We start from the raw sequence: 288,358 nt of genomic DNA on the forward strand, positions 1-288,358 counted from the left end.
CATTATTTATTTTCTTTTGTTTTTTGCTTTAATTTTTAATTCTGTTTGCTTTTAGGTTAGCAAAATTATAAACTTTCTGTTAGTGCCATTAGTTTTAGAAAAATTATAAACTTTCTGTTAGTGCCATTAGTTTTCAAATTTCAATAGTTAAAATTTGAATTCTTTGAAAATTGTTTGAATCACAAGTTTGTGATTAACTTACTAAAAAAATGAGAATAGATGCGCTTATAGAGAAAACTTGATGCACTTCGTGTACAAAATGGACAATCACTTTCGAAGTATCAAAGTTTCGGACAATAACTGCGCCACATCATTGGCTAGGACGAATGGTTCGTCTGTGTACCCAAGATTGTTTAGATCCACTATTGTCATACCGTATTGTGGGTCTACCTGTACCCCGCCTCCTGACATATTGATCCATTTGCCTCAGCACATAAAACCTTGAACCATAAGACATGAAAGCATTTCAAATGAACTATGAAAAAGTTGAAAGTTGGGATGGTATCATAATTTCACCCACATAGCATGTGCATGTACAAAACGGACAGTGGTAGCATGTTCGTGTGTTACAAAGTTGGCATGGTATCATCATAATAGTTGCGGGAGAAAGTCTTCACTTTTTCTTCGCTTGTGTCATTTGCTTATTGCATCGTAACCATGGATAATCTTTATTGTTTATCAGGATGCTTGGGTCAGCCTTGACATTGAAGGGAGGAATTTCATGAAACTTTTCATAATCTTCAAACATGTATGTCTTGCCGTCCACTCCCAGGATGTCCCTTTTTCCTGAAAGAACTATATGGCGTTTTGGCTCATCGTATGATGTATTCGCTTCCTTATCTTTTCTTTTTCTTGGTTTGGTAGACATGTCCTTCACATAGATAACCTGTGCCACATCATTGGCTAGGACGAACGGTTCGTCAGTGTACCCAAGATTTTTCAGATCCACTGTTCTCATTCCGTACTGTGGGTCTACCTGTACCCCGCCGCCTAACAGATTGACCCATTTGCACTTAAACAAAGGGACCTTAAAATCAGGTCCGTAGTCAAGTTCCCATATGTCCACTATGTAACCATAATATGTGTCCTTTCTGCTCTCGATTGCTGCATCAAAGCGGACACCGCTGTTTTGGTTGGTGCTCTTTTGATCTTGGGCGATCGTGTAAAATGTATTCCCATTTATCTCGTATCCTTTGTAAGTCAATACAGTCAAAGATGGTCCCCTGGACAACAAGTACAACTCATCACAAACAGTGTTGTCACCTCTGAGACGTGTTTCCAACCAACTGCTGAAAGTCCTGATGTGTTCACATGTAATCCAGTCGTCGCACTGATCCGGGTGTTTGGAGCGCAGACTGTTCTTGTGTTCATCGACATACGGGGTCACCAAGGTAGAGTTCTGTAGAATTGTGTAGTGTGCTTGAGACCAAGAATATCCGTCCCTACATATTATTGAGTCTCTTCCAAGAGTGCCTTTTCCAGTCAGTCTCCCCTTATACCGCGATTTAGGGAGACCTATCTTCTTATGGCCAGGAATGAAGTCAACACAAAACCCGATAACATCCTTTGTTTGATGGCCCATGGAGATGCTTCCTTCTGGCCTAGCGCAGTTACGGACATATTTCTTTAGGACTCCCATGAACCTCTCAAAGGGGAACATATTGTGTAGAAATACGGGCCCTAGGATGACAATCTCGTTGACTAGATGAACTAGGACGTGCGTCATGATATTGAAGAAGGATGGTGGGAACACCAGCTCAAAACTGACAAGACATTGTGCAACATCACTCCTTAGCCTTGGTATGATTTCTGGATCGATCACCTTCTGAGAGATTGCATTGAGGAATGCACATAGCTTCACAATGGCTAATCGGACGTTTTCCGGCAGAAGCCCCCTCAATGCAACCGGAAGCAGTTGCGTCATAATCACGTGGCAGTCAGGAGACTTTAGGTTCTGAAACTTTTTCTCTGGCATATTTATTATTCCCTTTATATTCGACGAGAAGCCAGTCGTGACCTTCATACTGAGCAGGCATTCAAAGAAGATTTCTTTCTCTTCTTTCGTAAGAGCGTAGCTGGCAGGACCTTTATACTGTTTCGGAGGCATGCCGTCTTTTTCGTGCAAATGTTGCAGGTCCTCCCGTGCCTCAGGTGTATCTTTTGTCTTCCCATACACGCCCAAGAAGCCTAGCAGGTTCACGCAAAGGTTCTTCGTCACGTGCATCACGTCGATTGAGGAGCGGACCTCTAGGTCTTTCCAGTAGGATAGGTCCCAAAATATAGATTTCTTCTTCCACATGGGTGCGTGTCCCTCAGCGTCATTCGGAACAGCTTGTCCACCGGGACCCTTTTCAAAGATTACGTAGTGTAAATCATTGACCATAGCAAGCACGTGATCACCGGTGCGCATGGCGGGCTTCTTCCGGTGATCTGCCTTGCCTTTGAAATGCTTGCCTTTCTTTCGACATTGATGGTTGGTCGGAAGAATTCGACGATGGCCCAGGTACACATTCTTCCTGTATTTGTCCAGGTATATACTTTCAGTGTCATCTAAAAAGTGCGTGCATGCGTGGTATCCTTTGTTTGTCTGTCCTAAAAGGTTACTGAGAGCGGGCCAATCGTTGATGGTCATGAACAGCAACGCCTTAAGGTTAAATTCCTCCTGTCTGTGCTCATCCCACGTACGTACACCGTTTTCATTCCACAGCTGTAAAAGTTCTTCAACTAATGGCCTTAGGTACACATCAATTTCGTTGCCGGGTTGCTTAGGGCCTTGGATGAGAACTGGCATCATAATGAACTTCTGCTTCATGCACATCCAAGGAGGAAGGTTATACATACATAGTCACGGGACAGGTGTTGTGATTGCTGCTCTGCTCCCCGAAAGGATTAATGTCATCCCCGCTTAAAGCAAACCATACATTCCTTGGGTCCTTTGCAAACTCATCCCAGCACTTTCTCTCGATTTTTCTCCAGTGCGACCCGTCAGCGGGTGCTCTCAACATCCCATCTTTCTTTCGGTTCTCACTGTGCCATCGCATCAACTTGGCATGCTCTTCGTTTCTGAACAGACGTTTCAACCGTGGTATTATAGGAGCATACCACATCACCTTCGCAGGAACCCTCTTCCTGGGGGGCTCGCCGTCAACATCACCAGGGTCATCTCGTCTAATCTTATACCACAATGCACCGCATACCGGGCATGCGTTCAGATCCTTGTATGCACCGCGGTAGAGGATGCAGTCATTAGGGCATGCATGTATCTTCTCCACCTCCAATCCTAGAGGGCATACGACCTTCTTTGATGCATATGTACTGTCGGGCAATTTGTTATCCTTTGGAAGCTTCTTCTTCAATATTTTCAGTAGCTTCTCAAATCCTTTGTCAGCCACAGCATTCTCTGCCTTCCACTGCAGCAATTCCAGTATGGTACCGAGCTTTGTGTTGCCATCTTCGCAATTGGGGTATAACCCTTTTTGTGATCCTCTAACATGCGATCGAACTTCAGCTTCTCCTTTTGACTTTTGCATTGCGTCCTTGCATCGACAATGACCCGGCGGAGATCATCATCATTGGGCACATCGTCTGGTTCCTCTTGATCTTCAGCAGCTTCATCCATTGTAGCATCATTGGGCACATCGTCTGGTTCCTCTTGATCTTCACCAGCTCCCCCCGTTGCAGCATCACCATATTCAGGGGGCACATAGTTGTCATCGTAGTCTTCTTCTTCGCCGTCTTCCATCATAACCCCTATTTCTCCGTGCCTCATCCCAACATTATAGTGTGGCATAAAACCCTTGTAAAGTAGGTGGGAGTGAAGGATTTTCCGGTTAGAGTAAGACCTCGTATTCCCACATTCAGTGCATGGACAACACATAAAACAATTCTGCTTGTTTGCCTCAGCCGCATCGAGAATCTCATGCACGCCCTTAATGTACTCGCGGGTGTGTCTGTCATCGTACATCCATTGCCGGTTCATCTGCGTGCATTATATATAATTAAGTGTCCAAATTAATAGAAGTTCATCATCACATTAAAACCAAAGTGCATACATAGTTCTCAGCTAAGAACATATAACTCTCCAGAGCATCTAATTAATTAAACCATACATTGAAACTATGTAAAACATTTCAATGCGAAAACAAATGCGATCATAATCGCAACCAAGGTAACAATTGATCCAACGGCATAATGATACCAAACCTCGGTATGAATGGCATATTTTCTAATCTTTCTAATCTTCAAGCGCATTGCATCCATCTTGATCTTGTGATCATCGACGACATCCGCAACATGCAACTCCAATATCATCTTCTCCTCCTCAATTTTTTTTATTTTTTCCTTCAACAAATTGTTTTCTTCTTCAACTAAATTTAACCTCTCGACAATAGGGTCGGTTGGCATTTCCGATTCACATACATCCTAGATAAATAAAATCTATGTCACGTTGGTCGGCATAATTTTCATAAACAATAAATGAACCAGTAGTTATAAAGATAATATACATACCACATCCGAATCATGGACAGGACGAGGGCCGATGGGGGCGGATACCAAAACCATCGCACTATATAAGATGCAATAATAGAAGTAAGAAAATGATACAAGTATCTATCTAAACATACAAGTAAGAATATTTTTCCTTTCAGAAAGAAGATAAGAACAAGAGGCTCACCACGGAGGTGTCGGTGATGAGATCGGTGCGGGTGATCGACGGCGGTGAAGACAGGGACGAGGCGTGACGGACCGCTAAATCTAGACAAATCTCGAGGACAATGGAGCTTGGAGGTCGAGCTTTGAGAGGAGAAAGCTTAAGTAGTGTGGCTCGGGCATTCCATCGAACACCTCATGTGCATAGGAGGTGAGCTAGAGCACCACAAAGCCCTCTCCCCCTCGGCCAAAGAAAAACAGAGGACTGGGGTGCTCTGCTCGCGAGCGAGGGGTATATATAGGCACCTGATTGGTCCCGGTTGGTGACATGCGCCGGGACTAAAGGGGAGCCTTTGGTCCTGGTTCAAGCCACCAACCGGGACCAATGGTGGTGGGCCAGGAGCGAGGCCTATTGGTCCTGGTTCATCCCACCAACCGGGACCAAAAGGTCCAGATGAACCGGGACCAATGGCCCACGTGGCCCGGCCGGGCCCCTGGGCTCACGAACTGGGACCAATGCCCACATTGGTCCTGGTTCTGGACTGAACTGGGACTAATGGGCTGACCCGGCCTGGACCAAAGCCCTATTTTCTACTAGTGTTAGGGACTCGAAAAACCTCTCGAACAGTGACCAGCTCTCGCTTCATCATGACAGTCAGTTTTAGCTTTCTCTACTGAGGTGCTCGACCCAGCTCAACTGGGGCACAATCGCAGTAGTTCTCCTAGTGCTACCTTAGCCGACATAGCGGAACGTAAGGCACCAAAACATAGGAGCCGGGCAAACCCAACTATTGACCCAAGACATGATCTGGAGCCGATGCATATAATTCTATAAGTTCGGGGTGCCGCACTTGTTAAAGTGTTCGGACTTCTCACACCATATTGATGGGTACTTAAAGCCCCTGGCGTATTTTGGCCGTACCAAAGTGTACGGGTGCAACATGTCGTTAAGGAACATATATTTGTAAAAAAAGGTAATGCAAAAATAGACAAAAGCTATGCATTGTTTATTAAAAAGGGCTGCAATCAAAGCAGAACGATACAAATAATGCGATAAGCAAAAGGTTGGACTATTTCACATGTCCGTTCCAGGGGCAGGCTGCGGAATGGTATGCGAAACAGGTATACTGCTCGTGATAGAGACCACCTGGGAGTTCCGTAATGCGGCATGGCTTGTCTGCTTCCCTGGTTCTTGCATCGTTTGTGCGGCAATTGAACTAGCGAACAGGCCTTCCGAAGAATGGAGTCATGAAAGTAAGAGAAAATTGAAAAATTGGCAGCCCCTGGTGCGGTTTAAGCCGTGTTTCGGGCGTGCCATGATGGTGCCCCTCCCCTTTACCCATGGTATTTCTAGAGCGTAGTTATGTACGCGAAGCACTGGTGTCGAATTTTTGCGAGGGTTGGGGCCGCATTGCTACGCCTGCTCGGAACGTGCCAGGCGGTCTTGTTGTAGGTTACTCTGGGCACGCTTGACGGTGTTCGGACGTTTAATGGCCAGACTGGAGAACTTCCTAGAGAGGTTGCTTTGTACTTCCGCTGCGAGGGCCGCCGTGTGCTCCTCCGTTCGGAGGGAGCGTTCGGTGTTTCCATTGACCGTAATTACTCCCCGAGGGCTTGGCATCTTGAGCTTAAGGTATGCGTAGTGCGGTACCGCATTGAACTTGGCGAATGCGGTTCACCCGAGCAGTGCGTGATAGCCACTTCGGAATGGGACTATGTCGAAGATTAACTCCTCTCTTCGGAAATTATCCAGGGATCTGAAGGCCACTTCAAGTGTGACTGAGCCTATACAGTTGGCCCCTACACCTGGTATTACGCCTTTATAGGTCGTTTTGGGGGGCTTAATCCTCGAGGGATCTATGCCCATTTTCCGCACTGTATCCTGGTAAAGCAGGTTCAGGCTGCTGCCGCCGTCCATAAGGACTCTAGTGAGATGAAATCCGTTAATAATTGGGTCTAGAACCAATGTGGCGAATCCGCCATGACAGGTGCTAGTGGGATGGTCCCTACGATCAAAGGTGATCGGGCAGGAGGACCATGGGTTGAACTTTGGGGCGACTGGCTCTACCGCGTATACGTCCCTTAACGCGCGCTTCCGCTCCCTCTTGGGGATGTGGGTTGCGTATATCATGTTCACCGTCCGCACTTGTGGGGGAAAACCCTTCTGTCCACTGTTGTTCAGTGGCCGGGGCTCTTCGTCGTCATCGCTATGCAGCCCCTTGTCTTTATTTTCGGCATCTAACTTGCCTGCCTGCTTGAGCACCCAACAATCCCTGTTGGTGTGATTGGCCGGCTTTTCGGGGGTGCCATGTATCTGGCACAAGCGGTCGAGTATTCGGTCCAAACTGGACGGGCCCCTAGGATTTCTTTTGAATGGCTTTTTTTGATGACCGGATTTATAGGCTCTGAATCCGGCATTAACTGCCCTATCCTCAGCATTGTCGCCGTTAATGCGGCGCCTCTGCTTGTTGCGACGCGATCTGCCACTACTATCCCTGGTATCCAAATTACCACAGTTCTTGGTCATATTATTGCAATGAGCAAGCCAGCTGTCTTCTCCCGCGCAAAAGTGGCTCATGAGTGTCATGAGTACTGCCATAGATTTCGGCTTTTCCTGTCCAAGGTGCCGGGCAAGCCACTTGTCACGGATATTGTGCTTGAAGGCTGCTAGGGCCTCTGCATCCGGACAGTCGACTATTTGATTTTTTTTTGTTAGGAACCATGTCCAGAATTGCCTGGCCGATTCCTCTGGCTGCTGAATTACGTGGCTTTGGTCATCGGCGTCTGGTGGTCGCATATAAGTGCCCTAGAAATTGTCGAGGAATGCGGCTTCCAGGTCCTCCCAAAAATTGATTGATCCTGCTGGCAAGCTGTTAAGCCAATGCCGAGCTGGTCCTTTAAGCTTGAGTGGGAGGTATTTGATGGCGTGGAGATCATCGCCGCGGGCCATGTGGATATGAAGGAGATAATCCTCGATCCATACCGCAGGATCTGTTGTGCCATCATATGATTCGATGTTTACGGGTTTGAAACCCTCGGGGAATTGATGGTCCATTACTTCGTCTATGAAGCATAGTGGGTGTGCGGCGCCTCTGTACTGGGCTATATCACGACGTAGATCCAATGAGCTTTGTCTGCTGTGTTCGACCCTACCGGATTTGTGTCTGGCGTGACGGTTATCGTCTCGAGTCATGGGGCGCCCATGCGATCCGTAGATCGATCTTGTTTGCCTTGCCTTGTCCTCCACCATATCTCGCAGGTCTGGCGCATTTTCCCGTGCCTTGGTACGGGGTGCGTCTTGAGTGGAGGGCCGAGAGGCCTCTCTGTCGCGGCCACGAGGTGGCCGGTCCACCGTATCAAGTGCTGGTGATGTAGGTTTAAGTGCTTCCTCCTCTAATCGGGGTAGCAACCTGCGCTTTGGGTAACTCTTGGAGGGGCGTTCAAGTTTATGCTCTTCGGCCGCAAGGACTTCAGTCCATCTGTCGACTAAAAAATCTTGATCAGCTCTAAGCTGCTGCTGTTTTTTCTTGAGGCTTCTTGTCGTGGCCATAAGCCTCCGTTGAAAACGCTCTGTCTCGACGGGATCCTCTGGTACGACGAATTCGTCGTCGTCGAGGCTTGCCTCGTCTCTGGAGGGAGGCGTATAATTATTGTCCATGACCTCTTTGTCTGCCGCTCTCTCATGAGGGTTTGTTTCTCCATCCTCCTGTGCTGAATCTTGCTGGAGGGGGTTTTCTTCGGCACTCTCCGGAGTATTATTATCTCCCGTGCTGGAATCACCGTATTTGCTTTGGCGGGATTTTGAGCGGCGCCGCTGATGCCGGCGCTTAGGCTGTTTCTTGGAGGGGTCATCCTCCGCTGTTCCATCGCCATCTCCTTCTTTTGGGGTGTCCACCATGTATATGTCATATGACAAGGTGGCTTTCCAGGGCCCAATAGGCGCTGGTTCTTCATTGTCTACTGCATCGGCGTCCATACCGTCGATGTCTTCGGAGTCGAAGTCGAGCATGTCGGTTAAATCATCGACAGTGGCTACAAAGTGGGTGGTGGGTGGGCTTTGAATTTCTTCATCGTCCGTATCCTAACCTTGCTGACCGTAGTCCGGCCAGGGCTCTCCTGATAAAGAGAGAGACTTCAGTGTCTTCAGAATATCGTCGAAAGGCGAGTGCAAAAAGATGTCCGCGGTAGTAAACTCCATGATCGGCGCCCAATTGGATTCGATCGGCAGGGGCGCGGAGGGTTCGGAGTCCAGAGAGGAGTCCGGCTCCTTGGAGTCACGAGTCTCGTGGAGTGCGGGGCTGGTGTTCGGCTCGATCGTCGTTGGGATCACAGCCCCCGAGGCGGCGTCCAACCACCCATCCTCGATCGGCGCGGTTGGCTCCGAATTAAGGGTCGAAGCCGATGCGGGTGCGGCCTCCAGGGCACTATTCGGCGGCAGAGCTAGATCATACTCGTCGTGACAGTGCGGCGTGCTCGACAGTGGCTCGAATCTGTTGAGGATCAAGTCCCCACGGATGTCAGCCGTGTAGTTTAAACATCCAAATCTGACCTGACGGCCATGGGCATAGCTTTCGATCTGCTCCAGATGGCCAAGTGAATTGGCCCGCATTGCGAAACCGCCGAAGACGAAGATCTGTCCGGGGAGGAAGGTCTCATCGGAGAGGTTAAACCCTAGAAGCTAGCCTATGGTATGATTGTTGTTCTGTATGTTGTCCTACGGACTAAAACCCTCTGGTTTATATAGACACCGGAGAGGGTTAGGGTTACACAAAGTCGGTTACAATGGTAGGAGATCCACATATCTGTATCGCCAAGATTGCCTTCCATGCCAAGGAAAGTCCCTTCCGGACACGGGATGAAGTCTTCAATCTTGTATCTTCATAGTCCAGGAGTCCGGCTGAAGGTATAGTCCGGCCATCCGGACACCCCCTAATCCAGGACTCCCTCAGAGGGAGAGAGGCCAGAGGGAGAGGGGACAAAGTGGGAGTGGACGGGGTTATTTTACTGGCGAGGGTTAGCAATGGCGCACCTTTTAGGGGTGCGCCATAAAAGTTGGTATACAAATGGCGCACCATTTAGGGGTGCACCATAAAAGTTGGTATACCAATGGTGCACCATTTAGGGGTGCGCCGTAAATACCGTGATAGCAATGGCGCACCTTCTCCTGGTGCGCCATTACTAACTTTTTTTTGGATTTTTAGTTGCATATAATATTTTTTTAGAAAATGACCATGAATTTTAAAATGTTACAATATAAGTAGTTATTACTAATTTTCAAATACTTGCGTTGCAAAACATTTGTGACTTGGTAAAACATTTATGAATATGAAAAAATATCATCAAATTTGAAAAAATATTCCTGAATTCAAAAAGTGCCCATGAAATTTAAAAATATTCATGAGTTCAAAAAATATTAACAAATGCAATACTTTTTGTGAGTTAGAAAAATGTTCGCATTTTCAAAAAATGTTTGCAAATGTAAGCAGGAAAAGGAACACTAATAAATAAAATGTCAGAATAAACATAAAAAAAATTAGTATATTAATGGCGCACCTTCTAGGGGTGCGCCATTACTAATGTTTTTTATTTTACCATAATAAAGATAAATAAAAACAATTAAAATACCAGAAGAAAACACAAAGAAGCCCAAGGTGCCTGTAAATGATGATTTGCAACAAAACAAGAGGGAGAAGAACAAAAATTCCAGATCCAAGAAGAAGGTGGTCGATACTTCAACTTGGTGATGGAGATGTTACAAAAGGTAGGTAAGTACAGACAACATTAGTCCCCGCTATTTTGAACAAAAGAGGTTACTGGATAGAGGATTAGAATAGAAGAAATGCCATTTCCATATGTCGAAATACAATTGAGAAATGAAGAATACAATTTAAACCATTGTGCAAAGATTTGAAATTAGATGACATGGTTGAAATCAAGTGATACATGTAATAATTTAGTTGCATGTAATAATTGAGCTTGCCACTGACACACACACATGCGCGCGGCTGACACGTCATGATTCGATCTTAGCTATCTTTTCACAATGTTCTTGCCCTTCTTTTTCGCAAATGGAGTTCTTCTTTTGAACGAACATCCTTTAGGTAGGGTGTCCTGCTTCTTCTTGTGGTGTATGGTACTTCATCATCGTCGTCATCTTCCATCTTCGGGTCGCCGTACTTGTCGAAGTCTTGCTCATTGGCGACTCCATCCATTCCGATGATGTTCCTTTTGCCTCTCCTCACGACAACACGACTGGGCTTTGACGGGTCGGTAATAAAGAAGCATTGGTCCACTTGGGAAGCCAGTACCCATGGCTCATTTTTTGTTGTGACGTTTGTGCCCACGGTCTTGGATTTGGCTTCGGGTATAACCTTGGTGGTGAAATATCGGTCTTCTTTTAGGAAGCTCTTGGCCCATCTGACACGGAACATCGGGACCTTCTCTCCAGCGTAGCTCAGCTCCTAGATGTCCTCGATCCTTCCGTAGTATCTGTCCTTGTCATTACCGGTGTAGGATTCCATCGTTACCCCGGAGTTCTGATAATCGCTCTTCATGTCCTTTTCCTCGGTGTAGAATGTGTAGCCATTGATATCGTACGCCTCATCACTATTAGGAAAAGGCCTACTAATGGCGCACCAGTTTTGCCTACTAATGGCGCGTCACTGGTGCGCCATTAGTATCACGCCACTAGTATTTATTACTAATGGCGCACCACTAGTGCGCCATTAGTATCTGGTATACTAATGGCGCACCACCCAGTGCGCCATTAGTATATAACACCATGCGCCATTAGTATGCCTCCCAGGGCCATATTTAACCATGTGCTTTGGCACACTAATGGCGCACTCTGTAGTGATGCACCATTAGTATGAATATTAGGGTTTTTTTTACTTTTTTGATTTTTGCACAGGTTACAAAATATATATTTGACAGAATATAGACAGTAGCACACAGCAACAGCAGATTCATTGAATACAATAGAAGATTAGTCTCCGAATACAATTCATCATATTAGTCTCCGAATTCAAAAGACCGAACAAAGATAAAACATTACAAGTCTCGAGACCGCGAGTATCGAGTTTGTCGGAAGTAATACTAATCCTAACAAGTCCTACTAATCATCATCATACAACTTCTACTCGTTATTCATAACAAGTCATAGGATCATCATCTTGATAGTCATCGAACCAACCCTACTTAACTGTTCTTAGCACATGATCATCAGTATTAGGCAGGACCTAAATACCCTTTTAAGCTAAAATAGCATAAAACAATATAGACCCTGACTCTCCATTATGGAGAACGGAGAACATCCTGTCTCCAATTCTTGCGCTTCGCTTCCTTTTGCTTCCAAGAAGCTCCTTACGACTGTCTATACATTTTTTCCATCCTTTGATTTTCATGCCTCCACTTCTTTTAGAAATCTCGTATGGACAGTTGAGATTTGTAGGACGACCTGGCTGTATGTTCAAAACATTAAGACTACCTTTCTGATACATCTTATGAGGCACACAATTCTCTGGGATTATCTATTGAAAAACATAGTAATAACTTCATAGTTAGCAATGATGTACTAGTTTTAGAAGTATGCAGAAGATTCACGGATGTCGTAATAGTAAAAATCTTACCAGGGTATCTCCATGGTAGTTACCGTAGTTGAACACATGCACTAGGGGCAAGTATTTACCATAATGTTGAGGAGTTTGATTGTGGATAATGTAATTCTCAATGTCAGAACAAAATCCGACCAGATGATTTTTCTCCTTGTAAGTTGTTAATTCAGAGCCATCGGTGTAGTGGGTTTTGTCTACCATCTCCCGCACATTCTTTGAACAATAAAAATCAGTTGTCAATGGAAATAAGCTGTCAACTATTTTTGAAATAAACAATATAAATTAGCTAATAACTATGTTTGATAAACTCACATAGCGATAGAACTGGAGGCGTATCAACAAGGAGCAAAATGTCCATATTGTCTTGGTTGATGTCATGATTACCAAGATCCATGGTGATAAGCATACCCTCATCAAAACCATACATCTTGCAAAATGCTTCCCAATTTTTGCAACCAAAATGGGTTACATTCTCAAAATTATATAGATTTACTTCAAAGTCCACATCGTGATGAGTCCTTAGGTGAATTTTCTTTGTTTCAGAAATTTCATGGTCTTCAAAATCCATCCTCTCCAAGACATAGCGTCTTGCATGGCATGGGATAAGCTATACTCGAATTGTAAAAGATGAAAATTACATGTTGAAATAGTTGAAGTCATGCTTAATTATGAAAATAACACTTGTCGTCGTTGTGTACCGTTTCAACTTCGAAGGTCTCCTCGAGCTTAATGCTGAAGCGCCGATCATCGTCCAGGTGAGGCATGTCGCAGAGACCTCGATCGTCGTGGCACCAGTCGCACTCCGCCGGGTGACTTTCGTCGTCCGATGATGATGACTACATATCCTACGTTCATAATTCAAAACTACATCATTTAGGGTTTGTCGACACCGAGGCATCCTAAAAGCTATGCTTTTATCATTTAGGGTTTGTCGACGCTGAGGCACCCTAAAAGCCTAAGCTTTCATCATTTAGGTTCTTATCGACACCGAGGCACCCTAAAAGCCAAGATTTTATCATTTAGGGTTTGTCGATGTCGAGGCACCCTAAAAGCCTAAGCTTTCATCATTTAGGTTTTGTCGACGCCGAGGCACCCTAAAAGCCTAAGCGTACATCATTTATGTTCTCATCGACACCGAGGCACCCTATAGAAGCCAAGTTAAGTTTTCATCATTTAGGGTTTATCGATGCTGAGGCACCCTAGGTTGGGCCTAATCACTTGGCACTAATCACTTGGCTCTATTGCCACCTATGTTGGGTTTATCATCTAGGGTTTATCGATGCTAAGGAGAATTCTAAGTTGGGCCTAATCACTTGGCTCTATTGCCACCTATGGTTTAATGCAGCAAGAATGGCGGGGCAGTTGTTCCTACTTAACTAAGTAATACGATACCCCGGCCCATGCATTAGTCGCAAGTACCCCATATGTCCTATTTTTAGCAAAGTCGTGCTAAAATTCACGGAAAATTTCAGCATGACCTTTGCTGAAAATAGGACATATAGAGTACCCGAATTTGCCGAAACAGAAGTTAATCGACATTCCGACAAACTCAAGGGCCTCTCGGGGTACCTGCAAATTCATCACGACACAATGGTCGGAGACAAAACCCAGCCACAGACCATATGGTCCTCTGCTTTCATATGGAAAAAATCAGCTCAACTTATGTGAGCTTCCATTCCAGATATAATAGGTCACCAAACAAAAAATCATCCAGATATAATGGTACAGCAAAGAAACAACTTAATCCATGCCTCAGCTTATGAACAGTCATTACTTCAAATACAGAAGAAGGACCAATTTATTTGTGACGTAGTTCCAAATGATGATAGAATAAAGCAACACCCTGCACTAGCCTAAAAACAAGTGAAGTTTCACCCATATAAGAACAACTTTATAAAATCAGAGAAGTTGCTAAAATTTTTGTATCCTTCATATACACTGGAGTACAATGCTTTATAATGTTCCATCACCATTACAGAAAATTGACAATTGTCCATAACAGTTAACTGAAAGTTTTGCCTCATAGCTTGGGTGGGTTAAGTACTAGGAGACTTTGTAATGTGCAGTACAGGTGCAGTAATAGGCTTCTGAGTTAAGAAAACATTTCTGTTTGATTTTCAAACAACACACTTACTTTCAACTATAAACAAAACTGACTTGCTGTTAATGAAACTCATGGTGGAAGTAACTACTAGCAGCATGTCATTATCATGGCAGTCCACTATATATTTTTTTGACAAAATACATCATTATCAGGGCACATTATGGCCATTTTCTTACATGATGCTAACTGTACCTAACTGATTTTTTTGACAGTAGCTCATGTTTTTGACAGTAGCTCCTAACTGTACCTAACTGAATTTTTTGACAGTAGCTCCTAACAGTAGCTCCTAACTGAATTTTCTGCTTAAAGGGAAGGCTGACTTAAGTGGCAAGATGATACAATTTGCGTAACATAACAATATATGCATGTTAATATAACACCATCTCCTAACAAAAATAGTATCCAGATCTACTAGGGGGCAAAGTAGAACTGATATTCTTTTGCTGACCTCTAGTACAAGGTATAGAAGAGGAGGTAAGAGAAGAAATAGTGACATTTCTCTTAGCAGGAGACTTTTTCTTTCTTCTAGAAACAACAGTAAATTTCTCCTCCTCTTCCACTACAGTATCATGCCAACTTAGACACAGGGAGGCGACATTTCCATTCGAGTCATGAATATCCAAACAGTGTTCAGTTTTCTTACTAATTTGTTCCCTGGATAATTCCAATTCCTTGAGAACATGAATAAAATCAAAATTATCCAAAGGTATATCAACACCCATCATTGATGCTCTAAACATAATCTCCTTAGCAACTTAATTCCCCAACCCTAGCTACTTAATTCTCCAACCCCTTTTCTTGTCCAAAATTCTCCAACCCCTAACCCTAGAACACATCAGAAGGAAATCAAGAGGGGGAAGAGGGGAAAGAGGCTCGGGTGCTCACTTGGGAGGTTGAGGGCGACTCGGGGTAGCCGGAGCTAGTCGAGGCAGCGCGAATTCGGCGTCGAGCGGTGGCGATGGTGGCCGAGGCGGAGGAAGTCGGTGGGCGTCCGAGGGCGTCCGAGCTCGTCCGGGTCCTCGTAGTCGAAGAGGAAGACAACGGCGATCCTCCTGGGCAGGCCACGCGGTGTTGGACGACGACCACGAGGTTGACGCAGGCGGGGCCACGGGGGAGGGGGCACTTGGGTGGGAGGACGTCGAGGGCGCGGCCATGGGCAGAGGGGGGACGACGAGGGAGGCGACGCTCGGCTCGAGGAGGCGCGGGGGTGGCGACGGAGACGGAGGCGCGGGGGCGGCGACGATGGAGATGGAGGCGTGGGGGCGGCGGCGCCGTGGGTCGGGGCAGCAGGGGGAATTAGCTAGGGGGCGAGGAAGACGGACGAACGGGATCAGGCGAGAGGGAGGGAATTAGCTAGGGGGAATCTTACTAATGGCGCACCTGCGGTCGGTGCGCCATTAGTAATCTTTTTTACATAGCAATGGCGCACTAGGAAGAGGTGCGCCATTAGTAATCTTTTTTTATATATAGCAATGGCGCACCAGCCAGACATGCGCCATAAGTAATTTTTTTGGTCGCATGTAATAATTTTTTAGAAAATGAATATGAATATGAAACAGTAACAATTTTTATAAAAACAGTAATAATTGTTGTTTAACAACAATTGTAGTCTACACTTTTTATTATTATTTTTTTAAAAATGAAGAGGGGAGAGGAGGCGGAGCTCATCGGGGAGCGGGGGAGGGTGCGGGGGGTGCTCGTCGGTGGTGGTGGATCGGGGGAGGGTGCGGGGGGTGCTCGTCGGCGGTGGTGGAGCGGGGAAGGGTGTGGGGGGTCCTCGGCAGCGGTGGTGGAGCGGGGGAGGGTGCAGTGGGTTGTCGGCGGCGGTGGAGCTAGCGGGGGAGGGTGCGGGTGGGATCGAGATCGAGATGGAGGGGCAATCGAGATCGAGATGGAGGGGGATCGAGATCGAGTGTCCTCATGAATATTCAATATTTTATCATATTGAATATGAAAAAATATCATCAAATTTGAAAAAATATTCATGAATTCAAAAAGTGCCATGAAATTTAAAAATGTTCATGGTATCAAAAAGTGCCCATGAAATACAACCGAGAAATGAAGACTACGATTTAAATACAGTCGATCTTAGCTAGCTATCTGTTCATAATCTTCTTGCCCTTCTTTTTCGCAAATGGAGTTCTTCTGTGGAACGGACGTCCTTTAGGTAGGGTGGTCCTGCTTCTTCTTGTGGTGTATGCTGCTACTTCATCGTCGTCGTCATGTTCGATCTTTGGGTCATCGTACTTTTCGAAGTCTTGCTCCTTGGCTACTCCATCCATTACGATGATCTTCCTTTTGCCTCTCCTCACGACAACACGACTGGGCTTTGACGGGTCGGTAATGAAGAAGCATTGGTCCACTTGGGAAGCCAGTACCCATGGCTCATTTTTCGCGGTGACGTTTGCGCCCGCGGTCTTGGATTTGGCTTTGGGTATAACCATGGTGGTGAAATACCGGTCTTCTTTTAGGACGCTCTTGGCCCATATGACACGGAACATCGGGACCTTCTCTGCAGCGTAGCTCAGCTCCCAGATCTCCTCGATCCTTCCGTAGTATCTGTCCTTATCGTTAGCGGTGTAGGATTCCATCGTTACCCCGGAGTTCTGATAACCATCACTCTTCATGTCCTTGTCCTCGGTGTAGAATGTGTAGCCGTTGATATCGTACGCCTCATAGGTCATCTGGTTGTGCTTGGCGCCATGTGACATGGCGAATATGAGTTGTTCTTCCGCGGAAGAATCCTCATGTAAAGGGTACGACAGAAGCTTGTCCTTGAACCAACGCGTGAAACATGAGTTGTGCTCTTTGATTATATCTCCGTCCGTCCTCTGTTGGCCTCGGTCATTGTACGTCTTCTCAATAAAGGTTTTGTGCTCTACCACCTAAGGATCGACCACGTCTATGTGTTGTAGCGCGACTAGGTTTTCTCTTTCAAAGTCGGCGAGTCGACCCTTGAAGTCGACATGCATTTCGTGGTGACCCTCGCGGTGACCCCATCCAGCGAGCCTGTTGAGTCCTATTGACGGGCAGACCAATGGGGTTCTTGATGCCTAGATAACTCGTGTAGAAGGAGATGCACTCTTCGGTCAGAAAGCCCTTGGCTCTATTTCCATCTGGACGTGCCCTGTTGCAAACGTATCCTTTGATGACAACATTCATCCTTTCGAACAACATCATGCTGTGCAGGAACATCGCTCCGAGTTGGATGATATCCTCCACGATATGGACCAACAGATGCACCATAACATCAAAGAATGCGGGCGGGAAGTACATCTCAAGCTCGCATAGTATCACCATGATCTCTTCGTGTAGCCTTCTGAGTTGCCTCACGCCAACTGACTTCCGAGAGATGACGTCAAAAAAGTTACATAGGCCAAATAGTGTTTCACGGACGTGCACGTCCATGATCCCACGAATTGCAACTGGAAGTATTTGTGTCATCAGCACGTGACAGTCGTGAGACTTCATCCCGCTGAACTTCTGCTTCGCCGAGTGTAGGTATCTGCTTATCTTCCCCGCGTGACCGTAAGGAAGTTTTACTCCTACGAGGCAGGTGAAAAACTTCTCGATCTCCTCCTGACTTAGAGTGAAGCATGCGGGAGGGCATTCATATTCGATCTTCTTGGCGTTTTTGCCTTTGCAATGACTTTCCGTGTCCTTTGCCTCATCATCATCATCATTAGGGCGGTTTGCGTGAAGCTCCTCCCTAATGCCCATTGATTGCAAGTCTGCCCTTGCTTCCGGCCCATATTTGGTCCTCTCTGGCATGTTGAGCAGGGTACTAAGCAGACTCTCGCACACGTTCTTCGTGATATGCACATCAAGGCTGTCAGGCACACGGAGGATCTTGCAGTACGCCAAGTCCCAGAAAACAGACCTCGGTTTCCATACCTTCAGCAGCGGCTCTAGCGCCTTTCTCTTCTTTCCCGATAGTGGGCACTCTTTCCAATTTTTCAACAACTCGTCTATTTCCTCGCCGCTCCTCGTACGCGGGCGTCTTCGGGGTTCGGTTTCACCATCAAATAGATCCTTCCGTTTTCTCCATGAGTCGTCGTCGCGAAGCCACCTTTGATGTCCCATGAACACGGTTTTCGAAGACCCGGGACATATCCTGCGCATGCACAAAATTTGTGGACCACCTGCCCCACGACATATCTGTAACTGAGATAGTCGTGCACCGTCGTGAGTCATGCACCTGCCACGGGGTGGATTCTCCATGTACATGAAGGAAATATGCCCTAGAGGCAATAATAAAGTTATTATTTATTTCCTTATAATCATGATAAATGTTTATTATTCATGCTAGAATTGTATTAACCGGAAACATAATACATGTGTGAATACATAGACAAACAAAATGTCACTAGTATGCCTCTACTTGACTAGCTCGTTAATCAAAGATGGTTATGTTTCCTAACCATGAACAATGAGTTGTTATTTGATTAACGAGGTCACATCATTAGTTGAATGATCTGATTGACATGACCCATTCCATTAGCTTAGCACCCGATCGTTTAGTATGTTGCTATTGCTTTCTTCATGACTTATACATGTTCCTATAACTATGAGATTATGCAACTCCCGTTTATCGGAGGAACACTTTGGGTACTACCAAACGTCACAACGTAACTGGGTGATTATAAAGGAGTACTACAGGTGTCTCCAATGGTACATGTTGGGTTGGCGTATTTCGAGATTATGTTTTGTCACTCCGATTGCCGGAGAGGTATCTCTGGGCCCTCTCGGTAATGCACATCACATAAGCCTTGCAAGCATTACAACTAATATGGTAGTTGTGAGATGATGTATTATGGAACGAGTAAAGAGACTTGCCAGTAATGAGATTGAACTAGGTATTGGATACCGACGATCGAATCTCGGGCAAGTAACATACCGACGACAAAGGGAACAATGTATGTTGTTATGCGGTCTGACCGATAAAGATCTTCGTAGAATATGTAGGAGCCAATATGGGCATCCAGGTCCCGCTATTGGTTATTGACCGGAGACGTGTCTCGGTCATGTCTACATTGTTCTCGAACCGTAGGGTCCGCACGCTTAATGTTACGATGATAGTTATTATGAGTATATGCATTTTGATGTACCGAAGGTTGTTCGGAGTCCCGGATGTGATCACGGACATGACGAGGAGTCTCGAAATGGTCGAGACATAAAGATTGATATATTGGAAGCCTATGTTTGGACATCGGAAGTGTTCCGGGTGAAATCGGGATTTTACCGGAGTACCGGGAGGTTACCGGAACCCCCCGGGAATCATATGGGCCTTAGTGGAAAGGTGAAAGGGCTGCGTGCCTCCCCCCTCCCCTAGTCCTATTAGGACTAGGAGAGGTGGCCGGCCACCCCTCTCCCTCTTTCCCCCTTGGGAATCCTAGTTGGAATAGGATTGGGGGGGGGAGTCCTACTCCCGGTAGGAGGCAGGGGGCACCTCTAGACACACAAGTTGATCATTGAGATCGTTCCTTAGCCGTGTGCGGTGCCCCCTGCCACCATATTCCACCTCGATCATATCGTTGTAGTGCTTAGGCGAAGCCCTGCGTCGGTAGAACATCAAGATCGTCACCACGCCGTCGTGCTGACGGAACTCTTCCCCGACGCTTTGCTGGATCGGAGCCCGGGGATCGTCATCAAGCTGTACGTGTGCTAAGAACTCGGAGGTGCCGGAGTAACGGTGCTTGGATCGGTCGGATCGGGAAGAAGACGTACGACTACTTCCTCTACATTGTGTCAACGCTTCCGTTGCGATCTACAAGGGTACGTAGATCCTACTCTCCCCTCGTTGCTATGCATCACATGATCTTGCGTGTGCGTAGGAATTTTTTTGAAATTACTACGTTCCCCAACAGTGGCATCCGAGCCTAGGTTATTTATGTTGATGTTATATGCACGAGTAGAACACAAGTGAGTTGTGGGCGATATAATTCATACTGCCTACCAGCATGTCATACTTTGGTTCAGCGGCATTGTTGGACGAGACGACCCGGACCAACCTTACGCGTACGCTTACGCGAGACCGGTTCCCTCGACGTGCTTTGCACACAGATGGCTTGTGGGCGACTGTCTCACCAACTTTAGTTGGACCAAGTATGGCTACGCCCGGTCCTTGCGAAGGTTAAAACGGAGTCTATTTGACAAACTATCATTGTGGTTTTGATGCGTAGGTGAGATTGGTTCTTGCTTAAGCCCGTAGCAACCACGTAAAACTTGCAACAACAAAGTAGAGGACGTCTAACTTGTTTTTCCAGGGCATGTTGTGATGTGATATGGTCAAAGCATGATGCTGAATTTTATTGTATGAGATGATCATGTTTTGTAACCGAGTTGTCGGCAACTGGCAGGAGCCATATGGTTGTCGCTTTATTGTATGCAATGCAATCGCGATGTAATGCTTTACTTTATTACTAAACGGTAGTGATAGTCGTGGAAGCATAAGATTGGCGAGACGACAACGATGCTACGATGGAGATCAAGGTGTCGCGCCGGTGACGATGGTGATCATGACGGTGCTTCGGAGATGGAGATCACAAGCACAAGATGATGATGGCCATATCATATCACTTATATTGATTGCATGTGATGTTTATCTTTTTATGCATCTTATCTTGCTTTGATTGACGGTAGCATTATAAGATGATCTCTCACTAAATTATCAAGAAGTGTTCTCCCTGAGTATGCACCATTGCCAAAGTTCGTCGTGCCCAGACACCACGTGATGATCGGGTGTGATAAGCTCTACGTCCATCTACAACGGGTGCAAGCCAGTTTTGCACACGCAGAATACTCAGGTTAAACTTGACGAGCCTAGCATATGCAGATATGGCCTCGGAACACGGAGACCGAAAGGTCGAGCGTGAATCATATAGTAGATATGATCAACATAACGATGTTCACCATTGAAAACTACTCCATCTCACGTGATGATCGGTTATGGTTTAGTTGATTTGGATCACGTAATCACTTAGAAGATTAGAGGGATGTCTATCTAAGTGGGAGTTCTTAAGTAATTTGATTAATTGAACTTAAACTTATCATGAACTTAGTACCTGATAGTATCTTGCTTGTTTATGTTGATTGTAGATAGATGGCTCGTGCTGTTGTTCCATTGAATTTTAATGCGTTCCTTGAGAAAGCAAAGTTGAAAGATGATGGTAGCAATTACACGGACTGGGTCCGTAACTTGAGGATTATCCTCATTGCTGCACAGAAGAATTACGTCCTGGAAGCACCGCTGGGTGCCAGGCCTGCTGCTGGAGCAACACCAGATGTTATGAACGTCTGGCAGAGCAAAGCTGATGACTACTCGATAGTTCAGTGTGCCATGCTTTACGGCTTAGAATCGGGACTTCAACGATGTTTTGAACGTCATGGAGCATATGAGATGTTTCAGGAGTTGAAGTTAATATTTCAAGCAAATGCCCGGATTGAGAGATATGAAGTCTCCAATAAGTTCTATAGCTGCAAGATGGAAGAGAACAGTTCTGTCAGTGAGCATATACTCAAAATGTCTGGGTATAATAATCACTTGATTCAATTGGGAGTTAATCTTCCAGATGATTGCGTCATTGACAGAATTCTCCAATCACTGCCACCAAGCTACAAGAGCTTCGTGATGAACTATAATATGCAAGGGATGAACAAGACTATTCCCGAGCTCTTCGCAATGCTAAAAGCTGCGGAGGTCGAAATCAAAAAGGAGCATCAAGTGTTGATGGTTAACAAAACCACTAGTTTCAAGAAAAAGGGCAAAGGGAAGAAGAAGGGGAACTTCAAGAAGAACGGCAAGCAAGTTGCTGCTCAGGAGAAGAAACCCAAGTCTGGACCTAAGCCTGAAACTGAGTGCTTCTACTGCAAGCAGACTGGTCACTGGAAGCGGAACTGCCCCAAGTATTTGGCGGATAAGAAGGATGGCAAGGTGAACAAAGGTATATGTGATATACATGTTATTGATGTGTACCTTACTAGAGCTCGCAGTAGCACCTGGGTATTTGATACTGCTTCTGTTGCTAATATTTGCAACTTGAAATAGGGACTATGGAATAAGCGGGCACTGGCAAAGGACGAGGTGACGATGCGTGTGGGAAACGGTTCCAAAGTCGATGTGATCGCGGTCGGCACGCTACCTCTACATCTACCTTCGGGATTAATATTAGACCTAAATAATTGTTATTTGGTGCCAGCGTTGAGCATGAACATTATATCTGGATCTTGTTTAATGCGAGACGGTTATTCATTCAAATCAGAGAATAATGGTTGTTCTATTTATATGAGTAATATCTTTTATGGTCATGCACCCTTGAAGAGTGGTCTATTCTTATTGAATCTCGATAGTAGTAATACACATATTCATAATGTTGAAGCCAAAAGATGCAGAGTTGATAATGAAAGTGCAACTTATTTGTGGCACTGTCGTTTAGGTCATATCGGTGTAAAGCGCATGAAGAAACTCCATACTGATGGACTTTTGGAACCACTTGATTATGAATCACTTGGTACTTGCGAACCGTGCCTCATGGGCAAGATGACTAAACACCGTTCTCCGGTACTATGGAGAGAGCAACAGATTTGTTGGAAATCATACATACCGATGTATGTGGTCCGATGAATATTGAGGCTCGTGGCGGATATCGTTATTTTCTCACCTTCACAGATGATTTAAGCAGATATGGGTATATCTACTTAATGAAACATAAGTCTGAAACATTTGAAAAGTTCAAAGAATTTTAGAGTGAAGTTGAAAATCATCGTAACAAGAAAATAAAGTTTCTACGATCTGATCGTGGAGGAGAATATTTGAGTTACGAGTTTGGTGTACATTTGAAAAACTGTGGAATAGTTTCGCAACTCACGCCACCCGGAACACCACAGCGTAATGGTGTGTCCGAACGTCGTAATCGTACTTTACTAGATATGGTGCGATCTATGATGTCTCTTACAGATTTACCGCTATCGTTTTGGGGTTATGCTTTAGAGACGGCCGCATTCACGTTAAATAGGGCACCGTCAAAATCCGTTGAGACGACACCTTATGAACTATGGTTTGGCAAGAAACCAAAGTTGTCGTTTCTTAAAGTTTGGGGCTGCGATGCTTATGTGAAAAAGCTTCAACCTGATAAGCTCGAACCCAAATCGGAGAAATGTGTCTTCATAGGATACCCAAAGGAGACTGTTGGGTACACCTTCTATCACAGATCCGAAGGCAAGACATTCGTTGCTAAGAATGGATCATTTCTAGAGAAGGAGTTTCTCTCGAAAGAAGTGAGTCGGAGGAAAGTAGAACTTGATGAGGTAACTGTACCTGCTCCCTTAATGGAAAGTAGCACATCATAGAAAACTGTTTCAGTGACACCTACACCAGTTAGTGGGGAAGCTAATGATAATGATAATGAAACTTCAGATCAAGATACTACTGAACCTCGTAGATCAACCAGAGTAAGATCCGCACCAGAGTGGTACGGTAATCCTGTTCTGGAAGTCATGCTACTAGATCATGATGAACCTATGAACTATGAAGAAGCGATGGTGAGCCCAGATTCCGCAAAGTGGCTTGAAGCCATGAAATCTGAGATGGGATCCATGTATGAGAACAAAGTATGGACTTTGGTTGACTTGCCCGATGATCGGCAAGAAATTGAGAATAAATGGATCTTCAAGAAGAAGACTGACGCTGATGGTAAGGTTACTGTCTACAAAGCTCGACTTGTCATGAAAGGTTTTCGGCAAGGTCAAGGGATTGACTACGATGAGACCTTCTCACCCGTAGCGATGCTTAAGTCCGGCTGAATCATGTTGGCGATTGCCGCATTCATGATTACGAAATTTGGCAGATGGATGTCAAAACTGCATTCCTGAATGGATTTCTGGAAGAAGAGTTGTATATGATGCAACCGGAAGGTTTTGTCGATCCAAAGGGAGCTAACAAAGTGTGCAAGCTCCAGCGATCCATTTATGGACTGGTGCAAGCCTCTCGGAGTTGGAATAAACGCTCTGATAGTGTGATCAAAGCATTTGGGTTTATACAGACTTTCGGAGAAGCCTGTATTTACAAGAAAGTGAGTGGGAGCTCTGTAGCATTTCTGATATTATATGTGGATGACATATTATTGATTGGAAATGATATAGAATTTCTGGATAGCATAAAGGGATACTTGAATAAGAGTTTTTCAATGAAAGACCTCGGTGAGGCTGCTTACATATTTGGCATAAAGATCTATAGAGATAGATCAAGACGCTTAATTGGACTTTCACAAAGCACATACCTTGACAAGATTTTGAAGAAGTTCAAAATGGATCAAGCAAAGAAAGGGTTCTTGCCTGTGTTACAAGGTGTGAAGTTGAGTAATACTCAATGCCTGACCACTGCAGAAGATAGAGAGAAAATGAAAGATGTTCCCTATGCTTCAGCCATAGGCTCTATCATGTATGCAATGCTGTGTACCAGACCTGATGTGTGCCTTGCTATAAGTTTAGCAGGGAGGTACCAAAGTAATCCAGGAGTGGATCACTGGACAGCGGTCAAGAACATCCTGAAATACCTGAAAAGGACAAAGGATATGTTTCTCGTATATGGAGGTGACAAAGAGCTCACCGTAAAATGTTACGTTGATGCAAGCTTTGCCACTGATCCGGACGATTCTAAATCGCAAACCGGATACGTGTTTACATTAAACGGTGGAGCTGTCAGTTGGTGCAGTTCTAAACAAAGCTTCGTAGCGGGATCTACATGTGAAGCGGAGTACATAGCTGCTTCGGAAGCAGCGAACGAAGGAGTCTGGATGAAGGAGTTCATATCCGATCTAGGTGTCATACCTAGTGCATCGGGTCCAATGAAAATCTTTTGTGACAATACTGGTGCAATTGCCTTGGCAAAGGAATCCAGATTTCACAAAAGGACCAAGCACATCAAGAGACGCTTCAACTCCATCCGGGATCTAGTCCAGGTGGGAGACATAGAGATTTGCAAGATACATACGGATCTGAATGTTGCAGACCCGTTGACTAAGCCTCTTCCACGAGCAAAACATGATCAGCACCAAGGCTCCATGGGTCTTAGAATCATTACAATGTAATCTGGATTATTGACTCTAGTGCAAGTGGGAGACTGAAGGAAATAAGCCCTAGAGGCAATAATAAAGTTATTATTTATTTCCTTATAATCATGATAAATGTTTATTATTCATGCTAGAATTGTATTAACCGGAAACATAATACATGTGTGAATACATAGACAAACAAAATGTCACTAGTATGCCTCTACTTGACTAGCTCGTTAATCAAAGATGGTTATGTTTCCTAACCATGAATAATGAGTTGTTATTTGATTAACGAGGTCACATCATTAGTTGAATGATCTGATTGACATGACCCATTCCATTAGCTTAGCACCCGATCGTTTAGTATGTTGCTATTGCTTTCTTCATGACTTATACATGTTCCTATAACTATGAGATTATGCAACTCCCGTTTACCGGAGGAACACTTTGGGTACTACCAAACGTCACAACGTAACTGGGTGATTATAAAGGAGTACTAGAGGTGTCTCCAATGGTACATGTTGGGTTGGCGTATTTCGAGATTAGGTTTTGTCACTCCGATTGTCGAAGAGGTATCTCTGGGCCCTCTCGGTAATGCACATCACATAAGCCTTGAAAGCATTACAACTAATATGGTAGTTGTGAGATGATGTATTACGGAACAAGTAAAGGGACTTGCTGGTAACGAGATTGAACTAGGTATTGGATACCGACGATCGAATCTCGGGCAAGTAACATACCGATGACAAAGGGAACAACGTATGTTGTTATGCGGTCTGACCGATAAAGATCTTCGTAGAATATGTAGGAGCCAATATGGGCATCCAGGTCCCGCTATTGGTTATTGACCGGAGACGTGTCTCGGTCATGTCTACATTGTTCTCCAACCGTAGGGTCCGCACGCTTAACGTTACGATGACAGTTATTATGAGTATATGCATTTTGATGTACCGAAGGTTGTTCGGAGTCCTGGATGTGATCACGGACATGACGAGGAGTCCCGAAATGGTCGAGACATAAAGATTGATATATTGGAAGCCTATGTTTGGACATCGGAAGTGTTCCGGGTGAAATCGGGATCTTACCGGAGTACCGGGAGGTTACCGGAACCCCCCGGGAATCATATGGGCCTTAGTGGGCCTTAGTGGAAAGGTGAAAGGGCTGCCCATAAGGGCTGCGCGCCTCCCCCCTCCCCTAGTCCTATTAGGACTAGGAGAGGTGGCCGGCCACCCCTCTCCCTCTTTCCCCCTTGGGAATCCTAGTTGGAATAGGATCGGGGGGGGGGGGGGAGGGGAGTCCTACTCCCGGTAGGAGTAGGACTCCTCCTGCGCCCTCCTCCTGGCCGGCGCACCTCTCCCCCTTGGCTCCTTTATATACAGAGGCAGGGGGCACCTCTAGACACACAAGTTGATCATTGAGATCGTTCCTTAGCCGTGTGCGGTGCCCCCTGCCACCATATTCCACCTCGATCATATCGTTGTAGTGCTTAGGCGAAGCCCTACGTCGGTAGAACATCAAGATCATCACCACGCTGTCGTGCTGACGGAACTCTTCCCGGATGCTTTGCTGGATCGGAGCCCGGGGATCGTCATCAAGCTGTACGTGTGCTAAGAACTTGGAGGTGCCGGAGTAACGGTGCTTGGATCGGTCGGATCGGGAAGAAGACGTACGACTACTTCCTCTACGTTGTGTCAACGCTTCCGTTGCGATCTACAAGGGTACGTAGATCATACTCTCCCCTCGTTGCTATGCATCACATGATCTTGCGTGTGCGTAGGAAATTTTTTGAAATTACTACGTTCCCCAACAGTACAATCCTCCAAGCTGGGTAAGTTATATCTCCTTGCTCCCATTTTTCCCGCACTCTTTGTCGTAAGTATTCACCTTGCCACTTTGCGGCAGGAACTGCGAAAAGCCATAAAGGAGGCCAACAGCCCTTCTCCACAACCAGAGGACCCTGACCGGGCCCTCGACTCCGGATTTGAAGAAGATTCAGTTATATTCGTGGAGCTGATAGACCGACAGTTCTATCATGGTCTATCCCGGACTATGATGCCATGGTGGCCATTACGGCCGACTATCCCGGACTGCTCCCTGGATCGCAAGTAAGAAAAAATCAAAACTCCCAACTCCAAAACTAGGATCCCCTTTCTAGGCACTTCACCCACCATATACACATGGCATCTTTTACAGGGAAGGCATTCTGGATGCCCGGCCGAACCCGCAGCAACTCGCCAACAAGAGGCACCGAGGCCGGGTAGGCCAAAAAGGAAGGCGGTCAGGACGGAGACGCCGGCGCAAAGGTATAAGAAAAACCTTGCTCCGTGGTTGTCGTCTTTCTCAAAATGTAATGACGTCCGCATTTCTTTAACCGGAAAAACGCTCGCTAGAATATGTCCGGCGATGTTACCAATCACGCTTCCACCAGTCGTGCACCAAGACCGGACATGGAAGCAGAAGTTGATATGGGGCAAGGCGCCGGATAATCCCACGACAAAGGATGCGGATAGATTATCTGCTACAAACTCAGAAGTGGAAAGCGCCATGAATCATAGGCGCCACCGGGCCGTACTCCGTCACGTTTGTTTATCACCAGAGGCGTTTGACGCCTTCAATTCTGGAGAGGCGTACCTCCGTGCTGCTCAAGATGGTCTGGCCAGAGCCACGGATCAGTATGTAAAGGATGTATAGGTGAGTAAATCTAACGAGTTATATGTATCAGTAGCCTTGAGACTTGAAACAGTTACCAGAACTGATTTAAGGATCATCTTTATTGTGCAGGTTCTTACAGAGAGGAATACTAGGCTGTCCCAGGAGCTGCAGGAATGCAAGACCCAACTGTGGGCCACTGTTGCCGCATTGCATGTACAAAAAAAGCCTCCCGCTGGTAACATTTACTTTAAAGAATGATGGTTACCATATAGTGTGCGGCATGGCTGCAGATCTAACAATAGATTTTGCAGTTGAATCCGGAGAAAATCCGGGGGACCAGCATGTTATGCGACAGCTAGAGGCTGGCAAACGCGTGCTGACTGAGGTTAGGCGGGAGAAAAACAATCTCCAAGACGCCAATATAAATCTGAATGTGGAACTTAAAGATGTTCGGGGCCAGCTTGCAGACTTCGAGAAGGAGAATAAGCGGCTTCGGTGCGGAATTTTCAGTAAGTGCTTGAACGAATCCTTTTAAAGGAGTTCGGCGAAGAAGCAAACTAATAGTGTTATGTCTGTAGGTATGCTGACGGGTCGTCCCGCGGAGGAAATGCCCGGGTCTGCGGGTGATCTACTGTCCGAGCTGTCACAACTGCACGAACAAGTTTGGCAGGTGATGCAGGGTGTTGCCCAGGCTTTGTGGCCGTCCGTCTCCCTGCCAGAGGGCGTTGCGGAGCTTGTGGAGACGCTCAAGGGAGCACGGCGGCGCTTCCGATTATGGAAGATATCAGCCTGCCGACAGGGTGCTAGAGAAGCCTGGGCCATGGTGAAGACACGGTATACCAGGGCAGACCCCAATCACATGGCCGAGGTCGGACCTGTGGGACCCGACGGAAGAGAGATCCCCGTTAGCTTAGTTTATGGGCAAGTAGAGTTAGCCGCAAAGTATTCCCAACAGGATTGTAAGCTAAACCGCCTATTGGATGGTATAGAAGAGGAATTTAGTCAGTCTGCATGACTATGTAATTAAAGTGACATGTATAATGCCTTCTAGCCGGATTGTAGATCATTTGTCGTTGCGGACCTTTTCGCTTTAACCTCCAGGACCAACAGTCTGGAGTGTTTCCGAATACCCGCTCGGTTATATAAGAACCGGGTATGCGTGGAGACCAGGCGTAGGGGTCATTAGTGCTTTATTAGACAAGTTCCCAACTTGTTATGTTATATTACATGGGTAGTAAGAAACATCTTCCAGGGAGAATAGTTCCTTTAAGGGTTCCTTTCCCTGGGTAAGCATGCCCTAAAGTGCATGTCCGGATTGCGATAGGAAACGCAGGAAAAACGTCTAGGGGCAGATATGGATAATAAATAGAAATCATCTTTTGTTCACCGACCGAATATTCCCTTAAGAACGCTAGCTTTCGGCTTCACCCAGTCTGAGGTACACATCCGGCTGACCCGGCAGTAACAATCGCAGAGGTGCTGTAACGCCCACAATGCGGCTATATCTCCCACGTGTCGAAGCACAACTTAGAGGCATAACCGCATTGTAAGCAATGTTGCAAGTGAGGTAATCTTCACACAACCCATGTAATACATAAGGGAAAGAGACACATAGTTGGCTTACAATCGCCACTTCACACAATTACATGAATAAAGCATTACATCATCCAAATACACTCAAGGTCCGACTACGGAACCAAAATAAAAGAAGACTACCACAAATGCAACACAGATCCCCGATCGACCCCAACTGGGCTCCACTACTGATCAACTAGAACGAAACAACACAAAGGACAAGATCTTCATCGAGCTCCTCCTTGAGCTTGCTTGCATCACCTGCACGATATCATCAGCACCTGCAAACTAGTTTTGGAAGTATCTGTGAGTCACGGGGACTCAGCAATCTCACACCCTCGCGATCAAGACTATTTAAGCTTATGGGTAAGGTAAAAGGTATGAGGTGGAGCTGCTGCAAGCGACTAGCATATATGGTGGCTAACATACGCAAATGAGAGCGAGAAGAGAAGGCAAAAGCATGGTCGAACAACTATGATCAAGAAGTGATCCTAGAACAACCTACGTCAAGCATTTCTCCAACACTGTGTTCACTTCCCGGACCCCGCCGAGAAGAGACCATCATGGTAACACACGCGGTTGATGTGTTTTAATTAAGGTCAAGTTCAGGTTTTCTACAACCGGACATTAAGAAATTCCCATCTGCCCATAACCGCGGGCACGGCTTTGGAAAGTTCAAATCCCTGCAGGGGTGTCCCAACTTAGCCCATCACAAGCTCTCACGGTCAATAAAGGATATTCCTTCTCCCAAGACAATCCGATCAGACTCGGCATCCCGGTTACAAGACATCCTCGACAATGGTAAAACAACTCCAGCAAGACCACCCGCTGTGCCGACAAATCCCGATAGGAGCTGCACATATCTCGTTCTCAGGGCACACCGGATAAGCTAAGCATACGGGAGCCAACGTAACCCAAGTTGCCAAGGGACAACCCCGCAGGGTGCTCTGGGTTGGACCAACACTTAGAGAAGCACTGGCCCGGGGGGGTTAAAATAAAGATGACCCTTGGGCTGGCCGACCCAAGGGAAAGAAAAGGCTAGGTGGCGAATGGTAAAACCAAGGTTGGGCCTTGCTAGAGGAGTTTTATTCAAGGAGAATTGTCAAGGGGTTCCCATTATAACCCAACTGCGTAAGGAACGCAAAATCCGGGAACATAACACCGATATGACGGAAACTAGGGCTGCAAGAGTGGAAGAAAACACCAGGCATAAGGCCGAGCCTTCCACCCTTTACCAAGTATATAGATGCATTAATTAGATAAGAGATATTGTAATATCCCAACAAGTAAACATGTTCCAACAAGGAACAACATCTCCATGTTCCAACAAGGAATAAACTTCAATCTTCACCTGCAACTAACAACGCTATAAGAGGGGGCTGAGCAAAGCGGTAACATAGCCAAACAACAGTTTGCTAGGATAAGGTGGGTTAGAGGCTTGGCTTAACAATATGGGAGGCATGATAAGCAAGTGGTAGGTATCGCAGCATAGGCATAGCAAAAGACCGAGCAACTAGGAAGCAAAGATAGAAGTGATTTCGAGGGTATGGTCATCTTGCCTGAAATCCCGCAAGGAAGAAGAACGAGTCCATGAAGAAGACAAACGGACGTAGCCAACGTATCCTCACAAACGCAACTTTACCGGATTACCGAGAAGAAGTACATTGGAAAGAAAGCAAACAACATAGTAAACAAACATCACATAAGCATGGCACGATGCGCAAACAAGTATGATGCATGTCCGGTTTAATGAGGCATGACATGGCAAAGTGCACAAACAACCCTACAAATTAAGTGGAGCTCAGTATGCAACTCTGTTGCATATTGACAAAACACCACATGACTTTTTTAGTTCGATCTTGTTTATGTACCCAACAGTATTAAATGTATTTAAACATGGCAAGAGGGTGAAGAAAAAGAAAACTACCTATCTAGCCAAGTTTAAATGAGGCCGCAACAACAAACAACAATTCCGGTAAATCCCCATATGCATATATTAGGTTTGGTAATGTTCTGTCCTAAACACAATTTTAGGGTTGTTAAACATGCAAAGTAAAGCCATCATGTTAAACTAGGCATTTTTCTACCCCAATTACATATAAAGATTATTTAAAACCGAGCTACGGTTAAATAGTTATGAATTAAAACATTTTAACAAGTTATTTAAGAAAATTTAAACAAACAGCATTTTAAACATTTCAATCATAGATGAAAGTTGAATATTATTAAACTAGACAAAATTATAAGCAACTTTCATATATAATTTATTTAGATCCGATGCATGAATTGTGAGTTATTATCTGCATGTTGTTGAGGGACTTTTCTGCAAAACAGGTCTTCTGTGGAAAATTAGGAAAATCCTCCTGAACTGAAAAAAAAACACAATGGGGGCCGAATCTGCAGGCTGCTGGGGTGCTCACCATGGGCTGAGGCCCGGTTCGGTGGAGAGGTAGACCGGAAGGGGCGGCGCGGATCTTGGGCTGGCGGGACAGATGCGGCCGCGCTGGGCCTTGGCGGCGCAGTCAACGCACGCGGCTGGGCCGGGCGCTGAGGTGGATGAGGCCGGCTGCTGGGCTGCTCCTGGCTTGAGGTCCTGGGCGCGGTCGCTGTGGCTGGCAGGCGAGCAGGTCAGCGAGGCAGGGTTGGTCAACGCGAGCGGGCGAGGCGCTGCATTCGGCTCGTTCTGAAGAAGAACGGCAGCGACAGGCTGAAAGCAAGGTAGAAGACGGGACGCACGAGGTTCAGCGATAAGATCGGCGGGAACCGGCCGGAACTTGGTGGCGGCAGGACTTGGCGCTGTCGTACTCATCCTCCGCGCTCGCACACAGACGCATGGGAAGCAGCAATGGACTTGGCGGCATGGAGGAAGGTTCAGACGAAGCAAGGCAGCAGCGACGACGGGCAGAGCTGCAGACCATGGCGATGCAGGGGAGTGGCGATGGCAAACTTGGCACGGGAAGGCCAGATCCGAGGCAGGGGAGGCAGATGAGATCGCGGCTGGACGCGAACTTGACGGCGGCTGGGTAAAACAGCGACGAGGCGTGCACTGGTGCGGTCGACAGGGCGCAGAGGAGGTCGCTGGCGATGGGGCTCCTCATGTTGACAAACCAAGACGGAGGGAGCGATGTGAGGGAGCGGGAGATGAATGGAAGGAGGGGGAAGAGAAGAGATGGGCGAGATGCTCATCTGATGGTCAACGACGATGGTGTAGGACAGCGTCGGGCACGGGGTTGGGATCCGGTAGTAGCGTAGGTCCGAGGAGCGGGGTGGTTCATGGAGGAGCTCCTCTCTGAATCGAACTGGAAGGATAAGGTAGTAGGGTGTTGGTCTGTGACAAGGTTGGTCGAAGACGGCAGCCTCAGTCAGGGGAGCTTGGGCTCCTGGATCGAGAGGGGCACGGGAAATCGGGCATCGTCGTGCTCTGCTCCCCGGCGAGGCCAATGGGATCCACAGGCACGTGGGGCTGCTGATGCGGTGCGAGGAGAAGCAGAGGCCTCAGTACTCGTGGGCATGGGAGAAGGAGCTCGGGCTCCTGGTTGGTGGGTGGAGGAAAACGAGGAGCGGGGGATCCCGAGGGGATTTGGTGGAACGGCGGCGGCGGAGTGATTGGATGGATGGAGGGGACAGGATCCCTAGTTTCTAGGGTTGTCCACTATTTATATTGCATTGAGATTAGGGTAGGGGCTATCACGTCCCTACGATCGTAATCGGGCGGCTGAGAAAATATAGGTTAGGAAGTACAGTTAACAAAACGGAGACGTTTTGTAGATGTTTGGGGATGATCCGGACCCAATGGTGACGACTACCCAGGTCGGGTCCGGGACAATTTCCGGACGCGTGCGAGGGGAGGTCCGTGGGCTGACGAGAGAGCTTAGGTTGGATCTGGCGGTAGGTAGTGGGCTGTGTAGACGGTCTCGAGCTGAGAGAAGAGAAGAGAGGGAGGCCCGACGACTGTTTCCGGAGACCGAAGACGTCCAACGTGTGCCCGGCTATAATGCCGCTATAGTTAACGGTTGGGCTATCAAACGAACTCCAAATGCGATGAAACTTGACAGGCGGTCTATCTACACTATAATAAGACCACATGCCAACTTTCAACCCAATCCGAGAACATTTTCTGGCCACTTATAAAATACTATTTCGGACATGCCGCGGGCGCGTGCAAGTGTGTCTGTGCTCAGAACGGACAACGGACGGAACTGGGGGAACCCGGACGGATGCAGGTTTTGAAAACATGATGATGCAATGCACATTATGACATGAAGAAATGCAACACGCAAGCAAATGACATGGCAACGTCGGCGAATAACTGGAAGACACCTGGCGCAACGGTCTCGGGGCGTCACAGGTGCTCCCCTTATTCCCTAGCCGAATTAACGGGAACGTAGGGCATAAATACAAGAGCTAGGCAACCCAGCTTGGCCAAAACATAAGTCATATCGATGCATATAATCGTGAAAAAAGGTACATGCGGAAGTATAACACATGTGTTGGGCATGAGGCCGAGATAAATAATTTAAGCTTCTGTGAAAGAAGCCCCCAGGTATGAAGAGTGCGGCTTAGCGCATCTGTAATGTGCAAGTGAGGCACAAGGTGACCCTTGAAGGCCTAGAGAAATAATAAAAGAAAGAAATAAAGAGAGAAAAAGAAGACAGATAATGTATATGCAAAAAATGGACAAAGGGAGGGGACTAACATAGAGTCCGGTGCTAGGCGTAGAATCTTCGGAGCCTGGCCATGTTCCATGGGTTCGTCTCAAGTCGACTAGTCAATGCATCACGCAGTCGGTACGCTCCACCGGTCAGAACTTGGTCAATAATGAAGGGACCTTCCCATTTGGGCTCGAGCTTGTTCTTCTTCTTAGCCGGCAGGCGTAGAACTAGTTTGCCAACGTTATAAATTTTGGCCCGTACTTCTCTGCTTTGGTATCTGCGAGCCTGTTGCTGATAAAATGCAGAACGGGCTTTGGCTACATTGCGCTCCTCCTTCAGGGTGTCCAGACTGTCCTGCCGATCAAGCTCGGCTTCTCTTTCTTCATACATGCGCACTCGAGGTGAGTCATGAATTATGTCACAGGGCAACACTGCCTCTGTGCCGTACACCATAAAGAAGGGTGTATATCTGGTACTATGATTTGGCGTGGTCCGCAGCCCCCAGAGTACGGAGTCGAGCTCCTCTACCCAGTGCGTGTTAGACTCCGCTAAGGAGCGCACTAATTGGGTTTAATGCCGCTCATTATAAGACCATTTGCTCGCTCGACTTGACCGTTGGTTTGTGGGTGATAGACTGAAGCATAATCGAGCTTGATGCCCATTTTGCTGCACCAGAGTTTTACCTCGTCAGCCGTGAAGTTCGTGCCATTATCAGTGATGATGCTGTGGGGGATGCCATAACGGTGTACAACCCCGGATATGAAGTCTATCACCGGTCCGGATTCGGCTGTTTCAACAGGTTTGGCCTCTATCCATTTGGTGAATTTGTCCACCATGACCAATGTGTAATTTTTCTTGTGGATTCCCCGTTTAAGGGGTCCAACCATGTCAAGCCTCCAGACCGCAAAGGGCCATGTAATGGGGATTGTTTGGAGGGCGGTGGGTGGCATGTGGCTTTTATTTGCAAAGAGATGGCAACCAGCGCAACGTTGGACCAAGTCATGTGCATCTGCCCGGGCCATTGGCCAATAGAATCTTTTACGGAAGGCCTTGCTTACAAGAGCCCGGGCTGCGGCGTGATGACCGCCGAGTCCGGCATGAATTTTTGCCAAAAGATTCCGCCCTTCCTCTTCGGAGATGCACCTTTGAAGGACTCCGGTAGTGCTTTTTTGTACAATTCTCCCTCATGGACCTTGTAGGCCTTGGATCACCGCACTATGCAGCGTGCCTCATTTTGGTCCTCCGGAAGTTCATGTCTAGTTAGGTAGGCTAGGAATGGTTCTGTCCACGGGGCAATAATGGCCATTATTTCATGGGCTGAAGGTGTTATTTCGGTGGTGGAGCCTCCAATTGTGTCAAAGAGTTCAGTATCGGGTATTTTGGACGGGTCCGGACTGTTGTTACCGGTGTCCCCTTCCCATACTACGGATGGCTTGAAGAGCCTTTCCAAAAATATGTTGGGGGGACCGCATCGCGTTTTGCGCCGATGTGGGCGAGGATATCCACCGCCTGATTGTTTTCCCGAGCCACATGGTGGAATTTAAGCCCCTCGAACCGAGCTAAGATTTTTAGGATGGCATTTCGATAGGCCGACATTTTCGGATCCTTTGCGTCAAAGTCTCCGTTTATTTGGGATATTGCGAGGTTTGAATCCCCACGCACCTCCAGGCGTTGAATGCCCATGGTGACTGCCATCCGAAGACATGCAACAGAGCTTCGTATTCGGCTGCATTGTTGAGTCTGTATACAATATTTGCAATACATACTGAACGGTATCTCCGATTGGGGACGTCAGGACGACACCAGCCCCTAGACCAGCCAGCATTTTAGAACCGTCGAAGTGCATGATCCAATTGGAGTATGCGCCATACTCTTTAGGGAGTTCGACCTCCGTCCATTCGGCGACGAAGTCGGCCAGTACTTGCGACTTAATGGCTCGTCGAGGTTTGTAGGTTATGTCGAATGGGAGGAGCTCAATAGCCCATTTGGCAATCCGGCCCATAGCGTCGCGGTTGTTTATAATATCATTAAGTGGCACTTCCGAGGCTACTGTAATCGAACACTCTTGAAAGTAGTGTCGCAGCTTCCGCAATGCCATGAATACCGCATATGCTATCTTTTGGTAATGTGGGTACCGTGATTTGCATGGAGTGAGGACAGTGGATACATAGTATACTGGCTTTTGAAGAGGGAATTTATGTCCGTCCGCTTCCCGTTCGACAACGAGCACCGCGCTTACAACTTGATGAGTTGCCGCCATGTACAACAGCATTGGTTCGCCGATGTTTGGCGCGGTGAGGATTGGGTTGGTTGCCAAGATGGCCTTTATTTCTTCCAATCCGGCCGTGGCCACGCCGGTCCACTCGAAGTGTTCGGTGCGCCGAAGGAGGCGATAAAGGGGTAAAGCCTTTTCTCCCAAGCGGGAGATAAAGCGGCTTAGAGCCACCACACATCCAGTTAACTTCTGGATTTGTTTGAGGTCTGTTGGCGTAGCCAACTGTGACAAAGCTCAGATTTTGGACGGATTAGCCTCAATACCTCTACTGGAGAAAATGAAACCCAGGAGCTCTTCGGCTGGTACACCGAAAACGCATTTTTCCGGATTGAGCTTCATGTCATATGTTCGGTATTTCTCGAATGTGAGCCTCAAGTCATCTATCAAAGAGTCGACGTGTTTGGTTTTGACGACCACATCATCTATGAATGCCTCTACTGTTTTGCCGATTTGTTTCTCCAGACATGTCTGAATCATGCACTGATATGTTGCACCGGCGTTTTTGAGCCCAGAAGGCATTGTGTTAAAACAGAAGGGACCGTATGGTGTGATGAATGCCGTTGCGGCTTGGTCGGACTCTGCCATCTTGATTTGGTGGTAACCAGAGTATGTGTCGAGGAAACACAATGTCTCGTGTCCTGCTGTAGCATCAATGATTTGATCGATGCGTGGGAGGGGGAAGGGATCCTTTGGGCAAGCTTTATTGAGGTCTTTGAAATCGACACAAAGGCTCCAGGATTTTTCCTTCTTTGGTACCATCACCAGGTTTGCTAGCCAGCCCGGGTGTTTTATTTCTCTCTTTAATCCGGCCTCCAATAGCTTGGCTAGTTCCTCTCCCAGGGCATGTCTCTTAGGTTCGGAGAAACGCCGAAGAGCTTGCTTGACCGGTTTGAATCCCTTTAGGATATTGAGGCTATGCTCGGCCAGCCTGCGTGGGATTACTGGCATGTCTAAGGGATGTCAGGAAAATATGTACCAGTTCTCGCGCAGGAACTCTCGTAGTGCGGCGTCCACAATGGGGTTTAACTGTGCCCCGATGGAGGCTGATTTTGTAGGGTCCGTTGGGTGGACTTGGAATTTGACTATTTCATCCGCTGGTTTAAAAGAGGTGGACTTGGATCTCTTATCGAGTATCACGTTGTCCCTGTCCACTGTAGAGCGTAGCATGGTTAATTCCTCGGCCTCGAGGGCTTCGGATAATGCCTCGAGGGCCAGTGCGGAGGTTTTGTTTTCGGCACGGAGTACTGTGTCCGGATCACTGGCGAGAGTGATGATTCCGTTGGGCCTAGGCATTTTGAGCTTCATGTACCCGTAATGGGGTATGTCTTGGAAGATTGTGAACGCCTCCCGTCCTAAAAGAGCGTGATAACCACTGCTGAACGGGTCCACTTGGAATGTAATTTCTTCGGACCTGTAATTATCCGGCGTGCCGAATACCACATCTAGTGTGATTTTCCCAGCATAGCGTGCTTCCCGACTGGGGATGATTCCTCTAAAGGTTGTGCTACTTTGCTCAATGCGGTTCCAGTCTATTTCCATCTTTTGAAGAGTTTCCTCATAGATGAGGTTTAATCCAGTGCCGCCGTCCATGAGTACTTTGGTGAGTCGAAAGCCGTCCACGATTAGACTGAGGACCAGTGCGGCTGGTGCTCGGGCTGTTCAGAATTCAGGTTCGTCACTGGCATTGAAGGTAATAGCTGTGTCTTCCATGGATTTATTGCTGCTACGTGGCAGATTTCGGCCATGCCGCGGAGTGTTCGCTTGCGCCTATTATTTGACACGAAGGTCTCAAATATTGTTAACACCGTATTGTTATCCACGGGATGGTGCTCTGTGGTATTTGGGATAAGAATATCCTCACCACTTTTGGCCACCTGCCGGAGTATCCAACATCCTCTAAGGCTGTGCGTTGGTATTGTATCCGTTGTACTGTGAATTTTGCAGGGTCCGTTGAGCCATCCCTCCAGTACGGTTCCATGCCCTGTAGAGGGTTTGTGCTTTTTGGTAGTTAACCCGGGTGTATGGTGATAATGCACCATTTTTATTTCGGACTGGGTTTGTATTCAGGGCCGGATTATCCCAAAAGTTTGTTTCGGTTTTCCATGCACTTTCCATCGCACAGTACTTTCGTACTATGGACGCCAAGTCAGCGAAGCGTGTTATCTCACAGCGATTTATGGCGTTAAGGATTCCCTTGTCCGTGCAATTATTGCAGAAAAATAGGATTGCGTCTTCCTCGCGATAGTCCTTAACCTTGTTCATCACAAGGAGGAATCTGGCCCAATAGTGATGTACTGTTTCCTGGGGCTCTTGCCTGATGTGGGAAAGATCGCTTATGTTTGGGTGGGTGGGTGGAATTGAATCCGAACCCTTACCTGATTTGGGATCCAGGGGCCGAGGAGTTTCCAATTTTGGAAGTTCCGGTTCCGGGGTGTTACCCGATAATCCTAGTCCGCTGCCTGACTCTAAGCTCAGGGATTGGATGTTGTCCTCCCGCGAACGGGCGTCCGGCTCGGAGAGCTCGGGAATCCGGACATAGTTTGTCCTCAAGATAGAGGAAAGGTCGCCACATTGTTCCTCCACCACTGCATTATGATGGGTGACCGGTGGAGAGTTAATCTCCCTTTAATCGGGTTTAAGCCCAATCCGATCATAGTCCGTAGCAACTCCCAAGGGGGCGATGCGATCCAAGAGCTCATTTAAGGAGGCAAGCTCCATTGGATTCATATGTTCGGCGAGTGCCGATTTGACGTGGAGGCTGTTTTCGATGACTCGAGAGGTCATCATCGGCGCGGCGGCCGAACAGGCGGTCATGATGAAACCGCCTAGCCGGAGAGTTTGGCCGACAACCAAAGCTCCCCCAACAGTAGTACCATTTTTAAAGACGAGACGAGACATCCTTCCTTCTGGCGACGGCACAGAGGAACTCTCAATGAAAGCACCAATGTCGGTGTCAAAACTGGCGGATCTCGGGTAGGGGGTCCCGAACTGTGCGTCTAAGGTGGATGGTAACAGGAGGCAGGGAACACGATGTTTTACCCAGGTTCGGGCCCTCTTGATGGAGGTAAAACCTACGTCCTGCTTGATTAATATTGATGATATGGGTAGTACAAGAGTAGATCTACCATGAGATCAGAGAGGCTAAACCCTAGAAGCTAGCCTATGGTATGATTGTATGTTGTCCTATGGACTAAAACCCTACGGTTTATATAGACACCGGAGGGGGCTAGGGTTACACAAGGTCGGTTACAAAGGAGGAGATATACATATCCATATTGCCTAAGCATGCCTTCCACGCCAAGTAGAGTCTCGTTCGGACACGAGATGAAGTCTTCAATCTTGTATCTTCATAGTCCAACAGTCCGGCCAAAGGATATAATTTGCCTGTCCGGAGACCCCCTAATCCAGGTCTCCCTCAACCAGTATTACCCCATTTCATTCTGTTTTTTTTCTATATCCAAGCATTGTCATAGCAAAATATATGAGATATCCAACACATAAGTTTCATCCATACATACATAGTTCCATCCATACATACATAGTTTCATCCATATTACAATATTTTCATCCATATACCAAGTTCCACATTGTTTCATCGATACAAAATCAAAACAGAAAGTAAAAACAAGAACTCCATTAATGCAAGCTTTCGTGAAGTGAATGAAATCTGCAAAATGGGAAATAAGAAAGTTAGAAGAAGAAGAAGAAGAAGAAAAACAAGAAAAAGAAGATGAAGAAGAAGAAGAATAAGAAGAAGAAAAAGAAAAAGAAAAATAAGAAGTATATGAAATTTATGAGGTTACCAAGGTGATGATGCCATTTTTTACCTAAGTAAGCTAAGTATATGACATTTATGAGCTTAGCAAGGTAATCATGCCATTTTTCACCTAAGTAAGGTAATTATGCCATTTTTGAGTTAACTAAGCATATTATGTCATTTTGGAGGAAACAAAGCTAAGTATACGTCATTTTAGAGCTAACTTGGGTAAAATAGGTCATTTTTGAGCTAAGTAAGCTTATTATGTCATTTTGCATTAAAATAAGCTGAGTATATGATATGTATGAGCTTACGGAGGTTATTATGCCATTTTTAAACTAAGTAAGCTAATTATGCCATTTTTGACATAAGTAAGCTAAGTATTGGTCATTATTGAGCTAACCTAGGTAACTAAGCATACGTGAGCTAACTTAGGTAAAATGGATCACCTTGGAGCTAAGTAAGCTTATTATGTCATTTTGGAGGAAAATAAGCTAAGCATATGACATTTATGAGGTTAGCAAGGTTATTATGCCATTTTTTACCTAAGTAAACTAATTATGCCATTTTTGACATAAGTAAGCTAAGTATATGTCATCATTGAGCTAACCTAGGTAACAAAGCATATTATGACTAACTTAGGTCATTTTGGAGGAAACAAAGCTAAGTATAGGTCATCTTAGAGCTTACTTAAGTAGAATGGATCATTTTTAGCTAAGTAATCTTATTATGTCATTTTGGAGGAAAATAAGCTAAATATATGATATTAATGAGGTTACAAAGGTTATTATGCCATTTTACCTAAGTAAGCTAATTATGCCATTTTTGACATAAGTAAGCTAAGTATATGTCATTACTGAGATAACCTAGGTAACTAAGCATATTAGTGCTAATTTAGCATATTAGAGCTAACTTAGGTCATTATGGTAAGCATATCAGAGGTAATAAAGCTAAGTATATGTCATTATTGGAGGAAATTCCGCCACAAAGACGATTTCTCTTACAGAGCTGAAGATCAGACCTCTAGGGTTCCCCCCAAGTAGGATGGAGAGCCTTTGAGATTGTGTCGATATGGAACGTATGTCGATGGAGAATTTTCCCTGCCAATGACCACTTCGTCGGTTCACCCTCGTTGACGTCATCTATCACTAGTGGTGTTGCTTCCTATTCCTTCAGACCTAACTTGCCCATCACCTCCTCCAGCGCATGGCAAGGGAGCGTCTTCCTTCGCTTTGCCAGCAGCAAATGGATCCATCCTGAAACCACCCCCGTATGCGCCCCACCGATCAAAATCAATCGTGCGTCCCCTCAAAACTCTAATCGCCTAACAGGAGGCTCCTATGTTTTCGGGGAAAATAGACCAATGGTTGCGATCACAGTGTTGCTCCCATCAACCAGAGTTCGACTCCTATGTGGAGAGAATATATTTGGAATTCTCACTAAGGAGGCATGGATAAGGCACCTATCCCGTTTGAATGTGTAGACAAAATGATTCCCCGCGATAGCCTGCGTAGACGTTGCTTCAGGATGAGTATCAGGATTATATGTGTAATTTTCTCCAAGATTTTATGGTACACAATATTCATCGAAGAAGCCTATAGGCCACCAACATTCACGCCTAGAACTTCACTGAGACTGATGACTCCAGGAAAGGGACCTTCAAGGGGTGAATAACCTGGCAAGTGTGTCGGTGCGATGGGGGGAGGAGCGGGCTATGGAACAATGCACCGTATGGGGGATAGCGATAAGTTACCAAAGAAAGATCTAATTTGTTTGTCGAGATGAAAACCGTTTTAAAGAGAAAATCTTGGAGATTAGTAAATAGAAAAATGTTATAAGTACAAGGGATAGCGAACATCCGAGGACAGATGAAAAGGTTCATAAAAAGCTATCACAAAAGTCTAAACATTTATCAATCCATCGATAAGTAGTCCATTTAGGACGGCGGCCACTCCTCGTATGCGTAATAATGAACAAAAATAGACGAAGGAAACCTTAAATTTTTTTAGATATTTTTTAGACCATACGCATTTTTTGGCAAAACTGTTTTTTGATAGTAAAGATTTGGTTAATAAGTGGAGGAGTTCTGCATAGTTTATAACAGCTCAACTAGCCTAGCACAAAAATCCATTTTGCAATGGCTGATCTTTTTTTTGCGAGAAAACTTCCGATCTACTCCTCCATTTTTTTACATAAGATGTATTAGCCTAGCACAATAAAGAAAGAGATGCACACAATCAAGAAAGATACTTTCCTTCCTTTCCTACAAGGACAGTGTCACGCCCAATATGCGACTCTATCCTAAAGGAACTCGAAGGTCCCACCAAGGATAGAACCACATATTGACACACTTTTGCAAGGTGGATATCATTACATCATACCATTACATAATAGTTGGGGATACATACAAGACATACAAATGCCACAAGAATACATCAACAGCATACATGAGAACAACATCCGACTATGGATGTAGCACAAACAAAAGCTCAAACGACATCCACCCTACTAGCCCAGGCTGCCGACCAGGAACCTAACCCAAGATCGACGAAGAAGAAGAACTCCAAAACAAGTAAACATCGCTGTCACGTCATGATCATCGCATTAACTGTACGTGCAAATGTTGTTGTAGTAAACTGTGAGCCACGAGGACTCAGCAATACCATTACCATGGGTATCAAGACTAGCAAATCTTAATGGGTAGGAAAAGGATAAGTTGTGAGGTTGCAGCAGCGACTAAGCAATGTATGGTGGCTAACTCACGAGTACAAGAGGAAGATGAGAAACTACGCAAACAGTCGCAAACTAGTGATGATCAAGAAGTGATCCTGAACTACTTATGTTCAAACATAACCCAACCGTGTTCTCCTCTCAAACTTCCCCAAAAATAGACAGTCACGGTTATGGACGCGGTTGGTGTATTTTAAATGAGTTTACTTCAAACTGGTGCGCGTCGGTCCTAAACAAGCGGTTTTTAACCCCTTTCCGCGACGGCATCTGGAACCGTCGCCAAGTGAGTGTGGGAGATAGGGGGGTCCTTCCCACATGACTCAAAAACCGTCGGGGATATGCCCTCCTGGCACACACGTTTGGCAAAATGAGGTCGTGTGCGACCGGCGAGCGTGCAAATAAGGAAATACGTAAAGTATAGCTAAAAATACAATTATACGGCGAAATTGTTTCTGGTCGCAAGTACATTCCACACAGTCAGTCCCTCCTAAACGTTTCCGTTCATATGTACATGCCACACAACCTCTCGAAGCAAAACGTTTGTGGAAGGTGGCGTAATGCAAATAGTTTTGAAGAGAATGTCGTGTGTGCTTGTTCATTTATCCAACACGGTTTATTCCCAGAAACTGTGTGCGTTGCTTGAGGTCATCGCCCATGGTGGTTTCTCATTAACCGTTCGCAATAGAAAAATCCAATTAGCAACCTAATTGGCCAATTAGCGGGCTAATTGCCCTATTATTAATAATCTATTTACTAATCTAAATGACATTCATATTAAGCACATACTATATTCCATTTCCATATTAAGGAAGTAGGATTTCATAATTGAAATACATCAGAGTACGACATGATATAGCTTCAGCACTCAGCTGCCCCATTACACAACTGCACCAGCAGCAAGTTTCACACGCAACATCTAGAACCTTTCAAAATTAGCATCTTAGACGGTACATAGAGAGATGCATCTCATCTAGAAAATTGCTAAAGCGGAAGGCAAATATTGAGCCTTCATTCATGTTGAAGGTCTTTGCAACTTTAGGCCAGTGCCTGTGGATGATTGACCATCCATCCTTCGACCTCTTCAGGAACACTTCAATATTGAACCATGGATGTTGTATGAAAACTTTCCTCGCCTCCTGACCACAGAGGTGGTTTGAGAGGTAATCATCAGTGAAGCCTGAAAATAAGGATGTGCAAAATATGGTATCTATATTGGAAATGGGGCAAAGGAATACAAAAGGCAAGGTATCATAGTTAGTACCAGCTTGTAAACCTCAGCGCTTCCCATTGTTTCCCTGCAACACATATATAAGGTAGTTAGTCATCAGGTCAAGTAAGGGTTCGCATGCTATAAGTAAAATATGTTGACGATAAATAAGCACATTGCAGATTCATTAGATTAATTCAAGCCACATGGAAAACCCATTTATCCAAACCAAGCATGATTAGGAACTAGGAAATATAGCACTTTTATATGTTTCTCATGTATTAAGTGCAACCTAATTCGATTTATTCCTCACATGGTATACAATAACAGAATGCAGCCACAACAATTGAACATCGCATTGCAGAACTGAACCAACCAGTTAACTAAAAACCACAACAAATGAACCAAACATTAACTAAGCACCATATTGCACAATATAACATAATCCTAATAGAAGATCAGACATTTAACCAAACAATGCAAGCTTAACAACTTGGAAATATAGCAATTGTATTTGTTTCTCATGTATTTAGTACAGCCAAATTCGATTTATTCCTCACATGGTATACACTAAGAGAATGCAGCCACAACAATTGAACATCGCATTGCAGAATTGAAACAAGTAGTTAACTAAACACCAAAACAAATGAACCAAACGTTAACTGAGCACCACATTGAACAATATAACATACTGCTAATAGAAGATCAAATAGTCAACCAAACCAAGCATGCTTAACAACTTGGAAATATAGCAATCGTATTTGTTTCTCATGTATTTAGTACAACCAAATTCGATTTATTCCTCACATGGTATACAATAACAAAATGCAGCCACAACAATTGAACATCGCATTGCAGAATTGAACCAAGCAGTTAACTAAACACCACAACAAGTGAACCGGGCCACAACAAATGAACCAAGCAGTTAAGTAAATACCAATTGAACAATATAACATACTCCTAATAGAAGATCAGGAAGTTAACCAACCCAAGCATGCTTAACAACTTGGAAATATTGCACCCTGAAGAATTGAACATCACAATTGCAGAATTGAACCAAGCAGTTAATTGAACACCACATTGCACGACATATAGAACATATACACTATAGCAGAAGATTGCATGGTAAAAGTAGATAGCACAATTCAATAGAATTTGTTAAAGAAAGGCAGTAGGTAGCAAACTGAACATGGGTCATTATAGTGAGCTAATAAGACAATATACTCCTCATTGTCGGAGACATCGATGACGATTGGCTCCTTGGACATGGAAGAGGGCGAGGCCTCTGCATTGTGGGTGCCCTTGTTGTAGTGGTGAGTTGCCTGAGCCGCTCCAGGCACCAACCTGCTGGCTCTTGAGATGAGGTAAAGCACGTGCACACTGAGAAAACACCTCGTAGTCTTCGTCGAAGGCACCGACGGTGGCCTCGAGAAAATGCCACGAACTATCGTTTAAGGCAGCCAACCGCGTCGCGGCGTCTGTGCGCGAGACATCAATGGTGGCCTCGACGGCGAGGTGCTCCTCCAAGATCTGCGGGTCGGCACGAATGGCAGCCATCACGACCTCATCCGCACGTGCGGCCGCGATTTACTTCTCCGCTGCCAAATGCTCCTTGAGGTCTTGCCTATACTGCGTGCACCATGGCTTAGGCCAATGCTTATTTGGTGGAGGGTCGGTGATTTGGGTGGAAGGTGTCGTGCTCACGCCGGCAGTCGGGGTCTGTGGGTTGTGGAAGGAGGAGGAGGATGGGGTCAGGTGTGGATTACCTGCCTGGATAGGCGAGGCTGAGCAGCGTGAAGGAGGGTCGTCGGTGAGGAGGAGGCGGCGCTGCAAGCAAGGAGTGAATGTTTCAACATGGAAAGGAAGGCGGAAAGGGGGGAATGTGGCTTTTGGTAAGAGGGAGGAGGGGAGGTTGATTTTTCTATGGAAGCCGAAAATTTGGAATCGCTTCAGCCAAAAAACTAGCGCGCAAAGTGTCATCAGACACAGTTGTTGGTGTCAAAACCAGCGGATCTCGGGTAGGGGGTCCCGGACTGTGCATATAAGGTCGATGGTAACAGGAGACATGGGACACGATGTTTTACCCAGGTTCGGGCCCTCTCTATGGAGGTAATACCCTACGTCCTACATGATAGATATTGATGAATACGAGTATTACAAGAGTTGATCTACCTCGAGATCGTAATGGCTAAACCTTAGAAGTCTAGCCTGTATGACTATGGTAATGAATATCTCTCCCTCTATGAACTAAGTCCTCCGGTTTATATAGACACTGGGGAGATCTAGGGTTACACAAGGTCGGTTACAAAGAAAGGAATCTACATATTCGGCCGCCAAGCTTGCCTTCCATGCCAAGGAGAGTCCCATTCGGATACGGGTGTAGTCTTCGGTCTTCATATCTTCACAGCCCATCAGTCGGGCCCATGGCTAACAGGCCGGACGCCCGAGGACCCCTTAGTCCAGGACTCCCTCAGTAGCCCCCGTATCAATCTTCAATGACGAGGTGTTCGGCACATAGATTATCTTCGGCATTGCAAGGCGAGTTCCTCCACCGATGACTTTCGAGTAGTGTGTTCGGCCTTCCATTTAATGGTGTACTCCTCGGCTTCTGTGCATCAACAACTTCAGTTTCCACGTGTGGAGCGAATGCGAGAGGTCAGGGTATTTTTGCATATACCACCCCCACCGTACCACAAAGGTGCCTATTTAAAGAGAATAGATCTCAGATCCATTCCACACCCCGCGAAAAATCCTTAGAGCTTGCTAAGAAAAACCACCCCAACATGGATAGCGCTCCCAACTCTTCATCTCGTCCCCGCGGCTCCAAGAAGGGTGATTGGGAGAGATGTTCCGTATCCCACAGTCAGCTTGCGAAGCTGCAAACACAGGGCTTTCTTCCCCCTCGGACTTGTTCCCCGTATGAGCAGGGATGATGTCCTCAAGGGCGGGGCTCAAACGGAGAGCTTCTCCAATTCGTCCAGCGGAGAGCGAGTATGCTTCGTCCCCTTCTTGTTAGGAGGTGTCGGATTTCCGATCCATCCCTTCCTCCGAGGTTTGCTGGAGTATTAAGGCCTTCAACTGCATAGTCTCACTCCACCTCTATCCTTCATATTGCGGGTTACGTCGCTTTATGCTAGTTCCTGGGCTGTGAGGCCCATTTCGATTTATGGAGAAGATTGTTCTGCCTCGTCCATCGTAATCAAGGTGGGTCAATTTTTTAAGTGGGAGGCGCCGAAGTGTGGCGCATCACCGGGACTGGATACCTGTCCGGCACGCCGAAGGAACCTTCAGAAGAGTGGCCTTCTGAATGGTTCTACATCGACGACGTCACTCTACCCGACCCTATGCGTATGGGCCTTCCCGAGTTTTAAAGTGCTTTGGTGAAGAAACGCCATAGCTGGCGTCCTCGGAGCCTTGAAGAAGAGGATAGTGTAGAGATCAGCCTTCTGCTGGGCAAGATTAAGACACATTCCCAGTTCGGATTGTCAATTGTCGAGGTAATAGAAACCTCTATCGCACGGGGGGTCTAGCTACTCCAATATAGAGGGCTGCCCATGTGGCATTATAACGGGGAGGATGACGCCTCATGCTATGGTCGGAAGGGCCCGAAGACCCCCGCCGCCCTGGCCAAAATACTGGCCGAGCTGTATAAACGGGAGAAAGAGGAGTTCACCCGTCTCCAACATCGAGACGGATTTTCCATGTGTAATCCTCCGAGCTGGATAAGCTTCAGCTCCACTATTTTACTCATGTCCCTGAATCATTCTTGATAGGCAGTATCTTATCTGCTTATAACAGGAATGGAGAAAGGCTGTCGAGGGGATCCATGACCCTGCCCCTTAGCCGGAGAATCGCAACCAGGATCTTGACCCCGGATATGAGGAAGGTCCGGACATATTTGTGGAGCTCGAGGATGGAATGTTCTATTAGATGAGCTATGACGGTACATATGTACCAATCATCGTTGATTACCCCGGCCTCCTTCCTGCTTCACATGTAAGTAATCCGGAGATACCTTGTCCAAGAGAGTTTTCTCATTCCTCCTTACCCACCGCACTGTCCTGTGCTCAAAAGGGGAGGCGTTCGGTGCACCACGCTGCTCCGGGGGCATCTCCGAAGAGAGCGTCCCCCATACCAGGTAGGCCTTCGAAGAGGAAGTCAAACAAAGATATGGCCGAGCCTTCATCAAAGAGGTATGAATTTGCAAATATGCACCTTGGCAGTCACATCCAACTGTGACCTTTCTGTTTACCCTCTATCAGGAAAAAGGTGTGTCGGACTATATCCGGGTGTCCGGCCGGCCATACTTCCCGCAGCCAGGATCCAGATCATGCCATGAAGATGGGGGCTGATGCGGGGGTGACGCCGGACTGTTCTCCAGCCGAGGATTCGGATGACGTATCTGTCACCAACTCGGAAGTGGAGAGCGCCATGAATCATCGGCGCCGCAAGGCCGTTTTATAAGACCCTGGCTTTTCAGAAGAGGCATTTAATGCCTTCAGCTCGGCGGATGCATATATCCGAGCTGCTCGAGATGGGCTTAACTGAGCCACAAAGTAGCATTTAAAAGATGTGCAGGTAAGTTTACTTTGTCTGACTATGATAACCATATGCCAGTAGCCCCCAAGACTTAAAGTAGTTGGGACAACTGATTTGAGGATCGCTGCATGACCAGGTTCTGTCGGAGAAGAACGAAGTGCTAGCCCAAGTGCTAGAAAAGTGCCGGACGCAGTTGAACGCGGTGACTGCCGAACTGGAAAAATCCAAAGCGGCGTCTTCCGGCGATATTTCCCTCCATCGAGAAATAGTTATTGCATAGCGACCGTGTTAACACTGCGGCATTATCTCATAACAGGATCATCGGATAAATTGGAAGAAAAAGAGTCGAAAAGACTGCATGCCACAGGCGAGCGGGTTTTGACCCGTGTTAGACAGGAGAAAAACAAACTCCAAGATGACAACACCCAGCTGGGAGAAGAGCTGAAGGATGTGCGGTCCCATCTAGCTGACTCCATGAAGGAGAACAAAAAACTATGAGGCGACATATTCAGTATGTGGCTGTATTTACCTTATAACAGTTCGTAAGTAAAAGTAGCTAATATAGCTGTGATTGCAGGTATATTGACGGGCTGTCCCGAAGAGGAGGTGTCCGGATCATCAAGTGATCTTCTGCAAGGGTTGTCGCAGTTGCACGGGCAAGCTCGGCTGGCAATGCGGAGTGTAGACAAGGCCTTATGGCCATCCGACTCCCCTCCAGCAAGTATGGAAAAGCTTGTAGAGCTGTTCAAGGGAGCGTGGCGGCGTATCCGACTATGGAAGATATCGGCCTGCCGAGAGGGTGCGCGAGAGGCCTGGGCCATGGTAAAAACACGATATACCAAGCTGGATCCGAATCACATGGCCCGGGTCGGACCAGTAGGGTCAAATGGGGAAGAAATTCCCGTTAATTTAGTATATGGCCAAGTAGAGGTGACTGTTAGATACTCCCAATAGGATTGTAAATTAGACCGCCTATTGGACGTTATAGAGGAGGAAGTTTTTGAGTCCTAACTGACTATGTACTTTCCTTCTAGCTGGATAATAAAAACAATTGTCATGGTCGACCTTTTCGCTTCATCCTCTGGACCCGAAGGTGTGGAGTGTTGCTGAATACCCTAACGGTAGAATATATCGGGGTATGCATGCGAACCAGGCGTAGGGGTCATAGTTGCTTGAACAGACAATGTGTATCCGGCTAGTTATGTTATATTACACTAGCACATATGCCCGTGTGTTGCAACGGGAACTTTTTTATGATACGTCCACTAATGCATGCATTACCGTGGCAAGATAATATCCTCAAAGGTAAGGAGGTGCATCCCGATGTCAATAGAAAAACATATCTCCATTAGATGTGATGCATGCATTCATGGCGATGGAATGAGTAAAAATACATGCATTGATTAGTTTTCTTTTAACCTTTGCATACAACAAATTAATGCACCTTAAAATCTAAATAGGTGAGAAAGAGAAATGAAATGGGACTAACAAGCAAAAAGATAAAAGGAGGGAATGCATGTATTATACTTCACAGTTATGTTATACTTCCTCGCGTGCGTTCTATCTCAAGCTACGGTGGCAAGGAGCACTTATGATACACAACCACATGCTCTATATTTTAGAAAAACAATGGTGTGCTCGTCATACATATTTTAGAAAAATGGTTGAGTGCATATTTCGTGAAATCCAAGTTAAATACTTTAATGAGTTTAGTTAAAGAGCCAAACACACTCTATCATGCGAGCCCACAATCTTTTTTAATTGTAGTCAATCAGCATGTGCCCTGCAAGAGAAGATAATATTGATGTGTCCATGGTATCCCAGCTTACCTTCTGGATTTATTACAGGACTTCCGATGATGCTTGCATTCAGTGGGAGGAGACGTTCCGGTCGACTACGAAGACGCCAGTGGTAACTTTGTTAATCTCAAGACGATGTGTCGTCTCAGTCTCTCAAAGGTTCTCATAGGGATAAGATGTATATGTGTGTTCATATGAATGAACGTATGTGCATATGTATGAGTGTCTGCATCTGTACTGTAAAAATATATGATGCATGCATCACTAACCTCACAATCTGAATCCATATTGTACAGTTTAAATTCTTATTTAATTAGAGACAACCACATGCACCTAAATGTATCAAGCATGACTTCTTATTTTTAAGTAAAAAAGGATTAAAAAATCTGCCATGAACAACCAACCGCCCGCGGGTCATGCAGCCACCACCATGTAACAGCCACTAATATCTACCAAGCCGCATCAATGTCCCCAATATCGCTTTCTTCACCTGATATGCAGCCGTTGATTCTTGGTGTGAGCCAGCCGGCGACTCGGTGAAGCAGGAAGAACCCCGGGGCGATGGAGGGGGCTGCTGCTGCGACCCGACGGTGTTTCTCTAGGAGCGCCGCGACACTTAAGCTCACGGTGGGGTGTCAATTCTGAGTTGTTCTTTGTTTGTTTGGAGGCTTCTTCGTTCCATTCATTCCCTTCCCGATTTGAACGGCCACTTGTTGATTCTCAAGGGTGTCTGCATATGCAGAGAAATTAATTCTTTTATTTCCTTTTTGATTTGTTTCTTTCTTGATTTTGGAGGCCGCTTGTTGATTTTCTAGAATATACGTATATGAACCGGTGAGATCAGATGTAAAGTAGCAAGGTGGGATTATTTGATGGAAGAAAGAGTCTGAACGCAGCTACATGTGATCGAGGAAAGCAAGCTAGGTGCCGGATGCGGGCCGGCGATGTACAAAAACTTAGCATACAACAACAAACAAAATGATAGGCTGTAAAGGTGCAGCGGCAAAGAACATACGGGCCACTTCGTTTGCAGGCTGGACAAAGCCGATTTAGGACGTACGGGGCGACATAGACGTAGGAGCAGACGAAACCAAGAATTAGCAAAAAATTAGTACCACCTTGAATATGTTTTAAATTCGAACTGAAAGTGTAAATTCACGGGAAGAAGAGTATTGTGACGGTGAACCCGACAAAGTTAATCCGTGCTTTATTATTAGGGAGAGATTATGTAGGAAACATCTACCAGAGAGAATAGTTCCGTTAAGGGTTCCTTTCCCTAGGTGGGAATGCGTGTAATGTGCATGTCCGAACCAGGATTGGAAAATTTGCAGAGTAAGTAACTTATGGGGTTCCACAATGGAGTGAATGCGGAAACATCTTTAATTCGTCGATCGAATATTCCCTTAAGAACGCTAGCTTTCGGCTTCACCCAGACTAAGGTAGACATCCAGATGACCCGACAGTAACAATCGCAGAGGTGATCCCTTTATGTCGTAGCCGAACTAACGGGAACGTAGGGCATAAGCACAGGAGCCAGGAAACCCAGCTTGGCCAAAACTTAAGTCATATCAATGCATATAATGTCGAAGAAAAGGTACATATGGAAAAACGCATATGTGGTGAGCTTGATGCTCAAAGAATAATAGCAAGATTCTGTACGAGAAGCCCCCAGGTATAATGAACATACATATGCATAGATGTACGCATCAGGGGAGGACGGTCTAGCTGTACTAAAGCCGTAGGGCTAAAGAGCAAAACAAAAAAAGATAAAAAACGAAAACAGAGAGAAAAATAATGTTAATAACAGGAGGAAAGAGATGAAACAGAGTTTGGCGCTAGGCATAAAATCGTCGGAGTCTGGCCACGTTCCAGGGGTTCGGCTCCAGGTGATTGTCTGACGCATCACGCAGGCGGTACGCTCCTCCGGTGAGAACTTCGTGAATGATGAAGGTACCCTCCCACTTGGGCTTGAGTTTGTCCCTTTTCTTCTCCAGCAGGCGTAGAACGAGTTCACCAACGTTATAAGTCTTGGCCCTCACTTCTCTGCTTTGATACCTGCGAGCCTGCTGTTGATAAAATGTGGAACGGGCTTTTGCGACATCGCGCTCCTCCTCCAGGGCAACTAAACTGTCCTGCCAATCAAGCTCAGCTTCTCTCTCTTTGTACATGTGCACTCGAGGCGAGTCATGAATAATATCGCAGGGTAACACTGCTTCTGCACCGTCACCATGAAGAAAGGTGTATATCCAGTAGTGCAGTTAGGCATGGTCCGTAGCTCCCAGAGTACGGAGTCAAGTTCCATTAGCCTGTTCACCCCACTAGTCTAAGTTTGATGCCGCTCAAAATAAGACCATTAGCCTGTTCAACCTGACCGTTTGTCTGCGGGTGATAGACAGAGGCGTAATCGAGCTTAATGCCCAGATTAGCACACCAGGTTTTCACTTCATCGGCTATGAAATTAGAGCAATTATCGGTGATTATGTTGTGTGGGACACCATAACGGTGTACCATGCCGGATATGAAATCTATTACCGACCCTGGTTCGGCCATTTCGACTGGTTTAGCCTCTATCCACATAGTGAATCTATCCACCATGACTTCTTCCTTTAAGGCGTACGACCATATCGAGTCCCCAGACCACAAAAGGCCAAGTGATGGTGATTGTTTGTAAGGTAGTGGGTGCATATGGCTTTGGTTGGCAAAGAGTTGGCATCCGACGCAACGTTGGACAAGGTCCTGTGCATCTGCTCGGGCCGTCAGGCAATAAAACCCTGTACGGAAGACCTTTCTAACAAGGGCCCGAGCTGGGGCGTGGTGACCGCCGAGTCCGGCGTGAATTTCAGCCAAGAGCTGCCGCCCCTCTTCCTTGGAGATACATCATTGAAGAACTCCGGTAGCGCTTTTCTTATAGATTTCTCCATCATCAACCTTATAGGCCTTCGAACACCGGACAATGCAGCGGACATCATTCTGATCCTCGAGAAGCTCCTTCCTGTTAAGGTAGTCCAAGAAGGGTTCGGTCCATAGGTCAATGACTGCCATCATGAGATGCGTCGACGGTGTTATTTCCGTGGCTGAGCCTCCGATGATGTCGGTGTTTTCGGAATCTGGGGTTATGTTCGGATGCGGGCTAGTGTTGCCGGTTTTCCTCCTGCCACACCACAGATGGCTTAAAAAGCCTTTCCAGAAAGATATTAGGTGGGATGGGGGCGCTCTTAGCGCCAATACGAGCAAGAACGTCTGCCGCTTGATTACTTTCTCGAGCCACATGATGGAACTCGAGCCCCTCGAACCGGGCCGACATTTTTATGATGACATTATGATAAGCTGCCATCTTTGGATCTTTGGCGTTGAAATCTCCATTTATTTGAGATATTGCAAGGTTTGAGTCCCCGCACACTTCTAGGCGTTGTATGCTCATGGAGATAGCCATCCGGAGACCATGCAATAGGGCCTCGTATTCGGCTGCGTTGTTGGAGTCTGTGTATAGTATTTGGAGTACATACTGAATGACGTCTCCAGTAGGTGACGTTAAAACGATGCCTACCCCTAGCCCTATCAGCTTTTTGGAGCCATCGAAATACATAACCCCATTGGAATATGTGTCATACCCTTTACGGAGTTCGGCCTCTGTCCATTCGGCGACGAAGTCAGCCAGTACTTGGGATTTAATAGCTCGACGTGGTTTGTATGTAATATCAGATGGAAGGAGCTCAATGGCCCATTTGGCAATCTGGCCCGTGGCGTCGCAGTTATTTATAATGTCATTGAGTGGTACTTCGGAAGCCACCATGATCGAACACTCCTGGAAGTAGTGACGGAGCTTTCAGGATGCCATGAAGACCACGTATGCTATCTTTGATAATGGGGGTACCAGGATTTGCATGGTGTAAGGATAGTGGATACGTAGTATACTGGATTCTGAAGCGGGAATTTGTGTCCGTCCTGTTCTCGTTCAACGACGAGCACGGCGCTCACCACCTGATGTGTTGCCGATATTTATAATAGCATTGGTTCACCGACATTTGGCGCGGCCAGGATTGGGTTGCTCGCAAGAAGAGTTTTTATTTCCTCCAGTCCGGCTGTTGCCGCGTCTGTCCACACGAAGTGATCGGTTCACCGTAGAAGGCGATAGAGTGGCAGTGCCTTTCCTCCCAATCTAGAGATAAAGCGGCTTATGGCTGCCACACAACCCGCAATCTTTTAGACTTGTTTGAGGTCTGTTGGTGTGGCCAATTGTGACAGAGCTCGGATTTTGGTCGGGTTTGCTTCAATTCCTCTGTTGGAAACGATGAAGCCTAGCGGTTCTCCAGCAGGGACGCTGAAAACACATTTTTCCGGATTGATCTTAATGTCATACGCGCGGAGGTTATCAAATGTGAGACGTAAAATTGTCTATTAGTGTTTCGATGCGCCTAGTTTTGATGACGACGTCGTCCATATAAGCTTTAACTGTCTTGCTGATATGTTTCTCCAGGCATGTTTGAATGATGCGTTGGTATGTGGCGCTGGCGTTCTTGAGCCCGAAGGGCATGGTGTTGAAGCGGAATGGCCCACATGGGGTAATGAATGTTGTTGCAGCTTGATCGGAATGGCCCACATGGGGCAACATGCCGTCGTACAAATTTTGTCCCATTTGGGGCAAGTTTGGGTATATGCTTCTCACAACAAGCATGATGGTTTTCGGTAGGGAACGTCCCACCTTTGGGGACGAAACAATATCCATTGCCTCTTATTGCCTTCATGTTTTTTTCTCATGTCAACATAGAAAAACAGGAGTGTTGTGTGAATATTTGTGATTTTTTAGGGTTCGTTTCGACATTTTTATGCGTTAACTAAGTTTTCAATGTATTTATGTGCATAATTCAAATTTGAACTACATGCGCATGCTCTAGCGCATATAAATTCATTGAAAAATCAAATATGTGTCCATGGGTGCATGCTTAGGTCCCATGCAAGAAATGGGAATGAATTTCGAACACCAGGGCACCGTTGATTGCCGGCAAAACAATGAGATGCCTGGTTTTTAAATTCTAGTAAATCCAAAACTCGTCTGAAATTCATGAAACTTGGTATGCTATCATGGAGCGGCATCAACATGTCATGGTATAATGTTTTTCCCATTTGGGGCAGGTTTGGGTATATGTTTCTCACAAACCAGAGCTTCTCACAACAACCATGATGGTTTTCAGTAGGGAACGTCCCACCTTTGGGGACGAAACGATATCCATTACCTCGTATTGCTTTCAATTTTTTTTTCTCGTGTCAACATAGAACAACATGAGTGTTGTGTGAATTTTTGTGATTTTTTCCGGGTTCGTTTGGACATTTTTATGCATTAACTGAGTTTTCGATGCATTTATGTGCATAATTTAAATTTGAACAACATGTGCATGCTCTAATGCATACAAATTCGTTGAAAAATCAAATTTGTGTCCTTGGGTGCATGCTTAGGTCCCATGCAAGAAATGGGAATGAATTTCAAACACCATGGCACCTTTGATTGCTGAAAAACAGTGAGATGCCTGGTTTTTAAATTCTAGTAAATCTAGAACTCATCTGAAATTCATGAAACTTGGCATGCTATCATGGAGCGGCATCAACATGACGTGGTACAAATTTTGTCCCATTTGGGGCAGGTTTGGGTATATGCTTCTTACAAACCGGAGCTTCTCACAACAAGCATGATGGTTTTCTGTAGTGAACGTCCAACGTTTGGGGACGAAACGATATCCATTGCCTCTTATTGCTTTCAAGGTTTTTCTCATGTCAACATAGAACAACAAAAGTGTTGTGTGAATGTTTGTGATTTTTTCGGGGTTCGTTTTGACATTTTTATGCATTTACTGCGTTTTCAATGCATTTATGTTCATAATTCAAATTTGAACTACATGCGCATGCTCCAGCGCATATAAATTCGTTGAAAAATCAAATATGTGTCCATGGGTGCATGCTTAGGTCCCATGCAAGAAATGGGAATGAATTTCAAACACCAGGGCACCGTTGATTGCCGGCAAAACAACGAGATGCCTGGTTTTTAAATACTAGTAAATCCAAAACTCGTCTGAAATTCATGAAACTTGGCACGCTATCATGGAGCGGCATCAACATGCCGTGGTACAATTTTTTCCCCATTTGGGGCAGGTTTGGGTATATGTTTCTCACAAACCGGAGCTTCTGACAACAAGCATGATGGTTTTCGGAAGGGAATGTCCCACCTTTGGGGATGAAACGATATCCATTACCTCATATTGCTTTCAATTTTTTTTTGTCGTGTCAACGTAGAACAACATGAGTGTTGTGTGAATTTTTTGATTTTTTTGGGGTTCATTTGGACATTTTTATGCATTAACTGAGTTTTCAATGCATTTATGTGCATAATTTAAATTTGAACTAGATGCGCATGCTCCAGCGCATATAAATTCGTTGAAAAATCGAATATGTGTCCATGGGTGCATGCTTAGGTCCCATGCAAGAAATGGAAATGAATTTCAAACAGCAGGGCACCGTTGATTGCCGGCAAAATAGTGAGATGCTTGGTTTTTAAATTCTAGTAAATCCAAAACTCGTCTGAAATTCATCAAACTTGGCATGCTATCATGGAGCGGCATCAACATGCCGTGGTACAAATTTTGTCCCATTTGAGGCAGGTTTGGGTATATGCTTCTCACAAACTGGAGCTTCTCACAACAAGCATGATGGTTTTCGGTAGGGAACGTCCCACCTTTGGGGACGAAACATTATCCATTGCCTCTTATTGCTTTCATGTTTTTTTCTCATGTCAACATAGAAAAACAAGAGTGTTGTGTGAATATTTGTGATTTTTCGGGGTTCGTTTCGACATTTTTATGCATTAACTAAGTTTTCAATGCATTTATGTGCATAATTCAAATTTGAACTACATGCGCATGCTCCAGCACATATAAATTCGTTGAAAAATCAAATATGTGTCCATGGGTGCATGCTTAGGTCCCATGCAAGAAATGGGAATGAATTTCAAACACCAGGGCACCGTTGATTGCCGGCAAAACAATGAGATGCCTGGTTTTTCAATTCTAGTAAATCCAAAACTCGTCTGAAATTCATGAAACTTGGTATGCTATCATGGAGCGGCATCAACATGCCATGGTACAATATTTTTCCCATTTGGGGCAGGTTTGGGTATATGGTTCTCACAAACCGGAGCTTCTCACAACAAGCATGATGGTTTTCGGTAGGGAACGTCCCACCTTTGGGGACGAAACGATATCCATTACCTCCTATTGCTTTCAATTTTTTTTCTCGTGTCAACATAGAACAACATGAGTGTTGTGTGAATTTTTGTGATTTTTTCCGGGTTCGTTTGGACATTTTTATGCATTAACTGAGTTTTCAATGCATTTATGTGCATAATTTAAATTTGAACTACATGTGCATGCTCTAATGCATACAAATTCATTGAAAAATCAAATTTGTTTCCTTGGGTGCATGCTTAGGTCCCATGCAAGAAATGGGAATGAATTTCAAACACCATGGCACCTTTGATTGCCGAAAAACAGTGAGATGCCTGGTTTTTAAATTCTAGTAAATCCAAAACTCATCTGAAATTCATGAAACTTGGCATGCTATCATGGAGGGGCATCAACATGACGTGGTACAAATTTTGTCCCAGTTGGGGCAGGTTTGGGTATATGCTTCTTACAAACCGGAGCTTCTCACAACAAGCATGATGGTTTTCTGTAGGGAACGTCCCACCTTTGGGGACGAAACGATATCCATTGCCTCTTATTGCTTTCAAGTTTTTTCTCATGTCAACATAGAACAACAGGAGTGTTGTGTGAATGTTGTGATTTTTTCGGGGTTCGTTTTGACATTTTTACGCATTTACTAAGTTTTCAATGCATTTATGTTCATAATTCAAATTTGAACTACATGCGCATGCTCCAGCACATATAAATTCGTTAAAAAATCGAATATGTGTCCATGGGTGCATGCTTAGGTCCCATGCAAGAAATGGGAATGAATTTCAAACACCAGGGCACCGTTGATTGCCGGCAAAATAGTGAGATGCTTGGTTTTTAAATTCTAGTAAATCGAAAACTCGTCTGAAATTCATGAAACTTGGCATGCTATCATGGAGCGGCATCAACATGCCGTGGTACAATTTTTTCCCCATTTGCGGCAGGTTTGGGTATATGTTTCTCACAAACCGGAGCTTCTCACAACAAGCATGATGGTTTTCGGTAGGGAACGTCCCACCTCTGGGGATGAAACAATATCCATTACCTCATATTGCTTTCAAATTTTTTTCTCGTGTCAACATAGAACAACATGAGTGTTGTGTGAATTTTTGTGATTTTTTCGGGGTTCATTTGGACATTTTTATGCATTTACTGAGTTTTCAATGCATTTATGTGCATAATTCAAATTTGAACTACATGCGCATGCTCCAGCGCATATAAATTCGTTGAAAAATCAAATATGTGTCCATGGGTGCATGCTTAGGTCCCATGCAAGAAATGGGAATGAATTTCAAACACCAGGGCACCGTTGATTGCCGGCAACACAATGAGATGCCTGGTTTTTAAATTCTAGTAAAACCAAAACTCGTCTGAAATTCATGAAACTTGGCATGCTATCATGGAGCGGCATCAACATGCAGTGGTACAATTTTTTCCCCATTTGGGGCAGGTTTGGGTATATGTTTCTCACAAACCGGAGCTTCTCACAACAAGCATGATGGTTTTCGGTAGGGAACGTCCCACCTTTGGGGACGAAACGATATCCATTACCTCGTATTGCTTTCAAATTTTTTCTCGTATCAACATAGAACAACATGAGTGTTGTGTGAATTTTTGTGTTTTTTTCCTGGTTCGTTTGGACATTTTTATGCATTAACTGAGTTTTCAATGCCGTTATGTGTATAATTTAAATTTGAACTACATGTGCATGCTCTAGTGCATATAAATTCGTTGAAAAATCAAATTTGTGTCCTTGGGTGCATGCTTAGGTCCCATGCAAGAAATGTGAATGAATTTCAAACAGCAGGGCACCGTTGATTGCCGGAAAATAGTGAGATGCTTGGTTTTTAAATTCTAGTAAATCCAAAACTCGTCTGAAATTCATTAAACTTCGCATGCTATCATGGAGCGGCATCAACATTCCGTGGTACAAATTTTGTCCCATTTGGGGCAGGTTTGGGTATATGCTTCTCACAAACTGGAGCTTCTCACAACAAGCATGATGGTTTTCGGTAGGGAACGTCCCACCTTTGGGGACGAAACATTATCCATTGCCTCTTATTGCTTTCATGTTTTTTTCTCATGTCAACATAGAAAAACAAGAGTGTTGTGTGAATATTTGTGATTTTTCGGGGTTCGTTTCGACATTTTTATGCATTAACTAAGTTTTCAATGCATTTATGTGCATAATTCAAATTTGAACTACATGCGCATGCTCCAGCACATATAAATTCGTTGAAAAATCAAATATGTGTCCATGGGTGCATGCTTAGGTCCCATGCAAGAAATGGGAATGAATTTCAAACACCAGGGCACCGTTGATTGCCGGCAAAACAATGAGATGCCTGGTTTTTCAATTCTAGTAAATCCAAAACTCGTCTGAAATTCATGAAACTTGGTATGCTATCATGGAGCGGCATCAACATGCCATGGTACAATATTTTTCCCATTTGGGGCAGGTTTGGGTATATGGTTCTCGCAAACCGGAGCTTCTCACAACAAGCATGATGGTTTTCGGTAGGGAACGTCCCACCTTTGGGGACGAAACGATATCCATTACCTCCTATTGCTTTCAATTTTTTTTCTCGTGTCAACATAGAACAACATGAGTGTTGTGTGAATTTTTGTGATTTTTTCCGGGTTCGTTTGGACATTTTTATGCATTAACTGAGTTTTCAATGCATTTATGTGCATAATTTAAATTTGAACTACATGTGCATGCTCTAATGCATACAAATTCATTGAAAAATCAAATTTGTTTCCTTGGGTGCATGCTTAGGTCCCATGCAAGAAATGGGAATGAATTTCAAACACCATGGCACCTTTGATTGCCGAAAAACAGTGAGATGCCTGGTTTTTAAATTCTAGTAAATCCAAAACTCATCTGAAATTCATGAAACTTGGCATGCTATCATGGAGGGGCATCAACATGACGTGGTACAAATTTTGTCCCAGTTGGGGCAGGTTTGGGTATATGCTTCTTACAAACCGGAGCTTCTCACAACAAGCATGATGGTTTTCTGTAGGGAACGTCCCACCTTTGGGGACGAAACGATATCCATTGCCTCTTATTGCTTTCAAGTTTTTTCTCATGTCAACATAGAACAACAGGAGTGTTGTGTGAATGTTGTGATTTTTTCGGGGTTCGTTTTGACATTTTTACGCATTTACTAAGTTTTCAATGCATTTATGTTCATAATTCAAATTTGAACTACATGCGCATGCTCCAGCACATATAAATTCGTTAAAAAATCGAATATGTGTCCATGGGTGCATGCTTAGGTCCCATGCAAGAAATGGGAATGAATTTCAAACACCAGGGCACCGTTGATTGCCGGCAAAATAGTGAGATGCTTGGTTTTTAAATTCTAGTAAATCGAAAACTCGTCTGAAATTCATGAAACTTGGCATGCTATCATGGAGCGGCATCAACATGCCGTGGTACAATTTTTTCCCCATTTGCGGCAGGTTTGGGTATATGTTTCTCACAAACCGGAGCTTCTCACAACAAGCATGATGGTTTTCGGTAGGGAACGTCCCACCTCTGGGGATGAAACAATATCCATTACCTCATATTGCTTTCAAATTTTTTTCTCGTGTCAACATAGAACAACATGAGTGTTGTGTGAATTTTTGTGATTTTTTCGGGGTTCATTTGGACATTTTTATGCATTTACTGAGTTTTCAATGCATTTATGTGCATAATTCAAATTCGAACTACATGCGCATGCTCCAGCGCATATAAATTCGTTGAAAAATCAAATATGTGTCCATGGGTGCATGCTTAGGTCCCATGCAAGAAATGGGAATGAATTTCAAACACCAGGGCACCGTTGATTGCCGGCAACACAATGAGATGCCTGGTTTTTAAATTCTAGTAAAACCAAAACTCGTCTGAAATTCATGAAACTTGGCATGCTATCATGGAGCGGCATCAACATGCAGTGGTACAATTTTTTCCCCATTTGGGGCAGGTTTGGGTATATGTTTCTCACAAACCGGAGCTTCTCACAACAAGCATGATGGTTTTCGGTAGGGAACGTCCCACCTTTGGGGACGAAACGATATCCATTACCTCGTATTGCTTTCAAATTTTTTCTCGTATCAACATAGAACAACATGAGTGTTGTGTGAATTTTTGTGTTTTTTTCCTGGTTCGTTTGGACATTTTTATGCATTAACTGAGTTTTCAATGCCGTTATGTGTATAATTTAAATTTGAACTACATGTGCATGCTCTAGTGCATATAAATTCGTTGAAAAATCAAATTTGTGTCCTTGGGTGCATGCTTAGGTCCCATGCAAGAAATGTGAATGAATTTCAAACAGCAGGGCACCGTTGATTGCCGGAAAATAGTGAGATGCTTGGTTTTTAAATTCTAGTAAATCCAAAACTCGTCTGAAATTCATTAAACTTCGCATGCTATCATGGAGCGGCATCAACATTCCGTGGTACAAATTTTGTCCCATTTGGGGCAGGTTTGGGTATATGCTTCTCACAAACTGGAGCTTCTCACAACAAGCATGATGGTTTTCGGTAGGGAACGTCCCACCTTTGGGGACGAAACAATATCCATTGCCTCTTATTGGTTTCAAGTTTTTTTCTCATGTCTACATAGAAAAAAAGGAGTGTTGTGTGAATATTTGTGATTTTTTGGGGTTCGTTTGGACATTTTTATTCATTAGCTGAGTTTTCATTGCATTTATGTGCATAATTCAAATTTGAACTACATGCACATGCTCCAGCGCATATAAATTCGTTGAAAAATCAAATATGTGTCCATGGGTGCATGCTTAGGCCCCATGCAAGAAATGGGAATGTATTTCGAACACCAGGGCACCGTTGATTGACGGCAAAACAATGAGATGCCTGGTTTTTAAATTCTAGTAAATCCAAAACTCGTCTGAAATTCATGAAACTTGGCATGCTATCATGGAGTGGCATCAACATGCCGTGGTACAATTTTTTCCCCATTTGGGGCAGGTTTGGGTATATGCTTCTCACAAACTAGAGCTTCTCACAACAAGCATGATGGTTTCCGGTAGGGAACGTCCCACCTTTGGGGACGAAACGATATCCATTGCCTCTTATTGCTTTCAAGTTTTTTCTCAGGTCAACATAGAACAACAGGAGTGTTGTGTGAATTTTTGTGATTTTTTCGGGGTTCGTTTTGACATTTTTACACATTAACTGAGTTTTCAATGCATTTATGTGCATAATTTAAATTTGAACTACATGCGCATGCAACAGCGCATATAAATTCGTTGAAAAATCGAATATGTGTCCATGGGTGCATGCTTAGGTCCCATGCAAGAAATGGGAATGAGTTTCAAACACCAGGGCACCGTTGATTGCCGGCAAAATAGTGAGATGCTTGGTTTTTAAATTCTAGTAAATCCAAAACTCGTCTGAAATTCATCAAACTTGGCATGTTATCGTGGAGCGGCATCAACATGCCGTGGTACAAATTTTGTCCCATTTGGGGCAGGTTTGGGTTTATGCTTCTCACAAACTGGAGCTTCTCACAACAAGCATGATGGTTTTCGGTAGGGAACGTCCCACCTTTGGGGACGAAACGATATCCATTGCCTCTTAATGCTTTCAAGTTTTTTTCTCATGTCAACATAGAACAACAGGAGTGTTGTGTGAATATTTTTCATTTTTCGGGGTTTGTTTGGACATTTTTATGTATTAACTGATTTTTCAATGCATTTATGTGCATAATTCAAATTTGAACTACATGCGCATGCTCCAGGGCATATAAATTTGTTGAAAAATTGAATATGTGTCCATGGGTGCATGCTTAGGTCCCATTCAAGAAATGGGAATGAATTTCAAACACCAGGGCACCGTTGATTGCCGGCAAAACAATGAGATGCCTGGTTTTTAAATTCTAGTAAATCCAAAACTTGTCTGAAATTCATGAAACTTGGCATGCTATCATGGAGCGGCATCAACATGCCGTGGTACAATTTTTTTCCCCATTTGGGGCAGGTCTGTTTCTCACAAACCGGAGCTTCTCATAACAAGCATGATGGTTTTCGGTAGGGAACATCCCACCTTTGGGGACGAAACGATATCCATTACCTCTTATTGCTTTCAATTTTTTTCTCGTGTCAACATAGAACAACATGAGTGTTGTGTGAATTTTTGGGGCAGGCCGTGGTACAATTTTTTCCCCATTTGGGGCAGGTCTGTTTCTCACAAACCAGAGCTTCTCACCACAAGCATGATGGTTTTCGGTAGGGAACATCCCACCTTTGGGGACGAAACGATATCCATTACCTCTTATTGCTTTCAATTTTTTTCTCGTGTCAACATAGAACAACATGAGTGTTGTGTGAATTTTTGTGATTTTTTCAGGGTTCATTTGGACATTTTTATGTATTAACTGAGTTTTCAATACATTCATGTGCATAATTCAAATTTGAACTACATGCGCATGCTCTAGCACATATAAATTCATTGAAAAATCAAATTTGTGTCCTTTGGTGCATGCTTAGGTCCCATGCAAGAAATGGGAATGAATTTCAAACACCAGGGCACCGTTGATTGCCGGCAAAATAGTGAGATGCTTGGTTTTTAAATTCTAGTAAATCCAAAACTCGTCTGAAATTCATGAAACTTGGCATGCTATCATGGAGCGGCATCAACATGCCATGGTACAAAATTTCTCCCATTTAGGGCAGGTTTGGGTATATGCTTCTCACAAACTGGAGCTTCTCACAATAAGCATGATGGTTTTTGGTAGGGAACGTCCCACCTTTGGGGATGAAACGATATCCATTGCCTCTTATTGCTTTCAAGTTTTTTTCTCATGTCAACATAGAACAACAGGAGTGTTGTGTGAATATTTTTCATTTTTCGGGGTTTGTTTGGACATTTTTATGTATTAACTGAGTTTTCAATGCATTTATGTGCATAATTAAAATTTGAACTACATGCGCATGCTCCAGGGCATATAAATTCGTTGAAAAATCGAATATGTGTCCATGGGTGCATGCTTAGGTCCCATGCAAGAAATGGGAATGAATTTCAAACACCAGGGCACCGTTGATTGCCAGCAAAACAATGAGATGCCTGGTTTTTAAATTCTAGTAAATCCAAAACTTGTCTGAAATTCATGAAACTTGGCATGCTATCATGGAGCGGCATCAACATGCCGTGGTACAATTTTTTTCCCCATTTGGGGCAGGTCTGTTTCTCACAAACCGGAGCTTCTCATAACAAGCATGATGGTTTTCGGTAGGGAACATCCCACCTTTGGGGACGAAACGATATCCATTACCTCTTATTGCTTTCAATTTTTTTCTCGTGTCAACATAGAACAACATGAGTGTTGTGTGAATTTTTGGGGCAGGCCGTGGTACCATTTTTTTCCCCATTTGGGGCAGGTCTGTTTCTCACAAACCGGAGCTTCTCACAACAAGCATGATGGTTTTCGGTAGGGAACATCCCACCTTTGGGGACGAAACGATATCCATTACCTCTTATTGCTTTCAATTTTTTTCTCGTGTCAACATAGAACAACATGAGTGTTGTGTGAATTTTTGTGATTTTTTCGGGGTTCATTTGGACATTTTTATGTATTAACTGAGTTTTCAATGCATTTATGTGCATAATTCAAATTTGAACTACATGCGCATGCTCTAGAACATATAAATTCATTGAAAAATCAAATTTGTGTCCTTTGGTGCATGCTTAGGTCCCATGCAAGAAATGGGAATGAATTTCAAACACCAGGGCACCGTTGATTGCCGGCAAAATAGTGAGATGCTTGGTTTTTAAATTCTAGTAAATCCAAAACTCGTCTGAAATTCATGAGACTTGGCATGCTATCATGGAGCGGCATCAACATGCCATGGTACAAATTTTCTCCCATTTAGGGCAGGTTTGGGTATATGCTTCTCACAAACTGGAGCTTCTCACAACAAGCATGATGGTTTTCGGTAGGGAACGTCCAACCTTTGGGGATGAAATGATATCCATTGCCTCTTATTGCTTTCAAGTTTTTTTCTCATGTCAACATAGAACAACAGGAGTGTTGTGTGAATATTTGTAATTTTTCGGGGTTCGTTTGGACATTTTTATGCATTAACTGAGTTTTCAATGCATTTATGTTCATAATTCAAATTTGAACTACATGCGCATGCTCCAGCGCATATAAATTCGTTGAAAAATCGAATATGTATCCATGGTTGCATGCTTAGGTCCCATGTAAGAAATGGGAATGAATTTCAAACACCAGGGCACCGTTGATTGCCGGCAAAACAATGAGATGCCTGGTTTTTAAATTCTAGTAAATCCAAAACTCGTCTGAAATTCATGAAAGTTGGCATGCTATTATGGAGCGGCATCAACATGTCGTGGTACAATTATTTTCCCATTTGGGGCAGGTTTGGGTATATGTTTCTCACAAACCGGAGCTTCTCACAACAAGCATGATGGTTTTCGGTAGGGAACGTCCCACCTTTGGGGACGAAACGATATCCATTACCTCTTATTGCTTTCAATTTTTTTCTCGTGTCAACATAGAACAACATGAGTGTTGTGTGAATTTTTGTGATTTTTTCGGGGTTCATTTGGACATTTTTATGTATTAACTGAGTTTTCAATGCATTTATGTGCATAATTCAAATTTGAACTACATGCGCATGCTCTAGCACATATAAATTCATTGAAAAATCAAATTTGTGTCCTTTGGTGCATGCTTAGGTCCCATGCAAGAAATGGGAATGAATTTCAAACACCAGGGCACCGTTGATTGCCGGCAAAATAGTGAGATGCTTGGTTTTTAAATTCTAGTAAATCCAAAACTCGTCTGAAATTCATGAGACTTGGCATGCTATCATGGAGCGGCATCAACATGCCATGGTACAAATTTTCTCCCATTTAGGGCAGGTTTGGGTATATGCTTCTCACAAACTGGAGCTTCTCACAACAAGCATGATGGTTTTCGGTAGGGAACGTCCAACCTTTGGGGATGAAATGATATCCATTGCCTCTTATTGCTTTCAAGTTTTTTTCTCATGTCAACATAGAACAACAGGAGTGTTGTGTGAATATTTGTAATTTTTCGGGGTTCGTTTGGACATTTTTATGCATTAACTGAGTTTTCAATGCATTTATGTTCATAATTCAAATTTGAACTACATGCGCATGCTCCAGCGCATATAAATTCGTTGAAAAATCGAATATGTATCCATGGTTGCATGCTTAGGTCCCATGTAAGAAATGGGAATGAATTTCAAACACCAGGGCACCGTTGATTGCCGGCAAAACAATGAGATGCCTGGTTTTTAAATTCTAGTAAATCCAAAACTCGTCTGAAATTCATGAAAGTTGGCATGCTATTATGGAGCGGCATCAACATGTCGTGGTACAATTATTTTCCCATTTGGGGCAGGTTTGGGTATATGTTTCTCACAAACCGGAGCTTCTCACAACAAGCATGATGGTTTTCGGTAGGGAACGTCCCACCTTTGGGGACGAACGATATCCATTACCTCGTATTGCTTTCAATTTTTTCTCGTGTTAACATAGAACAACATGAGTGTTGTGTGAAATTTTGTGATTTTTTCCAGGTTCGTTTGGACATTTTTATGCATTAACTGAGTTTTCAATGCATTTATGTGCATAATTCAAATTTGAACTACATGCGCATGCTCCAGCGCATATAAATTCGTTGAAAAATCAAATTTGTGTCCTTGGGTGCATGCTAAGTCCCATGCAAGAAATGGGAATGAATTTCAAACACTAGGGCACCGTTGATTACCGGCAAAATAGTGAGATGCTTGGTTGTTAAATTCTAGTAAATCCAAAACTCATCTGAAATTCATGAAACTTGGCATGCTATCATGGAGCGGCATCAACATGCCATGGTACAAATTTTCTCCCATTTAGGGCAGGTTTGGGTATATGCTTCTCACAAACTAGAGCTTCTCACAACAAGCATGATGGTTTTCGGTAGGGAATGTCCCACCTTTGGGGATGAAACGATATCCATTGCCTCTTATTGCTTTCAAGTTTTTTCCTCATGTCAACATAGAACAACAGGAGTGTTGTGTGAATATTTGTGATTTTCGGGGTTCGTTTGGACATTTTTATGCATTAACTGAGTTTTCAATGCATTTATGTGCATAATTCTAAGTTGAACTACATGCGCATGCTCCAGCGCATATAAATTCATAGAAAAATCCAATATGTGTCCATGGTTGCATGCTTAGGTCCCATGCAAGAAATGCGAATGAATTTCAAACACCAGGGCACCGTTGATTGCCGGCAAAACAATGAGATGCCTGGTTTTTAAATTCTAGTAAATCCAAAACTCATCTGAAATTCATGAAACATGGCATGCTATCATGCAGCGGCATCAACATGTCGTGGTACAATTTTTCCCATTTGGGGCAGGTTTGGGTATATGTTTCTCACAAACCAGAGCTTCTCACAACAAGCATGATGGTTTTCGGTAGGGAACGTCCCACCTTTGGGGACGAAATGATATCCATTACCTCGTATTTCTTTCAATTTTTTTCTCGTGTCAATATAGAACAACATGAGTGTTGTGTTAATTTTTGTGATTTTTTCCGGGTTCGTTTGGAAATTTTTAAGCATTGACTGAGTTTTCAATGCATTTATGTGCATAATTTAAATTTGAACTACATGTGCATGCTCTATTGCATATAAATTCGTTGAAAAATCAAATTTGTTTCCTTGGGTGCATGCTAAGGTCACATGCAAGAAGTGGGAATGAATTTCAAACATCAGGGCACCATTGATTGCCGGCATAATAGTGAGATGCTTTGTTTTTAAATTCTAGTAAATCCAAAACTCGTCTGAAATTCATGAAACTTGGCATGCTATCACGGAGCGGCATCAACATTCCGTGGTACAATTTTTTTCGCATTTGGGGCAGGTTTGGGTATATGCTTCTCACGAACTGGAGCTTCTCACAACAAGCATGATGGTTTTCGGTAGGGAACGTCCCACCTTTGGGGATGAAACGATATCCATTTCCTCTTATTGCTTTCAAGTTTTTTTCTCATGTCAACATAGAACAACAGGAGTGTTGTGTGAATATTTGTGATTTTTCGGGGTTCGTTTGGACATTTTTATGCATTAACTGAGTTTTCAATGCATTTATGTGCATAATTCAAATTTGAACTACATGCGCATGCTCCAACGCATATAAATTCGTTGAAAAATCAAATTTGTGTCCTTGGGTGCATGCTTAGGTCCCATGCAAGAAATGGGAATGAGTTTCAAACACCAGGGCACCGTTGATTGCCGGCAAAATAGTGAGATGCTTGGTTTTTAAATTCTAGTAAATCCAAAACTCGTCTGAAATTCATGAAACTTGGCATGCTATCATGGAGCGGCATCAACATGCCATGGTACAAATTTTCTCCCATTTAGGCAGGTTTGGGTATATGCTTCTCACAAACTGGAGCTTCTCACAACAAGCATGATGGTTTTCGGTAGGGAACGTCCCACCTTTGGGGATGAAACGATATCCATTGCCCCTTATTGCTTTCAAGTTTTTTTCTCATGTCAACATAGAACAACAGGAGTGTTGTGTGAATATTTGTGATTTTTCGGGGTTCATTTGGACATTTTTATGCATTAACTGAGTTTTCAATACATTTATGTGCATAATTCAAATTTGAACTACATGCGCATGCTCCAGCGCATATAAATTCGTTGAAAAATCAAATTTGTGTCCTTGGGTGCATGCTTAGGTCCCATGCAAGAAATGTGAATGAATTTCAAACACCAGGGCACCGTTGATTGCCGGAAAATAGTGAGATGCTTGGTTTTTAAATTCTAGTAAATCCAAAACTCGTCTGAAATTCATTAAACTTCGCATGCTATCATGGAGCGGCATCAACATTCCGTGGTACAAATTTTGTCCCATTTGGGGCAGGTTTGGGTATATGCTTCTCACAAACTGGAGCTTCTCACAACAAGCATGATGGTTTTCAGTAGGGAACGTCCCACCTTTGGGGACGAAACAATATCCATTGCCTCTTATTGGTTTCAAGTTTTTTTCTCATGTCTACATAGAAAAACAGGAGTGTTGTGTGAATATTTGTGATTTTTTGGGGTTCGTTTGGACATTTTTATTCATTAGCTGAGTTTTCAATGCATTTATGTGCATAATTCAAATTTGAACTACATGCACATGCTCCAGCGCATATAAATTCGTTGAAAAATCAAATATGTGTCCATGGGTGCATGCTTAGGTCCCATGCAAGAAATGGGAATGTATTTCGAACACCAGGGCACCGTTGATTGACGGCAAAACAATGAGATGCCTGGTTTTTAAATTCTAGTAAATCCAAAACTCGTCTGAAATTCATGAAACTTGGCATGCTATCATGGAGTGGCATCAACATGCCGTGGTACAATTTTTTCCCCATTTGGGGCAGGTTTGGGTATATGCTTCTCACAAACTAGAGCTTCTCACAACAAGCATGATGGTTTCCGGTAGGGAACGTCCCACCTTTGGGGACGAAACGATATCCATTGCCTCTTATTGCTTTCAAGTTTTTTCTCAGGTCAACATAGAACAACAGGAGTGTTGTGTGAATTTTTGTGATTTTTTCGGGGTTCGTTTTGACATTTTTACACATTAACTGAGTTTTCAATGCATTTATGTGCATAATTTAAATTTGAACTACATGCGCATGCAACAGCGCATATAAATTCGTTGAAAAATCGAATATGTGTCCATGGGTGCATGCTTAGGTCCCATGCAAGAAATGGGAATGAGTTTCAAAGACCAGGGCACCGTTGATTGCCGGCAAAATAGTGAGATGCTTGGTTTTTAAATTCTAGTAAATCCAAAACTCGTCTGAAATTCATCAAACTTGGCATGTTATCGTGGAGCGGCATCAACATGCCGGGGTACAAATTTTGTCCCATTTGGGGCAGGTTTGGGTTTATGCTTCTCACAAACTGGAGCTTCTCACAACAAGCATGATGGTTTTCGGTAGGGAACGTCCCACCTTTGGGGACGAAACGATATCCATTGCCTCTTAATGCTTTCAAGTTTTTTTCTCATGTCAACATAGAACAACAGGAGTGTTGTGTGAATATTTTTCATTTTTCGGGGTTTGTTTGGACATTTTTATGTATTAACTGATTTTTCAATGCATTTATGTGCATAATTCAAATTTGAACTACATGCGCATGCTCCAGGGCATATAAATTTGTTGAAAAATTGAATATGTGTCCATGGGTGCATGCTTAGGTCCCATTCAAGAAATGGGAATGAATTTCAAACACCAGGGCACCGTTGATTGCCGGCAAAACAATGAGATGCCTGGTTTTTAAATTCTAGTAAATCCAAAACTCGTCTGAAATTCATGAAACTTGGCATGCTATCATGGAGCGGCATCAACATGCCATGGTACAAAATTTCTCCCATTTAGGGCAGGTTTGGGTATATGCTTCTCACAAACTGGAGCTTCTCACAATAAGCATGATGGTTTTTGGTAGGGAACGTCCCACCTTTGGGGATGAAACGATATCCATTGCCTCTTATTGCTTTCAAGTTTTTTTCTCATGTCAACATAGAACAACAGGAGTGTTGTGTGAATATTTTTCATTTTTCGGGGTTTGTTTGGACATTTTTATGTATTAACTGAGTTTTCAATGCATTTATGTGCATAATTCAAATTTGAACTACATGCGCATGCTCCAGGGCATATAAATTCGTTGAAAAATCGAATATGTGTCCATGGGTGCATGCTTAGGTCCCATGCAAGAAATGGGAATGAATTTCAAACACCAGGGCACCGTTGATTGCCAGCAAAACAATGAGATGCCTGGTTTTTAAATTCTAGTAAATCCAAAACTTGTCTGAAATTCATGAAACTTGGCATGCTATCATGGAGCGGCATCAACATGCCGTGGTACAATTTTTTTCCCCATTTGGGGCAGGTCTGTTTCTCACAAACCGGAGCTTCTCATAACAAGCATGATGGTTTTCGGTAGGGAACATCCCACCTTTGGGGACGAAACGATATCCATTACCTCTTATTGCTTTCAATTTTTTTCTCGTGTCAACATAGAACAACATGAGTGTTGTGTGAATTTTTGGGGCAGGCCGTGGTACCATTTTTTTCCCCATTTGGGGCAGGTCTGTTTCTCACAAACCGGAGCTTCTCACAACAAGCATGATGGTTTTCGGTAGGGAACATCCCACCTTTGGGGACGAAACGATATCCATTACCTCTTATTGCTTTCAATTTTTTTCTCGTGTCAACATAGAACAACATGAGTGTTGTGTGAATTTTTGTGATTTTTTCGGGGTTCATTTGGACATTTTTATGTATTAACTGAGTTTTCAATGCATTTATGTGCATAATTCAAATTTGAACTACATGCGCATGCTCTAGAACATATAAATTCATTGAAAAATCAAATTTGTGTCCTTTGGTGCATGCTTAGGTCCCATGCAAGAAATGGGAATGAATTTCAAACACCAGGGCACCGTTGATTGCCGGCAAAATAGTGAGATGCTTGGTTTTTAAATTCTAGTAAATCCAAAACTCGTCTGAAATTCATGAGACTTGGCATGCTATCATGGAGCGGCATCAACATGCCATGGTACAAATTTTCTCCCATTTAGGGCAGGTTTGGGTATATGCTTCTCACAAACTGGAGCTTCTCACAACAAGCATGATGGTTTTCGGTAGGGAACGTCCAACCTTTGGGGATGAAATGATATCCATTGCCTCTTATTGCTTTCAAGTTTTTTTCTCATGTCAACATAGAACAACAGGAGTGTTGTGTGAATATTTGTAATTTTTCGGGGTTCGTTTGGACATTTTTATGCATTAACTGAGTTTTCAATGCATTTATGTTCATAATTCAAATTTGAACTACATGCGCATGCTCCAGCGCATATAAATTCGTTGAAAAATCGAATATGTATCCATGGTTGCATGCTTAGGTCCCATGTAAGAAATGGGAATGAATTTCAAACACCAGGGCACCGTTGATTGCCGGCAAAACAATGAGATGCCTGGTTTTTAAATTCTAGTAAATCCAAAACTCGTCTGAAATTCATGAAAGTTGGCATGCTATTATGGAGCGGCATCAACATGTCGTGGTACAATTATTTTCCCATTTGGGGCAGGTTTGGGTATATGTTTCTCACAAACCGGAGCTTCTCACAACAAGCATGATGGTTTTCGGTAGGGAACGTCCCACCTTTGGGGACGAAACGATATCCATTACCTCTTATTGCTTTCAATTTTTTTCTCGTGTCAACATAGAACAACATGAGTGTTGTGTGAATTTTTGTGATTTTTTCGGGGTTCATTTGGACATTTTTATGGATTAACTGAGTTTTCAATGCATTTATGTGCATAATTCAAATTTGAACTACATGCGCATGCTCTAGCACATATAAATTCATTGAAAAATCAAATTTGTGTCCTTTGGTGCATGCTTAGGTCCCATGCAAGAAATGGGAATGAATTTCAAACACCAGGGCACCGTTGATTGCCGGCAAAATAGTGAGATGCTTGGTTTTTAAATTCTAGTAAATCCAAAACTCGTCTGAAATTCATGAGACTTGGCATGCTATCATGGAGCGGCATCAACATGCCATGGTACAAATTTTCTCCCATTTAGGGCAGGTTTGGGTATATGCTTCTCACAAACTGGAGCTTCTCACAACAAGCATGATGGTTTTCGGTAGGGAACGTCCAACCTTTGGGGATGAAATGATATCCATTGCCTCTTATTGCTTTCAAGTTTTTTTCTCATGTCAACATAGAACAACAGGAGTGTTGTGTGAATATTTGTAATTTTTCGGGGTTCGTTTGGACATTTTTATGCATTAACTGAGTTTTCAATGCATTTATGTTCATAATTCAAATTTGAACTACATGCGCATGCTCCAGCGCATATAAATTCGTTGAAAAATCGAATATGTATCCATGGTTGCATGCTTAGGTCCCATGTAAGAAATGGGAATGAATTTCAAACACCAGGGCACCGTTGATTGCCGGCAAAACAATGAGATGCCTGGTTTTTAAATTCTAGTAAATCCAAAACTCGTCTGAAATTCATGAAAGTTGGCATGCTATTATGGAGCGGCATCAACATGTCGTGGTACAATTATTTTCCCATTTGGGGCAGGTTTGGGTATATGTTTCTCACAAACCGGAGCTTCTCACAACAAGCATGATGGTTTTCGGTAGGGAACGTCCCACCTTTGGGGACGAACGATATCCATTACCTCGTATTGCTTTCAATTTTTTCTCGTGTTAACATAGAACAACATGAGTGTTGTGTGAAATTTTGTGATTTTTTCCAGGTTCGTTTGGACATTTTTATGCATTAACTGAGTTTTCAATGCATTTATGTGCATAATTCAAATTTGAACTACATGCGCATGCTCCAGCGCATATAAATTCATAGAAAAATCCAATATGTGTCCATGGTTGCATGCTTAGGTCCCATGCAAGAAATGGGAATGAATTTCAAACACCAGGGCACCGTTGATTGCCGGCAAAACAATGAGATGCCTGGTTTTTAAATTCTAGTAAATCCAAAACTCATCTGAAATTCATGAAACATGGCATGCTATCATGCAGCGGCATCAACATGTCGTGGTACAATTTTTCCCATTTGGGGCAGGTTTGGGTATATGTTTCTCACAAACCGGAGCTTCTCACAACAAGCATGATGGTTTTCGGTAGGGAACGTCCCACCTTTGGGGACGAAATGATATCCATTACCTCGTATTTCTTTCAATTTTTTTCTCGTGTCAATATAGAACAACATGAGTGTTGTGTTAATTTTTGTGATTTTTTCCGGGTTCGTTTGGAAATTTTTAAGCATTGACTGAGTTTTCAATGCATTTATGTGCATAATTTAAATTTGAACTACATGTGCATGCTCTATTGCATATAAATTCGTTGAAAAATCAAATTTGTTTCCTTGGGTGCATGCTTAGGTCACATGCAAGAAGTGGGAATGAATTTCAAACATCAGGGCACCATTGATTGCCAGCATAATAGTGAGATGCTTTGTTTTTAAATTCTAGTAAATCCAAAACTCGTCTGAAATTCATGAAACTTGGCATGCTATCACGGAGCGGCATCAACATTCCGTGGTACAAATTTTTTCGCATTTGGGGCAGGTTTGGGTATATGCTTCTCACGAACTGGAGCTTCTCACAACAAGCATGATGGTTTTCGTTAGGGAACGTCCCACCTTTGGGGATGAAACGATATCCATTTCCTCTTATTGCTTTCAAGTTTTTTTCTCATGTCAACATAGAACAACAGGAGTGTTGTGTGAATATTTGTGATTTTTCGGGGTTCGTTTGGACATTTTTATGCATTAACTGAGTTTTCAATGCATTTATGTGCATAATTCAAATTTGAACTACATGCGCATGCTCCAACGCATATAAATTCGTTGAAAAATCAAATTTGTGTCCTTGGGTGCATGCTTAGGTCCCATGCAAGAAATGGGAATGAGTTTCAAACACCAGGGCACCGTTGATTGCTGGCAAAATAGTGAGATGCTTGGTTTTTAAATTCTAGTAAATCCAAAACTCGTCTGAAATTCATGAAACTTGGCATGCTATCATGGAGCGGCATCAACATGCCATGGTACAAATTTTCTCCCATTTAGGCAGGTTTGGGTATATGCTTCTCACAAACTGGAGCTTCTCACAACAAGCATGATGGTTTTCGGTAGGGAACGTCCCACCTTTGGGGATGAAACGATATCCATTGCCCCTTATTGCTTTCAAGTTTTTTTCTCATGTCAACATAGAACAACAGGAGTGTTGTGTGAATATTTGTGATTTTTCGGGGTTCATTTGGACATTTTTATGCATTAACTGAGTTTTCAATACATTTATGTGCATAATTCAAATTTGAACTACATGCGCATGCTCCAGCGCATATAAATTCGTTGAAAAATCAAATTTGTGTCCTTGGGTGCATGCTAAGTCCCATGCAAGAAATGGGAATGAATTTCAAACACTAGGGCACCGTTGATTACCGGCAAAATAGTGAGATGCTTGGTTTTTAAATTCTAGTAAATCCAAAACTCGTCTGAAATTCATGAAACTTGGCATGCTATCACGGAGCGGCATCAACATTCCGTGGTACAAATTTTTTCGCATTTGGTGCAGGTTTGGGTATATGCTTCTCACGAACTGGAGCTTCTCACAACAAGCATGATGGTTTTCGGTAGGGAACGTCCCACCTTTGGGGATGAAACGATATCCATTTCCTCTTATTGCTTTCAAGTTTTTTTCTCATGTCAACATAGAACAACAGGAGTGTTGTGTGAATATTTGTGATTTTTCGGGGTTCGTTTGGACATTTTTATGCATTAACTGAGTTTTCAATGCATTTATGTGCATAATTCAAATTTGAACTACATGCGCATGCTCCAACGCATATAAATTCGTTGAAAAATCAAATTTGTGTCCTTGGGTGCATGCTTAGGTCCCATGCAAGAAATGGGAATGAGTTTCAAACACCAGGGCACCGTTGATTGCCGGCAAAATAGTGAGATGCTTGGTTTTTAAATTCTAGTAAATCCAAAACTCGTCTGAAATTCATGAAACTTGGCATGCTATCATGGAGCGGCATCAACATGCCATGGTACAAATTTTCTCCCATTTAGGCAGGTTTGGGTATATGCTTCTCACAAACTGGAGCTTCTCACAACAAGCATGATGGTTTTCGGTAGGGAACGTCCCACCTTTGGGGATGAAACGATATCCATTGCCCCTTATTGCTTTCAAGTTTTTTTCTCATGTCAACATAGAACAACAGGAGTGTTGTGTGAATATTTGTGATTTTTCGGGGTTCATTTGGACATTTTTATGCATTAACTGAGTTTTCAATGCATTTATGTGCATAATTCAAATTTGAACTACATGTGCATGCTCCAGTGCATATATATTCTTTGAAAAATCAAATTTGTGTCCTTGGGTGCATGCTTAGGTCCCATGCAAGAAATGGGAATGAATTTCAAACACCAGGGCACCGTTGATTGCCGGCAAAATAGTGAGATGCTTGGTTTTTAAATTCTAGTAAAACCAAAACTCGTCTGAAATTCATGAAACTTGGCATGCTATCATGGAGCGGCATCAACATGCCATGGTACAAATTTTCTCCCATTTAGGGCAGGTTTGGGTATATGCTTCTCACAAACTGGAGCTTCTCACAACAAGCATGATGGTTTTTGGTAGGGAACGTCCAACCTTTGGGGATGAAATGATATCCATTGCCTCTTATTGCTTTCAAGTTTTTTTCTCATGTCAACATAGAACAACAGGAGTGTTGTGTGAATATTTGTAATTTTTCGGGGTTCGTTTGGACATTTTTATGCATTAACTGAGTTTTTAATGCATTTATGTTCATAATTCAAATTTGAACTACATGCGCATGCTCCAGCGCATATAAATTCGTTGAAAAATCGAATATGTATCCATGGTTGCATGCTTAGGTCCCATGTAAGAAATGGGAATGAATTTCAAACACCAGGGCACCGTTGATTGCCGGTAAAACAATGAGATGCCTGGTTTTTAAATTCTAGTAAATTCAAAACTCGTCTGAAATTCATGAAACTTGGCATGCTATTATGGAGCGGCATCAACATGTCGTGGTACAATTATTTTCCCATTTGGGGCAGGTTTGGGTATATGTTTCTCACAAACTGGAGCTTCTCACAACAAGCATGATGGTTTTCGGTAGGGAACGTCCCACCTTTGGGGACGAACGATATCCATTACCTCGTATTGCTTTCAATTTTTTCTCGTGTCAACATAGAACAACATGAGTGTTGTGTGAAATTTTGTGATTTTTTCCAGGTTCGTTTGGACATTTTTATGCATTAACTGAGTTTTCAATGCATTTATGTGTATAATTTAAATGTGAACTACATGTGCATGCTCTAGTGCATATAAATTCGTTGAAAAATCAAATTTGTGTCTATGGGTGCATGCTTAGGTCACATGCAAGAAATGGGAATGAATTTCAAACACAAGGGCACCTTGATTGCCGGCGAAATAGTGAGATGCTTGGTTTTTAAATTCTAGTAAATCCAAAACTCGTCTAAAATCCATGAAACTTTGCATGCTATCATGGAGCGACATCAACATGCCGTGGTACAAATTTTGTCCCATTTGGGGCAGGTTTGGGTATATGCTTCTCACAAAGTGGAGCTTCTCACAACAAGCATGATGGTTTTCGATAGGGAACGTCCCACCTTTGGGGATGAAATGATATCCATTGCCTCTAATTGCTTTCAAGTTTTTTCTCATGTCAACATAGAACAACAGGAGAGTTGTGTGAATATTTGTGATTTTTCGGGGTTCGTTTGGACATTTTTATGCATTAACTGAGTTTTCAATACATTTATGTGCATAATTCAAATTTGAACTACATGCGCATGCTCCAGCGCATATAAATTCGTTGAAAAATCAAATTTGTGTCCTTGGGTGCATGCTAAGTCCCATGCAAGAAATGGGAATGAATTTCAAACACTAGGGCACCGTTGATTACCGGCAAAATAGTGAGATGCTTGGTTTTTAAATTCTAGTAAATCCAAAACCCGTCTGAAATTCATGAAACTTGGCATGCTATCATGGAGCGGCATCAACATGCCATGGTACAAATTTTCTCCCATTTAGGGCAGGTTTGGGTATATGCTTCTCACAAACTAGAGCTTCTCACAACAAGCATGATGGTTTTCGGTAGGGAATGTCCCACCTTTGGGGATGAAACGATATCCATTGCCTCTTATTGCTTTCAAGTTTTTTCCTCATGTCAACATAGAACAACAGGAGTGTTGTGTGAATATTTGTGATTTTCGGGGTTCATTTGGACATTTTTATGCATTAACTGAGTTTTCAATGCATTTATGTGCATAATTCTAATTTGAACTACATGCGCATGCTCCAGTGCATATAAATTCATAGAAAAATCGAATATGTGTCCATGGTTGCATGCTTAGGTCCCATGCAAGAAATGGGAATGAATTTCAAACACCAGGGCACCGTTGATTGCCGGCAAAACAATGAGATGCCTGGTTTTTAAATTCTAGTAAATCCAAAACTCGTCTGAAATTCATGAAACATGGCATGCTATCATGCAGTGGCATCAACATGTCGTGGTACAATTTTTCCCATTTGGGGCAGGTTTGGGTGTATGTTTCTCACAAACCGGAGCTTCTCACAACAAGCATGATGGTTTTCGGTAGGGAACGTCCCACCTTTGGGGACGAAATGATATCCATTACCTCGTATTTCTTTCAATTTTTTTCTTGTGTCAATATAGAACAACATGAGTGTTGTGTTAATTTTTGTGATTTTTTCCGGGTTCGTTTGGAAATTTTTAAGCATTGACTGAGTTTTCAATGCATTTATGTGCATAATTTAAATTTGAACTACATGTGCATGCTCTATTGCATATAAATTCGTTGAAAAATCAAATTTGTTTCCTTGGGTGCATGCTTAGGTCACATGCAAGAAGTGGGAATGAATTTCAAACATCAGGGCACCATTGATTGCCGGCATAATAGTGAGATGCTTGGTTTTTAAATTCTAGTAAATCCAAAACTCGTCTGAAATTCATGAAACTTGGCATGCTATCACGGAGCGGCATCAACATTCCGTGGTACAAATTTTTTCGCATTTGGGGCAGGTTTGGGTATATGCTTCTCACGAACTTGAGCTTCTCACAACAAGCATGATGGTTTTCGGTAGGGAACGTCCCACCTTTGGGGATGAAACGATATCCATTGCCTCTTATTGCTTTCAAGTTTTTCTCTCATGTCAACATAGAACAACAGGAGTGTTGTGTGAATATTTGTGATTTTTCGGGGTTCGTTTGGACATTTTTATGCATTAACTGAGTTTTCAATGCATTTATGTGCATAATTCAAATTTGAACTACATGCGCATGCTCCAACGCATATAAATTCGTTGAAAAATCAAATTTGTGTCCTTGGGTGCATGCTTAGGTCCCATGCAAGAAATGGGAATGAGTTTCAAACACCAGGGCACCGTTGATTGCCGGCAAAATAGTGAGATGCTTGGTTTTTAAATTCTAGTAAATCCAAAACTCGTCTGAAATTCATGAAACCTGGCATGCTATCATGGAGCGGCATCAACATGCCATGGTACAAATAGTCTCCCATTTAGGCAGGTTTGGGTATATGCTTCTCACAAACTGGAGCTTCTCTCAACAAGCATGATGGTTTTCGGTAGGGAACGTCCCACCTTTGGGGATGAAACGATATCCATTGCCCCTTATTGCTTTCAAGTTTTTTTCTCATGTCAACATAGAACAACAGGAGTGTTGTGTGAATATTTGTGATTTTTCGGGGTTCATTTGGACATTTTTATGCATTAACTGAGTTTTCAATGCATTTATGTGCATAATTCAAATTTGAACTACATGTGCATGCTCCAGCGCATATATATTCTTTGAAAAATCAAATTTGTGTCCTTGGGTGCATGCTTAGGTCCCATGCAAGAAATGGGAATGAATTTCAAACACCAGGGCACCGTTGATTGCCGGCAAAATAGTGAGATGCTTGGTTTTTAAATTCTAGTAAAACCAAAACTCGTCTGAAATTCATGAAACTTGGCATGCTATCATGGAGCGGCATCAACATGCCATAGTACAAATTTTCTCCCATTTAGGGCAGGTTTGGGTATATGCTTCTCACAAACTGGAGCTTCTCACAACAAGCATGATGGTTTTTGGTAGGGAAAGGCCCACCTTTGGGGATGAAACGATATCCATTGCCTCTTATTGCTTTCAAGTTTTTCCTCATGTCAACATAGAACAACAGGAGTGTTGTGTGAATATTTGTGATTTTCGGGGTTCGTTTGGACATTTTTATGCATTAAATGAGTTTTCAATGCATTTATGTGCATAATTCTAATTTGAACTACATGCGCATGCTCCAGCGCATATAAATTCATAGAAAAATCCAATATGTGTCCATGGTTGCATGCTTAGGTCCCATGCAAGAAATGGGAATGAATTTCAAACACCAGGGCACCGTTGATTGCCGGCAAAACAATGAGATGCCTGGTTTTTAAATTCTAGTAAATCCAAAACTCGTCTGAAATTCATGAAATATGGCATGCTATCATGGAGCGGCATCAACATGTCGTGGTACAATTTTTTCCCATTTGGGGCAGGTTTGGGTATATGTTTCTCATCAACCGGAGCTTCTCACAACAAGCATGATGGTTTTCGGTAGGGAACGTCCCACCTTTGGGGACGAAATGATATCCATTAACTTGTATTTCTTTCAATTTTTTTCTCGTGTCAAGATAGAACAACATGAGTGTTGTGTTAATTTTTGTGATTTTTTCCGTGTTCGTTTGGACATTTTATGCATTAACTGAGTTTTCAATGCATTTATGTGCATAATTTAAATTTGAACTACATGTGCATGCTCTAGTGCATATAAATTCGTTGAAAAATCCAATTTGTGTCCTTGGGTGCATGCTTAGGTCACATGCAAGAAATGGGAATGAATTTCAAACACCAGGGCACCATTGATTGCCGGTAAAATAGTGAGATGCTTGGTTTTTAAATTCCAGTAAATCCAAAACTCATCTGAAATTCATGAAACTTGGCATGCTATCACGGAGCGGCATCAACATTCCGTGGTACAAATTTTTTCCCATTTGGGGCAGGTTTGGGTATATGCTTCTCACAAACTGGAGCTTCCCACAACAAGCATGATGGTTTTCGGTAGGGAACGTCCCATCTTTGGGGATGAAACGATATCCATTGCCTCTTATTGCTTTCAAGTTTTTTTCTCATGTCAACGTAGAACAACAGGAGTGTTGTGTGAATATTTGCGATTTTTCGGGGTTCGTTTGGATATTTTTATGCATTAACTGAGTTTTCAATGCATTTATGAGCATAATTCAAAATTTGAACTACATGTGCATGCTCCAGCGCATATAAATTCATAGAAAAATCAAATCTGTGTCCATGGTTGCATGCTTAGGTCCCATGCAAGAAATGGGAATGAATTTCAATCACCAAGGCACCGTTGATTGCCGGCAAAACAATGAGATGCCTAGTTTTTAAATTCTAGTAAATCCAAAACTCGTCTGAAATTCATGAAACTTGGCATGCTATCATGGAACGGCATCAACATGTCGTGGTACAATTTTTTTCCCATTTGGGGCAGGTTTGGGTATATGTTTCTCACAAACCGGAGCTTCTCACAAGAAACATAATGGTTTTCGGTAGGGAACGTCCCAGCTTTGGGGACGAACCATATCCATTACCTCGTATTGCTTTTAATTTTTTTCTCGTGTCAACATAGAACAACATGAGTGTTGTGTGAATTTTTGTGACCTTTTCCGGGTTCGTTTGGACATTTTTTTGCATTAACTTTGTTTTCAATGCATTTATGTGTATAATTTAAATGTGAACTACATGTGCATGCTCTAGTGCATATAAATTCGTTGAAAAATCAAATTTGTGTCCTTGGGTGCATGCTTAGGTCACATGCAAGAAATGGGAAAGAATTTCAAACACAAGGGCACCTTGATTGCCGGCGAAATAGTGAGATGCTTGGTTTTTAAATTCTAGTAAATCCAAAACTCGTCTAAAATTCATGAAACTTGGCATGCTATCATGGAGCGGCATCAACATGCCGTGGTACAAGTTTTGTCCCATTTGGGGCAGGTTTGGGTATATGCTTCTCACAAACTGGAGCTTCTCACAACAAGCATGATGGTTTTCGGTAGGGAACGTCCCACCTTTGGGGACGAAACGATATCCATTGCCTCTTATTGCTTTCAAGTTTTTTCTCATGTCAACATAGAACAACAGGAGTGTTGTGTGAATATTTGTGATTTTTCGGGGTTCGTTTGGACATTTTTATGCATTAACTGAGTTTTCAATGCATTTATGTGCATAATTCTAATTTGAACTACATGCGCATGCTCCAGCGCATATAAATTCGTTGAAAAATCGAATATGTGTCCATAGGTGGATTCTTAGGTCCCATGCAAGAAATGGGAATGAATTTCAAACACCAGGGCACCGTTGATTGCCGGCAGAACAGTGAGATGCATGGTTTTTAAATTCTAGTAAATCCAAAACTCATGTGAAATTCATGAAACTTGGCATGCTATCACGGAGCGGCATCAACATTCCGTGGTACAATTTTTTTCCCATTTGGGGCAGGTTTGGGTATATACTTCTCACAAACTGGAGCTTCCAACAACAAGCATGATGGTTTTCGGTAGGGAACGTCCCATCTTTGGGGATGAAACGATATCCATTGCCTCTTGTTGCTTTCAAGTTTTTTTCTCATGTCAACATAGAACAACAGGAGTGTTGTGTGAATATTTGTGATTTTTCGGGGTTCGTTTGGACATTTTCATGCATTAACTGAGTTTTCAATGCATTTATGTGCATAATTCTAATTTGAACTACATGCGCATGCTCCAGCGCATATAAATTCGTAGAAAAATCGAATATGTGTCCATGGGTGCATGCTTAGGTCCCATGCAAGAAATGGGAATGAATTTCAAACACCAGGGCACCGTTGATTGCCGGCAAAACAATGAGATGCCTGGTTTTTAAATTCTAGTAAATCCAAAACTCGTCTGAAATTCATGAAACTTGGCATGCTATCATGGAGCGGCATCAACATGCCATGGTACAAATTTTCTCCCATTTAGGGCAGGTTTGGGTATATGCTTCTCACAAACTAGAGCTTCTCACAACAAGCATGATGGTTTTCGGTAGGGAATGTCCCACCTTTGGGGATGAAACGATATCCATTGCCTCTTATTGCTTTCAAGTTTTTTTCTCATGTCAACATAGAACTACAGGAGTGTTGTGTGAATATTTGTGATTTTCGGGGTTTGTTTGGACATTTTTATGCATTAACTAAGTTTTCAATGCATTTATGTGCATAATTCTAATTTGAACTACATGCGCATGCTCCAGCGCATATAAATTCATAGAAAAATCGAATATGTGTCCATGGTTGCATGCTTAGGTCCCATGCAAGAAATGGGAATGAATTTCAAACACCAGGGCACCGTTGATTGCCGGCAAAACAATGAGATGCCTGGTTTTTAAATTCTAGTAAATCCAAAACTCGTCTGAAATTCATGAAACATGGCATGCTATCATGGAGCGGCATCAACATGTCGTGGTACAATTTTTCCCATTTGGGGCAGGTTTGGGTATATGTTTCTCACAAACCGGAGCTTCTCACAACAAGCATGATGGTTTTCGGTAGGGAACGTCCCACGTTTGGGGACGAAATGATATCCATTACCTCGTATTTCTTTAAAAAAATTTCTCGTGTCAATATAGAACAACATGAGTGTTGTGTTAATTTTTGTGATTTTTTCCGGGTTCGTTTGGACATTTTTAAGCATTGACTGAGTTTTCAATGCATTTATGTGCATAATTTAAATTTGAACTACATGTGCATGCTCTATTGCATATAAATTCGTTGAAAAATCAAATTTGTTTCCTTGGGTGCATGCTTAGGTCACATGCAAGAAGTGGGAATGAATTTCAAACATCAGGGCACCATTGATTGCCGGCAAAATAGTGAGATGCTTGGTTTTTAAATTCTAGTAAATCCAAAACTCGTCTGAAATTCATGAAACTTGGCATGCTATCACGGAGCGGCATCTACATTCCGTGGTATAATTTTTTTCGCATTCGGGGCAGGTTTGGGTATATAATTCTCACGAACTGGAGCTTCTCACAACAAGCATGATGGTTTTCGGTAGGGAACGTCCCACCTTTGGGGATGAAACGATATCCATTGCCTCTTATTGCTTTCAAGTTTTTTTCTCATGTCAACATAGAACAACAGGAGTGTTGTGTGAATATTTGTGATTTTTCGGGGTTCGTTTGGACATTTTTATGCATTAACTGAGTTTTCAATGCATTTATGTGCATAATTCAAATTTGAACTACATGCGCATGCTCCAACGCATATAAATTCGTTGAAAAATCAAATTTGTGTCCTTGGGTGCATGCTTAGGTCCCATGCAAGAAATGGGAATGGGTTTCAAACACCAGGGCACCGTTGATTGCCGGCAAAATAGCGAGATGCTTGGTTTTTAAATTCTAGTAAATCCAAAACTCATCTGAAATTCATGAAACTTGGCATGCTATCTTGGAGCGGCATCAACATGCCATGGTACAAATTTTCTCCCATTTAGGCAGGTTTGGGTATATGCTTCTCACAAACTGGAGCTTCTCACAACAAGCATGATGGTTTTCGGTAGGGAACGTCCCACCTTTGGGGATGAAACGATATCCATTGACTCTTATTGCTTTCAAGTTTTTTTCTCATGTCAACATAGAACAACAGGAGTGTTGTGTGAATATTTGTGATTTTTCGGGGTTCATTTGGACATTTTTATGCATTAACTGAGTTTTCAATGCATTTATGTGCATAATTCAAATTTGAACTACATGCGCATGCTCCAGCGCATATAAATTCTTTGAAAAATCAAATTTGTGTCCTTGGGTGCATGCTTAGGTCCCATGCAAGAAATGGGAATGAATTTCAAACACCAGGGCACCGTTGATTGCCGGCAAAATAGTGAGATGCTTGGTTTTTAAATTCTAGTAAATCCAAAACTCGTCTGAAATTCATGAAACTTGGCATGCTATCATGGAGCGGCATCAACATGCCATGGTACAAATTTTCTCCCATTTAGGGCAGGTTTGGGTATATGCTTCTCACAAACTGGAGCTTCTCACAACAAGCATGATGGTTTTTGGTAGGGAAAGTCCCACCTTTGGGGATGAAACGATATCCATTGCCTCTTATTGCTTTCAAGTTTTTTTTCTCATGTCAACATAGAACAACAGGAGTGTTGTGTGAATATTTGTGATTTTCGGGGTTCGTTTGGACATTTTTATGCATTAACTAAGTTTTCAATGCATTTATGTGCATAATTCTAATTTGAACTACATGCGCATGCTCCAGCGCATATAAATTCATAGAAAAATCGAATATGTGTCCATGGTTGCATGCTTAGGTCCCATGCAAGAACTGGGAATGAATTTCAAACACCAGGGCACCGTTGATTGCCGGCAAAACAATGAGATGCCTGGTTTTTAAATTCTAGTAAATCCAAAACTCGTCTGAAATTCATGAAACTTGGCATGCTATCATGGAGCGGCATCAACATGCCATGGTACAAATTTTCTCCCATTTAGGGCAGGTTTGGGTATATGCTTCTCACAAACTAGAGCTTCTCACAACAAGCATGATGGTTTTCGGAAGGGAATGTCCCACCTTTGGGGATGAAACGATATCCATTGCCTCTTATTGCTTTCAAGTTTTTTTCTCATGTCAACATAGAACTACAGGAGTGTTGTGTGAATATTTGTGATTTTCGGGGTTTGTTTGGACATTTTTATGCATTAACTAAGTTTTCAATGCATTTATGTGCATAATTCTAATTTGAACTACATGCGCATGCTCCAGCGCATATAAATTCATAGAAAAATCGAATATGTGTCCATGGTTGCATGCTTAGGTCCCATGCAAGAAATGGGAATGAATTTCAAACACCAGGGCACCGTTGATTGCCGGCAAAACAATGAGATGCCTGGTTTTTAAATTCTAGTAAATCCAAAACTCGTCTGAAATTCATGAAACATGGCATGCTATCATGGAGCGGCATCAACATGTCGTGGTACAATTTTTCCCATTTGGGGCAGGTTTGGGTATATGTTTCTCACAAACCGGAGCTTCTCACAACAAGCATGATGGTTTTCGGTAGGGAACGTCCCACGTTTGGGGACGAAATGATATCCATTACCTCGTATTTCTTTAAAAAAATTTCTCGTGTCAATATAGAACAACATGAGTGTTGTGTTAATTTTTGTGATTTTTTCCGGGTTCGTTTGGACATTTTTAAGCATTGACTGAGTTTTCAATGCATTTATGTGCATAATTTAAATTTGAACTACATGTGCATGCTCTATTGCATATAAATTCGTTGAAAAATCAAATTTGTTTCCTTGGGTGCATGCTTAGGTCACATGCAAGAAGTGGGAATGAATTTCAAACATCAGGGCACCATTGATTGCCGGCAAAATAGTGAGATGCTTGGTTTTTAAATTCTAGTAAATCCAAAACTCGTCTGAAATTCATGAAACTTGGCATGCTATCACGGAGCGGCATCTACATTCCGTGGTATAATTTTTTTCGCATTCGGGGCAGGTTTGGGTATATAATTCTCACGAACTGGAGCTTCTCACAACAAGCATGATGGTTTTCGGTAGGGAACGTCCCACCTTTGGGGATGAAACGATATCCATTGCCTCTTATTGCTTTCAAGTTTTTTTCTCATGTCAACATAGAACAACAGGAGTGTTGTGTGAATATTTGTGATTTTTCGGGGTTCGTTTGGACATTTTTATGCATTAACTGAGTTTTCAATGCATTTATGTGCATAATTCAAATTTGAACTACATGCGCATGCTCCAACGCATATAAATTCGTTGAAAAATCAAATTTGTGTCCTTGGGTGCATGCTTAGGTCCCATGCAAGAAATGGGAATGGGTTTCAAACACCAGGGCACCGTTGATTGCCGGCAAAATAGCGAGATGCTTGGTTTTTAAATTCTAGTAAATCCAAAACTCATCTGAAATTCATGAAACTTGGCATGCTATCTTGGAGCGGCATCAACATGCCATGGTACAAATTTTCTCCCATTTAGGCAGGTTTGGGTATATGCTTCTCACAAACTGGAGCTTCTCACAACAAGCATGATGGTTTTCGGTAGGGAACGTCCCACCTTTGGGGATGAAACGATATCCATTGACTCTTATTGCTTTCAAGTTTTTTTCTCATGTCAACATAGAACAACAGGAGTGTTGTGTGAATATTTGTGATTTTTCGGGGTTCATTTGGACATTTTTATGCATTAACTGAGTTTTCAATGCATTTATGTGCATAATTCAAATTTGAACTACATGCGCATGCTCCAGCGCATATAAATTCTTTGAAAAATCAAATTTGTGTCCTTGGGTGCATGCTTAGGTCCCATGCAAGAAATGGGAATGAATTTCAAACACCAGGGCACCGTTGATTGCCGGGAAAATAGTGAGATGCTTGGTTTTTAAATTCTAGTAAATCCAAAACTCGTCTGAAATTCATGAAACTTGGCATGCTATCATGGAGCGGCATCAACATGCCATGGTACAAATTTTCTCCCATTTAGGGCAGGTTTGGGTATATGCTTCTCACAAACTGGAGCTTCTCACAACAAGCATGATGGTTTTTGGTAGGGAAAGTCCCACCTTTGGGGATGAAACGATATCCATTGCCTCTTATTGCTTTCAAGTTTTTTTTCTCATGTCAACATAGAACAACAGGAGTGTTGTGTGAATATTTGTGATTTTCGGGGTTTGTTTGGACATTTTTATGCATTAACTAAGTTTTCAATGCATTTATGTGCATAATTCTAATTTGAACTACATGCGCATGCTCCAGCGCATATAAATTCATAGAAAAATCGAATATGTGTCCATGGTTGCATGCTTAGGTCCCATGCAAGAACTGGGAATGAATTTCAAACACCAGGGCACCGTTGATTGCCGGCAAAACAATGAGATGCCTGGTTTTTAAATTCTAGTAAATCCAAAACTCGTCTGAAATTCATGAAACTTGGCATGCTATCATGGAGCGGCATCAACATGCCATGGTACAAATTTTCTCCCATTTAGGGCAGGTTTGGGTATATGCTTCTCACAAACTAGAGCTTCTCACAACAAGCATGATGGTTTTCGGTAGGGAATGTCCCACCTTTGGGGATGAAACGATATCCATTGCCTCTTATTGCTTTCAAGTTTTTTTCTCATGTCAACATAGAACTACAGGAGTGTTGTGTGAATATTTGTGATTTTCGGGGTTTGTTTGGACATTTTTATGCATTAACTAAGTTTTCAATGCATTTATGTGCATAATTCTAATTTGAACTACATGCGCATGCTCCAGCGCATATAAATTCATAGAAAAATCGAATATGTGTCCATGGTTGCATGCTTAGGTCCCATGCAAGAAATGGGAATGAATTTCAAACACCAGGGCACCGTTGATTGCCGGCAAAACAATGAGATGCCTGGTTTTTAAATTCTAGTAAATCCAAAACTCGTCTGAAATTCATGAAACATGGCATGCTATCATGGAGCGGCATCAACATGTCGTGGTACAATTTTTCCCATTTGGGGCAGGTTTGGGTATATGTTTCTCACAAACCGGAGCTTCTCACAACAAGCATGATGGTTTTCGGTAGGGAACGTCCCACGTTTGGGGACGAAATGATATCCATTACCTCGTATTTCTTTAAAAAAAATTCTCGTGTCAATATAGAACAACATGAGTGTTGTGTTAATTTTTGTGATTTTTTCCGGGTTCGTTTGGACATTTTTAAGCATTGACTGAGTTTTCAATGCATTTATGTGCATAATTTAAATTTGAACTACATGTGCATGCTCTATTGCATATAAATTCGTTGAAAAATCAAATTTGTTTCCTTGGGTGCATGCTTAGGTCACATGCAAGAAGTGGGAATGAATTTCAAACATCAGGGCACCATTGATTGCCGGCAAAATAGTGAGATGCTTGGTTTTTAAATTCTAGTAAATCCAAAACTCGTCTGAAATTCATGAAACTTGGCATGCTATCACGGAGCGGCATCTACATTCCGTGGTATAATTTTTTTCGCATTCGGGGCAGGTTTGGGTATATAATTCTCACGAACTGGAGCTTCTCACAACAAGCATGATGGTTTTCGGTAGGGAACGTCCCACCTTTGGGGATGAAACGATATCCATTGCCTCTTATTGCTTTCAAGTTTTTTTCTCATGTCAACATAGAACAACAGGAGTGTTGTGTGAATATTTGTGATTTTTCGGGGTTCGTTTGGACATTTTTATGCATTAACTGAGTTTTCAATGCATTTATGTGCATAATTCAAATTTGAACTACATGCGCATGCTCCAACGCATATAAATTCGTTGAAAAATCAAATTTGTGTCCTTGGGTGCATGCTTAGGTCCCATGCAAGAAATGGGAATGGGTTTCAAACACCAGGGCACCGTTGATTGCCGGCAAAATAGCGAGATGCTTGGTTTTTAAATTCTAGTAAATCCAAAACTCATCTGAAATTCATGAAACTTGGCATGCTATCTTGGAGCGGCATCAACATGCCATGGTACAAATTTTCTCCCATTTAGGCAGGTTTGGGTATATGCTTCTCACAAACTGGAGCTTCTCACAACAAGCATGATGGTTTTCGGTAGGGAACGTCCCACCTTTGGGGATGAAACGATATCCATTGACTCTTATTGCTTTCAAGTTTTTTTCTCATGTCAACATAGAACAACAGGAGTGTTGTGTGAATATTTGTGATTTTTCGGGGTTCATTTGGACATTTTTATGCATTAACTGAGTTTTCAATGCATTTATGTGCATAATTCAAATTTGAACTACATGCGCATGCTCCAGCGCATATAAATTCTTTGAAAAATCAAATTTGTGTCCTTGGGTGCATGCTTAGGTCCCATGCAAGAAATGGGAATGAATTTCAAACACCAGGGCACCGTTGATTGCCGGGAAAATAGTGAGATGCTTGGTTTTTAAATTCTAGTAAATCCAAAACTCGTCTGAAATTCATGAAACTTGGCATGCTATCATGGAGCGGCATCAACATGCCATGGTACAAATTTTCTCCCATTTAGGGCAGGTTTGGGTATATGCTTCTCACAAACTGGAGCTTCTCACAACAAGCATGATGGTTTTTGGTAGGGAAAGTCCCACCTTTGGGGATGAAACGATATCCATTGCCTCTTATTGCTTTCAAGTTTTTTTTCTCATGTCAACATAGAACAACAGGAGTGTTGTGTGAATATTTGTGATTTTCGGGGTTCGTTTGGACATTTTTATGCATTAACTAAGTTTTCAATGCATTTATGTTCATAATTCTAATTTGAACTACATGCGCATGCTCCAGCGCATATAAATTCATAGAAAAATCGAATATGTGTCCATGGTTGCATGCTTAGGTCCCATGCAAGAACTGGGAATGAATTTCAAACACCAGGGCACCGTTGATTGCCGGCAAAACAATGAGATGCCTGGTTTTTAAATTCTAGTAAATCCAAAACTCGTCTGAAATTCATGAAAGATGGCATGCTATCATGGAGCGGCATCAACATGTCGTGGTACAATTTTTTCCCATTTGGGGCAGGTTTGGGTATATGTTTCTCATAAACCGGAGCTTCTCACAACTAGCATGATGGTTTTTGGTAGGGAACGTCCCACCTTTGGGGACGAAATGATATCCATTACCTCGTATTTCTTTCAATTTTTTTCTCGTGTCAACATAGAACAACATGAGTGTTGTGTTAATTTTTGTGATTTTTTCCGGGTTCGTTTGGACATTTTTATGCATTAACTGAGTTTTCAATGCATTTATGTGCATAATTTAAATTTGAACTACATGTGCATGCCCTAGTGCATATAAATTCGTTGAAAAATCAAATTTGTGTCCTTGGGTGCATGCTTAGGTCACATGCAAGAAATGGGAATGAACTTCAAACACAAGGGCACCTTGATTGCCGGCGAAATAGTGAGATGCTTGGTTTTTAAATTCTATTAAATCCAAAACTCGTCTAAAATTCATGAAACTTGGCATGCTATCATGGAGCGGCATCAACATGCCGTGGTACAAGTTTTGTCCCATTTGGGGCAGGTTTGGGTATACGCTTCTCACAAACTGGAGCTTCTCACAACAAGCATGATGGTTTTCGGTATTGAACGTCCCACCTTTGGGGATGAAACGATATCCATTGCCTCTTATTGCTTTCAAGTTTTTTCTCATGTCAACATAGAACAACAGGAGTGTTGTGTGAATATTTGTGATTTTTCGGGGTTCGTTTGGACATTTTTATGCATTAACTGAGTTTTCAATGCATTTATGTGCATAATTCTAATTTGAACTACATGCGCATGCTCCAGCGCATATAAATTCGTTGAAAAATCGAATATGTGTCCATAGGTGGATGCTTAGGTCCCATGCAAGAAATGGGAATGAATTTCAAACACCAGGGCACCGTTGATTGCCGGCAGAATAGTGAGATGCATGGTTTTTAAATTCTAGTAAATCCAAAACTCATCTGAAATTCATGAAACTTGGCATGCTATCACGGAGCGGCATCAACATTCCGTGGTACAAATTTTTTCCCATTTGGGGCAGGTTTGGGTATATACTTCTCACAAACTGGAGCTTCCCACAACAAGCATGATGGTTTTCGGTAGGGAACGTCCCATCTTTGGGGATGAAACGATATCCATTGCCTCTTATTGCTTTCAAGTTTTTTTCTCATGTCAACATAGAACAACAGGAGTGTTGTGTGAATATTTGTGATTTTTCGGGGTTCGTTTGGACATTTTTATGCATTAACTGAGTTTTCAATGCATTTATGTGCATAATTCTAATTTGAACTACATGCGCATGCTCCAGCGCATATAAATTCGTAGAAAAATCGAATATGTGTCCACGGGTGCATGCTTAGGTCCCATGCAAGAAATGGGAATGAATTTCAAACACCAGGGCACAGTTGATTGCCGGCAAAACAATGAGATGCCTGGTTTTTAAATTCTAGTAAATCCAAAACTCGTCTGAAATTCATGAAACTTGGCATGCTATCATGGAGCGGCATCAACATGCCATGGTACAAATTTTCTCCCATTTAGGGCAGGTTTGGGTATATGCTTCTCACAAACTAGAGCTTCTCACAACAAGCATGATGGTTTTCGATAGGGAATGTCCCACCTTTTGGGATGAAACGATATCCATTGCCTCTTATTGCTTTCAAGTTTTTTTCTCATGTCAACATAGAACAACAGGAGTGTTGTGTGAATATTTGTGATTTTCGGGGTTCGTTTGGACATTTTTATGCATTAACTAAGTTTTCAATGCATTTATGTGCATAATTCTAATTTGAACTACATGCGCATGCTCCAGCGCATATAAATTCATAGAAAAATCGAATATGTGTCCATGGTTGCATGCTTAGGTCCCATGCAAGAAATGGGAATGAATTTCAAACACCAGGGCACCGTTGATTGCCGGCAAAACAATGAGATGCCTGGTTTTTAAATTCTAGTAAATCCAAAACTCGTCTGAAATTCATGAAACATGGCATGCTATCATGGAGCGGCATCAACATGTCGTGGTACAATTTTTCCCATTTGGGGCAGGTTTGGGTATATGTTTCTCACAAACCGGAGCTTCTCACAACAAGCATGATGGTTTTCGGTAGGGAACGTCCCACGTTTGGGGACGAAATGATATCCATTACCTCGTATTTCTTTAAAAAAATTTCTCGTGTCAATATAGAACAACATGAGTGTTGTGTTAATTTTTGTGATTTTTGCCGGGTTCGTTTGGACATTTTTAAGCATTGACTGAGTTTTCAATGCATTTATGTGCATAATTTAAATTTGAACTACATGTGCATGCTCTATTGCATATAAATTCGTTGAAAAATCAAATTTGTTTCCTTGGGTGCATGCTTAGGTCACATGCAAGAAGTGGGAATGAATTTCAAACATCAGGGCACCATTGATTGCCGGCAAAATAGTGAGATGCTTGGTTTTTAAATTCTAGTAAATCCAAAACTCGTCTGAAATTCATGAAACTTGGCATGCTATCACGGAGCGGCATCAACATTCCGTAGTATAATTTTTTTCGCATTTGGGGCAGGTTTGGGTATATGCTTCTCACGAACTGGAGCTTCTCACAACAAGCATGATGGTTTTCGATAGGGAACGTCCCACCTTTGGGGATGAAATGATATCCATTGCCTCTTATTGCTTTCAAGTTTTTTTCTCATGTCAACATAGAACAACAGGAGTGTTGTGTGAATATTTGTGATTTTTCGGGGTTCGTTTGGACATTTTTATGCATTAACTGAGTTTTCAATGCATTTATGTGCATAATTCAAATTTGAACTACATGCGCATGCTCCAACGCATATAAATTCGTTGAAAAATCAAATTTGTGTCCTTGGGTGCATGCTTAGGTCCCATGCAAGAAATGGGAATGAGTTTCAAACACCAGGGCACCGTTGATTGCCGGCAAAATAGCGAGATGCTTGGTTTTTAAATTCTAGTAAATCCAAAACTCGTCTGAAATTCATGAAACTTGGCATGCTATCATGCAGCGGCATCAACATGCCATGGTACAAATTTTCTCCCATTTAGGCACGTTTGGGTATATGCTTCTCACAAACTGGAGCTTCTCACAACAAGCATGATGGTTTTCGGTAGGGAACGTCCCACCTTTGGGGATGAAACGATATCCATTGCCTCTTATTGCTTTCAAGTTTTTTTCTCATGTCAACATAGAACAACAGGAGTGTTGTGTGAATATTTGTGATTTTTCGGGGTTCATTTGGACATTTTTATGCATTAACTGAGTTTTCAATGCATTTATGTGCATAATTCAAATTTGAACTACATGCGCATGCTCCAGCGCATATAAATTCTTTGAAAAATCAAATTTGTGTCCTTGGGTGCATGCTTAGGTCCCATGCAAGAAACGGGAATGAATTTCAAACACCAGGGCACCGTTGATTGCCGGCAAAATAGTGAGATGCTTGGTTTTTAAATTCTACTAAATCCAAAACTCGTCTGAAATTCATGAAACTTGGCATGCTATCACGGAGCGGCATCAACATGCCATGGTACAAATTTTCTCCCATTTATGGCAGGTTTGGGTATATGCTTCTCACAAACTGGAGCTTCTCACAACAAGCATGATGGTTTTTGGTAGGGAAAGTCCCACCTTTGGGGATGAAACTATATCCATTGCCTCTTATTGCTTTCAAGTTTTTTTCTCATGTCAACATAGAACAACAGGAGTGTTGTGTGAATATTTGTGATTTTCGGGGTTCGTTTCGACATTTTTATGCATTAACTGAGTTTTCAATGCATTTATGTGCATAATTCTAAGTTGAACTACATGCGCATGCTCCAGCGCATATAAATTCATAGAAAAATCCAATATGTGTCCATGGTTGCATGCTTAGGTCCCATGCAAGAAATGGGAATGAATTTCAAACACCAGGGCACCGTTGATTGCCGGCAAAACAATGAGATGCCTGGTTTTTAAATTCTAGTAAATCCAAAACTCGTCTGAAATTCATGAAAGATGGCATGCTATCATGGAGCGGCATCAACATGTCGTGGTACAATTTTTTCCCATTTGGGGCAGGTTTGGGTATATGTTTCTCACAAACCGGAGCTTCTCACAACAACCATGATGGTTTTCCGTAGGGAACGTCCCACCTTTGGGGACGAAATGATATCCATTAACTTGTATTTCTTTCAATTTTTTTCTCGTGTCAACATAGAACAACATGAGTGTTGTGTTAATTTTTGTTATTTTTTCCGGGTTCGTTTGGACATTTTTATGCATTAACTGAGTTTTCAATGCATTTATGTGCATAATTTAAATTTGAACTACATGTGCATGCTCTAGTGCATATAAATTCGTTGAAAAATAAAATTTGTGTCCTTGGGTGCATGCTTAGGTCACATGCAAGAAATGGGAATGAATTTCAAACACCAGGGCACCATTGATTGCCGGTAAAATAGTGAGATGCTTGGTTTTTAAATTCCAGTAAATCCAAAACTCATCTGAAATTCATGAAACTTGGCATGCTATCACGGAGCGGCATCAACATTCCGTGGTACAAATTTTTTCCCATTTGGGGCAGGTTTGGGTATATGCTTCTCACAAACTGGAGCTTCCCACAACAAGCATGATGGTTTTTGGTAGGGAACATCCCATCTTTGGGGATGAAACGATATCCATTGCCTCTTATTGCTTTCAAGTTTTTTTCTCATGTCAACATAGAACAACAGGAATCTTGTGTGAATATTTGCGATTTTTCGGGGTTCGTTTGGATATTTTTATGCATTAACTGAGTTTTCAATGCATTTATGAGCATAATTCAAAATTTGAACTACATGTGCATGCTCCAGCGCATATAAATTCATAGAAAAATCAAATATGTGTCCATGGTTGCATGCTTAGGTCCCATGCAAGAAATGGGAATGAATTTCAATCACCAGGGCACCGTTGATTGCCGGCAAAACAATGAGATGCCTAGTTTTTAAATTCTAGTAAATCCAAAACTCGTCTGAAATTCATGAAACTTGGCATGCTATCATGGAGCGGCATCAACATGTCGTGGTACAATTTTTTTCCCATTTGGGGTAGGTTTGGGTATATGTTTCTCACAAACCGGAGCTTCTCACAAGAAACATAATGGTTTTCGGTAGGGAACGTCCCACCTTTGGGGACGAACGATATCCATTACCTCGTATTGCTTTCAATTTTTTTCTCGTGTCAACATAGAACAACATGAGTGTTGTGTGAATTTTTGTGACCTTTTCCGGGTTCGTTTGGACATTTTTATGCATTAACTGAGTTTTCAATGCATTTATGTGTATAATTTAAATGTGAACTACATGTGCATGCTCTAGTGCATATAAATTCGTTGAAAAATCAAATTTGTGTCCTTGGGTGCATGCTTAGGTCACATGCAAGAAATGGGAATGAATTTCAAACACAAGGGCACCTTGATTGCCGGCGAAATAGTGAGATGCTTGGTTTTTAAATTCTAGTAAATCCAAAACTCGTCTAAAATTCATGAAACTTGGTATGCTATCATGGAGCGGCATCAACATGCCGTGGTACAAGTTTTGTCCCATTTGGGGCAGGTTTGGGTATATGCTTCTCACAAACTGGAGCTTCTCACAACAAGCATGATGGTTTTCGGTAGGAAACGTCCCACGTTTGGGGACGAAACGATATCCATTGCCTCTTATTGCTTTCAAGTTTTTTCTCATGTCAACATAGAACAACAGGAGTGTTGTGTGAATATTTGTGATTTTTCGGGGTTCGTTTGGACATTTTTATGCATTAACTGAGTTTTCAATGCATTTATGTGCATAATTCTAATTTGAACTACATGCGCATGCTCCAGCGCATATAAGTTCGTTGAAAAATCGAATATGTATCCATAGGTGGATGCTTAGGTCCCATGCAAGAAATGGGAATGAATTTCAAACACCAGGGTACCGTTGATTGCCGGCAGAATAGTGAGATGCATGGTTTTTAAATTCTAGTAAATCCAAAACTCATCTGAAATTCATGAAACTTGGCATGCTATCACGGAGCGGCATCAACATTCCGTGGTACAAATTTTTTCCCATTTGGGGCAGGTTTGGGTATATGCCTCTCACAAACTGGAGCTTCCCACAACAAGCATGATGGTTTTCGGTAGGGAACGTCCCATCTTTGGGGATGAAACGATATCCATTGCCTCTTATTGCTTTCAAGTTTTTTCTCATGTCAACATAGAACAACAGGAGTGTTGTGTGAATATTTGTGATTTTTCGGGGTTCGTTTGGACATTTTTATGCATTAACTGAGTTTTCAATGCATTTATGTGCATAATTCTAATTTGAACTACATGCGCATGCTCCAGCGCATATAAATTCGTAGAAAAATCGAATATGTGTCCATGGGTGCATGCTTAGGTCCCATGCAAGAAATGGGAATGAATTTCAAACACCAGGGCACCGTTGATTGCCGGCGAAACAATGAGATGCCTGGTTTTTAAATTCTAGTAAATCCAAAACTCGTCTGAAATTCATGAGACATGGCATGTTATCATGGAGCGGCATCAACATATCATGGTACAATTTTTTCCCATTTGGGGCAGGTTTGGGTATATGTTTCTCGCAAACCAGAGGTTCTCACAACAAGCATGATGGTTTTCGGTAGGGAACATGCCACCTTTGGGGACGAAATGATATCCATTGCCTCTTATTGCTTTCAAGTTTTTTTCTCATGTCAACATAGAACAACAGGAGTGTTGTGTGAATATTTGTGATTTTTCGGGGTTCGTTTGGACATTTTTATGCATTAACTGAGTTTTCAATGCATTTATGTGCATAATTGTAATTTGAACTACATGCGCATGCTCCAGCGCATATAAATTCGTTGAAAAATCGAATATGTGTCCATGGGTGAATGTTAGGTCCCATGCAAGAAATAGGATTGAATTTCAAACACCAGGGCACCGTTGATTGCCGGCAAAACAATGAGATGCATGGTTTTTAAATTCTATTAAATCCAAAACTCGTCTGAAATTCATGAAACTTGGCATGCTATCATGGAGCGGCATCAACATGCCGTGGTACAATTTTTTAACCATTTGGGGCAGGTTTGGGTATATGTTTCTCACAAACCGTAGCTTCTCACAACATGCATGATGGTTTTCGGTAGGGAATGTCCCACCTTTGGGGACGAAACGATATCCATTACCTCGTATTGCTTTCAATTTTTTTTCTCGTGTCAACATAGAACAACATCAGTGTTGTGTTAATTTTTGTAATTTTTCTGGGTTCGTTTGGACATTTTTATGCATTAACTGAGTTTTCAATGCATTTATGTGCGTAATTAAAAATTTAACTACGTGCGCATGCCCCAGTGCATATAAGTTCGTTGAAAAATCAAATTTGTGTCCTTGGGTGCGTGCTTAGGTTCCATGCAAGAAATGGGAATGAATTTAAAACACCAGGGTACCGTTGATTGTCGGCAAAACAGTGAGATGCCTGGTTTTGAAATTTTAGTAAATCCAAAACTCGTCTGAAATTCATGAAACTTGGCATGCTATCATGGAGCGGCATCAACATGTCGTGGTACAAATTTTGTCCCATTTGGGGCAGGTTTGGGTATATGCATCTTACAAACCTTAGCTTCTCACAACAAGCATGATGGTTTTCGGTAGGGAACGTCCCACCTTTGGGGATGAAACGATATTCATTGCCTCTTATTGCTTTCACGGTTTTTTCTCGTGTCAACATAGAACAACAAGAGTGTTGTGTGATTTTTTGTGATTTTTCGGGGTTCGTTTGGACATTTTTTTTCCATTAACTGAGTTTCAATGCATTTATGTGCATAATTAAAATTTGAACCACATGCGCATGCTCTAGTGCATATAAAATCATTGAAAAATCAAATATGTGTCCTTGGGTGCATGCTTAGATCCCATGCAAGAAATGGGAATGAATTTCAAACACCAGGGCACCGTTGATTGCCGGCAAAACATTGAGATGCCTTGTTTTAAAATTCTAGTCAATCCAAAACTCGTCTGAAATTCATGAAACTTGGCATGCTATCATGGAAAGGCACCCGGAATGCTGTGGTATTTTTCGTGTCCATCTCAAACATTTGTATAATTCGGACCTTGTGCGTTTGGTTAACTATTCACGTGATGCCACGTGTCTTGGCTTTAATGGCTATAGGAGGTGCCGTGTGGGCAGCTGCTTGACTGAAAGGGAGGCGTGCGACCGCAGTCCGGTGTGCAGGCTCACCGGGAAGCGTACAAGCTGTTCAACGTAGGATCTGTGCATCTCTTCAACACAAACGGTCCAGATTATGGTATGCAAATGAAAGACAGACTTCGGCGCTAAGTCAAGAGACACTGCGATTTGTCAAAATATGCAGCTAAAAATCAATATCACTATCTATTTTTTGCAACTAAAATTCAGTAATTAAGCATATATTTCATTCATACTAGAGATTAAGCAGTCGTTCTCACCGGGAAGCGAGACAGCCTTGGACCGCCACCCGCCTAGCTCCCACTGGTCTATATTAATGGCGCCGCCGAGCCAACAAGCGGAGGCAGGTCGAGGAAGAACCGCAAGCGACTCCAGCAGGCCTAGAATTCATCAACAACCTCCCCGATGATATGTTGATAGTCATCATATCCCTCCTCCCAATCAGAAATCGGGCGAGGACAGCCGCCGTTTCCCAGCGGTGGCGCATCCTATGGCTCCGCACCTCCACGCCCACGAGCTCTGCCATGGCTATCGCCAATGCTTGGATGCATTCTCCCAGATCCTCGGCAGTCACCATGGCCCAATCAAAGGCCTTATCGCGGGCAAGTTCCGTTCCAAAGGCAAGGAGCGGGCCAAGCTTGACGAGTGGTTCTGATCCCGCGCCATAGATCAGTTCGAGAAGCTAAGTTGTAATGATATGCATATGAGCTTGCTGCCAACGTCCGCGCTCCGCTTCACGCCCATGCTGCGCCTCGCCAAGTTCATGAACTGCCATTCCCCCCCCCTTAATGACACCCCCGCTCTTTTTCTACCATGACTGAAGCACCTCGAGCTCGTCGCCGTTCGCATCCCAAAGGATGACATGGAGCGCCTACTCTATGGCTGTACTACACTCGAGTTCCTTTGTCTTCAGGCAATGAATTGGTCGAGTACATTGCATCACCTCCAGGACTCTCCGCACTATTTATGTGTGTTGTTGGTGCTGCACCGAGAGATCACAAAAGGTGGACTACAATATGGTCATCCATGATACACCTTCACTTGAGAGATTACTTGTAGTTGATCAACTAGGTACAACAAGAATCAATGTCATTTATGCACCAAAATTGAAAGTGGTGGGCTACTCGTCTATCAAATACTACAACTTTCAGGTACAACAGTTGCCTTATATACCTCTCCTTGATATCAACGTTATAACTAGTTTTGAAGATGTATGTTCGTCTGTCATCCAGTGAAGCTTCTCCCAGACTCTGGGCACAGTGAAGGTCTAGGCACTAGAATCTGTCGTCCCCAACATGGACCAAGTTTTCAGTTGCCTGAGATGCTTTCTATGTCAGAAGAAGCTGTATATTGAGGTGATGTTCCTTTCCTGCTAAATGTTAACCATAAGGGATTTCAATTTTTTGCACATTTTCCCAAGTTTACAATGTACTACGATTTCTGAAGGAATTTTGCAAGATTTTAGGACATACGCCCCCACCCTATATTGGTTGCTTCATTCAAATGGTTACAATCGTCCATAAGCATTTCTCCTTTGGATTCATCTGTACTAGTTTTCTTAGGGAATTTTTCATCCAATCCAACCTCTTGTGAAGAAGGATACATGTTTCTATATTGTAATCAAATTAATACCCATGTTAATCATGATAGATCGAAGATGGCACGTTGGTGCATTTGATAAATCCTGCAAACCAAATGGGCGTGTAGCACTGTTCAAAACTACATGTAGGCACTAACACGTTCTCTTCTTTTGAAGTGAATATTAGGCCCGGTGGAAGATGTTGATAACGACAATCACATCGAATGCCTGGATATGCATCTCGCAAATATTACTTTGAACTCCAACCGAGGGACCCCACCGGAGATTACACTCGCCATGTTCTTTCTTGCCAGAGCAAAGGTGCTGAGGGTACTGAGGTTGAACGCGCATTTAATTAGGAAACATCAATGGTATGATTATCAGAGGCAGCTGGTACTGCGGAATGGAAGTGCCTCCAAAAATGCCAAACTTCGTATTGGAAGAGCATATGGCAAAGCAGTTGGAAGTTATTGTGTCAAACCCATACATGACTTGTCAACGGCTGATCCCTTTTCAGAAATGACGCAGCTTGCAATGTTTGAATTTGGACATTGTAATCTTTGAACTTGAACCTTGCAATATTTATGGTATTTTTTATATTGAAACATTTCTGTTCTCTTGTCTCAACGCAAACTGTTCATCCGGGTGAACCACATGTCGTACATCGCACACGCCTTGATGTGGCTGATCGTTTCTTTTGTGTTGCCTAATCACAAACAGTTCATCCGAGTGAACCATATGATCTACATCTCACATGCCTTCATCAGGCTGCCCATTTCTTTTGTTCCGCCTCATTGCAAACGGTTCGTCTGAGTGAACTGTATGATGTATATCGCACACACCTTGATCTGGCTGACCGTTTCTTTTGTGTTGCCTAATCACAAAAAGTTCATCCAAGTGAACCGTATGCTGTACATCGCACACGCCTTCATCAGGCTGCCCGTTTCTTTTGTTCCGTTCATTGCAAATGGTTCATTGGACTGAACCATATGCCCTGGATCACACACACAACTAAAATCTGAACCGTGTTTGATGCATCCTCCATTGCAAACGTTTTGCACCTTTTTTGACGGGTTTTTTACATCCTCGTTTGTGATTAATGCATTACATATAGTTTCATGAAAGGGTCTCTGATCGTAGTGTCGCGTTAGCAGCATCCTGCAGTAGTGTCAAGTCCTCTACAATCAGATATTAACAAATTCCCATCTGCCACATAACCGCGGGCATGGCTCCTGAAAGTTTAAACCCTGCAGGGGTATACCAACTTAGCCAATGACAAGCTCACGATTCGTAGAGACAATCTTCCATCATGGGACCCTCCGATCCGACTTGGAATCCTGGTGCACAAGACATTTCGACAATGGTAAAACTAATCCGGCAAGACCTCCCGACGTGCCGACATCCTGATAGTAGCCGCGCATATTGGATAAGTGAAGCGTACATGATACTAATACCCCAAGTTGCCTAGGGGCGGTCCCGCACGGTGCTCTAGTTTGGGCCAACATGGCCCCCCTGCTATGTAGAAAGAATCCGCGGGTTCATGATGGCCTATGCCAATTAATTATTTAGTTCAAGTATTATTATGGCAAATGTTAAAACCAATGTTGGGCCTTCCTGGAAGAGTTTTATTCAAAGCGAACTGTCAAGAGGGGCCCATAAACCCTCACCATGTTAGGGACGCAAAATCATGGAACATAACACCGGTATGACAGAAACTAGGGCGGCAAGAGTGGAACAAAACACCAGGCATAAGGCTGAGCATTCCACCCTTTACCAAGTATATATGTGCATTAATTAAAATAAGAGATATTGTGATATCCCAAAATATCCATGCCCCAACATGCAACAACCTACAACTGCACCTGCAACTAGCAACGCTATAAGAGGGGCTGAGCAAAGCGGTGACATAGCCAAGCAACAGTTTGCTAGGAAGGGTGAAAAGGTTAGAGGCTAATCATGGCAATTTGGGAGGCTTGATAAACAAGTGGTAGGTAGCGCGACAGATCGATAGCATCGAGATAACTAACATAGCAAAGATAGTAGTGAGATCGAAGGTGACGGTCATCTTGCTTGAAATCCCGCTAGGAAGAAGAACGAGTCCATGAAGAAGATGATCCCACGTAGTCGAATGAATCCTCACAATCGCAACGAAACAGGAACTATCGAGAAGGAGCACAACTGGAAAGAAGCAAGCAACATGGTAAACACACAACACATAAACATGACATGATGCTCAACCAACTATGATGCATGGAAAGGCTATATGATACTACTTATGCACTCAATTCAAGTTTCATATAGGGCATGCTCCAAACGGAGCCACGGTTCAACACATGCACTCAATTCAAGTTTCAACCTCAATCTGCCCAAAACAACAACTAAGCACTCTGCAATCAAGAAAACAACATGCTACAGAAAACATATGGACACAAACTTGATATGCACTCAAAGTACAGATTACATGCTCCAAATAACATTAAGGTTCAAGTTCATAGGCATCATGATTAATCCAAGATGATCAATGCGAAAAGCAACTTGATAACACAGATTATGACTTACTGAAAAACAGAGCATATGCATGAGGTGAAATAACATGTTGACATGTTGGAGGCATGAAATAATGATGCTAGAGTGCAAGAACATAACAAGCAAAAGCATGGCATGCTAGTCCAGGTTGAAGTTGGCAAAACATGATTACTAAGCATCTCCATAAGAGCCATAGATCAATGGCAATCAACAAGACAAGATGCAACAGGATATAAGATGATTCTCAGACTAGAGGAAATCTAGGAATGCAAAACAATAACATTATGATGCTGACTTTGGCGGCACATAATAGCAAGCATAGCAACTTAAGTAATCATGCAAAAGACATGGGCATGTAGTAGACATGATATACTTTAACTTAGTCCATGGGCACAAGTTCATATGAAGAATGGAGTAATTACTATGATTCATGCAAAAAGGAACATGTTGTTAACATGATAACAGATTTAGCATGATGGCAACTTGTAAGAAAGATACAAGCTACAGCAAGTTGTATGGCAACCAAGGGCAGGGCATCAAATTACACATAAGAAAGAGCAAAAAAAAGATTAAGGCATCATAATCATATGACTCATTGACTAGTGGGAACCATCAAGACAAGTTTGAATGTTATACCATTATCAGCATGTGTAAAACAGCAACTTCAGCATAGCATATTTGCAAGCTTGGAACAGAGGTCACATGAAGTCCAAAATTATCAAACTTTCCATGTGGACAAAGTAATCATAGCATACTTCAAATCATGTAATTGGAGCACCTCCAAACACTACTACAGAAAACCCTAGTAGTAGTGCTTGAAATATGCATAGCAGTAGCGCTGGGTCCAGCGCTACTTCTAGCGCGCTACGGCTAAGTTGGAATAGTAGCGCTGGTATTGGCAGCGCTACTACTAAGTATTGTTAGCAGTAGCGCTTCGTGGACCAGCGCTACAAATAGTTATCAGTAGCGGTTTTTCATGTGAAGCGCTGCTGCTAAGCCAGCGCTACTGCTAGGTACTCTCCAGTGCTACTGCTAATGTTCCTGCTTTCGCTGACCCTCACCCCATACATATTTGTGGTGTATTTATACAGGCTCTATACAATAGTTTCATCAAATCATACTAAACATACACTATTCTCATCATATCATAGACATACAGTAGTCTCGTCATACCATCATCATCATTCAACACAAATATCATCAAATCTCGAAAATAGCAATATACAATTGCGATCATGTCAGGTCTCGAATAAGTGCAACGGCATGGTCATGGCACACACACAAGTTTCATCATCTCTATATAAACCATGATGTAGAAGAGAAGAGCGATCAACATGAGCAAGAGCGCGACTATGTAGTACCGGCAGTCCCGCCCCTGCTCATGCTGGAGTGTCCACCTCAAGTAACTACTTTCCGCATCAGCTCTGCTATCGAACCCTCTGTGTCTAGCACCCGGGTACCTGTGCACCTGGGCCTGAGCGGCTGGCCAGTGGTCGTAGACTCCTGGAACCCTCCCAACGTACACGGCACAGAAGCCCTTCACCATCTCTGATCCATGTACCTGCATCATGAGTTGATGAATTGAACGATAATATGCAACATAATGTACTTAAGAAAACAAGGAGGCATAATTAGCAAAATACAATCAAACAATAGTAAACATAAATGACGAAGTTCCTCATACCCAAACTAATTAACTAGAGCGATCTACGCTAGTTCAGGACCACGGTTTAGTTACATCACATAGTTTCACCGTGCATAAATTCAAAATGTTGCCATAGAAAGAGAGTAGTGACACATTTTCATCAAAAATCAGTCCTCCATGTCGGCGGTCCAATCTTCATAGTCAGGGAGGAAGCACCCGAGCTTCTTGAAAAGCTTCAGGTCCAGATGTTGAGCGAGTAGCAGTGATCGGACATCTTCCCGCGTGATTGGCCCATGGTAGAACATCCCTGTTGGTTCGAGGACCTGCTTCATGATCACTTGGGCAAATGCACACTGTACGTGATAAAACTCAGCTCTGATTCGATGATCTGGTGTCCTTCCTATGCTTGTGGCCCAGCTGACAATATCGACGTCATTGGTAGTAGGTGACATGCGAAGGCATTGATTATCCCTTCTGTACTCGAGCAGGTGATCCATGAGGTAGAATCCATCAGCCATACTAGTGTGCTGTTGTTGGATACAGCAGAAGTCGGTCTTATGACCGAAAGCCAGCCCACTGTAGGATCGAAAGTATGTCTAGAGGGGGGGTGATTAGACTACTTGACCAAATAAAAACTTAACCTTTTCCCAATTTTAGTTCTTGGCAGATTTTAGCTATTGTAGGACAAGTCAAGCAATTATCACACAATTCAAGCAAGCATGCAAAGAGTATATTGGCAGCGGAAAGTAAAGCATGCAACTTGCAAGAATGTAAAGGGAATGGTTTGGAGAATTCAAACGCAATTGGAGACACGGATGTTTTTCCCATGGTTCGGATAGGTGGTGCTATCCTACATCCACGTTGATGGAGACTTCAACCCACGAAGGGTAACGGTTGCGCGAGTCCACGGAGGGCTCCACCCACGAAGGGTAATGGTTGCACGACTCCACGGAGGGCTCCACCCACGAAGGGTCCACGAAGAAGCAACCACCCACGAAGGGTCCATGAAGAAGCAACCACCCACGAAGGGTCCACGAAGAAGCAACCTTGTCTATCCCACCATGGCCATCGCCCACGAAGGACTTGCCTCACTAGCGGTAGATCTTCACGAAGTAGGCGATCTCCTTGCCCTTACAAACTCCTTGGTTCAACTCCACAATCTTGTCGGAGGCTCCCAAGTGACACCTAGCCAATCTAGGAGACACCACTCTCCAAGAAGTAACAAATGGTGTGTTGATGATGAACTCCACTTGTGCTTCAAATGATAGTCTCCCCAACACTCAACTCTCTCTCATAGGATTTGGATCTTGTGGAAAGAAGATTTGAGTGGAAAGCAACTTGGGGAAGGCTAGAGATCAAGATTCATATGGTAGGAATGGAATATCTTGGTCTCAACACATGAGTAGGTGGTTCTCTCTCAGAACATATGAGTTGGAATTGTGTATGTGTTCTGATGGCTCTCTCCACGAATGAAGAGGAGGTGGAGGGGTATATATAGCCTCCACACAAAATCCAACCGTTACACACAGTTTTCCAATCTCGGTGGGACCGAATCAATAAACTCGGTCGGACCGAAAAGGTAAACCTAGTGACCGTTAGAGATTTTCGGTGGGACTAACATGCAACTCGGTAGGACCGATATGGTTAGGGTTTGGTCATAACGTAATCTCAGTGAGACCAATTACACAAACTCGGTGAGACCGAATTTGGTAATAAGCTAACCAGAGAGTTGGTCAGGCAAACTCAGTGGGACCGATTTGCTCTTTCGGTGAGACCGAAAAGTTACAAAAAGGAAACATAGAGTTTACACTGCAATCTCGGAGGGACCGATTCGCTCTTTCGGTGAGACCGAATAGTTACGAAAGGGAAACAGAGAGTTTGCAATCCCATCTCGGTGAGACCGTGATCCCTATCGGTAGAACCAAATTGCTAGGGTTTGGCAGTGGCTTATGACAAGTGAAACTCGGTGGCGCCGGATAGAAAGAATCAGTAGGACCGAGTTTGGCTTAGGGTTTAGGTCATATGTGGATATGGGAAAGTAGTTGAGGGTTTTGGAGCATATCACTAAGCACATGAAGCAAGAAGCTCATTAAGCAAGACCTCATCCCTCCTTGATAGTATTGGCTTTTCCTAAAGACTCAATGTGATCTTGGATCACTAAAATATAAAATGAAGAGTCTTGAGCTTTTGAGCTTGAGCCAATCCTTTGTCCTTAGCATTTTGAGGGTTCCACTTTCACATCCATGCCATGCCAATCATTCAGCTTTCCTGAAATAGTCATCTTGGAATAGCATTAGCTCAATGAGCTATATGTTGTTATGAATTACCAAAACCACCTAGGGATAGTTGCACTTTCAATCTCCCCCTTTTTGGTAATTGATGACAACATATAGATCAAAGCTTCGACAAATGATAATAAGCATGAAATATATCGTCGCTTTGAGAAGTATGTGACAAGTAAGAGCTCCCCCTAAATTTCTGCATATTTAATATTTGCTTTGGACTACAAATGCACAAAGAGTTAGAGTCATGGGTTACTCTTCCATGTCACATACATCTTGGTGGAGCGCTTAAAATGATAAGAATGAAATACATGCACTCATCACCAAGAATAGTGAATGATCACATAAGATAGATAAGATGATAATATTAAGCAAACATTAAGTGTAGCTTATGATCAAACACATGATCATCAATGTCTCACGAGCAATGACATAGTATCTCACACAAAAGCAAACAAAGTTCGAAAAACCACCAAATAAAACAAGAGAGAATAAAAGCAACACTCTCTCTCGAAGCCTATGATCTATACATTTTCTCCCCCTTTGGCAACAAATTACCAAAAAGTTCCTAGAAAATGCATAGTGCTAAGTCGACACTCAGGCTTGATCTTCAGGTGGTGGTGGAGTCCGGATCACTCCAAGGACGAAGCCTTCTATAGACGTGGTCGGAGTCGAGGCTGAAGTGGACGCTGGAGCTGTTGGAACTGAGGCTGTAGCTGGTGCAGACATGGTGGCTCTGGGGTCAGCAACTGGCACTCCAGACGACCTCGGACCTCGTGGCACTCTGGCAAAGGCATCAGTTGTAGTCTTGCCTCTCCTCTCCTGCATGTCATCCTGGAGCTGCTCCACTGCAGTCTGAATCTCTGTCACTTTGACATCCAAGTCATAGAACTTTTGTTCCATGATCCTCTCTAAGCTTGCCTGGTTCTGAGTTAGGGTGGCTAGTCCTTGCTCAATTCGCAGGGTGGATGCAATCAAGTAACCAAGCTGCTCTTGTTTGGTTTTCAGGAAATATTCAGATGCCTCCTCTTGAGTAGGCATCTTGGCAGCTTTCTCCTTCCTTGCCTTCTCCTTCTTGGCTTGTGCTTGGGCACATGATGGCTCATTCTCAGTCATGACCACTTGATTATCTTCAAAGTCTGGACGGATGGGCAGGTGTTCTTTGTCCAATAAGTATATGCCCGTGCCCATCTTAGAGTTGATGAGCTCCTGAATCTGTGGGGCATATCCACAGGTCCTCTTCTGATCTGCTGCAGTCCTATTGATAGTCTCTACTATGAGGCTCATCACTTTGAACTTCTGTGGCACATCAAATATATGAAGCAAATTGATCGCATGGCCTCTGATCATCTTGTGATCACCTGACTTGGGCAACAAGGTGTGACTAAGGATCCAGTTGATAGTTGGCAGCCCTGACAGAAGATAATGCACTGAGCCAAACTTGAAAGTATCAAGTGCTTCATTTGGAATTTCCTTGTACATGTTGGACATTGAGTTGTGTTCCATCTTCTTCTTGGCATAAATGTCCAAGTCATCGTCATGCTCTTCTGGGGCATTAATCAGATGAGCCCATTCAGCAACTCTAGACTAGTACCTCGTACCCTCTGACATCCATACAATCCTGCCATCTGGATAGAAATGTGCCGTGGAGTAGAATTGCATGATAAGTTCCTCGTTCCACTTTGTGAGCTTCTGCCCAACAAAGTCTGCTACTCCACAAGCATTGAAGCTGTCTTGCACTCCAGGATAGTGCTCTTCATTGTTCTTGATGTACTCCCAATCAAGCCATCTCATGTCACAAACTATGGGCTTCTTGTCCAACAAAACTGTCTCATAGAAGTCTTGCTGTTCCTCAGTGTGAAATCTGTAATCAACTGCAGTTCTTCTCCTTGAAGCATACGGATCTGCTTCTCTCCACTTCCTCAGCCCTGATTCTCTTTTGAGCTTCATGTCCTCAGCCACAGGATGAGCATCATTGTGGTCTGGGAACTTGGGCTTGAGCTTTCTCAGAACATGCTCTTCATCATCTTCTTCAGCAGCTTCAGGCACTGGGGCCTTGTTCTTTTCAGTTGCAGGTATGCTCCTCTTATTTCTCTTTGGAGCTGTCTTGACCTTTGATGCAGCCTTGGGTGCTTCCTTGGGCTTAGATGCAGTAGCCCCTGATTTGATAGCATCACCCATTAGCTTGGGTGCCTTAGGTGCTAGTGCAGCAACCTCTTCTTCTTCCTCTTCTTCCATGATGGAAGCCTTTCCAAGCACTCTGGCTATGGTCTTCTTGACCCTTTCCTTCCTTTTCTTTCCTTCAGCAGCAACTGGCTCTATGGTTGCAGGCTTTTCAGGAATCTGAGTTGAGGCTCTGGCCTTTGGCATAGGCTGCCTACCTGCTGGCCTTTCGATTTTCAATCCTGGGTTTGTGCCTTGAGCTGAGCCATGTTCCTTCTCGAGCACTACTCTCTTTGAAGTTGCTTCCTCTTCTGCCACATAGTCCTCATCCTCTGATTCTGAGGTTCTCTTCTTCCTTTGTCTTGTGGCAGCTTTTGGCAGATTGCTAGGGGTGCTCCTGCTGCCTTTGTCTGAAGTACTTGAGGGACTAGTGCCCTCACTCATCTTCACTGGCTGTTCTGACATGTTCTGGCTATCACTTTGGTCTGACATGATGAACAATCTGACTGCTGACCCTGTGAATAGTTTATAGATGAGGTAGAGTGGATGAGCATCACAAAATGCAGAGATTTTTGCAAAAGAATAATTCAAAAACTTAGTTTTAGTTTCCCACTGAAATCATCTTGGATCTACCGATTTTTAAACTCGGTGATACCGAAGCAGTTTTGGAACCTAAACTAGTGAACTCGGTCAGACCGAGTCACAGTTCGGTGGCACCGAGACTGCTAGGGTTTCACAAAGTTCCAAAATTGGTCACACCGATAAGTAATTCTCGGTCAGACCGAGTCTCACTTGTGCAATGGCATGAGCCAAATCGGTGGGACCGAGTTTTTCAACTCGGTGGGTCCGAGATGGTTTCGGCGGAAACCTAACCCTAAAATTTTCAAATCAAAGCTAATCTACGAACGCATTGACTGGATAGGAGTGTTTCAATTGTGGCAAGAATCATTAAGAATACAATGTGCTAGGAATCGGACGGGGAATAGCACTGTGATTGAGTCCATACCCTAGTTCGGCGGAGACACGCTACGGCGGCAACGGCAGGGTTGAATTCCGTTGACGGCGATGGAGACCAGCGACTGGAGGCGGCTGGCAGCGAGGAGACGATCCGGAGACCAAATTGGCAGAGCAGGCTATCGCGCGGGCGAAGGGGTTCGGAGAAATTTCCAAATTTTTGCCCGTGACTATATATAGCCCGACCCTGTCGGTGTGACCGATTGGAACAACTCGGTGGCACCGAGATGCAAAACTGTATACAGTTGTTGCAACTCGGTGTGACCGAATGGTTCAAATCGGTTGCACCGAGATCGAAAACCTAGATCAACTTAATGATCTCGGTAGGACCGAAAGTAGGGTATCGGTCAGACCGAGAATCATAAAGAGGTTTTGGAAGTTTAAGTCTATGACGAATCGGGGACTCCGAGCGCTCCTCACACAGAGTGGTTCAAATCTGACTTGATCAAATTTTGTGATGTAGCATGAATAGAGTTTGAGACGAGAAAAGCATAGATAGCTAGAGGAGGTTCTTAGGCATTCTTGTCCATCCACTTGGCAAAAGGAAATAAAACCAAACAATCAAAACAACAAGTGGATGTCCTCGAATAAGTAAAATATGCAACCAGCATGCTCACACAATAAGATGGCAAATGAAATATGTGACAAGGCGTGCACAACCAATTCTAGCATCTATCAAGCAATTTGCGATGACAAGGTCATCTATATATGAGTATATTGACTTAGGAGTCAAGTGAGAACACTTGATCATAGGTCATACTCATTGTTTAAGCTCAAGTGGGGTTACCACTTTTACATAAAGCATTGTTGTGTTCACATCTTTAGAGTTGCTTTAGCTCAAGTCTTAGAGTAAAGCTCCCCCTAGATGTGATATCCCCCCTTAGAGGGATGAACTAACCTCGGGTTTTGTCGATGATGACTTCATGTAGATGTTGAAGATGTGGATGCTCAATGTTGATGTAGATCACTTGGAGCTATCCATTTGAGTGAATTGCACTTTCAATACCTACATGGGTTAGTCCCACAAGGAACAAACAAGGATATCCATAGACATAGAGTGATGCACACACAAGATGATGTCCATGAAAACTTTTAGGTTACCTTGTCCCTTGTCTTACCAACAAGAGGGTTTGTGACTCCTTGAACTAGTGCAAGATGTGGAAGTTGATTGCACTTGTTCTTGCCAAAATGATAAGAGTGAAGTATGTTGGCGGAGTCACCCTCAAGAACTCTCTAGTTCTTCTTCTTTTGGATCCACACCATCTTGATGGGAATCCTTGGAGTTGTTGTCGTACTTGATGAAGTGGAACTTGAAGTAGTCTTGGGAATCCACTTGACTAAGGTCTTAGGAGCTTCTTCAAATGCATCAATTTCCTCTTGAAGCTTGTCCTTGCCTTTTTGCTTGTAGTCTTGTGGTGAAAGATCATCTTGAGCTTGTGTCCCCTTGAAAGAAGTATCATACTTCTCTTGTTGAGGAACAAACTTTGTCTTGGGGTATTGATCTTCTTCCCACTCAACTCCATTGGCATTGAACTTTCGTTCAAAACCAACACCTTGATTCTTCCGGTGCATTCCTTGCTTGCGCACAATTTCCTCGAATTGCTTACTCCCGGCAAGGCTTTTGTACACTCCTTTCTCTATAATTCCCTTCAATAAGCTATTTTCTTGCTCAAGTGTAACTTGGATAAGAGAATCATTAGTGGAATTAAGAGAACTACTAGAAGCAACAATATTGGATTTAGCATTATCATTGTTACTGCTAGAGGAAGAATCTTTCTTGTTCTTGTTACTAGACTTGACATGAGGCATGTAAGTGGATAAGAGTAAACGCTTGGCAATGTAAGAAGAACTTTTCTTGCGGAGATCATCATTGATTGCTTTTAAGAACTCATGCTCTTGCTCAAGATTGAGCTTTTCAAAGCGTAATTTCTCATGAGCTCTTAAAAGTTCTCGATGATCTTCGAAGATAGTTTCATGAGCTAACTTAAGAGTGTTTAGTTCTTTAGTTAGAGCCTCAATCTTCTCCTTATCATTGTCATTCGTTTTATCTTGATTAGCATGATTAATTAACGTTTCATCATAGTATTCATCACTAGAGTTGTCAACAAGCAAATCATCACCTAACAAGTCATCTTCATCACTATTGAAATCAACATACTCGGGGTGTGTTACCTTAGGACCTTTGGCCATGAAGCATCTTCTAATTCCTTCATTTGGTGAGTCAAATATGTTGTAGGAGTTGGTTGACACAAGTGCTAGAGCGGCAACACCTTCATCTTGAGTATCTTCGGAGTCGGAGTGATAACTTCTCTGGGAGTGGCTATCGGAGTCGGAGCCGGATACCCATTCACCAACATGAGCTTGATGTCTTCGTTTTGTGTAGCTCCTTGATGATTTTTCCTTCCTTTCTGAATCCTTGCTTCTCCGTGAGTATCTTCGTTCATAACGATCATCTCTACTCCTTCTCTCTCTTGGTGGTGATTCTTTGCTTCTTCTTTTTGGAGAGTCTTCTCTTCTCTTGTAGGGAGCCGTACACTCATTGGAATAGTGTCCGGGTCTTCCACAACTGTAGCAGTTTCGCTCTCGACTAGAAGATCTTTTGTCATTGTAGGACCTTGACTTGAAGCTTCTATCTTTGCTTCTACTCTTGTAGAACTTGTTGAAGTTCTTCACCATTAAGCTCAATTCTTCATTGAAGTTTTGTTTCTCACTTGATGATGTAGGGGCTTCACATGAGGCTTTGTAGGCACCACTTGATTTGTTGTGAAGTTCCTCTTTATCCTTAAGTGACATCTCATGAGCAACAATTCTTCCAATCACCTCCGTTGGCTTGAGATCTTTGTAATTGGGCATCATTTGGATGAATGTGCACACGGTATCATATTTTCCATCCAAGGCTCTTAGAATCTTCTTGATGATGAATCTATCGGTCATCTCTTCACTTCCTAAGCCGGCAATCTCATTTGTGATGAGAGCACGCCTAGAGTACATTTCAGCGACACCTTCACCATCCTTCATTTTGAACTTGTCAAGTTGACTTTGAAGCACATCCAACTTGGATTCCTTGACGGAGTTGGTACCTTCGTGCATATCAATCAAAGTGTCCCAAATTTCCTTTGCATTCTCAAGACGGCTGATTTTGTTGAATTCTTCGGGGCACAATCCGTTGAAGAGAATATCACAAGCTTGAGCATTGTATTGCAAAATCTTCAACTCATCCGCGGTAGCTTCACGGTTTGGTTCTTTCCCATCAAAGAAGTCACCTTGCAAACCAACACACACAATAGCCCAAACGGCGGGGTTATGTCCAAGAATATGCATTTTCATTTTATGCTTCCAACTAGCAAAATTAGTACCATCAAAGTAAGGACTTCTACGGTGATAATTTCCCTCGCTAGACGCCATACTCTCCTAGGTTGTGAAACCAAGGCTATGACCACCAAAAGCTAGGGAGATCAAAGCAAATGGAGACCAAAGCTCTGATACCACTTGTAGGATCGAAAGTATGTCTAGAGGGGGGTGATTAGACTACTTGACCAAATAAAAACTTAACCTTTTCCCAATTTTAGTTCTTGGCAGATTTTAGCTATTGTAGGACAAGTCAAGCAATCATCACACAATTCAAGCAAGCATGCAAAGAGTATATTGGTAGCGGAAAGTAAAGCATGCAACTTGCAAGAATGTAAAGGGAAGAGTTTGGAGAATTCAAACGTAATTGGAGACACGGATGTTTTTCCCGTGGTTCGGATAGGTGGTGCTATCCTACATCCACGTTGATGGAGACTTCAACCCACGAAGGGTAACGGTTGCGCGAGTCCACGGAGGGCTCCACCCACGAAGGGTAATGGTTGCGTGAGTCCACGGAGGGCTCCACCCACGAAGGGTCCACGAAGAAGCAACCACCCACGAAGGGTCCACGAAGAAGCAACCTTGTCTATCCCACCATGGCCATCGCCCACGAAGGACTTGCCTCACTAGCGGTAGATCTTCACGAAGTAGGCGATCTCCTTGCCCTTACAAACTCCTTGGTTCAACTCCACAATCTTGTCGGAGGCTCCCAAGTGACACCTAGCCAATCTAGGAGACACCACTCTCCAAGAAGTAACAAATGGTGTGTTGATGATGAACTCCTTGCTCTTGTGCTTCAAATGATAGTCTCCCCAACACTCAACTCTCTCTCATAGGATTTGGATCTTGTGGAAAGAAGATTTGAGTGGAAAGCAACTTGGGGAAGGCTAGAGATCAAGATTCATATGGTAGGAATGGAATATCTTGGTCTCAACACATGAGTAGGTGGTTCTCTCTCAGAACATATGAGTTGGAATTGTGTATGTGTTCTAATGGCTCTCTCCACGAATGAAGAGGAGGTGGAAGGGTATATATAGCCTCCACACAAAATCCAACCGTTACACACAGTTTTCCAATCTCGGTGGGACCGAATCAATAAACTCGGTCGGACCGAAAAGGTAAACCTAGTGACCGTTAGAGATTTTCGGTGGGACTGACATGCAACTCGGTTGGACCGATATGGTTAGGGTTTGGGCATAACGTAATCTCAGTGAGACCGATTACACAAACTCGGTGAGACCGAATTTGGTAATAAGCTAACCAGAGAGTTGGTCAGGCAAACTCGGTGGGACCGATTTGCTCTTTCGGTGAGACCGAGAAGTTACAAAAAGGAAACATAGAGTTTACACTGCAATCTCGGTGGGACCGATTCGCTCTTTCGGTGAGACCGAAAAGTTACGAAAGGGAAACAGAGAGTTTGCAATCCCATCTCGGTGAGACCGAGATCCCTATCGGTAGAACCGAATTGCTAGGGTTTGGCAGTGGCTTATGACAAGTGAAACTCAGTGGCACCGGATAGAAAGAATCGGTAGGACCGAGTTTGGCTTAGGGTTTAGGTCATATGTGGATATGGGAAAGTAGTTGACGGTTTTGGAGCATATCACTAAGCACATGAAGCAAGAGGCTCATTAAGCAACACCTCATCCCTCCTTGATAGTATTGGCTTTTCCTAAAGATTCAATGTGATCTTGGATCACTAAAATATAAAATGAAGAGTCTTGAGCTTTTGAGCTTGAGCCAATCCTTTGTCCTTAGCATTTTGAGGGTTCCACTTTCACATCCATGCCATGCCAATCATTCAGCTTTCCTGAAATAGTCATCTTGGAATAGCATTAGCTCAATGAGCTATATGTTGTTATGAATTACCAAAACCACCTAGGGATAGTTGCACTTTCAATCTCCCCCTTTTTGGTAATTGATGACAACATATAGATCAAAGCTTCGACAAATGATAATAAGCATGAAATATATCGTCGCTTTGAGAAGTATGTGACAAGTAAGAGCTCCCCCTAAATTTGTGCATATTTAAAATTTGCTTTGGACTGCAAATGCACAAAGAGTTAGAGTCATGGGTTACTCTTCCATGTCACATACATCTTGGTGGAGCACTTAAAATGATAAGAATGAAATACATGCACTCATCACCAAGAATAGTGAATGATCACATAAGATAGATAAGATGATAATATTAAGCAAACATTAAGTGTAGCTTATGATCAAACACATGATCATCAATGTCTCACGAGCAATGACATAGTATCTCACACAAAAGCAAACAAAGTTCGAAAAACCACAAAATAAAACAAGAGAGAATAAAAGCAACACTCTCTCTCGAAGCCTATGATCTATACATTTTCTCCCCCTTTGGAAACAAATTACCAAAAAGTTCCTAGAAAATGCATAGTGCTAAGTCGACACTCAGGCTTGATCTTCAGGTGGTGGTGGAGTCCGGAGCACTCCAAGGACGAAGCCTTCTGTAGACGTGGTCGGAGTCGAGGCTGAAGTGGACGCTGGAGCTGGTGGAACTGAGGCTGTAGCTGGTGCAGACGTGGTGGCTCTGGGGTCAGCAACTGGCACTGCAGACGACCTCGGACCTCGTGGCACTCTGGCAAAGGCAACAGTTGTAGTCTTGCCTCTCCTCTCCTGCATGTCATCCTGGAGCTGCTCCACTGCAGTCCGAATCTCTGTCACTTTGACATCCAAGTCATAGAACTTTTGTTCCATGATCCTCTCTAAGCTTGTCTGGTTCTGAGTTAGGGTGGCTAGTCCTTGCTCAATCCACAGGGTGGATGCAATCAAGTAACCAAGCTGCTCTTGTTTGGTTTTCAGGAAATATTCAGATGCCTCCTCTTGAGTAGGCATCTTGGCAGCTTTCTCCTTCCTCGCCTTCTCCTTCTTGGCTTGTGTTTGGGCAGATGATGGCTCATTCTCAGTCATGACCACTTGATTATCTTCAAAGTCTGGACGGATGGGCAGGTGTTCCTTGTCCAATAAGTATAAGCCCGTGCCCATCTTAGAGTTGATGAGCTCCTGAATCTGTGGGGCATATCCACAGCTCCTCTTCTGATCTGCTGCAGTCCTCTTGCTAGTCTCTACTATGAGGCTCATCACTTTGAACTTCTATGGCACATCAAATATATGAAGCAAATTGATCACATGGCCTCTGATCATCTTGTGATCACCTAACTTGGGCAACAAGGTGTGCCTAAGGATCCAGTTGATAGTTGGCAGCCCTGACAGAAGATAATGCACCGAGCCAAACTTGAAAGTATCAAGTGCTTCATTTGGAATTTCCTTGTACATGTTGGACATTGAGTTGTGGTCCATCTTCTTCTTGGCATAAATGTCCAAGTCATCGTCATGCTCTTCTGGGGCATTAATCAGCTGAGCCCATTCAGCAACTGTAGACTGGTACCTCGTACCCTCTGACATCCACACAATCCTGCCATCTGGATAGAAATGTGCTGTGGAGTAGAATTCATGATAAGTTCCTCGTTCCACTTTGTGAGCTTCTGCCCAACAAAGTCTGCTACTCCACAAGCATTGAAGCTGTCTTGCACTCCAGGATAGTGCTCTTCATTGTTCTTGATGTACTCCCAATCAACCCATCTCATGTCACAAACTATGGGCTTCTTGTCCAACAAAACTGTCTCATAGAAGTCCTGCTGTTCCTTAGTGTGAAACCTGTAATCAACTGTAGTTCTTCTCCTTGAAGCATACGGATCTGCTTCTCTCCACTTCCTCAGCCCTGAGTCTCTTCTGAGCTTCATGTCCTCAGCCACAGGATGAGCATCATTGTGGTCTGGGAACTTGGGCTTGAGCTTTCTCAGAACATGCTCTTCATCATCTTCTTCAGCAGCTTCAGGCACTGGGGCCTTGTTCTTTTTAGTTGTAGGTATGCTCCTCGTGTTTCTCTTTGGAGCTGTCTTGACCTTTGATGCAGCCTTGGGTGCTTCCTTGGGCTTAGATGCAGTAGCCCCTGATTCGATAGCATCACCCATTAGCTTGGGTGCCTTAGGTGCTGGTGCAGCAACCTCTTCTTCTTCCTCTTCTTCCATGATGGAAGCCTCTCCAAGCACTCTGGCTATGGTCTTCTTGACCCTTTCCTTCCTTTTCTTTCCTTCAGCAGCAACTGGCTCTATGGTTGCAGGCTTTTCAATCCTGGCTTTGTTTTCAATCCTATAGTTTTTCACCTTGATATATCCACCAGAAAGGCTGACGGTTAACAGGGCACTATCGAGAACACTCTTTATGTGCATGTAATCCTTTTTCCTGAGGTTCTTCGATGAGTCCAAGTACATCGCATGGGAGTATTCCGGGGACAGAACGATGAGGACGTCGCCCCCCCTCTACGTAGATTAAGTACACCTCAAATTAGCCTCCATGCTTGCAAAGGAATGATTAAAACTTACGAAAGGATATGTGCAGATGACTTACGTGGGATGATAAGGCAAGAGAATCACTTCCTTGTCCTTATTAGTGATCATGAATTCACCGAGGTACTTGCTCGCATAGTCACGACGCTCTTCGCAAACTGCCAACAAGCACACATGCATATAGAACGGGTCCGCGACGCAGATATATTTGATGTTCTCGACCCTGATGACGTGGTTCAGATACAGCGCATACATGTGAATGAACTAAAAATCCATCTTGTTCATGTGGCACATGTCGTAGATGTAGTAAAATTGCAGGATGAACTTTTTCGCGGGCCATCTCTCGACCTACAACCTCCCACACGGCACCTGAGCCGCGTAAAGCGGGTATCCTGGTTTTTCCGCGACCAGAAGGCTTTTCTATCTGGCCAGCACATCTTCATGGAGTCTCCCTAGATCATTGTTCACTATGTGATCTAGCGCTTTCGTAGGTAGGATCGGCTGGCTGGCGACATGGAAGCGTTGTGCACCTTCGACAGGTATTATGTCTACCACCCGGGGCTCCAGAGGCAGCTGGCTGCTTAAAGCAGGTCTAGCTCCTTTAGGGCCTTTCTTGTCCGGTCTCCTCCTTTGCTTCTTGGTGGGTGGCGATAGTGAGCCCACCATACCTTCCCTAACCACCACCCCCAGTGTCGTCGGGCTAATCAGTGGACGGGCGTCGGGGGGTTGCTGGGTATAGGCGGCATCTGGAGGCATCTCCTGCTAGGATCGCTTGAAGAGAGACTTTTTGCATTCCGCCTTAGGACGTTCTGGCTCCGGCAAATCAGGCAGCATCAGGTCACCATCTCCACGCTCATAGCCTGAGTCTTCGATGTCCTGAGCCATCAATCCTCAATCATCATAGGCGGTATTGAAATACTTGTCTGGGTCATCATCATCATCCTCCTCCATGTCATCATCAACATTTGCTTCTTTAACAACAGGGGCTACATCATCTGGCACTAATGGAGGCTCTCCCTCGCGTCGTCCGCTATCACTCGCCACGACAGGTGCAGGTAATGTGGTAGGTGGGGTGGTGTTCATACCTTGTTGAGAAGGTGGCGTTGGCGTGATACTTGGAGCCTCGAGACGAAGAAGAGACTTGGGCCAAGGCAAGAACCATCTCTTGCATTCGCCAATCATCTTAGGGGTCTCGTCGTCATCGACTGGTATCGGAGGAGGCAAATCCTCGAAGCCCGCTAAGACACTGGCCACGTTAACCTTGAAGATGCCATCGGGCATCTCTCGGTTATGGAACATGCGGTCCTTTGGCTTCACGATCGTTGCCTTTCCCACGGCCACCTTCTGGCCCTTGATGTCATAGAGTAGGGTGCATGGGGTGTCGTCGGCCTACGAAGGAGACATGTCTGCGACGTCAAACACCCGAAAGGCAACTGGAACGGAATACTATAGACATGCTGCTGAAAAGGGTATGACACGTAATTACCATGAGGGCGTCGAGCTCAGCCAGCGATGAAGGCCAACCGACCATGCAAGAGACAGAGGTCGGGCTGCTATGAACAGGAGCGGGACCTTTTGCGGTTGCTTAATCAGGTGTTGGTGCTTTGGTGTTCACCGAATTGCTCCCGACAAAGCTGGGAAGGGGAAAGTCCTTCAGCCGTGCATTTGGATTGTTCTTCGTGAAATCCCATAGTGCCAGAAGCAAGCTGACCACCGCATCAGTGACTGCTGCATTGACGGCCCCGAGCAACTCTTCTTTGGTCTCAGCTTTGGTCTTATCGACCGCAATCTTGACCTTCTCGTCGATGCTTTGTTGAGTGACGACCGAGCGTATCTTCCTTCTTTCCTCTAGATCCTTAGGGTAGCATGTCTTCCACGAGGCACCATCTCCGACGTCGTGCACACGTCCATAGGACGGCGGCTTGTCCACCGGGACCTTCTTCATTATGTTCAGGGCCCGAATGAATGGGGTGTCCCACTTGGGCCTCGCTGACGACTGTGACGACTCGTCGCTTTCGGCTGCCTTTTGGTGTTGCTCTTTCTGAAAAGGAGCGTGGGTGGTTTACTAATGTGACAAAACTTGCAGTAATATGATAATGTGGTAATATAACAATTACCAGAAGTCTCATGAAGTCCCTCATGATTGGGTCCGTGTAAAAGAGCTTTTTTTCTTTGTCCCACTTGTACCGGGCCCTGATCTAGTCATGCTCCAGCGGGTCGGTGAACTCCGCCAAGGGGTCTGGGATTACATGACTTTCACGTTCGGCGTCCTCCTTGGCCCATACGGCCCTCTTCCCCTCGTAACCACGGCTTGCGATGCGATGGGGAGGCGTGTTCCTGGCCTGGAGTGCCTTCATTTTCTTCGACTTTGCCTTGACTTCTTCTTTAGCACAATTCTCCTTGAATTTTGCAAAGTCCTCTTCCATTATTAATGGATTGTCAGCATGAATCTTGGACCACGGTTCATTCTTCGCAATCGCTTTTTTCACCCAAACTTTCCAGGAGGACAAGTCGTTGGTGAACGTCACCATCGCCTTGTCGTTTATATTTGTCATGGTGATGTCATTCCACGGATCTTCATATTCTTTTTCATTGCGGCCAGGGAACAAGAACCTATTGTGCAACTTCTTTAGGAGCATGTTCTCCATATGTGGTATCTGCCTCAACCACTCATCGTTGGTGTTGGCGGTTTTCCTGAGGATGCATCAAAGTTGATTGCCACAGCACGAGCGCGCTTCCTCCGGCGCCATTGGCTCAAACTTCTTGGGGTGCATCTCCATGACCACAATTTGTCCAATGCCAAGGTCGTTTCGTCTTCGTGTCCTCTCCTTCTTCGGTGCTTTACCGGCTACGACAACATCGTTGCCGGTCTCTAGGGTCATGTCAGTGCTAGTGTCGGTGTCGGACGGGTTGGTGCTACTGTCTCCACCATGCAACCCCATCTGGTGTTCGTCCAGGTAATCGAAATAGTGATTTGCTGCCTCGATGTGGTCTTTGAGGCGAGCAGAACCACCCGCGACTTCGGCGTCGGTAGACATGTTTCCTATTCAACAACTGTAAATAAAAGATATAATGAAAAGAAAAAAGGGGCCTATATTTGGTCGGAATGTTGATTCAGTCCCCTTCTAGAAAATTCGGGTACTCCATATGTCCTTGTTTCTAGCACAAGTCATGTAGAAAATCACGGAAAATTTTGGCATGACCTTTGCTAAAAAGTGGACATATGGAGCACCAGAAATTTGCGGGAACGGAAATGAATCAACATTCCCGAAAAACATAGGCCACTTAGATATTTTTTGACAATTGGCACAAGTTCATATAACATCATATGACAAATTTCCAGGACTTAGCAAATTAACCAAGTGTTAAAAACAACAACATTGTATAGGCTATATGCTCCTAAAACATCATCTAGGGATTTATTTGCTACTGGCTTTTATTTGCTACTAGTTTTTATTTGCCCTAAACAAAATTTCGCTAGCTAAATTTGCTCATTTGCTAAAAAAAATTGGTCCTAGCTATATTTGCTACTGCCCTAATTAGCTACTGTTTTTATAGCTAATTTATATACCTACAAAAACTAATTAGCTACTATTTTTTATAAATTTTAGCTACTGTTTTTCATACCTACAAAAACCAATTTGCTACTGTTTTAGCTACTGTCTTTTATAAATTTATAGGTATTCTATATACCCTAAACTAAATTTCCCTAGACAAAATTGCCCTAAACTAAATTGCACTAAGCTAAATTTCCTAAAGTAAATTGCCCTAAACAAAATTGCACTAAACTACGGTTCATAGGGTTCATACATCTCCTCTCTCTCTGCTACATCTCCTAGCTAGGGTTCATACATCCAAATTAGAGAGAGAGAGCAGAGAGCAGAGAGAGAGGGAGAGAGAGAGGAGGGCAGGGGAGAGGAGAGGGAGAGGCTTACGGGGCGGTGGAGAGGGCGGCGACATCGAGGGCGGGCGCGGGGCGAGGGCCGGCGAGGTCGAGGGCGGGCGCAAGGGTGGCGAGGTCGAGGGCGAGCGCAGCGGCACGGGATAGGTGGGGCGGTGTTGTGGTCGACGACGCGGGCTCGGGAGAGGGCGAGCAACGAGGTCGACAGCATCCAGGGTGCGACGGCCTGCGGTCGAGGGCAAGCACGGCGACGGACGGCGCGAGTGAGCGAGTCCTGGATTAGGTGGTCCTCGGACAGCCGGACTATATACTCTGGCCGGACTGTTGGACTATGAAGATACAAGATTGAAGACTTCGTCCCGTGTCCTGGTGGGACTCTCCTTTGCGTGGAAGGCAAGCTTGGCAATTCGGATATGTAGATCTCCTCCCTTGTAACCGATTCTGTGTAACCCTAGCCCCCTCTGGTGTCTATATAAACCGGAGGGTTTAGTCCGTAGGACAACAACAATCATAATCATAGGCTAGCTTCTAGGGTTTAGCCTCTACGATCTCGTGGTAGATCAACTCTTGTAATACTCATATCATCAAGATTAATCAAGTAGGACGTAGGGTATTACCTCCATCGAGAGGGCCCGAACCTGGGTAAACGTTGTGTCCCCCGCCTCCTGTTACCATCTGCCTTAGACGCATAGTTCGGGACCCACTACCCGAGATCCACCGGTTTTGACACCGACATTGGTGCTTTCATTGAGAGTTCCACCGGCTTGATGTCTCCTTCGATCATCGGCAATGATGCGATCCAGGGTGAGGTTTTTCTCCCAGACAGATCTTCGTATTCAGCGGCTTCATACTGCGGGCCAATTCGCTTGGCCATCTGGAGCAGATCGAGACCTACGCCCCTGGCCATCAAGTCAGGTTTGGAAGCTTGAAGTATACTGCCGACATCCACGGAGACTTGATCTTCAATGGATTCGAGCCCATGTCAGGTGCCCCGCACAGTTGCTACGAGCATAACTTAGCTCTGCCGCCGGACGGTGTTCGGGAGATCACACCTATGGCTGCTCCGGCCCTCAATCCAGAGCAGATCGTGCCGTCCGAGGACGGGTGGATGGACCCCGCCATGGAGGCCACACACCCAGCGGCGATAGAGCCGAATACTGACTTCACCTCTTGTGAAACCTGTGTTGCCGGACCCTTGGATTCATCCCTGGCCACAGGCTCTGAGCCGCCTGTGTCCGTGCCTATCGAATCTGATTGGGCACCGATCATGGAGTTCACCTCCACGGATATCTTTGAATACTCGCCCTTGGGCGACGTGCTAAATTCATTAAGGTCTCTCTCCTTCTCAGGAGGCCCTTGGCCGAACTGTGTCCGGCTTGAGTGGGAAGAGGATGACGAAGAAATTCGTCCCCACCCACCACCCACTTAATAGCCACTGTCGACGACTTAACCAACATGCTTGATTTCGGCTCCGAAGACATCGACGGTATGGACGACGATGTAGGAGAAGAACAGGAACCACCGCCCACAGGGCGCTGGACAGCCACTTCATCACATGATATATACCTGGTGGATACACCCAAAGAAAACAATAATGAGGAACGGAGGGATGCAGAGAACGATAATCCCCTCGAGAAGCAACCAAAGCGACGACGTAGGCGCTGCTCCAAATCCCACCTCAGCAAAAACAGCGATAACAGCGCAAGAAAGAATACTACCCCAGTCGACTCCAAAGAAAACGACGACCACATGGACCCAGCGACAGAGCAGGATGAACCAGCGGACGGCGAACATAGTAAGGAGCCGCCGTATGATCACGGCGACGCCGAGGGTAAAGCTCATCAACCTGTCTCCGGAAAGGAGAACAGTCCGGACGATGATGCACACATCATCCCGGAAAGGCACTTGGAGCAAGAGGACCTCCATAGAAGGCTTATTGCCACCGCGAGGAGTCTGAAGAAGCAGAAGCAAAGGCTCAAGGCCGCACAAAATACACTCAACAGTAGATGGAACAAAGTGCTCGACACTGAAGAAATGTACGGTGGCAGCCGCCACACAAAGAGCTATCCAAAGTACAAGCTACTGCCCGAATTCGATGACGAGGCTTTAGAGCCTATACAGCCGAAAAATAAAATGGCCGATCAGCCGGATCGACCACCCCGTTGCCATGATAGGGCGGCTAATGATGTCGCACATAAGTCAGCACACGATTTACATGAGGACTTGCACCAAAAAGCCGGTATGACCATGTCCATCGACTAAAAAAAGACACATCCGTGAAATTTTGGGCCGAATTTTTTTTTTCTGTCATACATATGACACTTCTATGACGATAATTGTGACAAAACCCGGTATAATCAGAAATGTGGTGGGCTCCTACTTCTATGACAAAAAATCATGACAGAAAATGGGCTTTTTGTCCTGGGCGGGCCGGAGACGCAGCTGCATGACATTCTTTGGGCCGTCCATGACGGAAAAAACCATGGTAGAAGCGAGGGAGAGGAAAATTGGGAGTTCCCGGTTATGGTGGGAGGTCGGGGGCCGAGCGATGCGCGTTTCTCTCGTACACGTACGTGTGTGTGTGCGAGGCGTTGGCTCTAACTGAACCTGAGCGAGGCATTGGGCTCTAACTGAACCCGAGCAATTGCACCGCAGGCTATGCGTTACTGAACCCGAGCGATCGATCGATGGCTGTTAACTAAACCCGATCGAGCGATTCCTTCGCTACTGCTGCTACCTGAAGCCGATCGATTGGATGAACAGTGGGCGGTGGAGTTGCCTCTGGATGAACAGGACCCCGTGGTGTGGTGGAGGGCTGGATGAATAGTAGACGGTGGAGGGGTGCCTGTGGAGCGGTGGTTGAATAGGACCCGTGGTGTGGAGGGCTGGATGAACAGTAGACGGTGGAGGGGTGCCCGTGGAGGGGTCGTTGAACAGTAGCCGGTGGAGTAGCGCACGGTGGAGGCTGGATGAACAGGAGCCCGTGGAGGCTGGAGGAGGTCGACGGTGGAGATGAACAGTATCCCGTGGAGTCCCGTTTTGCAGTACGCCACACCCCTCCCGATCAACAGCACCCCCGTTTCGACCGTAGCGCTCCAACACAAGTCTGTTTCCTCCGTTTTGCGGTACGCCACACCTCTCCCAATCAATAGGACCCCCGTTTCGACCGTAGGAGGTCCGTTTCCTCCGTTTTGCGGTACGCCAGACCCCTCCCGATGAACATGATCCCGTTTCGAACGTGGACGGTCGAACACAAGGCCGTTTCCTCCGTTTTGCGATACGCCAGGCCTCGTTTCCATCGCCTATTCCATCCAAGCCCTCCCGATGAACATGACCATGCATTCCGTTCCGACCCAGCCGGTTGGCTCCCACGTGTTCCGTTGCCTCCCGATGAACACGACGCATTCCATTGCCTCCCCATGAACACGACGCATTCCGTTGCCTCCCCATGAACACGACGCATTCGGTTGCCTGCCCATGAACACAACGATGACGTTGTTTCTCCGTTCCGACCCAGCCATGTACACGAGCCCTGGTCGTACGTATGCGCGAGTAGGTGTTCGAGACCCTGCCTGTATGTACGTATGTGGCCGTATTTTCTTTCTTGCACCCTGGCCGCTGTATGTATGTGTACATGCTATGTGCGCGCCTCTACTACGACACATACGCGCCTCTACTACGACACGCGCGCGCCTTTACATCGACCAGTATATATGTACGTATATGTTCGCGACCAGAATGATAACCCTACGTATGCTTCGACCAGGTGGGTCCCGACTGTCAGGCACTTCCTTGCCTGCGAAGATGTAGCTGGTGGGTCCCAGCAGTCAGGGGGTGAATCGTTTTGTTTTTGTTACTTTTTTGCCCGGACGCACTTCCTTGCGTGCGAAGGTGTAGCTGCTGGGTCCCAGTAGTCAGGGGGGAATCGTTTTGTTTATTTTGCCCGGCGCACTTCCTTGCGTGCGAAGATGTAGCTGGTGGGTCCCAGCAGTCAGGGGGGCGAATCGTTTTTTTCAGACGCACTTCCTTGCATGCGAAGATGTAGTTGGTGGGTCCCAGCAGTCAGGGGGCGAATCGTTTTTTTTCGGACGCACTTCCTTGCGTGCGAAGATGTAGCTGGTGGGTCCTAGTAGTCAGGGGGAAACGTTTTTCTCACGAAATACGGTGGCCCGTCTGGTGGGTCCCTGCTGTCAGGTGGAGGAATAATTATTTTGCGCGTAATAAGGAGGCACTTCCTTGCTGCGGCCGTGGACCTAGCTGTCAGCCTCTCCACGTACAGTCCACGTCCGATGGAAGCCATTCCTTGACCACGTTGACCACGCCACGACGGTGAGGCCTAGGAAGGGGACGCGCGGAGCCGGGGAAGACGCGGTAGTGGATGCCCACGCGTAGAGGAGTATGAGGGTTCACTCGTTCGGCTGCGATGTGAGGCTGCCGTCGTCGCAGAATAACATGGGGTGTGGGTGCGTAGATGGATGGCCTGGCCAGCGGTGGGAGTAGTAGGGGGCGGTGAGGCCTCCGCGGCACCACAGCCAGCTATGGGCGGCAGGAGCAGGCGGCACGACCGGCGCTGCTTTGGGCAGCTAGAGCAAGAAGACCAAAGGTTAAAGAAGCACTACTGCCATTGGATGGACATCGTACGGTCACTGGAGCTAGAATCGTTCGTATATTGACTAAAGTTGACAAAGGCCTCCGTCCCAGTCAACTTAGTAGGCCCACAAGTCAGCCTCCCACCAAGGTGGGTCCCAGCTAGCAGGGGGTATTCATTTTTTTTCTGTAATAAGGAGGCACTTCTGGTGGGTCCGAGCTGATAGCGGGAGGAACCTTTTTTCGCGAAATACGGTGGCACGTCCTGTGGGTCCCAGCAGTCAGGGGGAACGTTTTTTCTAGTGAAATACTGGTGGCCCGGCCGGTGGGTCCCTGCTGTCAGCTGGAGGAATAATTATTTTCCGCGTAATAAGGAGGTACTTCCTTGCGTCTGTCATGGACCCAGCTGTCAGCCTCTCCACGCGCAGTACTCTTCCGATGGAAGTCGGTCATTGACCACATTGACCACGCCGCGCCAAGAGCACCACGTCGGTGGATGACGGCAAGGCCTAGGAAGGGGACGACACAGAGCCGGGGAAGACGCGGCAGTGGAAGCCCGCGCGGAGAGGAGTACGAGGGTTCACCGGATCGGCTGCGGTGTGAGGCTGTCGTCGCCGCAGAATAATAGGGGGTGTGGGTGAGTAGAGGGATGCCCTGGCCAGCAGTGGGAGTAGTAGGGGGTGCTGAGGCCTGTGCGGCAGCACAGCCGGCCACGGGAGGCGGGAGTAGGCGGTCCCGCCGGCGCTGCTTTGGCGGCTGGATCAAGAAGATCAGAGATTGAAGAAACACGACGGCCGTTGGATTGACATCCAACGGTTACGTCTGCTAGAATCGTTTGTTGACGTATATAATAACTAAAAAATATTGCATATGCGTCAACTAAACAGGCCCACAAGTTAGATCAGTCCCTCTTTTTTAATAATTTATATATAGTGCATGAAAACTTCTTATGCAATTTATTGCAGTCGTTTTTTTGGTTGGCCAGGGCCAATTTTGCATATTTCTGTGGGTTCGAAACTATTGTCAATACCGAAATGTCAAGCCAGATTTAAAGTACTTTGAAAATATATTTAAATTAGGTTAATGCCCAGTGAAATAGGAATCTAAAAGTGTGAAAAAATTCAGAAATTATAAAGTAATTGCCAATTTGTCATCTATTTTTATATTTACAACCCATTTCATATTACTTTCAAGATTTGCAGGCGTCTTGAAAGAGTTGCAGCCCATCAGGGCGTAGAAAAATAAGTAGGCCTGGATTGGGTATTCTTCAGAAAAAATAAACTAGGCTCATTTTCACAAAGAAAAAATAGCTGGGTTGGTCACATGGTGAACGTAAAATATAAGCCTGGGCTAGCGGGCCACAACCCAGTTCAAACCCTGCTCTGTCTCAATAATACCAAACAAAAAAATACTGCTCGTGTAGCTACGTCCCAGGTGTCAGCCGATCTTGTGTTGTTCTCTTGTCTATTGACTATATACGATCACATTGTCGTGGGTCCCAGATGTCAGGAAAACACTAGGAGGAAGCATTTTATTTTTCCATACGCTGTCGTGGGTCCCAGATGCTGATTCCTGTTGTTTGTTGACGATGTTGACAACACGAGAGGGCGGAGCCGCGGCGAGCGCACCAAAGCACACGGAGGACGTCGGCGTTAACGATTTAGGAGACGGTGGGGCGGCGATGCGTGCGCTGAGGCGTAGCTAGCCGTGGGAGTCGGAAGCAGGCGGCCCCGCCGGCGCTGGTTTGGTTTTGGCGGCTGGAGGAAGACATGACTGGAGAAACTCGACAGACTATAAAAGCAGCAGGAGTACTTAACAACCTTAACTGAAACCAGCAGGGGCACTTAACAACCAAAGCTGAAAGTAGTATGAGTACTTATACAGGTTCAACCGTACAAAGCACGCCTCGAACAGTGCTACTTTGCCTACAGTTAACCAAGGGTGAGGCCGCCAAGCCCTAGGACAAGGCCCAGACGCCACCCCGCGCATCCATAACCTTCTGAAAGCGTCTTCATCTGGCAACATGGTCAATAAACAGGATATCCGCTTTAGTGCCATGGAAAAGCATGAACATAATCTTCTGTCCTATTCTCCATGATGGACGGGCCTTCATTGTTTGAGACCAACCATGAATAAGTATTTTTTCACCTCCAAGGGGAATTGAGTAGGTCGACATAAACATCATGTTGTGACCAAGCGCAAGTCTGACCCGACCATGGTCAGCCATCTGTATAGGAACAATAGAACTCGGATGTTCCTGTGTCAAGAAGATCACAACTGTAAAATTGTGTATAAGCAATAGTTTATGAACAACATATATAACAGAAACAGCTCGTACCATAAGTTTCTCGACACAGTTGGACCTGTTCAATGAGTGCAGCAGTGGCACACATATCCCACGTGGCCTTCCACCATTGAAACGCCCCACAAGGACCTCAAGACGATCAATAAAGTGTAGGAACTTGTGGATGTTGATCCAGTCAACTTGAGTGCCATTAGTAACAGCCGAGTTATTATAGAGTAACAAACGAGCAGACTGCTTAACTCTGAAAAAACCTACACGTGCCACCAATTTTAAGAAAATATTAGTTAGAAGTAGCATCTTCGGGAGAGATTCATTGCAACTTCTAAAGTTAAATTGTGATTAGTTGGACAGAATAGGTGGATTCAGAAGTAATCGAGGCAACAAGCAAGAACCAGATACAAAACTAACATGGATGAGCAATTGGAACAACGTCGGGGTGGAAGATCGCAATGAAGATGAGACCAGGTTCTGGTATTTCCATCAACATTCATGCGCCAACTTCCAGTCCGTAGCGCTTGTGAAAGTTTATCCAAGTTCGGCCACAAAAAAAGCAGCGATCTTATTGGTTCATGAACCCAACTCGGGACTTATATCCATGGCTTGTCTTCACTGTGACCATTAAACTAGTGTATTCAGTTATGGCAAGGCCGAGCATCTTGAGTACATGTGTTCTGGCAGAGCAAATAATACACTACAGGAAAAATAATATGAGAACACAGCATGTTCAAAAACCCCCACCCTCCCGGATAGAAAAGAGGATTCTAGGAACATACTGTGCGCATTTCAAAATGGTGTGTTAGGATGAGAAGGAACAAGTGTGGCGTCTCTCCGAGGGTGCAGAAACTTGTAGGGTACTCGCACTTTGGGCACTGCAAATGAAACACACTAGATTCAGTAGGAAGAAAATGAACCAACGGCGGCGGCTGCCATCCTAGCATTACCTGTGACCAAGGGACTTGGATTTATCGGGGATGGATGAAGAATTCGTACTTGGTTCTCCTTGAGAAAACCCTATGCAATCGCCGAGATGGGGTTTTCTCTAAACAAGTAGACGAGGGAGAAGGGGATTCAGGCCCGGTGAAATATTGTCGCTTCGTCCATCCAACTTATTGCTAAAGCTGGAAAGGGGGGGTTGTGATTTGACGGCTCATTGGGCATTACTGCAGCGCTACGACCGGGGTGTGTCTACCGTGATGTTGTGAACTCTAATTTGTTCATATGGCATGTGGACCCCGTTGTTGGTTGCCCGACATATCAACGAAAGGAAGTAGAAAGACATGAGTAACTAGTTACACATAAATATATTTTTTGACAGAGAGATACTCCCTCTGTAAAGAAATATAAAAATCTTTTATATCACAGGCTCACCTTGCCGAGAAATATACTCCCTCTGCAATGCACGGGCATTATGGGGGTTTAGCTTTTTTATGGGGGTTCAGCTGAGAATATAATACTCAGATAGCCTCACGGTTCTAGACTTTGGGCCGCAGGCCAACCCTGCATGTTTGGGGGCCCATGTGTTCTACCTTAGCGCTTTTCATATTACAAGCGATCGGTACGGCGCTGGTTTTAGATGTTGTCGCAAGGCGAATACACAAAATTGAATAAAGCACGTCAACTGTTGGAATGAAATCGAATGACAGTTCCTAACCAGCAATCAGAGTTGCAATTCTATCAACCATATACCATGTGATAAATAATATTATCGTACTACTTATACACACGGGACACTTGTTTCGCCATGTCAGATTATTACATCAAAATCTCTCGGAGGGTAGATCAGTTCGGTAGTTGCGTGGTGCTACTGAAGAATTTCAAAGTTGATTTGGACCAGCTCTCCTTTCCGAGAAATTTTGATTTTTACATCATCCCCTACTGCAAGATATGATTTAGATTTGAAACTTGACCATCCTTTAGCATCAATCATCATGCGACCATCCTTTGTACTTACGGTATATTGAGCAGGTTCATTCACACCAAGGCTGCGCATGGTAAGAGAAACTTGGCCGCGGTCGCCCGAATTGTTGGACGACTCCCTTGTTGCTCTAGGAATTCTCTGTTTGGAAACAAGAAGACATACCCAAACAGTTAGATCAACACAGTGAATCATGTGAAACAACATGGAAAGAAAAAGGAATGAAGCACTTGGGCGGCCAATGCATACCAAGAAAGTGGACATGTCAGTTTTTGTAAGGACTTTGGTATATGAAGTGCGAACTTCAGCCCAGTTTGTTGCCGGTGCAACTGCACGGGCCGGAGCAGATGCAAGTGCAAGTGTTGGTGCAGGTGCCGAAGCCACTACTGCTGCCGGAGATGGTGCTCCTTGTAGAGCTGGTGCCGGTGTCGGAGCAGGTACCGGTGCCGGTGTCAATGCCCGATCCTCCGGTAGATCAGACTGATCCGCTGACGCAGTTGGTGCCTAATCCTCAGCTGGATCAGACTGAGCTGCTGCCGCTGTCAGTGCTAGAGCAACTGCCGGTGCTCGATCTGTGCGAGACAGCGGCGATCATGTCTGGTCTGCTATGATCAGCTTTCTAACTTGACTAGGATCCGTGACCGTGATCTAGTTTTTTTCATTTCTTTTGAATGCAAGAAGGACTAATTGTGGCGTTTTTGTTAAACCAAACTGCAGTTCATCATAGGGATTCAGCTTGTACTCATACAACAGACTGATCCAATTTTTTCCAGTATTATAAGTGATGGACAGTGCCTTCGTTACTGACACGACATAAGAAGTGAAACCTGCAAAAATAGCCACCGTAGAGCAAACCAATGGTTTATTCTGTGATGAATGTCACATGGCAAAACCTGCATCGTAAAATTGCAGGAAAAGAAAGAAAACATGACATTAAATGAATAAGATTTAGACAGTCAATCAATAAGATTTACTTGTTGTGACACGAGTGAATCCTTACCAGGAAATCACTATGTTGAAGTACTAAACAGAAGATTGATCGTCCAACTACGCGTGGCATGCAGGGGCCCCACCTACTCCCGCAAGCATGACAGTCCAAAGGTCGTGACAAATCGTATGGACCGAACATCCATGGCACTGGAAATCCTGGTAGGTGCGATAAACCCTGCAATGCATACAGATATTGGAGTGTAACCATAATTTATAAACCATCCTCACAAAAAAGATGATCTGGATACTTCAAAATATACAGACTGAATTGAGTGGACAGACATTAACATAGACCGTTCTCAGGACTGATCACACACCAAAAGCGGCAGTACTAATAAACAACACAGGCTTCACAAACACAAATCAAGTACTGAATAATAGTACTTACTACAAACACGCAAAGTTGCACTAACTAAACTCTACAGACTATTTCTTGCCACCGACCTATGGGATGAACCCCGCATAACTGACTAGGCCATGGACTTTGTGTGAGATGTCTACATGCACCATCACCATCCTGTCAACCTTGGGGAAGCTAATAGAGTGGTCTTTCCACTCATAAACATGATGATGAAGACAGGCCGCATCAGATTTGTTGGGAAGCTTTACAAGAACCACACCCTTCATAATCGAAGGCACAACCAGGAAATTGTTGTGGTCAAGTACAACCTCGAGAACATGCCTGACAACAATGCTACAGGAAAACACTAGTTTAGGACACATGGCGACAAGGACACAGCAGCTGGATAGTTCAGCAGTAGAACTCATCATCAGGTCTTCCTGTTCACACGGCATGACTTTGAGAACTTCATCTCCACCACGGACCTGGTTCTAATTCAAACAGAAACCATATTTTATTACTACCTCCGTTCAGAAATATAAGATGACTACATATACGCATAGAAATGAGTGAACAAAGACACTAGAACATGTCTTCAAAGGCATGAGAGCAGAGGGATTACATGCAATATCCATAACACAAGTTACTGAGGCAAATATACCCTCTTAAAAGGTAGCATTGATGTTCATAAAGTACTCCCTCCGTCCCAAAATTCTTGTCTTAGATTTGTCTAGATACGGAGGTATCAAGTCACATTTTAGTATTAGATACATATGTATCTAGACAAATCTAAGACAAGAAATTTGGGACAGAGGGAGTAGTTGAAAGTAATCTATAATAAATCAGTGTCAACCTCTCGCATGCTTTGGTCAAAAGAGGAATTTAGAACCGTCATTTGGCACACTAAAATCACATGCAAGATCACCCACAAAGTTGTACTACCAGTACTATTACTGCGTGTTAGATGAAAAAACACGATCAAGATCGAGAAAAAGATCATCAACAAGATACATTACCTGGACTTGCTTAATGAGGGATCCCGGAGAGGGGGGCTTGGACAGGGTGATGGCTTTGAACTTAACTGCGGTAGTCTTGGCGGGGTGCTTGCACTTCTTCGTACCATGAGCCTCGACGGTTTTGGCCAGAGTCATAGACATCACGTCGCCCGGTGCTCCGGCATCCATCCAAGAGAGGAAGCTGAGAGAGAAGAGTGAAAGGAGGAACGAGATGAGGGAGAAGCGAAGTGAGTGGGGGTTTTCTTCAAGAGAGGAAGCTGAGAGAGAAGAGTGAAATTATGGTTGCTTCGTCCGTCCAACTTACTGCTAGAAAGGAGGGGGTTTTGTGATTTGACGGCTCATTGGGCATTACTGCGGCGGTTCGATCGGGGTAGTCTACCGTCACTATACTACGGAGTAATTTAGTGCATGGCAGGTGGACCCAGGTGCTGGCTGTCCCACACGTCGGGGAAAGTGAGTAATTTAGTGCATGGCTGGAGGAGGATCCACACGGTAGAGCGTGTCCACTGTGTTTCTGAAGAAAAAAAAGATTACAGCAAGCGTTTCCATTCTTACGACGGAGGAGTGCGAAACATGGCAGCCACTTGAACATAATCAGTGCTCCTACTACTAGGCATGTGCAGTGGTTCATACGTCAGTACTACACAATCTTGTTGCTAGTGTAGTAAGATATGACGATAACAAATGATGTTGTGCGCATGTCAACTACTCCTATATGTAACATAGTACCTCTTTTTCGACTGTCCGGTTGAGAATGAATGGTGAGATCAATGTTAACAGAACTAGGTCCACAGCACACGGAAAGTATGGTGCTATAGTACTCCACGAAACATGAACCATATGAAGCACGAATAGTGTTATGGAGGGTGTATGAAGGGTGCACGGGATGGGAGAAAAAGTTCCCTTCTCGACCCACTTTTGGGTGTTTGGTAGAGTGCATGAAGGGTGCATGAGTCCACACTAGTAGGTTGACAAAAATACACTAAGAGGAAACAACTATATTGAGATGAGAATGCAACCAAACACACCCACACGCTTTGTGCTATAGTGACTGATCTGCACCGTCTGAGTTTGATCCAACGGTCATGTTGCGCCGAGACATGGACATGCCCATGCAGAGGGCACCTAAACACCACAGAAGTCCCTCTGCTTCTCAAGGCGCACGACGTTGGTGATGCAGGGTGATACCACCTGCAGAGCCCGCTCCCGGTCGACGAGAGCCAGTGTTAGGCGCCTCACCTCAGACTTTGTGATCTGCTGTGCCGCCATGGCACCAGGTAGAAGCAATGGGGAGAGGAAGCAAAGGGGCGAAACGGCTGAAAGGCAATGCAATCTACGGGAAGGCGGAGGGAGCGGGGAATCTTTTGGTTTTCACCACGGTAAAACACCAGTCGATGACTTCTCACATCAGGGAGCAGTGGGTTTTTACAGGCGGAGTCATCGTGACTAATTGCTGCCGTGCCTGCTCCCGTCAATAAAAAAATTTAAAAATCCTACCGCGCCTGCTCCCGTCAATCAAAAAATTAAAAATCCTGCCGCACCCAAACACGAGAGCAACGCCGCGGTGGATATTTAAATTTACCTGCCGGCAAGTAGATAAAAAAAGGGGTGAAAAAAGAAATGTGGCGGCAGCCTAGCTAATCGGTCGAACTAGCCCAACTAGCTAGCCACCGTGCTTCACTGATGTACTCGGCGGGAAAGGTGGTCTTTCGTGATTTGACGACTCATTTACTTGTTTCAGTGCTACGACCGAGGAGGACCCAGAAAACGCGCGGTAGGGCGTCCCACGTGAGGAAGAATATATGCGTGCACCACCCGGGAGGTCCCCGAAACGGCGCGGTAGGGTGTGCCACGTCTCGGCACGAAGGGAAAATGTGCGTGTAAAAATATACTATATCAGACGTAGTACCTATGGTTCGACCTCGGGACCTAGCCAGTCGGTCGAAAACACCCCACTAGCCACACAGCTTCATCATGCAAACGTGGCAAGGAGGATAGATGTGGTTAGCTCGGTCCCGACCAGCCACAACATCTCTTGTTCTAGGCGATTCTTCTATTTTCCAAGCTTTTTTTAGTTGTAATAACACCACAGCAAGCTAGCGCCGCTCTTCGTGTGTGCCTGTGCAAAGGTTAGACAATGGAGAGAAGAGAGATTGAGATCGCAGGCCTGGGACGCACCAGTAAGTGAGACAACGGTCATGCACGTGTTGACGAGGCACTCCCTCTACTCTACTCAACGCAAGTACTGTATAAAATCAAGTTATGGGACAAAGCCAACAACCGTTCGTTTTTTCAGGCTATCGACTTACGCTTTGTAGTCCAGGTTGCCAGTTCGAATTTCGTCTTTCAGATTTGTTAGTTTTAGGTCCAAATTTGATTAATGACAAGTGGGACCCCCGCGTGTTGTTCCGGTATTTCAGTGTAGGATGGTTTTTTTGAACAAACACTTTGCACGGTTTGACAAGTGACGGCATGAGTTACACGTTTTTTGCAAGTTTACGAACAAAAATGACAGCAGCATAGAATATCACATCCACCCCGCAGCTTAGATACTATGGTGATACGAGTGTTTACACCGTTGGAAGTGAGATCCAATGGCTTGGGAGTAGTCTTTGTAATTATGCGCAATTTCCAAACTCTCCAAAGGTTTTTTTGCAAATAAAACATTCAGGCCTCGTGTGTGCCGCTGCCTCTTCGACCCAGCGGCTCCCCGGTGCTCATATTAGGTGCTCCCCGTAGCTTAATTACCTGCTACGGTGATATGAGCATCTAGGTCATATGATCAGTGATCAAATGGCACATGTGTAGTACTAGTACTTTCTGTGCATTTCCCAAACTCTTTTAGCCGTATATTGCAAAAACATTCACACCTCCTACTGTGGGGCGTTAGATCTCAGTGAACTCATATCACCATAGAATCTACGGTGCGGGAGTACCTCATACTCTCCCGTGCGAGAAAACATAAGGTGCTATCGCAGCTTGGATGCTACAGTGATACGAGCTTGGAGGTCGTTTGATTTGATATCCAATGGCATCTGAGCAGTCTTTGTGCTTGTAAGAAGTGGCCGAACGCTTTTGGGGCTTTTCTGCAAAAAACCATTCGAACCACCGAGGAGGTGTTGGGTCAAAAATCCAACCCCTCCGAAGAGCTTGTATCACCAAAGCATCTAAGGTGTGGTAGCACATGATATTCTTACATACAAGAGAATATGATGTCCTCCTTCATCTTATATGCTATGGTGATAGGAGCTTCGAGGTCGTTGGATATGGGATCAAAGGGCATCTAAGTAGTTTTTGTACAAATTGTGTGCAATTCTCAAACTCATCAAGGTTTCCTGTAAAAATATTAAGACACATCATGTGAGCTGCTATATCTCAGATCTACATGCTCCAAGCAACTCGTATCGGCATATAGCATCTAAGGTATGGGGCACATGATATTCTCCCGGGGAGGAGGGGTGGGGGTGCACAACCAATCGGTGGTTGCGAGGTTGGGGAAAAATATAATCTAAACAACCCTAAACAGAGCTCCACAATTTTATCTAAGGTCGAGGGGTTGACCCCTGACAATCATAGCTCCGCCTAAACACAACATTTGCATGTACTGTAGTACTAGACTTAATATTCATGTTTCAGTTTCATGTTCATTTTAAATATTGAACTGAGGACCATGGATGTCTTACATTTTACTCCCTTCGTTCCTAAATATTAGTCTTTTTAGAGGCTTCAAATGGACTGGCACATACAGATGTATATAGACATATTTTAGAGTCTAGATTCACTCATTTTGCTCCGTATGTAGTCACTTGTAGAACTCGCTAAAAGACTAATATTTAGGAATAGAAGGAGTATTTTTGAATTCGTGTCATACATGCATGGTTTGGAAAAATAGATGCACTATACTTATTGGATTGTTGTTGTGTTCGTGCGTGTATGTCTATGTGTGTGTGTGGTCATATGCTTGATACAAAGTTTTCTCACCTCCATCTTGTTCATCTTTTAACTTTTAATTTGCATTGGAAAACTTACTAGGGATACCATGAAATGTCAAATCCACGTTGAGATCACTATATCACAAACTCACTCTAATTCAACAACTCGTCATAAATCAATTACCACATTGAGATTAGTATTTGCAAGGAAAATACGGGTATTGTCATACACATAGATTCGTTCGGCAATTTAAAAGGTTCCTTTCGTATTCTCGAATGGTAGGACCCAACGGAGTACCAGCCATACCTTGGCTCGTGTTGATCCTAAAAAAACTGAGCTCGTGTCCTTCAGTGGCGTGCGTGGTACGCACATTAGGCAACCCCAACCAGTCGAGCCTTAGCGTTTCAAGTCGAAATATCTGGCGGCCAGAATTCCAGCCCTAGGAAATTCCCCTCATGTCCCTGGTCCATAATGACTACGGATGAACAAAGGAGGGATGCTTTAGTAACTAGACAATGTTACCTACCGCGCCAAGCACGGTTCAATTCCCTTGGTCGCTGCTCGTCAAGGTCACCCGTCAACTACATTGCATAGTACTACTACTACTACTACTACACCAGGATGAGCACAGAATTGAGCCCGTTTGTTCGTTCCTAGTACTTGAGTTAATATATCAGGCAATGCACTGGAATGGAGGGATTATCCTTTTACTCTGCATATATAACTTGTCTGAAGTCTAACTAAGAAAAATGTTTGAACAAATCCTTTCTTAAGAAATACAACAGGACAGATGTACAGCTTGTAAATTTATTGCATGATGCAGGTTATGATATTGTTTCGATTCCTGGATCTTAAATTTCAGAAAATCCAAAAGTGAGCATAAATTCTTGAAACTAAGCATGGTCACATGATATGGCACAAATATTACTTCGTAAGTTTTTTCTTCAATTTGAGACAAGCTGCTTATGACAAGTTGCACAAATGAAGAGCCAAGGTATTTTGGAACAAAGACCTGCCACGTTAAGGCGAACGCTTTCACTATTGAAATCGTGGGTGTTTACGTGCCGCCACGAGTCCCCGCTTCACATCGGCAGGTGCTGTCCGAGCAAGCGTGTGAGTCGACGGGAGGTGTGCAAGCAGACCGCTGCGCCGGCTGTTAGGGAGACGTGCGAGCAGACCGCTGTGCAGGCTCACCGGGAGGCGAGCCCTTTGACCAGGCTCCGCCACCCACCGTCGTCCCAACTGCTCCCACTTTTAATGTCGCCGGCACCGCAATTTAAAATCAACCCCACACTACCCGATATCGCTACAATCCTCTCTCTTCCTCTCCGATTCTCCTGTCGTCTAGCTGCAACTAACCTGACCTAAACGTACGCCATGCCACACCACGATGGTCTGCCCTTAGTGTTCCAGTTCCCTGAGGAAGACACCCAGCCGGAGTCTCAAGAACATAAGGCGCTTTGGGACGAGCGTGAACTGGCCTTGCGGGAAGACGCCGCACCTATCCCCGCTCCTGTTCCGGCTTCCGTCGCCCCGACTGCACCAACGCCCATCCCCGTGGCATTGATAGGATGGGAGCCACACATTGTCGCCGAGATTGATCCCACGGGGTTCCATGAGGTCCCCGTCGATTTTCACGCGCCCGTGCACCTGCCAGCGCATGTGCCTGCCCGTGCACTGATGTGCGCGCCCGTGCACACAAATGTCTCCGCCACGCCGTTGATAGCGCTTGTCCCCGCACGGGTGCCAGTGCCCCCCTCAGCTGCATGGATGGACGCCGTCGACCGCTTCCTTGCACCAAGGCCAGTCGCCTCCTCCCTCCAGTTGACTCGCTCTGAAGTCCAATTTTGGCCTTCCTTGAAGCTAGGCCAATGTCTAGGAGTACGCCAACAACGGCGCAAGATGCCGCCGTCACTGTCGGTCAGTGGCCCGACGACATACAGAGCACGGCAGAGGAGCCGCTTCCCACCGCGAGACGCCCCCGCCGCTGCCGCATAATCTAAATTTGCCATGAAAAATGTTTGGATTGCCATGCTTAAAATCCGAACGTTTATCATTTGCATTTATTTTATATCGATCATCGTATAATTTAAAGCAGGAGTCAGACTGAACGAAATGTATGGTTTGATCGATTGAATGTTCTGCTAGAGCCGTATCGAATTAAATATAAAACGTCATCAAGCCACATGTATTCCTTGTCATCCAATGACCTAGACCGCTTCAATGTCAAGCGCTCAACACGTTTAGCGTGCAATTAATTTCATGCCAAAAATAGTGCTAATCAGATGACAACACGCAAATAATATCCTAGTAGTTAATATCCGCATGCACTTAATATACTTCCTAATTCATGTGCATTGCACATACATACTGACTAGTGCTGCTAGTACGTGAAACTGGTGCCGTGACCTGTGAACGTGTCCATATATGTTCAACGGCAACATCGCCCGTGAGTCTTCCTGTTTGCCCGTGCGTCTAAACGCAGAAGGGGAGGAGAGAGAGAGAGTGCACACATGGAACCCACCAGTAAGTGAAGGCGAATAGTAATAAAAATAATGTTACATGTTATCCATTAATTAGGGTGTGGCAATATAAAAACATTATGTGAACAAAGGGGGTAAAACAAACATTGCTATTCTACGTATGTTGCCTATTGACATGCGGCTTGAAGCCCCAGTCGCATGTTCGATCCTCGTCCTTTATTTCTTAATTTGTATATGGGTCCAAATTTGTTTCATGACACGTGGGCCCCTGGGTTTGTAGTTTGTAGCACTTTAATTTGTGGATTGAAATTTGTTCCATTCCGAGTGGACTATCGGTGTGTAGTTTTGTAGCTTATTTATAATAATTGAAGAGCACAACATAGTTTTTTCAATAATACCATGGTGCGACGTTGAATGCAAGAAAGGACATGCGAGAGAGTGATGACCGAGCCAGAGGGAAATCAACTAGGGGAGTTGCGTGGGTTGCAACGGTGTTTGGAGTAGTTGTGGGCCAAATGCTATGAAAATATAATCTAAACCGACCGGAATAAATGCCTACACAAATTAATCCAAGGTTGGAGTGCCCCTCGCAATTTAAATAGCTCCAGTTTTATGAGGGATGGAGAGGTAGTAGCTACAACACCTGGAAGATACAGTGTGAGAAAGCGAGGTCAATCGAGAGACATATAGATAGAGAGACAAAGTGAGTGTGGTCCGACAATCATTGAATAAATATATATGTTCTGGAGAGATATTGTCCGATTGAGCTTTTTGGCAAGGGTGAGGGTATAAGATAGAGCTTGAGAGATGATCCAGTCACAGACGTGTAGATATATTTTGTGCGTGGGAGGAAGCAAGGTCAACCAATCACATAGGGTCGCCGTGCGATCGAAAGAGTGAGACGGGTTGGAGAGAGTGACCTAGATAGATGATGTGCGTGAGAGAGTATACAATTAATGTGAATAGGTCGAATTAGGCTCAAACATGGTGATATATCGTTTTTGTCCGAGAAAGAGCGAGGTCAATCGAGACATACGAAGAGAGAGAGAGAGAGAGAGAGAGAGAGAGAGATTGAGTGAGCGTGGCCCACCATGAGGTTGAAAGAGTGGCGGTGGCTTGGATGGACTGACCTAGATAGACAATCTGCATGAGAGAGTATAGAGTGTGTCGATCGAGGCCCAAACAGGGAGAGTATATCATTTGTGTGTGAAAGAAAACGAGGTTAAACGAGACTCAGATAAAGAGCGACATTGAGCGAGAGTGGCCCGCCGTGCGGAAGAAAGAGTGAGACAGTCTCGAGGGAGTGACCTAGATATACAACGTGTGTGCGTGCGCACGAGAGGTTGGGGGGCTAGATAGGCAATGCATGTATTTAGTGCGAGAGGGTGAGAGGGAGAGGGTGGAAGAGAGAGAGAGCTCGGCATGGGTGCAATGGCGGGTGTGTGAGGTAAATACATTTGGTAACAGAGTGGAAAAAGGGGTTGTGTAGTTGAGAGACTTAGAGATCGAAACATGGAGAGAAAGAATGAACGTTTGTTGGAAACTGATAGCTTCCTAAGGTGGTTAGGAGAGGAAGATTGACCGATACAGGAAGTATGTAGCGTTTGTGCAGGGGGGGCTAAAAACAACATTTGAATGTACATAGTACGAGACTTAATATCGATGTTTCAATTCGGTGTACATTGTAAGATTTGAACCAAGGACCAGGCATACGGGTAATTATTTCGAATTCGTGCCATACTAAGTTTCGAGAAGTTGACATGGACTCAGTTTGTTGTGCTATTTTGTAGGTCATATGTTTGAATCCATCCAAAAGTTTTCTCACTACCATGGTGTTCATCATATACATATGAATTTGTATTAAAAAAGTAGCGTGGATAAAGTGAAATGCGAAATCCACGTTACAATTGGAGATCGCTACGTGACACACACTCTAATTCAAATAACTAACTACGTGACACACACTCTAATTCAAATAACTAATTATGTGACACACACTCTAATCCACGTTAGCGTGGGTACCGTTTTGATTTTTTTCAAATAACTCCTCATTAATTAATTTATAGTACTCCCTCTGTTCACTTTTATAATACCTTGAAGACATTTCAGAGAATGTGCAAAACCGTTCATTTTAAGTTGTCTGAAACGACTTACAAAAGTGAACGGATGGAGTATCTCGTTTCGAATGACTAACTATTGCAAGGAAAACACGGGCATGGTCATTTGCAAATGAAAGAAGATTCGTTTGCATTCACAAATGTGGGCGCACCAGGCAGACCAGGGTCATGTCGGGGTGGACACTGCTTCGGTGCCTTAAAGGCAACTGCCTTTGGGTCACTGACATGTGGGCCAGCCACCTGTTGGGCCCACATGTCATGGACACAAAGGCAGGTGCCTTAAGGCACCGAAGCATAGTCTTGTCGGGGTGGTCGCGTGTATCGCACGGACACGTAGCACCCAGCCACCCACCCCCCTCCCCCCCAAAAAAAGGAAGACGACAATATAAGTTCGCGCTTCCACGTTTCAGATTTAAATAACAGGCAGCCCCAATTCCAGCCCTGCAAAATCTCTCTTCTCCACCGTCCCCTTCCGCACCCAGATATTGCTCAAATCCCTAATTTGCCGCCAACCCTCAAATTGCCCCTCGTCTCGTCTCTTTCCCCACCGTTCCCCAACTCTGTGCCGGACGACAATGACGAAGACGACGGTCGTGCTTCAACACCACACCGGAGCTACCTCATCTACGCCCTCGTCCACCACACCGGGTGGTCCACCGACAACGTCGACAGCCGCAACCGACGTGCCTCATAGACACCGAGTTCCACCGCATCAGGTGCGCATCACCGACGCCGTCTCCTAGCTCACCGGGGCTACTTTACCGAGCACATCGTCGCACCTCCGCCCCCCGAGGCCATTGGGGCTTCACCAACGTTCTCGTCCACCGCATTGTAGCGCTCTGCTCCCACTCAAGATCTGCATCCGTGCGCGGCCAGCCAACGCCAGCACATCACCCTCAACGACTCTGAAGTGACCCGCACTCTAGCTAGGCGAGCATGCCCAAACGCCAGCCGGAACTAGGTATCCACACATCACTCCCTTGTGCACTGTTCCGACGATGTTTGGATATCCTTTCACTGCTCTCTTAGCTTACATGCCTATGCAACTCTGACTTTAACTCTTATTTCTTCTAGAGATATCATCTGAAACAAGCAAATCCATTTTTTAGCGAAGCATGACAGCGCTACGGGAACTGGTACACATCCTGCACACCCGTATAACCTTGTAAGTATCTGTCCTCCGGTACAACATCAAGGTCGATTCCTCTTATTTGATCAACCATTCGCCGTGTCAAATATGCAGAGGGGGATCCAAGGAGCACAAGGCCTACACATCCAAGCAAGTGGTAACATGGACTTGTACATGTAACATCCCAAGCGCAAGCAGAGCTGCAGTGAGCCTGTACAACAAGCTAGCGTAAGTCCCTGCATTTCATTTAATTCATACTGGCATTCTTGTATGATTTGTGTGCAGTGGCTGATCCACGAATTCAAGTTACCAGGGGCGAACATTTAACTTAAAAAATACGAAGGCACTTGCACTCTGGAAATCAACATAACTTGATAAATGTGAAACTACATGCACTTTGATAACCAGCTAATGATCCAAAGTAGTTCAGATTATAAACACTAAATTATGCGAGCACCAAAAAAACAAAATGCAACATGGTGTACAAGGACTACAAACATGGTCTGTACCTGCTTGAATTATTCATTCTCTGGCTGAAAATATCGAAGTGTAATTGCACGTATAACAAGTGTGCAAACTGCATATCAATATATCTAGCCTGCACAAGTATGCCAATAGTTTCAAACAACAGATTAGAAAAGTATTTATGCTATGTTGACATGATACGTGGACTTTCTGGTAGATGGCCTCGATGTTTCCTCAAGCTATGAAAATGCACTATAATTTGCTTGTCATCAATGCCTGCAAATCTCTGTCTCTGTCAACATAGTAGATCATCATTAGACACTAAATCCTTCAATGAGCTTGCAAAATGCTTACATTAGATCCCTCATTAGACACTATATGTTCATCGGCAGGAGCATGTAAAATGTTTGCATCAAATCCTTCATTAGCAGTCTGTTCATTAGACACTTTAGGCTCAAGAACAACATGAGCTTGTATGTTTGCACCGGAAACTTGATTAGATACATCAGATTCAGTCAGTTTAGTATTTATTGGCGGAGTTATAAAATAATTAGAAATTGGTTTCATTTTCTCATAGATTCCCTACATACAAGCAGTTTTACAACACCGTCAGGTTTAACTATTGGCCAGAAATTGAAGAGTTGAATTAGATATAATCAGGGATGTGATGTACCTGCTCGTTGCGCATGCTACTCTTGCAAGCTGCGACTGTTCGTTTGTGTAAGCTCGATGCCATGCCCGTGCTGCCGCCGCTGCCTCCCACGCAGGCTACACCCAGGGTTGGATCTTCATCTTCTTGTCCTTCCATTCACTTGAAACCTGGCGACCGCCCTCCAATGAGGGCGCGAGGAAGTGCTCTGTCAGTCTGTCCAGTGGCGACTAGGTTAGGAGAGAACTAGACTGAAGGCTGGAGCGAATGAATTGGGATTTTTCCTGCTGTCGATCAATATGGGAGGCGCTCGTTTGGGCCGCGAGCCTGCTATAGGGCTGCCTTGCACTTATGTTATTATCCCAACCAAATTGAAACATTTTTATTCATTTTTTACATTGCCTGCTCGTGCATTGGGATGGAGAAAACTAGCATGGGCCAACCTGGACGACTCAAACTAGGTGCACACTTTCCAGCCACCTGAGGCGGCCGCCCATACCAGCCCCTATGCTGGCGTCGCCCCTTTTTGCGTGTATGATTGGATAGTGAAAAATATTCTACTGGCGCTTTTGATTTACCCACAGAATGGTTGAATTGCTTGTTTCTATGAACTGAGTTCGCCAATAATGTGAAGGATGCCAGTGTTTTCATCCTATTATAGATTGCTTAGATCTTGATACGCCAAAAGTAATCGCATGAAATATACAGTAAAAGCCAGTGTGACGTGTTTGGCTACAACTTATAACATATCAAGGATGCACCATCTTACCAGATTAACCATTCGACTTACCCATGCAGTGTGGGAAGAAAAGAAGTATTGGGACTGCGTATCCAAGCAATTGATGCCATGGACTCCTTCGTACAACCTTGTAAGCGAAAAAGAAGTTGAAGTGTGCCTGTACAAAGAACTAGCATAAGTTCAGTTACCTGCTTCTCGGAATTTTACTTAGCCACTTATTGCAAAATTGTTCAATTACATTGCTTTACTTAATTTAGTTTGCTACAGATTACATAATGGCACAACCTGTTAATCATATTGTAGACTACGCCTATCTATGTGTTTGATATTTACTGTTAAGAATTACCTATTTGCCTTAACTTGAATATCTACTTGTTTGTTTAACTGCTTTGCTGCTGCAACAACGAGTTACAATGATGTTAATAACTACTTTTCAGCATCCAATTGAAACTCTTTAATTCCTTGTTTGTTTAACTGGTTTGCTGTTATAACTCCTAGTTGAGATGTTTTGCTAACTTCAACTTTTCTGAATCCAATCGGAACTTTAATGGTAAAACAGGTTAGCCCAAGATCAAAGAGCGAGGTTCCCATGGACATTGAATCATCCCACAGCAGTGGCACCGGCCCAATCGTGCATTATGAATTGCCAACTGCTGATGCTCTAGAGGCTAAACTAGTGGTAGAAAGAGATTCTGCTTCTGCACTTAGAGATGAAGTTGACATGTTGAGGTAGCAAACAGCACAATCACAAGCAGTACTCAAGACAACCATTAAATATTTGGTGGGTTTCAAAATGAAGCAAGCTGAGACTGACCAGATTGTTAAGGTCCTAAAGGAAAACAGGAAATTAAATTCCTACTTGGTAAATCATAGGTGAAATGTTCTTTCCATAGTTGAATAACCTTTGTGTTGTCTTATCATGTAATCAATCAAACCATTTGTTTTAGAGATCATGTAATAATTGTTTTTTTGTTTTTTGGTTTGTAATTTTATTTGAGCACAAGTCTGTATTAATTGATAAGACTCGGAGACATTTCATTTGGATTGCTGTGCCAGACCTACAAATATGCCAATCGGGTTGAATGTGCATTCAGCAATAGTAGTAGTATAGATGGACCATAAGTGGCAAGCATCAGAAAGGGCCAAGATGCTGGCTAAAAAAGGATGCTGTTGTAGCCAAAAAAAAGTACAACGGCCTGGCTTATGTATGTTAGTTGATATTATTGATCCATATACTCTATAAGTGTTTATATGTCTGTTAGTTCTGTACATTCTTGGTTGATTGACTCGGTATTTGAATCTTGATACATCGCTTCTGTACATATCTAAATGGGAGTACACATTATGCTGCGTGTGACATTTGAGTTGGACATGAAGTGTTCCAAATATTCAAATTCACCTTAAACTGGATTCTAGTTTCTGAATTTGTGTATCGGCATTTGTAAACAATATTCATATATGACAGTGGAATACATCTTTGTCGTCCTTTTGAAGATATATAAAAACACATAGAATGATTTATAAATATTCATATAGGAATACAAAATGGATTCGAATTAAGTTGCCAGGGTAAACGTGGACGCTTATTGTCCCAAAATTCGAAAGAAGCTGCAAAATGTCCACTCCCACGTCGGCTGCCCGAAGCCAAGTGTTTGGGAGATGGAAATTACTATCTACCCATTACACGGATAATCCAACGGCCCGATTTCCACTGCTCTAAATAGGGGTAGGTTAGTAACTTCAATTAGACGTGACACGACCTCCTCTGAGCCCATTCCGACACGGTGGGCGTCAAACATGGGCGGAAAAACTCATTTGATTCAAGCTCGTCGGAAAGACCTTTGTTTCTCCCTCCATTCCCCATTCATACACGGTGGGCAGAAAAACTAACTCGACTCGGCCGAAATCGATCTAGGCAAATATTTTCAATAGTGGCAGGTTTGTAACTTCACTTAGACATGACACAACCGCCCTACCTGTCAGCCCCGTTCATACACCGTGGGTTCCAACCATGGGCGCCAACCACCCTCTCCTCGCCCGAAATCGCTCTGGGCAAATTTTAAATGGGGGCTAAGTTCGTAACTTTCCCATATTTCAAATAAGCCCGTCCCAAAAACATGGTTCCCCGTACCTCTCCCTCTATTTTCCCATTCGTACACCGTCCGCGCTAGAACACCCCATCCCCAGACCTGCCTCCATCCGCCACCCCATCAATCGCCACCGTCCTCCACGACATCCATCGCCACCGTCCTCCACCATGTCGCAGTGCCTACCAAGACCACATCATCCACTGCTAGAGATGGACGTTTCTCATCCACGGCGATGGACCAATAGCCTTGCATCACGTCCTCACGCTTCATAGGCACCGTCGTCCTCTTTGCCGGGGCTGCTCACACGACCTTCTCTTCCACCGCAACGGGACTTATCCCCCGATGCACCCGTCTACCGTCGCAGATCTGCTTCAATGCCACTAACAGCCATCGCACCCCCGATGTCTACACGACGCCGCAACAGAGGTGGTACTTCATACCTCCTCAACTTTTTGATCTCAACCAGAAAATAGATCTTAACTTGGTTACTCTACTTTCTTTTCAGCTCTTAGAATCTAGTTCTTAGTTCGAAGAAAACAACGGATGCTAAATATCATTTCTCTGGTTTGCAGCTTCAAATCTGCCATGGCACTGCCATAATACGGTTTAATAGATCATGCTTAGGGTTTAATTGATCATGTTGGTTCCGTGGTGGTTTCTTTAATAGAAATCGAAGGGGAAACCCTCTTTTGCTAAAAAAATATGCTTAGAGTTTCCCCCTTTTATGATCACTATACAATCAGAATACGTGCTTCGTGTCATAATAACACTGCTCCACCCATCAAGCTAAACAAGCTTAGTTGTTGAAATACGAATTTGATATTATTAAAACAGAGTTGTTTAATTGGTCAGCTAAATGATCCTAAATTAGTTTCGAAAATGCATGTTCGCCTCTCGGGTGTGTATCTCTACAGGGTGCCCACGGTGGGCCGGCCCACCCTGGGATTTTGGGTCATCCCAGGCCCCAATTCCCCTTTGTTCTGTTGCGCGCTTCTAATCTCTACTCGCCCCCAGCCACCTGCCTACCTTCCCAGTCCGTTCAGGGCTCAGGCGTGCAGCACCCCCCAAGCCAACCCGATTTATCCTGAGATACGTCCTCAACACTCAGTAGCCACTCCTCATCACCCATTTTCTAATTGATTCATTACTCATTAGGCAGGACTGTCATTAGGGTTTGTTATGTGCTTAGTGCTACCTACACTTATGGTTCAGATGTATTTCAGTAATCTTTAGTACCTCTAAAGTTCACAAGGTTTTCAAAATTCCGGCCCTCGGAACAGAAACTAGTCATTTTGGATTGTTGGTCATAGTGACATTGACCCAGATTACTACTGCAAGCCAGGTTTGTTGACAATTTTACTTGTCTTTCTTACTCATTCGATATAATATCCAATTATTCACGTCGATTAGTTGCAAACAATAAGTGCTAGACAAACTTCTTCATTCAGATTTTGGACGGTCTCTTACTGCAGTTACAATTCTACATGCTTGTCCTAGTAATCTCATAAGTAAATGATTGATTCACTACATCTATGCTTTCCTTGTCATATTTGTTGTCAATATTCTTTTAGGGTGGACCACCCTGTTTCTAAATACTGGAACCGTAGACATGAGTGAATTGTATTTCTCTATGTGATCTCTTCCATCATGTATGGGTAACGAACATTGCATTGTATAGAAAGAAAGTGTTATTTCCAACTTTTACATAGGTTTCGATCTTTTACATGGAATACAATCTGCCTACTTGCTTTGTGTCGCACTACCAACACTCCAACCTTGAAGCTAAACATTACGCCACACATAATTGCTCAGTTTATTTGTTTAAATACGAATTGCATATGATTCTAATGTTCCTACTTCAGTTTTGAAATGTGTGCCTGCCTGTTATAGGGACATAAAGGGTTCGTATTTATGTTTGTGGTCTGGTCAGCATGGTTGGGGAGGTGAACTTTGCCTATGCAGGGGTTTATAGGGAGACACTCTCTGAGTTGAATCCGAAATGCATTCCATAGATAATCTGACTACTTTTTATTTTTTCATGAATCTCAGATTCTGAACAGCATCATAATGATTATGAGCTTGCACGCATGAAAAGAATAAAGTAGAACAATGCCATGGCTGTCAAACTTGGCATTAAGGGACTGAAATCAAGTCTGGATGCAATGCAATGCAAACGCTATCCACCTCCAGATTCATGCTCAGAATATGATCCTAACAGTGATTCTGAGCTAGATGGAGACCTAAGTCAATGTAGCTCCCTAGTGGAGGAGTCAGAGGAAGATGCCCTATCTTATTCACCCATCAAGGTACTTGCTCTAACTTTCCAAGGTTACATTGCTTGCACATATCTTGCAACTGATGCTTTGCATTGCTTCTACTTTGTTGAACTGCCATTAGCTTAGTTTACACATCGTGTATGTGAATACGCCCTGCCAATCCATTTTTAGTACATATTCCATCTGTCATCATACCATATTTATCCATTAAAATGTTGTTCTTGTGTATCATACGTTCAAAAGGAAGAGGGCGATTTTTGATCATGGAGGAGCACAAGCAAAGTATTTGGAAAAGGTAGTGGCACGTGATAAATCAAATACCCCATTAGGTGTAGTTGCAATATCACCTGACCCACAAAATACCCCAACTCTAGCAGACTCTAGCCCTACTAGATTAGTCATTTCTGATGCCCCAACTCAGCGGACCCCAACTGCAGCAAACAGTATGATTACGCTAGTTGACATAGCACCAGCTGTACGACGCAAAACCCCGATTCCAGCAAAGAGTACACCAAATCCAGTTGTCAAATCCCTTTTCGAACCAGAGAGAGACCCAATTGCAGCAAATAGGAACCCTGTTCCATTTCTTCCCAGTTTAGAAGACAAAGCTTATGTTGTTGTCAGGAACTTTGTGCGCATCTTTCCTTCATGGAAAGATTATACCGCAGACACAAAACAATTTCCAGTCTTCCTCCGCATCTTACGCGTAAGTAATGTACTAATGTTATACATGGTCATTACTGCATATGTTTCTGTTGACAGAAGACACAAGATTTCATTCTTTTAAATAGGCGAGGAGCAAACAGGATTGTGATGACGAGCAAGGGTTGGTTGTGCTTTTCAAGCACTCGTTGATGAAGTATCGTTCCTACCTGAGGCAAGCGCACTTCAATGGCAAGCCTCTGAACGAAATTTCTGTGAAGTCTCCGGTGCTACATTTATCCGACGGTGACTGGAATAATCTTGTTACACATTGGTCTCGGCTGCAACGTAAGCTACTGTCTATGATATCACATCACAATTTGAACTACATTTCTGCATTTGCCTTAATTTCTCACTTGTACGAAAACTGTTAGCAGAAGAACATTCTTTTTCAAGGGAGCACAGAATCTCGCAACTATACTGCACACTGCATTGATCTTGTGAGTACCTCTTGCCCTGTATGACCATACTTACTTTCATAGTTGTTTGATTACGTAGCATCACTGCACATGTTAGCCTCGTAATCGTCCATTTGGTGGACATTATAAGATCCATATGGACTCTTACATAAATTTAGAATCAACCCAATGCTTTTGAAGAGGTTTAGCTCTGCAGTCCTCTTGTAAGGACTAAACGTGGTCTATCACTGTACTTACATTAACAGCTACTCCCTCTGTCCCATAATATAAGAACGTTTTGTACAGTACAACAGTGTTCAAAACACTCTTGTATTATGGGAAGAGGGATTGGTTCATTTTGTAGCATTCTGCATCTTATCTCCCTCGCCCACCATTTACTAAAAAAGATCAGATTTATATTTAATCTTACCAACAAGTAGAATACACAGACAATGCCAGTGCAGAAGTGTAGCCCATTGCTCTTATCAGTACATTTTGTCCTATAACGCTTGTACTTCCAGGGATTGGTAGTTGATTATGTAGCATCAATCTGCATCTTATCTTCATTATCCTCTATCCCTTCAAGTATTTTCATATCTATAATTACTCTCTACAAAATGTAGAGTACAGGCGATGCTTATGAAGAAGATTTTGTGCTGAAATTCTTGAGTTATCCTTCCCTTGACATGGAGAAGGGCATTATAAAGCCGATGTTAACTGTTAATGTAAGTCAGTCCTTCTAAAGCCTTTATCCTCAACTGCTGTTTAATTTGCTCATACTCCCTATGGTTTACTGCTGTTTAGTTTGCTGTTTCTACCAAAATGCATGTTTGTAAGAACCGTAAGTTCTAAGTTTTACTTGTAAAACCAAATTCCTTATTCATACCATGCACATTACCTAATACTCCCTATATGGATCCTTGTTTTTGTGGATCTATAATTGAGTGTGTGGTGAAGCAGCCCATGTTTGCACCTTGTCATCTCCTGTTTTATCTTACTGATGTGGCCGATGATATGAACAACATGCCATGCACATTATCCAAAATAGATACAATGATTTTCTTTTCCCTTCATCTATGCTTGTTATGTTGACATGGTAATCCAGTAGTGTGGTGAAGCTCCCCGCATTATGAACAATGCCAAATTATGCTATTGATATTTTGAACTTACTCTTTATTTTCTAATTTGAAATTGGATAGAATTGACAGAACATTTATCATCTTTATTTATACACGTGCAAAACATGTCATCTCTCTATTTTGTTTCAGGGTGATATGCCTGATGGCATGCACAAGTCTGCTGAAGGCTGTGAGACAAACCCAACATATACTGCACCAAAGAAGGCAAAACATCTTGAAGATAGCGAGACAACACCAAAGTCTTGTCTTGATGCAGTGTTCAAGTTACTTGAGACTAACAGTCAGACAAGCTCACAGAATTCGTTGTCTGAATCAGTTCGACTTCTTCAGTCCCAAGTTCTAGCAGAAAGGCATTCTGCAACTCAACTTTGACTTGAAGTCCTATCTCTAAGAAAGATTGCAGAGAACACCAATGAGAACCTCATTGCTAAATAGCTACACCTCGAAACTATGACCGACATACTAGGTCGGTCTCGCAGCCTTGCTAAGCAGCTTGCGCAGCAGTTCCCCCCCAAGGCTAACCTTTCTTGAACTATCTTGGAAGTGGTCTCGGTTCAGTATTATTTTGTTACGCTGCAATGGTGCCCAGTTTTTGTAATCTGCTTCTTCGTTGCGCTTTATGATCACTAGTGGCGAACTTCGATGCCAAGTGGATGTAATATACCTTAAATCCTTTATTGTATAGTTTAGGTTTATTCTTAGTTACTACGCCGTAATTTCTTTATTGTATAGAGTAGGTTTGTTCTTAATTCGACTCTAACGGGCCAGGTTTTTAGCGGGCCACAATTGGGCCGGCCTGCGTCTTTCTTGGGCCCGAATGATTGGGGCCTTCACACATTGTGCCAGACCCAAACTTACACTGGCCTGTATTTTAGTTCGGCCTTCTGTCGACCCAGCGCTTAGTTTGGCACAGGTAGCGTTGGGCCATTAACAGGATGAATATTGTACTGGCCTATTACGGCCGAGATGAAACCACGTGCCTGTAGGAGGCCAAAATGCATGTTGGGCCTCAATTTTCACAAGTCATCGATGGGCCTTCAGCAGGCCGAAATGTAGACCGGGTCGTTTTGGGCCCAGTCAGCTCACGGGCCATTACCAGGACGAAACATCTCTTGGGGCTTAGTTGGCCCACTGATATCATGGGCCTTTAAGAGGCCGAAAGCTTAGCACGGGCATCAACGGGCCAAATTAGGCGACAGGCCTTTAACAGGCCCAGAGTCACGTTGGGCTTAACTGTTGCCACCTTTAGCACGGGTCGTTAGTGGGCCCGATGTCCCGTCGGACCATATATGGCCCATGGGCAGCACGGGCCATTCCCAGGCCGAAAGTCACACCGGGCTGAAATGGGCCCATGTGTACATCAGGCCTCTAACAGGCCGAAAGTCACTGGGCCGTAGTTGGGCCCAAATATTCGGCAAACAATTAACGGTCCAGATCAGGCTTTGGGCCGCAAATGGGCCCAAATATTGGGCGAACAACTAGCGGGCCAGATCTGGCTTCGGGCCGTAAATGGGCCCAAATATTGGGCGAATAATTAACAGGCCAGATCTGGCTTCGGGCCATAAATGGGCCTTTATTAAGCATGCCGTTATTGGGCTGGCCCACTAGTACCTGATTAATTTCTACGGGCCTTTGGCTGGGGCGGCCTTTTTAACCTATATGGGCCTCTGTTGAGCCCAGCACGTGTCGACGTATCATAGGCATGTCTCCTCCAATGGACGGGCGACATCTGGCCCACTAATGAGCTGACAGGTGTTCCCTTCGGCCAATCAGAATTTTACACGTGGAAATTTCCCATTGGTCAGGGCTGTTAACGGGTTATCAGATCCAAAATCCGACCTCATAGCTTAGGCATTCCGTTACGGTGGATGCCACGTGTCGGTCACCCTTGACAAAAGCACTTCTGTGACGTGCGATTTATCGTCATGGAAGTGGACACTTCCGTGATGATAATTTTGGTAATGTCATGGAACACTTCTACGACAGCACATGTATGACTATCTTGATTCTGTCATAAAATTGTCATGGATGTGCATGCATGACAAAAAACGTGACCTACTGTGACAAACACGTATCATCACGGAAGTGTATTTTTTGTAGTGTATCTACGGATCTAGGAAGCGCGCTCCGACGCAGAATCAAAACCGAACATTCCAACTACCAGAATGCCATGACACATCCAAATACAGGGGTGCCGCGCACCCCCTATGCTTCACCGATGAGGTTCTGGATCACGAATTCCCAGAAGGGTTCAAACCCGTGAACATAGAGGCATATGACGGAACGACAGACCCTGGGGTCTGGATTGAGGACTTTATCCTTCATATCCACATGGCTCGTGGAGATGATCTCCATGCCATCAAATACATGCCCCTCAAGTTGAAAGGACCAGCTCGACACTGGCTGAAGAGCCTCCCCGAAAACTCCATTGGAAGTTGGGAAGAGCTTGAAGATGCTTTTGGGGATGATTTAAGTCATATAATTCATATGCGGACGATTTAAGTCATATAATTCAACAGCCCGGAGTGTCAGCCCAAAAGCTTTGGAACAGATTCCTCACTAAGAAGAATCAAATTTTTGACTGCCCGGACGCCGAAGCCTTAGCGGCTTTCAAGCACAGTGTCCGGGACGAATGGCTTGCCAGACACCTCGACCAGGAAAAACCGAGGACAATGGCAGCCCTAACAAGCCTTATGACCCACTTTTGTGCTGGCGAAGATAGCTGGCTAGCCCGTAGCGGCACCAGCGACCCAGGCACATCCGAAGTTAGGGATGGCAATGGAAAACCACGACGCAATAAAAACAAGCATCGAAATAATGCAGACAGCCCAGACAACACGGCGGTAAACGCCGGATTCAGGGGCTCTCGACCCGGTCAATGGAAAAAGCCATTGAAAGGAAGCAGAGATGGACCGTCCATCCTAAACAAGATTCTAGACAGATTATGTCAGATTCACGGCACCTCCGACAAATCGGAAAATCACACCAACAGAGAATATTGGGTCTTCAAGCAGGCCGGCAAGCTAAACGACGAACACAAGGGGATGGAGACACCAAGGGAAGACGAGGATGAGCCTCGCCAGCTGAACACTTGGGGATAGAAAAAATTCTCACCAGAGGTCAAACCAGTGAACATGATTCATGTAACGAAGAGGGGGAGCAAACGTGCACTCCGGACATGTGCGCCGTGGAGCCCGTCACTCCCAAGTTCAACCCTTGGTCGGCCTGCCCGATCACTTTTGATCGCAGGGATCACCCGACTAGTATCTGGCATGGAGGATCGGCTGCCTTGGTACTAGACCCAATAATTGACGGATACCATCTCACCCGAGTCCTTATGGACATCGGCAGTAGTCTTAATTTGATATATCAGGACACAATCCGCAAAATGGGGATAGACCCGACAAGAATAAGCCAAAGCAATACTACCATTAAAGGGGTAATACCAGGCACAGAGGCCCGTTGCACGGGCTCTCTAGTACTAGAGGTTGTATTCGGCTCTCCCGACATCGCTCCATTCTGAAGCAGCTATCAAGCACTACTCGGAAGAACGGCCTTCGCTCGTTTTAATGCAATACCGCATTACGCTTATCTTAAGCTTAAGATGCCCGGTCCACATGGCATCATCATAGTGAGCGGAAACACAAAATGTTCCTTACATGAAGAAGAATGTGTGGCGGCTTTAGCAGCCGAACACTGAACGCCCTCTCCAACCAGAATAAATGATCGGTCGTCAAGACCGCGGACATGGCTAGACGAGTCTGGCTCACCACTAGCTGTAACAGCTCAGATAAACCTAAGACTGGGTCGATGGATATACCCCCATAGGTGGTGCTAGGGGCTCCCCACATGTAAAAAAGACTACAGTTCGGCTTGATCTTATTTAGATTGAATTTTAAAGGTTTATTAAGAATAAACAATTTTTCGCACGGAAATTTTCACCTGGGCTTTTCTCTCTTACAGATGATCATCGTGCTACACCCTTCCAGGATACGGCACAACAGAGACACAGGTGCAGACGTGCAGCAGGGCCCCGTTCAAAGGTATGTTTTTAGATTAAGACCCTATGTAAACCTTTTTTATTGTCTCTTGTTGCTTCATGCCCTTAGGATACTCAACATAACCAAGAGGGATGCTGGCGTTATTGACATTTCGTCACGTTAGACTAATGCACGTACCTGGAAATTCAGGGCTTATTACCGCAGGTGTTCCTCAGCCCAGTATACGTTGTAAAGACCGAATACCTTAGGCAGTGTTCGGCGTCGCGAGTTTGGCCTTATATGCATCAGCTCCGAATCATGTCTTTGGTCAATAGTTGGGTTTGCCCTGCTCCCGTGTTTTGCTACCTTACGTTCCGCTCTATCGGCTAAGGTGGCACCGGGAGAAATACTGCGATTGTGCCCTGGTTCATCTGGATGAGCACCTCAGTAGAGAAAGCCGAAAACTAACTGTCATGATAAAGCGCGAGCTGGTCAACCACTCGAGGACTCGGCGGATTCTTCGCGATTCCTCTGCATTAACGAAGGACCGGTTTCCCGGTCATGTATGTACGTGCACCATATTCGGATAAGCGCAGAAATACCAAGGGCTATATAGTATCCCCACTGTCAAACTCCTATGGCTAAGTGAAAGTGTTAAAGCATTATAGTCCGATTGCCTTGTTCGCCGCACTATCACCTCCTTAATGGACCAAGACGCTGGATCAAGTGTGAATACGCGCTTTTCCGAACACCCCCGCATTATATGTGTGGGGGTTGAAGCCGGCGACTACAAACTTTCAGGTTATATACATACATAAAACGGCCGCACAGGAGGCATGCAACACCCACGATGCGGCTATATCTCCCACGTGTCGGGGCACGACTGAGAGGCATAACCGCATAGTAGGCATGTCACAAGAGGGGTAATCTTTACACATCCCATGTACTGAATTAGAAAGGGATAAAGAGTTGGCTTACAATCGCCACTACACACAATACATAAATATAGCATTACATCAACCAAAATACAATCAAGGTCCGACTACGGAATCAAAATAAAGAAAGACAACCCCAAATGCTAGATCCCCAATCGCCCCAACTGGGCTCCTCTACTAATCGACTGGAAACGGAACAACACAACGAACACGATCTTCATCGAGATCCCACTTGACCTCAGTTGCGTCATCTGCACTGACATCATCGGCACCTGCAACTGTTTGGAAGTATCTATGAGTCACGAGGACTCAGCAATCTCACACCCGCGAGATCAAGACTATTTAAGCTAATGGGTAGGAAAGGGTAGTGAGGCGGAGCTGCAACAAGCACTAAGCATATATGGTGGCTAACATACGCAAATAAGAGCGAGAGGAGAAGCAACACAGCGGTTGAGAAGCTGGAAGTGATCCTGAATCTACTTACATTCAAACATAACACAAGAACCGTGTTCACTTCCCGGACTCCGCCGGAAAGAGACCATCACAGCTACACACACGGTTGATGCATTTTAATTAAGTCAAGTGTCAAGTTCTCTACAATCGGACATTAACAAATTCCCATATGCCCATAACCGCGGGCACGTCTTTCAAAAGTTCAAAAACTTGCAGGGGTGTCCCAACTTAGCCCATCACAAGCTCTCACGGTCAACGAAGGATATTCCTTCTCCTAGGAAGACCCGATCAGACTCGGAATCCCGGTTACAAGACATTTCAACAATGGTAAACAAGACCAGCAAGATCGCCCCATGCGTCAACGTCCCGATAGGAGCTGCACATATCTTGTTCTCAGGGCAACACCGGATTGTCCAAGATTCCGGTAGGCCAGCCCAGAGTTGCCACTGGTGGCCACCGGCGGCTGACAGGTTCGGACCAACACTTAGACAAGCACTGGCCCGGGGGGTTAAAATAAAGATGACCCTTGAGTCTGCAGAACTGAAGGGAAAAATGCTAGGTGGCAAATGGTAAAACCAAGGATGGGCCTTGCTAGAGGAGTTTTATTCAAAGCGAACTGTCAAGGGGTTCCCACAACACCCAACCGTGTAAGGAACGCAAAATAAAGGAACATAACACCGGCATGACGGAAACTAGGGCGGCAAGAGTGGAACAAAACACCAGGCATAAGGCCGAGCCTTCCACTCTTTACCAAGTATATAGATGCATTAATTAAAATAAGAGATATTGTGATATCCCAACATCTCCATGTTCCAACATGGAACAAAGTTCAACTTCACCTGCAACTAGCAACGCTATAAGAGGGTTAGAGGCTTGACATGGCAATATGGGAAGCATGATATGGCAGGTGGTAGGTATCGTGGCATAGTAATAGAGCTAACAACTAGCAAGCAAAGATAGAAGTGATTTGGAGGGTATGGCATCTTGCCTGCGAAGTTCTCAGAGTTGACAAAAGCTTGATCCTTGTTAACGTACTCAACAGGTTCCTCGATCATGTACTCGTCTCCAGGCTCTACCCAAAGCAAGAACACAAGCAAAGGACCAACAATCAATCTCGGCGCAATGCACAAGCAACATGATGAAAAAACAAGGCATGACATGCGGGACGTGATATGTAATGCATATGCGTGCTCCGGAAGGAAAAGGATTAACAAGGCATCAACTTGGAAAACCAATGTGCCGCTGGAAAGATGAGATGATTTCGGTTGAAATCGATATAAAGATCACCGGAATCGGATGCACGGTTTGCAAATAGCAAGCAAAACAAGAATGGCACAATTCTGCGATTAACGGCACGATGTCATCTAGAATGCAACAAGAAACTAAGCTACTGCACTCCAATATATCAACAAAACATATGGGAGGGATCTACTCAAGATTCTTGACAAAAGATGAACACTAAGCTACGGCTAAATCACAAAAGTGCAAAAGATATCAGCTTCACAGACTTAGTAAAAATATCAACATGCCAGGAATTAACTTCAGGAAGCAATATTTAGAGCAAGCAAACGACATTCTATAGGAACAGATAATAGGAAAACAAGGCATGTCATGAATATACTCAAAGCATAGAACAAAAGTCCCTTACTAACCATAAGCCTAAAAGGATCAGAAGATATGATGGCACCCATGTAAACATAGCACGTTTCGTAAACAGATTCATACTTAGTAGAAAATAGAGCACGGCATAAACATAATTATGAAGGCATCTTTGCGAGCTCGATTCACTCATCACAAAGCCTTGCATGACAAACTAAGCATATGACCAGCAAGATGACATGATCAAGAAGTTAACCATGGAAAGAACAAGTTTATAGCATGCTTGGATCAACTACAACAACCATGGAAAAATTGATTAACATACAAACAATCTGCCAGGAACATTTTATAGCAAAAGTATAGCAAGATTAAGTCATGCTATGGCATTCCATAATTGCAAATAGGGGAATGGATGGATAGAGCACAACCATATGTCCAAATCATCCTTACTGAAGATACTCAAAACAAGCATGGATCACTCTGTAGCATCATGGATACATGGCATAAAAATAACAGCATGGAAATGACTTAGTGAAATTCTAAGTCCCTGAAATCAGCAATATCACGAGAACTACTTTGCATCCTTGTGCTAGTCACCACATTGATCACAAGAATACATGGCATAAACCCCTGTAAATACGGCATGGCATAGACCAAAAAACATGTAGAGCTCATCTTCATATGCAGCACACAACAAATGTAGCAAAAATGACAAATCCTCATACTCTGCTAAGAATCAGCACCTAGGAATTTATAGCACTCTTGCATCAACGATTTGGGCACCAAGATGGACTCAAACAAGCATGCCACAATGGAACAAGATGAACAACACATCATGATGAACATTTTGATATATCGTGCATGTATAATGGAGGAAAATACACATAGATATGCTATGATGAACATGCACTCATGAGATGGATTTTTCCAGACTTAGACAAAAATTACATGGGCGCAGGATAGCTAAAGTGCGCACGGGCGGGGACTTAGGTGGGATCGCTCACCTTGGGCTACTTGGGCCAGAGAGGAGGGAGAGGCGTATCAGGCCAACACAGGGCAGGATGGCGGGGACGGGCCGCGGGGCCACATGGCAAGGATGAGCGGGACGAGCACTCCTGCTCGATCCCGGGCAGGAACGTGGCGGCGGCGGATCCATGGCGACGGCGGCGGAGCAGGAAGATGAAGCGGAGCGGGGACCTGCCGGATCCGGTGGAGGAGATGCAAGGCGGCGCCGGCGGCGGAGCTTTGACGCGTCGTCGGCGGAACATGACCGCGGGGACGACTGGACGACGTCGGTTGGGTCGGCAGGGTGCGGACTCCAGTGAGAAAGCGAGGCAGCACGGTGAACGAGGCAACAGGGCATGGTGGCCGGCAGCGGCGCATGCGGTCGGCGGTGGCGGAGTGGTGCGGGTGCCCCAGCGGGTGCGATGAAGGAGGGGCGGGCTGGGCGGGCTGTGCGGTGATGTGGGGCGCGGCCCGTGCTGAGGTGGCGACGCCTGAGTGGCTGAGGCGGCGGGGAAGCTGACGTGGCACGACGCCATTGGTCGGAGTGATGTGGAGGGGCGCGGTGGACATGTCAGGCGTGGCGAGGATGCTTCCGGATGCGCAGTGGAGGAGTGGATCTAGGGTTAGACCGCGAAATTCGGACGGGATCACCTATTTATAGGTAGGAGGAGGTAGGAGTGTCCAAATGAGGTGTAGTTTTCGACCACGCGATCGTGATCCGATGGCGGAGGACATGGAAGAGGTTTGGAAGGGTTATTGGGCCACTTTGGAGGGATGTTGGGCTGCAACACACACGAGGCCTTTACGGTTCCCCGGTTAACCGTTGGAGTATCAAATGGACTCCAAAATGGCACGAAACTTGATAGGCGGTCTACCGGTGGTGTACCAAGGCCACTTGGAAAATCTCGGTCCATTCCGAGAATGTTTTACACCCGCTCACGAAAAGAGACAAAAGGGGAACGCCGGAGGATGTAGGATTGCCGTACTGCAAAACGGACAACGGGGAAAATGCTCGGATGCATGAGACGAACACGTATGCAAATGAGATGCACATGATGACATGATATGAAATGCATGACATGAACAAAATGCAAAACGAAAGACAAAAACCCAACCACGAAGGGAATCTCATGTCGCATCTCCGGAAAAGGCAAAAGTCGGAGTTACAAATATGGAAAGTTGTATCCGGGGCGTTACAACACTCCACCACTATGAGAGGGTCTTGTCCCGAGATCTAGAATGGCACTGGAGGCAAAAGGAAGAGGAAGATAAGAGGTAAAACCAAGTTGCTTCTTTGAAAAACGAGTGAAACCAGAGAACCTTGAAAGGTTAAACCATTTCGAGAAAAGAATACAATAGAGATGGACTAAGTTGAAAACACTCCGTTAGAAAAAGAGGAACAAGGAAGAACAAATTCGGGCAGCACTCCGGTTGAAAAGTGATACGAAACTTGATAAGATGAAAAGAACTTGAGTAGAGGGCACAATACTCCGGTTAAATGGATAAGCATGAAAAGAACATGATCCTCACAACTCGAGATTATGAGAGAAGAGGGCAACATCACAGTGCCTCTAGATGAAGGAATAGAAGATAGATCATTGGAAAGAAAGAAAGAATGGAGAAGAAAATGCCAACTTCTGCCACAATAGAGCTTGAAAAGGCATCCCTATAAGAAGGGTCGAACGGAGTTGTTGGAAAACCAACAACAAAAAGAGTAAGCTTGTTGTGGGCTTATGGAGAACATCTCAAAACTGGGGTGAAATTCTGCCACTAACAAAAACAATAGATTGGATTGATATCAAGAAGGAGATGAAAACTCCTTCATCGAGATGAGAATCGGAAATTGGATCATAGATAAGTACCATAGTGGCAACATGCCCAATGGAAGGCTTTAGGTGAAATCTATACCAAGATAACTCCAAGGGAGAAAATGATTGGTTTAAATATCTCATTCCTGACAACTTTTGAATCATGAAACACACGGAAATTGTCAAAAATGACATGACACCACCGCAAAAGGTAAGGTAGAATGAATGCACTTCGGAATGCAAGATGAAGAATACTTGAGCTCCTTTGAAAAGAATCTCGATAAACACTTCGAGAAGGAATTAAATCTTTGATGAGCCATCATGTAGAACCTCCCTAAAGAACTCTGGTAAAAAGGATGATAAAAGAAAGAGAAGTTGGAAATAACTCCAGGAGAAACCTTGCAATGATTAGATGAAACTTTGAAATTATATAACCGAGAAAACTTGGAACTCGGGAAAGATTGAAGAAAACTGAAATTAAGAATTTTGATGAACCTTCGGAATAAGGAATTAATCATTTGGATGAAACAATAATAAGAATTATGTTATGCGTTTCCTTCACCAATTTAAATTGATGACAAGCAACGAATTTGGCATACTACTTATTCTCGTAGGATGCATTAAGATAGATATAGCACAAACTTGAGAAAGGTATTCAACGAACCACCGGTAGGATTGAAACAAGGAATGGATTGATATGATCACGAAGAAATCTTGAATGAACCGCCATAAGAATTGAAAATGAACGAAGAAAAGATAAAGAAACACCGGGAAGAATTAGAAAACGACGTTGATACTTGAGGGAATTTAGATACATGAGAACGAAGAGATCATGAGCTAATAAGAGAATACTTGAATGATGCACCGGTATGATTTGGAGAACGAGAGCTGAAAGCTGGAATGAATAAACTCGAAATGATGGCCTTCAGAGAATCAAACTGAAAAGACTCCCGAATTGCTCTGGATAGGTGAAAAGAATTCTCACAATCGGAAATATTTATGAGAGGATGGCATGAAGCTTGAACTACAAATATTCAAGAGAACGGACCAAGATTTAAGAGAAACTCTTCTTCGGTCTTCAAAAACTGAGACTAACGACGAGAAACACCACCATGAATTGTTGAGATACTCCGGGAGAATGAAAAGCGAAGAGGTTGAGCCAAGAATGAAAAGAGCTATAAAATCTTGGAGAAATCATCTGACTGATGATAATTCATTCTTATGTCAAACTTTGAAAGATTTGAGAATAACTCTGGTAAAATTAGAAGAGTCAGGTAAGATCTTGGAAAAAAACCTGTGGGTAAGGGCCTACTAAAAAGAAAGACCGTTGAACGACTTGAAAGAGAGATTGCGCCGGTTGAATTAAATGGCTTGAATGAGATAACATCCTCGCAAAAGCTTGAACGAATGTAGAGTGGGAACATGAATCTTCTGAGATATCTTCAGCACTCCGGAAAATTGAATAGCGAGAAGTGGATAATTAAGAGGTGCACCGGCATGAGAAAGCATTTGAAACGAGGAAAAGGGGTATGATCAACACCAAAAGCTTGATTTGAATCCACCGAAGAAAATAAAAGAAATGAAGAAAGATGAACTTGAAGCTCCGTTAGTATCTTCCTGAGAATCACCAGATAAGAATATTGACTAAAAAGAATGGAGATACTTCACATGAATAAAAGGATACATGATTAAGAAATCTGAATCCTTGAAGAAAAAAGAAAGGGTGGGAGGGAGGAAAAAAGAAAGACAACTTGGATGAATGAAACAAACAACATTGAGAAGACTTGGAGTTGATCTTGCGGATGAGACAAATGATAGGATCATCTTGAAGAGAATCACACCGGTTGGAAAGAATTGACATGACAATCTCGATTATCATGAAGGATTAGTATTCACATGAGAATACCGCTTAGGAAAGGTATGGAATCACCACTTGACATTGAAGCAACTCGAATACCACAAACCAAAAGAAAACAAAGGGTTGGCTTGCAAAATAAGCTGGAAACAAACATATGATAGATCCCATATCGTATCATGTGTCTGTTGGAAAGATTATTCTAGGAACTACTTGAATTCCCACTTATCAACTCCCGAAACTTTCCGGTTATGCAATCAGGTGTTGGGGATACAGGGGAAGCATAATATCTCACCCAAAACTAGCAAATCCTACATCCAGCTATATCCATCTTTCAACAAATAACCAAGAAACCTTCGGAAATCATTTACCCCAACCTTCGAAAAGCATCCGTTATACGAGTTATGGCAATACTCCCGAACTCCTGCCCCCTTACTGGGTGGCGTCAAGGTTATCTCACCAACAACTGCATAAAAGAAATTTTCGATGTCGGCGAACTCTGGTATTCCAGAATTGCAACGATAAAATTGTGACGACAACACCACAGAGCTCAACTGCCCGAGATACTACCACAACCCCTAAATGTCAGGAGGCACCGAGAACAATGTTCTCTTCACAAAACCATTGGAACAATTCCAAGATACCCGCATGATCTTAAATTTTTTTAGTGAAATTTGAGAAGAGAAGGGTCAAAACACTACGTCAGGAGGCCTCACCAGAGCGACGAAGGGACTGAGGAGTAAAAAGAATCCACCTCTCCGATATATATAATCCTATAAGACTCAAAACATTTTTCCAGACTCAACAACGTCAGCGATTCAATCAAGCAGGGGGCTCCTGAGTCGGGGAACGCTCTGATACCAACTTGTAACACCCATGATGCGGCTATATCTCCCACGTGTGGGAGCACGACTTAGAGGCATAACCGCATAGTAGGCATGTCGCAAGAGGGCTAATGTTTACACATCCCATGTACTGAATAAGAAAGGGATAAAGAGTTGGCTTACAATCGCCACTTCACACAATACATAAATATATCATTACATCAACCAGAATACAATCAAGGTCCGACTACGGAATCAAAATAAAGAAAGAAAACCACAAATGCTAGATCCCCGATCGCCCCAACTGGGCTCTTCTACCGATCGACTGGAAACGGAACAACACAACGAACACGATCTTCATCGAGCTCCCACTTGAGCTCAGTTGCGTCATCTGCAATGGTATCATCGGCACCTGCAACTGTTTGGAAGTATATGTGAGTCACGAGGACTGAGCAATCTCACACCTGCGAGATCAAGACTATTTAAGCTTATGGGTAGGAAAGGGTAGTGTGGTGGAGTTGCAGCAAGCACTAAGCATATATGGTGGCTAGCATACGCAAATAAGAGCGAGAAGAGAAGCAACGCAGCGGTCGAGAAGCTAGAAGTGATCAAGAAGTGATCCTGAATCTACTTACATTCAAACATAACACAAGAACCGTGTTCACTTCCCGGACTCCGCCGGAAAGAGACCATCACGGCTACACACGCGGTTGATGCATTTTAATTAAGTCAAGTGTCAAGTTCTCTACAACCGGACATTTACAAATTCCCATCTGCCCATAACCGCGGGCACGTCTTTGGAAAGTTCAAAAACCTACAGGGGTGTCCCAACTTAGCCCATCACAAGCTCTCACGGTCAATGGAGGATATTCCTTCTTCCAGGAAGACCCGGTCAGACTAGGAATCCTGGTTGCGAGACATTTCGACAATGGTAAAACAAGACCAGCAAGACCGCCCGATGCGCCGACATCCCGATAGAAGATGCACATATCTCGTTCTCAGGGCAACACCGGATTGTCCAAGATTCCGGTAGGCCAGCCCAGAGTTGCCCCTGGTGGCCACCGGCGGCTGACAGGTTCGAACCAACACTTAGACAAGCACTGGCCTGGGGGTTAAAATAAAGATGACCCTTGAGTCTGCAGAACCCAAGGGAAAAAGGCTAGGTGGCAAATGGTAAAACCAAGGTTGGGCCTTGCTGGAGGAGTTTTATTCAAAGCGAACTGTCAATGGGTTCCCACAACACCCAACCGTGTAAGGAACGCAAAATCAAGGAACATAACACCGGCATGAGTGGAACAAAACACCAGGCATAAGGCCGAGCCTTCCACTCTTTACCAAGTATATAGATGCATTAATTAAAATAAGAGATATTGTGATATCCCAACATCTCCATGTTCCAACATGGAACAAAGTTCAACTTCACCTGCAACTAGCAACGCTATAAGAGGGTTAGAGGCTTGACATGGCAATATGGGAAGCATGATATGGCAGGTGGTAGGTATCGTGGCATAGTAATAGAGCGAACAACTAGCAAGCAAAGATAGAAGTGATTTGGAGGGTATGGCATCTTGCCTGCAAAGTTCTCAGAGTTGACGAAAGCTTGATCCTCGTTAGCGTACTCAACAGGTTCCTTGATCACATACTCGTCTCCCAACTCTACTCTAAGCAAGAACAAAAGCAAAGGACCAACAATCAATCTCGGCACAATGCACAAGCAACATGATGCAAAACAAGGCATGACATGTGGGACGTGATATGTAATGCATATGCGTGCTCCGGAAGGAAAAGGATTAACAAGGTATCAACTTGGAAAACCAAGTGTGCCGCTAGAATGATGAGATGATTTCGGTCGAAATTGATATAAAGATCACCGGAATCGGATGCACACTCTGCAAATGGCAAGCAAAACAAGAATGGCACAATTCTGCGATTAACAACACGATGCCATCTAGAATGCAACAAGAAACTAAGCTACTACACTACAACATAGCAACAAAACACATGGAAGTGATCTACGGCTAAATCACACAAGAGGAGGTTCAAACAAGCATGGCAAAAGTGCAAAAGATATCAGCTTCACAGACTTAGTGAAAATATCAACATGCCAGGAATTAACATCAGGAACCAATGTTTAGAGCAAGCAAACAACATGCTACAGGAACAGATAATAGCAAAACAAGGCATGGCATGAATATACCCAAAGCATAGAACAAAAGTCCCTTAGTGAGCATAAGACATAAAGGATCATAAGATATGATGGCACCCATGTAAACATAGCATGTCTCGTTAACAGATTCAGACTTAGCAGAAAACTGAGCATGGCATAAACAGAATTATGAAGGCATCTTTGTGCGCTCGATTTACTCATCACAAAGCCTTGCATGACAAACTAAGCATACTACCAGTAAGAAGACATGATAAAGAAGCAAGATTAAGTCATGCCATGTCATTCCATAATTCAAAACAGGGGCATGGATGGATAGAGCACAACCATATGTCCAAATCATCCTTACTGAAGATACTCAAAACAGACATGGATCACTCTGTAGCGTCATGGATACATGGCATAAAAATAACAGCAGGGAAATGACAGTGAAATTCTAAGTCCCTGAAATGAGCAATATCACGAGAACTACTCTGCATGCTTGTGCTAGTCACCACATTGATCACAAAAATACAAGGAACACACCCCTGTAAAGATGGCATGGCATAGACCAAAAACATGTAGAGCTCATCTTCATATGGAGCACACAACAAATGTAGCAAAAATGACAAATCCTCATACTCTGCTAAAAATCAGCACCTAACAATTTATAGCACTCTTGCATCAATGATTTGGGCATCAAGATGGACTCAAACAAGCATGCCACAATGGAACAAGATGAACAGAACATCGTGATGAACATTTTGATATATCGTGCATGTATAATGGAGACAAATACACATAGATATGCTATGATGAACATGCACTCATGAGATGGATTTTTCCAGACTTAGACAAAAATTACATGGGCGCAGGATATCTAAAGTGTGCACTGGCGGGGACTTAGGTGGGCTCGCTCACATTGGGCCACTTGGGACAGAGAGGAGGGAGAGGCGGATCAGGCTAGCACGGGGCAGGCCGGCGGGGACGGGCCGCGGGGCCCATGTGGCGAGGACGAGCGGGACGAGCGCTCCTGCTCGATCCCGAGCAGGAACGTCGCGGCGGCGGATCCATGGCGACGACGGCGGAGCAGGAAGACGAAGAGGAGCGGGGACCGGCCGGATCCGGTGGAGGAGATGCAAGGCGGCGCCGGCGGCAGAGCTTTGACGCGTCGTCGGCGGAACATGACCATGGGGATGACAGGACGGCGTCGGTTGGGTCGGCAGGGCATGAACTCCAGTGGGGAAGCGAGGCGGCGCGATGAATGAGGTGGCAGGGCGCGGTGGCCGGCGACGGCGCACGCGGTCGTTGGCGGCGGAGTAGCGCGGGTGCCCCAGCGGGTGTGGTGAAGGAGGCGCGGGCCGGGGAGGGCACGACCTGGGCCTGGCGGGCTTCGGCGGGAGGTGCGGCGATGTGGGGCACGGCCCGCTCTGACGTGGCGACGCCTGAGTGGCTGAGGCGGCGGGGAAGCTGATGTGGCGCGACGCCATTGGTTGGAGTGACGTGGAGGGGCACGGTGGACATGTCCGGCATGGCGAGGACGGGTGCAGATGCACGGTGGAGGAGTGGATCTAGGGTTAGACCACGAAATTCGGAGGGGATCACCTATTTATAGGTAGGAGGAGGTAGGAGTGTCCAAATGAGGTGTAGTTTTCGACCACGCGATCGTGATCCGACGGCGGAGGACATGGAAGAGGTTTGGAAGGGTTATTGGGCCGCTTTGGAGGGGTGTTGGGCTGCAACACTCACGAGGCCTTTATGGTTCCCCGGTTAACCGTTGGAGTATCAAACGGCCTGGAAATGGCACGAAACGTGACAGGCGTTCTACCGGTGGTGTACCAAGGCCACTTGGAAAATCTTGGTCCATTCCGAGAACATTTAACACCCGCTCACAAAAAGAGACAAAAGGGGAACGCCGGAGGACGTAGGAGTGCCGGATTGCAAAACGGACAACGGGGAAAATGCTCGGATGCATGAGATGAACACGTATGCAAATGCGATGCACATGATGACATGATATGAAATGCATGACATGAACAAAATGCAAAACGAAAGACAAAAACCCAACCATGAAGGGAATCTCATGTCACATCTCTGGAAAAGGCAAAAGTCGGGATACATGTCATCCGGGTTACAAATATGGAAAGTTGTATCCGGGGTGTTACATGGCATCATAATACTTTCAGGCAAAAGTATAAACACATCCTTTATAATCCAAATAGCATTGTTTTTACAATGGGGATACATGTCACTCGAACATGATACTCTTCGAGCACTGAGCCTCTATTAAACGAGCGCCTTCTAGGACTTCTAAAAAATAGTGCTTGGCCAAGCCCTACTCTACGGCCGGACCCCGGGTTACAATAGCGGTGGCATCCATCTCTGCCCAGTATGTCTTAACACGAGCAAGAGCCATCAGCGCACCCTCTATGCACGTCGACCTCTTTACCGCGTCGATATGCGGCACAGCACCAAGGAATTGTTGCACTAAACCAAAATAACTATTCGACCTTGACCCTTCTGGCCAAAGTTGATCCACGACAGACCTCATGGCAATCCCGGACAACCAATGGAGCTCAGCCCACTTGGCCATTTGCTCATTTAGCATAAGCGGACACGTTGGAGCACTGAATTGCGACCAGAACAACTTTTCCACTTCGTGATCTCTTTGATCTTTGAAAAATGAAGTCGCATTAGCAGCACTCATTGCCAAGTCCGAATACGCGTCTGCAGCACTCCACAATTGATCCAGAGGGGCATACTTCAGATCTCCTAACATCGTCCGCAAGAAAAAGGGCTTCCCAGCCATGATATCTCCGGCTTGACGAAGCTCCTCCTTTGCCGCTCTAATTTTAGAGCGGGTCTCCTTGGCTGCTACCATGGATTTCTCCAGGTCCGCCGCTTTCGCTTGGCTTTCCTTTTCAAGAAGCTCATACCGGTCGGCGGCATCCTTCAGCTCAATGGCCATCTTGGCTATTTTATTTCGCTCTGGCGATGAGGAGCCTGTTCGGCTCTTAACTCTTTGGCCGCCTTTAGGGCGGCCGCATCACTTCTCCTGGCTTGTTCCTTGGCTCGGGCAAGCTCAGCTCAAAGGGTCTCCACGGCGACAGCTCCACCTGCAGTCACAGCATGTTATAGATACTAGCATCATGCTCCTCTTAATATCTATTGACCACCGGAGAATACATACCCTGTGCCTCGTCAAGCCGCTTGTTCACAAGCACGATGTCGGCATCTGCCGTATCAAGCTGCCGCCTCAGCTCGACAAACTCAGCAGTCCGGCCAGCCACCGGACCGTCAGCCGCCATCACATGAAAGCAGCGTGATTATTACCTGGGACTACGATCCTTTGTTTGCCGCCTCTGGACAGCAGCCAGAGTCTCAGGGGCTGCTATCTGTATAGAGCACACCAAGCATGAGGGGTACCATCAAAATTTTTATATATTACTCTGCGTACCTCAAAGACTCTTAGCAGACTCATAAAAGCTTCATGCAACCCACTTTTGGTGGATGAAATCCTCTCAACCACCGCACCCATTAAAGTATGATGCGCCTCTGAGATAGCCGCTTGCTCCAAAAGAACCATCAGTGTGTCCGGTTGCGCACCGGACAATCCCAGACTCTTTCTTTTCCTCTCCTTAGGAGCCGAATACTCCTGACTTCGGTTGGCCGAAGGGTTACCTTCTGGCCTTGGCAGATCAGGAGAAATCCTCCGTGATGACACCTCGGGGTCGTCCGCCCCAGGAGACTCCGAGACAGGGGGAGGCGTTTCACTCTCCATCATCTCCGGAAGAAGATCCCCTGAAGACGGACTCCGTCGAGAAGGGCTACGATCCGGACTGCAAGACATTTTTGTCGGTTATTGTCCTCGAAGATAGAGCAGGATATATTTACCAAAAGTACTCTTGATTCACTTATAGCTCGGTGGAGGGCTGGCCCCCTTGCAGGCACTGTGCGGTAAGGACGCCCTCCAGGGCAGGGCCCCCTAGCGAAGGTTTCTTCCCTCGTTTGGAAACCTTCGTTTCCAAGTCTTCAGAGGCAGTCATTTTCCTTCCTTGGGGAGTGGGGATTCTAGATTCTTCTCCCCGATTATCCTCCTTCGCAGAGACACTAATTCCCCCGGTTTGGATGAGCAATGCGTGAGGCCCGCTTTCGGCTTCTTTATTCCTCCCTTTATCTTCCCCTGATGGCACTTGATAAGGTGAGAGCTCAAGCATCCTAGCTAGTACAGGATCCAGTGAGCCTTCGGGAAGGGGGGCCGTACACCTGATCATCTTCGTCTTTCTTATCGAGTCCTGGCCAAGATCGATTTTTCCAGAATTATGTTGTGATAAATAAAAAGACAACATGTTCGGCCGCAGAATTACATACATGGGTATCTGGACGAGTGAAGTTTAGACCCGCATCCTCGGTGGTGTCCGAACACTTTATTCATGATCCGAAGAACAATCCATACATCCCTTCGAGCGTCATGCCGAAGAATTGCTGAATAGTTCACGGTCCTTCTGGGTTGAACTCCCACATGCGGAGAGATCGACGTTGGCATTGCACGACCCGACGAACTAGCATAACCTGCATTACCTTGACAAGACTGACATCCCTCTTGAGGAGATCGCGGATGCGACTTTGCAATGTCCGCACATTATTAACTGGCCCCTAGTCCAGCCCCTTGTTGACCCATGACGCCAGTTGTGGCGGGGGGGTGAAGGGAAGGCGGGGGCAGCTACCCAATTAGTACTTCGGGGAGTTGTGATGTAAAACCACTCTCGCTGCCATAAGTTGGACACCTCCAGGAAGGAACCCTTTGGCCATGGAGCATCGGCGCATTTGCTTATTATGGCACCTCCGCATTCTGTGTGTCGCCCATTGATCATCTTCGGCTTCACATTGAAGGTCTTGAGCCATAAAATCTATGTCACGTTGGTCGGCATAATTTTCATAAACAATAAATGAACCAATAGTTATAAAGATAATATATATACCACATCTGAATCATAGACAGGACAAGGGCCAACGGGGGCGGATACCAAAACCATCGCACTATATAAGATGCAATAATAAAAGTAAGAAAATAATACAAGTATCTATTTAAACATACAAGTAAGAATATTTTTCCTTTCAAATAGAAGATAAGAACAAGAGGCTGACCACGGTGGTGCCGGCGATGAGCTCGGCGCGGGTGATCGACGGCGGTGAAGACGGGGACGGGGCGTGACGGACCGCTAAACCTAGACAAATATTGTGGAAAATGGAGCTTGGAGGTCGAGCTTGGATAGGAGAAAGCTTAAGTAGTGTGGCTCGGGCGTTCCATCGAACACCTTGTGTGCATAGGAGGTGAGCTAGAGCACCACCAAGCTCGCTCCCCCTCGGCCAGAAAAAAACAGAGCAGTGTGCTCTGCTCTCACGCGAGGGGGTATATATAGGCACTTCATTGGTCCCAGTTGGTGGCATGAACCGGGACTATAGGTGAGCCTTTGGTCCCGGTTCAAGCCACCAACCGGGACCAATGGTGGTGGGCCAGGAGCGAGGCCCATTGGTCCCGGTTCATCCCACCAACCGGGACCAAAAGGTCCAGATGAACCGGGGCCAATGGCCAACATGGCCCGGCCGGCCCCCTGGGCGCACGAACCGGGACCAATGCCCCCATTGGTCCCGGTTCTGGACTGAACCGGGACTAATGGGCTGACCCGGCCTGGACCAAAGCCCTGTTTTCTACTAGTGACACGACGATAAACGACGAGATGTGAAGGCTGGAATCTGGGGCTAGATCATGGAAATCGAGCCCGTAATAGAACATAAGCCCTCTAACAAAGGGATCAAGACTAAAGACTAGCCCTCGGAGGAAGTGGGAAACAAATACAACACTCTCGTTGGGTTCGGGAGTGGGGATGACCTACCCTTGAGCAGGCAGCCTGTGCGAGATTTCCACGGTCAGATACCTGGCTTCCCTTAGCTTCGTGATTGCCTCCTCTGTGACAGAGGAAGCCATCCACCGGCCTTGAAGGTTGGATCCGGACATGGTTGAAGGAACGAATTTCTTAGCCTGAGCCTTGGGTGTTGGAACTCGGGGTGGGGGAAGGGAAGGATTGAGCACAAGAAGAAAAGGACAGGCCTTGGCCCCTTTATAAAGAGGATGAATATCGAGCGTCCTCCGGGTGGCCGTTCAGAACTTGCCTAAAATCGAGGAGTCATACTAGTAGGCGTGGTTGGGTTACCCACACCCGTATTGATGAGAATCCCATGATAAGGGGACACGATCTCTGCTTCGACAAGACGTGCCAAGAAAACCGCCTCATAATATGTGTAGTAGCTGGTTGAGAAAAATAGTTCGAATAATGACCAGGCCATAGCATGATGTCACATTATAAAAAGTTGTCAGCAGATTAGATTTGTGGAATAATATACTCTCTACGGTGGTATGTGGAATTTGTTTTGCAGAGCCGGACACGACCCATGTGTTCAAAATCTTCTATGGAGTATTCAGAGACGGAACCCACCTTGCAATGCCGAAGACAATCTGCGTGCCGGACTCATCGTCATTGAAGCCTGGTTCAGGGTCTACTAAGGGAGTCCTAGATTAGGGGGTCCTCGGACAGCCGAACTATGTACTTTGGCCGGACTGTTGGACTATGAAGATACAAGATTGAAGACTCTGTCCCGTGTCCGGGTGGGACTCTCCTTTGCGTGGAAGGCAAGCTTGGCAATTCGGATATGTAGATCTCCTCCCTTGTAACCGACTATGTGTAACCCTAGCCCCCTTCGGTGTCTATATAAACCGGAGGGTTTAGTCCGTAGGACAACAACAATCATAATCACAGGCCAGCTTCTAGGGTTTAGCCTCTACGATCTCGTGGTAGATCAACTCTTGTAATACTCATATCATCAAGATCAGTCAAGCAGGACGTAGGGTATTACCTCCATCGAGAGGGCCCGAACATGGGTAAACGTTGTGTCCCCCGCCTCCTGTTACCATCGGCCTTAGATGCACAGTTTGGGACCCCCTACCCAAGATCCACCGGTTTTGACACCGACAGCGAGGGCGACGACGACAGCGATAGAGTGGGGGGAGAGGGTGTGGGGAGAGTGACCGGCGAAGAATTGGGACTTGGCGGTTGGCCAAATTTGATTTTAACTCAAAACAGCACTAGCGCTACTTTAAACCCAGCGCTATAGCTAACTGCTAATGGCACATAGTAGTAGCGCTTTTCTAGAACAAAGTGTTATTGCTATAGTAGCTATAGCACTAGTTCTCAATCAAGAGCTACTGCTAACTGTTCCAAATTTTATTATTTTATTTTTATTATTTTCCTTTTCTAGTTTTTAATTTCCTTTTCTTTTATTATTTTCCTTTTCTTTTCTGTTTACTTTCCTTTTTCTTTTGTTCTGCTTTCTCCCTTTTGTTTTTGTTTTTTTTTGCTTTTCTCCCGACAACGGCGTCTCCGGCCCTCTCCCCCTACGCGCATATCACCGGAACCATGCATGTGGTGGTAACATATCAGTTGACCGATAACGGTTACTTAAGTGCGTACACAAAATAGATACATATATATATATATAGATGTAGGTTTCTGATCAGCTGCGTCGACGACGTTTCACATTGATCTTCTTCGCTTTCTTGTTCGTTCCCGAGTAATTGAGCCCCTCCATGTGACTTTTCCGGAGCCATGGATTACGATCTTTCTTAGGTAATGTAGTCTTGATTCTTCTTTTCACGTATGCTTCATCTTCATTGTCATCTTCCCTCATCGGGTTGCCATATTGGTCGTAGTCTTCCTTGTTGGCTACTCCATCCATTTGAACGATGCTCCTTTTGGATCTCCTCACGACAACACGGCTGGGATTGGACAGGTCGGTTATGAAGAAGCATTGTGTCACGTGCTTAGCATGTACCCATGGATCATTTTTGGCGATGACGTTAAAGTTCACGGGAGTGCTCTTCACGTTGGGTATAGACATGGTGGTGAAATACTTGTTTTCTCTTACGACGTCCTTGGCCCATCTGACACGGAACATCGTTGCATCGTGCATTCCAGCATAGTCAACCTCCCACATCTCTTCGACCCTTCCGTAGAATCTCTCAGTTGTGCCGTTGGCGTCAGTCACACATTGAAATGTCACCCCAGAGTTCTAGTAATCATTGTCCATGTCTTTGGCCTCCGTGTAGAACGTGTACCCATTGATATCGTAGGACTGATAGGTCGCGAGCTTGGGCGCGGGACCATGTGCTAAGGCGTGTAGAGCAATCCGTCCGAACTGCCCCCTTCCGGGGGATTTTCCAGAACTTTCTGTTTAAACCGGCGCAAGAAAGTGGCGTTGTGCTCTATAGTAACTTCGTCGTCCGTCTTGAGCATCCCCTTACTTCTTTGTGATGGTTTCTTTGTGTTGTGCCACATAATCATCTACCACATCTAGGTGTTGTAGCACTACTAAGTTAGCCCTGTCAATGTCGTTCCGTCTATTCGAGTAGTCCATGTGCAATTCACTCCAGCCGTTGTAGTGACCATCTCCTTCGAGCTTCCCATCGTGATTCTTGACGGGAAAACCAACAACAGGGTCTCCGACGCTTATATAATTCTCGCAAAAGGAGACGCACTCATGCGTCAGATACCCCTGGACGATGCTCCCATCTGGACGGGACATGTTACGAACGAATCCTTTGATGACCCCATTCATCCTCTCGAACAACATCATGCTGTGAAGGAATGGCGGCCCAAGGTTGATGATGTCATCCATGATGTGGACACATAGATGCACCATGACGTCAAAGAATGCACACGGGAAGTACATCTCAAGCTCACATAGTATGACAACAATCTCTTCTTGTAGCCTTCGGAGCTGCTTCACACTTATGGACTTTCGAGATATAACTCGAAGAAGTTGTAGAGACCAGTAAGCATGTCATGGACGTGCTTCTCCATTATCCCTCTAATGGAAACTGGGAGTATCTGCATCATCATCACGTGACAGTCATGAGACTTCATCCTGCTGAACCTTTTCTTCTTGGTGTCTAGAAATCTGCTTATCTTCCCATAGTAACCAGAACTGACTTTAATTCCCATAAGGCACTTGATGAATTGATCGATCTCCTTCACACTTAAGGTGAAGCAAGAAGGGGGGCAATAATTCTCCTCCTTCTTTTTGACTTTTCTGCCCCTTTCCCCCTCCTCCGTCTCCGTCTCCTCCATCAACTTTTTATGGTGGACATCTTTCCTGATCATCAAATCTTCCAAGTATTTCCTTGCCTTCGGCCCATCCTTGGTCTTCTCCGGCATGTTCATCAGTGTGCCAAGGAAGCTCTCGAGGACATTCTTCATGATATGCATTGGATCAAGGCAATGAGGTGTGTCATGATTGGTCCAGTACTCCAAGTCCCAGAAAACAGCCCTCGTTTTCCATACCTTCAGCAGCGGCTCCGGTGCCTTTTTGATCTTTCCCGGCGCAGGGCATTGTTCCTAGTTTCTCAACAGCTCGTCGATTTCGGCGCTGCTCCTCTTACGTGGAGGTACTCGAAGCTCAGCCAACCCATTGAATATATCTCCATGCTTTCTCCATGGGTGATCCTTCTCGAGCCATCTATGATGCCCCATGTACACAATTTTCCTGGACCCACCATCTTTCGTTGACGTAAGATGCTGAGACGTTGTATCATCCATGCACCTCGTGCATCCGCGGTATCCTTGGCACACCTGGCCTGAGGTGTACCCGTAACCGAGATAGTTGTGCATTGTCGTCATCAGCGCGGCTCTCACATGGAAATATTCTGCTTTGCTGGCGTCCCATGTCCATGCCGGTGTTTTACATAACGTGTCTAGCTCCTCTTGCAGAAGCCCCATATATAGGTTAATACTATTTCCCAGTTGTTTCGGCCCTCGAATCAGCATGCTCATGTGTATGTACTTTGTCTTCATGCACTTCCATGGGGGGAGGTTGTACATCCATAAAAACGTGGGCCATGTGCTGTGGTTGGTGTTCTGGTTTCCAAATGGATTCATGCCATCGGTACTCGCACCAAGCACGATGTTCCTTGGATCTTCTGTAGCAAATCCATATACGGCGTTGAATGCTCTCCACTGGCTACCATCTACGAGCTGTCTCAGCCTCGGATCACCTTCATCGTCGGGCTTCTTCCTCTCCGCGTGCCAGCGCATGAGCTTTGCTTCCTTAGGATCTATGAAATACCGCTGCATACGGGGAGGGATCGGAAAGTACTATCCAACTTTCTGAGGAGCTTTCTTTCCAGCCTTATTGTATCGAGAAGCATTGCACACTGCACAACTAGTTTTTCCCGTGTGCTCCCCTCGATAAATGATGCAATCGTTGATGCATGCGTGGTACCTAATGTGCGGAAAATAAAAGGGTAAACGATTTTCTTGGCCTCCTCGACACTAGTAGGACACATGTTCCCCATGGGAAGAACTTTATTATGTAGAAACTTCAAATGCTCATCGAGGCTTTTGTCTGTCCATTTGTTTTTGGCCTTCATCTTTAGAAGTTCGAGCGTGAAACTCAAGCGGGTCACCTCGGTATCGCAACCGTCATACAATGGAGTACTCGAGTCTACTTCAAGTTGTGCCAGCTTGGCCTCCTCTCTAGAGGTAGCTCTCTCGCTAGTCGTACTCTTGCGAAGGAGGTCTCGAACATGAGGGTCCTGCACGACTGCTCTTAGTAGCGTCTAAGACTGCGGCGTGACTGCCGCCTCTTCTCCGCCATGTCCAGACTCTTCTTCTCCGTGTCCGGAATCTTCTCCGCCGCCATCATCATTTCCGGACTCTTCTCCGCCGACAAGTCTGGCGCCATCGTCTTCCTGTCGATCGTTCAGCTCTTCGTCTAGCCTCATGTCGTTATTCCCTGCCATGTGGACGTCCTCATCATCATCATCTTCACTTATCCACTGAGTATAGCCATCCATGAAACCATTCATCAGCAGGTGCGCCTTCAAAGTGCCACGATCAAAAGGGTCCAAAAGCACTCCTTCCTTGCATCTTGCACACGGACATCTAATCGTAGTCCGATTGTTTGCATACATGTCCATCACCGTGGATTGCATGTACTGCTCCACCTTCCATCCACTCACCTTCATGACCGACTGCATGGTATAACAAGCAAAAGGGTTATGAAATAAATAATGCATGCTTCAAAGTCATATATATAAAATTTTGGCATGACCTTGCCTAAAAATAGGACATATGAGTTTGCTCGCAATTCACCGAAACGTAAATAAATCGACATTTCGGCAAAACATAAGCAACTCGAGGGCATGTCACTAGCACAAATGTCTCCATATATATATATATATATATATATATATATATATATATCCCAAACACACATATTCTCATTCACACACATATTCCCATTCTTGAAATGAACAACTTTTTACTCACATATATATATATATATCTCCCGAGAGAGACCGAGAGCACACGATTAATTAGATGATGAAAGGGAACGATCGATGGAGCACGTGGGGTTGTCTAAATAGCTTGATAGATCTAGTTGTTGGGAGGAGAGGTGAGTCTAGCTAGCTAACTGATGGAGAGGGGTTATGGTGGATGGGGGCATTAATGGGGGAGAGAAGAGAGGTGTAGGAGAAAGAGAGAGGCCATTTATGGAGGAGGGTGCCATTAATGAGGAGAGAAGAGAGGTAGGAGGAAGAGAGAAGAAGAGAAACAATGGTGGAGCTAGAGTGGAGAGGGGAGAGGGGAAAGGAGGGGGAGAAAGGGCAAAGTGGTGACAGGAGGGGAAGGGGTGGAAAAGGTTGCACCAGCCGCAACTAGCAGTAGCACTGCTTTGAAAAAAGCGCTGCTGCTATTGGACTTAGTAGTAGCGCTTTCCAGGAAAAGCGCTACTATTAAGTGTGGCCCACTAGCAGTAGCGGCGCATAAAAAAAGAGCAACTACAACTACGAAAATAGTCGGTGGCCTCGTCTGGTCCCACATAGTAGTAGCGTGTTTCTGCTTCACATCGCTACTACAATGGAGTTACTAGTAGCGCTTTCCTGGAAAAGCGCTACTGCTAAATAGCAGCAGTGTTTACTTCTTTCCAGCGCTACTACTATGCTACTGTGTATAAGCGTTTTCCTAGTGGTGAAAAGAGGCATTGTTTAATTAATAACAAGCTAACAACATGGCATCATGAAGTTAAGAGAAAACTGGAACATTATTTAGGCATGTTCATGGCAAAAAAACATATGCTACATTACATATATGAGGCATCAAATGGCATGGCATGATAGAGCATAACATGAACATCAAAACATCTCAACTAGGAATATCTAGATTATGCATGGAATAGATGGTAGCATCAAACTAGAATGGCATCACAATGTAAAAGTTACAGACTTAGAAAAAATCACGAAGTCTCAGAAATCAGCAACATCAAGTAGCACACTTGACAAGCTTGTGCTAGTCACCACAAGGCACATAAAAATACATGGGTTGACCCTCTATAAACATGGCACGAAGACGCTCCTATACCATGTCGACATGATGCCCAAAAGATGAACACACAAAATACTATGAAAAAGACAAATCAGCAAGTTATAACAATTTTCAGCAGTTAACAGCACATGGCACTCTTGCAACAATGATTAAGGAATCAAGATTAACATTAACATGCATGCAAATGACACTAGCATGCAGAGCATTCATAGACGAACAATTAGACATAACATGCACGCAAAACGAAGCAATATGCGTGAAGTTACAACATGATGAACATGCACACGTGATGTTGGAATCTATGGACTTAGCAGAAATTACACCCTCCGAAAAAGTCGACGCGGGACGAGGAGAAGCGGGACGGAGGGATCTGGGTGCGGAGGCGACGTTCGGTTTGGTGAAACGGTGGATCTGGTCCACCTCCAGATTCGGCGACGGAGGAGGACGCCGACGAGGCTCTCCGGTGAGGGGTGAGGTCGGCGCGGGCAAGCTTCGGGAAGGGCGGCGGTGGCGTGGCTAGGATCCGGCGGTGAGGCGTGGTGATTGCGCGCGGCGGCAGCTGCGGCGGCTCGAGCGGGCGCCAGTGGCGGCGGCACGGGCTGGCGGTGCGGTCGGCGAGCTGCGTGGCGTCGGCAACGCGGCGGCGATGCGGGCGGCTCGGGCGCCGGCGCGAGGCGCAGCTCAGTTCGGCCTGGGTGCGGGCCGGCGATGGGCCCCGTGGCCCACGCGGTGGATACGGCGGCGGGGTGACATGGCGCCTTCCGATTCGTTGACGGTGGCGGCGCGGACGGACATGTCCAGCAGCATGGAGGGAAGATGGAGGCTAGGGTTTGGACTCCGAATTCGGACGGGGAGGACCTGTATATAGGTAGAGGGAGCTAGGAGAGGCCAAATGAGGTGCGGTTTTCGCGCACACGATCATGATCCAACGACGGAGAGCATGGAGGGGGTTTAGATGGGCTAGTGGGCTGTTATGAAGGGGTGCTGGGCTGCAAAGAGAAGGAGGGGTTTTGGTTAATGCAGTTAACCGTTGGGGCATCAAACGACCTCCAAATGGAACGAAATTTGATAGGCGTTGTACTGGTGATATACCAAGGCCACTAGACAAATCTCAGACCATGCCGACAACGTTTTTCTCCCGCTCATGAAACGAGAACCGGGAGGTGCAACGGTTGCATGTGAGAGTGTCGGATGTCAAAACGGACAATGGAGAAAGTGACCGGATGCAAGTTTTGAAAAATATGATGATGTAATGCACATGATGACATGGAAAAATGCACCACGCAAGCAAACGTCATGGCAACAATGAAGAATAACTGGAAGACACTTGGCGCGTCGAACTCGGGGCGTTACAGAGAGATACATAAAATCATGAGAGAGATACTTTCCTTTTCTCTAGAGGGCTAAAAATGAAATTACAAGGAATTATAAGAAATGCAACCGAGGAAGCATTCACCAACTGTCAAGTAGCTCAAAGAACACCAGAAGTAAAATTTACATCTAGGTCCATAGACCACTTAGCAACGACTACAAGCACTGGATCTAGCCAAAAGGTGTGCCGTCATCATCACCCATGCTTCGTCAGAGAAGGGCAAACATTGTTGTGGTAGATAGCCAGGAACAAAAATATGTTGCAGCTTGTTAGTTTCCAGCTGAATATGTTTGATGGACCATTGGTATGCGCCTATTTTGAGTGCAAGAACAATGAATCTATTTGGTCCCAATAGCCAATAAGCCATAATATGTTTTCCAGCTGTCCTAATTCTTGGTATCAAAGATGATTGTTTGCTATAGAATTATTCAAGTCCATACATCAAGGTCTGCAGAAGGTATGGTTAAGTTTAAAAGATTTGACACTATCTCATGTGTAGTTCCAGATTTAGATGAAAAAACATTCTGTTTCAAATCATAGTATTAATTATACTTCAGTGGTAGATTTAATTTTAATTTTTCCCAAAAATCTTCCCAGTATAGTGAGTCTAATGCACATGTATGTGAGCATCTATGTTAAAAAATGCCATGATAGGGGTTCAAGTACAAAGAGTAGGAAAATAAAAAAGTTGGATTTAAATTATTCCAGCTAGAAAAACAATTCATAATGCTCCCAAGTGAAATTTTATTTCCAAACATTATTCTTCGTCATTTTCTCGCTACAATTATCTGATGCATTCGCAGTGACCATCACGGTAGGTCCCACCTCTGTAACCATCTCTGTTGCAGATATCATTACAAGATGAAGTTCACGGTGCCCCTCGACACCAATGTTAGCTTCCTTTCCTACAACAATAAAAAATAAAAGGTGCCATCAGAACCTTTTGTTGTTCATATGTAAACTAGGATTCTGTGAAATCAATGTACTATGCAAATAGTAGGACAGCAGTGGAGTGCTAATACAAACACAGGAAGAAGAACTACTGGCTGGTATATAATTATTATGTACTATGGAAACCATACGTACCACGACAAAATTGTAATGGTGATCAGAACATCACAAGGAAAAAACCTCTATCATTTCCATGCCATTGTTAAATAACACTAGGTTTAAACTACTATGAGGCATGATAACTTTCAAATAAGGGGACAAGCGCGACGCACAAGTTTGCACTACAAGGAAAAATAGTTATATATATATATTGCGAGTATGAGGAAAAAGATACTTGCCTATCTTAACTAAACACCTCACTCTATTAGGCATGGTTGAAACACTTTTCTCTTGCAAAAATACTGGCATATATTAACTTGAACGATCAAACTTCATAAGAAACATTCATCTCATTGGCAACAGAGAATGATGTAATAGGATCAATTTTTTATCTAGCTCTAGGAAACCACAAATTCATATATACTACAGTTGATAAGCTCTGGTAAATAGAAATGTACATATCTTCCTCCCTAACGCTTTACTCGACAATAAAGTGGTTGAAACCATCAAAAGTGCCATCAAGCATAGAACACCAGTGTTGATCCGGATTAGAGCCTTAACGAAATTGTTTAGCATTCTCTTCTTCTATGTCCTTTTGGTTGTAGACTTCTACTACATTGCTGGTTCCTTCTACTATTCATATAGAGGCATGGCCAATTCTTGGAGTATCAATGTTTGCCACTTTATTCATTCCTTGTTTGATGTGTTTCCTTTTTACAATTCGTCGTAATTAATAAGTATCCTCGGAAAATTCTTTGACTACTACTCCATCCTTGAAAATTTTAAATAGATGACAGTATGTAATGCTGGAAAGGGAGACACTATTGCCTTATGGTCAGACAAATGGGCTGATGATATCCTAGAGAACACTATGCCTCACCTTCACTCTTATGTTAAGAACAAGCATATTACTCTTGCTCAAGCAACAAATTTGGATGTTGATAGCTTCTATGATATGTTCTATCTCCCTATGTCTTCTATAGCTGTCCAGCAGAGTAATGTTGTAAGAGTGTTGATTAACAATAAAGCTGGAATTCAATCTGCTGACATATGGCAGTTCTATTGGGGTGGCACAAAGTATTCAAATAAAAGGGTTTATATGGAATATATTGGTAATCCACCCGATGCTCCCAAGCATTTTCATTGTACATGGAAATCTTGCTCCCTCCCTAAACAAAAATCCTTCTTCTGGTTGCTTCTACAAGATGGACTCCATACCAGGGATCTCCTTATGAGGAAGAGTTTCCATATTGAAAGCAGCAGATGTGTCCTATGTGATGATGATCCCAATGAGCATTTCACCCACTTATTTTTCAGCTGTGATTTTAGTCACAATTTCTGGTTATTTATTGGATTCCAATGGAACACTGACCTAAATATGATGGAGATGCTTGTGCAAGGGAAGAAGCATAACAACATTTGTTGCTTTAATGAATGCCTAGTTGCAGGTTGCTGGAGCATTTGGAAGCACAGAAATGGGATCATATTTGACCATCAGGCCAGAAATATCAATCAATGTATTGCTATTTTCAAGGAGCACTCTGTCATGATCATCAAAAAAGCTAGGCCTAGTTTGAAAGAAGGAATGCAATCCAGGCTAGACTATTTGTGAATCATCCTTGTTTATAACTCTTTGTAAATCCTTGTAACTGTCCTTCACATTAATAGAAAATGAGTTACAGTGGGGGACTTCCCCACTGTGTGTTGCTCAATAAAATAAGGATCCTCGGATGATATGCACATTGTTGGTGTTCTGGGAATGGGGGTCCCCAGACATGCCTGCCTGCGGCCCACGGCGTGGCTCTGCGAGTGGGCCTGTACGGCCCATCTTCACTAGCAAGGACTCAAGACTCTCGCGAGGGGCCAAGCCTCTCGAGGCGAGCGACAGAAGACCTCCTCAGGAGCGGCCTCACCAGGCTGGCTCGCGAGGGGCGGAGAGTTCAAGGCCAGGAGAACCTCGCGAGGTTCTAGTGACGTGAGCCATGACGACCAAGGCCAGGCGGGCGCCAGGCGGGCACCAGCGCACAATGTCCTTGTTTCCCCTTCGGTCGTAAGGAAGCAGGGGCAGGCGCGGAGTACCGAGGCATCAAGCAAAGGTTCCCATATTAGTGCAACAAGACCAAGACCAGAAGGATGACAAGACAGAGGTCACCGTGGAGCCCAAGACAGCGTCACCACCAGAGCCTTTGGCAGGCGAATACTGCTTTTGTCAGGATAAGCTGTACTAGCTGTCCCCTTTCAAATTGGCCGAGGTTGGCTCCCTTCTCTCTCAATATTTGGGAGGAGGACTAGGGCCTCTATAAATATGACTAGCCACCGCCATAGCTAGGGGGAGGATCGATCAATCGGTCCGGCGAAGAGAGACCAGTACATCCACAAGTGCACCGAGCACAAGAACACCTCTCCTCAGGAGGCTGTTCTTCCCCTTGTACTATTCATCCTCATCCCAAGAGGCAATCCACCACACCACACTGGAGTAGGGTATTACACCACAACGGCGGCCCGAACCGGTATAAATCTTCTGTCCTTTGTGTTGCGAGTTCGTCGAGTTAGTTCGTAAGATCTTAGCTGAGATAGGACGTGGATCAGTAGGGGGGAGATCTTCGCGCGCACCCCAGTGTTTGAACCTTGACGGTTTTGCCAGAACCCGTGATCCGACATTTGGCGCGCCAGGTAGGGGTGCCCCGAAGCTTCTCTCCCACCGGTCGACTCGCCAATGCTTTGCCAACCGCTGGGCAGCCTGGCCGGCCCGGGCGGCGCTGCCTGCCCAGGAAGACCTCAACCCTGCAATCCAAGCGGCACGAGTGCCACCAGACTCTGCGGGGCGCGGGCGGCGTGGCCAGGCGCCGTCCACCCTCACCCCACGACAGGTGCGGGCTGCTGCAAGGGCCGCAAGCCATGCCGCGGCAACGACACCGCACACCCGGAGGGAGCAGGCAAACATGCGAGCTGCACTCATGGTGGCACGGGAGCTACTACGATGCCGTCTTATGGAGAGTAGCCGGGATGCATTGCTGGAGTGCTTCACCGAGCTACTGGACGCTGCAGATTCAGGAGTGCCGCCCTTCTGTTCTCTGCTCACGCCACGAGCTGCGGCCGGGTCGCATTGCGGGCCACGCCGCGCCCGCGTGCCTACACGCGCACCACCAGGCTTCATCGGCACTGGCGCGACCAACGGGGCTGCACGCCCCCTCGCGCCCGCGCCACCTCTGTTGGGTGCGGGCACGAGCGCTGCCACCTATGGTCCGAGCGGGATGCAGCCCTATCATCCTCAAGGTGGCACGCTGGGTCGGGCGACGTGGAGTGTGGGGCACTACGGCGAGGTCTTTGAGGCGGCAGCCTCGGAGGCCTACGTACCCCGCATGGTGGACCAGGAGTACGTGCTAGAAGACGACCCTGGCTCGCTCCTCGAGCCTGGCTGGGAGGAGGAGGCGCTCGAAGCTGGCGCCTTTCAGGACCCCTCCGGGAGCCTCGCCAACAGCACTGACGACAACTGCTACAGGGTACCACTAATTCCTCAGGAGCAGGCTTACGCTAACCATGGTGCGCAGGCGGGTCAGGTCGCAGCAGCAGATGGCCGTCCCGGCTCGTCGGCCTCCCTCCCGCCAGGGGGGCATGCTGGGGGTTGCAGGAAGGAAGCTAGGGCGAAGCCCCTCCTCAGCGCCACACGGAAGAAGGCGTCCCTTGGAGGTAGGCCCTCTGTCAGGGAGGTGCTCCAGAGCCTACCCCCGGCAGAGGACCCGTGGTCGCCGAGGGTGCTGCTGGCGTCCCCTCTGCCCTCGTTGGTGCCGTCCTGGTCTCCGGTCGTCCCGACGGTGGTAGCGGGCGGCGCAAGACGGGGTCCTCGTCTGGTGATATGAAGTAAGGCTCACGCCTGTGAAGATCGCCGCCAGTGACACTCTCACGTAATAACGAGTGGGGCTGTACACGTCCGGGAGTCTCAGGAGTGCCACCCTCGGGCCTCGGGGGCTCCCTCCCACGTCCTAGTGATAGCACTTAGCTCCGCGCTGGTGAGAAGACTTGAAGACCAGAAGACTAGACCCGGTGCTGGACGCGGCCATTTGCTTTGGATCCCCTTTTCTATAGCCTTGCCTTCTGGATTTGGATTTAAGTTGGAGTTGAGTTTTCATTTGATGCGTGCACGGGGTGCCTTTTCTCGTTCGAGCGATTTCTTGCTGTCTGGTTCTTGCCTTATTCCAGAGTTTGCGCCTGCGGCTTCCCCCTCACGGGCCCCTCGCAAGCGGGGCTGAGCAAGACGTACACGCGCCACGTGCGTGCCGCGCCTTGGCTAGCGCTCGCTTACCACGCGCCCGCCTCGGGTGTCTCGATGAGTTCCTCCAGAGCGTCCAACCTCACGAGCCAGTTTAGGTTAGCCCAGGCTAAGTTAAACTGCAACGACAGCTTCGCCCCAGGGTCCACAAAGATACATATTCAACTCGACCTAACAAGATAAAGGAAGTAGCACATTTACAAGAGGGGCTTCCCCTGGATCGCCCTCAGACGCGTAGCTGGCATCGCTGCCAGCACCGATGGCATCACCATCACCTCCACCAGCGCCGCCATCCCCGTCGTCGACCACGTCACCCGCGTCCGCCGCGACCACCACACCATCATCGTCGGAAGTGAAGGACCTGACCTGCGCGTCCACATTATCTTCCACCCATCGCGACAGGTTGCCCCGGATGGCCTCGGGTACGGGAGCGATGGAGGCATCAAAGTCATAGTTGGGGTCGGCATTCTGGAGGTGGCTAACGACTCGGCAGAACGCACGTCCTAGCAGGCCACGGCTCCTCTCTTCAACAAATTGGCGATCCCTCTTGGAATGGCTCTCCAGGCGCATCACCACGTCGGCAAAGAAGCGGAGGTGGCTGGCGTAGTAGTTCGGATGGGGATGAGGAGCATTCTCATCGCAGATATGGCGTAGGACGATGTTGGCCCTATTACTGAGGTCCTGGAGCATGGAGGCATGCACGCGCTCCAACGTCCGCCGCTGAAGCACTTCTTCCTTCTTCTGCCATGCGAGGGACTCGGCATCGGCGACCCGCTGCCGGAGAGGGAGCAGCTCGGCGCGGGCGGCAGCCAGCTCAGCCTGCGCCGAGGCCAGGGTGGTCACCGTGGCCTCCTTGCGCCGCTCCACCGTGACCAACCTGAACTTGAGGGCAGCTGTCCTACCAGCGGCCCCAGCCTCCACGAGCTGCAGCTTCAGGTCATACCTGCTCTCGAGATCCGCGCGAGCCTCGGCCAGCCGGCGATCGACCTCCTCCTGGGCACTGGCCTCGCGCGCACCGACATCATCCTCCGCCTGAGCAACCTCGCGCTCCCTCGTCTCCAGCCATTCGAGCTCAAGGTTGCGCTCCACGGCTTCCAGCGCCAGCGCCTCCTCACGCTTACGGATCTCTTCCTCCTCGGCGGGCGTCCCCCTCAATGATACAAGGGCATCCCTGTGTGCCTCCACTTGCTAATCCAATACGGCACTCCAGGCTTGGAGCACCCACGCGCGCTTCTCCGCGGCCTCGCGATGACGGTTAGCTTCCCGATCCTCTTCCAGAGCTCGGGAGCAGGCCTCACGGGAGGCTGCGAGGGAAGCCTCAGCCTTCACATTACCAAACTCGTGTTGGTGGCGCCCGAGGTTGATGGCCACCTTCAACTTATGCCGCTCCTCCACCAGCCGAAGACCCTCGGCCATGAGGCGCGCGTCCACATCCACGAGCTCTTCACCAAGCCGGTTCATCGCACCCATCGCCTCCTGAAAGAGCTCTTGGCAAACGATGCTCCTTTCTCGCGCCGACCCGAGCATGCTGCTGACTTCATCCTCCACCGCAGGGACCGCGGATGCGGCCTGGAGAGGCTCGCCCCTCTCAGCAGTGGGCTGGGGGCTGGCATCCACCCATTTGTGGGACGGGCCTCGCACGGGGCCCGAACGAGTGAAGGCCCGCTGCTTGAAAAATACCCCAGGATCAAAGCCAACTAGTCGCCTCCCACGACCAGGAGAGGAACCCTTGGCACACTTGCTGCGCTCCGAGCAAGGCCGCGAAGAAAATACGGCAAAGGCGCGAAGTCGAGACACCATGTTGACGTGCCGGCTTCCCCGTTGACTCGACACCATGAGTAGAGCACGGGATTGAAGCGCTCGATCCTGGCACGAGAAGCGAGGCGAGAGGAGGCTGCTCCTCAGGAGATCTTGCGACCTTTGCGGAAGGAATCCAGAGGAAATATCGTCAGGAAGGGGAACAACACGCGGAGAATCACCAGGATAAGGTACTTACGTGTCGACGGCGATGTACTTCCTCCGCTTTAACGGCCCGAAGGTGCCGCTGCTTAGGGACCCTTTCCTCTTGCGGAGCTCTTCGAAGTCCATGCAGAACCGACTGAAGCGCTGGATGTGGCGGCCAACACGAGGCGCAACAGGAGAAGCACTCAAAGGGGCGGTCTCAGGAGCGCCAAGCCGAAGGGAGCCATCATGCCCTGCCTCGTAGCGACCTGTCAAGGTCTCAGGAGCCCCGGCCTCCGGAGATGTGGGCTGCATCGCCTCCTCAACCACCGCCCTGGGGCAAGAGTCGTGAGTTCCTAAGGACCATGCCTCAGGAGCCCTTGGCGACATTAGCATCTCGGCACCTTCGCCATCAGCCCTCAGCGGTGCTCGCCCCCCTGCATCCACACTTGGGGAGAGATCGGTTCCAGCAGCAGGAAGAGGAATCGTGACGATGGGGTTCTCACAAGGCCCCACGAGGCCGACTAGATGCAGCCCCCACTCATCAAAGGCAGGCATCTGCTCCGCGAATGTTGCCTTGTTCAAGCAGCGGTACAGAAGGCAACTCTTTCTTGGCATGTCATCAAGTAGCGGGACACCTGTCGGGACCTCGAGCACCGTTCCCCACGCCTCGAGAGTTAGCCCGGATTCCTAAAGTCTCATATGGTCCTTGCTGCTGAGTAAGCCCACATCGGTTGAGAGTGGCGCTGAAGCGGGGCGATCTGGCGCCGGAGGAACTCCTTCACCACCATAGGCGCAGTCACATCAAGGTCCTTGAGCCACCTCAGCCTGAGCCATACAGGGGCAAGGCGCGGATCGATAAGCCATTGATGGCTCCAACCAGAGCTGGGAATGGCGGGCGCTGACAGAGAAGAGAGCAGGGGGCTGAGGACTCCGACATCAACAAATACCCAGCATGTCCGAAACCCGCTCGTGGATGGTGGGAGCTCGAAGTCAATCCCCGTGCCGGCTGTCGCCGCCACGGCCTGAAAGCTCAGGCATCCTGAGCTTTATTGGGGATCAACCAGGTGCAGCGAAAAGAAGTGGCGAAGAAAGGCCACTGAAGGGGTAATGCCTATCATGGCCTCGCCAACAAAAGCGAAGACGGTAAGAAAGGTCACTGATTGAGGGTCAAGGTGCAGCATATGGATCTGATAATGCGCAAGCACAACATTGAAGAAGGCAGAGAAAGGAGGGACCAAGCCGGCCCACTGGGCGTCGATAAAGAAGGGGACCTTAGTGGCCGCCCGGTCAATGCGAGCGCAAGACGCAGGCCAAGCCACCGTCTTTCCCTACTCATTGAAGCTAGAGGCGAGCACGGGACGCACCATGCCCATAGCCTCATCGTTGAGCACCACCGATCGGCCGACTGCGGTCTCGGCGGCCGGGGGCGCACTAGACGAAGACAGAGGCTTCTTCCCCTTATCTGCTTGCATCGGCGCCATGGTGATGGAGTGTGTAGAGCTAAGGAATTTGAAGGGAATGGCACAGGCGATGGAAAAATAACCGTGTAGAACACGGTGGCCGTCTAGCCAGGCGGGTATCAAGGCAGCGTGTGGAAGCGGAGGCGCCCACGTCCAATCAACCGCCATGCGTCAACCAAGGCCGCATGCTATTGGGGTCCATGACGCTCCACACTTGGCCTTTGGTTAGCCTCGAAGGCAAGCCCAAGCGCGCCTTGGGCCCGGGGGCTACTGTCGGTGTTCTGGGAACGGGGGTCCCCAGACTTGCCTGCTTGTGGCCCATGGCGTGGCTCTGCGAGCGGGCCCATATGGCCCATCTTCACCAGCAACGACTCAAGAACCTCGCGAGGGGCCATGCCTCGCAAGGCGAGCGACACAAGACCTCCTCAGGAGCGGCCTCACCAGGCTGGCTTGCGAGGGGTGGAGAGTTCAAGGCTAAACGAACCTCGCGAGGTTCTAGTGACGTGAGACATGACGACCAAGGCCAGGCGGGCGCCAACACGCACAGTGTCCTTGTTTCCCCTTCAGTGCTAAGGAAGCAGGCGTAGGCACGGATTACCGAGGCGTCAAGCAAAGGTTTCCATATTAGTGCAACAAGACCAAGACTAGAAGGACGGCAAGACGGAGGTCACCATGGAGCCCAAGACAGCGTCACCACCAGAGCCTTTGGCAGGCGAAGACTACTTTTGTCAGGATAAGCTGTACTAGCTGTCCCCTTTCAAATTGGCCGCTCCCTTCCCGCTCAATATTTGGGAGGAGGACCAGGGCCTCTATAAATAGGACTAGCCACCGCCGTAGCTAGGGGGAGGATCGATCGGTCTGGCCAAGAGAGACCAGGAAAACCACAAGTTCACCGAGCACAAGAGCACCTCTCCTCATGAGGCTGTTCTTCCCCTTGTACTATTCATCCTTAGCCCGAGAGGCAATCCACCACACCACACTGCAGTAGGGTATTACACCACAACGGTGGCCCGAACCACTATAAATGTTGTGTCCTTTGTGTTGCGAGTTCGTCAACTTAGTTTACAAGATCTTAGCTGAGTTAGGACGTGGATCGGTAGGGGGGAGATCTTCGCGCGCACCCCGGTGTTCGAACCTTGAGGGTTTTGCCGGAACCCGTGAACTGACACACATCATGGAATATCCTGTAGGTATCGATTGATAATATACAAATATATCCATAAGGAGTTTATTAGTATTCCATATACACAATTAGGGCATTTATTACCTCCTAAAAATAACCATATGAAATTAATTAGTTTTTTATATTAACATTGTGACATTTTATTTGCTCCCAAAATTATTTACAAACTGAATTAATTAGTAATACTCCGTACCAAGATTATGGCATTTATTTGCTCCAAAATTACAAGAGAAATTAATTAGTATTATTTCGTAACAAGATACATAGTGTATACGAAAATATGTCATCTTGATAGTTTGGTATTAGTTTATGTATTTGGCACCTGTGATTTCTGAACAAGACATAGTGCGTTGCACGTACGTTCTGGCTAGTGCATAGTTACCTGATATTTGAGTGAATTTGTTATGTTGATTTTTTTTAGTCAACTATGCAGGTTTCATTTGGGGAGGTGGCACACTTTTTTCTCGCTGGTGGGGGCGGGGGGGGAGCGCTTTTCATTACTCAAGCTATAACAGTTTTACAATCATCGGTAATCATAATGCTAATCTCCTGGGGAGCGAGCATGTTTAAGCTAAGAAATTGTGTGCTACTGTCCGCGACCAACTGCCGCCATTACATGCCCAGCTTTATTCTGCCCATGAATAATAATCTTATGGATTTCAGTGTTGCATTCGTTGAGCAGATGTACTATCTCTACAACTTGATGCATATTTTTGGATCGATCACCCGGCCCAACTTTTACAAAGGTGATGATCTTGGCACAGTCCGTCCCAACCTGAAACAGGGCTTGAGACCAATGCAAAGTTAGACGGAGACCTATCCCTTGGTGACTGCGGCAACCTGAACTACTTGAAAACCACCTCTTGGAAAATGACGATAGTATCTCGGAGCAAGCTTTCACTCCATTTTCGCTCAAGAGCGATTGGACAGGGCATTGCGGCCCATTATTCACAAGTATGTACACTCAGATCACCGGCCAATTGTCCTTCATTGGAACTTGCCCGTGCATTTCAACAGACGACAGTGTATTATTTAAATATCAAAAACTGGTACACATATGCAATTTCGAAAATCGAAACACATATATGTAATTTTTTGAAGGAATAGTTACACATGTATATAGTTATGTTATACTAGGACAATGCCCACGCACTGCTACCGTAGATCTCAAAATATTCCTCAAGCACATTATAGCAAGGACTAAAGTTTCACTTCCCACATCCCACCTATTTATCAACCACTATGATTCACAATCATACTTAAATTTTTAAGATCAAATGGGAAGGTAAAATTTAAGCACCTAACAATTAGAAGAGAATGATATGGTGCAATATGACCAAAGTATATCTGCTATTAAAGATCCACATGCATATTGTATTATTGATTTCTCTTTGTACAATTTTCTTCTTCACCAACAATACTTTCATCTCTGCTTTCACTACTGGGTAAAGTCTTATATATAACTTTTGAGAAAAAATAGTAGGGTAAACCCCTACTGTAACACTATTTTTTATTAATATAAGAGTGGTGTTACAAGTCGATGTAAAATGTGAATATGGCTATGTGTATGCCTATGCTAGATTTACAAACAATCTAGCTAAGTGTGCATCCCTTTCTTCAGGCTTGGTTTTGCTTTCCTCATGACTGTGACAAAGTGTTCCTTGAAACAGACATTGCAATATTCTATGCTCTTTGTCTTGTGGTAAAATATAATGATGTTTTTGTGCTTCTAGATGGACCAGCATCCAACAATCAAGCATGCTTTGAATGGTTGTATGTTTGTTCTGGTTTTTTGCTTTATCTAGCATTTCATTGATGCTATTGTTAGTGTTCCATTCAATCCCAATAGACATCTAGAAATTGTGGCTGAAGTCACATGGGAAAAATAGATGCTTCAGGTGTTCATTTGGCTCATCATCACATAGGACACATTTGCTTGATTCAATATAGAAGTGTTTCCTCGCTAGCAAGTCTCTGGTATTTAGCCTATCAAGTAGAAGTAACCAGAAGAATTTTTTTGCTAAGCATCTAGATTTCCAAATCCATTGGAGTGGTTAAGGGTTATCTGGTAGGTTTCCAATCAATTCTAGATAAATCCTTTTGGTGGAATACCTTGTAGATGTCTAGTAGAAGTGCCAATTATCTCTGCTATTGTTGCTTGCAATACTAATCATGTTCCTCAAAGATATGCTTTGTTGTACGGCAACAGTTGACATGGGTAGATGAAACATTTCATATAGACCTTCCGTAGCTATATCATGTGTAGCAGCAAATGTTACATCCTTGTTTTTCTCATATGAAAATAGTTGCGGGAATTTATTCTCAAGATTACCATCCTCCCATTTATCGTACCACTACTAGGGAAAAGCCTAGCAGTAGCACGGGTTTTAGGTATATCAGTGGCGTGGGTGCCCGCGCTACTAATACGGAGCTACGGCTAACAGGTAGTAGTAGCGAGGGTGCTACCCGCGCTACTACTATATCCGTTAGTAGTAGCGTGGATACCACCCATGCTACTACTAACTAGTAATAGCGTGGTTTTGGACCCTCGCTACTGCTAACTAATTAGGAAATAAAAAAATAAATTCCAGCTGTAAAAAAATAAATTTCAGCCATGGCAGCTGCTGCTAGGCGTCATCGTCCTCTTCATCCATGGTCGATGCTGATCTTGTAGGGGATGAAGTCGTCCATGGAGATGGTGCTTCCCCATCCAACTTTTCTCCACACCTCTCCTTTACTGCTGCTACAAAAAAGAAACAAGGATTAGAAGAGGAAGAGAGAGATAGAGAGTAGTAGGTGCAGCAACTCAGCATTGGCCGCCGGAGTTTGAGCCGAAACCCTAGATGACGCCATGGGTTGAGTTCATCAGAGAACTGGCCATCGTCATGGGCGGCGCTCTGCTGGATCTTCCTCTCCTTCCAGCAGCGGAGGAGGAGGAAGGAGGGGCAGCAGAGGAGGAGTAGGAGGAAGGAGGGGCTACGGTGGAAGAGGAGGTCACCTGATTTGTGGGAGATGTCGCGGCGCAAGGCCGACAATTGATGTGGAGGAGGAGAAGCGCATGTGCAGGAGCGCCATGGAGAAAGAGAGAGGAGAGGGATGGGGGAGGAGTGATTTGGACGAGGAGATGGGGATTTCAGGGCTGTTAAATAAACCCAGTACTTAGTAGTAACGCGGGGTTTTACCCCTTGCTAGTACTATGGCATGTCCGGGGGAGCACGGTAGAGACCTAAAAGTGCAACTATCCCTAGGTGGTTTTGGTAATTCATAACAACATATAGCTCATTGAGCTAATGCTATTCCAAGATGATTATTTCAGGAAAGCTCAATGATTGGCATGGCATGGATGTGAAAGTGGAACCCTCAAAATGCTATGGACAAAGGATTGGCTCAAGCTCAAAAGCTCAAGACTCTTCATTTTATATTTTAGTGATCCAAGATCACATTGAGTCTTTAGGAAAAGCCAATACTATCAAGGAGGGATGAGGTGTTGCTTAATGAGCTTCTTGCTTCATGTGCTTAGTGATATGCTCCAAAACCCTCAACTACTTTCCCATATCCACATTTGACCTAAACCCTAAGCCAAACTCGGTCCTACCGATTCTTCCTATCCGGCGCCACCGAGTTTCGCTTGTCATTAGCCACTGCCAAACCCTAGCAATTCGGTCCTACCGATAAGGATCTCAGTCTCACCGAGATGGGGTTGCCAGCTCTCTGTTTCCCTTTGGTAACTTTTCGGTCTCACCGAAAGAGCGAATCGGTCCCACCGAGATTGCAATGTAAACTCAGTGTTTCCCCTTTGTAACTTTTCGGTCTCACCGAGTTCCACTCGGTCTCACCGAAAGAGCAAATCGGTCCCACCGAGTTTGCCTGACCAACTCTCTGGTTAGCTAATTACCAAATTCGGTCTCACCGAGTTTGTGTAATCGGTCTCACCGAGATTACGTTATGCCCAAACCCTAACCATATCGGTCCTACCGAGTTGCATGTCAGTCCCACCGAAAATCTCTAACGGTCACTAGGTTTACATTTTCGGTCCGACCGAGTTTATTGATTCGGTCCCACCGAGATTGGAAAACTGTGTAACGGTTGGATTTTGTGTGGAGGCTATATATACCCCTCCACCTCCTTCTTATTCGGTGAGAGAGCCATCAGAACACACACACCATTCCAACTCATATGTTCTGAGAGAGAACCACCTACTCATGTGTTGAGACCAAGACATTCCATTCCTATCATATGAATCTTGATCTCTAGCCTTCCCAAGTTGCTTTCCACTCAAATCCTCTCTCCACCAAATCCAAATCCTATGAGAGAGAGTTGAGTGTTGGGGAGACTATCATTTGAAGCACAAGAGCAAGGAGTTCATTACCTACACACCATTTGTTACTTCTTGGAGAGTGGTGTCTCCTAGATTGGCTAGGTGTCACTTGGGAGCCTCCGACAAGATTGTGGAGTTGAACCAAGGAGTTTGTAAGGGCAAGGAGATCGCCTACTTCGTGAAGATCTACCGCTAGTGAGGCAAGTCCTGTGTGGGCGATGGCCATGGTGGGATAGACAAGGTTGCTTCTTCGTGGACCCTTTGTGGGTGGTTGCTTCTTCGTGGACCCTTCGTGGGTGGAGCCCTGTGTGGACTCGCGCAACCGTTACCCTTGGGTGGAGCCCTATGTGGACTCGCGCAACCGTTACCCTTCGTGGGTTGAAGTCTCCATCAACGTGGATGTAGGATAGCACCACCTATCCGAACCATGGGAAAAACATCCGTGTCTCCAATAGCGTTTGAATTCACCAAACCCTTCCCTTTACATTCTTGCAAGTTGCATGCTTTACTTTCCGCTGCCTATATACTCTTTGCATGCTTGCTTGAATTATGTGATGATTGCTTGACTTGTCCTAAATTAGCTAAAATCTGCCAAGAACTAAAATTGGGAAAAGGTTAAGTTTTTATTTGGTCAAGTAGTCTAATCACCCCCCTCTAGACATACTTTCGATCCTACAACACCGCTTAATATTAGCAAGGGGTAAAAACCCGCACTACAACTATCAACTTAGTAGTGGCGCGGGTTTATAACCCTCGCTACTACTATGGCATGTCCCAGGGGCACGGTAGAGTCCGCTTAGTAGTAGCGAGGGTTGAAAACCCGCGCTATAGTAGTAGCGAGGGGTAAAAACCCGAGCCACGGCCGGCGGGGCCCTCGGGCTGGCACTCCATCGAGCCACTGCATGCCGGCGGCGGACGGGCCGGAGGCGCCGCGGCCACGGTGCACTCTCCCCCTCCACGCCAGCCACTACGGATGTCGGTCCGTCGTGATGACGCTTCTGATGACATTTCCATAGCGTCGTTCGACCCACGGACCCGCCGCGACCAACGCCAGGTTCTTCGGGAGAGAGCCCATGAAGACGCTCGAACCACCATCGAGTCCCGGTGCGATACGCGCCACCAGTCAGACAGGCGGGCGAGGCCCGCCATGGACCTCCCAGCACTAGGATGCTCCGGCGGCCTACCTTACGAGGTGGGTTGCCCAGCCTTTACCCATGGGTTGCGGCAGTTCCAGTGGCCGTCCCACCGCACGTTCAAGGCCGACGTCGACGAGAAGTATGACGACAAGGCTCACCCGTCCGAGTTCCTCAGCATGTGTACCATCGCGATGCAAGCCGCTGCAGCTCGTGACGACAAGGTGCTTGCCAATTACTTCCCGTTGGCCCTGAAACCCAATGTCATGTCTTGGTTGATGCACTTGCGGGCGGATTTCATTTCTTCTTGGTCAGATATGTGCCAAGAGTTCATTGCTGCCTTCACTGGAGGCCACCAAGCTCATAGCCAGGCGAGTGATTTGCATATCATTCCCCAGAAGGAATGTGAAAACATGTGCAAGTACGTACATAGGTTCAACCGACTGCAATACAACATCCCAAATGTTCATCATGTCGCCATGATCAGCGCATTCCATCAGAATGTGCGTAACCGCAAGATGCGTGAAGAGCTGGCAATGAACAAGGCAAGGACGTGGCCGAACTTTATGTTCTGGCCGATAGATGCGCCCGGGCTGAAGAGGGAAGGAAGTACCCCGGCCAAGAAGGCCAAGGCAGATGACCCCTGCAAGGAGATTTCCGGGTGCGCCACTTGTCGGGCCTTGGCGGCTGCCGACAAGCCAGGGGGCTCCAACAAGCAGTACTGCGAGATCCACCGCACCAAGGGCCACGACCTCCAGAACTGCCGACAAGTTGAGCTGCTTGCTGAAAAGCAAAAATCCGAATATGAGAGGCGGGACAAGGAGAAGGGTCGGGATGGTGCCAAAGGATCCGGCAAAAAGCATGGCGGCCAGGGAGGTCACCGCGGCAAGGACAACCAGCAAGAGAGGCCTGCTCAGGGCCGTGACAAGAAGCAGGAAGACGATGATCGTGACGAGGATGACGAGTCCGGTGAGCATGAGTTCCAGAAGGCTATGAAGGCCATGTGCGTCGATGGTGGCACCTCGATGCACACTTCTCACCGCCAGCTCAAGCAGTAGGCGCGCGAGATTACAGCAGCAGAGCCATCGTTCGACGCTCAGAAGCCACCGAAGTGGTCCAGCACGCCCCTCATCTTTGACGCCGAGGCCCACCCTGACCGCACAACTACGATCGGGTGTTGCAGTTGTTGTTCTCACCAACGATACGCAACGTTAAGGTGAATAAGATGCTGGTTGACGGAGGGGCCGGCCTGAACTTGATCTCGCCCGTCGTGAACAAAAGGCTGCAAATTCCTTATGGAGCCCTTGAGGAAACGGGTACGTTTCAAGGGGTCGGTCCGGGGAGAAGCCAGCCGAAGGGGAAGGTCACATTGCCCGTGATGTTTGGAGGTGAGTTGAACTACAAGACAGAGATGATCGTCTTCGATGTGGCTGAGATCCCCTTGCCCTACAACGAGATCCTCGGCCGCCCGGCACTAGCCAAGTTCATGGCGGTGTCGCACTATGCCTACAATATGCTGAAGATGCCTGGGCCGATGACCATCATCACCGTCCCTCCGACAAGAAGGACGCGTTGATCTGTGCTGACCAACTCTATTGAGAAGCAGTTGCAGCAGCTGCCGCCAAGGCACTTGCTCCTTCCGTTGAGGCCCCGGGAGGGAAGAAGAAGACTGGCAGGATCTCTCGCACCTACTCCGGCAAGCTCACCTCTTCGGAGTGATGTGCTACCGTCGAGGACGTGCCCGAGAGGTCTACCGGCAAGAGCAAGAAATCCAGATCTGCACCACCAGAGACCAAGAGGGTGTCCGTCAAGGAGGCTGGCACGGGAGGGGCTTTCACCATAAGCTCCAACCTCGATGGCAAATAGGAAAGCGCGCTCGTCACTTTCCTGTGGGCGAATGTGGATGTGTTTGCGTGGCAAGCATCCAACATCCCCGGCGTTCCCAGGGAAGTGATTGAGCACCACCTTGCTGTCTGTCCCCATGCGCGACCCGTCAAGAAGAAGGTCAGGAAGCAAGTTTTGGAACGACAGGAGTTGATCACAAAGGAGACAAGGAAATTGGAAGCGGCAGGTTTGGTGAGTGGAGTGCTCCATCCGACGTGGTTGGCCAATCCGATGGTGGTGCGCAAGGCAAATGGGAAGTGGAGGCTGTGTATTGACTACACGGATGTCAATAAGGCTTGTCCTAAGGACCCCTTCCCGTTGCCGCACATCGACCAGATTGTTGACTCCACAACCAGGTGTGATCTATTGTCATTCCTTGACGCCTACTCAGGCTACCACCAGATCTTCATGGCAAGAGAAGTTGAAGAGAAGAGAACCTTTATCACCCCATGTGGTACGTGTTGCTTTTTACGGATGCCTTTCGGGTTAAAGAGTGCTGGAAGCATATATGGATGACATAGTGGTCAAAACCAAGGACAAGGCGACCCTTGTACAAGACCTAGGAGAGACGTTTGCCAACCTACGCAAGATCAACCTCAAGCTGAACCCTGAGAAGTGTGTCTTTGGCGTCCCATCAGGAAAACTTCTCGTGTTCTTTGTGTCACAGTGTGGGATCGAGGCAAACCCAAACAAGATCAAGGCTATTGAGCTGATTGAGGCACCCAAGCGGATCAAGGATGTGCACCGGCTCACTGGCTGCGTTGCCGCCATGAGCAGGTTCATCTCTAAGTCCCGTGAGCGTGCCCTTCCCTTTTTCAAACTCTTGAAGAAGGCAGGCCCAATGGAGTGGACCCCAGAGGCCGAGGTGGCGTTGCAAGATCTGAAGAAATACCTGTCGTCTACGCCAATACTGGTTGCGCCTAAACCACAAGAGTCGTTGCTGCTATATTTGGCAGCAACGAATCAAGTGGTTAGCGCCACACTAGTGGCGCAGAGGGAGGTCGAAGAAGAGGCAGATGCAATGGGAGGACCGGTGGATGGCAAGTCAGAGATTCCCCCGGCAGGGCCTGGTGCTGGCAAGGCAAGGCCCCAGACAGAGTTCGATGCCATCGGGGTAGGGCCCGCATAGCCAAGTGAAGTGGTGCAGAAGAAGAAGATGATGAGACACCCGGTTTACCTTGTCAGCTCCCTCTTGCATGGAGCCAGGTCAAGGTACTCCGGTGTGCAGAAATTGCTCTTCGGCCTCCTTATGGCCTCGAGAAAGCTGCGTCATTACTTCCAAGCTCACGAGATTGCTTTCGTCACCCGCCTCCCATTGCAACAGATACTGCACAACCCAGATGCAATCGGAAGGATTCTGGAGTGGGCCCTGGAGTTGTCAAGATTTGGTTTGAAGTTTGAAAGTACTTCATCAATCCAGAGCAGGGTCTTGGCGGAGTTCATTGCAGAATAGACCTCAACGCCCGACGAGGAAATCCAGGAGACCGCTCTCCCCGGTAAGGAAGCAAGTCGCGAATGGATCATGTACTTTGATGGGGCTTTCTCGCTGCAAGGCGCCGGTGCCGGCATGCTACTTGTCGCACCCACCGGAGAGCACCTCAAGTATGTGATCCAGATGCACTTTCTGATGGAGATGTCCACAAACAACACTGCTGAGTACAAGGGGCTGCTCGCCGGACTCAGGATCGCGGCAGACCTCGGGGTGAAGAAGCTCATTGTCAGGGGTGATACGCAGCTTTTCATCAGAAAGGTCAACAAAGATTACTAGAGTCCGTTGATGGAGGCCTACGTATATGAGGTGAGGAAGCTGGAGGAGCGCTTCGACGGTATTCAAGCAGAGCATGTTCCCCGAGCGAAGAACGACATCGCGGACTACCTGTCAAAGCACGCTGCATTCAAGCTACCTATGGATCTAGGTACCTTTTTGCTTCGGTTAACTCAACCATCCGTCGAACCATCAACGGAGCAGAACAAGCTTAGGAAATCAGGCCCCGACAAGTACTTTCCTGCCGAGCCCCAGTGTCGCCGGCAAGGGTGTGGTCGTGGATTCCGAGCCTGCCAAGGGGCACCTGGCTCCGGCAGGGCGCCAAGCCCTGGCCGTAGAGACGGCTGCCCCCGTGGTGGAAGAGATGCCTTTGGTCCTTGCCGTCGAGGCCCAGGCTCCGGCATGGGCACAGCATACCATCCGTTTCGTCCAGACAGGGGAACTTCCTGAGGAGCAGAAATAAGCGGAAAAAGTAGCCCGTCGGTCTGCCTTGTACCAGTTCGTCGATGACGTCCTGTACAGAAAAAGACCGAACGGTGTGAAATTGAAGTGCATTCCCCGGGAGGAAGGACTAGAGCTGTTGGCAGAGATACATGGAGGCATATGTGGCTCCCACATAGGTTCGAGGGACCTTGCCGGCAAGGCATTCCGGCAAGGCTTCTTCTGGCCCACCGCCCTCTAGGATGCGACGGCACTAGTAACCAAGTGTGAAGCGTGTCAGTTCCATTCAAAGAAGCTTCATCAACTAGCTCAAGCCCTTCAAAAAATTCCTCTCACCTGGCCGTTTTCGGTCTGGGGGATCGATATACTGGGCCCCTTCACCCGTGTTGTCGGGGGCTTTGAATACTTGTACATTGCAATCGACAAGTTCACAAAGTGGCCAGAGGTGGAAGCAGTGAGGAAGGTGACAGCACAGTCAGCCGTCAAGTTCTTCAAGGGACTAGTCTGCCATTTTGGTGTGCCAAACAGAGTCATCACCGACAACGGCACGCGGTTCACAAGCCACACCTTCATGCAGTACATCCGAGACCTCAGCAGTAAGGTTCATTTTTCTTCCATGGCACACCCACGGAGCAACAACCAAGCGGAGAGGGCAAATGGTGAAGTAATGCACACAAGCAAAAGGCGCTAGATTGATGAGTTATCGGCGGTTCTTTGGTCGATCAGAACGACGCCAAATCGAGCCACCGGCCAAACACCCTTTGCCCTGGTATACGGGGTAGAAGCAGTTCTCCCCACGGAACTCATATACGGGTCACCTCGAGTGCTCGCTTATGACGAGCTTGAGAAAGTGCGATTGCGGCAAGATGACGCAACGCTCCTTGAGGAAGATCGTCTTTGGGCGGCTGTGAGAGCAGCACGCTACCAGCAAGCCTTGCGCCACTACCATAGCCGCAAGGTTCATGCCTGAAGCTTTGAGGAAGGCAACCTTGTTCTTCGGCGCGTTCAGTCGGCCAAGAATTCCAACAAGTTGACGCCAAAGTGGGAAGGCCCTTATCGGGTAATACAAGTCACCAGGATTGGCGCAGTCCGCCTGGAGACCGAAGATGTTGTCCCAGTGAGCAATTCCTAGAACATCGAGCATCTTCGCAAGTTTTACCCATAAGGCGTGGTTGTCGGGCCTCTCGGAGAACCACCTTTTGTACGAGCCTTGCCGGCAAGGCATGTAACCCTCTATACAAAGCCAGGCGCAGACCCTGAGCATAAATAAACGAAGCGCTGGTGCCCTAAGTTATAGCATGCATGCTAGGTCAAGTCTCTCCCTCGGTTAGGGTTGATAGTGGTTAGCATCGAGTGTGCGTCCTTCTGTTCCCTTTGGTTCGCAGGGCACGCAGACACTTCTGTTGAGTCGCTCGGGAAAAAGAGAACGAACCGTCACTCCGGCCCCGGCAAGAGAAGACTGCCGGGGGCTGAAGATACAAGGATCCAACCAGGGCGAGCCAAGGTTGCCGGGGGCTGTGGATCCAGATAAGTCTTTCATCCCCATGTTCTGCATTTCCATATAGAACTCGGACATGTGAAACCTCATTTATGTTCTTAAAACCACCGTGCTCCCCCTTTCTTGTACCCAAGGGCTACCTCCTGGGTCAGAATTTGGTAGTACTCGTGGTGGCGAGGAGATGAACGAGGGGCCTAACTCTACTTCGCCCCTGCCTCCGCCATGAGCGTAAGAATGGTCGACCGAAGTGGGCAGATGGCAAGTCATGTTGCTGGGCGACAATGTTTATCTTAAAAATAACAAGGATTCATCCTTGGCACGGGCCTCGCTCACGCACAAAGAACCCGGCAAGAACTCTTTTTCATTAAAAACATCCCATACAGGTATAGTTCATACAGAATTAAAAACATGGGCAAAGGGGATTACAAGTCTTAAAATTAACAAGTGCCCGCAGGCTTACAAACTAAAAACAGATGAGATGCCCGTGATCCCTTTCTTGTCCCTCTCCTCAGAAGGTGGAGTAAGAGGGAAGGAGGGCGAAAAGAGCGCCTGGGCGAGGTGCGAGGAGCAGAAGGCACCAAGAGAATGTCCCGGTGCCGGGAGGGGAGCTGGAAGATGAGGCAGTGGGCCGGCAATACGCGAGGAAGGCGCCGGTGCCCGCGTACTCTGATTTGATGGCCGCCACCCGCATTTTTCGCCTTCTCTGGCCCTCCTACACCAGCCACCCAAGGAGACGACGGGGAGCGCTCCAATGGAGAGCTTGGCGAGGATGGCCCTCGACAAGGCGCGTGGCCAAGGGAACGGCGGCGCTGTTAGTCGGAGTCAGCATCCTGCCGCTCGACTCCCTCGTCGTCGCTATCGCTGTCCTCCTGGTCACTCCCACTTGAGGAGGAATCTTCATCGTCAGAGGCTGCCCTCCGTTAACTTGAAGTAGAGGACAAGCCCCGCCGTCAAGCTGTGGATGCATGTGAACGTCTTTCATCCACGGCGGAGGTACATGACGTGAGAAGTAGGGAAGTCAATGTTGACCCGCGTGCCGCCGTTCCCACAACCCTTCATGTGCAACCAGAGGGTCTGGGGTGGATCGAGCTCCATCACCCAAGCAAATGCAGTAGGGAGACGGAGGCGGCGACACGGTGACCGGCGCAGCCTGATGAAGAACTCGTGGGGCTGGTCCCCGACGTGGTGCTCCGTCGGGGGAGGCATCGCTGGCGGAGGCGAGGCTGATGCGCCGCCCCGTCCTCCTCTCCCCCGAGCGCCACGACGACCTCGGGCTCGTCCCCTCCCCCTACCCCTCATGGCCGGTTCCACCAGCACGAGCTCTTGGGGAGGAGGAACGCGCTGACGAGCAGCAACCCTCGCCGCCACCGCCGAAGGCCAGCGCTTCCTCTTGCCATGGCGGATAGAAGAAAGAAGCGGAGGTGGAAGGAGACGGATGATGGGAGAATGTGGAATGCCGCCCCCCTCCCCTCCTTATAAAGGGGCGGAGTCGGGGCTCGGTCGCCCCACTCTACCAATCCGGTCATCGGGTGCACAGGGAATCAGGACCGGCCTGCTGCCCCAATCAGCGACTGCCCGGTTTCCCGCTTCCTCCTCCTGCCACCTACATGAAGGACACATGGCGAGCGAGCAGCATTAAAGGGACAGGCGAAGCGGCCGCTCCCCACCCCGTGATCGTGGGGCGCGGGCGCCTTGAAGACCATGACCTGAGTCCACCCAAGTAAATGGGTCGTGCGTCTGCGCCTCCCTCCTTTTACGGGGAAGGTGCAAGCCGCCTCTTTACCACGATGTGATGCATGCATGCGGAAACCGCCACATGCATGACCCCCACGTCGCGCACGACCCTCCATGTCGTGCGTTCAATGTGGGTCATGGGGAAGCGCAGCGGACGAGAAATTACTATGGTGAAATCCACCCCACCTGCCCGCGCACCGTTCTAGGCCTAGCCCAACAACGCGTCACACTTATGTATGGCCCAGGCCCGGGGGCTCCTGTCGGTGTACAAAAGTAGGGGCTCTCCTTTTGACCCCTTTACTTGTGCACGGGCAGTCAGAGCCACGCGTCGCAGCCAAACTTAGCAGGGCAGAGGAGGGAAGCCGGAGAGAAGCCGAAGCACGAGGAAACCAAGGCAACGCCAATACCAGAAGCGCAGGGGGGCGAGAGGGCGAGGTGGACTCCCTCGGCAAGGTCCTTGCCGAGGCGGCCCCTCGAGCCCCGGCAAGAGCCTTGCTGAGGCAACTTGCCCGATGCCAGCGGAGTGAGCCACGCTTAAGCCCACCGGCTCCAACCTAACCAACTGCATAGGAACTGGCTCGGGAGGCGCCTCTGTGGTGGCATGCAAATCTTCGTCAAGCTCATAAACATCTGAGTTCACATGAGGACCAGAAGACGGCAACCCTCGGCAAGATCCTAGCCGAGGAAATCCAGAAGACCCCCGGCAAGACCCTTGTCGGGGATGGCAGCAATGCCACGGCAAGACCCTTGCGGGGCCCCCGGCAAGACCCTTGCCGAGGTCGTCAGCAGGGCCACTGCTAGGCCCATGCCAACCAAGACTCCGCCACCAGCCAAGCCGATGCCGTTCGCATGCAGCTGCCAGCGCAACCAGCTGGGCAGGCACCTGCGTGGCAACATGCAGCTGCCAGGCCAAATCAGCAAGCACCTATGTGGCGTCATGCGGATCTTCATGAAGGCCCTACCACCCCACCACCTCAGCTGCCTGCCCATCCCGATAAAGCTAATGGACACCTACGTAGCACATTTAATGCACTTTGTCCCGTAATGCCGTGCGATAAGCTCACGCACTGTAGGCCTTTCCACCTCCCGTGTGCCACTGTGGCAGCCCCTTTTTCTATAAAAGGAGGCCCGAGACGACCAGGAGGGGGATTCGGCTTTTTGGAACGGTGCAGCCACCGTAGCTAGTTCAAAAAGCTCAAGAACACTCAATCCATCCACCAAAGCAGTACTAGGGTTTTACGCATCCTTGCGGCCCGAACCTGGGTAAATGACCCGTGTGCTAGCTTCTAAACCTTCTTTTCTCACGACCTCGCGCCCGCCGACCGTAGAAGGGATCCCAGTGATCCCATAGGTGTCGTTCTCACCGACAGTATGTCATTTTGGAGCTAAGTAAGCTTATTATGTCATTTTGGATGAAAATAAGCTAAGTATATGATATGTATGAGATTATGGAGGTTATAATGCCATTTTTAACCTAAGTAAGCTTATTATTCCATTTTTGACATAAGTAAGCTAAGTATTGGTCATTATTGAGCTAACCTAGGTAACTGAGCATATTAGAGCTAACTTAGCATATTTGAGCTAACGTAGAGCTAACTTAGGTCAATTTGGAGCCAACTTAGGTAAAATGTGTCATTTTGGAGCTAACTTAGGTCATTTTGGAGGAAACAAAGCTAAGTATAGGTCATTTTAGAGCTAACTTAAGTAAAATGGACCATTTTTAGCTAAGTAATCTTATTATGTCATTTTGGAGGAAATAAGCTAAGTATATGATATTTATGAGGTTACAAAGGTTATTATGCCATTTTTTACCTAAGTAAGCTAATTTTGCCATTTTTTACATAAGTAAGCTAAGTATATGTCATTATTGAGATAACCTAGGTAACTAAGCATATTAGAGCTAACTTAGCATATTAGAGCTAACTTATGTCATTATGGTAAGCATATCGAAGGTAATAAAGCTAAGTATATGTCATTATTGGAGGAAATTCTGCCACAAAGACGATTTCACTTTCAGAGCTGAAGATCAGACCTCTAGGGTTCCCCGAAAGTTGGATGGTGAGCCTTTGAAATTGTGTGGATATGGAACGTATGTCGATGGAGAATTTTCCATGCCAATGACCACTTCGTCGGCTCACCCTCGTCGACGTCATCTATCACCAGTGGTGTAGCTTTCTCTTCCTTCAGACCTAACTTGCCCATCGCCTCCTCCAGTCATGCCCTCACCGCATGTGGCAAGAGAGCGCCTTCCTTCCCTTTGACATCGCCAAATGGATCCATCCGGACACCACCCCCATATGCGCCTCACCGATCAAGATCAATCGTGCATCCCCTCGAAACTATAATCGCCTAACATGAGGCTCCTATGTTTTCGGGGCAGTAGACCAATGGATGTGATCATAGTGGTGCTCCCGTCAACCAGAGTTCGACTCCTATGTGGAGCGAATATATCTGGGGTTCTCACTAAGGAGGGGTCGATAAGGCACCTATCCCGTTTGAATGTGTAGAGAAAATGATTCCCCGCGATAGCCTACGTAGACGTTGCTTGAGGATGAGGATGAGGATTATACGTGTAATTCTCTCCAACGTTTTATGGTACACAATATTCATCTATGAAGCCTACAGGCCACCAACAGTCACGCCTAGAACTCCACTGACACTGATGACTCCATGAAGGGGACCTTCAAGGAGAAGAACCTCGCAGGTGCGTCGGTGCGGTGGGCGGGAGGAGCGGGCTACAGAACAATGCAGTGTATGGGGGATAGCGATAGGTTACCAAAGAAAGATCTAATTTGTTCGTCTAGATGGAAACAGTTTTAAAGAGAAAAGCTTAGACATTAGAAAATAGAAAACTAATATAAGTACAAGGGATAGCATACATCCGAGGATAGATGAAAAGGTTCATCAAAAGTTATCACAAAATTCTAAACATTTATCAATCCATCGATAAGTAAACCATTTAGGACGGCGACCACTCCTCGGATCCGTAAGTAAGGAATAAAAATAGATGAAGGAAACCTTAACTTTTTAAGATATTTTTAGACCATACGTATTTTTTGGGCAAAACTTTTTTTGATAGTAAATATTTGGTTAATAAGTGGAGGCGTTCGGCATAGTTTATAATAGCTCAACTAGCCTAGCACTAAAATCCATTTTGCAACGGCTGATCATTTTTTTGCGAGAAAACTTTTGATCTACTCCTCCATTCTTTTGACGTAAGATGTATTAGCCTAGCACGAGATACACGCAATCAAGAAAGATACTTTCCTTCCTTTCCTACAAGGAGAGTGTCACGCCCAATATGCGACTCTATCCTAAAGGAACTCGAAGGTCCCACCAAGGATAGCACCGCATCTTGACACGCTTTTGAAAGGTGGATATCATTACATCGTACCATTAGATAATAGTTGGGGATACATACAAGATATACAAATGCCATAAGAATACATCAACATCATACATGCGAACAACATCTGACTACAGATGTAGCACAAACAAAAGCTCAAACGACATCCACCCTGCTAGCCCAGGATGCCGACCAGGAACCTAACCCAAGATCGATAAAGAAGAAGAACTCCAAAACAAGTAAACATCGCTCTCACGTCATGATCATCACATTACATGTACCTGCAACTGTTGTTGTAGTAAACTGTGAGCCACGAGGACTCAACAATCCCATTACCATGGGTATCAAGACTAGCAAAGCTTAATGGGTAGGAAAAGAATAAGTGGTGAGGTTGCAGCAGGGACTAAGCAATGTATGGTGGCTAACTCACGAGTACAAGAGGAAGATGAGAATCTACGCAAACGGTCGCAAACTAGTAATGATGAAGAAGTGATCCTGAACTACTTACGTTCAAACATAACCCAACCGTGTTCACCTCTCGAACTTCCCCGAAAAGAGATAGTCACGGTTAAGCACTTGGTTGGTGTATTTTGAATGAGTTTACTTCAAGTCCTCTACAACCGGATATTAACAAATTCCCATCTGCCACATAACTGCGGGCATGGCTCTCGAAAGTTTAAACCCTGCAGGGGTGTCCCAACTTAGCCCATGACAAGCTCACGATCTGCGGAGACAATCCTCCATCGCGGGACCCTCCGATCAGACTCGGAATCCTGGTACACAATACATTTTGACAATAGTAAAACTAATCCAGCAAAACCTCCCAGCGTTCCGACACCCTAATAGTAGCCGCACGTATCTCCTCTGAGGCCACGACCGGATAAGCGAAGCGTACATGATCCAAATACCCCAAGTTGCCTAGGGGTGGTCCCGCACGGTGCTCTAGTTTGGGACCAACATGGCCCCCCTGCTATGTAGAAAGAATCCGCGGGTTCATGACGCCCTATGCCAATTAATTATTTAGTTCAAGTATTATTATGGCAAATGTTAAAACCAATGTTGAGCCTTGCTGGAAGAGTTTTATTCAAAGCGAACTGTCAAGAGGGGCCCATAAACCCTCACCATGTTAGGGACGCAAAATCAAGGAACATAACACCAGTATGACGGAAACTAGGGTGGCAAGAGTGGAACAAAACACGAGGCATAAGGCCGAGCCTTCCACCCTTTACCAAGTATATGTGTGCATTAGTTAAAATAAGAGATATTGTGATATCCCAAAATATCCATGCCCTAGCATGGAACAACCTGCACCTGCAACTAGCAAGGCTATAAGAGCGGCTGAGCAAAGTGGTAACATAGCCAAACAACGGTTTGTTAGGAAGGGTGAAAAGGTTAGAGGCTAATCATGGCAATTTGGGAGGCTTGATAAACAAGTGGTACGTAGCGCGACACATCGATAGCATCAACATAACTAGCATAGCAAAGATAGTCGTGAGATCCAAGGTGACGGTCATCTTGCCTGAAATCCTGCTAGGAAGAAGAACGAGTCCATGAAGAAGACGATCCCACGTAGTCAAACTAATCCTCACAATCGCAACGAAACAGGAACTATCGAGAAGGAGCACAACTGGAAAGAAGCAAGCAACATGGTAAACACACAACACATAAACATGACATGATTCTCAACCAAGTATGATGCATGGCAAGGCTATATGATGCTACTCATGGCAAGAGATGATGCATACAAGAACAACACATCAAAGCAAGTTTAAATGAGGCCGAAAACAACATATAACAATTCTGGTAAGTCCTCATATGTAAATTTCGAAATTGGTACTGATCTGAATAAAAATTTATGTTAAAGTTGTTAAACATCAAGTTAAAGTGCACCAAGATGATCTACACGGTTTTCTAGTCAAGTTACATATAAAGTTCGTTTAATTCGAAGCTACGGCCTACAAGATATGAGCAAAACAAGTTAAACATGGCACTGATTGCAAAATGCAAGCAAAACAACATCACAAACACTCCAAAATAAGGATTCAACAAGGCAACATGAAACTACATGCACAACTAAGCAAGTTTCATATAGAGCATGCTCAAAACGGAGCCACGGTTCAACACATACACCCAATTCACGTTTCAAACACAATCTGTCGAAAAGAGCAACTAAGCACTTTGCAGTCAAGGAAAAAACAAGCTAGAGGAAACATATGGACACAAACTTGATATGCACTCAAAGTACAGATTGCATGCTCCAAATTACACTAAGTTTCAAGTTCACAGGCATCAGGATTAATCCAAGATGATCAATGCGAAAAGCAACTTGATAACACAGATTATGACTTAGTGAAAAACAGATCATATGCTTGAGGAGAAATAACATGTTGACATGTTGGAGGCATGAAACAATGATGCTATAGTGCAAGAACATAACAAGAAAAAGCATGGCATTCTAGTACAAGTTGAACATGGCAAAACATGATTACTAAGCATCTCCATAAGAGCCCTAGATCAATGGCAAAATACATGGGCATATAGTAGACATTATATACTTTAACTTAGTCCATGGGCACAATTTCATATGAGGAATGGAGTAATTACTATGATTCATGCAAAAAGGAACATGTTGTTAACAGGATAACATATTTAGCATGATGGCAACTTGAGAGCAAGAAAGAGACAAGCTATAGCAAGTTATATGGCAACCAAGGGCATGGCATAAAATTACACATAACAAAGAGCAAAAACATCAAGGCATCATAACCATATGACTCATGGACTAGTGGGAACCATCAAGACAAGTTTGAATTTTATAACAGTTTCAACAAGTGTAAAACAACAACTTTAGCATAGCATATTAGCAAGCTTGGAACAGAGGTCATATGAAGTCTAAAATTATCAAACTTGGCATGTGGACAAAATACGCATAGCATACTTCATATCATGTAATGGGAGCACCTCTAAAAGGGACATAGTTTAATTAATAACAAGCTCAAAACATGGCATCATGAAGTTAACAAAAAACTCGAACATCATTTAGGCATGTTCATGGCAATGAAAACATATGCCACAGGACATATATGAGGCATCAAATGGCATGGCATGATAGAGCATAACATGAACATCAAAACATGTCAACAGGCGGTGCGCGCGACGAGCTGTGGGCCGGAGGCGGCGCGAGCTGGCGGCGACGCAGCGGCGGCACAAGGCGACGATGCGGTCGGCTCAGGCGCCGGCATGAGGCGCAGCCCGGTTCGGCCCGGTGGCAGGCCGGCAACGGGCCCTGCGGGCCTGCGTGGAGGAGACAGCAGCGGGTGACATGGCGCCTTCCGATTCGTCGAGGGCAGCGGCATTGGATCCGTCCGGCACGGACGGACGTGTCCGGTGGCATGGAGGGAAGATGGCAGCTAGGGTTTGGACTACGAATTCGGACGACCTATATATAGGTATAGGGAGCTAGGAGAGGGCAAATGAGGTGCGATTTTCTCCCACATGATCGTGATCCAACGACGGAGAGGATGGAGGGGGTTTAGATGGGCTATTGGGCTATTATGAAGGGGTGCTGGGCTGCAAAGAGAAGGAGGGGTTTCGGTTAACGCGGTTAACCGTTGGGGCATCAAACAACCTCCAAATGGAACGAAATTTTACAGGCGGTCTACCGGTGATATACCAAGGCCAGTCGACAAATCTCGGCCCTTGATGAGAACATTTTTGTCCCGCTCACGAAACGAGAACTGGAAGGTGCAACGGGTGCATGTGAGAGTGTCAGATGTCGAAACGGACAATGGAGAAAGTGACCGGATGCAAGTTTTGAAAAATATGATGATCTAATGCACATGATGACATGGAAAAATGTAGCACACAAGAAAATGTAATGGCAACAATGACGAATAACTGGGAGACACCTGGCGCATCGGACTTGGGGAGTTAAAGAGAGATACATAAAATCATGAGAGAGATACTTTCTGTTTCTCTAGAGGAATAAAAATGAAGTTACGAGGAATTATAAGAAATGCAACTGAGGCAGTATTCACCAACTGTCAGGTAGTTCAAAGAACACTAGAAGTAAAATTTACATCCAGGTCCATAGACCACTTAGCGACGACTACAAGCACTGGAGCTAGCCAAAAGGCGCACCTTCGTCATCACCCATCCTTTGTCGGAGAAGGGCAAACATTGTTGTGGTAGATAGCCAGGAACAAAAATACGCTGCAGCTCGTTAGTTTCCAGCTGAATATGTTTGATGGACCATTGGTATGCGCTTATTTTGTGTGCAATAACAATGAATCTATTTGGTCCCAATAGCCAATAAGCCATAATATGTTTTCCAACTGTCCTAGCTCTTGGTATCAAAGATGATTGTTTGCTACAGAATTATTCAAGTCGATACATCAAGGTCTGCACAAAGGTATGGATAAGTTTAAAAGATTTGACACTATCTAGTGTATAGTTCCAGATTCAGATGAAAAAACATTCTGATTGAAATCATAGTATTAATTATACTTTCGTGGTAGATTTAATTTTAATTTTTCCCAAAAATTGTCCCAATACCGTGAGTGTAATGCACGTGTATGTGAGCATCTATGTTAAAAAAGGCCATGATACGGGTTCAAATACAAAGAGTAGGAAAATAAAAATGTTCAATTAAATTATTCCAGCTAGAAAAACAATTCATAATGCTCCCAAGTGAATCTTTATTTCAAAACATTATTCTTGGTCATTTTCTTGCTACAATTATTTGATGCATTCGCAGTGACCATCATGGCAGGTCCCACCTCCGTAAGCATCTCTGTTGCAGATATCATTACAAAATGAAGGATCCCTACATGGAGTGTAGGGTTCACGGTGCCCCTCGACGCCAATGTTAGCTTCCTTGCCTACAACAATAAAAAATAAAAGGTGCCATCAGAACCTCTTGTTGTTCGTATTTAAACTAGGATTCTGTGAAATCAATGTACTATGCAAATAGTAGGACAACAGTGGACTGCTAATACAAACATAGGAAGAACATCTACTGGCTGGTATATAATTATTATGTACTATGGAAACCATATGTACCACGACAGAATTGTAATGGTGATCATAAAATCACAAGGAAAACACCTCTTTCTTTCCATGCCATTGTTAAATAACACTAGGTTTAAAGTACTATGAGGCATGATAACTTTTAAATAAGGGGACGAACGCGACGCACAAGTTTGCACTACAAGGAAAAATAGTTTTATATCTATTTTTTGTGAGTATGAGGAAAAAGATACTTGCCTATCTTAACTAAACACCTCACTCTATTAGGCACGGTTGAAACCTTTTCTCTTGCAAAAATACTTGCATATATTAACTTGAATGATCAAACTTCATAAGAAACATTCATATCATTTGCAACAGAGAATGATGCAATAGGATCAATTTTTTATCTAGCTCTAGGAAACCACAAATTCATATATACTACAGTTGATAAGCTCTGGTAAATAGAAATGTACCTATCTTCCTCCCTGATGCTTCACTCGATAATAAAGTGGTTGAAACCATCAAAAGTGCCATCAAGCACAGAACACCAGTGTTGATCCGGATTAGAGCCATAATGAAATTGTTTAGTGTTCTCTTCTCCTATGTCCGTTTGGTTTAGACTTGTACTACTTTGCTGGTTCCTTCTGCTGTTTATATAGAGGAATGGCCGATTCTTGGAGTATCAATGTTTGCCATTTTATTCATTCCTGCTTTGGCGAGTTTCCTTTTTACAATTCGCCGTGATTAATAAGGATCCTCGGATTATATGCACATCATGGAATATCCTATAGGTATCGATTGACAGACTACAAATACATCCATAAGGAGTTTCTTAGTATTCCATATACACAATTAGGGCATTTATTGCCTCCTAAAAATAACCATATGAAATTAATTAGTTTTCCATTATAACATTGTGACATTTTATTGGCTCCCAATATTATTTACAGACGGAATTAATTAGTAATACTCCATACCAAGATTATGGTATTTATTCGCTCCAAAATTACAAGGGAAATTAATTAGTAGTATTCCGTAACAAGATACATACTGTATAAAAAAATGTGTCATCTTGATAGTTTGGTATTAGTTTATGTATTTGGCACCTATGATTTTTGAACAAGACACAGTGCGTTGCACATACGGTCTGGCTAGTGCATAGTCACCTGATATTTGATTGAATTTGTTATTTTGATTTTTTTAGTCAACTATGCAGGTTTCATTTGGGGCGGTGGCACATTTTTTTCCGCTAGCAGGGGGCATTTCATTACTCAAGCTATAACAGTTTTACAATCATTGGTAATCATAATGATAATCTCCTGGGGAGCAAGCATGTGTAAGCCAAGAAGCTGTGTGCTGCTCTCCATGACCAATTGCCACCATTACATGCCCAGCTTTATTCTCCCCATGACTAATAATCTTATGAATTTCAGTGTTGCGTTCGTTGAGCAGATGCACTATCTCTGCAACTTGGTGCATATTTTTGGATCGATCACCCAGCCCAACTTTTACAAAAGTGATGATCTTGGCACGGTCCGTCCCAACCTGAAACAGGGCTTGAGACCAATGCAGAGTTAGACGGAGGCCTATCCCTTGGTGACTGAGGCAACCTGAATTACTTCAAAACCACCTCTTGGAAAATGACGATAGTATCTCGGAGCAAGCTTTCACTCCATTTTCACTCAAGAGCGGCTGGACATGGTGCTGCGGCCCATTATTCACAAGTACCATGTACACTCAGATCACCGGCCAATTGTCCTTCACTGGAAATTGCACGTGCATTGCAATAAATGATAGTGTATTATTTAAATATCAAAAATTGGGACACATATGCAATTTCAAAATTCAAAACACATACATGTAATTTTTTGAAGGAACATTTACAGCTGTATATTGTTATGTTATACCAGTACAATGCCCACGCACTGCTACCATAGATCTCAAAAAATGCCTCAAGCACGTTATAGCAAGCACTAAAGTTTCACTTCCCACATCCCACCTATTTTATCAACCACTGTGATTCCCAACCAGACTTAAATTTTTAAGATCAAATGGAAAGGTCAAATTTAAGCACCTAACGATGAGAAGCGAATGATATGGTGCAATATGACCAAAATATATCTGCTATTAAAGATCCACATGCATATTGCATTGTCGACTTCTCTTGTACCATTTTCTACTTCACCAACAATGCTTGCATCTCCCTTTCACTACTGGGAAAAGTCTTATATATTTTTTTGAGCAAAAATAGTAGGGTAAACCCCTACTGTAACACTTTTTTGATTAATATAAGAGTGGTGTTACAAGTCGATGTACAATGTGAATATGGCTATGTGTATGCCTATGATAGATTTACAAATAATCTAGCTAAGTTTGCATCCCTTCCTTCCGGCTTGGTTTTGCTTTCCTCATGACTATAATTGTTCCTTGAAACAAGCATTGCAATATTCTAAGCTATTTGTCTTGTGGTAAAAAATAATGATGTTTCTGTTCTTCCAGATGGACCAACATCTAGCAATCAAGCATGCTCTGAATGATTGAATGTTTTTTCTGGTTTTTTGCTTTATCTAGCATTTGGTTGATGCTATGGTCAGTGTTCCATTCAATCCCAATAGATATCCAGAAATTGTGGCTGAAGTCACACAGGAAAAATAGATGCTTCAGGTGTTCATTAGGCTCATCATCACATAGGACACATTTGCTTGATTGAATACAGAAGTGTTTGCTTGCTAGCAAGTCTCTAGTATTTAGCCTATCAAGTAGCCGTAACCAGAAGTATTTTTTTCGCTAAGCATCCAGATTTCCAAATCCATTGGAATGGTTAAGTGTATATGGTGGGTTTCCAATGAATTATAGATAAATCCTTTTGGTGGAATACCTTGTAGATGACCAATAGAAGTGCCAATTGTCTCTGCTATTGTTGCTTGCAATATTGATCATGTTCCTCAAAGATATGATTTGTTGTACGGCAACAGTTGACATGCGTAGATGAAACATTTCATATAGACCTTCCGTAGCTATATCATGTGTAGCAGCAAATGTTATATCCTTGTTTTTAGCATATGAAATTAGTTGGGGAATTTATTCTCAAGATTATCATCCTCCCATTTATCGTACCATAACCTGAAAGTAGATCCATCACCAACTTTGCAAAGTTACATGCTTTTGAAATCATTTAGAACATAGCAGCAATCTCTCCACCCATGATCCAACCTTTGTTGGATAAGTTGGTAGCTCACCATTGTTTTAGTATGAGTTCCATAATATTTTCACCCATGTTATGTCATACTTATTAAAGAACTTGTGTATGAACTTTGTCAGACATGCTCTGTTATGAGTTCTGAGCTCTAGTACTCTAGGCCACTATCTTTTTGATTAAACATACCTTCTCCCATTTGGCTAGACATTTGCCATGTTCGTTGATATTCTTCCAATACCATAAGAAGCACCTGCCAGATTTTTCAAAATGATCTAGGATGGTAAAGGCAACTCTGATGTTGCACATTGCAAAAATGGGCAATGCATTGACCACGACTTTAAGTTGGACCAATCTTCCTGCATATGAGATCATAGGTGCGATACCAGATAGCCTGACATCTAATCTTGACACCATGGGCATCAAATCATCAATTTTGGGTCTTGTGGAGCCCATTGGTAAACCAAGATATGTGAAATGCATGCTTAATTTTTTACATCCAAGTGTGTTGGCAAGTTGCAGAGCTCTTTCATCTGTTATGTTCACTAGTTGACCCGTTGCACCAAATGGCCCAGAGACCCGCTGAAGACATGTTGTCGATGAAAATAGTTTCATGCTGCAAGAACCTTCAACTAAACCACCCGTTGCGCCAAATGGCGCAGAGACCTGCTAATTCCATGTTAGCGATGAAAAGAAATCCATGGTTTAGTTGATATAGTTACGGGTATGCACATCTGACAACAAATTTAATCTTTCTTATATGAAAAAAACAGGGCTTGTTATCAACAATAAGATGTATATACACAATTAAATTTGGTAACATAGAGTTCTGTTTGAAACAAAATGCATGTAACAACTCTAATCCTCTTTAGTAGGAAAAACATGGTATATTTTGTTGTCTATAATGAGATGTATATACAAATTCTAATTTCGTAGCACAGAGTTATATAATCTATAAGATGTGAATGACGGACATCACATCCAGAGATATTCACATCAGCAACAAAGTTGTCTACAATTCATGTGAACGATGTGGTTCGCCGAGGCGGCCATTTCGGGGGCGTTGATTTCTGAGGGAGTCCAGGTGGTGATGATGATAGACACTCGGTGATCATTTGCGGAGGGCATGATCAGCGCAAATCCTGCATATTTCCCTTGTGAAGCCCGTCTTGAAAGTTGGAGTTGTTAATTGTTCGCGTGTGTAGCCATCTGTTAGCATGTGGCCAGGTTGGCTGGTGGTACCCATGTTGTGTGGGTTGAGTTGTATTGGTTTTAGCCCGGTTTTCCTCAATTAACCAGGCAATTCTCACTATTTTGTAAGCTAATGAAAATGGAAGTCTTTTGTCTCATTTCAAAATAATTAAATAAAACATCAGCGAGAAATAACATCCTTGGGCCAGCACCTGACTAAGTTGAAACGATATTGTTCCGTGCCTTCCAAATATGCGAAGGACATTACCGATGTTATCTTGGGCTTGCAGCCCTTCGGGTGGCATCACAACAACAAAATTACGGTCATTTTTTCATATATATATATATATATATATATATAAATGAAGTGTCAGGTCATAGCATTGCTGAAGCGGACTAAAATTTTGGAGAATGGATGAGAATAGAAATGATGTAAAGTCGTGTCTCAGTTTAAAATGGGCATAAGAAAGTAGTATTTTAGTAGAGCTGTATCGGAATGCATAAAGGCTTAGTAACTGCAATACTAATTTACTCAAGGAAGAGCTGCACAATTTACTCAAGTAAGAGCTGCTCAATATTGTCGTCAGAACAAACTGTAATAGGATCGTGGGAATTATATGTTGATGTGTACACACCTTCACAATTATATAACTCTATGTAACAATGCACAAAGGAGTAGCAGCCACAATATTAATTTACTCAAGGAAGAACTAGTCAATTATGTCATCAGAACAAACTGTAATAGGATGGTGCAAATTATGTAAACCTTGAACGGGGCGCATAGTACCTTCCAAAGCCTGTTAACATCAAGATGTAATAAGGCAAGAGAAAAATGATTGTAACTATCTTCTAATTGTTCAAACATTTGAGAAAGCTTAGAGAATCCGTCCTGCTGCCTTTTTCTCCAATGTTCTCTTCTTTTACCTGCAAAAATGAAGCATGTTCCACAAACAGGCAAAATCAGTGTTGTTACCAACAGACTTTCATATTATAAGAGGTATTCTGGAAGTATTTATGCTAACTAAATTCAGAAAAGATCAAAATCATAATAATTTAGCACCCTATATAAGACTTGTTTCAATCCTCATGGTGCATATCAAAGCCCTGCAATTGAAACTAAAAAATTACTCACACTGAAATCTCTAAACACCAGTTGATCTAACTAATCAAGCAAGTAGCAGTCCTGCACTGAAACTCCTAAACACCAGTTCAGTTATCCATATTACTCACATCCCGCCTACTACAAATTCTGAAAAATGAGAAACTGCACCTTCAACAACAACTGACATAAAGGCTAAACCAGAGCAATCAACCATTATTTCTGCCATGGCACAAAATTTCTAATAGAATCACATCTAAGAATGTCAATTAGAAGGAGAGAAAGGAACTCTAGGAATTCATGGTGGCAGATAAAGCAAATAAAATAATATTGTTCAGGAAATGAGATAATATCAGGGACACGAAAGGTTGTTCCGAGATATTCCAGACAATATAATAGTTAGACATCACACAAAAAAAAAGGTTGAATCAAAGAAAAACTAAAAACCAGATTACAATATAAACTGGTTACCTTTTTTTGCTTAGGCAAAGTCTGACATGAACATTAGAAACCAAATTGAACTTATCTTTTTCTATGTAGTAAAAAACTGATCAAGTGTTTGTGTTTTTCATCGAAAGAAAAAAAAATGCTAGGAGAGTAATATGCTTATGGCAGAATTAACATTGATAGCAGAAGAAGATATATACTCGAAATGTTGGACTAAATTTAGCCATGGGAGATATTAAAAAAATTGGAGAGCATTGACAGCCAACCAAGCAAATGAAGGAATATCCCCGCCAAAATTAAGAACGGTAAATTAGCATCTAGAGGTATATAAAAACAAACATTCCGCTTGGAAGAGTGTTATCTCAGTATGATATAAATATCTATGAAAATGTACGCACTAGCTACTATTCATGGGGTGTCACCAGTAGCAAAACCCACACCCCAAATTGTAAAATCTGATGTCAGCAGCAAGATTGCTGCACAAACAAACTGCTTGAATCTAATGAATAAAGAAGGGAGCATCCTAATCGCATACAACATGATCTATGAACATGGTTTTTTTCCAAAGGATATGAATCAAATTAGCAAACTAATTTGACCAACGGCTCTCGCCATCTTCTGAAGCTAATCACAAGAAATGGTTGCGTAGAGCAAAAATCCAAATCACATCAGCAAAGAAAAGCTATTTCCATGAAGTGCAGTAGAAGCAGTTAGGAGAGGATGCTGCAATTTCCAAACAAAGTATAAATAGATATGAGATAGACATGAAATAATTCATTATATCTCACACCACACTAAAGTATAAAGAATCAAAGATATGGACATAATAAAACGAATCTTCAATTATATGAATATATGCATCAACACAATAGCCATTCAGTTCATAGTTTACACGGGAATGGACCAAACAACTGCATTGCTTGCCGGTTCGCTAGTGTTGTACAACTACAAATGCCAATACCTTGTTCCCCAGGACCAGCAACATGGTGGCGTCGGATGCACTCGTCGTCTCTTGATGCGTGTGGAGGTCCCCAAGACACACCCATGGACACCTCTCCTGCCGCCTATCCAGCTCGCTGCACCAAGCACCGTGCTCACCGGTGCTATCCGTCGACCCGCATTGGTTGAGGCACCACCAGGATGGTCGATTTCACATGGGTCTCCTTTTCCTTGTCTAAATCCCATCCGGAAGTTCCCTAAAGAGAGAGAAACAAAGAGCACCACTGCTGCAGCTACCCAGGGTACTATAAATACATGGATGGAATCAAGACTAATAGATAAAAATAATAGAGCAGATAGTTTATTTAGTATAGCACTTTTTTTCTTTTTGAAGGATTTAGAACAGCAGTTAGGACCAATAGAACTCCATTTTACCAATCAGGTGTTTGATTTGATATACCATGTTTAACTATCCGTGTTTAGGGTCGTCCCATCAGGGCATTTGAAAAACTTTTATGAAGAAGAGTTAACTTCTTTAATCAACCCCGTAGAGCGATGTATTTATCAAGGAACGGAACAACATTCAGAGCTGCATGAACAGACTTCCATATTATAAGAGGTATTCTAGAAGTATTTATGCTAACTAAATTCAGAAAAGACCAAAAGCATAACAATTTAGCAGCCATATATACATGATTTAGTAGCAGGGGCGAATTCTCTCAACTATATATTGCAAAAAGGGTTGTAGTAGTCTCCGGCTTGGCTGGTTTTACCTTGAACAAAATTGCGATTTAGAAAAGCAACATGGGTTTTCTGAAGAAGCTCTTGTACCCGATCAACAGTCCCATTGCCTGATCGGAGTGAGGTAGAAATGCAGGTAAGGAGAATGAACAAGCATCTTGAAGTGAGAGTAGTAAATAACCAAGAAATGAACCAATAAAAAAACACAAAGAACAATCACTATCAGACCCATTAATTTGTCCATATACATGATTTAGAGTATAACTTGGAAATGAAAAATATCTAGGTAGATTAGAGATAGAGCTCACCTTGTTTTTTCCTCTTCCTCAAGATCCTTGCTCTTCTCTTCTTCGTTCGATCTACACACATCTTCTTCAGAAAAACATAAAACAAGATATCCAAATTAGATTAAAGAACCAAGGGAAACAACAGGGGAACCTGCATGATTTTTTCTTCTGCATCTTCCATGGATGACGAATCTCACAGAGAATGTTGAGATCCATCTTGGCCTCACCTTCTGGCGAGGACGACAACGACGAAGGCACCATGGACCACCGCTTCGCCAGCATCACCGCCTGCTGTGGCTGCTGCTCCCCTCATCCCCGGCGGCGCCACCACTGGAACATGAGAGGAGGTGAGGAGAGGTGACGGCCTCTATCACCTGCTTTTCCCTATCGCCGGCCTCTCCTCCACCCCGTGAGGCGTCTGCTGCCCGGTCTTCGGCCTCGCTGCTCCACCCCACACCGCTGGCCTCTTGGCCCTCCCCTGCTCCCTCCCATCCGACGTCGTGCCTCCTCCCCTCTTCCTCTCTTTCTCCCTCCTCTATCTCCCTCTCATCTTCTCTCTCCTATAGATCTAACTGAGCATCGTCGATGTTGCCCTTTGCCTACAGGTCGGCGCTCTGGTGGGGATCCAGGGAGGAGGAGGGGGCGGAAGGGAGGAATGGTGTGGCGGCTGTGAGAAGGAGCGGGTGGCTGTGGATGGGGGGCTAGGGTTTGGTGCGGTTATGTCCAATGGGCTCCTCGTCCCAGCCACGGGACGCGCGGCGCATGAGGAAAGGTTCACCCGCCCGAAGATGACCCGCTGCTGAGACAGCCAATGCAAGCTTGAGACGAGCCCACTCGTCATTGGGCAAGGAAAATGACTGAGAGATGAAAAACGATTTAACTGCAAGTGAATATCCAATGGTGCAGGCGAGCCACAGGGGCAGATCCGACAGCCGACGAAGCTCCAATCGGGGGAGCCTTGTGGAGGTGAGTTGGCTAGCTTCTTTATAGATTTAAATTGGTAAAAGGGAGGAATTACTATAGTTTACCTTAAGCCCGGTGAATTCAGAGGAGATTTTATATATGTGTACCATGTGACTGAGTTGTTGACGATCAGTTGGCATGATGATCAATGTGTCATATGCATACTATATGATGGGGTAGTTCGTACAACCATGGTTCTCAATAGGAGTAGACAGATGACCTTCTTGCCATGATTTATTAAATAAACTTGTAGAAGCTCAGCATCAATGACATAGAGTATAGGGGACAATGGGTCTCCTTGGATGACTCCTACTTTGAATTTTTTAATCTTACCATGCACTCCATTGAGAATAACAAATGCATATGTCGTTGTGAGTAACCGTTTGATTGACCCAGTCCATTCATCAAAGCCTAGGTGTTTAACCATGTATATTATGTCATTCTAATCCAGTTTGTCAAATGCTTTTTCGAAATCAATTTTGAAGATGATGATCTGCTTCTTGGATTAGTGGCACATATGGATATACTCAAAAGGCCATTCAAGGCGGGCTTGAATGGTATTTTTTTTAATAAAACCATACTAGTTTACACCGACCATAGGAATAATGACCTTTTGTACTCCGTTTCCAAAAATTTTGGTGAGTACTTTGATTCACATGCTCATCAGGGAGATGGGCTCGAAGTCATTGGGGGTCTTAGGATTTTCCTTCTTAGAAACTAGAGCTATGTATGCTGAGTTGACTAGCGATAAGTCTACTTTTTCATCATGAAAGTCTTAGATTAGCTTATAAAATCTTTCTTCGATGGTATGATGGCATTTCCTCAACAATAGTCCATTAAAGCCATTAGGGCCTCATCATTTATCATTTGGCAAGGACTTAATCACCTCATCAACCTCTTCCTTGGTGAAGGGATTCTCTAGATCTTGTAGATGTTCATGGCTGGCCAATTCAGCAATGTTTAAGTTTTTTATAGTAGTTTCTCTTGTACAAATTCTGTCTTTCAAGGATTGCCACAAAATAGCAGTTTTCTGTTCATGACCATGGACAATATTATTGTCAGAATTCAGTAAGAAGGATATATAATTATTTCTGAATACTTGAGTAGCAATGGTATGGAATTTTTTGTATTTTTATCAACCAATTTGGCCCATTTGATATTTTCTCTGATTTTCTAGTATTTTCTCTCAGCTTCAAGGAGGTTATTGGTATGATCAATATGTATCTTCCTGAAGTTCTTTTTGGGCTTGGACAATGGTGTTTGATCTTCTGGCCCATCAAGTAACTTGACATGGAAACAACATTTCTGCTTGGTCAGCTTCAGCTGTCATAGCTTTTTACTCCAATTTTTTAAGCCTTTTTTGATTGACTTAAATTTCGAGACAATGTTTTTTGCTGAGTCACCAAAGTGAGCATTGTTCAACCAATGGTTTCCTACTGTTTCAATAAAGCCCTCGAGTTCAATCTAGAATTCCTCAAGTCTGAAGATATGACATTTAGGGATATGGCTATCAATTTGTACCTTAATAGGGACATGATCAGATGAAATCTTGGCAAGAGGAATTGCTAGAGCATTCAGAAATTTGCCAGTCCAATTAGAGCCTGTGAAGATCCAGTCTAGTTTCTCAAATAGAGACTCGTCCTGCATGTTTCTCCAGGTGTATTTTCTACCTTTGAGAGGGATCTCCATAAGGTCTTGATTAATGATAATGTTGTTGAATATCATCATACTATTTGGATATCCACCCTACCTGATTTGTTTCTATCTTCTGGGCTCCTAATGAAGTTGAAATCTCCCACTATCATCAGGTGCTCCGATGTACTGGAGTCAAAATTTCTGACGAAATTCATTACATAGAGCAGAAGACAATGGCCTTTGATAAAGGTTCTGCTAAACATATAGCAGGGCACGTGCCATTTACAGAAATTTTGACTATTCGTTGGAACTGTCATACTGAAGTTAAGTGGATGACACTTCATGAAGTTCCATCTTGCAAGACCTAGTACCAATAGCCTGCAATGTGTCAATGGGGAGCACTGGAGAGGTGTTGCCTGCTTATCCACAACAAAGGCATCAAATTTGGGGCCCAAATTCAAAGCAACTTCAGTTTTCTTATTATTGATAGTTTTTGCTTCAGACTGTGGAGCCTGCATTTTCTCCTTGCCCTTTTCTTTAGCAACCAGTACAAATAGTTTATCTTTAAACCCCATGTTGATCTGAGCAATCCTTCCACTTCTCCTACAGAGAGACTCATCCACAAGGACCTATTTCTTCCTCTTGTTGGGGCCATTCACAGGCTTGCTAGTTTCAGCAAAATATTCCTCAGTAATCTCAACAATGCTAGCAGAGCTCTCGAATGTAGGTTGTTGCATTAAAAAGGTTAAATTTGGCATTTACAGTCTTGGATCCTCTAAGTTTGGGAATGATATCATGGGCATTGGAGACGAGATTGTCAATGAGGCCTTGCAGTGCAACAATACTACCCGAAAATTCATCATCTCCATAGATATTTGGGTAGTATTCAGAGCTACCAGCAGCAGTATTGGTCTCATAATTCATAGCAGTGTTGCTTGGGACAAATACTGGGCTGTTGGCCATGGTAGGAGCAGAGTTGTCCAGCATAGGGGACTGTGGAACAGGTATGAAGTCATCATTTGCTTGGGCAAGATTATCCTGTATAGCTGCATTAGGATGGTTCTGACCTACAACCACTACAAGAATCAGCTGATTTTCCGTCTGCCATGGCAGACGACAAATGACAAAGCGGATGGCGAAGGTCTTTATCGTCTACCGCTGACGAAATACTCTTCTGACACTGACAGTTACGGTAAAGAGCCTCTTTGCCATGTGTTTTATCATAGTGGACAACAAAGACCTTTGCCGTCAGCTTTCCTACCCAAGCAGACGACATAGAAAGTGGACGACAAAGAATAGACGTTAGCCACGTTAGGTGGCAAACAGGAGACTTTCCGTCTGCCAGCTGATGGCAAACATGTCCTCCCCTTTGTTGTTTGCTTCCTGACGTCAGTAGACCCGTGGTTGATGTCACTCCTCCCCGCTCTTTGCCGTGTGCCACTCTTTTTCTTTGTCGTCTGCCGCTCTTTTTCTTTGTTGTCTTCCACAGACGGCAAACGACACCATCCTTTGCCGTCTGCACAGACGGACAAGTGACCAAATGGGTCAGCGCCAGTGCTCCCAGGTAGCACAGGTTGCTGCCATGTGGCCACTTTGCCATCTGTGGCAGACGGTAAATACCCCTTTGTTGTCCGTGGTAAATGGCAAAGTGCCTGTATTGCCCCATTTCATTCTGTTTTTTGCTATATTCAAGCATTTTCACAGCAAAATATATGATATATATATATATTTGACAGGGCAAGTTTCATAGCAAATATATGAGATATCCAACACTTAAGTTTCATCCATACATACATAGTTCCATCCATACATACATAGTTTGTAATGCCCTCGATGCGGCTATATCTCCCACGTGTCGAAGCACGACTTAGAGGCATAACTGCATTGAAAGCAATGTCGCAAGTGAGGTAATCTTCGCAAACAACCCATGTAATACAATAAGGGAAAAAAGGATACATAGTTTGCTTACACTTGCCATGTCACACAAATGCATAAATAACATTACATTCATCCAAGTACACTCAAGGTCCGACTACGGAACCAAAATAAAGATAAACCCCAAATGCAACATAGTCCCCGATCGCCCTAACTGGGCACCACTACTGATCATCTGGGAAAGACACGTAGTAACGGCGAGAGTCTTCATCGAACTCCCACTTGAGCTCGGTCATATCATCTGGAACGGTATCATCGGTCCCTGCATCTGGTTTTGGAAGTAATATGTGAGTCACGGGGACAGGTGTACTTCTTCACACATGCTCTCGGCACTTACCACCATGTACATGTCGTGTATCTCGGCAACCTTCAAGCGGAAGCCTGGTGAGGGAGTCGACCATGACCTGACTAACCACAGAAGTCTCTAGTCCAGGTCTATTGCCTATTCAGGTTCCATCCGCAAGGAGATCCGGCTGGAATGTCGCTCACGGCCCCAAACGATGTGAGCAGGGTTCCCAAGCCCACCATCCGGGTGCCACTTGGTACACCGTGCCACTGTGCCTAGTCTGTCCCAAGCCCACCTGTACCGGGTGCCACTTGGTAGACTACTAACACAACCTACAAACACCAGAAACTAGTTGCAACTCCTGGACAGAGATTGGGTTGATTAATAAGTCGAGAGATCTTGGAGCGACCGGAGCCCAATGTGTAGTAGTAACTGTTCATGGATCACAAACACAGAACTCAGTTCCTGAGGACGGCTGAAATGAGACAACCCACCATGTACTCCTACATGGCCTCTCACCATTACCTTTACCAAATCGTGTTCACACACTTAGCTCTCAACGGTAGGACATGTTCACCACATTCCAGTTCATCCCCGATGAATCGGACCTGAGGTCAACTCTAAGCAGTAGCAGGCATGAAAAACAAGCATGAATGAGTAGGCACATCAGGGCTCAAACAATTCCTACTCATGCTACTGGGTTTCATCTTTTTACTGTGGCAATGACAGGTCATGCAGAGGAAAGAGGTTCAACCACCGCAGCATGTAACAGTTGAATCACTATTGTCCTAATGCAGTAAAAGAGAGCAGGAGCGAGATAGTGGGATTGTATCGGAACGAACAAGGGGGTTTTGCTTGCCTGGAGCGAGATAGCTCTTCATCGATGTCATTGATCACATCGTCGAAACATACGTCTACCAAGGGGGAACAATCACCGACAAACACAGAAAGAATACAATCAGTGCAATGCACAATATGATGCATGATCATGACATGTCAATATGCTGTGATTGAGCTAATGCAGCTAAGAACAGAAAGGTTTGAGTTGATTTGAACTCAAGGTTCAAATTCATATTCAAGCTATGAATTCAAATAGTGCATGATAATGTTTTGAACTAAATAGTGAGGTTAAGTTGTTTAAACATGCATGAAACCAGTACAGATGGATAGAATTGGATTTTTTGCTCATTTTTCATATATAAATTATATCATTTGGAGTTACAGGTTATTTTCTATGAATTTTTTGAAGTTTATACAATTTTTTGGAATTTCCTGAATTATTTTAAATCCAGAAAATGTTTAACTGCGTTAGTGTTGTGCAAGCATGACGTCAGTGAGTCAACTACAGCTGTCCAGGTCAAGCCTGACTAGTGGGTCCCATTGGTCAGTGATAGAGTGCTGGTCAGGATCAATGACAGGTGGGTCCAGTCAACGCTGACTGGGCCAAGGTCAAACAGACACGTGGGCCTTCTGTGGTTAGCTAAAACTAAACAGGAACTAAACTTCGATTAAATAAGGGCGCGGGGCCCAACTGTCTGTGTCAAAGTGGTTAATTAACTAGGTGATTAAACCCTAATTAAGCAGCCACGTCATCATCATCGGATCTACGCCGGCGATGACCAAACTGACGGCGAGAGCTCGCCGAACTCGCGTTAGGGACGGCAGTTCATCGCGCTACTAGCACTAGGGAGGTCCTCTCGCTCGTCCGCATCCAAAGGACCGGACGGGAGGCCGCGGGGTGGTGGGAAACGATGCCGGCAATGAGGTTTAGCGGCAGCCGAGGTCGGGCTCGAGCGGGTGCGGGGTTTCAGCTCGAGCTAGAGCAAACGGCGCGGCGCGTTCACTTCCCGGGGACGTAGTGAGCATGTTGGTGGTGCTGGGGTGAGCGGGAGAGCGCAGGAGCATCGAGCTCGTTGGCCATGCCGGTGACCGAAGTTCGGGAGATGATGGGAGCGACACTACAAGGCATGGCAGGACGAGAGGCTGGGTGTTCCGGGCTTCTGGAAGCGTTCTAAGCGCGATGACACAACCGGGCGCGAGCCTCAGTGGCTAAAACGACGGCGGCAACATAGCCGACAGTGAGGAGCTATCGGCTCCCATGAGAACGAGGCTACATGACGCAAACTAGGTGGGGAAAAGAGGGGTTCGGAGTGGGAGCTCACACCGGTCACATAGAGAAGCTCAGTGGACTCGGGGAAGGCCGAACGACGACGTATTTGACGGCGGCGATCGTTGGGGCAGAGGTTGATGATGACGGCGATGGCAACATTCTAGGGCGTCCGTCGTTGTACAGCTTGGTGGAGAGGACAAGGGGAACGCGGCGGTGCTTCTGCGATCAGCGGCAGCGCGAGGGGGGGTGCGGTAGCCATGGCGACAGCGAACGGCGGTGACGGCTCCGCTCGGCTTTGGGAAAGAGAGCGAGAGAGGTGAGGCAGGGAGAGATGGGAGCGGTCGAGGGGGTTCAGAGTGCTGTGTGGCAGCTTCAGGAGCCTCTCCTGCATCGGCAGAAGCAGGAGGTGGCCGCGCGTGTGCCAGCGCACGGCGAGCACGCGCCCTCCTGCCCACTGGTAGGAGGTGGAGGATGACAGGCAGTGGGACCTGGTGGGTTGGGCCTCTCTGGTGGGCTGCCAGGTAAGTTTCCTTTCTCTTTTCCTATTTTTCTTTCTGTTTTCTATTTATTTTGCTCTGTTTTGATTTAGTAATAATACTAAACCATTTTTGTTTCTTCTGAAATTATTTGTGGATGCAATATGGACTAGCCCAAAGCCCCACAATATTGTTCAGAATGATTGGAGTTATAAAAGTATTTATAGGAATTTATAACCCCAAGTCAAATACAATATGAATTAATTCAAAAATCCAAAAATGTCCTAGAAATATATTCATCATTTTTGGCAGAGGTTTCTACCTTAACCAAAAATCATGAACTTTTCTTGAGGCACTTTGGGTTCATTGAAAATGTTTTTAAGTTGAACCTAGTTGAGTTCTTTTCGTGCTCGGGATTGGTCACCCCTATTTCAAATTTAGATAAAATTTAAACATGATGCAACACCAGATGCTAGCACTAGGCATTACCAAAACTAGGGATGTGACAACTCACCCCCACTAAACAAGAATCTCGCCCCGAGATTCAAGACGTGAGGTAAGAAGACAAGGAGGCACAAAGCTAACGCAAACTTCACGATCCAGGTTGCACTTCATAAGAACGTTGATTCGATCATCATCCTTGTCTTGACATCTTGTTCTGAGAACTCCATCCAGCATGACAACGAGAAGAAAGGGAAAACTCTAGAAGAATCAATCTTCATGAAGATCGAGCAACTAACGATCAACTCACGGAATGAGATGTTCAACATCTCTCGAGCTAAGACACGAAACATACATCCAAAGGGATGGAGTGAAACAGAGAACGAAGATTCAAGTTGAGAAGCACAATTCCACGCTGAATAACATGGTGCATGGTTTCGAGATAACGAGAAGTTATCTGCCATGATTCCATAACGAGACATCTTAAGGAAGGTGACTCGCAGAAATATCCCTTAAGTGGCAAAAAGAATTACTTTTGATTCATAGATCATTGAGACTCTTTATACCAACCTAAGGCAATCACAACTGATCATTTGAAGGAGTTCAAAAGAATGACATACTCGGACTAGAATGGATGATGTGGACTACCTTGTTGAAGACAACACAATGGATGATTTTGCTTATCATCGAAAATGGATGGGACCCATGGTAAGTCCACTTTGGAAGATGATCTTGGACAACAACTGCTGAGAAGGGCAGCCCATGGGGGATTGGCACAATGGCGGTGTAAGCTGGGAACAAAATGCAAATGCTAGGAATGATCCAACCATCATATCTGCCTGAGATTCAGATCTGGATGGTAACGGAATATTTCAAACAGCATGTCTGGAAAAGGAAAGGTAGCAACACAAATCGACGAGATGACGCTACGAGATTCTCAAGAGATGAACTACGATAGCAAGCTCAAAAACACGAGCTGGTTATGCTACATACATGTGAACATGATGTCCCAGACAAGCATGAACACATAGTAGTCTTACCACGAAACACTACCGAGTTCTGGTGGGAACCATCAATGAGGATATCGAAGTCCTTTCATAAGTTCGGATTAGCTCTTATGAAGGAACTCTTTCTCCTTGAACAAACCAGTCAGTGGCTTGGTGTACTAGGAGATGCACATGGAATGGAGGTAGCGAGCCTGTCAAACCATAGCATACTTCGCACGTGTATGACTGACTTGGGATGATTTCCAGAGGAAGCAACATTGACTTTCTTGAATTCACGGTGGCAACTTGCATCAAATGCACATGTATTCGAGGAAGTCACTTCTGTCATCCGAACATATGCTTCATGAACGGGACATGAGGGCAATGCTTATAAAGTTTCCAACACTACTTAGATGTTCGACCTGAATCATGGACAAGATAAGAATGTTGTCGATGGGATCAACAACAATTCATCCAGGTTCCCATGAAGATGGAATTCCACGATTATGTGAACAAGGTGATAGCATTGGTCAGCCCAAAGGATGTAATGGTGTATGCCCGAGGAATCAACCTCGAGTAAGACAAAATTACGAACATCGTTGGTTCTGATTTGATTTGAGGATAGCCCACACTCAAATCAAAGTTTGGACAAGACAATAGATCCAACAACTGATCACGAGGACCAATCGATGAAGATATCATCTTTCTTCAACACACACACAGAGAAGATATCCCTTAGAGATGAACTAAGTTAAGCAAAGCTTCTACCTTCCAACTCTCCAAGTTGTTGTCTAGCTCAACCAACTAGCTCAGGGATATCCCACACAGATTCTTGGCGAAAACGCTGGCTACAACAAACCAACTTGATCACGAACTCAACATAGCGGTCAGGTGATAACCTGGTGATCTCTCCAAGAAGATATCCGGAAAATCACGAACCACCGATAAGTTACTAAGATCGAGAACAATCCTGCTTTTCAGGGAAAGACGATATGATCAATAGAGCAAGGGTTTGGCAAAATCCTAACTCATTGATCGAAGAGTGCACCAGAAATAAGGATTAGGTAGCACGATCAATCTTAGGATGATGATTCAATAACCAGCACACTAAGAGTGAGAGTAATGTCCATCAACTACCAAGCAATGAGGTTGCTACGAGTATTGATTTCACACATCACAGTTCACTTGTCGGTATATATAATCCTATAAGACTCAAAACATTTTTCTAGACTCAACAACGTCAGCGATTCAATCAAGCAGGGGGCTCCTGAGTCGGGGAACGCTCTGATACCAACTTGTAACACCCATGATGCGGCTATATCTCCCACGTGTCGGAGCACGACTTAGAGGCATAACCGCATAGTAGGCATGTCGCAAGAGGGCTAATGTTTACACATCCCATGTACTGAATAAGAAAGGGATAAAGAGTTGGCTTACAATCGCCACTTCACACAATACATAAATATATCATTACATCAACCAGAATACAATCAGGGTCCGACTACGGAATCAAAATAAAGAAAGAACACCCAAATGCTAGATCCCCGATCGCCCCAACTGGGCTATTCTACCGATCGACTGGAAACGGAACAACACAACGAACACGATCTTCATCGAGCTCCCACTTGAGCTCAGTTGCGTCATCTGCAATGGTATCATCGGCACCTGCAACTGTTTGGAAGTATATGTGAGTCACGAGGACTCAGCAATCTCACACCTGCGAGATCAAGACTATTTAAGCTTATGGGTAGGAAAGGGTAGTGTGGTGAGTTGCAGCAAGCACTAAGCATATATGGTGGCTAACATACGCAAATAAGAGCGAGAAGAGAAGCAACGCAGCGGTCGAGAAGCTAGAAGTGATCAAGAAGTGATCCTGAATCTAATTACGTTCAAACATAACACAAGAACCGTGTTCACTTCCCGGACTCCGCCGGAAAGAGACCATCACGGCTACACACGCGGTTGATGCATTTTAATTAAGTCAAGTGTCAAGTTCTCTACAACCGGACATTAACAAATTCCGATCTTCCCATAACCGCGGGCACGTCTTTGGAAAGTTCAAAAACCTGCAGGGGTGTCCCAACTTAGCCCATCACAAACTCTCACGGTCAATGGAGGATATTCCTTCTCCCAGGAAGACCCGGTCAGACTAGGAATCCTAGTTGCGAGACATTTCGACAATGGTAAAACAAGACCAGCAAGACCGCCCGATGCGCCGACATCCCGATAGAAGATGCACATATCTCGTTCTCAGGGCAACACCGGATTGTCCAAGATTCCGGTAGGCCAGCGCAGAGTTGCCCCTGGTGGCCACCGGCGGCTGACAGGTTTGAACCAACACTTAGACAAGCACTGGCCTGGGGGTTAAAATAAAGATGACCCTTGAGTCTGTAGAACCCAAGGGAAAAAGGCTAGGTGGCAAATGGTAAAACCAAGGTTGGGCATTGCTGGAGGAGTTTTATTCAAAGCGAACTATCAAGGGGTTCCCACAACACCCAACCGTGTAAGGAACGCAAAATCAAGGAACATAACACCGGCATGACGGAAACTAGGGCGGCAAGAGTAGAACAAAACACCAGGCATAAGGCCGAGCCTTCCACTCTTTACCAAGTATATAGATGCATTAATTAAAATAAGAGATATTGTGATATCCCAACATCTCCATGTTCCAACATGGAACAAAGTTCAACTTCACCTGCAACTAGCAACGCTATAAGAGGATTAGAGGCTTGACATGGCAATATGGGAAGAATGATATGGTAGGTGGTAGGTATCGTGGCATAGTCATAGAGCGAACAACTAGCAAGCAAAGATAGAAGTGATTTGGAGGGTATGGCATCTTGCCTGCAAAGTTCTCAGAGTTGACGAAAGCTTGATCCTCGTTAGCGTACTCAACAGGTTCCTTGATCACATACTCGTCTCCCGGCTCTACCCTAAGCAAGAACAAAAGAAAAGGACCAACAATCAATCTCGGCGCAATGCACAAGCAACATGATGCAAAACAAGGCATGACATGTGGGACATGATATGTAATGCATATGCGTGCTCCGGAAGGAAAAGGATTAACAAGGCATCAACTTGGAAAACCAAGTGTGCCGCTAGAATGATGAGATGATTTCGGTCGAAATTGATATAAAGATCACCGGAATTGGATGCACGGTCTGCAAATGGCAAGCAAAACAAGAATGGCACAATTCTACGATTAACAACACAATGCCATCTAGAATGCAACAAGAAACTAAGCTACTACACTCCAACATAGCAACAAAACACATGGAAGTAATCTACGGCTAAATCACACAAGAGGAGGTTCAAACAAGCATGGCAAAAGTGCAAAAGATATCAGCTTCACAGACTTAGTGAAAATATCAACATGCCAGGAATTAACATCAGGAACCAATGTTTAGAGCAAGCAAACAACATGCTACAGGAACAGATAATAGCAAAACAAGGCATGGCATGAATATACCCAAAGCATAGAACAAAAGTCCCTTATTGAGCATAAGCCAAAAAGGATCATAAGATATGATGGCACCCATGTAAACATAGCACGTCTCGTTAACAGATTCAGACTTAGCAGAAAACAGAGCATGGCATAAACAGAATTATGAAGGCATCTTTGTGAGCTCGATTTACTCATCACAAAGCCTTGCATGACAAACTAAGCATACTACCAGTAAGAAGACATGATAAAGAAGCAAGTTTAAGTCATGCCATGTCACTCCATAATTGAAAACAGGGGCATGGATGGACAGAGCACAACCATATGTCCAAATCATCCTTACTGAAGATACTCAAAACAGACATGGATCACTCTGTAGCATCATGGATACATGGCATAAAAATAACAACAGGGAAATGACAGTGAAATTCTAAGTCCCTGAAATGAGCAATATCACGAGAACTACTCTGCATGCTTGTGCTAGTCACCACATTGATCACAAAAATACATGGAACACACCCCTGTAAAGATGGCATGGCATAGACCAAAAACATGTAGAGCTCATCTTCATATGGACCACACAACAAATGTAGCAAAAATGACAAATCCTCATACTCTACTAAAAATCAGCACCTAACAATTTATAGCACTCTTGCAACAATGATTTGGGCATCAAGATGGACTCAAACAAGCATGCCACAATGGAACAAGATGAACAAAACATCGTGATGAAAATTTTGATATATCGTGCATGTATAATGGAGACAAATACACATAGATATGCTATGATGAACATGCACTCATGAGATGGATTTTTCTAGACTTAGACAAAAATTACATGGGCGCAGGATATCTAAAGTGCGCACTGGCGGAGACTTAGGTGGGCTCGCTCACATTGGGCCACTTGGGCCAGAGAGGAGGGAGAGGCGGATCAGGCCAGCACGGGGCAGGCCGGCGGAGACGGGCTGCGGGGCCCATGTGGCGAGGACGAGCGGGACGAGCGCTCCTGCTCGATCCCGAGCAGGAACGTGGCGGCGGCGGATCCATGGCGACGGCGGCGGAGCAGGAAGACGAAGAGGAGCGGGGACCGGCCGGATCCGGTGGAGGAGATGCAAGGCGGCGCCGGCGGCAGAGCTTTGACGCGTCGTCGGCGGAACATGACCATGGGGATGACCCGGCGGGCTTCGACAGGAGGTGTGGCGATGTGGGGCACGGCCCGCTCTGAGGTGGCGACGCCTGAGTGGCTGAGGCGGCGGGGAAGCTGATGTGGCGCGACGCCATTGGTCGGAGTGAAGTGGAGGGGCGCGGTGGACATGTCCGACATGGCGAGGACGGGTCCAGATGCGCGGTGGAGGAGTGGATCTAGGGTTAGACCACGAAATTTGGAGGGGATCACCTATTTATAGGTAGGAGGAGGTAGGAGTGTCCAAATGAGGTGTAGTTTTCGACCACGCGATCGTGATCCGACGGCGGAGGACATGGAAGAGGTTTGGAAGGGTTATTGGGCCACTTTGGAGGGGTGTTGGGCTGCAACACTCACGAGGCCTTTATGGTTCCCCGGTTAACCGTTGGAGTATCAAACGGCCTGGAAATGGCACGAAACGTGACAGGCGTTCTACCGGTGGTGTACCAAGGCCACTTGGCAAATCTCGGTCCATTCCGAGAACGTTTAACACCCGCTCACGAAAAGAGACAAAAGGGGAACGTCGGAGGACGTAGGAGTGCCGGATTGCAAAACGGACAACGGGGAAAATGCTCGGATGCATGAGACGAACACGTATGCAAATGCGATGCACATGATGACATGATATGAAATGCAGGACATGAACAAAATGCAAAATGAAAGACAAAAACCCAACCATGAAGGGAATCTCATGTCACATCTCTGGAAAAGGCAAAAGTCGGGATACATGTCATCCGGGTTACAAATATGGAAAGTTGTATCCGGGGCGTTACATGGCATCATAATACTTTCAGGCAAAAGTATAAACACATCCTTTATAATCCAAATAGCATTGTTTTTACAATGGGGATACATGTGACTCGAACATGATACTCTTCGAGCACTGAGCCTCTATTAAACGAGCGCCTTCTAGGACTTCTACAAAATAGTGCTTGGCCAAGCCCTGCTCTACGGCCGGACCCCGGGTTGCAATAGCGGTGGCATCCATCTCTGCCCAGTATGTCTTAACACGAGCAAGAGCCATCAGCGCACCCTCTATGCACGTCGACCTCTTTACAGCGTCGATATGCGGCACAGCACCAAGGAATTGTTGCACTAAACCAAAATAACTATTCGACCTTGACCCTTCCGGCCAAAGTTGATCCACGACAGACCTCATGGCAAGCCCGGACAACCTATGGAGCTTAGCCCACTTGGCCATTTGCTCATTTATCATAAGCGGACACGTTGGAGCACTGAACTGCGACCAGAACAACTTTTCCACTTCGTGATCTTTTTGATCTTTGAAAAATGAAGTCGCATCAGCAGCACTCATTGCCAAGTCCGAATACGCGTCTGCAGCACTCCACAATTGATCCAGAGGGGCATACTTCAGATCTCTGAACATCGTCCGCAAGAAAAAGGGCTTCCTAGCCATGATATCTCCGGCTTGACGAAGCTCCTCCTTCGCCGCTCTGATTTTAGAGCGGGTCTCCTTGGCTGTTACCATGGATTTCTCCAGGTCCGCCGCTTTCGCTTGGCTTAAGCTCATACCGGTCGGCGGCATCCTTCAGCTCAACGGCCTTCTTGGCTATTTTATTTCGCTCTGGCGATGAGGAGCCCGTTCGGCTCCTAACTCTTCGGCCGCCTTTAGGGCGGCCGCATCACTTCTCCTGGCTTGTTCCTTGGCTCGGGCAAGCTCAGCTCAAAGGGTCTCCACGGCGGCAGCTCCACCTGCACTCACAGCATGTTATAGATACTAGCATCATGCTCCTCTTAATATCTATTGACCACCGGAGAATACATACCCTGTGCCTCGTCAAGCCGCTTGTTCACAAGCACGATGTCGGCATCTGCCGTATCAAGCTGCCGCCTCAGTTCGACAAACTCAGCAGTCCGGCCAGCCACCGGACCATCAGCCGCCTTCACATGAAAGCAGCGCGATTATTACCTGGGACTACGATCCTCTGTTTGCCGCCTCTGGACAGCAGCCAGAGTCTCAGGGGCTGCTATCTGTATAGAGCACACCAAGCATGCGGGGTACCATAAAAAATTTTATATATTACTTTGCGTACCTCAAAGCCTCTTAGCAGACTCATAAAAGCTTCATGCAACCCAGTTTTGGCGGATGAAATCCTCTCAACCACCGCACCCATTAAAGTATGATGCGCCTCTGAGATAGCCGCTTGCTCCAAAAGAACCATCAGTGTGTCCGGTTGCGCACCGGACAATCCCAGACTCTTTCTGCCGCTCTCCTTAGGAGCCGAATACTCTTGACTTTGGTTGGCCGAAGGGTTACCTTCTGGCCTTGGCAGATCAGGAGAAATCCTCCGTGATGACACCTCGGGGTCGTCCGCCCCAGGAGACTGCGAGACAGGGGGAGGCGTTTCACTCTCCATCATCTCCGGAAGAAGATCCCCCGAAGACGAACTCCATCGAGAAGCGCCACGATCCGGACTGCAAGACATTTGTGTCGGTTATTGTCCTCGGAGATAGAGCAGGATATATTTACCAAAAGTACTCTTGATTCACTTATAGCTCGGTGGAGAGCTGGCCCCCTTGTGGGAACTGTGCGGTAAGGACGCCCTCCGGGGCAGGGCCCCCTGGCGAAGGTTTCTTCCCTCGTTTGGAAACCTTTGTTTCCAAGTCTTCAGATGCATTCATTTTCCTTCCTTGGGGAGAGGCGATTCTAGATTCTTCTCCCCGATTATCCTCCTTCGCGGAGACACTAATTCGCCCGGTTTGGATGAGCAATGCGTGAGGCCCGCTTTCGGCTTCTTTATTCCTCCCTTTATCTTCCCCTGATGGCACTTGATAAGGTGAGAGCTCAAGCATCCTAGCTAGTACAGGATCCAGTGAGCCTTCGGGAAGGGGGGCCGTACACCTGATCATCTTCGTCTTTCTTATCCAGTCCTGGCCAAGATCGATTTTTCCAGAATTATGTTGTGATAAATAAAAAGACAACATGTTCGGCCGCAGAATTACATACATGGGTATCTGGACGAGTGCACTTTAGACCCGCATCCTCGGTGGTGTCCGGACACTTTATTCATGATCCGAAGAACAATCCATACATTCCTTCGAGCGTCCTGCCGAAGAATTGCTAAATAGTTCGCGGTCCTTCCGGGTTGAACTACCACATATGGAGAGATCGACGTTGGCATGGCAGGACCCGACGAACTAGCATAACCTGCATTACCTTGACAAGACTGACATCCCTCTTGAGGAGATCGCGGATGCGACTTTGCAATGTTGGCACATCATTAACTGGCCCCCAGTCTAGCCCCTTGTTGACCCATGACGCCAGTTGTGGCGGGGGGCGAAGGGAAGGTGGGGGTAGCTACCCAATTAGTACTTCGGGGAGCTGTAATGTAAAACCACTCTCGGTGCCATAAGTTGGACACCTCCAGGAAGGAACCCTTTGGCCATGGAGCATCGGCGCATTTGCTTATTATGGCACCTCCGCATTCTGTGTGTCGCCCATTGATCATCTTCGGCTTCACATTGAAGGTCTTGAGCCATAAAATCTATGTCACGTTGGTCGGCATAATTTTCATAAACAATAAATGAACCAATAGTTATAAAGATAATATATATACCACATCCAAATCATAGACAGGACAAGGGCCAACGGGGGCGGATACCAAAACCATCGCACTATATAAGATGCAATAATAAAAGTAAGAAAATAATACAAGTATCTATGTAAACATACAAGTAAGAATATTTTTCCTTTCAGATAGAAGATAAGAACAAGAGGCTGACCACGGTGGTGCCAGCGATGAGCTCGGCGCGGGTGATCGACGGCGGTGAAGACGGGGACGGGGCGTGACGGACCGCTAAACCTAGACAAATATTGTGGAAAATGGAGCTTGGAGGTCGAGCTTGGATAGGAGAAAGCTTAAGTAGTGTGGCTCGGGCGTTCCATCTAACACCTTGTGTGCATAGGAGGTGAGCTAGAGCACCACCAAGCCCGCTCCCCCTCGGCCAGAAAAAACAGAGCAGTGTGCTCTGCTCTCACGCGAGGGGGTATATATAGGCACTTCATTGATCCCGGTTGGTGGCATGAACCGGGACTATAGGTGACCCTTTGGTCCCGGTTCATGCCACCAACCGAGACCAAGGGTGGTGGGCCAGGAGCGAGGCCCATTGGTCCCGGTTCATCCCACCAACCGAGACCAAAAGGTCCAGATGAACGGGGGCCAATGGCCCACATGGCCCGGCCGGCCCCCTAGGCTCACGAACCGGGACCAATGCCCCCATTGGTCCCGGTTATGGACTGAACCGGGACTAATGGGCTGGCCCGACCTGGACCAAAGCCCTGTTTTCTACTAGTGACACGACGATAAACGACGAGATGTGAAGGCTGGAATCTGGGGCTAGATCATGGAAATCGAGCCCGTAATAGAACATAAGCCCTCTAACAAAGGGATCAAGACTAAAGCCTAGCCCTCGGAGGAAGTGGGAAAAAAATACAACACTCTCGTTGGGTTCGGGAGTGGGGATGACCTACCCTTGAGCAGGCAGCCTGTGCGAGATTTCCACGGTCAGATACCTGGCTTCCCTTAGCTTTGTGATGTCCTCCTCTGTGACAGAGGAAGCCATCCACCGGCCTTGAAGGTTGGATCCGGACATGGTTGAAGGAACGAATTTCTTAGCCCGAGCCTTGGGTGTTGGAACTCGGGGTGGGGGAAGGGAAGGATTGAGCACGAGAAGAAAAGGACAGGCCTTGGCCCCTTTTATAAAGAGGGTGAATATCGAGCGTCCTCCGCGTGGCTGTTCGGAACATGCCTAAAATCGAGGAGTCATACTAGTAGGCGTGGTTGGGTTACCCACACCCGTATTGATGAGAATCCCATGATAAGGGGACACGATCTCTGCTTCGACAAGACGTGCCAAGAAACCGCCTCATAATATGTGCGGTAGCTGGTTGAGAAAAATAGTTCGAATAATGACCAGGCCATAGCATGATGTCACATTATAAAAAGTTGTCAGCAGATTAGATTTGTGGAATAATATACTCTCTACGGTGGTATGTGGAATTTGTTTTGCAGAGCTGGACATGACCCATGTGTTCAAAATCTTCTATGGAGTATTCAGAGACGGAACCTGCCTGGCAATGCCGAAGACAATCTGCGTGCCGGACTCATCGTCATTGAAGCCTGGTTCAGGGGCTACTGAGGGAGTCCTAGATTAGGGGGTCCTCGGACAGCCGAACTATGTACTTTGGCCGGACTGTTGGACTATGAAGATACAAGATTGAAGACTCCGTCCCGTGTCCGGGTGGGACTCTCCTTTGCATGGAAGGCAAGCTTGGCAATTCGGATATGTAGATCTCCTCCCTTGTAACCGACTATGTGTAACCCTAGCCCCCTCTGGTGTCTATATAAACCAGAGGGTTTAGTCCGTAGGACAACAACAATCATAATCACAGGCCAGCTTCTAGGGTTTAGCCTCTACGATCTCGTGGTAGATCAACTCTTGTAATACTCATATCATCAAGATCAATCAAGCAGGACGTAGGGTATTACCTCCATCGAGAGGGCCCGAACATGGGTAAACGTTGTGTCCCCCGCCTCCTGTTACCATCGGCCTTAGACGCACAGTTCGGGACCCCCTACCCGAGATCCACCGGTTTTGACACCGACAGCGAGGGCGACGACGACAGTGATAGAGTGGGGGGAGAGGGTGTGGGGAGAGTGACCGGCGGAGAATTGGGACTTGGCGGTTGGCCAAATTTGATTTTAACTCAAAACAGCACTAGCGCTACTTTAAACCCAGCGCTATAGCTAACTGCTAATGGCACATAGTAGTAGCGCTTTTCTAGAACAAAGTGTTATTGCTATAGTAGCTATAGCACTAGTTCTCAATCAAGCGCTACTGCTAACTATTCCAAATTTTATTATTTTCTTTTTATTATTTTCCTTTTCTAGTTTTTAATTTCCTTTTCTTTTTATTTTCCTTTTCTTTTCTGTTTACTTTCCTTTTTCTTTTGTTCTGCTTTCTCCCTTTTGTTTTTGTTTTTTTTGCTTTTCTCCCGACAACGGCGTCTCCGGCCCTCTCCCCCTACGCGCATATCACCGGAACCATGCATGTGGTGGTAACATATCAGTTGACCGATAACGGTTACTTAAGTGCGTACACAAAATAGATACATATATATATATATAGATGTAGGTTTCTGATCAGCTGCGTCGACGACGTTTCACATTGATCTTCTTCCCTTTCTTGTTCGTTCCCGAGTAATTGAGCCCCTCCATGTGACTTTTCCGGAGCCATGGATTACGATCTTTCTTAGGTAATGTAGTCTTGATTCTTGTTTTCACGTATGCTTCATCTTCATTGTCATCTTCCCTCATCGGGTTGCTGTATTGGTCGTAGTCTTCCTTGTTGGCTACTCCATCCATTTCGACGATGCTCCTTTTGGATCTCCTCACGACAACACGGCTGGGATTGGACAGGTCGGTTATGAAGAAGCATTGTGTCACGTGCTTAGCATGTACCCATGGCTCATTTTTGGCGATGACGTTAAAGTTCACGGGAGTGCTCTTCACGTTGGGTATAGACATGGTGGTGAAATACTTGTTTTCTCTTACATTGTCCTTGGCCGTTGGCGTCAGTCACACATTGAAATGTCACCCCAGAGTTCTAGTAATCATTGTCCATGTCTTTGGCCTTCGTGTAGAACGTGTACCCATTGATATCGTAGGACTGATAGGTCGCGAGCTTGGGCGCGGGACCATGTGCTAAGGCGTGTAGAGCAATCCGTCCGAACTGCCCCCTTCCGGGGGATTTTCATGAACTTTCTGTTTAAACCGGCGCAAGAAAGTGGCGTTGTGCTCTATAGTAACTTCGTCGTCCATCTTGAGCATCCCCTTACTTCTTTGTGATGGTTTCTTTGTGTTGTGCGACATAATCATCTACCACATCTAGGTGTTGTAGCACTACTAAGTTAGCCCTGTCAAAGTCGTTCCGTCTATTTGAGTAGTCCACGTGCAATTCACTCCAGCCGTTGTAGTGACCATCTCCTTCGAGCTTCCCATCATGATTCTTGATGGGCAAACCAACAACAGGGTCTCCGACGCTTATATAATTCTCGCAAAAGGAGACGCACTCCCATCTAGACGGGACATGTTACGAACGAATCCTTTGATGACCCCATTCATCCTCTCGAACGACATCATGCTGTGAAGGAATGTCGGCCCAAGGTTGATGATGTCATCCATGATGTGGACACATAGATGCACCATGACGTCAAAGAATGCACACGGGAAGTACATCTCAAGCTCACATAGTATGACAACAATCTCTTCTTGTAGCCTTCGGAGCTGCTTCACACTTATGGACTTTCGAGATATAACTCGAAGAAGTTGTAGAGACCAGTAAGCATGTCATGGACGTGCTTCTCCATTATCCCTCTAATGGAAACTGGGAGTATCTGCGTCCTCATTACGTGACAGTCATGAGACTTCATCCTGTTGAACCTTTTCTTCTTGGTGTCTAGAAATCTGCTTATCTTCCCATAGTAACCAGAACTGACTTTAATTCCCATAAGGCACTTGATGAATTGATCGATCTCCTTCACACTTAAGGTGAAGCAAGAAGGGGGGCAATAATTCTCCTCCTTCTTGTTGACTTTTCTGCCCCTTTCCCCCCTCCTCCGTCTCCGTCTCCGTCTCCTCCATCAACTTTTATGGTGGACATCTTTCATGATCATCAAATCTTCCAAGTCTTTCCTTGCCTTCGGCCCATCCTTGGTCTTCTCCGGCATGTTCATCAGTGTGCCAAGGAAGCTCTCGAGGACATTCTTCGTGATATGCATTGGATCAAGGCAATGAGGTGTGTCATGATTGGTCCAGCACTCCAAGTCCCAGAAAACGGCCCTCGTTTTCCATACCTTCAGCAGTGGCTCCGGTGCCTTTTTGATCTTTCCCAGCGCAGGGCATTGTTCATAGTTTCTCAACAGCTCGTCGATTTCGGCGCTGCTCCTCTTACATGGAGGTACTCGAAGCTCAGCCAACCCATTGAATATATCTCCATGCTTTCTCCATGGGTCATCCTTCTCGAGCCATCTACGATGCGCCATGTACACGATTTTCCTGGACCCACCATCTTTCGTTGACGTAAGATGCTGAGACGTTGTATCATCCACGCACCTCGTGCATCCGCGGTATCCTTGGCACACCTGGCCTGAGGTGTACCCGTAACCGAGATAGTTGTGCATTGTCGTCATCAGCGTGGCTCTCACATGGAAATATTCTGCTTTGCTGGCGTCCCATGTCCATGCCGGTGTTTTACATAACGTGTCTAGCTCCTCTTGCAGAAGCCCCATATATAGGTTAATACTATTTCCCAGTTGTTTCGGCCCTCGAATCAGCATGCTCATGTGTATGTACTTTGTCTTCATGCACTTCCATGGGGGGAGGTTGTACATCCATACAAACACGGGCCATGTGTTGTGGTTGGTGTTCTGGTTTCCAAACGGATTCATGCCATCGGTACTCGCACCAAGCATGATGTTCCTTGGATCTTCTGTAGCAAATCCATATACGGCGTTGAATGCTCTCCACTGGCTACCATCTACGAGGTGTCTCAGCCTCGGATCACCTTCATCGTCGGGCTTCTTCCTCTCCGCGTGCCAGCGCATGAGCTTTGCTTCCTTAGGATCTATGAAATACCGCTGCATACGGGGAGGGATCGGAAAGTACTATCCAACTTTCTGAGGAGCTTTCTTTCTGGCCTTATTGTATCGAGAAGCATTGCACACTGGACAACTAGTTTTTCCCGTGTGCTCCCCTCAATAAATGATGCAATCGTTGATGCATGCGTGGTACCTAATGTGCGGAAAATCAAAAGGGCAAACGATTTTCTTGGCCTCCTCGACACTAGTAGGACACAGGTTCCCTGTGGGAAGAACTTTATTATGTAGAAACTTCAAATGCTCATCGAGGATTTTGTCTGCACATTTGTTTTTGGCCTTCATCTTTAGAAGTTCGAGCGTGAAACTCAAGCGGGTCACCTCGGTATCGCAACCGTCATACAATGGAGTACTCGAGTCTACTTCAAGTTGTGCCAGCTTGGCCTCCTCTCCAGAGGTATCTCTCTCGCTAGTTGTACTCTTGCGAAGGAGGTCTCGAACATGAGGGTCCTGCACGACTGCACTTAGTAGCATCTAAGACTGCGGCGTGACTGCCGCCTCTTCTCTGCCATGTCCAGACTCTTCTCCTCCGTGTCCGGAATCTTCTCCACCGCCATCATCATTTCCGGACTCTTCCCCGCCGACAAGTCTGGCGCCATCGTCTTCCTATCGATCGGTCATCTCTTCGTCTAGCCTCATGTCGTTATTCCCTGCCATGTGGACGTCCTCATCATCATCATCTTCACTTATCCACTGAGTATAGCCATCCATGAAACCATTCATCAGTAGGTGCGCCTTCAAAGTGCCATGATCAAAAGGGTCCAAAAGGACTCCTTCCTTGCATCTTGCACACGGACATCTAATCATAGTCCGATTGTTTGCATACATGTCCATCACCGTGGATTGTATGTACTGCTCCACCTTCCATCCACTCACCTTCATGACCGACTGCATGGTATAACAAGCAAAAGGGTTATGAAATAAATAATGCATGCTTCAAAGTCATATATATATATAATTTTGGCATGACCTTGCCTAAAAATAGGACATATGAGTTTGCTCGCAATTCACCGAAACGGAAATAAATCGACATTTCGGCAAAACATAAGCAACTCGAGGGCATGTCACTAGCACAAATGTCTCCATATATATATATATCCCAAACACACATATTCTCATTCACACACATATTCCCATTCTTGAAATGAACAACTTTTTACTCACATATATATATATATATATATCTCCCGAGAGAGACCGAGAGCACGCGATTAATTAGATGATGAAAGAGAACGATCGATGGAGCACGTGGGGTTGTCTAAATAGCTTGATAGATCTAGTTGTTGGGAGGAGAGGTGAGTCTAGCTAGCTAACTGATGGAGAGGGGTTATGGTGGATGGGGGCATTAATGGGGGAGAGAAGAGAGGTGTAGGAGAAAGAGAGAGGCCATTTATGGAGGAGGGTGCCATTAATGAGGAGAGAAGAGAGGTAGGAGGAAGAGAGAAGAAGAGAAACAATGGTGGAGCTAGAGCGGAGAGGGGAGAGGAGAAAGGAGGGGGAGAGAGGGCAAAGTGGTGACAGGAGGGGAAGGGGGTGGAAAAGGTGGCACCAGCCGCAACTAGCAGTAGCACTGCTTTGAAAAAAGCGCTGCTGCTATTGGACTTAGTAGTAGCGCTTTCCAAGAAAAGCGCTACTATTAAGTGTGGCCCACTAGCAGTAGCGGCGCATAAAAAAAGAGCACTGCTACTAAACTGCTAGTAGTAGCACTTTTTCTGTACACCGCTACAACTACGAAAACAGTCGGTGGCCTCGTCTGGTCCCACATACTAGTAGCGTGTTTCTGCTTCACATCGCTACTACAATGGAGTTACTAGTAGCGCTTTCCTGGAAAAGCGCTACTGCTAAATAGCAGCAGTGTTTACTTCTTTCTAGCGCTACTACTATGCTACTGTGTATAAGCGTTTTCCTAGTAGTGAAAAGAGGCACTGTTTAATTAATAACAAGCTGACAACATGGCATCATGAAGTTAAGAGAAAACTGGAACATTATTTAGGCATGTTCATGGAAAAAAAACATATGCTACATTACATATATGAGGAATCAAATGGCATGGCATGATAGAGCATAACATGAACATCAAAACATCTCAACTAGGAATCTCTAGATTATGCATGGAATAGATGGTAGCATCAAACTAGAATGGCATCACAATGTAACAGTTACAGACTTAGAAAAAATCACGAAGTCTCAGAAATCAGCAACATCAAGTAGCACACTTGACAAGCTTGTGCTAGTCACCACAAGGCACATAAAAATACATGGATTGACCCTCTGTAAGGATGCATGAAGATGCTCCTATACCATGTCGACATGATGCCCAAAAGATGAACACACAAAATACTATGAAAAAGACAAATCAGCAAGTTATAACAATTTTCATCAGTTAACAGCACATGGCACTCTTGCAACAATGATTAAGGAATCAAGATTAACATTAACATGCATGCAAATGATACTAGCATGTAGAGCATTCATAGACGAACAATTAGACATAACATGCACGCAAAATGAAGTAATATGCGTGAAGTTACAACATGATGAACATGCACACGTGATGTTGGAATCTATGGACTTAGCAAAAATTACACCCTCCGAAAAAGTCGACGCGGGACGAGGAGAAGCGGGACGGAGGGATCTGGGTGCGGAGGCGACGTTCTGTTTGGTGAAACGGTGGATCTGGTCCACCTCCAGATTCGGCGACGGAGGAGGATGCCGGCGAGGCTCTCCGGCGAGGGGTGAGGTCGGCGCGGGCAAGCTTCGGGAAGGGCGGCGGTGGCGTGGCTAGGCTCCGGCGGTGAGGCATGGTGATTGCGCGCGGCGGCAGCTGCGGTGGCTCGAGCGGGCGCCAGTGGCGGCGGCGCGGGCTGGCGGTGCGGGCGGTGAGCTGCGTGGCGTCGGCGACGCGGCGGCGATGCGGGCGGCTCGGGCGCCGGCGCGAGGCGCAGCTCAGTTCGGCCTGGGTGCGGGCTGGCGATGGGCCCCATGGACCCACGCGGTGGATACGGCGGCGGGGTGACATGGCGCCTTCCGATTCGTTGACGGTGGCGGCGCGGACGGACATGTCCAGCAGCATGGAGGGAAGATGGAGGCTAGGGTTTGGACTCCGAATTCGGACGGGGAGGACCTGTATATATAGGTAGAGGGAGCTATGAGAGGCCAAATGAGGTGCGGTTTTCACGCACACGATCATGATCCAACGACGGAGAGCATGGAGGGGGTTTAGATGGGCTAGTGGGCTGTTATGAAGGGGTGCTGGCCTGCAAAGAGAAGGAGGGGTTTCGGTTAATGCAGTTAACCGTTGGGGCATCAAACGACCTCCAAATGGAACGAAATTTGATAGGCGTTGTACTGGTGATATACCAAGGCCACTAGACAAATCTCGGACCATGCCGACAATGTTTTTCTCCCGCTCATGAGACGAGAACCGGAAGGTGCAACGGTTGCATGTGAGAGTGTCGGATGTCAAAACAGACAATGGAGGAAGAGACCGGATGCAAGTTTTGAAAAATATGATGATGTAATGCACATGATGACATGGAAAAATGCAACACGCAAGCAAATGTCATGGCAACAATGACGAATAACTGGAAGACACATGGCGCGTCGAACTCGGGGCGTTATAGAGAGATACATAAAATCATGAGAGAGATACTTTCTTTTCTCTAGAGGGCTAAAAATGAAATTACAAGGAATTATAAGAAATGCAACCCAGGAAGCATTCACCAACTGTCAAGTAGCTCAAAGAACACCAGAAGTAAAATTTACATCCAGGTCCATAGACCACTTAGCAACGACTACAAGCACTGGAGCTAGCCAAAAGGTGTGCCGTCATCATCACCCATGCTTCGTCAGAGAAGGGCAAACATTGTTGTGGTAGATAGCCAGGAACAAAAATATGTTGCAGCTTGTTAGTTTCCAGCTGATTATGTTTGATGGACCATTGGTATGCGCTTATTTTGTGTGCAAGAACAATGAATCTATTTGGTCCCAATAGCCAATAAGCCATAATTTGTTTTCCAGCCGTCCTAATTCTTGGTATCAAAGATGATTGTTTGCTATAGAATTATTCAAGTCCATACATCAAGGTCTGCAGAAGGTATGGTTAAGTTTAAAAGATTTGACACTATCTCATGTGTAGTTCCAGATTTAGATGAAAAAACATTCTGTTTCAAATCATAGTATTAATTATACTTCAGTGGTAGATTTAATTTTAATTTTGCCCAAAAATCTTCCCAGTATAGTGAGTCTAATGCACATGTATGTGAGCATCTATGTTAAAAAAATGCCATGATAGGGGTTCAAGTACAAAGAGTAGGAAAATAAAAAAGTTGGATTTAAATTATTCCAGCTAGAAAAACAATTCATAATGCTCCCAAGTGAAATTGTATTTCCAAACATTATTCTTCGTCATTTTCTCGCTACAATTATCTGATGCATTCGCAGTGACCATCACGGCAGGTCCCACCTCCGTAACCATCTCTGTTGCAGATATCATTACAAGATGAAGTTCACGGTGCCCCTCGACACCAATGTTAGCTTCCTTTCCTACAACAATAAAAAATAAAAGGTGCCATCAGAACCTTTTTTTGTTCATATGTAAACTAGGATTCTGTGAAATCAATGTACTATGCAAATAGTAGGACAACAGTGGAGTGCTAATACAAACACAGGAAGAAGAACTACTGGCTGGTATATAATTATTATGTACTATGGAAACCATACGTACCACGACAAAATTGTAATGGTGATCAGAACATCACAAGGAAAACACCTCTATCATTTCCATGCCATTGTTAAATAACACTAGGTTTAAAGTACTATGAGGCATGATAACTTTCAAATAAGGGGACGAGCGTGATGCACAAGTTTGCACTACAAGGAAAAATAGTTATATATATATTGCGAGTATGAGGAAAAAGATACTTGCCTATCTTAACTAAACACCTCACTCTATTAGGCATGGTTGAAACACTTTTCTCTTGCAAAAATACTGGCATATATTAACTTGAACGATCAAACTTCATAAGAAACATTCATCTCATTGGCAACAGAGAATGATGTAATAGGATCAATTTTTTATCTAGCTCTAGGAAACCAAAAATTCATATATACTACAGTTGATAAGCTCTGGTAAATAGAAATGTACATATCTTCCTCCCTAACGCTTCACTCGACAATAAAGTGGTTGAAACCATCAAAAGTGCCATCAAGCATAGAACACCAGTGTTGATCCGGATTAGAGCCTTAACGAAATTGTTTAGCGTTCTCTTCTTCTATGTCCTTTTGGTTGTAAACTTGTACTACATTGCTGGTTCCTTCTGCTATTCATATAGAGGCATGGCCAATTCTTGGAGTATCAATGTTTGCCACTTTATTCATTCCTTCTTTGGTGTGTTTCCTTTTTAAAATTCATCGTAATTAATAAGTATCCTCGGAAAATTCTTTGACTACAACTCCATCCTTGAAAATTTTAAACAGATGACAGTATGTAATGCTGGAAAGGGAGACACTATTGCCTTATGGTCAGACAAATGGGATGATGATATCCTAGAGAACACTATGCCTCACCTTCACTCTTATGTTAAGAACAAGCATATTACTCTTGCTCAAGCAACAAATTTGGATGTTGATAGCTTCTATGATATGTTCTATCTCCCTATGTCTTCTATAGCTGTCCAGCAGAGTAATGTTGTAAGAGAGTTGATTAACAATAAAGCTGGAATTCAATCTGCTAACATATGGCAGTTCTATTGGGGTGGCACAAAGTATTCAAATAAAAGGATTTATATGGAATATATTGGTAATCCACCCGATGCTCCCAAGCATTTTCATTGTACATGGAAATCTTGCTCCCTCCCTAAACAAAAATTCTTCTTCTGGTTGCTTCTACAAGACGGACTCCATACCAGGGATATCCTTATAAGGAAGAGTTTCCATATTGAAAGCAGCAGATGTGTCCTATGTGATGATGATCCCAATGAGCATTTCACCCACTTATTTTTCAGCTATGATTTTAGTCACAATTTCTGGTTATTTATTGGATTCCAATGGAACACTGACCTAAATATGATGGAGATGCTTGTGCAAGGGAAGAAGCATAACAACATTTGTTGCTTTATTGAATGCCTAGTTGCAGGTTGCTGGAGCATTTGGAAGCACAGAAATGGCATCATATTTGACCATCAGGCCAGAAATATCAATCAATGTATTGCTATTTTCAAGGAGCACTCTGTCATGATCATCAAAAAAGCTAGGCCTAGTTTGACAGAAGGAATGCAATCCAGGCTAGACTATTTCTGAATCATCCTTGTTTATAACTCTTTGTAAATCCTTGTAACTGTCCTTCATATTAATAGAAAATGAGTTACAGTGGGGGCCTTCCCCACTGTGTGTTGCTCAAAAAAATAAGGAACCTCGGATGATACGCACATTGTCGGTGTTCTGGGAACGGGGGTCCCCAGACATGCCTGCCTGCGGCCCACGGCGTGGCTCTGCGAGTGGGCCTGTACGGCCCATCTTCACTAGCAAGGACTCAAGACTCTCGCGAGGGGCCAAGCCTCTCGAGGCGAGCGACAGAAGACCTCCTCAGGAGCGTCCTCACTAGGCTGGCTCGCGAGGGGCGGAGAGTTCAAGGCCAGGAGAACCTCGCGAGGTTCTAATGACGTGAGCCATGACGTCCAAGGCCAGGCAGGCGCCAGGCGGGCACCATCGCACAATGTCCTTGTTTCCCCTTCGGTCGTAAGGAAGCAGGGGCAGGCACGGAGTACCGAGGCGTCAAGCAAAGGTTCCCATATTAGTGCAACAAGACCACGACCAGAAGGATGACAAGACAGAGGTCACCGTGGAGCCCAAGACAGCGTCACCACCAGAGGCTTTGGCAGGCGAATACTGCTTTTGTCAGGATAAGCTGTACTAGCTGTCCCCTTTCAAATTGGCCGAGGTTGGCTCCCTTCTCTCTCAATATTTGGGAGGAGGACTAGGGCCCCTATAAATATGACTAGCCACCGCCATAGCTAGGGGGAGGATCGATCAATCGGTCCGGCCAAGAGAGACCAGGACATCCACAAGTTCACCGAGCACAAGAACACCTCTCCTCGGGAGGCTGTTCTTCCCCTTGTACTATTCATCCTCATCCCAAGAGGCAATCCACCACACCACACTGGAGTAGGGTATTACACCACAATGGCAGCCCGAACCAGTATAAATCTTGTGTCCTTTGTGTTGCGAGTTCGTCGAGTTAGTTCGTAAGATCTTAGCTAAGGTAGGATGTGGATCAGTTGGGGGGAGATCTTCGCGCGCACCCCAGTGTTCAAACCTTGACGGTTTTGCCGGAACCCGTGATCCGACATTTGGCGCGCCAGGTAGGGGTGCCCCGAAGCTTCTCTCCCACCGGTCGACTCACCAATGCTTTGCTGTTCCGATGTCCGGCAACTCAAGGACCAACGCCAACCGCTGGGCAGCCTGGCCGGCCCGGGCGGCGCCGCTTGCCCAGGAAGACCTCAACCCTGCAATCCAAGCGGCACGAGCGCCACCAGACTCTGCGGGGCGCGGGCGGCGTGGCCAGGCGCCGTCCACCCTCACCCCACGACAGGTGCGGGCTGCTGCAAGGGTCGCAAGCCATGCTGCGGCAATGACACCGAACACCCGGAGGGAGCAGGAAAACATGCGAGCTGCACTCATGGTGGCACGGGAGCTACTATGATGCCGTCTTATGGAGAGTAGCCGGGATGCATTGCTGGAGTGCGTCACCGAGCTACTAGATGCCGCAGATTCAGGAGTGCCGCCCTTCTGTTCTCTGCTCACGCCACGAGCTGTGGTCGGGTCGCATTGCGGGCCACGCCGCGCCCTACACACGCACCACCAGGCTTCATCGGCACTGGCGCGACCAACGGGGCTGCACGCCCCCTCGCGCCTGCGCCACCTCTGTTGGGTGCGGGCACGAGCGCTGCCACCTATGGTCCGAGCGGGATGCAGCCCTATCATCCTCAAGGTGGCACGCTGGGTCGGGCGACGTGGAGTGTGGGGCACTACGGCGAGGTCTTTGAGGCGGCAGCCTCGGAGGCCTACGTACCCCGCATGGTGGACCAGGAGTACGTGCTGGAAGACGACCCTGGCTCGCCCCTCGAGCCTGGCTGGGAGGAGGAGGCGCTCGAAGCTGGCGCCTTTCAGGACCCCTCCGGGAGCCTCGCCAACAGCACTGACGACAACTGCTATAGGGTACCACTAATTCCTCAGGAGCAGGCTTACGCTAACCATGGTGCGCAGGCGGGTCAGGTCGCAGCAGTAGATGGCCGTCCCGGCTCGTCGGCCTCCCTCCCGCCAGGGGGCATGCTGGGGGTTGCAGGAAGGAACCCGGGGCGAAGCCCCTCCTCAGCGCCGCACGGAAGAAGGCGTCCCTCGGAGGTAGGCCCTCTGTCGGGGAGGTGCTCCAGAGCCTACCCCCGGCAGAGGACCCGTGGTCGCCGAGGGCGCCGCTGGCGTCCCCTCTGCCCTCGTTGGTGCCGTCCTGGTCTCCGGTCGTCCCGACGGTGGTAGGGGGCGGCGCAAGACGGGGCCCTCGTCTGGTGATATGAAGTAAGGCTCACGCCTGTGAAGATCGCCGCCCGTGACACTCTCACGTAATAACGAGTGGGGCTGTACACACCCTGGAGTCTCAGGAGTGCCACCCTCGGGCCTCGGGGGCTCCCTCCCACGTCCTAGTGACAGCACTTAGCTCCGCGCTGGTGAGAAGACTTGAAGACCAGAAGACTAGACTAGGTGCTGGACGTGGCCATTTGCTTTGGATCCCCTTTTCTGTAGCCTTGCCTTCTGGATTTGGATTTAAGTTGGAGTTGAGTTTTCATTTGATGCGTGCGCGGGGTGCCTTTTCTCGTTCGAGCAATTTCTTGCTGTCTAGTTCTTGCCTTATTTCGGAGTTCACACCTGCTGCTTCCCCCTCACGGGCCCCTCGCGAGCGGGGCTGAGCAAGACGTACACGCGCCACGCGCATGCCGCGCCTTGGCTAGCGCTCGCTTACCACGCTCCCGCCTCGGGTGTCTCGATGAGTTCCTCCAGAGCGTCCAACCTCACGAGCCGGTTTAGGTTCGCCCATGCTAAGTTAAACTGCAACGACAACTTCGCCCCAGGGCACGTGGGTCCACAAAGATACATATTCAACTCAACCTAACAAGATAAAGGAAGTAGCACATTTACAAGAGGGGCTTCCCCCGGATCGCCCTCAGACGCGTAGCTGGCATCGCTGCCAGCACCGATGGCATCACCATCACCTCCACCAGCGCCGCCATCCCCGTCGTCGACCACATCACCCGCGTCCGCCGCGACCACCACACCATCGTCGTCGGAAGTGAAGAACCTGACCTGCGCGTCCACATTATCTTCCACCCATCGCGACAGGTTGCCCCGGATGGCCTCGGGTACGGGAGCGATGGAGGCATCAAAGTCAAAGTTGGGGTCGGCGTTCTGGAGGTGGCTGACGACTCGGCAGAACCCATGTCCTAGCAGGCCACGGCTCCTCTCTTCGACAAATTGGCGAGCCCTCTCGGAATGGCTCTCTAGGCGCGTCACCACGTCGGCAAAGAAGCGGAGGTGGCTGGCGTAGTCGTTCGCATGGGGATGAGGAGCATTCTCATCGCAGATATGGCGCAGGACGGTGTTGGCCCTGTTACTGAGGTCCTGGGGCATGGAGGCATGCACGCGCTCCAACGTCCGCCGCTGAAGCACTACTTCCTTGTTCTGCCACGCGACGGACTCGGCGTCGGTGACCCGCTGCCGGAGAGGGAGCAGCTCGGCGCGGGCGGCAGCCAGCTCAGCCTGCGCCGAGGCCAGGGCGGTCACCGTGGCCTCCTCGCGCCGCTCCACCGCGACCAACCTGAACTTGAGGGCAGCTGTCCTACCAGCGGCCCCAGCCTCCACGAGCTGCAGCTTCAGGTCATACCTGCTCTCGAGATCCGCGCGAGCCTCGGCCAGCCGGCGATCGACCTCCTCCTGGGCCCTGGCCTCACGCGCACCGACATCATCCTCCGCCTGAGAAACCTCGCGCTCCCTCGTCTCCAGCCATTCGAGCTCAAGGCTGCGCTCCATGGCTTCTAGCGCCAGCGCCTCCTCACGCTTCCGGATCTCTTCCTCCTCGGCGGGCGTCCCCCTCAATGATGCAAGGGCATCCCTGTGTGCCTCCACTTGCTGATCCAATACGGCACTCCAGGCTTGGAGCACCCACGCGCGCTTCTCCGCGGCCTCGCGATGACGGTTAGCTTCCCGATCCTCTTCCAGAGCTCGGGAGCAGGCCTCACGGGAGGCTGCGAGGGAAGCCTCAGCCTTCGCATTACCAAACTCGTGTTGGTGGCGCCCGAGGTTGATGGCCACCTTCAACTTATGCCGCTCCTCCACCAGCCGAAGACCCTCGGCCACGAGGCGTGCATCCACATCCACGAGCTCTTCACCAAGCCGGTTCATCGCGTCCATCGCCTCCTGAAAGAGCTCGTGGCGAACGACGCTCCTTTCTCATGCCGACCCGAGCATGCTGCTGACTTCATCCTCCACCGCAGGGACCGCGGATGCGGCCTGGAGAGGCCCGCCCCTCTCAGCAGTGGGCTGGGGGCTGGCATCCACCCATTTGTGGGACGGGCCTCGCACGGGGCCCGAACGAGTGAAGGCCCGCTGCTTGAAAAAGACCCCAGGATCAAAGCCAACTAGTCGCCTCCCACAACCAGGAGAGGAACCCTTGGCACACTTGCTGCGCTCCGAGCAAGGCCGCGAAGAAAATACGGCAAAGGCGCGAACTCGTGACACCATGTCGACGTGCCGGCTTCCCCGTTGACTCGACACCATGAGTAGAGCACGGGATTGAAGCGCTCGATCCTGGCACGAGAAGCGAGGCGAGAGGAGGCTGCTCCTCAGGAGATCTTGCGACCTTGGCGGAAGGAATCCAGAGGAAATATCGTCAGGAAGGGGAACAACACACGGAGAATCACCAGGATAAGGTACTTACTTGTCGACGGCGATGTACTTCCTCCGCTTTAACGGCCCGAAGGTGCCGCTGCTTAGGGACCCTTTCCTCTTGCGGAGCTCTTCGAAGTCCATGCAGAACCGACTGAAGCGCTGGATGTGGCGGCCAACACGAGGCGCAACAGGAGAAGCACCCAAAGGGGCAGTCTCAGGAGCGCCAAGCCGAGGGGAGCCATCATGCCCTGCCTCGTAGCGACCTATCAAGGTCTCAGGAGCCCCGGCCTCCGGAGATGTGGGCTGCATCGCCTCCTCAACCACCGCCCCGGGGCAAGAGTCGTGAGTTCCTAAGGACCATGCCTCAGGAGCCCTAGGCGGCATTAGCATCTCGGCACCTTCGCCATCAGCCCTCAGCGGTGCTCGCCCCCCTGCATCCACACTTGGGGAGAGATCGATGCCAGCAGCAGGAAGAGGAACCATGACGATGGGGTTCTCACAAGGCCCCACGAGGCCGACTATATGCAGCCCCCACTCATCAAAGGCAGGCATCTGCTCTGTGAATGTTGCCTTATTCAAGCTGCGGTACAGAAGGCAACTCTTCCTTGGCATGTCATCAAGTAGCGGGACACCCGTCGGGACCTCGAGCACCGTTCCCCACGCCTCGAGAGTTAGCCCGGATTCCTAAAGTCTCATATGGTCCTTGCTGCTGAGTAAGCCCACATCGGTTGAGAGTGGCGCTGAAGCGGGGCAATCCGGCGCCGGATGAACTCCTTCACCACCATAGGCGCAGTCACATCAAGGTCCTTGTGCCACCTCAGCCTGAGCCAGACAGGGGCAAGGCGCGGATCGATAAGCCTTTGATGGCTCCCACCAGAGCTGGCAATGGCGGGCGCTGACGGAGAAGAGAGCAGGTGTGACGCCCCCGATTTGACCGTACACTAATCATACACGCAAACGTGTACGATCAAGATCAGGGACTCATGGGAAGATATCACAACACAACTCTACAAATAAAATAAGTCATACAAGCATCATATTACAAGCCAGGGGCCTCGAGGGCTCGAATACAAGACCTCGATCATAGACGAGTCAGCGGAAGCAACAATATATGAGTACAAACATAAGTTAAACAAGTTTGCCTTAAGAAGGCTAGCACAAACTGGGATACAGATCGAAAGAGGCGCAGGCCTCCTTCCTGGGATCCTCCTAACTACTCCTGGTCGTCGTCAGCGGGCATCACGTAGTAGTAGGCACCTCCGGTGTAGTAGGAGTCGTCGTTGAAGGTGGCGTCTGGATCCTGGGCTCCAACATCTGGTTGCGACAACCAGGTAGAAGGGATAGGGGGAAAAGAGGGAGAAAGCAACCGTGAGTACTCATCCAAAGTACTCGCAAGCAAGGAGCTATACTACATATGTATGCATTGGTATCAAATGGAATAAGGGTATCATATGTGGACTGAACTGCAGAAAGCCGGAATAAGGGGGGGATAGCTAGTCCTTTCGAAGACTATGCTTCTGGCAGCCTCCGTCTTGCAGCATGTAGAAGAGAGTAGACTGAAGACCTCCAAGTAGCATCGTATAGCATAATCCTAACCGATGATCCTCCCCTCGTCGCCCTGTGAGAGAGCGATCACCGGTTGTATCTGGCACTTGGAAGGGTGTGTTTTATTAAGTATCCGGTTCTAGTTGTCATAAGGTCAAGGTACAACTCCAAGTCGTCCTGTTACCGAAGATCACGGCTATTCGAATAGATTAACTTCCCTGCAGGGGTGCACCACATACCCCAACACGCTTTATCCCATTTGGCCGGACACACTTATCGCGGTCATGCCCGGCCGCGAAAGATCAACACGTTGCAGCCCCACCTAGGCACAATAGAGAGCTCAGCACGCCGGTCTAAACCTAAGCGCACAGGTGTCTGGGCCCATCGCCCTTAGCACACCTGCACGTTGCGAACGCGGCCGGAAGCAGAACTAGCCCCCTTAATACAAGAGCAGGCTTACGTTCCAATCCGGCACGCGCCACACAGTCGCTGACGTCACGAAGGCTTCGGCTGATACCACGACGCCGGGATACCCATAACTACTCCCGCGTAGATGGTTAGTGCGTATAGACCAAATGGCCAAACTCAGATCAAATACCCAGATCTTGTTAAGCGTGTTAAGTATCCGCGAACGCCGACCAGGGCCAGGCCCACCTCTCTCCTAGGTGGTCGGAACCTGCCCTGTCGCTCCGCCTCAAAGATCCACTCGCGGGTGCTCCTACGAGCCGACCCGTCTTTAATCACCACATGTATCATGTATAAAGTATATAGTATATACCCGTGATCACCTCCCGAGTGATCACGGCCCGATAGTATAGCATGGCAGACGGACAGTAATGTAGGGCCACTGATGATAAACTAGCATCCTATACTAAGCATTACGATTGCAGGTAAAGGTAACAACAGTAGTAGCAAGGACATGCTATGCATCAGGATAGGAATAACGAAAACAGTAACATGCTACACTACTCTAATGCAAGCAGTATAGAGGAGAGTAGGCGATATCTGGTGATCAAGGGAGGGGGGCTTGCCTGGTTGCTCTGGCAAGAGAGAAGGGTCGTCAACTCCGTAGTCGTACTGGGTAGCAGCGGCGTCGGTCTCGATGTCTAGCGAGAGAAGAGGGGGAAGAAACAATAAATATAATGCAAACAAATGCATGACGTTGCATGACATGACAAGTATCGGTGCTAGGGGTGCCCTATCGCGGTATGAGGTGATACCGGCGAAGGGGGGAAACATCCGGGAAAGAATCCCCGGTGTTTCGCGTTTTCGCACAGATGAAATGAAGGGGGAAAGTTGCGTGTTCGCTATGCTAGGGATGCGTGGAGGACGAACAGACCGCGTATCCGGAATCGTCTCGTCGTTCTGAGCAACTTTCATGTAGAAAACTTTTTCATCCGAGTTACGGATTAAAAGATATGATTTTCTAAAGATTTTATTAATTTCTGGTATTTAATTAATTATTTAAATTAATTTAAAAATGAATTAATGACATCAGCATGATGTCCTGCTGACGTCAGCAGTCAACGTTGATCGTTTGACCTGGTCAACCTGACGTGTGGGTCCAGTTGGACCCACCTGTCATCCTTTGCTTAGCCTAATTAGGGTTAGGTTAATTAACTAGGATTAATTAGGTTAATTAGTCATAATTAGTTAATCTAATCAGAATTAATTAAGTTAATTATTTAGTTAATTAAATAATTAATTAATTAATTTAATTAGTATTTATTTCTTTATTTCTTTTCAAATCTTTTTTTTAATTTCGTCTTGGGGCGTGGGCCCCGTTGTCCAGTGGCTCATGGCCTTAGCGGGCCCGGGCGCCAGCAGAGCCGGGCAACGGGCGCCAGCGATTACGGGCGTAACCCGGTTGGCCCCGGGCGCCGGCCATGGTGGCCAGGGGGCGCCGGGCGTGGCCACGGGGAGCAGGGGCTGGTCAGCGCACCGGCATGGAGCTCCGATGGGCTGTGTCCGGGCGAAGGAGGGGGGGCCGCGGCGAGTAGATGTAGCGGGGCACTGTTGGGCAAGGATTGCGGCGACGGGGGCGCGCGGTCGGTGAGGCCATAGCAATGGAGTGGGAGGGCGGCGAGCGGCGGGGCCGGCGAGCTGGAGCAGAGCGAGTGCCGGTGCGAGGCGCGTATGCGTGTGCGGCAGTGATGCGCGAGGCTGGCGGCTGGGCGGGGGCGCGGCCGCTCGCGTGCGCGAGGGCCCGTGCTGGGCCGCGCGGGGCGGACGATGTGGTGCGCGGTGCGAGTGCGCACATAGGAGCAGAGCTCCGGTGTGGCCACGAGAGGATGCGGGGCGAGGGAGAGAGGAGGCTGGGGCCTCACCGTTCAGTGCAGGGACAAGGCAGCGGTGCGCGGGGATGAGTTGGAGACGACGGGGACGGAGAGGCAGCAGTCCGATGGAGAGGTCCGGCGAGGTGGCCACGAGGTTCAGCGGCGTCAGAGGCGGGGCGGCGTCACACGTCTAGCGGCGGGGATCGATTCCCCCGATCCAAAGGCGCCTGGAGGGAGAAGAGGCGACGGAAGCAGGGCGGCGCCGGCGACGGGCGCCATCGTCGTGTCGCAAGGCGGCGGGGTGTGGTGTGGGTCGAGCCCCCGATCCAGATCGGATCGGGAGCGGGAGAGAGACGAGGGGGAAGCGAGTGGGGCGGATCGTGCGGGGTGTCACTAGGGTTTCGGTAGGTGGGAGGATAAGGGAGTGGGGGTGGGCTGGCCGGTTGGCCTTAGCCAGGTTGGGCTGAGGCCCAAGGAGGGGGGCTTGCGGCCTGCCGGGCCGAAGCCCAGGGGGCAGGGGGTTTCTCTTTTTTTTGTTGTTTTGTCCTTTTTTGTATTTTCTTTCTTTTATTTATTTTCTCTTGTGTTTCAATTCAGTTTAAAATATTTATGCATTTGATAAAACTGGGTCTCCTACACCACAATTATCTATGTAATATTTAGTACAAACCGAACATTTTTATTTCAATGTTTGAAAACTTTTATTATTTACCAAAGTTTGAATTTGAATTTTGGTTCGGTTTTGATCTAACGATCGATTGGCAACAGTAACGTAGGTAACGTGGCTCCATTAGCGTGGGATAACTGTAGCTTAATTACCCGGGCGTTACAAATCTCCTCCACTACAAGAAATCTCGTCCCGAGATTTAGGAGGTAGAAGGAAACAACGCGGGGTATTCTTCACGCAGGCGATCCTCGCGTTCCCAAGTGGCTTCGTCTTCAGAGTGATTCGACCACTGGACTTTGAGGAATTTGATCGCCTTCTGACGTGTGCGGCGTTCAGCTTGGTCAAGAATGCAGACCGGATGCTCTTTATAAGAGAGGTCCTGTTGCAATTCGAGCACTTCATGATCCACCGCTCGGATTGGATCCTTGTAGCAACGGCGGAGTTGTGACACATGGAACACATCGTGAACCTGAGAAAGGTTCGGCGGAAGCTCCAGTTGATATGCCACCTTTCCACGCCTTTCGAGAATAGTGAAGGGACCGATATAGCGAGGAGCTAGCTTGCCCTTGATCTCGAAGCGGTGAGCACCCTTCATTGGGGTAACTCGAAGATAAGCCTTTTTGCCAGGTTGATAGACCATGTCTTGGTGATGACGGTCATACTGACTTTTCTGACGTCACTGAGCAGTCTTGAGATTCTCGCGAATAATGCGAACTTGTTCTTTGGCCTGTTGGATAATATCCGGACCGAAGAGTGGACGTTCCCCAGTTTCTGACCAGTTCAGAGGGGTTCGACACTTTCGTCCATATAGCACTTCGAAGGGGGGCATCTTCAGACTAGCTTGATAGCTATTATTATAAGAGAACTCGGCATATGGAAGTGATTCCTCCCATTTCTTGCCGAATGAGATTACACAAGCTCGAAGCATGTCTTCGAGAACTTGGTTGACACGTTCAACTTGCCCTTGTGACTGCGGATGAAACGCAGTACTGAAAGATAAGTGAGTCCCCATAGCTTCTTGGAAACTTGCCCAGAATCTTGATGTGAATAAACTGCCACGGTCCGAACTGATAACCAGTGGAATACCGTGAAGTGAAACAATTCTGGACATGTAGAGAGTAGCAAGCTGACTAGCAGTGATTGTCTCTTTGACCGCCAGAAAATGGGACACTTTGGAAAGCCGGTCAATGACGACAAGAATAGCATCATTACCTTTCTGCGATTTGGGAAATCCAGTGACGAAGTCCATTTCAACATGGTCCCATTTCCATTCAGGAATAGAGATACGTTGCAGAGTTCCAGCAGGCCTTTGATGCTCTGCTTTGATTCGGCGACAAACGTCACACTCAGCAACATAACGAGCAATGTCCTGCTTCATATTAGACCACCAGAATCTTTGACGAATATCCTGGTACATCTTTGTACTACCAGGATGGATGGACAGAGGCGTATCATGAGCTTCTTGCATAACCCTTTTAGTCTTATCCAGGTTTTTCTTCGAACATGGTACCACTAGGCGGCCTTTGAAATACAAGGCGCCATCATCGGCGATCGTGAAGAATGAGGGATTTCCTTTTTTGAGGTCGCGCTTAATCTTGAGGACTTCATCGTCACATTTCTGTATCCATTTAATGGTGTCCACAAGATCTGGTTTCGCAACCAGGGTATTGAGAGAACCCTTGGAAACAACATGGAGGTTCCGTTTGGGGAAACCTTCAGGAGGGGGAGCGAGTGATCCCGGAGGAACAATATGGATGTTCAGCCTTCTAAATTCTTCGGCAAGCGAGGGCTGAACTTTGTGGACCTAGAGGTGGTTGCAGTAAGACTTGCGGCTCAAGGCATCAGCCATTACATTAGCCTTGCCGGGGGTATAGGATATACCCACGTCAAAGTCTGCAACAGTCTCCATCCATCTCTGCTGACGGAGGTTCAGATCTGGCTGAGTAAACAGATACTTCAGACTTTGATGGTCAGTGAAGATCTCGCAACGATAACCAAGAAGGTAATGTCGCCACTGCTTCAGTGCATGAATGACAGCAGCAAGCTCAAGGTCGTGAACTGGGTAGTTTTCTTCGTGAGGGCGTAGTTGACGAGAGGCATAAGCAATCAATCTGCGCTCCTGCATTAGGACACAGCCTAATCCTTGACGGGAAGCGTCGCAGTAAATGACGAAGTCCTTCTTGGTATCAGGTGGTGCAAGCACGGGGGCAGAAGTCAACTTGTCTTTGAGCGCCTGGAAACTTTCCTGACACTTGTCTGTCCAGTCAAACTTGAGACCCTTATGCAACAGATTAGTCAGAGGCCTGGCAATCTTGGACAAGTTCTCGACGAATCAACGGCAGTAGCTGGTGAGGCCGAGAAAACTTCGGACTTACTTCACATTCTTCGGAGGAGTCCAATCGAGAATAGCCTGAACTCGTTCAGGGTTGACGACAATACCATCCTTGGAGATGACATGCCCAAGATAGGTTACTTCGAGGAGCCAGAATTCAAACTTGGAATACTTAGCATACAGTTGATGTTCTCGAAGCTTCTCTAGCACAAGGCGCAAATGTCCAGCATGTTCTCCCTCGTTCTTGGAAAATACAAGGATATCGTCCAGATAAACCACGATGAACTTGTCGAGGTAATCCATGAATATATAATTCATCAGACGAGAGAAGGTGGCGGGAGCATTCGTTAAGCCGAATGACATGACGGTGTACTTGTATGACCCATACCGAGTCACGAAGGCGGTTTTTGGGATGTCCTCCTCACGAACACGGATCTGGTGGTAACCCAACCTCAAGTCGAGTTTGGAGAACACATATGAGCTAGCCAGTTGATCATAAAGATCATTGATCCGAGGAAGAGGGTATTTATTTTGAATGGTAGCTTGGTTTATAGGACGGTAGACTTGGACCAATCGGTTTGTCCCATCCTTCTTCTTAACAAAGAGAGAAGGTGCTCCCCAAGGAGAGCAACTTGGGCGAATGAAACCTTTGACAAGAGATTTGTCGATTTCCTCCTTAAGCTCAATGAGTTCATGCGGCGGCATCTTGTAGGGTTGTTTAGCTATAGGGGTAGTGCCGGGTTTCAAGTCGATGATGAATTCGACAGCTCTAGCAGGAGGAATCCCTGGAAGTTCTTCTAGGAAGACGTCTTGGAATTCACGAACGACGGGAATGTTTTCAATGCCCTCGAGTGGTGCAGCGTTCAACGCGTTCAAGGCATAAAGTCGTGCCTCGACGTTCTGAACTAGATGAGCTTGGTAAGCTATTATTTCGTCAGAAGGGTGTAGCAGATGGACGACCTTAGTGGCGCAAACTATAGAAGCAGTATGCGCTTTCAACCAATCCATTCCCAGAATGAGGTCGATACTACAGGACTTTAGTACGATGGGGAGGCAAGGAATTCCAGTCCTTCAATTTCAACGGAAACGTTGTGACTAACCATAGAGGTTTGACACTGGCCCGGAGGGGTGTGTACCACAATCGCAGTGTTCATCTCTTCGTATTTAATGCCATGCATGAATGCAAACTCAGCTGATATGAATGAATGTGATGCTCCTGTATCAAATAAAACAGATGCTGGTACTGAATTTACGAGGAGTGTACCCATCACGGTAGCAGGCTAGTCTAGAACTTCATTGAGATCAACATGGTTGGCATGAACACGACCATAAGACTTGGCACTGTTGTTGCGAGGCTGGTTGCTTCCACGGCCAGTTGCTGGGAGGGCCAGTTGATTCTGGTTTTGATTGCAATCCCTAGCACGGTGACCTGGCTGACCACACTTGTAGCAGAGGCCATTATTGGGAGTGGGAACAGGAGCTTGTGGTGGTGGAGCTGGAAGTCTTGGCTGCCTAGTTGGAGCAATAGGCAGACGAGGTGCAGCATAGGACTGCCTTGGGGCAGGTGCATTCGGCTGGTACATGCTGTTGGGGATCCATATCTTGCGCTTCTGCGAAGACGGGCCTGAAGATGAGCCCGTGTCACGGTTGCGCCTGTGAGAGCCCTGGTATTCCTGCAGACCAGTTTCGACATTGATGGCTTTGTTCACCAGAGTGGCGAAATCAGCAAAGTCATGCACTAGAAGTGCGAGCTTGATGTCAGCTAGAAGGCCATCACGGAACTTCTCCTGTCTGCGTGCATCAGCTGCAATGTCTTCTTCAGGATAGCGGGACAAGTCAAGAAAGTCCCGCTGGTAAGCTTCCACAGTTTTGTTGCCTTGGGTGAGGTTGCGGAACTCACGCTTCTTCCAGTCCATGACTCCCTGAGGAATGAAGCGAGCACGGAAGGCAGCTTGGAAGTCTAGCCAGGTGATGATTGTTCCAGCTGGCAGAGTACGCCTGTGGCTGTCCCACCATTGAGCCGCGGGTCCTTTTAGGAAGAAGGAAGCAAAGGTGACATAGCTGGCAGGGGCTACATCAGCAGACTCCATCTCATAGGTGATGTCACGGAGCCAGTCGTCAGCATCCAGAGGCTGAGTTGAGCTACGGTACACGGTTGGGTTGAGGCGCATGAAATCATGCAGAGTCACTTGGGTTGGCTGCTGGTTCATATTGGGGCGAGGAAACTGAGCCATAATATTCTCCATGAACTGACGATTCAGCTCAAACTGTTGCATCATCCCAGCCATGTACTCAGGCGGTGGTGGGGCGTTGCCACCACGACCACGACCACCTGGCCTAACCATCCTGCTAATATTTAACAGGGGTAGTTCAGCATTGAGGAATTGCAAAAAAAAAACAAGAATCATTCATGATGAAACATGCACAACGAACGTAGCACTATAGATACTTCATAGTAGTTGGCATATCTTACAAAAGAGATCAGCATAGAGTTCGTTACACGGAGTTCGGTACATAGGCTAAGACATCATAGGCAGCACACAGGCTCGCGGCGAATGCAGCTAACACTAATAAGCAAGTCTATGTCAGTCCCATGCGGTACCGCGGATGTAGGTGTAGCCCGACAGCTGGTAGTGACGCGAAGGGAAGACCTCCATGCGAGTAGCCTAGGGTCCGCGGATACTCTAGTGCGGAACCCGATGCGCAGGTGGCAGGAGAGGGCCCAATGCAGGAGAGTAGCCTCCCACATCTGGCCAGCCGACGCCCTGGGGCATCACGGTCCGGGCAGGGTAGATCGCAGAACGCGACAGATCACCAGAGCGGACAGAGGGGTGCAACAGCGTCAGAGCACGATACAGGTGCTGACGGGTGGTGTACAACTCGTGGCGAAGAGCTTGGTTAGCTCTATCCAGCCCATCAGCATGCAGAACCAGGTACTGATGATAGAAGGGCTCTCGGGTGACAGTGGAGTAGGCAGCGGTGTAGTATCCCTCCGCACCAACATCGGATGCGATAGCAATGTGCCTGAAGGGGGAGGTATCCAACTCCTGATACTCTCCACGAAGACGTGTCAGAGCAGCATAAGCAGCATCGTGGACCGCCATATCGATAGTCATTCCAACTCCATGAGCAGTGTGCAGCACAGTAGTGGAGTCATACTCTCGAGAGTAGAGGTGGACGATGGCACGGTACTGCTCCTGGTTGAAGTCCTGGTACTCCTCATAGACGGTGTACTCAGGGTGCCAGCGATAACCCAGATAGGTCATCATCTCAACCAACACAGCAGGTGATCCTGAGGCACCAATGGCCGTCGTGTGGCGCACGACCTGCCTCATGGGTTCCATCTGAAAACAAAGATGTTTTCACAGGAGTCAAATGACAATGTGGATAATGTTCAAGTACTACTCTAAAGAATAACTAGGGCTTATCCAACTTTGGGGTGAATGTCGTAACGGGATCCTAGTGTCAGAGTTAGTAAATTCGTTTAACCCGAGTAGAAGAGAGTTCAGAGTCCCAGAGTAAAGGTTGAGGAGCAAAAGATCCTAGTACCACCCGATGGCGACGTGGGCCCGTAAGGCACACAGCCAAGTTAGTAAAAGTTTTTGCAATGTCTAGACTCGACTTCGGCAAAGGAGTGTGGAAGGGGGGTTCCTACAGGCAGTCGGCTCTGATACCAACTTGTGACGCCCCCGATTTGACCGTACACTAATCATACACGCAAACGTGTACGATCAAGATCAGGGACTCACAGGAAGATATTACAACACAACTCTACAAATAAAATAAGTCATACAAGCATCATATTACAAGCCAGGGGCCTCGAGGGCTCGAATACAAGAGCTCGATCATAGACGAGTCAGCGGAAGCAACAATATCTGAGTACAGACATAAGTTAAACAAGTTTGCCTTAAGAAGGCTAGCACAAACTGGGATACAGATTGAAAGAGGCGCAGGCCTCCTGCCTGGGATCCTCCTAACTACTCCTGGTCGTCGTCAGCGGGCATCACGTAGTAGTAGGCACCTCCGGTGTAGTAGGAGTCGTCGTTGAAGGTGGCGTCTGGCTCCTGGGCTCCAACATCTGGTTGCGACAACCAGGTAGAAGGGATATGGGGAAAAGAGGGAGAAAGCAACCGTGAGTACTCATCCAAAGTACTCGCAAGCAAGGAGCTATACTACATATGTATGCACTGGTATCAAATGGAATAAGGGTATCATATGTGGACTGAACTGCAGAAAGCCGGAATAAGGGGGGGATAGCTAGTCCTTTCAAAGACTACGCTTCTGGCAGCCTCCGTCTTGCAGCATGTAGAAGAGAGTAGACTGAAGACCTCCAAGTAGCATCGTATAGCATAATCCTAACTGATGATCCTCCCCTCGTCGCCCTGTGAGAGAGCGATCACCGGTTGTATCTGGCACTTGGAAGGGTGTGTTTTATTAAGTATCCGGTTCTAGTTGTCATAAGGTGAAGGTACAACTCCAAGTCGTCCTGTTACCGAAGATCACGGCTATTCGAATAGATTAACTTCCCTGCAGGGGTGCACCACATACCCCAACACGCTTGATCCCATTTGGCCGGACACACTTATCGGGGTCATGCCCGGCCGTGAAAGATCAACACGTCGCAGCCCCACCTAGGCACAACAGAAAGTTCAGCATGCCGGCCTAAACCTAAGCGCACAGGGGTCTGGGCCCATCGCCCTTAGCACACCTGCACGTTGCGAACGCGGCCGGAAGCAGAACTAGCCCCCTTAATACAAGAGCAGGCTTACGTTCCAATCCGGCGCGCGCCACTCAGTCGCTGACGTCACGAAGGCTTCGGCTGATACCACGACGCCGGGATACCCATAACTACTCCCGCGTAGATGGTTAGTGTGTATAGACCAAATGGCCAAACTCAGATCAAATACCCAGATCTTGTTAAGCGTGTTAAGTATCCGCGAACGCCGACCAGGGCCAGGCCCACCTCTCTCCTAGGTGGTCGGAACCTGCCCTGTCGCTCCACCTCAAAGATCCACTCGCGGGTGCTCCTACGAGCCGACCCATCTTTAATCACCACATGTATCATGTATAAAGTATATAGTATATACCCGTGATCACCTCCCGAGTGATCACGGCCCGATAGTATAGCATGGCAGACGGACAGTAATGTAGGGCCACTGATGATAAACTAGCATCCTATACTAAGCATTAGGATTGCAGGTAAAGGTAACAACAGTAGTAGCAAGGACAGGCTATGCATCAGGATAGGAATAAAGAAAACAGTAACATGCTACACTACTCTAATGCAAGCAGTATAGAGGAGAGTAGGTGATATCTGGTGATCAAGGGGGGGGGGGCTTGCCTGGTTGCTCTGGCAAGAGAGAAGGGTCGTCAACTCCGTAGTCGTACTGGGTAGCAGCGGCGTCGGTCTCGATGTCTAGCAAGAGAAGAGGGGGAAGAAACAATAAATATAATGCAAACAAATGCATGATGTTGCATGACATGACAAGTATCGGTGCTAGGGGTGCCCTATCGCGGTATGAGGTGATACCGGTGAAGGGGGGAAACATCCGGGAAAGTATCCCCCGTGTTTCGCGTTTTCGCACAGATGAAACGAAGGGGGAAAGTTGCGTGTTCGCTATGCTAGGGATGCGTGGAGGACGAACAGACCGCGTATCCGGAATCGTCTCGTCGTTCTGAGCAACTTTCATGTAGAAAACTTTTTCATCCGAGTTACGGATTAAAAGATATGATTTTCTAAAGATTTTATTAATTTCTGGTATTTAATTAATTATTTAAATTAATTTAAAAATGAATTAATGACATCAGCATGATGTCCTGCTGACGTCAGCAGTCAACGTTGACCGTTTGACCTGGTCAACCTGACGTGTGGGTCCAGTTGGACCCACCTGTCATCCTTTGCTTAGCCTAATTAGGGTTTAGGTTAATTAACTAGGATTAATTAGGTTAATTAGTCATAATCAGTTAATCTAATCAGAATTAATTAAGTTAATAATTTAGTTAATTAAATAATTAATTAATTAATTTAATTAGTATTTATTTCTTTATTTCTTTTCAAAATTTTTTTTTAATTTCGTCCTGGGGCGTGGGCCCCGTTGTCCAGTGGCTCATGACCTTAGCGGGTCCGGGCGCCAGCAGAGCCGGGCAACGGGCGCTAGTGGTTACGGGCGTAACCCGGTTGGCCCCGGGCGCCGGCCAGGGTGGTCAGGGGGCGCCGGGCGTGGCCACGGGGAGCAGGGGCTGGTCAGCGCACCGGCATGGAGCTCCGATGGGCTTTGTCCGGGCGAAGCAGGGGGGGCCGCGGCGAGTAGATGTAGCGGGGCACGGTCGGGCAAGGGGTGCGGCGACGGGGGCGCGCGGCCGGTGAGGCCATAGCAGCGGAGCGGGAGGGCGGCGAGCGGCGGGGCCGGCGAGCTGGAGCAGAGCGAGTGCCGGTGCGAGGCGCGTATGCGTGTGCGGCAGTGATGCGCGAGGCTGGTGGCTGGGCGGGGGCGCGGCCGCTCGCGTGCGCGAGGGCCCGTGCTGGGCCGCGCGGGGCGGACGATGTGGCTGCGCGGCGCGAGTGCGCGCATAGGAGCAGAGCTCCGGTGTGGCCACGAGAGGATGCGGGGCGAGGGAGAGAGGAGGCCGGGGCCTCACCGTTCAGTGCAGGGACAAGGCAGCGGTGCGCGGGGATGAGATGGAGACGACTGGGACGAAGAGGCAGCAGTCCGATGGAGAGGTCCGGCGAGGTGGCCACGAGGTTCAGCGGCGTCAGAGGCGGGGCGGCGTCACACGTCTAGCAGCGGGGATCGATTCCCCCGATCCAAAGGCGCCTGGAGGGAGAAGAGGCGACGGCAGTAGGGCGGCGCCGGCGACGGGCGCCATCGTCGTGTCGCAAGGCGGCGGGGTGTGGTGTGGGTCGAGCCCCCGATCCAGATCGGATCGGGAGGGGGAGAGAGACGAGGGGGAAGCGAGTGGGGCGGATCGTGCGGGGTGTCGCTAGGGTTTCGTTAGGTGGGAGGATAAGGGAGCGGGGGTGGGCTGGCCGGTTGGCCTTAGCCAGGTTGGGCTGAGGCCCAAGGAGGGGGGCTTGCGGCCTGCCGGGCCGAAGCCCAGGGGGCAGGGGGTTTCTCTTTTTTTTGTCCTTTTTTGTATTTTCTTTCTTTTATTTATTCTCTCTTGTGTTTCAATTCAGTTTAAAATATTTATGCATTTTATAAAACTGGGTCTCCTACACCACAATTATCTATGTAATATTTAGTACAAGAACATTTTTATTTCAATGTTTGAAAACTTTTATTATTTACCAAAGTTTGAATTTGAATTTTGGTCCGGTTTGATCTAACGATCGATTAGCAACAGTAACGTAGGTAACGTGGCTCCATTAGCGTGGGATTACTATAGCTTAATTACCCGGGCGTTACAGCAGGGGGCTGAGGACTCCGACATCAACAAATACCCAGCATGTCCGAAACCCGCTCGTGGATGGTGGGAGCTCGAAGTCAATCCCCGTGCCGGCTGTCGCCGCCATGGCCTGAAAGCTCAGGCATCCTGAGCTCTGTTGGGGATCAACCAGGTGCAGCGAAAAGAAGTGGCGAAGAAAGGCCACTGAAGGGGTAATGCCTATCATGGCCTCGCAAACAAAAGCGAAGACGGCAAGAAGGGTCACTGATTGAGGGTCAAGGTGCAGCATATGGATCTGATAATGCTCAAGCACAACATTGAAGAAGGCAGAGAAAGGAGGGACCAAGCCGGCCCAAAGGGCGTCGATAAAGAAGGGGACCTTAGTGGCCGCCCGGTCAATGCGAGCGCGAGACGCAGGCCAAGCCACCGTCTTTCCCCACTCATTGAAGCTGGAGGCGACCACGGGACGCACCATGCCCATAGCCTCATCATTGAGCACCAGCGATCGGCCGACTGCGGTCTCGGCGGCCGGGGGCGCACTAGACGAAGACAGAGGCTTCTTCCCCTTATCTTCTTGCATCGGCGCCATGGCGATGAAGTGTGTAGAGCTAAGGAATTGGAGGGGAATGGCGCAGGCGATGGAAAAATAACCGTGTAGAACACGGTGGCCGTCTAGCCAGGCGGGTATCAAGGCAGCGTGTGGAAGCGGAGGCGCCCACGTCCAATCAACCGCCATGCGTCGACCAAGGCTGCATGCTATTGGGGTCCACGACGCTCCACACTTGGCCTTTGGTTAGCCTCAAAGCCAAGCCCGAGCGCGCCTTGGGCCCGGGGGCTACTGTCGGTGTTCTGGGAACGGGGGTCCCCAGACTTGCCTGCTTGTGGCCCATGGCGTGGCTCTGCGAGCGGGCCCATACGGCCCATCTTCACCAGCAAGGACTCAAGAACCTCGCGAGGGGCCATGCCTCGCAAGGCAAGCGACACAAGACCTCCTCAGGAGCGGCCTCACCAGGCTGGCTCGCGAGGGGTGGAGAGTTCAAGGCTAAACGAACCTCACGAGGTTCTAGTGACGTGAGACATGACAACCAAGGCCAGGCGGGCGCCAACACGCACAGTGTCCTTGTTTCCCCTTCAGTGCTAAGGAAGCAGGCATAGGCACGGATTATCGAGGCGTCAAGCAAAGGTTTCCATATTAGTGCAACAAGACCAAGACCAGAAGGACGGCAAGACGGAGGTCACCATGGAGCCCAAGACAGCGTCACCACCAGAGCCTTTGGCAGGCGAAGACTACTTTTGCCAGGATAAGCTGTACTAGTTGTCCCCTTTCAAATTGGCCGCTCCCTTCCCGCTCAATATTTGGGAGGAGGACCAGGGCCTCTATAAATAGGACTAGCCACCGCCGTAGCTAGGGGGAGGATCGATCGGTCTGGCCAAGAGAGACCAGGACAACCACAAGTTCACCGAGCACAAGAGCACCTCTCCTCATGAGGCTGTTCTTCCCCTTGTACTATTCATCCTTAGCCCGAGAGGCAATCCACCACACCACACTGCAGTAGGGTATTACACCACAACGGTGGCCCGAACTAGTATAAATGCTGCGTCCTTTGTGTTGCGAGTTCGTCAACTTAGTTTACAAGATCTTAGCTGAGTTAGGACGTGGATCGGTAGGGGGGAGATCTTCGCGCGCACCCCGGTGTTCGAACCTTGAGGGTTTTGCCGGAACCCGTGAACTGACACACATCATGGAATATCCTGTAGGTATCGATTGGCAATATACAAATATATCCATAAGGAGTTTATTAGTATTCCATATACACAATTAGGGCATTTATTGCCTCCTAAAAATAACCATATGAAATTAATTAGTTTTTCATATTAACATTGTGACATTTTATTGGCTCCCAAAATTATTTACAAACTGAATTAATTAGTAATACTCTGTACCAAGATTATGGCATTTATTTGCTCCAAAATTACAAGAGAAATTAATTAGTAGTATTTCGTAACAAGATACATAGTGTATACGAAAATATGTCATCTTGATAGTTTGGTATTAGTTTATGTATTTGGCACATATGATTTCTGAACAAGACACAGTGCGTTGCACGTACGTTCTGGCTAGTGCATAGTTACCTGATATTTGACTGAATTTGTTATTTTGATTTTTTTAGTCAACTATGCAGGTTTCATTTGGGGAGGTGGCACACTTTTTTCTCGCTGGTGGGGGGCGGGGGGAGCGCTTTTCATTACTCAAGCTATAACAGTTTTACAATCATCGGTAATCATAATGCTAATCTCCTGGGGAGCGAGCATGTTTAAGCTAAGAAATTGTGTGCTACTGTCCGCGACCAACTACCGCCATTACATGCCCAGCTTTATTCTGCCCATGACTAATAATCTTATGGATTTCAGTGTTGCATTCGTTGAGCAGATGTACTATCTCTGCAACTTGATGCATATTTTTGGATCGATCACCCGGCCCAACTTTTACAAAGGTGATGATCTTGGCACAGTCCGTCCCAACCTGAAACAGGGCTTGAGACCAATGCAAAGTTAGACGGAGACCTATCCCTTGGTGACTGAGGCAACCTGAATTACTTGAAAACCACCTCTTGGAAAATGACGATAGTATCTCGGAGCAAGCTTTCACTCCATTTTCGCTCAAGAGCGATTGGACAGGGCATTGCGGCCCATTATTCACAAGTATGTACACTCAGATCACCGGCCAATTGTCCTTCACTGGAACTTGCCGTGCATTTCAACAGACGACAGTGTATTATTTAAATATCAAAAACTGGTACACATATGCAATTTTGAAAATCGAAACACATATATGTAATTTTTTGAAGGAATAGTTACACATGTATATAGTTATGTTATACTAGGACAATGCCCACGCGCTGCTACCGTAGATCTCAAAATATTCCTCAAGAACATTATAGCAAGGACTAAAGTTTCACTTCCCACATCCCACCTATTTATCAACCACTGTGATTCCCAATCATACTTAAAATTTTAAGATCAAATGGGAAGATAAAATTTAAGCACCTAACAATGAGAAGAGAATGATATGGTGCAATATGACCAAAATATATCTGCTATTAAAGATCCACATGCATATTGTATTATTGATTTCTCTTTGTACAATTTTCTTCTTCACCAACAATACTTTCATCTCTGCTTTCACTACTGGGTAAAGTCTTATATATAACTTTTGAGAAAAAATAGTAGGGTAAACCCCTACTGCAACACTTTTTTTATTAATATAAGAGTGGTGTTACAAGTCGATGTACAATGTGAATATGGCTATGTGTATGCCTATGCTAGATTTACAAACAATCTAGCTAAGTGTGCATCCCTTTCTTCAGGCTTGGTTTTGCTTTCCTCATGACTGTGATAAAGTGTTCCTTGAAACAGGCATTGCAATATTCTATGCTCTTTGTCTTGTGGTAAAATATAATGATGTTTTTGTGCTTCTAGATGGACCAGCATCCAACAATCAAGCATGCTTTGAATGGTTGTATGTTTGTTCTGGTTTTTTGCTTTATCTAGCATTTCATTGATGCTATGGTCAGTGTTCCATTCAATCCCAATAGACATCTAGAAATTGTGGCTGAAGTCACATGGGAAAAATAGATGCTTCAGGTGTTCATTTGGCTCATCATCACATAGGACACATTTGCTTGATTCAATATAGAAGTGTTTCCTCGCTAGCAAGTCTCTGGTATTTAGCCTATCAAGTAGAAGTAACCAGAAGAATTTTTTCGCTAAGCATCTAGATTTCCAAATCCGTTGGAATGGTTAGGGGGTATCTGGTGGGTTTCCAATCAATTCTAGATAAATCCTTTTGGTGGAATACCTTGTAGATGTCCAGTAGAAGTGCCAATTATCTCTGCTATTGTTGCTTGCAATACTAATCATGTTCCTCAAAGATAAGCTTTGTTGTACGGCAACAGTTGACATGGGTAGATGAAACATTTCATATAGACCTTCCGTAGCTATATCATGTGTAGCAGCAAATGTTATATCCTTGTTTTTCTCATATGAAAATAGTTGTGGGAATTTATTCTCAAGATTACCATCCTCCCATTTATCGTACCAGTACTAGGGAAAAGCCTAGCAGTAGCGCGGGTTTTAGGTATATCAGTGGCGTGGGTGCCCGCGCTACTAATACGGAGCTACGGATAACAGGTAGTCGTAGCGAGGGTGCTACCCGCGCTACTACTACATGCGTTAGTAGTAGCTTGGATACCACCCATGCTACTACTAACTAGTAATAGCATGGTTTTGGACCCTCGCTACTGCTAACTAATTAGGAAATAAAAAAATAAATTCCAACTGTAAAAAAATAAATTTCAGCCATGGCTGCTGCTGCTAGGCGTCATCGTCCTCTTCATCCATGGTCGATGCTGATCCTGTAGGGGATGAAGTCGTCCATGGAGATGGTGCTTCCCCATCCAACTTTTCTCCACACCTCTCCTTTACTGCTGCTACAAAAAAGAAACAAGGATTAGAAGAGGAAGAGAGAGATAGAGAGTAGTAGGTGCAGCAACTCAGCATTGGCCGCTGGAGTTTGAGCCGAAACCCTAGATGACGCCATGGGTTGAGTTCATCAGAGAACTGGCCATCGTCATGGGCGGCGCTCTGCTGGATCTTCCTCTCCTTCCAGCAGCGGAGGAGGAGGAAGGAGCTGCAGCAGAGGAGGAGTAGGAGGAAGGAGGGGCTATAGTGGAAGAGGAGGTCACCTGATTTGAGGGAGATGTCGCGGCGGGAGGCCGAAAATTGCCGTGGAGGAGGAGAAGCGCATGTGCAGGAGCACCATGGAGAAAGAGAGAGGAGGAGAGGGATGGGGGAGGAGTGATTTGGACGAGGAGATGGGGATTTCAGGGCTGTTAAATAAACCCAGTACTTAGTAGTAACGCGGGGTTTTACCCCTCGCTAGTACTATGGCATGTCCGTGGGAGCACGGTAGAGACCGATTAATATTAGCGAGGGGTAAAAACCCGCGCTACAACTATCAACTTAGTAGTAGCGCGGGTTTATAACCATCGCTACTACTATGGCCTGTCCCAGGGGCACGGTAGAGTCCGCTTAGTAGTAGCGAGGGTTGAAAACCCACGCTATAGTAGTAGCGAGGGGTAAAAACCCGAGCCACGGCCGGCAAGGCCCTCGGTCCGGCACTCCATCGAGCCACTACATGCCGGCGGCGGAGGGGCCAGAGGCGCCGCGGCCACGGTGCACTCTCCCCCTCCACGCCAGCCACTACGGATGTCGGTCCGTCGTGATGACGCTTGTGATGACATTTCCATAGCGTCGTTCGACCCACGGACCCGCCGCGACCAACGCCAGGTTCTTCGGGAGAGAGCCCATGAAGACGCTCGAACCACCATCGAGTCAGACAGGCGGGCGAGGCCCGCCATGGACCACCTAGCACCGGGATGCTCCGGCGGCCTACCTTACGAGGTGGGTAGCCCAGCCTTTACCCATGGGTTGCGGTAGTTCCAGTGGCCGTCCCACCGCACGTTCAAGCCCGACGTCGGCGAGAAGTACGACGACAAGGCTCACCCGTCAGAGTTCCTCAGCATGTGGACCATCGCGATGCAAGCCGCTGGAGCTCGTGACGACAAGGTGCTTGCCAATTACTTCCCGTTGGCCCTGAAACCCAATGTCATGTCTTGGTTGATGCACTTGCGGGCGGATTCCATTTCTTCTTGGTCAGATATTTGCCAAGAGGTCATTGCTGCCTTCACTGGAGGCCACCAAGCTCATGGCCAGGCGAGTGATTTTCATATCATTCCCCAGAAGGAATGTGAAAACATGTGCAAGTACGTACATAGGTTCAACCGACTGCAATACAACATCCCAAATGTTCATCATGTCGCCATGATCAGCGCATTCCATCAGAATGTGCGTAACCGCAAGATGCGTGAAGAGCTGGCAATGAACAAGGCAAGGACGTGGCCGAACTTTACATTCTGGCCGATAGATGCGCCTGGGCTGAAGAGGGAAGGAAGTACCCCGGCGAAGACGCCGGTGCGGAAACCGACTCTACCGACGAAGACGCCGCCGCCCCGACGAAGAAGGGCCGGCTTCGCAACCGGAAACGCAAGGACAAGACCGTGCTTGCCATCGAGGGATCCGGCGACACTAGCGCCGCCAAGAAGGCCAAGGCAGACGACCCCTGCAAGGAGATTGCCGGGTGCGCCACTTGCCGGGCCTTGGCGGCTGCCGACAAGCCAGGGGGCTTCGACAAGCGGTACTGCGAGATCCATTGCACCAAGGGCCACGACCTCTAGAACTGCCGACAAGCCAGGGGGCTTCGACAAGCGGTACTGCGAGATCCACCGCACCAAGGGCCACGACCTCCAGAACTGCCGACAAGTTGAGCTACTTGCTGAAAAGCAAAAATCCGAATATGAGAGGCGGGACAAGGAGAAGGGTCGGGATGGTGCCAAAGGATCCGGCAAAAAGTGTGGAGGCCAAGGAGGTCACCGCGGCAAGGACAACCAGCAAGAGAGGCCCGCTCGGGGCCGTGACAAGAAGCAGGAACACAATGATCGTGACGAGGATGACGAGTCCGGTGAGCATGAGTTCCAGAAGGCTACGAAGGCCATGTGCGTCGATGGTGGCGCCTCGATAGGTGTCCCGATAGGCCTTTCCACCTCCCATGTGCCACTGTGGCAGCCCCTTTTTCTACAAAAGGAGGCCCGAGACGACCAGGAGGGGGATTCGGCTTTTTGGAACGGCGCAACCACCATAGCTAGTTCAGAAAGCTCAAGAACACTCAATCCATCCACCAAAGCAGTACTAGGGTTTTACGCATCCTTGCGACCCGAACCTGGGTAAATGACCCGTGTGCTAGCTTCTAAACCTGCTCTTCTCACGACCTCGCGCCCGCCGACCGTAGAAGGGATCCCAGTGATCCCATAGGTGTCGTTCTCACCGACAATATGTCATTTTGGAGCTAAGTAAGCTTATTATGTCATTTTGGATGAAAATAAGCTAAGTATATGATATGTATGAGATTATGGAGGTTATAATGCCATTTTTAACCTAAGTAAGCTTATTATTCCATTTTTGACATAAGTAAGCTAAGTATTTGTCATTATTGAGCTAACCTAGGTAACTAAGCATATTAGAGCTAACTAGCATATTTGAGCTAACTTAGAGCTAACTTAGGTCAATTTGGAGCCAACTTAGGTAAAATGTGTCATTTTGGAGCTAACTTAGGTCATTTTGGAGGAAACGAAGCTAAGTATAGGTCATTTTAGAGCTAACTTAAGTAAAATGGACCATTTTTAGCTAAGTAATCTTATTATGTCATTTTGGAGGAAAATAAGCTAAGTATATGATATTTATGGGGTTACAAAGGTTATTATGCCATTTTTTTACCTAAGTAAGCTAATTTTGCCATTTTTTACATAAGTAAGCTAAGTATATGTCATTATTGAGATAACCTAGGTAACTAAGCATATTAGAGCTATCTTAGCATATTAGAGCTAACTTATGTCATTATGGTAAGCATATCGGAGGTAATAAAGCTAAGTATATGTCATTATTGGAGGAAATTCTGCCACAAAGACAATTTCACTTTCAGAGCTGAAGATCAGACCTCTAGGGTTCCCCGAAAGTTGGATGGTGAGCCTTTGAAATTGTGTGGATATGGAACGTATGTCGATGGAGAATTTTCCATGCCAATGACCACTTCGTCGGTTCACCCTCGTCGACGTCATCTATCACCAGTGGTGTAGCTTTCTCTTCCTTCGGACCTAACTTGCCCATCGCCTCCTCCAGTCATGCCCTCACCGCACGTGGCAAGAGAGCGCCTTCCTTCCCTTTGACACCACCCCCGTATGCGCCCCACCGATCAAGATCAATCGTGCGTCCCCTCGAAACTATAATCGCCTAACATGAGGCTCCTATGTTTTCGGGGCAGTAGACCAATGGCTGCGATCATAGTGGTGCTCCCGTCAACCAGAGTTCGACTCCTATGTGGAGCCAATATATCTGGGGTTCTCACTAAGGAGGGGTCGATAAGGCACCTATCCCGTTTGAATGTGTAGAGAAAATGATTCCCCGCGATAGCCTACGTAGACGTTGCTTGAGGATGAGGATGAGGATTATATGTGTAATTCTCTCCAACGTTTTATGGTACACAATATTCATCTAAGAAGCCTACAAGCCACCAACAGTCATGCCTAGAACTCCACTAACACCGATGACTCCATGAAGGGGACCTTCAAGGAGAAGAACCTCGCAGGTGTGTCGGTGCGGTGGGCGGGAGGAGCGGGCTACGGAACAATGCAGTGTATGGGGGATAGCGATAGGTTACCAAAGAAAGATCTAATTTGTTTGTCTAGATGAAAACAGTTTTAAAGAGAAAAGCTTAGACATTAGTAAATAGAAAACTAATATAAGTACAAGGGATAGCATACATCCGAGGACAGATGAAAAGGTTCATCAAAAGTTATCACAAAATTCTAAACATTTATCAATCCATCGATAAGTAGACCATTTAGGATGGCGACCACTCCTCGGATCCGTAAGTAAGGAATAAAAATAGATGAAGTAAACCTTAACTTTTTTAGATATTTTTAGACCATACGTATTTTTTGGGAAAAACTATTTTTGATAGTAAATATTTGGTTAATAAGTGGAGGCGTTCGGCATAGTTTATAATAGCTCAACTAGCCTAGCACTAAAATCCATTTTGCAACGGCTGATCATTTTTTTGCGAGAAAACTTTTGATCTACTCCTCCATTCTTTTGACGTAAGATGTATTAGCCTAGCACAAGAAAGAAAGAGATACACGCAATCAAGAAAGATACTTTCCTTCCTTTCCTACAAGGAGAGTGTCACGCCCAATATGCGACTCTATCCTAAAGGAACTCGAAGGTCCCACCAAGGATAGCACTGCATCTTGACACGCTTTTGAAAGGTGGATATCATTACATCATACCATTACATAATAGTTGGGGATACATACAAGACATACAAATGCCATAAGAATACATCAACATCATACATGCGAACAACATCCGACTACAGATGTAGCACAAACAAAAGCTCAAACGACATCCACCCTGCTAGCCCAGGCTGCCGACCAGGAACCTAACCCAAGATCGATGAAGAAGAAGAACTCCAAAACAAGTAAACATCACTCTCACGTCATGATCATCACATTACATGTACCTGCAACTGTTGTTGTAGTAAACTGTGAGCTACAAGGATTCAACAATCCCATTACCATGGGTATCAAGACTAGCAAAGCTTAATGGGTAGGAAAAGAATAAGTGGTGAGGTTGCAGCAGGGACTAAGCAATGTATGGTGGCTAACTCACGAGTACAAGAGGAAGATGAGAATCTACGCAAACGGTCGCAAACTAGTAATGATGAAGAAGTGATCCTGAACTACTTACGTTCAAACATAACCCAACCGTGTTCTCCTCTCGAACTTCCCCAAAAAGAGATAGTCATGGTTAAGCACTTGGTTGGTGTATTTTGAATGAGTTTACTTCAAGTCCTCTACAACCGGATATTAACAAATTCCCATCTGCCACATAACTGCGGGCATGGCTCTCGAAAGTTTAAACCCTGCAGGGGTGTCCCAACTTAGACCATGACAAGCTCACGATCTGCGGAGACAATCCTCCATCGCAGGACCCTCCGATCAGACTCGGAATCCCGGTGCACAATACATTTTGACAATAGTAAAACTAATCCAGCAAAACCTCACAGCGTTCCGACACCCTAATAGTAGCCGCACATATCTCGTCTGAGGCCACGACCGGATAAGCGAAGCGTACATGATCCAAATACCCCAAGTTGCCTAGGGGTGGTCCCACACGGTGCTTTAGTTTGGGACCAACATGGCCCCCCTGCTATGTAGAAAGAATCCACGGGTTCAAGATGCCCTATGCCAATTAATTATTTAGTTCAAGTATTATTATGGCAAATGTTAAAACCAATGTTGAGCCTTGCTGGAAGAGCTTTATTCAAAGCGAACTGTTAAGAGGGGCCCGTGAACCCTCACCATGTTAGGAACGCAAAATCAAGGAAGATAACACCAGTATGACGAAAACTAGGGTGGCAAGAGTGGAACAAAACACGAGGCATAAGGCCGAGCCTTCCACCCTTTACCAAGTATATGTGTGCATTAGTTAAAATAAGAGATATTGTGATATCCCAAAATATCCATGCCCTAGCATGGAACAACCTGCACCTGCAACTAGCAAGGCTATAAGAGCGGCTGAGCAAAGTGGTAACATAGCCAAACAACGGTTTGCTAGGAAGGGTGAAAAGGTTAGAGGCTAATCATGGCAATTTGGGAGGCTTGATAAACAAGTGGTACATAGCGCGACACATCGATAGCATCGTGATAACTAGCATAGCAAAGATAGTAGTGAGATCCAAGGTGGTGGTCATCTTGCCTGAAATCCTGCTAGGAAGAAGAACGAGTCCATGAAGAAGACGATCCCACGTAGTCGAACGAATCCTCACAATCGCAACGAAACAGGAACTATCGAGAAGGAGCACAACTGGAAAGAAGCAAGCAACATGGTAAACACACAACACATAAACATGACATGATTCTCAACCAAGTATGATGCATGGCAAGGCTATATGATGCTACTCATGGCAAGAGATGATGCATACAAGAACAACACATCAAAGCAAGTTTAAATGAGGCCGAAAACAACATATAACAATTCTGGTAAGTCCTCATATGTAAATTTCGAAATTCGTACTGATCTGAATAAAACTTTATGTTAAAGTTGTTAAACATCAAGTTAAAGTGCACCAAGATGATCTACACGGTTTTCTATTCAAGTTACATATAAAGTTCGTTTAATTCGGAGCTACGGCCTAGAAGATATGATCAAAACAAGTTAAACATGGCACTGATTGCAAAATGCAAGCAAAACAACATCACAAACACTCCAAAATAAGGATTCAATAAGGCAACATGAAACTACATGCACAACTAAGCAAGTTTCATATAGAGCATGCTCAAAATGGAGCCACGGTTCAACACATACACCCAATTCACGTTTCAAACACAATCTGCCGAAAAGAGCAACTAAGCACTTTGCAATCAAGGAAACAACAAGCTAGAGGAAACATATGGACACAAACTTGATATGCATTCAAAGTACAGATTGCATGCTCCAAATTACACTAAGTTTCAAGTTCATAGGCATCAGGATTAATCCAAGATGATCAATGCGAAAAGCAACTTGATAACACAGATTATGACTTAGTGAAAAACTGATCATATGCTTGAGGAGAAATAACATGTTGACATGTTGGAGGCATGAAACAATGATGCTATAGTGCAAGAACATAACAAGCAAAAGCATGGCATTCTAGTACAAGTTGAACATGGCAAAACATGATTACTAAGCATCTCCATAAGAGCCCTAGATCAATGGCAAAATACATGGGCATATAGTAGACATTATATACTTTAACTTAGTCCATGGGCACAATTTCATATTAGGAATGGAGTAATTACTATGATTCATGCAAATAGGAACATGTTGTTAACAGGATAACATATTTAGCATGATGGCAACTTGAGAGCAAGAAAGAGACAAGCTACAGCAAGTTATATGGCAACCAAGGGCATGGCATAAAATTACACATAACAAAGAGCAAAAACATCAAGGCATCATAACCATATGACTCATGGAATAGTGGGAACCATCAAGACAAGTTTGAATTTTATAACAGTTTCAACAAGTGTAAAACAACAACTTTAGCATAGCATATTAGCAAGCTTGGAACAGAGGTCATATGAAGTCTAAAATTATCAAACTTGGCATGTGGACAAAATACGCATAGCATACTTCATATCATGTAATGGGAGCACCTCTAAAAGAGACATAGTTTAATTAATAACAAGCTCAAAACATGGCATCATGAAGTTAACAGAAAACTCAAACATCATTTAGGCATGTTCATGGCAATGAAAACATATGCTACAGGACATATATGAGGCATCAAATGGCATGGCATGATAGAGCATAACATGAACATCAAAACATGTCAACAGGCGGTGCGCGTGACGAGCTGTGGGGCGGAGGCGGCGCGAGCTAGCAGCGACGCAGCGGCGGCACAAGGCGACGATGCGGGCGGCTCAGGCGCCGGCATGAGGCGCGGCCCGGTTCGGCCCGGTGGCAGGCCGGCAATGGGCCCTGCGGGCCTGCGTGGAGGAGACGGCAGCGGGTGACATGGCGCCTTCCGATTCATCGAGGGCAGTGGCATTGGATCCGTCCGGCGCGGACGGACGTGTCCGGCGGCGTGGAGGGAAGATGGCAGCTAGGGTTTGGACTGTGAATTCAGACGACCTATATATAGGTATAGGGAGCTAGGAGAGGGCAAATGAGGTGCGATTTTCTCCCACATGATCGCGATCCAACGACGGAGAGGATGGAGGGGGTTTAGATGGGCTATTGGGCTATTATGAAGGGGTGCTGGGCTGCAAAGAGAAGGAGGGGTTTCGGTTAACGCGGTTAACTGTTGGGGCATCAAACAACCTCCAAATGGAACGAAATTTTACAGGCGGTCTACCGGTGATATACCAAGGCCACTCGACAAATCTCGGTCCTTGATGAGAACATTTTTGTCCCGCTCACGAAACGAGAACTGGAAGGTGCAACGAGTGCATGTGAGAGTGTCGGATGTCGAAACGGACAATGGAGAAAGTGACCGGATGCAAGTTTTGAAAAATATGATGATCTAATGCACATGATGACATGGCAAAATGTAGCACACAAGAAAATGTAATGGCAACAACGACGAATAACTGGAAGACACCTGGCGCATCGGACTTGGGGAGTTAAAGAGAGATGCATAAAATCATGAGAGAGATACTTTCCGTTTCTCTAGAGGAATAAAAATGAAATTACGAGGAATTATAAGGAATGCAACTGAGGCAGTATTCACCAACTGTCAGGTAGTTCAAAGAACACTAGAAGTAAAATTTACATCCAGGTCCATAGACCACTTAGCTACGACTACAAGCACTGGAGCTAGCCAAAAGGCGCACCTTTGTCAGCACCCATCCTTTGTCGGAGAAGGGCAAACATTGTTGTGGTAGATAGCCAGGAACAAAAATACGCTGCAGCTCGTTAGTTTCCAGCTGAATATGTTTGATGGACCATTGGTATGCGCTTATTTTGTGTGCAATAACAATGAATCTATTTGGTCCCAATAGCCAATAAGCCATAATATGTTTTCCAGCTGTCCTAGCTCTTGGTATCAAAGATTATTGTTTGCTACAGAATTATTCAAGTCGATACATCAAGGTCTGCACAAAGGTATGGATAAGTTTAAAAGATTTGACACTATCTAGAGTATAGTTCCAGATTCAGATGAAAAAACATTCTGATTGAAATCATAGTATTAATTATACTTTCGTGGTAGATTTAATTTTAATTTTTCCCAAAAATTGTCCCAATACCGTGAGTGTAATGCACGTGTATGTGAGCATCTATGTTAAAAAAGGCCATGATACGGGTTCAAATACAAAGAGTAGGAAAATAAAAATGTTCAATTAAATTATTCCAGCTAGAAAAACAATTCATAATGCTCCCAAGTGAATCTTTATTTCCAAACATTATTCTTGGTCATTTTCTTGCTACAATTATCTGATGCATTCGCAGTGACCATCATGGCAGGTCCCACCTCCGTAACCATCTCTGTTGCAGATATCATTACAAAATGAAGGATCCGTACATGGAGTGTAGGGTTCACGGTGCCCCTCGACGCCAATGTTAGCTTCCTTGCCTACAACAATAAAAAATAAAAGGTGCCATCAGAACCTCTTGTTGTTCGTATTTAAACTAGGATTCTGTGAAATCAATGTACTATGCAAATAGTAGGACAACAGTGGAGTGCTAATACAAACATAGGAAGAACATCTACTGGCTGGTATATAATTATTATGTACTATGGAAACCATATGTACCACGACAGAATTGTAATGGTGATCATAAAATCACAAGGAAAACACCTCTTTCTTTCCATGCCATTGTTAAATAAAACTAGGTTTAAAGTACTATGAGGCATGATAACTTTTAAATAAGGGGACGAACGCGACGCACAAGTTTGCACTACAAGGAAAAATAGTTTTATATCTATTTTTTGCGAGTATGAGGAAAAAGATACTTGCCTATCTTAACTAAACACCTCACTCTATTAGGCACGGTTGAAACACTTTTCTCTTGCAAAAATACTTGCATATATTAACTTGAACGATCAAACTTCATAAGAAACATTCATATCATTGGCAACAGAGAATGATGCAATAGGATCAATTTTTTATCTAGCTCTAGGAAACCACAAATTCATATATACTACAGTTGATAAGCTCTGGTAAATAGAAATGTACCTATGTTCCTCCGTGATGCTTCACTCGACAATAAAGTGGTTGAAACCATCAAAAGTGCCATCAAGCATAGAACACCAGTGTTGATCCGGATTAGAGCCATAATGAAATTGTTTAGTGTTCTCTTATCCTATGTCCGTTTGGTTTAGAATTGTACCACTTTGCTGGTTCCTTCTGCTGTTTATATAGAGGCATGGCCGATTCTTGGAGTATCAATGTTTGCCATTTTATTCATTCCTGCTTTGGCGAGTTTCCTTTTTACAATTCGCCGTGATTAATAAGGATCCTCGGATTATACGCACATCATGGAATATCCTATAGGTATCGATTGACAGACTACAAATACATCCATAAGGAGTTTCTTAGTATTCCATATACACAATTAGGGCATTTATTGCCTCCTAAAAATAACCATATGAAATTAATTAGTTTTCCATTATAACATTGTGACATTTTATTGGCTCCCAATATTATTTACAGACGAAATTAATTAGTAATACTCCATACCAAGATTATGGTATTTATTCGCTCAAAAATTACAAGGGAAATTAATTAGTAGTATTCCGTAACAAGATACATAGTGTATAAGAAAATGTGTCATCTTGATAGTTTGGTATTAGTTTATGTATTTGGCACCTATGATTTTTGAATAAGACACAGTGCGTTGCACATACGGTCTGGCTAGTGCATAGTCACCTGATATTTGATTGAATTTGTTATTTTGATTTTTTTAGTCAACTATGCAGGTTTCATTTGGGGCGGTGGCGCGTTTTTTTCCGCTGGCGGGGGGTATTTAATTACTCAAGCTATAACAATTTTACAATCATCGGTAATCATAATGATAATCTCCTGGGGAGCGAGCATGTGTAAGCCAAGAAGCTGTGTGCTGCTCTCCATGACCAATTGCCACCATTACATGCCCAGCTTTATTCTGCCCATGACTAATAATCTTATGAATTTCAGTGTTGTGTTCGTTGAGCAGATGCACTATCTCTGCAACTTGGTGCATATTTTTGGATCGATCACCCAGCCCAACTTTTACAAAAGTGATGATCTTGGCACGGTACGTCCCAACCTGAAACAGGGCTTGAGACCAATGCAGAGTTAGACGGAGGCCTATCCCTTGGTGACTGAGGCAACCTGAATTACTTCAAAACCACCTGTTGGAAAATGACGATAGTATCTCGGAGCAAGCTTTCACTCCATTTTCACTCAAGAGCAGCTGGACATGGTGCTGCGGCCCATTATTCACAAGTACCATGTACACTCAGATCACCGGCCAATTGTCCTTCACTGGAAATTGCACGTGCATTGCAATAAATGATAGTGTATTATTTAAATATCAAAAATTGGGACACATATGCAATTTCAAAATTCGAAACACATACATGTAATTTTTTGAAGGAACATTTACACCTGTATATAGTTATGTTATACCAGTACAATGCCCACGCACTGCTACCGTAGATCTCAAAAAATGCCTCAAGCACGTTATAGCGAGCACTAAAGTTTCACTTCCCACATCCCACCTATTTTATCAAACACTGTGATTCCCAATCAGACTTAAATTTTTAAGATCAAATGGGAAGGTCAAATTTAAGCACCTAACGATGAGAAGCGAATGATATGGTGCAATATGACCAAAATATATCTGCTATTAAAGATCCACATGCATATTGCATTGTCGACTTCTCTTGTACCATTTTCTACTTCACCAACAATGCTTGCATCTCCCTTTCACTACTGGGAAAAGTCTTATATATTTTTTTGAGCAAAAATAGTAGGGTAAACCCCTACTGTAACACTTTTTTGATTAATATAAGAGTGGTGTTACAAGTCGATGTACAATGTGAATATGGCTATGTGTATGCCTATGATAGATTTACAAATAATCTAGCTAAGTTTGCATCCCTTCCTTCCGGCTTGGTTTTGCTTTCCTCATGACTGTAATTGTTCCTTGAAACAAGCATTGCAATATTCTAAGCTATTTGTCTTGTGGTAAAAAATAATGATGTTTCTGTTCTTCTCGATGGACCAGCATCTAGCAATCAAGCATGCTCTGAATGATTGAATGTTTTTTCTGGTTTTTTGCTTTATCTAGCATTTGGTTGATGCTATGGTCAGTGTTCCATTCAATCCCAATAGATATCCAGAAATTGTGGATGAAGTCACACGGGAAAAATAGATGCTTCAGGTGTTCATTAGGCTCATCATCACATAGGACACATTTGCTTGATTGAATACAGAAGTGTTTCCTTGCTAGCAAGTCTCTAGTATTTAGCCTATCAAGTAGCCGTAACCAGAAGTATTTTTTTCGCTAAGCATCCAGATTTCCAAATCCATTGGAATGGTTAAGGGGTATATGGTGGGTTTCCAATGAATTATAGATAAATCCTTTTGGTGGAATACCTTGTAGATGACCAATAGAAGTGCCAATTGTCTCAGTTATTGTTGCTTGCAATATTGATCATGTTCCTCAAAGATATGATTTGTTGTACGGCAACAGTTGACATGCCTAGATGAAACATTTCATATAGACCTTCCGTAGCTATATCATGTGTAGCAGCAAATGTTATATCCTTGTTTTTAGCATATGAAATTAGTTGGGGAATTTATTCTCAAGATTATCATCCTCCCATTTATCGTACCATAACCTGAAAGTAGATCCATCACCAACTTTGCAAAGTTACATGCTTTTGAAATCATTTAGAACATAGCAGCAATCTCTCCACCCATGATCCAACCTTTGTTGGATAAGTTGGTAGCTCACCATTGTTTTAGTATGAGTTCCATAATATTTTCACCCATGTTATGTCATACTTATTAAAGAACTTGTGTATGAACTTTGTCAGACATGCTCTGTTCTGAGTTCTGAGCTCTAGTACTCTAGGCCACTATCTTTTTGATTAAACATACCTTCCCCATTTGGCTAGACATTTGCCATGTTCGTTGATATTCCTCCAATACCATAAGAAGCACCTGCCAGATTTTTCAAAATGATCTAGGATGGTAAAGGCAACTCTGATGTTGCACATTGCAAAAATGGGCAATGCATTGACCACGACTTTAAGATGGACAAATCTTCCTGCATATGAGATCATAGGTGCGATACCAGATAGCCTGACATCTAATCTTGACACCATGGGCATCAAATCATCAATTTTTGGTCTTGTGGAGCCCATTGGTAAACCAAGATATGTGAAATGCATGCTTTATTTTTTACATCCAAGTATGTTGGCAAGTTGCAGAGCTCTTTCATCTGTTATGTTCACTAGTTGACCCGTTGCGCCAAATGGCCCAGAGACCCGCTGAAGACATGTTGTCGATGAAAATAGTTTCATGCTGCAAGAACCTTCAACTAAACCACCCGTTGCGCCAAATGGCGCAGAGACCTGCTAATTCCATGTTAGCGATGAAAAGAAATCCATGGTTTAGTTGATATAGTTACGGGTATGCACATATGACAACAAATTTAATCTTTCTTATATGAAAAAAACAGGGCTTGTTATCAACAATAAGATGTATATACACAATTAAATTTGGTAACATAGAGTTCTGTTTGAAACAAAATGCATGTAACAAATCTAATCCTCTTTAGTAGGAAAAACATGGTATATTTTGTTGTCTATAATGAGATGTATATACAAATTCTAATTTCGTAGCACAGAGTTATATAATCTATAAGATGTGAATGACGGACATCACATCCAGAGATATTCACATCAGCAACAAAGTTGTCTACAATTCATGTGAATGATGTGGTTCGCCGCGGCGGCCATTTCGGGGGCGTTGATTTCTGAGGGAGTCCAGGTGGTGATGATGATAGACACTCGGTGATCATTTGCGGAGGGCATGATCAGCGCAAATCCTGCATATTTCCCTTGTGAAGCCCGTCTTGAAAGTCGGAGTTGTCCATTGTTCGCGTGTGTAGCCATCTGTTAGCATGTGGCCAGGTTGGCTGGTGGTACCCATGTTGTGTGGGTTGAGTTGTATTGGTTTTAGCCCGGTTTTCCTCAACTAACCAGGAAATTCTCACTATTTTGTAAGCTAATGAAAATGGAAGTCTTTTGTCTCATTTCAAAATAATTAAATAAAATATCAGCGAGAAATAACATCCTTGGGCCAGCACCTGACTAAGTTGAAACGATATTGTTCCGCGCCTTCCAAATATGTGAAGGATATTACCGATGTTATCTTGGGCTTGCAGCCCTTTGGGTGGCATCACAACAACAAAATTACGGTCATTTTTTCATATATATATATATATATATAAATGAAGTGTCAGGTCATAGCATTGCTGAAGGGGACTAAAATTTAGGAGAATGGATGAGAATAGAAATGATGTAAAGTCGGGTCTCGGTTTAAAATGGGCATAAGAAATTAGTATTTTAGTAGAGCTGTATCGGAATGCACAAAGGCTTAGTAACTGCAATACTAATTTACTCAAGGAAGAGCTGCACAATTTACTCAAGTAAGAGCTGCTCAATATTGTCGTCAGAACAAACTGTAATAGGATCGTGGGAATTATATGTTGATGTGTACACACCTTCACAATTATATAACTCTATGTAACAATGCACAAAGGAGTAGCAGCCACAATATTAATTTACTCAAGGAAGAACTAGTCAATTATGTCATCAGAACCAACTGTAATAGGATGGTGCAAATTATGTAAACCTTGAACGGGGCGCATAGTACCTTCCAAAGCCTGTTAACATCAAGATGTAATAAGGCAAGAGAAAAATGATTGTAACTATCTTCTAATTGTTCAAACATTTGAGAAAGCTTAGAGAATCCGTCCTGCTGCCTTTTTCTCCAATGTTCTCTTCCTTCTTTTACCTGCAAAAATGAAGCATGTTCCACAAACAGGCAAAATCAGTGTTGTTACCAACAGAATTTCATATTATAAGAGGTATTCTGGAAGTATTTATGCTAACTAAATTCAGAAAAGATCAAAATCATAATAATTTAGCAGCCCTATATAAGACTTGTTTCAATCCTCATGGTGCATATCAAAGCCCTGCAATCGAAACTGAAAAATTACTCACACTGAAATCTCTAAACACCAGTTGATCTAACTAATCAAGCAAGTAGCAGTCCTGCACTGAAACCCCTAAACACCAGTTCAGTTATCCATAGTATACACATCCCGGCTACTACAAATTCTGAAAAATGAGAAACTGCACCCTCAACAATAACTGACATAAAGGCTTAACCAGAGCAATCAACCGTTATTTCTGCCATGGCACAAAATTTCTAATAGAATCACATCTAAGAATGTCAATTAGAAGGAGAGAAAGGAACTCTAGGAATTCATGGTGGCAGATAAAGCAAATAAAATAATATTGTTCAGGAAACGAGATAATATCAGGGACACGAAAGGTTGTTCTGAGATGTTCCAGACAATCTAATAGTTAGACATAACACAAAAAAAAGGTTGAATCAAAGAAAAACTAAAAACCAGATTACAATATAAACTGGTTACCTTTTTTTGCTTAGGCAAAGGCTGACATGAACATTAGAAACCAAATTGAACTTATCTTTTTCTATGTAGTAAAAAACTGAACAAGTGTTTGTGTTTTTCATCGAAAGAAAAAAAATGCTAGGAGAGTAATATGCTTATGGCAGAATTAACATTGATAGCAGAAGAAGATATATACTCGAAATGTTGGACTAAATTTAGCCATGGGAGATATAAAAAAATTGGATAGCATTGACAGCCAACCAAGCACATGAAGGAATATCCCCGCCAAAATTAAGAACGGTAAATTAGCATCTAGAGGTATATAAAAACAAACATTCCGCTTGGAAGAGTGTTATCTCAGTATGATATAAATATCTATGAAAATGTACGCACTAGCTACTATTCATGGGGTGTCACCAGTAGCAAAACCCACACCCCAAATTGTAAAATCTGATGTCAGCAGCAAGATTGCCGCACAAACAAACTGCTTGAATCTAATGAATAAAGAAGGGAGCATCCTAATCGCATACAACATGATCTATGAACATAGTTTTTTTTTCAAAGGATATGAATCAAATTAGCAAACTAATTTGACCAACGGCTCTCGCCATCTTCTGAAGCTAATCACAAGAAATGGTTGCGTAGAGCAAAAATCCAAATCACATCAGCAAAGAAAAGCTATTTCCATGAAGTGCAGTAGAAGCAGTTAGGAGAGGATGCTGCAATTTCCAAACAAAGTATAAATAGATATGAGATAGACATGAAATAATTCATTATATCTCAGACCACACTAAAGTATTAAGAATCAAAGATATGGACATAATAAAACTAAACTTCAATTATATGAATATATGCATCAACACAATAGCCATTCAGTTCATAGTTAACACGGGAATGGACCAAACAACTGCATCGCTTGCCGGTTCGCTAGTGTTGTACAACTACAAATGCCAATACCTTGTTCCCCAGGACCTGCAACATGGTGGCGTCGGATGCACTCGTCGTCTCTTGATGCGTGTGGAGGTCCCCAAGCCACACCCATGGACACCTCTCCTGCCTCCTATCCAGCTCGCTGCACCAAGCACCGCGCTCACCGGTGCTATTCGTCGACCCGCATTGGTTGAGGCACCACCAGGATGGTCGATTTCACATGGGTCTCCTTTTCCTTGTCTAAATCCCATCCGAAAGTTCCCTAAAGAGAGAGAAACAAAGAGCACCACTGCTACAGCTACCCAGGGTACTATAAATACATGGATGGAATCAAGACTAATAGATAAAAATAATAGAGCAGATAGTTTATTTAGTATAGCACTTTTTTTCTTTTTGAAGGATTTAGAACAGCAGTTAGGACCAATAGAACTCCATTTTACCAATCAGGTGTTTGATTTGATATACCATGTTTAACTATCCGTGTTTAGGGTCGTCCCATCAGGGCATTTGAAAAACTTTTATGAAGAAGAGTTAACTTCTTTAATCAACCCCGTAGAGCGATGTATTTATCAAGGAACGGAACAACATTCAGAGCTGCATGAACAGACTTCCATATTATAAGAGGTATTCTAGAAGTATTTATGCTAACTAAATTCAGAAAAGACCAAAAGCATAACAATTTAGCAGCCATATATACATGATTTAGTAGCAGGGGCGAATTCTCTCAACTATATATTGCAAAAAGGGTTGTAGTAGTCTCCGGCTTGGCTGGTTTTACCTTGAACAAAATTGCGATTTAGAAAACTAACATGGGTTTTCTGAAGAAGCTCTTGTACCCGATCAACAGTCCCATTGCCTGATCGGAGTGAGGGAGAAATGCAGGTAAGGAGAATGAACAAGCATCTTGAAGTGAGAGTAGTAAATAACCAAGAAATGAACCAATAAAAAACACAAAGAACAATCACTATCAGACCCATTAATTTGTCCATATACATGATTTAGAGTATAACTTGGAAACGAAAAATATCTAGGCAGATTAGAGATAGAGCTCACCGTTTTTTCCTCTTCCTCAAGATCCTTCCTCTTCTCTTCTTCGTTCGATCTACACACATCTTCTTCAGAAAAACATAAAACAAGATATCCAAATTAGATTAAAGAACCAAGGGAAACAACAGGGGAACCTGCATGATTTTTTCTTCTGCATCTTGCATGGATGACGAATCTCACAGAGAATGTTGAGATCCATCTTGGCCTCACCTTCTGGCGAGGACGACAATGATGAAGGCACCATGGACCACCGCTTTGCCAGCATCACCGCCTGGTGTGGCTGCTGCTCCCCTCATCCCCGGCGGCGCCACCACTGGAACATGAGAGGAGGTGAGGAGAGGTGACGACCTCTATCACCTGCTTTTCCCTATCGCCGGCCTCTCCTCCACCCCGTGAGGCGTCTGCTGCCCGGTCATCGGCCTCGCTGCTCCACCCCACACCGCTGGCCTCTTGGCCCTCCCCTGCTCCCTCCCATCCGACGTCATGCCTCCTCCCCTC

The 288,358-nt window shown here is 45.6% G+C and overlaps 3 long non-coding RNA genes across 3 annotated transcripts; all 3 read right to left on the minus strand.

Annotated features, from left to right (window-relative positions):
• Positions 1-4,103: 4,103 nt before the first annotated feature.
• Positions 4,104-171,298, minus strand: LOC147991518 (uncharacterized). Its single transcript, XR_015613933.1, has 3 exons — positions 171,149-171,298; positions 4,510-4,567; positions 4,104-4,422 (listed from the first exon to the last, which is right to left on the minus strand). It is a non-coding gene; the product is annotated as an uncharacterized LOC147991518 (long non-coding RNA).
• A 39,202-nt stretch (positions 171,299-210,500) lies between these two features.
• On the minus strand, positions 210,501-211,543 carry LOC125526627 (uncharacterized). Its single transcript, XR_007291828.2, has 2 exons — positions 211,322-211,543; positions 210,501-210,718 (listed from the first exon to the last, which is right to left on the minus strand). It is a non-coding gene; the product is annotated as an uncharacterized LOC125526627 (long non-coding RNA).
• Positions 211,544-279,564: 68,021 nt separating this feature from the next.
• On the minus strand, positions 279,565-280,644 carry LOC125534938 (uncharacterized). Its single transcript, XR_007294561.2, has 2 exons — positions 280,423-280,644; positions 279,565-279,818 (listed from the first exon to the last, which is right to left on the minus strand). It is a non-coding gene; the product is annotated as an uncharacterized LOC125534938 (long non-coding RNA).
• Positions 280,645-288,358: the final 7,714 nt, after the last annotated feature.

The sequence above is a fragment of the Triticum urartu genome, chromosome 1A (assembly GCF_056163025.1).
Source record: "Triticum urartu cultivar PI428250 chromosome 1A, HENAU_Tu73, whole genome shotgun sequence".
Lineage (NCBI taxonomy): Eukaryota > Viridiplantae > Streptophyta > Magnoliopsida > Poales > Poaceae > Triticum > Triticum urartu.